General features: G+C 37.5%; 2 protein-coding genes across 12 annotated transcripts; one reads left to right on the top strand and one right to left on the bottom strand.

The window, feature by feature from the left end:
* Window positions 1–47,346: 47,346 nt before the first annotated feature.
* On the top strand, window positions 47,347–142,934 carry MMS22L (MMS22 like, DNA repair protein). Of its 2 annotated transcripts, XM_082758347.1 has the most exons (25): window positions 47,347–47,526; window positions 48,695–48,887; window positions 51,084–51,209; window positions 54,059–54,111; window positions 60,687–60,774; window positions 60,865–61,042; window positions 62,115–62,208; window positions 64,133–64,263; window positions 68,209–68,322; window positions 69,482–69,661; window positions 75,186–75,248; window positions 82,358–82,477; window positions 82,832–83,058; window positions 85,464–85,973; window positions 116,176–116,366; window positions 119,019–119,169; window positions 123,968–124,110; window positions 124,863–125,005; window positions 125,157–125,316; window positions 127,473–127,642; window positions 135,531–135,742; window positions 137,917–138,083; window positions 139,486–139,582; window positions 140,719–140,886; window positions 142,290–142,934. In XM_082758347.1, exons 2-25 carry the CDS (start codon window positions 48,697–48,699, stop codon window positions 142,369–142,371), a joined length of 3,759 nt encoding a protein of 1,252 aa, XP_082614473.1. In that variant the 5' UTR covers window positions 47,347–47,526; window positions 48,695–48,696; the 3' UTR covers window positions 142,372–142,934. The 2 variants fall into 2 exon arrangements, with proteins under 2 accessions (XP_082614473.1, XP_082614474.1); XM_082758348.1 differs by lacking the exon at window positions 48,695–48,887.
* Window positions 142,935–151,513: 8,579 nt separating this feature from the next.
* Window positions 151,514–275,367, bottom strand: KLHL32 (kelch like family member 32). Of its 10 annotated transcripts, none has more exons than XM_082757763.1 (12): window positions 275,287–275,367; window positions 266,301–266,414; window positions 246,988–247,076; window positions 243,935–244,115; window positions 223,453–223,560; window positions 211,857–211,955; window positions 188,853–189,068; window positions 167,241–167,967; window positions 159,290–159,348; window positions 156,674–156,866; window positions 154,599–154,693; window positions 151,514–152,801 (listed from the first exon to the last, which is right to left on the bottom strand). In XM_082757763.1, the coding sequence occupies exons 3-12, from the start codon at window positions 247,008–247,010 to the stop codon at window positions 152,640–152,642; spliced, it is 1,863 nt and encodes a 620-aa protein (XP_082613889.1). In that variant the 5' UTR covers window positions 247,011–247,076; window positions 266,301–266,414; window positions 275,287–275,367; the 3' UTR covers window positions 151,514–152,639. The 10 variants fall into 10 exon arrangements, 9 of the variants coding, with proteins under 9 accessions (XP_082613889.1, XP_082613891.1, XP_082613893.1 ...); XM_082757765.1 differs by having other exon boundaries at window positions 275,250–275,341; XM_082757767.1 differs by lacking the exon at window positions 223,453–223,560.
* Window positions 275,368–288,358: the final 12,991 nt, after the last annotated feature.

The raw sequence follows: 288,358 nt of genomic DNA, 5'->3' as shown, positions 1-288,358 counted from the left end.
CAAACGCTTCTTGAACTCCTGCAGCTCAGTGCTGTGACCACTGCCCTGGGGAGCCTGTCCCAGTGCCTGACCACCCTCTGGGTGCAGAACCTTTCCCTAATCCCCAGCCTGACCCTTCCTTGTCCCAGCTCCATGCCATTCCCTCGGGTCCTGTCGCTGTCCCCAGAGAGCAGAGCTCAGCGCCTGCCCCTCCGCTCCCCTCCTAAGGGAGCTGCAGGCCGCCATGAGGCCTCCCCTCAGCCTGCTCTGCTCTAGGCTGAACAAACCAAGAGACCTCAGCTGCTCCTCATATGTCTTCCCCTCCAGACACTTCACCATCTTCATTGCCTTCTTTGGCTGCTCTCAAATATTTTTATATCTTTCTTACATTCTGGTATCCAAAACTGCACACAGAATGATGGTGATGTATAGTAAGTTAATACTTATCTTCAGATAGGATCTACTAAGGCAGTGTCCTACGCAGCAAGAGGCATTTCCTTAGTTTCTTTAGATTTTATGTACTTCCGCTATTAAAGTTACAACAGTATTGAAGGGACTTATCATAAGATCAGAAACTGATATCCAAATAATAAAGAAGATACAGACCATAGAAAACAGAATGTGAAATTATCATGAAATTACTAAAAAGTGCTTTGTATTGAAAAATGAAAGAAAAAAAGATCAAAAGAGAAAAAAAAAAAAAAAAAAAAAAAAAAGAAAGAAAAGGGGTGAGAGAAAGAAGGGAGGAGAGAGAGAAATTAAGAGAAGAGAAAGAGAAAGAATATGAAACTAACCTTACAGTCAAAATGTCATTCAGCGATCTTGTTTTCATTCCTAGAGAGTACCTGTATTAAACCCATTTTTATTAAAAGTGGGGTTTGCTGCCCAGCCTGCCTTCACCTTCTAAATATATATATATATATACAGACACACAATCAATCTTTCAGTCCTGATCAGAATAATTCATTTCAAATCCTTTTTCAAAATTCATTTTTTTTTTTTTTTTACCCAAGACTTGTTTAGAATTTCTATACAAATTTACGAATATCAAGACCTTGAACTTCACTGTAGGTGTTTCCAAACAGGTTGCATTGGAAAAAATAAATAAATAAATAAAAAGAAGCTTAGATATAACTTGCAAATACGACGCACCTTTTAAATAATATTTTTTGGAGTTTTGCTGATGAAGAATAAATACCCAATATAGCTAGGAAACGTTGCTGTAAGTTAAATTTGCAACATACCTGTACTTATACACTTGGATAAATATCTATTGGGCGTGTCTAACCAAGCACACTCTCTTATACGCTTTACACTTACACACATATTTTGAAGAGTATTTATCAAACTCTTCAAAACTGATCCAGAAATTAAACAGGTTTTCTTCAGTAATTAATGCATCAGTAATATAATTGTTGGTAAACTTCAGTTCCTCCACTACCCAGCTTTCCTAGCTTAACTTTGAGATTCAGATACACCATAATCCAAATATTTTACAAATCCAGATTAAACAAACACACACACACAAAAAAAAACTTGTTTTCCTTTTTTCTGACTTCTGTAAAATCACTGAAACTTGGTGCTCTTTTTAAAGTCTCAGCTAAGGGAGTTCATTAAAACTATTTTTACAAAAGCCTTGCTTCTTTAAATGAACAGAGTGTAAACTGATTTTAGGTGTTTTTTTATCTTCTACAAGGGGCAAAATATGCACTAGAATACAGAAACTCCACTTTGGAAAAATGGATGACTGAGATCAAATATATGATTTTTCTCTCTGCTTCCCATGAGTGTCTCCCATAGTTTAAATACTACTAAATATTTGCTACTTGGGTATATTTACACAGAATCATTCTTCTAAGCTCCCTTGAAAGTCAATGGGAGGTTTTTGGTTGACTTCACTGAGGTAAGGAAGTATTATTTTTGTATTATTTATTTGGCTGTATTATACAGCCAAAAAGTGTTCTTAGTGACTCATATTTGGTGTGCACATACTCCATTTTCAAGTCTTACTCTTTAACATCTCCTTCTGAGACTAAAGAAATACTATAAAGTTTGTATCTTCTCCACAACCTCTATCTTAACGAGTGAGGAAGGAAAAAAGAGAATAACACTGAAGTGCTTGGCACTGTATCCTCTATTTCTGCCACCTAGAAACACCATAGAAAATTTTTTTTGCTGCATAGAAACAAGACTCATCTAGCCTACATTACAAAAGTGATTAAAAGAAGGGAATTAAACTGACTTAAAATACAACTGTGTGAGAGAATCCTAACATACATTTGACACCAATGTATACCTCTGATATATACATATATTTAATATCTTCTGTCTTCTCTAACCTTTGTTCAATGAAATTCTAACACCTTGATGTGCAAAACAGAACCAAAGTAAGCAATTCTTTGCAAAATACTTCAGTCAGGTTAGAGCTGATGAGGCTCTCCTTCATTCTGGAGGGTATCTGCAGAGTATCTCACAAGTGTTTGAATTACAGGGACTTTTTATCAGTGGTTTTAAATTTTAGAGAAATTTTGACAATAATTTAAGCTTATAAAAATCTCTCCACATCGCTGCTTATATTTGTAAGTTCGCTAGTGTAGAATGTGAAATAAAATAGTATGGCAACCAATGTCAAGAGTTCAATATTTTGGATTTTACTCACTGTCTATCATTCAAGAGTTATGCACTTTGAAGAAGTGCATTCCAGTGTGGTACCTCCTCAGTAGCCTTTTCCATAGCTATAATTTTCCTACTGTGCTGCCAAGCATCTGCATATTAATAAGTAACAGCATTTAATGAGAGGAAGCACTCCAAAGTAACAAACTTAACTCACTGTCTTTATTCACTGTATCATAGTAAAAACGTACACTTATGCCAAAGGGAAGTTATGCCTTTAAACTGCAACTATAAATTGCAACTAACATGCTGAAGCAAAGATGTCACAGTTATACATAATTACCATTTCTACAGGAGCCTGTTTCCTGTGGTGACAGTAACATATTTAAAAGATACCATTTTCAGTCTTTGATGTCACTTTTTTCATACAAAACTGTGGTTTTTTTTTCCACTAAGAACCCCATTCAACAGCCCAGTCTTATCCAGTAAAGCACTTAAGCATATGCTTAGATCCCATTTATTTCAAAAGAACATAGGCACATGATTATGATTTTTTTCTGAAAAGGGATTGAACTTAAGTATACGTTTCAAATGCTTTGTCATATTGAAACCTAAAACAGAAGCATAAGTCCTAACTGCAATACTGCTCATGCTCCCTGCTACCCAGGAATTTTAGCAACAATAAGTTTTATCAAGTTTTACAGGTTTATTTTTCCAAATGCTATTTTAGTATCATCTTGTCTTATCAAGTACCACATGCTGTAAGCTTATTACAAGCCAACAAAAAGTTTGAAAAATATTAAGCTTAATCATATTTGAATCTTTAATACTGTACCAGTGCTCCTCATGGCTTAAAGACCATAAGCTTTAAATACCACAGAAGCTTTTTTTTTTCCTCATATTTGAAACGAGAATGCTAAGAAAGGTATCTGCTGCTTACACAACAGGTTGTAAACCAGAAATTCACAGAGAAGCCAGGGGAAAAACTCTTCCTACGTCTAATGTATTTCTCTTTCTACCCTTTGCTTTTTCTTATATACTGTAATAAAGAAGGTGTTTTCCTAGATAAATACCACAGGACAAAGAATACAGTTTGATTGGCTCCCTTATGCTACCAATTTTATTTCCAGCAACCTAGCCATAAACAGTGCCCAGATTGCACAGCAAAGGAAACCATCACCTATTCCCCTTGTAATAAATACCTCTATATTACTCAAAAACTGGGGAAACTTCCTAAACAACCTAATCACTAAAGTCACCCTTTATAGAAATACTTACTGTCCAATGTCTCAGTGTTTATTTGTTGTGTTGGGTGGTTGGTTGGTTTTCAATTAACATGATTATTCTAGCAGTTTGTGGCTGTTTTAATATTTATACATTAAGGGTGTCACACAAGGAAGGCTGTCATCATTATTCTTCCAAGAGAAAATTGGGTGCAGTTTTCCTCAGGGCCCTTCAGTGATTCTCATGAGTAGGGTAGACCATAACGGCTGTTGAGGTACATACAATGTGTTGCCTCTTCTTCATAAGCTGTTTACATTTTCTCTCAGGATAATTTGTTACAGCTAGAGCACAGAACTGAAAATTCAGAAATGTATTTTCCATTTCTCACTGGGCCACAGACTTCCTATATGGATCTTGAACAAATTGTTTTACTTATTCTGTTTCTGCCTTTCACATCTGAAATTCAAGACTTACTTCATTAAAATTGGCAAACAACTTACAGGTCATTGAATGGAGTCTGCTGTAGATTAACATATGAAAAGTTTTCATAGTTTATTTATGACCTATTTTAATTGATGTAAGATGCTTCCAAAATAGAAGCAACAGAAAAATTTAACACTATGTCATTGGTATAGATGTCTAGTTTTATAGACCAGTAAGTGTAACTGAAAGTTATGAACAGGTTTCCTCTATTTGGGCTGTATACCCAATTACTAACATACACTTTGGGAATAACCTTCTTCAGATGGAAAGTTAAAATGAAGCTAAATGCAATATAAACACTTACACACACACATTACATATAGAAAATATGTGCATGGAGTACTAGTTGAAAGAAAGAAAAGCATTCCCTTGATTGTGTTACAAGGACATAATTCTTCAAGCTCAAAGATAAATTGTAGAAATGCTCTGAAAATAAATGCTTGTAATTAACTAATATGAGATTTTATATAAGATCCTTTGTTTAAAAAGTGTCTTCTTGTTAACATACTGTGGTTAAAACAAAATAAAATAGGTAGCATAGGAAGAAAATACGTATTTGTATTTTTAAAAATAATAAAATCTGCTTTATTCCAATGGCATTTTTCCTCATTTTTTTTCCTTTTAAAAATAGAAATTCCATTTTCCTGTCTGAATTCAAAATGATTGACTGGAGCACAATATTAAGTAATAAATAAAACAGTCCCAGTGCCTGAAAGACTCCTGAATAAAGAGAAAATTATTTTTGGATTTTCCTTCTGATCAGATATGAAATATTCTGAAACGCCACCTCTATAATTTGATAAAAAGCTTGATATCCCCAAATGAAAATAGGATTCAGCACTTTCATTTTTCTGTCTCTAAAGGAACCTCTAGGTAAACTGATTTTAAAAAAATGAAAATCTCAAGCATAAAGGTGGGAGTAATGAAGCAAGTTTAAATATGCGCTGACCTTTGAAATGAACTGCATTCCATGTTGTTTGGCCAAGAAGCTGGCTGTGTTGCTGTCTCCATCAATTTCCACAGCATGAAAGATGTGGGTTTTGGAGCTGCCCTGCTCTCTGGTGGATGTTGATAGGCATCGCTGCAAATACACCAGTGCTGATAGTAACAGCCTTATGTTCGTTGCTCTGAAATATTAAAAAGAAATCCACAAGGGATAAAAGTGTAAGCATCTTCTTTTGTTGTTGCTGTTCACTATAGGAATTTACCCAGAGGTGGCTGTATTTTATTTTCCCCTTGTTTGGTTAAGAAATAAAATCCTACAATGTTTTATTTAGTAGCAATATTAAAAAGAAAAAGAAGAAAGCAAAAAGAAATGTATTATTTTTGGAAGCTAAGAGTAATATGCTGTTTGACAGCATCTAATAGCAAAGAAATATTATGTGATTTTATTCGCAAATTCGTACACAAATTCAGAAACTGATATGTACCCTATTACGCACTTTTAGTTATATAATTATCTCATTTTTCCACTCTGGTTTTATTATCTAAGTTTCACTAGTTTTATTTACTAGTGATTTGCTAATCTGAAGCTGTTCACTAGACCAGCTTCAAATGGCATTCTTTTAGGAATTTCAGTATTTGATATCAAAATGGAAGATTACCATTTGAGTAGATTTAATAACAACCTATACAATCTAAATATTCGTACCTGTTCTTAATATTTCCTTTTTTATTATATATCAGTAACATGTCATATTAGATACCAGTTTAAAAGAGAATCTTATGATCTAACCATATATTGCTTAATGAATGATAGAAATATGGCAAGGTCAAGATTATACATTTGAGAAGTACTGCAGGTATCTTAATTAAGCAATAATCATACCTGGCTGAAAATTCATTCTGTACACACTAACATTAAAGCACTAGATCCTAGCTTTAAAAATATGACAGCAGCAAGTAACAAAATCATCCTAAGTGACATCCTAATGTTTCAACTGTGATGAAACAGGGGTAACAATTTAAGTAGATGTGCTATTAGTTGAAAACAGCGGTAGAACTCCATCTAACTTTTCTGCCTATACTCCCACTCTTTTATGTATGTGTTAAGATCTGCACACTACTAGAATTAAAGTATTAACATTAAAATGGATGAGATAATACAGTTTTGCATGTTATAGGTGGTCATGTTCATTTACATGCCTGCAATGTTTGCAGTAATTATTATTCAAATAGTCTTTTAAAATAGCAGTTCGAAGTTATCAGGGGGACTATACAAATATGTAGAAATAAGCCATTGTATCAATCTAATCTTTGAAGATATACATCTGTCTTTACTAAGCCATATCTTTCAATTGCATCTTTCTTGGAATATCCAGAACTAACACAAAGCAGCCAGTGACTGAATTCCCCCCAACACACACACACAGACACACACACTCACACACTTGTAGCTTTTTTTTAATATTAGGTGCAAATTAAGGTGCAACAGAAAAAAGTTTATCTTGTATCTTACAGTCCACAATAATATAAACCTATGATGTTTAATAAACACTGCCAGACTGAAAAAGATATAGTTAACATACCTGCAGTTAAAGATATAAATCAGATCTTGACTGAGATCCTACCGGATAGATACTTTTGAAAAAGCATAGTCAGGTGTGTCATATGGAATCCCTACTAACTGAGTTTGAGCATTTCTGGATTCAGATTGCAACCTGAAGCATAGACTGAGTCTGACACAGTTGAGGGATTTTTAATCCAGACATATGTAGCCTAGGTTTCGAAAATTCCTATTCAATTTTAGCTATACATGTACTACTAGTATATACACTAATATAGTGTATATACTAGTGTATATATAGTATATACACTAATATATAGTGTATATACTATACTATATATACTATACTCTCCACTATATATAGTATATACTATATATACTACAGTATATATACTGTATACAGTAGGGATACTGTATACTGTATATAGTAGGGACACCACTCGTCTGCTTATTGGTGTTTTTTGGAACACTGAATATTGAGGTAGTGGGAATTGTGATTTCTTTCTTTTGTCTAGCTAAGCAATCAGATTACAGCCCTATAAAATGATGCCCAATAATCAATGGAAGGGAAAACATTAAATTATGGAAGACTAAGTTTCTGCAAGTAAGGAGATGAAAATTTCACCAAGTATTGTCCAGGACAATGCATGAGGTTGAATATTTCTTGTCTTGCTGTTTCTTCTGCTAATGCAGTTCTACTGTGTAGGGACTATATAGTTATATGGTGATCAAGTCAAAAAAAAAAAATTACAGTTCAGTCTATTCTAAACATTATTCAGAATGTATATCAACCAATAACAATTGCTTAGAAAATAATCTAATAACAATTCTAATACAGTCTACAGGTATGTCAATCTTTTTGTCTAGTTCATTGAACCATTTCAGTTGGCAAACCATCTTGGGTGGACAAAGCAGTCCTTTTGTCACCATCTTTAAGAATAAACACTGGAAGAAATTCTCCAGTCAGGCACAGACAGCTTAGGGCAATGTAGCCAGTCCATGTTTACTGTACACTGAAGTCTAGGGGGTGTACAGAGAAATTGGAACTGCAGAGAGAAGTAGAAAAAAATGGCATTGATAATGCAGTGCACTCTGTATAATTTGTGCAAAATAAAATATCTCCAGAATTAGCAATCAAGATTACTTTACCTAGAAGCTCTGGATCATAAGAGCATTACTTTAGGAAAATTAAAAATAGAGGTTTAACCCCCTACAGACAGAGTATAGATAGTTTTCAGTAAGAAACTGACTCCACTGTGGTTTCGATAAAAACGTTTTGGAGATACTCCTCTCCTCTGTTAATTCCTTGATATTCACTTTACTACTTTTAAAACCAAACTTTTTTCTAGTACTGATGTAGAGATTTTCAGAACATACTAATTTTTTTAAGCTGACAGGATTAGTAAATTTGTCCTGACCTGACTGGAGACACCCTGCAGATGATTTTTTCTGAATACCAATCAATATTAAAAAAATGATAATAATAAATTAAATAAAGTTACAGAAAACAAAGTATATACAGAAACACAATGCAAAGATGTCTGAGAAGCATTTCTTATGTACTAGTGGCTTATGCTAGCAATTACTAAAAGAAGAAAACAAAATACTAAGTGATTAAATGAGAAAAAATATAAAAAGCAACAATAATTGAAAACTTATGCTATTTATATATACATTAGGAAGCTTCAGCCACAAATATAAAATTAGCCATATGTGACATCAAGATAATACTTAGAAAAACACTTGATTGACAATTTGGAGAGAAAAAAACACACGCGCACAATTAAGATAATTTTAGAAGTCAAAACATGGACCCTGTTTTTGAAAACAGATGGTAATCCTGCAAATGTATATTTTCACATAATAATTCTACTTTTAATAATTTTCCTTTCTGCAAAAATACCAATTGACAGGATTCTTGCTCCCAAGAAATTACATATACATTCTAGAAAGTGGAATCAGTAAACACACTCAAACACATCTTCAAAAGTAAAGTCAACAATTTAAGGAATATTTTATAGGTACAAGTACTAACTGGATACCTTCACACTAATGAGGCTGGAGGAAACCAAACAATACATCACTATTAAAAAAAATCAGACACATGGTGAGTAAAAGAGACCTAATTTTAAGAATTAAACTAGGAATTGAAGAGGTGAGGTAATAGTTTTTAAAAACAGATGTTGCAGGCAAGACAAAAGTGAGAATTGTAAATGAGGTTCTGTGAGCTAGACAGTAAAGCAACATCAGTAAAAATGCATCAAGTAATGTAGGCAAACACACTATTAATATGTATTCACATTTTAAATGATAGTTTAAAACCATTTTGTTGAACTGTAAAACCCTGAAGAGGACTTGCATGTTGTCCTCTCCTGAAACATCACAGTTGATGCAGTCTTCCATGTTTCAGATTAAAAGTGTTTGGAACACTATTTCATTCATCACATGAAGAAAATACATCAATGGGTGGCCTTTAATATATTGAAATAGCAAAGCAGAAATAATAGTATGAAGATGGGGTGTCTATGACTTAATGTTTCTGTTTCTTTGTGAAATACAGAATGGCAGCAAAGAAAAGGAATCAACTTGTTATAGAAGCAAAGCATACATGTAATTTAAAACTTTTTTTTTTTTTTTTTTTAATTTTAGAGCACAAGTTAAACATGACTCATATTGGATAGTTTTACCCCAATTACCCTGAAAACAAAGTGTATGAGGAAAACATTTTACTTATTTTGCCTATACAAAAACTTCAAGCACTACAGGAAAACATTTGGATCTCACCCAATGGGGTATGGAAAACGGACTGAAATTTGGCACGAGATGAACATTTACCCAAACTTGGACAAGATAATAAGGCTCTGAAAACTGCAGTCACAACAAGCTCAGGAGAAGCATTTACGAGTTGAGAGCTCAAAGATTCCACCTCTGCAGAGAAATTCCCATCCCAGGACCGATCCTGTATTTCACCTATAATGCAGTTTTCCTATGTCCCAATCCATACAAACAGACTGTCTCACCTACAAGGGAAGTACAAGCAGAGGGTAAATTGCACAGAGGAGGATCTGTGTGGCTGTCGAATGGGAGAATAGATTTTAAATGACTGCTGTTCGGTATGAGTGAAACTGGACATGAATGTGGAAGGCCTTTAACTGACTGATTAGGATGACTCATTGGGTCCTGAGCTGACAAAGTTGGTCAGTTGAAGTAACATGAAGTGCAACTGGAGAAAGAGTCAGGAGAGACGGTGAGTCTGGAAAGGTTTGGTGTTAGATGAAGAGAGACACCTGAGTGATGTGGGGAGGGAGAGATCAAAGAGGAGAACCAGAAGAAAAACAGATTTGCTGATTGCACAGAAACAAATATGGCAAGGAATCTCATGTGGCAAGGAATATGCTCATTTGGCAAAGAATCTCATGATTATCTGGGAAAAGAGACTCAGGACAGGGGTATTAACTCTGAGAGAGGAAAGGAGGAGAAAGACCAAGTGACAACAAGGAAAACTTGACCAGGCTGTAAAGATCAAAACTTCAGATTTGCTCTCCTCCACAGACTGAAACCAAGTCCTGACTTCCAAATCTTACCATTCCACTGAAACTGGAAAATACAGAGCCAACCAAGTGCATAAACTCCAGCTACTGAGCAACAGGAATAGTTAAACCCTGGTACTTCAAAGAAACTGTGAGTGTATTACTTCAAATGGATTTAAGGTTTTCTTCTCATTGTGACAAATACAGTACTATTGCACAACTGAAGTTGCAGTTTTCCAAAATGAAAAACTAAGATTTTTCTATACTACACATTTGCAGTAACAGATTAGGCTTTCTTAAGAATCTATGATACAGACATATGCTTTGGCAGAAGTGTTTCTATTATTAAGTTCTTATCACAACAAAGAGTATTTTGAATAACATCGAATACTTTCAAGGTCAGCAGCAGATGATCATTGTGTTTTACAATAACTAGTCTTGAGAGTGTTCTGTGTTTTTTACATCAGAAATTTCAATTTAAATTTTAAATATGAATAATAAATCCTGCAACAAATTAGTAGCTTCCTGAAATTATTACACAATACACGATTATGTTTCTGAACTGCACTTTTGTTATGTAAGCACACACACACACACAAAAAAAAAATTATAAAGATTAAATTAATGTTTTTAGTCACACAGAAAAAAAAATAAAAAGATGTGATTCCCAATTTCTTTGGTGATTGAAGCTAAGCATGCTTTCGTTAGATTAGACTGTAAATAACAGTGATCACCACCAGAAATATTTGAAAAAATTTTGAAAAAATAATTAAATGTGAAGCAATAGTAAATTCTCTTCAGAAGTCTCTACTGTTTTATAAGAGAACTAGAAAGAAAAGAGACGAAAGGCTGAGAGTTTTTCTTTTAAATAAAAAGAACTGGCTTTCTTCCACAGGGAAAAAATGATCACCATTAACTGTGTAGTAAGACATTATTTAGTTTTTGAGGAAACATGGCAAAGCAGCTGAATTACAAGCACCACTTTTTGAATTAAGAATAGTTCGCATACAGATTTTGTAGCATATGCTGACCAAGTCCAGTTTTGCACCAGTTTATGAAACGTGACAAGATCACAATTAATGTTGATCTATGCTGCAGGCTAGTCAGCTGCTATGTCATAATGCCGAGTCCAGATTCTTTTTTTCTTTCCTTTATTTTACTGAAGTTTTATAACACTAGAAACAGAGCCAAGATCTGAATTTATGGCATTGTTACTCCTAGATAAAAGTAAGCACCAAACCATGAGGGTGTATTCAGAAGCATCTCTTGTGATGTCTCAGACCTGCAGAGACAGTGTATTCTCTTGATTTTATTTTTTTAAGTTAAGAATCACTGAAGTGAACAGTACATAACAATATACACTTCACTTCATTGTATTATTTGGCACAATATTTTGAGTAATTTTTTTTGCTTTTAAAACGTGTTGGTACTCACAAATGCTAAAAGGACTATCATAGAAACTGACAACACTTCAGCATTTTCCAGTTTCTATCAAAACAGTAATAACTACTAAAAATCAAGTAGAGTTCAGTTACAGATATTGCCTGGAGTTTTGCAGACATCAGACATTTTCAGCAGACATCACTGAGCACCAAGAAACTTCAGAAATTAGCAAATTCTGTAGATAGAGTTAAATCTTGAAAACAGGAACAATTATCAAGTTTATTGTATTCCTGTAGTTGTTCTGGGTTTTGTTGGAAAATAAGAAACAAGGACAGTTGCACGCTGCTCCTCAGTTGGACTGACCTCAAAATGCTTTAGTAACCACATATACAATAATATGGGAATAATAAATAGAAAATACTAAATTAAAAAGAAAAAAAAATTATTAAAAGACTAAACTGCTATAAAACTTACGGAACTGAAAAGGAGGAAATACTTGTATCTAATCAGCACATTACTGTGAATTAAGTGGTATTATTCCAGACATGTATTCTAACAGTATAAATGCAGACAGTTTTTAAGAAGAGTTACTGCTATTTGACTAAATGAAATCTTCTAGTAGACTTAATGAAATACTTGAGGGAAAAATGACAAGCTTTCAAGCATGCAAGACTTTTCTCCAATCTAACATGGAATTATCAGTCTTCCAAACTAAATAAAAGTTGAGATACATTGCTCTGATTTTAATTTAATCAAACTTGCCAATTAAAAACCATAATTCATAAATGTTGGGTGGAGAAATAATAGAAAGGGAAAGAATACATTTGTTTACTCCTACAGGACAGAGAGAGAGAACGAGAGAGAGAAGTAATTTACTGTCTGTGAAGCACAGAAAGGTTATCCTGGGGTGGCAAAAAATATAATGTGCCATAAAACCAATGTCTCTGTTGAGTCCATGGTTTTTAGTGCCCAGTAGAGTTATGAATTTTAGTTCTAGACTTATCTTTTGAAGGTATTTTGTATGTTCCCCTTGAGCATGAGGGCTGAGAGGTCAGAGACGAAGTGGCTGTTCTGGATTAAAGCAAATGTGACATAGCTATGCAAACTGGAATTCACAATTCAGTAAGATCCTTACAGCTATCCCTACTTCAAGGTTCTGTTTAATTGTCAAGAATGGTCACTCCCAGGAATAAAACTAATGCAAAGCTCCTGCTTAAGCCTTTTTCAATAGTTAGAATAGTGTAAAATAACATTAAACCAGTCTTTAATGATAGCTTAAAACGTCTGAACTCTATGGTGATTGGAGCATTATAGCAAATGGAAAACTTGTATCTGATATTAATGACTTGTTGCTCTCTACTCTGACAAAAGAGAAAAAGAAGCCAGAAAAAAAATCCTTGGGAAAGGGTCTTTTAGCCAGAATAACTTCAATGAATTCCTTAGCTTGTTCTAAAGCACTTCCAGAATGCATATTAACCTCAAGGTCAGGAAAGAAGACTTGAACTCTTGGTTTAGGAGCACATTTTCCAGTGTATGCAGATGTATAACCACTTCATACATGTTGAAACAATAGCTTAAAGGCTCCAAGACTTCTTTACCTAAGTATCATGCATGCTGGTTGCATTCAGGGAGAAGTCCAAGCTTAAGTCCTTAGAGAGATCTTCTGGTATTTTTAGTGAGTAAATTGCTGCTGCCAAGCCATATCTCAGACATACTATTTTAGAAGTTTAACTACTTAATGGGTGGTTATCTTACATTTAAAATCACCTAAATTTATGCTATCACTCAATGGATGAGTAATAATAGATAAATTAAGTGTTCTAAATTATATAGGCTGTCATGTTCACTTCTGTGTGTGTTTCATAGTTAATCTGAAACACAGGAGCAAAAATCCTTACGAAAAGGATACAGATATCTGAGGAGGGTACCAAAGGAGAAGAAGGACAGCTTCTCCCCTTACTATGCTCCTTCAAGAAATGAGAATAATATTATTATTTATTTTTTTTAAAGGGGGGGGGAGGGGGCAAGACAGATGTTACACTTTTTATAGAAATATATGTAAGTTATATATGAAACTTTATGTATGTATGAAAAATGAAATAGAATAAACGAGCAACATATTGGAACTGTATAAATCAGGATTGGATGACAATGAGAAAACACTTAAATGGTTGTTTCAGGCTTTAACTGTTTTTAGAATGGGCTAGAATGAAACCCCACTTGATGCTTAACCATCATATCCAAAACTATATTTGCATAAAGCTTAGCTGAATACCCAGTCTATGATCAACAGTTTAAGCACTTAAGGAAGTGTTTTTTTGTTTTGTTTTGTTTTGTTTTAAGGAAGAAAAAAAGAAACAGAGAAAGAGTAGAAGAGAGGAAGAAAGTAAGTAAGTAATGTAAGTAAGTAAATAATTCCTTATCAGTATGAGGAATGTCATCTCGCTGCATATTCCATGCAAGTGTTTTTTTGTTTGTTAGTTTGTTTTGTTTGTTTGTTTTTGTTTGTTTGTTTGTTTAACATCTGACTATCAAGGCAATAAATTCACATCCTAAGGCTAATAAAGAAGTAGTTGTTCAAAACCAAAGATATTTAAACATATCACACTAGAAGCATAATTTGCATCTGGTCTGATGAATAAAAAAGTTTCCATGTAGAGAATAGGTGAAAGCACCACTGAGGGAAAAAATAAAAAATAAATAGAAGGGGATCATCCTGAAGCTTATGCAGGATTAGGATTACAGTATCATTTGCCTATAATTTAAGAAATTAACTATATTCTCTAATAAAAATATAGAATGTGAATATTGAAATGTGGATGTAAAGATAGTATTTTGTACAAAATGTGAGGGGAAAAAAATCTCTTAAAAAAGAAACTGCTTCTTTCTTTGGAACAAAATGTGCAACAGAATGAGTGCCTCAGAGTGTTAGGCTGTTAGATACCCTGTATGGCTTGCCTAGGTCTTCTTTCCCTAAAATATTTAACATTATTATGAAGACGAGGTCCTGAAATTACCAAAAAAAGGGACACTATTTGATATGCAGCTTTCTATCATCTATTTAATTTACTGGAGCAAAATAATCTTTTCTACAAACTTTACTAGCATTAGTAAGAAAATTCCAACCAGCAAATATCACCTGCTTGTAAAAATAAAATAAAATAAAAATAAAAAGTTCATTTTCTTTAATTATTTATTACTACACTTCATCCCCCTGAGAAATATTCTATACTATCTCAAAAGATAACAAAATCTGAATCTTGCCTAAAAGTGAAGAGCTGGCAGTGTTTCAAAATCACCTTTAGCTCAATACTGATTTCTACAGCCAATTAAACAGTGGAATTGATGGACTCTGAGAATGCCATATGCTGCCCTCTGCTGAAAAGATGATCATTATGGCATGAGGTCTTAAGGCTTGAAGGTCTGACAGAAGGGAAAAATAAGTGGAGGATCCTCTGACCTCAGGGACGTGGATAATTCCTTCAGGGAGAAAGGAAGATTAAATGCTCACCTGGGCAAAGAAAAATTTCACAGAACATATGGTGTATATAAAAATTATCTTGACAAGAACATAAGTCAGCAAATTGGTTATTAGAAATGTAACTATCGGGAATTACATTGATTATATTCAGAAATGCCTGTAAAATAGATACCTGTCAAATAGTTTAGATCTAAACTGTGACTTACTTTAAAGATATTACAATATAATGAGGAGTGTCTTCCAGAGTGTATATATATATATAAAAATATATATATATTTTATCCTGTCCATACTTAATTCACTGATTGTTGAATATAAATGCAGAGGTATAAATTTTAAATCCACCATGTGAAAGTTAGCAAAAATGCTGTTGCTAAATAAATAATAAATTGTTTATTTAACCCTAAATAAAACTGAGGAATAGTTTTCACTTTCACAGACCCTTATATCTTAACAAAAAAAAAAAAAAAAGAGAGAGAGAAATACATTTTTCTAGGGCTTACCGTACCATAGCTCAAACAACAGATACACAAGAAGTGAATAAGCATTAAAGAAATAGGCAGACTGTATGTTATGCCAAATAAAACTAGCTTTATGTTTCATGGAGCAACAATCAGAGGATGGTATAATTGAACTTGTCAACTTAACAGTGTAAGTCTGTGGTTTTAACTGAAAGAAAAGACAAGAGAAAGATGCTTAAATATGATTATTTTAATTATGTTTTATTCAAAAAAGTAAGGGATTCACCCTTCCTTCTAAGGTAATGAATTATCCTTCCATATAGTACCATATAGTAACAACAATAACAAAAAATTTAAATTGTATCTCAGAAACAGTACAATCACATTTCCACTTTTATCTTCAAAACAATACTGTTCCCAGAACCACCTGAATAATTTGTAAAATGAAGACTGAAGTACTGATATAGACCATGTTTCACAGGATTTTATAAAAACAGTTGTCCATTTAGCCTAGATTTCCCCTGCTAGACTACTTTGTTAGAATGAATGTGTATATGGATATTATGTTAACTTTTCTTTGGAATATTGCCATCTTGCTAGCATCACACATTCTCCTTGATATGGCACTGAAGGTATAATATACACCAGAAATTCATGACATGCATGTTGCTGTTTTCCTGGGATGGTTGCCATAGATGAATCAGCGCAGTGCATTTTGAAGAAAAATAACAGAATATACAATGGTGAAATTTATGTTTAAATGATACATTTGATGTCTATTTCCCATAGATTTCACGTATTAACAGGTCTTCACTATTAGCATCATAGTATGTGATTTACCTTCACCCTAGAAAGCGTTACCTTCACTGTAGAAAGTGTTAAATTTCTATTAATGCTTAAAAAAAAAAAAAAAAAAAAAAAAAAAAAAAAAAAGGTGTCATTTTCAGTTAGGTTTTGATAATTCAGGAATATAGTTTAATTTTAATGTGCATTGCTTTAATTTAAGATGATTGTGCTATATGACCTTCAAGGCAAAAATGTTGATACATTACCAGCAGCCATGTTTAGAATACTGTCATCTTTGATCATCCTTATTTATACAGACTTGGTCAGACAAAATATTAATATATGTAATTAGGAGCTTTTACTTACATTATCAAAGGATGATACTTCTATATTAACCCAGAAAACAAGCTATTATTGTTAAACAAGTTAATTGTAAAGAACAGTGCATATAAATGTGAGCTTGATGGGGATGAGCATCATCATAAATCATGTAACAGCAGGAACTACATAAAATATTCTGGATATTACTGTATTACCCATAACTATAAATATCTCAGTAGAGGCACGGAAATGAAAATAAGGGAAAGAAGATGTGTTTAAACCATTTTTTGTGCCCTATATCTGATGGCTCTTACACAATTTCCAGTATTCATTAGAATAGCTGCATGACTGATTTCATTTATATACTGCTTCTCAGAAGCTAGGTGAACCACAGAATAACTAGGGAGCCCCAGTCTGCTTCAGCTCTGCAGAGATATAGAAAACAGGAACAGTACTTGGTTATTCCAAGAAACTGCATACTAGGTGAGCTCTTTTTTTTTTTTTTTTTTTTTAAATCAAAGAGCTAGAATTGGATTACCTATACAGGATTTTCTGTGGTTAAAATTATCACAGTTTGGGCACTTACTGAAACGAGCATTTGCTCAATATGCATACAAAAATAAATTTTACCAAAGTTCAAGTAATAGCACCTACTGTCATTCATCTTCATTTTTGCACGGATGTTATGTAGATAATTTATAGATAATTTAGATGTTATGTAGATAATTTACCCTTCCACAGTGAAAATATACAATCACAGAACTAGTGAGTTGTACAAGTAAGGACTGTAAGATAAAAGCAAGCTTCCAAATGGAAATCTGAAGCCAGATGATGATAATGATGATGATGATTTATTTTAATTGAAGGAAAGGTACATTACAGTCAGGTAAACCAGTTTACTCTGAAAAGAGGAAGCAAGTTAGAGTAGTGGGCAGCCTGATGAGGCACAGCTATGCCTGTGATACCCAGAAGTGCCAGGTGGTTGTCTGGCTTCCAGATGCAGGAGGGCAGCAAACAGTCAGACCCAGTGCCAGAGAACAGCCAGTGCCAATGGACTAAGAGACTCTCAACAGTTCAGAGAAGAGCAGGCAAAAAGTGCCAAAAGTAAACAACTGCAGATCTGAAGGAAATTAAATACCAGAAGCTCCACAGCAGCATTCTCTGAGTTGTTTTCAGTACCAACTACTGGCACAAGCAGAGAGGAAGTCTCCATGTATGGCTGAATAAATGGCATAAGGAAGAAGGTTATATTAAGAACTAGAGACAGAAAGAACCTGTACCACAGAACTTGTATTAAAGTCAAAACAGACCAAGGCTACTTGCACTTCAGAAAGTCAAGGCTAAAGATCTGAAATAGAAGAGCAAAATTCAAACAAAAACATTGAAAAAAAAATAAAATAGAGTACAGAAGAACATGAAAGTGAAACAACATACATGTTTCTATATAAGTGCTGGAAGTTACATCAGAAGGAAGAAGACAATTCAGTGAATACTATCTCCAAAATATGTATGAAAGACCAACTGTGTTGGTGGAGTTTTATTGCTAGAATCTAAAGAAGTTTTTGAGTCAAATCAGAAAAACAGTTCATGCGAATCAGCAGTTGACAAGGGCTCAAAATGAAAAAGCAGAAAACAATAATGGGAACGCTTCCTCTACACTCCAGAAGATAACTGGATGTCACACTGTTGCATGATTATAACACTTAATTTTTAGCTCTTATAATTGCACCTAGTGGCAAAACCTGCAAAAGGAGGAGCAATTCATGCCCTGACCATGGACAGGGAAAACAATGTGGTTCACAATATTACTTTCCAGGATCTGCTCAGTGACGTCAATCATCATATACTTAGATTCAACCACCTTGCAAAAATAAACAAACAAATAAAATGAAATAGTTACTCCAATGCCTGACTTCAAAACAGAAAACTATATAAAAATTAGGTTTATGAAAAAGAAATTAAATGAGACACCAAAAAGGATAGTCATGCAGTCATTAAGGAGACTGTTAAAAGGCCTTGTATTAGACCAAATGCATAGCACTATCTGAAAGACCAAGAAGACGAAGAAAAAGTTACTAAACCATGGGAGACCATGTAGCAAGTTATCTTTCAGGAAAATAAGTTATATTCAAATGAGTAAAATAAAAATGATCAAAAATTCTGATAATTTGTGCAAAAATGCAGTAAGGAAGTCCAAAAGTTCAAAGAGCAACTTGCAAAAGGCAGCAAATCTAATAATAAATGCCTTTTTAACTAGATGAGGAGCAGGGAGCCTGACAAAGGGTTTGTGAGGATTAAGTTGTAAAAGGAACACTCAAAGAAGACAGAAAAAAAAAAAAAGTTTTAAATCCATAACCACTGTGGAAGACCTTGAAGAGTTTTGCTTACCAGAATTTTGTTTTGCATTAAACATTTTAAAGGTTCTATCTCAAACTCAAAGTTTCTGAAAGTTTTCAAAGTTCTGGAACAAAATAAGAAAACAAACAAACAAACAAAAACTATCAAAGCAGAAAGTAAGAAATTTCCTGCCTAGTAATTAATATTTGCCAAAAGTTTCTAAATGATTCAAGAATAACACAAATAAATGTATTATAAAACCTCTAACTCAGAACTAACTTCAGTCCTCTGGCACTACAGGACTGAAAAGTAGCTACCATGACATAGATTTTTGAAAGGTATTTCACAGTAGTCCAGTGAAGAACCAGACAAGTAAGAACAATGTCCATGCTAAAAAAAAAAAAAAAAAAAAGTGCTAGTATTGTCAAAATAGAGCCAGTGGACAAATTAATAACTCTTATGTACTAGAGAACTCTGTTACAGAAACTTATGTCTTACAGGGTTATTAACTATTTCTAAAGGAATAAATGTGTGTATATACTTGAGAGTTTTTTTCTGAATTTCCAGTTTGCACTAACTAGGTCATTTATCAAAATTGCTTGAAAAAGAAAAATTGCAATCCAATTTAATCCAGGGAAATACCTGTATGAATTAATTGTGAGTAACAAGTAGAAGGCAAAGGTCACACATGAGGTTAACCTTGGTTAACAGCTGAAATCCCACCCAGCTGCTCACTCACTCTCCTTCTTCAGGATGGTGGAGCAAAATCAGGAAGAAAACCCAGGAATGAGAAAGCTTATGGGTCAAGATAAAGACAGAGAGATTGCTTACAAATTACTGCTGTAGGCAAAACAGACTTAATCTAAATAAAAAATGTAATCACTAATTCTGGTATGAGAAGCAAAACCAAACATTAAAACCCATTTCATCCTCACTTTTCTAGGCTGAACTTCATGCCTGCACTCCAGTCTCCTCTATCTCCCTAAGTGGTACAAGGGAGGATGGGGCAGGTTATGGTCAGTTTCTTTTGAACACTACTTCCTACTCATACTTTTCCTCTGCTCCAGTGTGGGCTCTCCATGGTTTGCAGTTCCTGTCAGGAAAATCATCTCTGGTGTAGGTCGTCCAAGGGCTTGCAGGAAACATGCTCCAGTGCCTGGATCATCTCCTTCTGCTCCTCCTTCTCTGACCTTGGTTCCCTTTGTTGTTTCTCACTCTTCTTGTTCCCTCCTCCTCCCTCCATCTGGTATTTTCTGCCCTATCTTAAATATGTTCTCACAGAAGAACCATCAGCTTGGACTCACTTGCCAGCTTTGGCTGGCAGTGAGTCCATTCTGGAGCCACCTGGAACCAACTGTGTAGGAATGCATTGTCAGTTTTCACTGTGAAAATTGCAGTCCCACTGGGATTGTATATTGTGACCTGTGCTGTTTTACAAGTTCATAAATGATCTGAAAAAGGGGTGAAAGATTACAGTTTTCTCACTTTAATTGTAAAGGCAATGGTTGTTTCAAATACCATGGTGTGACCACATAACAACGAGGCAGATGAAATTCAGCATAGACAAATAGCAATTGGTAGTCCAAAGGAAAAATAACTCTGGCTTTACATATACAGAGATTTTGAAATATCCTAACTCAACAGTAAGTTATAAGAGATCACTCCTTGGAAATATCAGTAACGTGGTTATTAAAGGTCTAAAAAGGCAACGAGAAAAACTGCAAATTACTATGAGGGATACAAAAAAGATAACGACACAGAATAAATCAATAGCATGGCTCCAGTCTGAATACTGTGTATAATTCTGGTGGCCCTTCCTACCTCAGAAAGAATGCAGTGTAAGTGGAAAAGGTATGGAAAAGGACAAACAAGGGATGAAAGTCCACACAATTTCTGTACAAAGAGTGTCCAGGGTTCTTTAGCCTAGAAAAGAGAAGGGGACATACAGAAATCCATATATTAGAAGCAGCATTAAGAACATGAACAGGAAAGTATTTTTTACTGTCTCTACCAATAAAAAACAGTAGGAAACAATAGAGGAAAATAGCTAACAGGAGATTTGAATCAAATAAAAAGAAAATAATTTGTCAGACATGTCATTCAATTATATCTTTGGCCACAGAATCATGGTTGCTAAAATTAACTTTAAAATGATCAGAAAAATGTAGAGGGAAACAAAAGTCTACCAAGGGTTATTAAAAATAAAAATCCCTAATAAAAAAATCATCCTAATTCAAGAGATCTCTGAGCTCCAAATCACTTAAGACTTGAAGAGTATGCTGGGGAAGTACCATTCCCAGATCAAAACACATGCAAGATCAAATATTTACATCTTGAAAATGGAGCTAAAATTTGGTTGCTTAAACATAGCTGCAGAGTGACATTCTGGATGCCCAAGGTATCTGAGACCTGAGGCTGACAAACATCACACTGGAGGAAGTCTGAGCCCTTCTGGAGTAGCAGCTACAGGCTAGATGTGGTAGGGCATTCCAAATAACACTAGACACTAAGAAGTCTTCTTAAGGATGTGGAAGAACCTCGGAGTAACTGGGAAAACACTGGTGAAGGGAACAAGGAAATGATTAAGATGGACACATCCACTAGTATACATGTAGTATCTATACTAGATCAAAAAGCCTCTGACACATAGAGGGTAGGGAAGGAAATGTGCTGAGAGGTCAGAAAAAGATGAGACACGATATGACTGCAAACAAGACTGGGAACTGGGTATTTAGAGAACTGGGGTGGCTACGCTGGAAGCCTGGAACTGTGCACAAAGCTGAAAGGAGATATGACTAAGATCGGGAGCTTGCTTGTATGAAGAGACTAGGACTGTGAGTCAAGATGAGAAATAGGCCATAATGGGAAGCTACATGTTTGAGTGAGAGATAAAAAATGCTTGGATGACACACGCCAAGGTGAACTGGATGGAACAGGAGATGCCAGGAAAACCAAAACTGGAGCCAGACAGAAAAGTCCATGCCACATTGATATACTTTCCTCCAAAGCCTGAAATTGAAACCAAGGTTCTCAATGGTTTTAGTCCTCTGCTGTCTGTAATTATCTGTGAAACGCTACTGGAAAGTATGTTCCTCCCTCACATTAATCTGTGCAGTGGATGCATAAGCAAATGAAACCCATCCCTCTCATCTCTTAGTTCCAGTTTCTTAGCCTAAAACCAACTTCTAGAAAAAGTCTTTTACCCAATTACTTTCAATTTCATCCTCCAATTTCCAGAAAGTATTTTCTTGTTCTTCTTTCTCTTAGGCCCCAGTCTCAGCAGTCTCTGTTATCAGTCTCAGGCCTACCCAGGAACCAGCAGCTGGGCTGAGGCAAGCAATGAAGGGAACTGAAGGGAACCACATTGGGAACTCACAACTCCAGTGCCCCACTGCTCTTCTAGTTCAGAACTGCACTAAGAAGGAATTTCTTTCTGAGTTCGCAACGCGTTCAGCAGCTCTTCAGGAATGGCACGGTGCCAGCAGCAATGAGACAACGGCATGCCTGGGAGTGATGCACAAGTTCTTGTTGGATGTAGGAGATGCAAAGGGAAGAAGTATATTCACTTGTTGTCTGCTAACATTAGGAACTACATGAGGATCAAGCATGCTTACTGATGATAGAGTATTAACAACTAAGTTCTAGAAAGTCACTGCTGACTCATAGCTTTCTCCTCTCCTCTCCTCTCCTCTCCTCTCCTCTCCTCTCCTCTATTCCCTGAAATGACTGGGCTTTTTCTTAGTTGTAATTGCAATAACAAGCTAACTGAGGCAGACATAATCAGGTAAAATTTTGCTTCAAATTCTAAAATTTATGAACGTTGTAAACAACTAAAATTAGGCCCTTAACACTACTGGGTCTATATTCATACCAGTCACATCCTTCCTTGGGAAACATTGTTCCTTTGCAAAAACCTATTTTTTATTGGCACATTATACTGTCTTTTAGAAAGGTAATATTTTTTTCCATAATACACAGTAACTATCTTAAGCATCATCCATTTTCTATCTTCACTTCACTGCCTGTCTGTATGATTGGCATAAGCTACAAAGAAAATTCTGAGAGATGGCACACTTGTACTTCAAAAGAAGTTTAAAAGCCATGAAATTTAGTTTAAAAATTATAGCCCAATGTTTTTATGTTTTTAAAAATGCTTAAATATTTGCTGTTCACCAAGAGAAAGAACACAAATGATAAGAAATTAAAATAAAAATCAAGAAATTCCATGGTTTTTTTAAAGTGATCAGAAAAACAGAAGAAAAAAAAGTCATCAGTCCTATCTCCATGGCTAAGATAGTCCAAAGAGAGGTGAGATCTCTTAGGTCAAAGTGATTCTTTGTTCTAGTTAAGACAAGGAACAAAAACATAAAAATATGATATTTGCTGGTAAGTTTCCTAACCTGGAGTTTCAAGATATTCTCCAGTACACAGCTGAATTCAAGGATCTGCTTGGCTTTACATGAAACACTTAGATATTCACACTGTCAGACAGCAAAATCACTCCCTGTTCACCTGGTGAAAGTACCTTTAGGCAGTAGGAAATGTAAGTTTGTTTGTCCTGAGGCAAAGGAAGAAAGATAAGATCTCCCACAATCAGGCTGAATGCTTTAACCACTGAAGTCTCACACAGAATGGATATGGCAACACAACCATCATTTACATTGTCAGACCAGTCCTTCCCCTTCTTCCTTATTTTGTCCATTTTCCCCTGTGGCTGCTGTTTGGATAAGCCAACCCCAAACTGTGATTTATTTAAGTAAACCAAAAGCAGAGAAGCAAGACTGCATTTAAGAAAATCAGAAATGTAGTCTTCATTCTCTGTTTTTTTGAAAAGAAAACCTCTCCCAGAACTAGTGGCCTAAAAAGGACTTTGGAACAAGGAACAATACAACAATGCCCTCAGCAAGACTTATTGCAGATCTGATTTAGTGTAATCAGAGGTGACAATAGAGCTGTAAACTGCAAACACCTAAAAGCTTACAATACAAGCTGTCAGGCATAGAACTCCCTGCAGTTTTAAACCATCTGGATAACTCCAAACTTATTAATTTCAGTCAAGAAAGAATGTGAATGTGGATGTATAGACAGTGGAATCTCAGGTAGGAACACAGACACTACTTAGTATCAGTTGTTTCGCTATTAAAATAATGCAATCAATTTCTGCAACCACGGGTAAACAAAAATAAAAAATGCTGCTAAGTAGGTAAGTATACAGAATATGACCATCAAAGCATTCAATAACATGACCCAAAGTGAGGGAATCAAGATATTTCACTTCCTTTATATAATGTACAACTAGATTATAGTTTATAAATTTGTACGTAAGAAGATAAATCTCATTTCAGTCTCAAAGACAGAGGCATAACAAGAGCTAGGGGCTAGAAACAGAGGACAGAAAAACTTAAAATTAACAGCATAATTAACTATAAGGAGTACCTTATTGAAAGATACTCCCATCCTTGAAGTATGCTTTTTAAAATGCAAGGTAGAATTTTGTTTTATCTTTAGAAAGATATGACCTAGTTCAAATGAGAAGAAACTGAAGACAGCCATGAGGTCTCTGTTGTACAGTATGCTAGGCTAGATGATCACAGTACTCCCTTCTGGCTTCTAATCCATGAAACTGTGTACATTTCCATTTCAAATAAACTGCATCTTTCAATGAGCATTTTTTAATGAAACAGCTTTCCAGTGAGCTGTAGTTATGCCTTGAAGGCATAGCACTGTTTTGGGGGAGGCTTGTGAAAAACTTCTGGATAGCATGATGTGGTGTTACTCTTTGAATGGGTACTGCATTCAGTCCTTTCTGAGCCAAAGCTGGGAACAAGTACAGTATATGGTAGGATCTGCTTTGTTTGACATTAAATTTAAAATGAACCTTTTGTACGAACACCCTGAATCAGTTTATGCATTCAGTTCCATTTCATGAATTTGACACCGACTTAGCACAACCTAATTTTAACTGGTTTACCAGATACTCTCCCTTAAATCCCTACAGAAAAGGCAGCCTAATTTTAGCACTGTACCATGTTTAAAACAGGACTTCTGAATTGGTTTTCTTGAAAAGGAATTTTCTTTTTGTGTATCAAGCTACTTGGAGACCTGAACCAGCATCAGACAAATGGATACCATTGGGCAATTTGCATAAAATATTTCTTATTGCACCAAGATAAATTGCTAGGGTAGACACAGCCTTCAAGGAAAAAAAAAAAAAAAAAAAAAAAGTGTTTATGGCAATCTAACCAGTCCTTTATTATCCATCTGTGTTAAACCATCAACACATAATATTAAAAAGACAACAAAGCATTTTTTTAATATCCATCTCACGGTAGGATTTTGAAGTTTTGAAGTCACTGATTTTGACAGCAGTAAATTCAATCTAATGTGTTTTCAGTATGGAGCACCGAATGTTACTTATTCATACCTATTTCATTTTCTTACAGTAGCTTCCATTTCATTAATATCCTCCTGTGATTTTTATTATCTCATTTCAGACGTGTAAGCAGTCAGTAAAAACAAACAAACAAAAAAACACATACGAACATAACAATCAAACAAACAAAAAAAAAATAGAAGAGACTTCTGACTGCTGACATAGAAGTAAACTTTAGATCCTTTACATGAAACTAAATTTTCTGCAGGTAATACAATAAAATGGACAGACCTTCAAGTTCAATGACATAATATCAGCTTAAATGCAGTTTCTGAATGAATATACTGTATAAAGACTTAAAACACAAGCATATCTTAAAGGTAGAGAGGATAATCACAGTAGTATACTACCTTTTGAAAAGATCTCATTATTTTTTGATTTAATCTCTGTCTTCAAATTGTATGTGTGTGTGCTATAATCACATTTAACCTTGAGAAAATCCTGCATCTGGTACGTTTTCAGCAGGGAGTCCTTAAACTAGTAAATATGAGAACTAGATCTGACTTTATACTTGCTGTGATGCCAACAATAGCTCATACAATTATTTGTCTATTTTTAGCTTAGTGTTTGTGAATAACTTCCTATATTGGCTATCAATTGTTTCCTTTTTGTTAATATTTTTTATCAGTAGAGGTCACTGCTATGGAAAGGGCAAATCATGTAGGAAATATATGTAGTCATGAATAAAGAGTTTGAAAATAATGCTATTTCTTTTTCATTGTTTCATCCATAATGTTGCCTTTCACAGTCTGACCTCATATGTGTAACAATACCTGATGAGAGCATAAGAATAGCAACAACCACATGTTTCTCCATAATTGCTGTTTGTCAGTCATTTCTTCAGCATTCCTGACAACTCAAGGTCAACTACATCTTATGCTGAGGGACAAAGCCCTTCTTATCAAAAGAAATGGGCAAGCCAATAAAATCCACTGCCAACTTCCAGATGAGTGCTTGATTCTGGCTCAGTATTGTGCCCATGACTAAAGAAAGCTAAGCCACTGAGAATATTCTGGCATTACAAGCTGGCAGTCAAAGCAACTGAAAATATCACTAATAGTATTTTGCCCTTTTGTATGCCCACAATCAACTCTATATGTTTGCACAACCTAGTGCCCTGAGATGACCTTCCTGATAAACCTTGATCATGTTCTAAAGGATGCCTATAAGAAGGTAGTCCTCTACCCAATGTCTAGAGTGTATGAAAATGTATAAAATTTCATTAATTATGCCACCAATTTTCTTCCTGTAGTCTTACCAAATTCACCACTGAATCTTATAGCAAATATTAAGTTAAAAATAGATTAAATGAGGTGATGTTACAGATTTGGTGTAAGATCCTTAGCAGGCACACAGGAATTGAAGAATTTGGGTAGGTATCACCTTAGTAGAGGTGAATGTGAAAGAAACAAAATCAGGAGGAAACCAACTTATAGAAAGAGCACTGCCAATGAAGCAGACAGAATTCATCTACCATGAAGACAGCAATATCTTAGGGATGGCAATAGGATTTATTGTTTGCTGTTTTCGCTCAGTGCTAGATAATAGTGTAAGAAAGAAAATATTCTACAGCTTGATTTCTCTTATATTATTGACAATGCAATTTTACTTGTTCTTCATAAGTAAGTATGTTTGAACAGAAAATAACTCATTCTCAATTACTTTTATAGGGCAAATTAAAACAAATCCTTGAGATTGCTATCAACTCAGATTAGAAAGACATAGAAGTAGAATATAGCTTTGTTCAAAGGCAGAAATGCCATTAAAAACAAACAAAAAAACTTAGATTGTTTTTCAAGAAAAAAATAATTTCAGATTTGATATGTTCTAAGCTACTCATCCTTTCTGTTGAGGTAGTAAAGGACAGGATTAATGTATTCCAATTTCTTAAAGAAGATTTTTAAAGAAAGATTCAGAAGGGTCTAATGCCATGCAGCAATTGGCAAGAACATCAATTGACCTTATGCACCAATTGTTTCATCTCTTTTGGCACCAAAATTGTTTTTCCTCAGATCCACAATATGACCCTTGTCCCATTGCCAAAGCAGTCCTTGACATTAAGAAAAGAAATTCTAGTGGCAGCAGATTTTAGGGCATCAGAAATGGCAGATCCAACATCATCAGTCTTATGAGAGTGGATTATACTGATGAAATTTTCCCCCAAAATCATTCAACAGCAACCTACTTTACTCATAAAGATTGAGCATTGCTGCTTCTCTGTTGCTAAATGCCATGCAGACTGACTATTCCAAAACTCATAAGAAAGTGTCTATTTTTTTCCTAGCTAAACAAAGATTCATTTTTCCACAAGGGGACATCAATTAATGAAGCCTGACACCATGTTAAACACAGTTATGAATACCTTATGAAGTTCTCAGAGATTGTTCAAGTGATAAGTGTTACAGCTCAGCTCAGTCTGAGTTCCGGGTTTAGAATTATGACATGCATTAACCAATATTGTCTGGACTCCATTCAACAGGTTTTAGGTCTTGCCAACATAATAATTCAGTCTATAATTAATAGCCAGACCAACTCTCAGCTCCAACACAGTATGGTAGAGGAACACCCAGGTGTCAAGGCAGCATTATAATTTAGTAATGTTGCACAATAAATGTGTAACAAAACATATTCCTTGTACCTACATACCGCTTAGTTTAATGTGAAATGACAGTCTGCTCAACAGAATGCCATTGTCCAGAACTATTCGACAATCTAATCATCAAAAGTCTTAGTGTTACATACAAGGGAATACAGATAAAAACAAAATAGGAAGGATCAAAAAGATAAGACAAAATGGAGAGAAAAAAGACTGAGAGAGAAGGAAGACTGAAACAACATTATCTCTAAAATTTCTTGCTTGTATTAACTTTAATGCTTTTTGAAGTTTTGCTTACCTACAGTACTCAGGGAAATATATGGCTGTAACACTATATATTTTGACTATAACTCATCTTTTTGCCACTTTTCGTCTTGGGTCCCCGTTTCACCACAAACACATGCTGAATTCTTTCCTTTATGCCTCCTCTAGGTACTGGAAGGCCACAATAAGTCCTCCCTGGAGCCTCCTCTTCTCCAGACTGGACAACCCCTGTCCATTTATGGATGGACCCCAAGGATCCAGGCCCTTGATAAGCAGAAAACTTCTCTAAATGACAGGTCAAGTTGGAGTGCCTCCCTGCAAAACAGTCATCTATTATTATCACCCACCATTTCTTCCTGGTGGTCTTGCATACCTCAGGATCAGTTGGCCCAGATGCTTTCCTTGAAAGCACATTTGGCTCCTCATTAACTTTGAGAAATTTAACAAATTTTTCTTTTTCTCTCCTGCTAAATTTGAGTGTTTTCTGTTGCCTGGTGCTCAATGTCTAACCACGTTCCTGACTCCAAATTTAATCCATCTACATTTGTAGATGCTGCTTAGTTACTCTTCTATAGGAGGTGCAAAAATCAGCATTTTTCTTTCAGAGAAGCTACATAATAGATTAATGAATACATGTAATTTTTAACATTATTCATTATCAAGGAGTTATAAGGACAATTCTTGTATTATACTGACACTATGAGTTACATTTATTACTATTTCTGATTTTTATGAAAGGGATCAGATTGCCATAGAGGCATTCATTATGACGGTGTGAAAATAAATGAACAAAATACTTTTTGTATATCCAATGCCACAAACTTTCTTTTGTACATTTAGTATTCTGAAGAATGTTTGATAAATGAGCCAATTAGACAAAAAGATTCATTCAATTCACTTTATAAGTGTATTTTGCACAATGTGCCCTTGAAAGCAACTACGCACATCCCGAGTGTTCCCTCCTATGTACTTCTTAATCATTGCCAATGAAATTAGTCTTTATTGATTTCTTAGTTCACTAACCAAAATGTCAAAATAGAAGAGAGAAATGAAAACACTACTGACCTCAGTTTTGTACTTTCTGTTCTTGTTTACATACATGACCACATTATTTAAGTCTTTTTCTTTTTTTTTTTCCTTCTTTTAGAAGTTCCACTCTAACACAGAACTTAAAGAACATCAGAATATCACTACATTTTTAATGGTAGCTGCTAATACTTGTCTTTTGTTACCTTAATGCAAAGGTAGTGAACGCAAATCTCTACCATACTGCACAGAGTAGTGTGGCCATGGGGACCATCCTCCACATTTTAGGCTTCTTCATCGCATGCATATTCCATATTTCAGTAGGCAGCAGCACTTGTAGGCTGTATGGCAGCCATCTCCCACAAAGCCAGACTGAAAAATGAATAATGATTTCTAGAAGTAGCATGGCTATATGAATACCAAACTTTTCCTGGCTTCCCTTGATGTGGGATGTGAAAGAAAGTTTTAAGTACAGGAAGTCCTGGCACTGATTACAATAATAAGATATAAGATATAAGCAGTCAGAGAATCAGAGTGAATTCACTGCTCTTGTCTTGTGTTCAAAAAGCTCCGTATTTTGTGATCTCCCAGTTGTGGGACTCAAATCCTTTCACATGGTGTCAACACCATTTTTGAATCACACAGCTGAAATAAAACAAACAAAAACAAAACCTTTTATCCTATTGTTACTTCCCTTCTTCTAAGTTCTTCTAAAGAAATCAGTCATTTGGTCCCCAGTTGCCATGTTTTGCACTGTTCTGATTACACATAGTCATGTAAATTTTATAGATATAGATAAAATAATGATTTTGGCTACAGACTTTTTGGAATGCTTCCTCTTTTTCCTAACTTTTCAACAAGAAGATTTGATCTACATTTGTAGACCAAGAAACCCATGGGATGATTTTAAATTTTACTGGCAGGTCATGCATGCTGTTAAATATAAGAGACGTATTTGTAAACAAATGGAAGTATTTGTAAATATAAATCTTAGATTAGTTCAGTTTTATTGGAATTATTAATTTATGCAACCAATAACATAGAATGCCTACCTTAAAACTTCCTAGCATTTGAGATATAGCATTATTTACAAGGAAATGGAAAATACATCTAGATAAAACAGTTATACTATAATAGATAAAACAGATATACAATAATAGAATGGAAAGCTAAACTCTGAAGGATACCTTAAAAGGTCATCTAGATCTTCTCTTTACCTGTCTCAACCAGAGATCAATCAGATATTAAACAGGCTAGTCAAAATAAATAAATAAATAAATAAGGTAGTTCTGGCTTAAACCAAAACAATCTTTAAAACATGAAATCAGACTAAAACCCACCAAATTTAATTATTTGGTATTAACAAGAATCATATTTTCATTATGATACCAGCCTATTAAACATATGCATACCATTTAGAACACAATTATAAATAAACTTTTATAAATGCTTTTGCAAATTGTGCTTCAGAGCACACTCTTTAATAAAGACACCTTTCCATTATTCTCAGGTATACAGGATGAAATCCACCATTACACAGGGGGACAGTACTCCTCTGTAAATACATTTGCTGGTTACTAAATGAAGAATGTCTGTTTGGCTGACTGCAACAAGTAACAAATAAGGAGGAAATTTCAGGTATAACAAAAAATACATTAAAAAAAAAAAAAAAGAATTTAATGATAAGTAGTGGAGCTATGCAGCCAACATATTAAAAAAATAGCTTCTGCCTGCCTTTAAAATTAAACACTGCCAAAGAAAGATTTAAGCTTTCTTCCTTCAATTCAAAAAAAAAATAATAATAATAATAATGGCACAAAGTACATAAGAGGCAGTAAAGAAAGGAGATGCAACTTCTGGCATCAAACCTGAAACTCAAAGACACTATTTTAACAGATCTGAAGAGAAAATATATGGAAAGACAAAAGACAAGGCATGAACATGTATAGAATGTGTTTTTCCTAGTGAAAAACAACACCACCAACAGCAACCCAATGAGAAACAAAGCTGTTGTATATGTAAAGTCTGTAAGTAGGTGAAAACAAAAAAGGTAAAAATATGTTGCAAATGCTAAAACAAAAGACTACCCAAAACTCCTAATAATATTTTAAAGAGAGACACCTAATGGATAAGGAAAAAAACAGTCAAATTCCTAAGCTTGCTGTGAATTTTGACAAAACATTTAATATTAGGAAAATGGCATATTAGATATGACAGATTTCTCAGCCCCTTAGAACTTCTGATCTGAAAAGAAGAAAGACCCAAAATAGCCACCAATGTCATTCATAGAAAATGTGCAAGACTCAGATTTCATACAGTAATTGTCTTGGGGACTACCCATCTTCCCCTCATGGATATGCTTATCAGTTTTACTTCTTCGTGTTTGCACAGAATACCGTATTTCTAATTCATGATCAGACAACAGACATACAGAGCACGCAATTTACCTGAGAATCTTTCGTATCTCATTTCTCCTATATCTCATTTTTCCTAAAAGCTGAGAGCTTGAGAATAAACAGCAACATATGATCATCTTGGTTCACAAGATTTTAGCCTGAACATCTTGTAAAAACATTTAAAACAATCTAATCAAAAAGAAAAAATGTAAGCTTATTACAACACAACTTTTCCTATGGTTAGGAAAAGGAATAAACAGACAAGCACACACAAAAAGCCCATAAAAACACGAAGTATATAAAAAGCTTCTACATTTCCCTTACTTGTGGAATGAAGTTATTATTATTCATCCAAACAAATCAAGCAGAGGAATAAACTGAATAGTGTCAAAGCCCTCTAGAAAACAAAAGTGTAACCAACTATGCACAGACACATACAGACATACACAGACCTACAAATATACTTAGGATATATTCTTGAATGCACACACATTTGTAAACAATAAGGTCTTGCTTTGTTTATTTTCCAAGAACATTACAGTAAGTCTGTGTCAGTCCCCAAAATTGCTACAACAAGCAACTTTAAAGCTGCACTTCAAACAATTTCTTCTTCATGCTCCCATACTGACTTTCCTCCAGCTCTGTATCAAATCCAGCAACTTTGTTCTCAAAGGTCCTAAAGTTCCCATGCAAGTTTCCCGGAAAAATAGCAAAGTCTCTTCAAGCAGCAGCTGCAGGAAATCCTACATCAGGTCTCAAGTCTGCACCAGCTGTTACAGTATTAAGCAATTGAGATTTTAACAAGCCATCAGACCTATTTACTTTTCTGTAGAAGGTTTCATTGTCTGGATTTAGGAAAATATTCTAACCTCATATAGAATTACATCACATATCAGGGTAATGATATTCAAGAATGAAAAATCAACCTGTATTTAAGTATTTCCAATGAGAACAAAGTTTGCAAAAGAAATGTTTTCACTTTCCCTTCTGATTCAAAAAACGGACTTTGACAGAACAAAGTAGTCATTCGTTTCTCAGTGTTGAAAGATCTGAACCAAGTAAAATCCCAGCACAGACTATGGTTATCATCATTTCAATATACTGATCCAAAAGACTGCAGTAAGAAGCCAGGCTGGAAAAGCTAGGGAAAAAAAAAAAAAAAAAAAAAATTGTAGCAATTATACAACCTTACTTCTTAAAGTCATAAGGTCAAAATCATTTCTAATAAATAACTGGAAATTTAGACAGCATAAGATGAAAAAGAATAGAATGTTTACAATTCATTAAGTCCAACAAACTCTCCAATAAAATCTAAATTGCACTTATTTTAATAAAGCAGTAAAAATGTTTAAGTCCATTCAATGATTTCCAGAGAAGAAAACACTTATTAATTAATCCCTTTACTGAGAGAGGAGACCAGAAAAGCATTGCTTTTCAAAGGCACATTGTCAAAGAGCTTGAACTTGGATTACCTTGTTCTCTAGAAATATGACAGTCTTTTATTTACAGAATAAACTAAATTAGGGTAAAAGCTTCACTCAAACACAACTGACAACAATCAGAAGAAAATATATTGCAAGAATTATCACAGAAAATTCATTGTTATGTAAGAGTGCAATTTTTTTTTTTCTTGGAAAATGAATTTCAACATATCTTATACAAAATACTTTCTAAAAATGACTTGTTGCCTGTAATACTATAAAAGAAACACTTGCTTAAGCATTCCTTAAGTGAAGAATTCTAGAAAATGTGAAGAATCTGGAATATGAATAGGTCTTGCATGTAAATTTTTATTACTTACTTATAACATCTACACATGCTGTCTGTGCAATTATCAGTAAATCTATTTTTAAACAAACAATTCTGCTTGTTTTTCTAGAGCTATACTGTAGGCAGTAGCTGCACATTAACCTGTATAATTTGAGTATTCTTTACCTCTGAACCATCAACTTCTACATAAAACATAGCAATACAAAAACAGTCAACACTTAAAATCTGTTCCTACATTTGGATTTTGACATGCATTTCTGGTTGCGTGGAGTCTGTTTTTCTTTCATGGCTCAGGACAGGTATGTGAATTTTACTTTTAGGTGACTGGCAAATTTCTCTACAAGGTTATCAGATCAGAATATTTAAATTCAGCCAAAGCAGCAGATGTGTTGTGTTAGTTCAGTGGCTATTCATGGGCACATATTACAGGTATCAAAGGAGTTGTTATCAAAGATGATTCTAGCAAAATACCATTACCAACTGTCAACGTTTTACTATTTATCTCTTTGTGTTGCTAGACATATTTGTTTTATTTTCCTAGACTGAGAAAATTGATTACACAGAGATAACATGAAATGACATAATTTTGACCAAAATTCTAAAGATTTCTAAAGCATTAAGAACTAAAAGTGATGCTTTTAAAAAGCACACAAAATGTCTAATTAGCAATAATTTCTGAAGTTTTTGCCATGGATGATCAAGTAGTGAGGGAAAGGGGTGAATTATTTGAAACAAGGGAAGTGTTAATAATCCATCATAAAACAATTGTTTGAGAAAAGGGTAAAACAGTAAATACTATAGTCCATACAAGAATAGAGAAAAGAAGAATGGAGAAGAATGAGGAAATAATGCAGAGTATGCAGTGGAGTTTTTTAGGGTAAGAGAAGAGAGAATAATCTGTAATAGCTTTCCATTGGAAGCTGTTACTCCTAGAAGCCTGGCACCTGACCTGATTCTTCAGGATATGGATCAGATTTCTATGAATAAGAAATAATGAGTATATTTAAATGGGTTTAAATGGAAGAAACACCATGTCTTCACTAAGACACCAGGCTTAACAGCATTTTGTAGACTCCTAGAGAACAGAAAGCTCCTTGGACCAAAGACTACTGTTCCTTTTCACATGGTTTCCAAAAAAAATCAGTCCTGTAACACTACAGGTGTCTCTGCATTGCTCAGCTCCTCTTGATCACTCCCAGTAACCAATTCAATCTGAGTTCAATGCACAGGAAAAGGTCTCACAGATATGACATTCCTACAGACTTTGTAAAAACAAGCAGCTGGGAACATGTCTACTAGTTAAAAGACGATGAAGTGAACACAGCCTTTACTTAGCAGTGCCTGTCTTTCAAAGTGATTCTCTCTTGTTTAATAAATAGTGAGTTTATACTGCAGTCTGACTATTATTCAGTTAAAACTACAATTCACAAATATAAACCCATATGATATCAGGGTGCTTTTAGCCTTACAGAACCATTTCTTAAACCAAAAATCTCTTATTCAAGGTATACAAATAGACCAGTACACCAGTTCTTCCCTCTGAAGTGCAATCAGCCCCTCTCTCTGATCCTGCCCTGCCCTAAAGATTTGGCATTCGTGGCTCAGCACAAACAGGCCCAGCACCCACCCGCCCCCTTCTCCAGTCATTCCCCTCAAACTACAACCTGATCACTAAAAACAGCTACAGGAAAACTGAGATATGGCCACACTTGGAAACTTATGTAGACCTTAGTACTGCCCATCTGCACTGGCAGTATCCTAAGTACCTCTCCCAAAACATTTCAGACACTTCCAAAGAGGAAGGCTTTGTTGTAGTACCACTTTTTTTTTTTTTTTTTTTTTTTTTTTTTTTTTTTTTTTTTTATCTCCAGCTATTAAAGAGAAGAAAACGGTCATACTAAATTTAAGTGTTTATGGAATTTAGGATCATTGTAATATCTATGTCCTGAATATAAGGCACATGCACATTTAGGCAGCTATGAGAGCACTGATTCCCTGGGTTATATTCTGGGATTTAGGCAGCAAACTTCCACAAGTTTTATTCACCATGACAAACCATCTAGTTCTCAGTGTTCTTGATGATCAAACATCATGCACATAAAAGATGTCCAAAAGATGGTAAGTATTTTAACTATTTTCTACTCTTGCTAGCATTCTGCCAAGATGTGCTGCAGATATCTACAGTACGATGTATAAGGAAATGTGCATTTTGTTACTATGCCACGCTGTCATTCTTTGTATTTGGAAGTTAGTTATCTATCCTTCGGATCAGCTGATTGGTATAACACAGACAGTTGCCTTTAGAGCATTTGAATGGGATAAGATCAGAAGTCCAATAAGTTCAACATCCTGCCAGTGACACCATCTCTGACAGCAGTCAGGAGAGAATACCAAAGGGAAAATAACAAAAATAAAATAAGCATAAAATAATTCTTTCCCTTGCATGTTCTAGCAGCAGTTGGTATTCTGTGTTGTGTAAGCCTAAAATTGTGTTCATCTCATGGAGTTTATGTTATCTTCATAATATTTGTCATCAGAGGTTTACACTGCTGGTGACTCATATAGGGTCTAGAAAGGAAGCAGTTCTACACCTCTCCTTACATAACTGACCTCTCTGTACTATCTAAGGGGAGGAACAGACAAGCAGATGCACCAAAACATGTTCATGTACAACATCCTGTTAAGATGTTGATCGTGTGTTTTAAGACATAAGGTATGTTTTACATTTATCTCCATTTACACTATCTCCATTTACCAGATCTCTCTGGAAGGCATTACACAATCCTGAGCATAGGTTGAAAGCAGCAGCTGAAGAGCACTGCTGTTAAGAAGAGATGGATCATACTGCTTCTGTTATTACTGCCACTTGAAGTAGAATTTAACTGGAAGAATCTCTTACCAACTGGTACATCATACTAAGTCTTGCAAGACAAGTTTACTTTATTAACGACCTTTACATCTGAGCTGCAATAAAAACAAGTTCATAAACACTGTTGAAACTACTGAATTAGAAGACTACATTGCCTTATCAACTAATATTTTGAGAAGCATCTTTTGAAATGTGAGTTTGCAAAGTCTACTATCCAAAAAAGTATGATGAGGGACTGCTGTTATGTCTGCAGCAGAGTACGCACAAGATATCCCACAATCTTGATTGCATCAAGATACTTCCTGAACCAGAAATAGTGAGCACTGCTATGTCAGCGCACAGCTGTGACCAATTTAACTGGTGTGTTAACATGTATGATGTATTGGCTTGGAGAGAGAAGAGAGGCCCATTCCTCATTACATCTGTAATGGGGCTGCCACAACCTCATGGAACATCAGCTTGTATTTGCACTCTTTGTTGAACTGAGAGGGGTTATTTTTTTAGTATTTAGTCTACTAAATATAGCCATTTATTGATAACCACATTGGCCTGAGCAGAGGATAAATGAAAATACCTTTGGTGTGTTGTTTTACTGGTAAGGTTGACTGGTAATTAAAATACAATTTTAGCACAATTTTACAGCTTTTATCAATTTACTTTAAATTATTAGATCTAAACTGTTATAAAACACATACGTATCATGTTCATTTTTTTTCAGAAATAGCAGTTTCTGTATTTTGGTATATCCTGTTAAGTCTATTAGAATACACAACATGCAATTATATATGATTCATTACTCATGCCCACTAGTTAATGTGGAACACATTTTCCAGTACAGTTTTCATGATAATGTATTTTCATTTCTACAGATTAAGCTTGAAGTGATACAGCTGTCAATTTATTCTCACTACTCTCTAATTCCATTGTTCCAAACTTAAACTTCACATGTCATACTGACAATAAGGACAGCTTAATGTTTAATGCACTTCTAAGTCATATAAGTGCACCTGGTAAACTACAATGCAAAACTCTCATCAGGAATCCTGAGAAATCTCCAAGAAAATTATAATTCCTTGCAGCTTGTGTGTGTGTGTGTGTTTACTAAACATACTGTAGACAGAATGAAACATAAGGCACCTTCTGAAGTGGAAAATTACTCCAGTGGCAGATGGACAAGCTTCCTCTGCTTTCTTCCCAGGAAGAAATTTGCCTCTGGAGGTTTCAGATCTTGTCATCAGACACCATCATGACCTCCAATCTCAGAAAACTTTTCTCTGCAAGAATGATAGTGAAACGCATAATCATATCCAGACTATAGCATGAACATCTAGAGGTGGGATTATAACAGTAGCACTGTTTTCAGTTACCATATAGATCTACCTCTTTGAAGGCTAGATACCACTTATCAGGAAGAAAACTTTTCCTTTTTAATCCATGATAGATAACTTCAGAATAATTCCTTTGTACAGTCATGTTCAAGTTTGCTATTACCAACTCTTCAGCCAGAATGTCTTTTCCAGCCAAATTTATTTAAATGCTTGCTGTCAAAACAAAGATTACATCATTTTACAACCCTGTTTTAAAGTTTAGGTAGCCAGGGCATCTGCAAAATGAAGGTTAAGCTCATTTACTTTGGCAAAGGCTTTGAGAGCAGCTAATGAAAAGTGATATCTATATATAGTTGTTTTAATAATGTACTGGCTAATGGCTTATCTTCCAAAAACCCATATTGATTTTCATTCACATTTTTTAAAACATTTATTTTCGTTGGTTCCTATTAGGCTTCAGAATCCCTTTAGATAAAAAGGACTTCCTTTCTCCACCATTCGCTTTTCTCTGGGAAACAAACAAACAAACAAAAGACAGTAGGAAATAATTTTATAAGCACGTTCTTAGTATAGTTGGCTAAAAAGTAGTTCTATGACACAGTTTGTATAATGTCATCCCACATGCTGATATAAATATGATGGCTGATGAAATACAAATGGATGAAGGGATGAAGCAAAGCTTTGGCACTATATGATTGTATTGTTACCAAGTTCTAAAAAATAGAGCAATGGGAAATCATAATAACGTTGCCCAAAAGATGAAATGGGCAGTGATGATCTAAAAGAAATGACAAATAAAATAAAACTAAGGAATTCAATTGAAATCTGATGACCTCAATACAGAACTCATTGTAAGAATGAGTATTTTTACAAATTTCCCTTTCAAATGTAGATATACGATACTGCTATAAAAAGATGTTTTGTGTAAAAGATGTTTGGTCAGGCCACATACTAAATGACCCCTTCAACAGATTGTTCCTGTTCCATTTTAAAAATCAGCTCTTTCTCTACCTCTTTTCAGGAAATCTCACTAGACAGATGCTCAACAGAACTTCATTTCACTGACAGTTGGAAACATTTGTTAATTTCCACACTTCTTCATACCAACCTGTTTTTAGACATTTGCTCAAGTCTTGTACAAGTTCCCTAGAGTATCTAGAAGCCTTCTGGAGGCTTCAAATCATATGAAATGAGCATAAGATGCCACTAGCATGCTCTAATGACAAACTAAGAGAGAGAACCTGCATTAAAATTCATATTGTCCACAGAGACATATCAACAAACATACAGTACACCAAGATGCAGATGGCTAGAAATGCATCCTCCAACATCTAGAACATATGTTCTACATCTCTAAAGCACTGATTCCTCCACAACTGTGGATCATCTTCTCTACCACACTCTTTGAACAGACTCCTCCTTGTCAATGTTGCCTGGTCCCGACAGTCCTCTCCCAGCCCGACCTTGATTCTAAAGCCTGCACACATTTATCTTCGAGAGCTCATGGTTCTAAGAGTCCTCATTATTTCAGTGACATTTCCATATCTGTCCATATCATGGACCCCTCTGCCAGCCAGCTCACCAGAAGGCTGCATTGCCTTTCAACATCCTGACCCCTCTTTGCACCATGATGCTCCCACCCTACTTTATGATCTCTCCTTTCTACAGAGAATTTTTGCTCCACCACAGCCCCTCTCAGCCAAAGCTGTTTCTCCTGGAAAAATAAATAAATAAACAAACTACTAATAATAATAATAATAAATACCAACCCTCAGTCTGCATTTGGACTGATACAATCTTTCAGACTTACCTACAGAGTATGTCTTGTAGGAACCAATTAATGTACACAAGAGACGAAAAGCTTCCAGCATAAATGTTATTGGGCCTAGTATCCTTTTGATGAAGGAGTATTACATAGGAGAAGCACAGATAATAAACAAAGAGCACTGAATTCTCTGAAATATTTTGAGGATAAGTTTTGCTTTGCGTGTATTCAGCCTCTTTCTTCCTTAGTTTCCTACTGCACCAACCTGACAATTTCCCAGGATCCAGATGGAATTTAATTGCAAATAAGTTGCTAGAAGTTCAAAAGTCTGTCTGCATTACTAGGAATCAAGACTAGCAGTTTAAATAACCATGCAGTGTGCATTATTTGTATTACTACTGTTGCGATTATTTGTTGTATTAAGACAGAACCTAAGATTCCTTTTGATTTTCTCTACAAGCACAGGAAAAAACACGTTTTCACTAGAGACCTTACAATCTGAACACAGAGATACAAGAAATGGGATACTATGTGAAAATAATGAAAAAAGAAAGTCTGACAAGAAGAGATTTCAAGGGCATCAGCAGCCTAACTGTTGCCAACTCGCAACAACATAACAAAAGAGAGTTTTAAGGAGGGATGCTTTGGGAATAGTAAAAGCCTCCTGAGCTTCAAACAAAGCATGGGGAAAAGTTTGAGAAGAATGGTTGAAAATTTAGCAAGTGAACAATGGAAGCTGGATCAATCTTTTTTAATGAGGAATATGAAATAATTCCTAGCATGAGAGCAAGTTGCAGAGAACACTAAAAGAGAACACTGTACATGGAGAGTACAGAAAATATGAGCAGATGACAAGACAGAAGAGAAGCTGTTTTGAAGCAGCAAGATGTTTTTGTGCAGTATTAAGTATCCTTACTATTTTTTTCTGGCCTACTATGAATGTAGATAAGAACTGTAATATTTTATAGATTTACATTTTATAGAAGATTGAATATGTTAATTCATACAGCACATTTATGCTATTTCTAGTTTAACTTTGCAAAAAAAGCCCAAACTGAGATTATAGTATGAATATTTATCACTATTGTACTTTATAAAACCTATACATAGGTTGGTATTCTTCATATTGTGTAAATTATATGGAATTTTGCAGAATGGAATGCATATGATCCACTTGTGCAATATTTCCTGGAAAACACTGGTAAACATAAATGCCTTTGAGATGTCTATCAGATATTCTGATTACTGTCATTCTATTTACTTATACCTTTCAAAGGAGAAACAAATAAATTTGGAATTCAAAATATTATCAATAACTCTCTTCGTATCCACCCTGAATATTTGTTTCTTTTGCTTAGCCTTATTCTTTGCCACCCAAGTTAAGATGATGACTCAAAAGGAAGACACTCTGACATATGTATCCATTATTCCTTTTACAGTGTATTATTCCCACTGATTTTCATGGAAATTATGCATGTGAAAGGACTGCATTATTAGGCTAGATTAGGAGAAGACATTTGGAAATACTTAAATCATCATACCACTTCAGAACCTAATATTTGTAATGGTGCTTGATTCTGGAGCAATATAAAAGCAGAAAATAGCACTCCTGTAAGTATATTGTGTGTTGATTTTCCTCAACTTTTTATTACATATATTACTAAGAATTGCACTGCATTATAAATAGTTTCTTGGCTTTTTGATATTACAACAAGTACAGAAATATGAATCAGATCACTCCAAAAAAACTTGCAATATTCCTAAGCACTGGAAGTAAGAGGACAGTAAAAGTGTAACATTCTAAACATATGAATTAGATACCTGTGCATTCACATAAAAGCCCTTAAACTTTTCTTTGATAGCCACTATGTCTTCGTGATCGGTATACATTAGCGCTGATCCCCTGTAAATATCACAAGTCATCTCTAATTTTTCAGCCATGTCTCTTCCATTGTGGCTTCAGAAGTGATGTTCTCCTGCCATTCCACAGAAACTCAAGCATGCATGAACTGTCTTCCTCTGACCTAGGAATGATAGTGGGCCCTTCCTTACTCAGGTTTAAAGATGAATTGACCTTCATTTTACCATAACAGCCTGGATAAACCACAGTTTGCTCTTTCATACATACACAACTCAGATGTAAAATGAGTTTGTTAGGCTAGTTGGAATGTGCTAACTTTCTAGCCTTTTTTTTTTTTTTAATCTAAAGCATACCACTCATTTTTGCTGCACTACCTTAATTCCTATTTGTCATGAATGTCCTTGCTACTTCCATAAGTAGTTTTCTCACCTGATACTCTTATTGTTTCAAACTGGGATTGTCCAATCCAACTGGGAATATGTGGAAAAATTCAGATTTTAACTAACCTACCAAGATGTTTTACAGCAGGGCACAGGGCACAGTCTAAAATTTTGACACTTCAGTAATGCTTCTGCACTCTGAAACAATCCACTGAGGACTTTACGCTTTAAGTATGATGGCCCACATCTGGACATGATTAATCGGGTCAAAGCCAGGTACTTACCATGAGAGTTAAGGCTATTGGATAATTTATCCCTAAAGGATACTCATTGGAGCATAAAACTGTGAACTAAAAACTTGTTCAAACAAATCTTTTCATATTGTTCTAGATTGTATCTTGGATTAACAAATATCATTACACCTGTAACATGAAAGTCATATTGTTAAGCCTTCCTTAAAAATAAAAATAGAATATTACCTTTATTTAAATGAAAATGTAGAATTTCAGTTGTAATATCATGCCTGAATCTGGAGAAGTGCATTTCAGATGAGAGCAACAAGAAATAGTGATCTGACATAAAAGAGAAAACTAACCTTTTCTTTCAATAAGGAAGAAAAGAACAATTTGGGATTTATTAAGAGAATAAAACAATGAGAATATGATTAAGGATCTCAAATATGCATAAGTCTGCTGCAAAGAGTAAAATAAATTCCCTGTAAAAACAGTGCAAAAAGTAGCAGGTGCAAGTAACTTTTAGCAAGTAAAGTTTCATATCAGAAATCAGGAAAAACTTTCTAATGGTAAGGCAAGTGAAACACTGAAACAGATTGTTTAGGTAACTAACCATAAAAAATCTTTGAGGAGAAAGTCAGCAAGCATCCACTAAGAAAGATAAATTTTATTGATTCTGGCTTTGAAGGAAGAGTCAGGGGGTGGGCATGACACACGTTTGGAGTCCTTTTCAGCTGTATGATACCAATACCACACATCAGTGTAATTAGATGTGGGACCTTGACTTGGAATGAAAGTCATATTCTGCAAATGACTCAGTCAACTTCTTCATGAAGACGATCACTTGGATTCTGATGCAATAATTTAGTTATGGATCACCTAGCTACATTGATCTAGTCTGCAACTTCTTTATTCAACAATTCAACAATAATTACTTCCAGGACTGGACTATGCATAAACATAACATCTAATCTAACATCTAACACCATACAGCACTTTGCTTGCCAAAAGCTGTGACTTATTAACTGGTTCCATGGCCTTAGAGCTAGCCAATATTAGCAACAGCTGCTAATAACATGGAATTCCAGATGTAGTCTTTGAAGGAAATTTTCAAAATAAATTAGCTTCAAATTGTTTTCCCTCAAAATTCTAGATGTACCCAAAATTCTTAACCCTGTATCTGTACCTTACCATTGAGCATTGAGTGGGATCTTTTTTTTTTTTTTTTTTTGGGGGGGTGGTTTTGTTGTTTGGTTTCATTCCACTGTATGTTTTTGTTTTTGTTTTTAAGTCTAAAAATTTTAATGGTAGATCATCTTTAATCACTAGAATAATAATCCTGTAAACACTGCATGAGAATATGTTTACTTCAGAGCAGTACACAAAATAATTAAATTACCTCTAGTCAGCCTACTTTATTTCCAATAAAATTTATGGTTGTTCTATTGTGAGAGCTCAGGATAAATGTAAGGCTGCCAGTCTGACAAGCCACTAAGTATGAAAAAGTAACACTCTCCAACTTCATTTCAACATTCCTGAGTTGTTTCATTCTACAGTAAGCAGCATATATAAGTAGGGAAATTGCAAAACTGTGCAAATTTCTTACATTTCAATCATCTGATTTAACACCATGCGAATGATACAAGGAAGGAAAAAAAAAAAAAAAAAAAAAAAAAAAAAAAAAAAAAGAACAAACTTGCATTTTAAATCATGTTTTGGATGGTGAGAACTGAACTGTTAGAAAAATAACACGTTTTGTAAAATGCATATAGAGTACAGACCATGACAACCAAGAATGGCACAACAGCAATACAGTGAGCATCAGGTGTTCTCAAAGTTTCTGCACTCAACAAAGTAGCTCCTCTTCAAAGCACTGCCATTTGACAGAGGTTACAAATGTTTCTGCTTCAGATAAAACTGAAAATTTTAAAATACAGGGAGTCTCTGCTGTAGACATTCTGTCTCTAATGATGTGTACATTATTGCTCTTTGCTCAACCTTTAAAAAAAAAAAAAAAGCCACAAAGCACAACTCCACCTCCATCCTCCAAATTAAAAAAGTTGCCAAAAAGAGGGATATCCAGTGAAATGAACCCCAGCCTGCCCCCTTGGGCTGCCTGCCCTGTACTCACCATCCCGGGCTGGTTTTGGAGACTTTCTTCCCCTCCCCCTGCACCTAAGCACAATGAGTGAGAATGGAGAGTAGTTTCAGCATTAAATTTGAACTTCCCTGCTTTTGTTAGCATGAGTCACCACCTTAACATTATCTCAACTGTAGACTTTTATCTGTGAATATCTAAGCCCTGTCTTGTGGAAAACTAATTACTGAGCCACTGAGAGGCTTCATAATGTCCTGCATTTAAGTCCTGAACATCATACATAATGCATAGGAAGCAGTCTCTGCACTCTGATTACAGAACACTGTCATTAAGAGAGCAAATTAAAGATGTGAATAATTCACTGGCTGAGCTTATTGTCAGTGCTGCATTGTGAAATTAGAATTTCTAATAAGTACTGCAATTTTTTTAACCCAATTAACACAGAGAACATCTTGAGTCTGATTAGTACAATAAAAATTATTACCTTATTCTTTTGCTTCACAACAGCCAAATTAAATACTGTACTTAATTATGCAGCATTCATCGCTTCTGTGCTAGAAATAATAAAAATAATAAAAAAAAAATCTCACTATCACTTTAATAAGACTTCCAATATTGAGAACGCAATGAAAAAATAGAGCATTAAGAATCTTTAAGCATAATTTCATGTTGCAAAGTTAGTGCCTTTTCTTTAAGACTTTGCAAATCGGTTTTAATATCAGCAGTCGACCATGATGTCACTGCTGAGGTCTTCTTTGGAAACAAAAACGTATTCAAAAAAAACCTACAAAATGACCCTTCAGAACAAGCTCTGAATATATATTGTAAATTAACTTTCTCTGGGCTGATGTGAAGACAGGAAAAAAAAAAACAACCCTGTACCACTTACTGACTTGAAACCGAATACACAAATATACAAACATACCAATATATAAACATCTATATATACATTGTTTCAAAAAAGATGCTTAAAATATATGATGAAAAAGCAGGAGCTGGATCAGCTCTCTTACCTCAGCTCCCTCTTGGCACGGGATAGATAACATCCTTTCATCCTAGAAAGGAGGAAAGTCCAATTCAACATCCAGCATGTTGATTTTCTCCCACACGGTGCCTGCTGCCATGTTAAATAAAGAGAATCATCACTGAGGATGCAGCTTTTGTCTCCAAATATTTTTATGCTGCCTTTTAGTGTCAAGGAGCCCAGGAACCTTAGCACATCTGGCAGTAGACACCACTGACTGCAGCTGCTGCAATGGTCTTTTCCTCAGCCCTATTTCAATTCCAGCTCCTTTTTCATCCTGGGGAAGTTTAATCACCGAGCATGAGTGGAAAAGAAAAAAAAAAAAAAAAAAAGGAAAGAAAGAAAAGAAAAGGTGTCATTGCAATCATGAGCTTTCTTGTTGTTTTATTTTTTCCAAGAGACAGGGACTGCAGCAAACACCTTGCATCTTTGTCTAGTTCTTTTAGCATGTGCGTGCAAGAGGGAAAAAAAAAATCCCTGAAAATTATTCAGGCACAATGCAATAGACATAAGGAGAGACAAAAAGACAGAGAGAGAAGGAGAGAAAGAGAGAGAAAGAGAATGAGGGAGAGAGAGAGAAGGAGAGGGAGAGAGAGGAAATAGAAAGACTAAGAGAGGGAGAGGGGGCTGTCAGTGCAGATAAATCTGCATATGGAAATGAGGGTTATCCAGGGTACAGTTTTATTTAACCATGATGTACTGTTTTTTTAATTAGACAGGAATTTAGAGAAGGAAATGAGGGATTCTTGCATACACAAGAGCAAACGAAGCATTTTTAATCACAAGAGAGTTTTTGCAGCAAGCTGTAACAGCAATGGCAAAACTTTTTATAGTAACTTTCTTGCTAGGAACAAAAGTTTCAGGCACCGCTGCTGATTTACACACACAAGCAAAACTTGAAATGCATTCTGAAATGAAATCAAATCAGGACACCCAAAATAATGCAATAAATGTTGAAAAGACCCAGAAGCCACCAAGTACACAGTATCTATTTTAACCTAGGTCATGCCAGGTAAAGGCTTTAGGATCTTCTCCTTGGCCCCTACACTTGTGGTTACTGACACAGCCAATGAAGACTTTGGTAAATGAGAACAGTAAAGCCCAGCTTGGGTTTCAAATGCAATAAACGCTTCCCATGCTCGATGAAAATTGCTCATTTAGAGCCAGGAGCACTGCCTGACCATGCAGGGAGGATGGATAAGGGTTTGTCAGGCATCAGAAATGACTAGGACCACTTGCTATTAGGAAGGATGGGAACGAATGAGGTGAGGTGGCAGAGAAAAAAAAGAGGAGGAAAATGAGGTTTTGGGATTGAAATTTGACAGCTAGACTAAGAGGAATCAGAAAAAGCAGACTGTTGACATACCGGAAGATTTAGAAGTGGCAGAGTGATTGGGGGATTTACTAGAAGGCAGTCGGCTGAGATGAGATATGGCCAGAAACAACTGCCCCATGCCAGCAAACACAGTGGACTTGGGGTCACCAAGGGGAAGGGACCAACAGCTAGAGGGAGGGGACAAGTAGCTGGCAGGAAGCCCCCACTGAATTCAAGAAGTGAGCCTGTGAGGAGCCCACCAGGCACTAACAGCTTTCCAGTACTTAAAGGGGACTTATAAAAAAGATGGAGAGAGACTCTTCGCTCAACTGGATAATTAGACAAGGGAGAACTGTTTTAAACTAAAAGCTGGCAGATTTAGATTAGATATAAGGAGGAAATTATTCAGTCAGAGAGTGGTGAGGCCCTGGCACAGGCTGCCCAGAGGAGATGTGGGTGCCCCATCCCTGGGGGTGCTCAAGGCCAGGCTGGATGGGGCTTTGGGCAGCCTGGTCTAGCAGGAGGTGTCCCAGCCCATGGCAGGGGGGGTGGAACTGGGTGGGCTTTAAGGTCCCTTCCAACCCATTCTGTAATTATGTGAGCACGGCCCCATGAGGAGCCCGCTGGGGGCACGGGCACCAACGGGAAGCGGCTGGGGCTGGGGCAAGCTGGAGCGGGCACCGGCACCACCCACCGGCTGTGGTGCGCCCCGACCCGCCCGGGCTGAGGCCAGGCAGGGCGGAGGCGAGGAGCAGCGAAGGGAGGGAAGGGGAGGAGGAGGCGGAGGAAGAGGAGGAGCAGCCGGCGGCCAATGGGCGCCGCGGCGCCTGCGCAGCGCTGGCCCGGCGGAGCCGCGCGGGCCGTACGGAAAAGCGCCCGGGAGCCCTTGGGGGTAGTGGCGCCCCCAGGTACCGAGGGGCCCGGCCCGGCCTCGCCTCCTGCCCGACTGCTGCGGGCTCGCAGCCGTCGCGGCGCCCAGGGTCGGCCCGCAGGGGAGGCGGCGGGAGGGGAGCGGAGCTGTGAGCCGTGACCGCGAAGGGCCGTGTCTGCCTCCGTGTGCCGCGGTACGGTGCTTGCTGCTGGTGCCTGGAACGCAGCTTTGGAAGCGTATGGTAGCGGTGGGGCTGTTGTCTACGTGTCCCGTTGTCTACGTGTTTCTGCAGGAGTGGGAAGGGGGCAGAAAAATGGGACAGGACCTCAGCTGTTTTTTTTTTTGTTGTTGTTGTTTGTTTGTTTGTTTGTTTTTGTTTTGGTTTTGTTTTTTAAGCTTGAGCCCCTTTCTAGTCCAGCTTCTGCATTACCATCCTCTGGCCGCAAGTGTGAGTTCGCCTATGCGAGAGCGGTACAAAACCTGCCAACTATGCGATTAAAGACTTAAGCTATTTTAAAAACCATTAACTTAGACTTAATAATCTTAGTTATGTTGCCTTCTTATCATTGTAGAACTTAGTGCTACCTCTTGCCAAGCTCTACTCTTCCAGTGTCTTGCGTAAACCCGTTCACTGGTGTTGAGGGTGCAGTGTACTTCTTTTGGATGTGATCTTCCTCTTTGTTTTTGCTTCTGTGTCCCTCAGTCAGACTTCTGGGAGGTCAGAATTTCTGTAGAAACTTTTGGTGTTGGCTATGTAAAATTCAGTCATTTTCTAAGCCTTTTAACTTCAGCATTTCGAGGTTCAGTAATTATTGTGTGGTGTATATTTATTGCTTCTCAGAAGGAACTCGAACTGCAACACTGCCTTAAAGACACGGACAACTGGGAGCCTGTAACGCATGATGTGTCTTCTTGATACAGTTACTTTGGCCACAGAACAAAGGGTTGCTAAAGTGTTGCAAAGTGTTGCATGTCCATTCTCTTTTCCTTGTACTTTGTCCCTGCCACTTCCTCTAGCCTACTGCTAGTCTGACCTCATCATAACTAGTCAATATATAGAGCTGAGCCAGAAGAAAATGAATTATCTTTTTTTTTTTTTTTAGGTTTAGCTTTTCGATGATGTATCTTCCTGAACAGGTTAGGATGGGGTAGATGAAGCTGCACAAACCAGAATTACATGGCAGGGCATGGAAAGATGACTTCCTTTTGTGGTGGCATCTTAGTTTGATGTGGTTAAGCTGATATTGTCCTCGCTTGAGCTGAAGGATTATGGAGGGCTGTAAAAATGAGAAGTTTATTATAAAAAATACTGTTGTTGTTGCATTTTAATTAATTAATATTATCTGTTTGTTTTCTGGAAGAGATGGAAACAATGGACGATGATGACTTTATGGCTTCCTTCACGCCCCCGCTTCTCACTGAAAGCTTGGAGATGGCAATGGAGGTGGAGAATGAGAACTCAAAGCCTTCTTGTTTTTCCTGTGCTTTAGACAACCAAAGTGGGGGAAGAATCTTCTCTGCAGAATCTTACTTAGCAAGTGGGTCTCTTAAGAGGTATGTTGGTTTGTTGTTTTTTTTTGAGTTACAGCATACTAAAAGTTATATTTATTTCCACTGTTGTTTGGTACCTCTGAAATGCTGAGAGGGTTTCCAAATGAGTTTATTCTTCAGTTTATATTATTAGCTTCGAGGTATACCAAAGCACGGTGGGCAATTTTTTTGATACTCTGCTTTGAGTTCATTGTCCAGTTCCAAGTTTTGTGAGCTTATTTTAAGATATTGTTACAGACTTGATAGAGCTTTTGTGGACAAACACTTCAAAATTGGCTTTGGCAAAAGTATCCAAGAACCTTTAAATTTCTGTGGAGGCTGCAGCACTGCTTTTTCCAGTTGTATGCTCTTCTGGATACTGTCCCTTTCTCTGTTATCCATGTAATAGAAACAAACTGCTTTGTCCAGCTTTCTGAGGCTTCTGGGAGTACACTTCAGAGCTTTAATACCATCTTTTTCAAAGCTTTAGCTCTGCATGCATTCTGGATTTAAGGTTCAGAAGTCGTGTGTAACAAGTAAGTATTTTCTGTGAAGTTGTAAAATTTTGCTTTAGTTAATGCTTTCTTTCTGTCTGTGATCCAGCTTAGCTGTCTGTGTAATTTGCTGATCCTGCAGGGGTTGTCTTGTTTTTCTAGGAAAAAAGCACAATTTTTCTTTCCCAATTCCATCATGCTGTTGAACCTACTTACTGTGGCTTTCTCCTGCCAAGTGTTATGTTTTGTGTTGTTATTTTTGTTTTACTTCCACAGGCTTTTCTGTAAAGCCTTCAAAGGGGTTTAAAACCCTGCCTCCCCCAATCCCTTCCTTATTTATCATATCTTTATTGGATCAGAGCACTTTCATTCACATTAATGTCAAGTACAGGAGTGAGAGAGTCTGTTTTTGTGGATGTATCAGCAGTGGATTCCACATTGACAAAGAATGCATTCCATGACAGAAACAATTTCATATGAAAACTTGCTGAGGGACTTCTGTGTAAACAGGTTTACCAAGTTACTACCATCATGATAATTCTGTTGTGTCCTTTATTCACCTTATCTAATTGGTTTGTAAACTCCTGGAAAAGCCTGCATGTGAGGGACTCCTCTGTCTTCATTACCTAGAACAGGAGTAACTGGATTTAATTGCTAAAGGCTTCAAAACCCAGCAATGTTTAGGCAGTTACCAAGTGAGCTACAGATGTTGTGGGAGACTGAGCTGATTATTCAGCAGATGCTTTTTTTTGCCTTTGATTGAGGACTGAATTGGTAATAGTACATAGTTCAAGGAGAATATGAATTTAGTGTATAATATAATAAAAACCAAGTGCTTGCCCACAACATTTTCTTTGGTTGTAAAATAGACGTTTCTTGCACCTTAATGAATTCAGCTGAAGTATTTTATGAAAGTCAGTGGGAAAATTCTGAAATAGTTCTTGAAATCTTTGTCTTTATTATATGCCTTGCTGTGATTTTTTTTAAATCTTTTTTATTGCATTAGGGAAATACTTTTCTTAACATACCAATTTTGTAAATATATAAAATACTTCAGGTAAAACTTGTTTTTACACTTTATACAGATGCCTGACTTTCTTCAGTTTGAATAAAATAGTAGCTCTGATTTTTTTTTTTTTTTTTGTATTTTTTTACTTAAGCCAGAGCAAAGGGCAGCCATGGCCTAGTGTTAGGTTAATGAAGTTGCATTCTGTGACCCTTATCAATTCAGATACCTAAAAGTGTGCTTTCTTGGTATGCTTTTATCAGTGTATTTTATATAAAAATTATTAAAATGACATACCGTAAACTAGTAAATATATGTTCTATAGTTGTTTATTAGGCCTATAGTATACACTAACAAATTCCAAGCATAAACTCTCAGACTGTTACCTAATGTAGTGGCCTCTTCTGTTATGGCCGGTCTGTACGTTATGCCTCAGATGGGCCCCTCTGTAAGGTAGTATCTTGTTGATTTTTCCTTCATTTCTAAAATTTACTGTGCCCTGTGACTAGACCATATTTTTATGCTGTTGAAGCTAAAGCTTGTCATACTTTATATGCTATGTTGCTTTACAAAAAAGGCGTAACAGCCTCTCTTCTGAGAGCACTCTACACCTTCCTATGCATTGCTGGTACATTTATAAAATATCAGTAATATACAAGCTAGCAGTAGATATTCTGTTATTTCAGTTTATTACTAAGGAAAGTTGGATCTGTTTTACAGGGTTTTGCTGAGACTAGATCCTGCTCCAAATGACTACGAAGAAGATGTAGTGGACATGTTTGGTTTTCAGTGGGTTACTGAAATGGCACTAATTGAATCCTGTGGATTTCTCTTTGGATTACTCAGGTATGATGATATAAGTGTATTTAGTGATTAATCCTCTTTGTAATTATACCAGTTTACTTTAAGGATGGAACAAACTTCAAGTTTTTGAAAGTAAAATCCTAATAGACTGTGGGCCATGCAATGTGTGTACAAAGATTTTAATATCTATGTAACTCTACCATAAGTAATGAATAAGACACAAGTGGAATTAAGGGAAGAAGTAGATCTTGCATCAGAAATCTTGCGTCGCATTTGTAATACTATGTAACTTAATAAGTTTCTAGGCAGTGTGGAGCAAATCTTAGCCATCGCCAGTTAAAACTGATAAATACAGTTACTACAATTGTGTTGTGATCAATTCAGAAGGCTCTAGCTTCAGCAGTATTTGAATAAATTGTGTTAACCTTTCCATGAATAAGATTCTGCTACACATCTAATCAAAATTGTCTTTTGAAGATCTTAAGACTTCTTGTGCAAAAGGAAGAGTGGAGGTTACAAATTAAGTATTTTAAATGCTTGATGCAGCACTTTCTTCAGTTGTTTGGATTAGGATAGCTTCAGCAATCTCTTCAGATACAGTTACTCAGTGTGATTAATTCAATACAGATGTTTAATCTGGTCAATGCAAATACACAGATCACCGATAATCTTCTTTGCTACTGATAATCCTCAGAATGTACAGCACGCAGAGTGGATGGAAGAGGAGCTCTTGTATGATTGTACAAATATGTGATATATTCTACCATTGCAGTAGGTTCTTCCATCCTTTTAGAGCATGACCAAGAGTGTGATGTGAAACATTATTAGCAGGATCTGGCTATTGAAACATGAAGGCATAGATGATAGGTGTATTAAAAGCAGTATTATTTAACTCTACTAATTTGACACAAGGTTTTACTTCACTGTGGTTTAAAAAAAAAAAAAAAAAGATAACCAAGCAAATAGAATAACTTGGTTGAAAGAAACGCTGTATCCCTTTTAGCATCCAATTTGATCCGTTAATTTTGCAAATTTGCAAAGATCTTCTATCTTTCAGTTCACTTGTCCAGTCATAAAATGGAATGCTTTCATTTGTAGACCAGTTGACAACTGAAGGCAGGAAAGTTCCTTTTCCAGAGTGGAAATCATATGTGAAAAGTACAAGTTATACTGATTCTTGAGAACAAGGTAGCTGGGAACAGTTCAACTTATCAAGTACAGATAATATCTATGTTCAAATCCATGCTAATGGCAACTCAGTAATTTTTTTTGTGTCTACAATATTGAAGATTATTTAACATTTTAATAAATATGTAATACAGCACACCTAAAATTAAAAACAATAATTGCATAGTAAAAAGAATTTTTACCTGTATTTTTTTTGTGACTGAGGATGTGAATCAAAGTAAGAGCTATTTAACTGTTTGTGTGTATTGTAAGACAATGTATCTTTGATTACTAAACAGAAGTACCAGTTTAGCTGCAAATATTTATCTGCAAATCAAATGATTTAATGAGTAACAACTAATGAGCATCAGTCTTCGAGGTACAAATGCAAAATGAAATTAAAATGGCTTATTAAACTGATGACATCTTTGTTATGCTTGTCATGCCCCATTTGTGAGTTTACTTTACGAGCAGACTGTATTGCATCTTCTGTCAATTTAGTGGAGAGCCTTTTTTCATGCATCTCCTTTCTATCTGTTTTTTAACCTTTGGCCACCACAGCCCTCTTAAAGTCTTCTATTTTTAGTCTTCTTTGCTTTCTATGTTGTTGAAATAACTGAAAAATTCATGCAGAAATTGAGCTTTGAGTACTTCCAGCCATTTGTGTGTATTTTTGTTTTTCCAATCTTAGGTAGCTGACATGGTTTTATACAAGCAAGGAAGAGCTAAGGGAGGTAACTTTAATATGTGGTAGCCCTTTAATATGCAGGTTGGAACCTAATTCTTTGGATGCTTGTGAGTTCTTTATAGTTTCCAAAGTGTTTTTTATTTTTCCTAAGAACATTTGGTCTGCGTTGAATCCAAGTATCCTGCTTTTGAATCTTTCAGTAGTTGCTGCTTTGACACTTAAGGACACTATAATACTTCGACACTATAATAGGGCAGAGAGCTCCTTCCCCATTTTCTTTCAGTATGTTTTATGCAGTTGTGCTTTTCATGTATTCAGTTTATTACCATGTTGTCTCTCTGGAGACTATGCTTGAAGACCACTTGAAAATAACAGTTGCTGCAGAATATGGACGAGTACTTACCGATGTTACTGCTTTTCTTTATTTTTCATTTCCAGTGGCAGTTAGCAGCCTTAAAAAATCTCTTCCTCCTCCACCTCCTGCCCCAAAACTGAATTGAGTTTTAACTTTTTTAGAGACACTTCTTTTACTCTGTTATAATTGTTGCCTTTAACCCTTTGTGCTCAAATTAAGCAGCAGACTGCTCTGTGGAGGAAGAAAGAAAAACTGCTGGCAGAATTTCCTAGTGCTCATTCAGAGATGAACTTAGTGTATGCTGTGAGGGCTAACTTCCAGGTTTATTTTGTGATGAAATATGAAGTTATTACATCTATGAAAAGATCACTTACAATGAATGGCTTTTGGGTTTGTTTGTGTTTGTTTTTCCCTGCTATTTACCTAATTTTATATTTGTTGTTACTCTGTTTCATGTCTCAAAACCAAGAATAAACTCTATTATCATTCCTACATATGTAGATGTGTTTGTAGTCTTCCGCTATACTATCTCCCAGGTTATGTTTGTATGAGCTTTTTTCAGAAATACAAAGTAAAGAATAATCCTTACCTCTCTCTTTTATGCTTAAAACTTTACTAAAATGCATGTAAATAACTTCTACCTATAACAAATACTGTAAACCTTTGTATCCTTTTAATTAGGCAGCAAATATACAGACTGGAAAACCTAGTAGAAATGAATTCATCTGACTTTGGTAAGTTGAACACATTTAATTTGATGCTGGAGTAGATATCTGACTACCTTTTCATTATAGAACTATTACCGCATTTATGTTTCAGCTCTTGATTGAGGGCTCATAGAGGGGGTGTCACAGAACAATATATAGTCAGCATAAATTGCACTAAGTGTATAAGTGTAGGCAACCAGGTGATATAAGGTGTTGTGAACATAGATACCCAACGTGCCAAAGCAGAAATGTAGCAAGTCAGTTTGGAAATAGATCTGCTTGTGTAGGTAGATGCACAGGGCAATCCTGACCTCACTCACCTTAGTGGGGAATTTTGTATTTATTTGACTTGAGCGAAGATGTTACCCCTGAGTTACAATTTAGTAAAACTACTAACTTGTTTAATTAAAAATGGAAACTTGGATCAAAAACACACATAACTATTTTAGTTATAAAGGCAGTGGGCTGGGATTTTTTCAGTTTTATTTTGATTTACATTTCAAGATAAAAGTTAGTTATGTTTGCATAGTTTAACTTTATTTACAAACTTCTTTTGTAAATAAAGAAGTGTCAGCAGGATCGATTAAATGGGATCCCTGCAAAACACTTTGAATTAAATACTAGGGCGTGAGGAGTGTTACGTTTCTGAAGGACTATTGCAGCCTTGGGCATATTGTAACTTTGAAGGCTGAATTACTTAGCAAGTTGAGAATTTCAGTAATTACTCAGAAATGCACAATTTGTAGTATCTTAGCACAGATAGACTGTTAGTGTTCTAAGAGTACAAGTAAATATTTTAACACAACATTTTTTGGCTTGACATTGTTGTGCTGTGCCGTTTTAATAATTGGAATGAATTCATTATTCATTATATTCAAATAAACAGGTGAAATAAAATATTTGTGGTACTGTTAAAGTGTTTTCTAAAAGTATGGGAATACGGACACTGTTCTGTATCCGGTTCTATAATAGATCAATAATACTCAAATGTGATCTAACTACTTAGCAAAAGTTTGGATTCAGTGCCCCGCTGATGCTATTACTCTTTTTTTTTTTTCCCTGCTAGATCATGTTTGACCTTATTTTTTTTTTCCCCCAAAAAAACTGTTACATTAACTTTACCTGAATTTTTTTAACTTTATTGAAATACAAAAAAATAAATATTTTAAAATATGCTTCTATGTTCCTAATAATGTAATAAAGGGAATGCAGTGATTTTCTGGTGAATCACTGCTTTAACTCTTTCAATAGCTTCAAGCAGGGATTAATTCTTGAAGAAGGCATGTAAAACAGGCATGGAGCTGATATAAATGCTTGGTTGGCTCTGAGATAATCCAAGGGAAATGTGTAAGCGCTATGTGTTTGTATTCCTGGACTAAATCTTAGGAAGTTAAGACTGAATAAAAACAAAAGTATCCTGTTGAAGCAGGTCTGTGGACCTGATCAGAGAACTCTTTTTTTGGAAATGCTTTGATGTTCTGAGGCCACATGATGTAGAATTTGCAAGACATGGTCTGAATTTTACTCTTTGCACCAAGATTTATTTGTGACTTAGATTAAGTCACTGATGCATCTATGATCCCCCTTTGTACAAGCAGGTTAATAATAGAGAAGTGTTGTGAGGATAAAATATATTTAAAATGATCAGACTGTGGTGATAGGGTATTGTCTTAGTTTAAAACCAAATTTAATTTTAGCTCAGTAAAACTGTGCATATGTATTTACAAAAATACCAATATCATGCATTTCAGTGAGTGCACACCAAGTGCTAGTGTGGCCATCACTAAATTTAAAGAAACTATTGATTCCCTTGAAGGCAGAGAGGCCTTCAAGAGAGACATTGATAGACTACAGAATTGTACAACCATAACAACCATATAAAATTTAACAAGTGTAAATGCCAGATTCTGCACGTGAGATGGTGCAAACCTGGCTTCATACATAGAATGGGGAGCAAGTGGCTGGAGTGCAGCCCTGGGGGTTTTGGGTTAATGGAAGGCTCAATAAAAGTCAACAATGTGACAATACCAAAGACAGCAATATATTGTGGGGTGTGTTAAACACAGTGTAGTTAACTGATCAAAAGAAGTGATTACCTCGCTATACTTGCTGTGGCTTTGGTTCAAGTACTGTGTGTGGTTTAGGGCTCCACAAAATAAGATTTACACAAAAATTTGAGAATGTGTTCAAAGGAAGACAGCAAAAATGATGAAAGGACAGGTCCTATAGGACATGATTTGTGGCAGCAGCTGAGGATACTTGGCTTCTTCAACTTAGAAAATAGGAAACTGAGGGGGTAACCTAATAGCTTCCTCTAAAGAAAAAGGTGGACAGCAAAGAGCGAAGAGCTGATCTCTTTTCTCTGGTGACTGGATGTGAGGGAAAGGCTTAGAATTGCACCAGTGGATGTTCTGATGGGCATAAGGAAAAAATCTTCACTGAGAAAGTGGTCAGGTACTGGCACAGGCTCTACCTGGAAGTGGTCACGACCTTGTGTTCAAGGAGCATTTGTACAGTGTTCTGAGATGGTTTAACTTTTGGGTTGTCCTACCTCAGGAGTTGGTCTGTGATCCTTGTGTGTCCCTTCCAATTCAGAATATTCGAATCATAGAATCATTAAGGTTGGAAAAGACTTTCAAAATCATCTGGTCCAACCATCCCCATACCACCAATATCACCCACTAAACCATGTTTCTAAGCATCACATCCAACTTTTCTTTAAACACACCTAGGGATGGTGGCTCCATCCTCTCTCTGGACAACCTGTTCCAATGCCTGACAACTCATTCTGAGAAGAAATGTCTCCTAATTTCCAACCCAAACCTCCCCTGGTGCACAGTGAGGCCATTTCCTCTAGCTGGTTACCTGTGAGAAGAGGCCAACTACCAGCTCTCCACACCTTCTTTTCAGGTAGCTGTAGAGAGCAATAAGGTCTCCCCTGAGCCACCTCTTCTCCAGACTAAACAACCCCAGTTCCCTCAGCTGCTCTTCATAGGACTTGTGCTCCAGGCCCTTCACCAGCTTCGTAGCCCTTCTCTGGACTTGCTCCAGGGCCTCGATGTCCTCCTTGTAGTGAGGGGCCCAAAACTGAACACAGTGCTTGAGGTGCAACCTCCCCAGAGCTGAGTACAGGGGGATGATCACCTCCCCGGTCCTGCTGGCTACACTATTCCTGATACAAGCCAGGATGCTGTTGGCCTTCTTGGCCACCTGAGCACTCTGCTGGCTCATGTTCAAGAGAGCATTGACCAACACCCTCAGATCCTTTTTCTCTGCACAGCCCCAAGCCTGTAGCGCTGCATGGGGTTGTTGTGGCCAAAGTGCAGGACCCAGCACTTAGCCATGTTGTACCTCATCCCATTGGCCTCTGCCTATCAACCCATCCTGTCCAGGTCCCCATGCAGGGCCTTCCTACCCTCCTACACTCCCCCCCAACTTGGTGTCTGCATACTTGCTGTGGGTGCACTCAATTCCCTCATCCATCAATAAATCATCAATAAAGATACTAAAGAGGATGGGCCTCAACACCAGCTTCTGGGGAACACTACTGGTGACAGGTTGCCAGCTGGATTTCACTCCATTCACCACTACTCTCTGGGCCCAGCCATCCAGCCAGTTTTTAACCCAGCAAAGAATGTACCTGTCCAAACCATGGGCTACCAGCTCCTGAAGGAGAATATTGTGGGAGACTGTGTCAAAGGCCTTGCTGAAGTCTAGGTAGATTATGTCAACGGCCTTTCCCTTATCTACCACGTCAGTCACCTCATCATAGAAGGAATTGAGGTTGGTCAGGCAGGACTTGCCTTTCATGAGCCCATGCTGACTGGGCCTGATCCCCTGATTGTCTTGCATATGTTGTGTGATTGCCTTCAAGTTGACCTGTTCTATTACCTTACCTGGCACTGAGGTCAGGCTGACAGGTCTGTAGGTCCCTAGGTCTTCCTTATGACCCTTCTTATAGATCGGTGTCACATTAGCGAGTCTCCAGTCATCCGGGACCTCTCTGGATGACCAAGACCACCAATGGATGATGGAAAGAGGCCCAGCAATCAAATCCACCAACTCCATCCACCCTTAGGTGCATCCCATTGGGACCCATAGATTTGTGGGTGTCTAGCTTGCCTAAATAACCTCTTACCCAATCCTCTTAACCAGTGGAAAGTCATCTTCTCTCCAGGTTTTCTCTTGTTTCCAGGCTCAATAGTGCATGGGGGCTAGCCTTAGCAGTGAAGACTGAAGCAAAGAAGACGTTCAGTAACTGCCTTCTGTATATCTGCCATCACAAAGGCACACACCTCATTTAGCAGCGCACCCACATGTTCCTTAGTCTTCCTTTTGCTGCTGATGTATTTGAAGAAGCCTTCATTATCCTTGATGTCTCTTGCTAAATTTAATTCTAACCAGGCCTTGGCCTTCCTCATTGCATCCCTGCATTCTCTGACAACGTTCCTATATTCCACCCAAGTGGTCTGTCCCTTCTTCCACATCACGTATGCTTTCTTCTGTTTAAGCTTTCACAAGAGCTCCTTGCCCATCCATGCAGGTCTCCTGCCACCCTTGCTCAACTTCTTTCTTGCAGGAATGCATTGTTCATGAGCTTGGAGGAAGTGATACTTGAATATTAGCCAACTCTCCTGGACCCCTTTTCCCTCTTGGGCCCTGGCCCAGGGGATTCCTCCAATTAGATCACTGAAGAGGTCAAAGTTATCTCTCTTGAAATTCAGGGTCGCAGTCCCACTTTTTGCCCTGCTTCCTCCTCATAGGATCTTGAACTCCAACATCTCATGATGACTGCAGGTGAGACTGCCCTCAACCTTCACGTTTCCAACCAGACCATCTCTGTTTGTTAGTACCAGGTCCAGCAGCGCCCATCTCTTTGCTGGCTCATCTACGACCTGCATCAAGAAGTTATTTGCAATGCTCTGCAGTAGCTTCCTGGACATTTACTTTGTTGTCTTCCCAGCAAATATTGGGATGGTTGAAGTCCCTCATAAGAACTAGGGCCTGGGAATGTGAGGCAACTTGCAGCTGCCTGTGGAAGGCCTCATCTGCTTTTTCTTCCCGAGTCAGTGGCCTCCTATGCTTCTATCTTGCATTTAATTTCCTATCTACCTGAGTGGGCTTTGGAGACTTGTTTTGGACAACTGTGTAATATGGAGACGATATGAAATCTTTTCTAATGCTCTGTTTTTTTTTTTGCCTTTCTTTGAAAATGCTTGATCTGTGCTGAACACTGTACTGTTCCTTTTCTGTTCCACTTGTTTCACTGATAATGTATACAAAACATTTTGCAGTGAATTAATGTAATATAAAATTTTGCTTAAACAGAACTTCAAAGATAAAATAATTGTAATTGCTATATAGTGGCAGTAATATCTATAAATATTTCCATTTGAAGAGAGTGATTTGGTGCACTAAAATTGTGGTTTGTTACCACAGTAGATGATTCTGTCAGGTAGTGGTGAGCTCTACACTGGAATATTATGGTCCTTGTGCCAGTTAATTTGCTGTACTTTCTCAATGAGTGCTGATGCACAAAAGATGCTGAGATGGACATATATGCAGAAAGCCTTGTTTGTGGGGACCATAGCAAGTGGCATATCTAAATTTCAAAGTTACCTTGTGGCAGATGGGAAGAAACAAGGGAGAGAACAAGCAAGAAAAGCGAAGGGAAAACTCCCCAGTGGTCATCTGGCTAGAGGAGCAAATTGGGTTGCCTTCCCCTGGATATGCAATTGAGTGAAGAAGGCAGCAAAGAGGTTTTGCCCTGCTTCTTCTCTAGTGCTATACAGTTTTCACTAGGGTCTTCTCAAAATACTTGTTTGCTGTTCCCATTCATGGGGCTCTTAACAATGATTGCGTTGTGCTTAATCAGGTACAAGTGTTGCAGGCTGACTGGTTACTAGGCATTTATGTATATACATTATCGGGCAGTTGTTATTGGGTATTTAAAAGACTATATTTACCTTGTTATGCATCAGTTTTATTTTTCTGTAATAAATGCTGAAAGCTAGAAAACAAGGTGTGGGGAAAGAGGCGGAGAAGCAAGTGGAATTGCAAGGCAGCCACAATAACTAAACAATGGTGTACAGAGCTACAAATGAAAGGCAGGATACAGGATTGTGAATGAGAGAATCTTAGCTTCACACATCTTAAGGCACTGTGCAACTCTTCTTAGGAAGAGAAGTTACAAAGCATGTTTCCAAATAATGTTATGCTTATGAGTTTCCCTAGGAGAAAAGGATTTTGAGAAATCGCTTCATACTTAAATTTTTTAAAGGTCTCTTGGAAGCAGACATGGAGCTGGGCAGTAGGGCTGAATGGTTTGTTCTAGCACTGATTCCTTGTCCCTGCTTGTCCTTGGTTTGGATGTTTTCTTTTGCCTTAGTATGGGCATATGTGTCCGAGATAGTAAGATAAGGGATGGCTCACTCTGGCAAGATGGCATTTGGAATTGGGTGTTTGCCACCAGGCACCTCCCAGGTTGGTTTCAGAAAAGTGTGTTTTTTTACTGGTCTGTTTTAATTCCTGCGGGGAATGCACGATACATGGGTCAAAGTGTGGCCACATCTGATCTAAGCTATTGATCTCTTTTACTTCAGGTCAAGCTGCAAACTTGCACTCTGAAGCAGAGGGCATCAGGCGTCAGTGTATTGAGTTTTTGCATTATGTGAAAGTTTTCATCTTCAGGTGAGACGTGCACAATTTACTAATTTATTTTCTAAGCTTTTTATAGCTGCATCTTACCCATTTTCTGATTATGTGTGTGTGTGTGTTCAGGTATCTGGAACCCCCTAAAGTGGATAGTGATGGAGTACTCCACCCATATGAAGAACTAGAAGCCCAGTTACCATCACTGTTGGTGGAAGAGCTTCATACTTTGACCCTGCACATTGGGCACCTTTGTGAACTCCCTAGTAATGTCCTGGCAGCATTCACTATTCAACACCAGGCAAAGGTTGATAGCTTTTATAATTTTTAATTTTGTTTTGTGAGAGTACGTATTCAGTTTGATTAATTTTGTCTGAATAGAAATTAGTCTTTTTTCAAATTAGAATTATGATTTATGTTTTCTTTCTTTGTCACTTTATAAACTAAATGTCATCCCATACTTGGCTAGCACACCTAATGAGCTCTGGATTTTATGTTGCTTTGTAAAAATTATTTTTATATTTGAATAGCTTTTGTAGTTATTCCTGCCTTATAGAAACGATAATACAGGCAAATATGTAGGCTTGAGTTAGCGTAGCATGTTTAAAAAATTCCTCACTATATGTCCTTGATAATGGCTAGAATTTCTGAACTTCCTGGTAGGAGGCGTATTTCTTAAGAATACATTCTGAAATGTGATTCAAAGTAGGGAAAGAGTGTGCATATAAAGAAGAAAAGTGCAGAAATGGAAGTTAAGCAACTGCAGTATTGAATGCAAGTAAAGTATTACCCCACTAAGATTTGTGCATATATATAATTAATTAATGTTTTCAAAAAAGAAAAAGGGAATTTCAATCTTAGATTTCATAAGCTTATATCTAGAGAGGAACAATCCACTGACCAGGAGCATTGTAAATCTTTCTGTTCATTTAGTTTGTCAATAGGTCCACTGTTGAGCTAACGAAAGAAACGGTAATTTCAATCAATCTTTAAGGAAGAGAGTAGTGAAATTTTGAAATTACTTTAAGAGCATACTTTACTTTAACAGTGTGTGTGCTACCTGATAGCACACACACTGCTAAAGTAAAGGTTTTTTTTTTAGTTTTAATCTGTCAAGCCTGAATCAAGACACTGTTTAAATTGTAGTTTAGATCATATTAAAGACTTCACAGGCATCCTCTACAGAGAAGGTTGTCATGAAGGTTTCTTTTTTTATTCTTTTAACTGAATGACATGTTTATGTTATAGTCTATTTGCTCATATATATCCATAATGTTTACTGCAGGCAAAATATATGCCCGCTTTTTGTCTGTCTTAGTACAGTGTCCAGAATTCACTAAAGAAAAGTTACAAATAAATGTGTTTATTCTCAATCACAGATCTTTCCACCATCATGGCATTTATTACACCTTCACTTAGATATCCATTGGCTAGTGCTGGAAATTCTTCATGTACTAGGTGAAAAAATGATGAGTAAGTATACAATATTTTTCTTGAACTTATTCTTGTATGTATGATGGATTTAGATTTCTCATCTTAATTTGTCCAGAACAATTTCCTACTTGTAGTAGTTCTTAAGCATAGCTTTATTTAATTGGCTAAATTCAATTTTGGTGAAGGTAGGTTTGATTTTGTGAATCTTATGAAATGTTTGGCCTGTGTATCTTGGTTTAATTAAACTTCCCTACATGTAGCTCAAATTAAATGGAATAATATTAGGGATTTCTTCTATCAAAACTTGACCAAGATTACAAAGCTTGTTCTTGACTTATGTTTGCAATGTACTAAGTATTTAATAGCAAGACACCTTTTGAAATTGCAAGTATATTGTAAAAAGCATTTTTAACAGTGAACAACAGTTTGATACGAACAATGTAGGAAGAGTTTCAAAGGATGGACCAGAACAGAGAATCTACATTGCTAACTATATACTACACTAAAAAAATACTGGACAAAGGAAGAAACCTTAGTCAGAGGACTTTGTTTAAAAACAGCCAACCAACAACAACAACAAAAAACTTATTGGGCTTTAAAATGGCAAAAAGTAGTTGTTTATAGAAACTATAGAAAAAAATCACAGAAAGCAATTGCAGTAGTTTGGTGGCTGAAGAAAAATTCTTAAAATACAGAAGTGAACATTATTTTCTTTGTGATAATTATGTGTATTGTTCATCTCCATGCTAGCAAAATCACAAAAATATGTTTTCTCCTGTAATCAGTACCACTGCAACAAACACCCTCATTGTTATAAATTATCTATATAATTTCTGTAAAGGAATTGCTACAGTTGAAGTGACCTTGAGGTTTGAAAAGAAAGCATTGTATGTTTAGCCAAACTAATGGTATGGAAACTCAGGTTAGCTTTCATGAGCTTTGAGTACATTCAGAACACAGCCTTCCTTAGCTTCATGCATTTTCATTGATTTTGCATGCCTGTTTCTGGAGAATGTATGGATTGGCTGTTCTATAAAACTTCCAGGTTTCTCTTTATGTTTGATTGGGGTCCCCTTTTGGGGACCTTTTAGAGAAGGGATAGGCAGACTGTTGTATGTAATTTGTCCTCCAGAATTCTGTATTTATTTCTAGGTAAAGTTCTGAGCAGTAATGTAGTAATCCATTTCTGTAACAGAAAGATCGTGCTTTTTAACAACAAAATTCACTAGTCAAGATATGTCTGTGTGTATTATTTTGTCTTGTATTCTGTGTACCTTGTAGAATTCCTTAGGTTCTCATCTCATTCTGTAAAGCATGCTGAATGGGAACTTCGTGCTGCTGAGACCAGTGGCAAGGTTGTGGATTTGGGGCTTCACCCTGCATTTCCAAAAATAAACTACAGTATTGTTCTAAGTATCTTCTGTTCCAGTGATGTCAAGGGAGTTGTACCATTGGAAAACTTGGGAGATAAGATCTCATAGCCTCTTAACTTTACCTTTTTATCTGTGTTAATGTCTACAAATGCTGAAGCTGGAATGTGATCATGCCAGCTTTTTACATCAACACATCCTAAGGAAAGTGTTAGACCTCTCTAGAATTGTTTGTCATCAACTTGCATATCTGCAAAACATGTTGTGATTTCAGAACATGCGCACTGGCATGTGACAAAGGGGAACCTGCAGAAAAATAAATCTTAATTTCCCTGCAAAACTGTACCAATTAAAGGCTGTAAAATGCCAAACTATTCAACTGTCAACCAGAATAATATCAGACTTAAGTGTAGTAATGAAAGGATTAGCTTGAATTTACACTGGACGAGGATTTCCAAATGAGTTTGTAAATTAAAATTACATACAGCTCAGCAAACCAATCCTAAGATATATAGGATAGGAAACAAATCATGTCTTTCTTAACTAAATAGATGTAATTTATTTATTTATTTATTTATTTATTTATTTTTTAGGACAAGTTGTGTATGCTAACAATTTCATAAATCTAACTGGAGAGAATTTAACCAGTAGCAGTTTATTTGAAACACACTGTGGAAATCTTATATCTGATTTAATAAGCTTGTCCATCAACAAGTATATGAAGGTAACTTTTTTCTTTTATATAGGACATGGGTAGTTAGATACTTCTTTCAGGATACATGTGAATTAGATATTGTACCAATGCATAGATGACTTCTTACTGCTAAGTTTTAAATGTTATGTATGGCTTAATATCTCCATGTTTTAAAGAGTGTTATTTGTTAGGAGCTCAAATTGTGTTATATTTATTCATGACCATCTGGCAGTTGAATGAGGGAGTACTATTGAAATGCACTGTGTACAGAGCAGAAGTGAGTGCCACATTTCATAAGTTCAGTGTTCCAGGTTTAATGCCAAACATGGCACAGTCTAAAAGGTTTAGAGCTATAGATGAAAAAAAAAACTTTTCAAACTCTCAACAGGAACAAAAAGAATAACTGTAATCCTGGCAGTAAGTTAACTGGACATTTACAGAATGTCATATTACAATTTATTGTTACATTTCTCCCGTTTCTACAACCTCATCTTTCTCTGACAGCTCTTTTACGTTTGTCAAGGGAAAACTTTTTTTTTTTTTCTTTCCTTCTTTAGCTGCAGTGTTTTTCTTGCTTGTTTTGAGCACTCGAAAGCTAGAAACTCATAATAGCTCCATATATCAGCTAGTAAAAGAGCTGTGCAATCTTCCCTGACTGTGTTGAAACCTTCTTTAGATAGGCATGCGTGATCTGTGAATACAGGACTGAACTGAGACCTCCAAGTAGCAGTGACCACTATATAATTTATAATTTTCCTGGTACACAGACATGAAAAATGGACTCCCCTTTATTTCATATTGCCGTTTATGGAGTCAGTGGGAAAATAGCTGTAGCAGCATTTGATAACTGTTCTTTTAAACTATCTCTGGAGAGAGTTGTCTTACGTTTTAAAATCTATTTTAATCTATTAAATTATCAGATAATACTGCAACCTCCTCCCCCTCTCAAAAGTCAAATAGATGAGAGTAAATTTTTTAAAGGAAGATTCAAGTAGTATCTGTTGACCGTTGTGCTTGATGCTTTGAAATGCCACATGTTTAAAATGACAGATTCATCCTACTTCCACAGCGCCACATTACAAAGACAGAAGATTGTTTTTCTTCAGCTCTCCCTAGGATTGGGCTGCATATCTTAAACTAGTTACATTTGAGATTGATTTCTGAAGTGGAGCTTGGACGTGTGCTGGATAACCCCTCTTCAGCTGGTGCCTGTTCTAGTAGCCTTTAGTTCCTCCTCTAGTATGCGGTTGTTGCTGCAATCCAGTAATGGACGTAATGTTCCTCAAAACTGTTGAAAATGCAACTGAGACCCATAATAGATGACAATGTCAGCTCATCACTAAAACATGCCTTAAGCTTTGGGCTGAGAATATTCAGAAGCACAGCTTGTAGCATTTGTGAGTATTCTTGGAAGGTAGGACATAAACACCAATCCTTTATACTCGTTTTCAAATCTGTGTTTTGGGGAGTTGTAGTGTCAAGACACTTGACAAGGATCACATGCTGAGCTCATTGTGCCCTGAGATACATTTGGCAGAGACATATATATCCCTTCTTTCTATTCTCAGCAGCACATCCCTGGCACCAGAGCTGTATTACCCCAAGTTTACCACAATTCTTACCAAGATATTGAACTCCTGATGTTGCAAGAGGAGATCCAGACTATCTCTGAACGAAGCAATATGGGTTAAACAAAGGATAACTGAGATTTCTATACAATGTGGCTTTGATTATATATAATATGGCTTTGATACTACTAGCCATACTCTATCCTGGTCATATACTGCACATCTTGCAGAAGAGATCCTGCTGTCCTGTAGAAAAGCACAGTAGTAGGTACAAATTGCTGCAATAACTCAAGGTAAAAGGCCTAAAACTCTTAACTTGTAAGACAGGTTGTGTACCTAATACTTCCATAAAATTCCCTGGTGTTAGAGTGCATCTGCAATATGCAGGCTGTTCCCTTCTGAGGGATCTCATTGCTGGTGAGTCATAGCCAGAGTATTTTTGAGGCTGCTTCAGTTTTGGGAAGTTAGCAGTTAAATAATGAATTTTTGATAGACTTTACTGGTCTCTCTGATGATTATTCTCAAGATAATATTTACATAAGATTAATTTAGGTTATTGAGGGATTCCCATAATAGATCTTTAGCTAGAAGCATGTGGAGGCATAGGCATATGAAAAACTCTAAGTGGCAAATGTGGAATGTGAATAATAGAATTATTTAAAATATTCCAGTCTTGGTCTCATGAGATTCTTAAATTGATGCTGGGTCCACCCTGACAATTTCATGGGGTAAGCAGGATTTGTTATCAAAAAACAAATTGTTACATTTATTTAATACATATGAAATGTAATTTATATGTTAAATACATATAAAATCATATTTATAATTAAGTGTTACAGTATTTAAATCTAATTTGGAACTGTATGAAAACAGTCATTGCAAATATATTACTCTAAAGGTGAATGATGAATAAAAAGTCTGTATACTTATAGAATATTATGCAGATTTGAAACAGAAGTTGAGACTGGTGATATACTTGTTCTTCTAATTGTGAATGCCGTTTTTATTCATTCACTCCCACTTCTGTAATGTCTCTTTCACACAGCTTCTACTGTTATTGGCATTGCGTATTTTGATTTAATTTTTAATTTACACTGTTAGGTTGCCAAACCCAGAAATGATTTTAAGTCCCAGTGTGATATGAGAACAGTTGTGCATGAATGGAGCAGGGAGAGCAAGAAGATATAAAAATCCAAGATTCAACGCATCAGATTTAGGTGTCTAGGAATTAGTTGGCTAGACCCCTAGACTCCTTTTATTTGTCATGAAAGTATAGCAACAGTTTTTCATCTTGCAGTGTGTTAGATGAATGGGTCTCTCTAGGTGTCCATTCCCCTCTATTGGTTTAAAAGGGGTGTAGGTTTACTGTTCAAACTTGGAGTACTGACTGTTTTGGGATAAAATGAGTTTAAGCTGATTTGTCTTACTCTTTTCTTACTACATTTCTGGCATTTTGTCCCTGCTGAAGGTAACATGTACTGAATTATGTTCCTTAAGCAAAGTTTTTTGCACCTTTTTTTTTACTCTCTCTGAATACAGCACAGTAGATTCATAGGTCCTAAGTAAGTAAAAGTTTTGTCTATACTATGATTATTTTAAATACAGTGCTGGTAGATCTTAAAAACATTGAAGCGTAGAGAGAATGTTCGTGTATTTAGCACTTCCTTTAGCTGTTTTGCTTATTTTGTTTCACAATTCAGGGAATGTAAAACTGAAAGATGAATCACAAGAAGACAGCTTTGCATTTGAAATGCATCAGTCTGAGTGAATTTTGTTAAATATGGAATAGTAATCAAATAACGTACATGACTTGAAATATGCTGTTTTCTGCATATTAAAAGAATGCCTTGCAGTAAATTTACCGAAAAGCAGATTTTGTGAAATGTTGTGGGAACATTAACATCCTCATGCCAACAAAAACATATTCTAGTAGCATTATGCCTAGTCATTAAGGATTTTTCAGTTAAAAATAACAACAATAATAGCTATTAAATCATTTGAAATCTTTCTCTTATCTTCCCCAAAACATCAAGAAAATCTAATCAATCATTTATGCTTTTCCCTACTGTCAGAGAACGAAACAGTATTTATTGCAATTCCTTTTCATTTAGGCCTCAGAAAGCCATTTTCATTGCATTAAATAATGTTTGAAAGTGGCTCAGAAGAAACTAAGAAATAGTACAACCTATAATGTATGTAAAATCAGGAAACAGTCTTTGTAGTATGAGAGATGTCTTTTGACTGTTAATGGGATAATGCGCTTTCCAATCTGTAATTGTATCCATATTATTTAACTGGGGGGAAAAAAAAGTGTGTGTGTGTACAGGAAACAGGAAATATTGGTACATAAAACGCAACTTCAAAAATAATATTTCTCTGAATTGTTTTATTGCATACTGTCTTTTAGGTGAGACCTTCTGAGGCTCTTACTAGTCACCATTATCCCTGTATCTGCATTAAAGAATTGTGGATTCTACTTATACAGCTTCTGGACTTCAGAAATAAAGGGTCTCACACAGAGGTAATCGAAGAATACTGTTACATATGCATTCACGTTACATATGCAGTGTAGTTGCCAAATGTTCCCAAACTGCCCTGAGTGCACTAGTTCACATATCTGACAATAGAACTGAACTTCATTTTTGCTTTAGAAGGACTGCGTGCTCATGGTGATGCTTTAGGCCACATTCTCTAATGTGCATCAAGTCCTGACTCTAGGTTTGCAGTATACTATTTGATTATGGCCTAAGGTACTGTTAAACTTGGTAGCTACTTGTACTAAGGAATGTGAAGGAGCAGACTGAAAGCTGTATAGTAGGACATGTTGGAAAAGAAAACATCTTTACACATTTTTATTAATCTTTTGCAATTTATGTATTATATCACACAATGATTTATCTCCAGGTATTAGAAATGTAAGTACAGCAGACTAATGATTGATCTAGCCCATGTTCCTGTCTTTGATACCTGTACCTGAACTACCTATAAAAGAGAACGACTTGGATTTTGATGCTTGTAATTGTAGCATCACCCAGCTCAGGTGGTTGAAATGGAAGTGCAAAGAAGTTCCAGAGAGGTTTTGCATAATTAGGGAAGATGGGTACAGTCTGTAGGAAGACATAATATGATATAAATAGGAGTCTGAGCCAAAGAGATTAATCAGTTTATCAGTATTGTAACGGACTGACTTTGAACAAAGCAAGGAATCTGAACCTCAGTTTGCTATCTTCCAGATGGATTCTCTACTATTTACTACTCTCTCTTTCTTTGTTAGGTTAGTTTGGGACTAAGAGTTTTTCAAAAATCTGTTATTTCAAGTATTCATTAATGAACTCTACTATTAGCTGTCATGAGTACAAACCTGGTGATCCTCTCTTCATTGTCATTCCATACACTCTTAATTTTGCCTGTGAAGTGTCTTCCTTGTGACCAAAGGTTTTACTTTCACATTGCTCTCTACTGGTATTCGAGGGAAAGCATCCTAAAATAGCTCCAGGTTTTCTCTTGTAATGCTGAACGCTAGTCTCTGTTATTTCCTTTAAATGACTGTCGCGTTGCTTGTTTTCTGTAAATAAATAAAATAAAAAATTACAGTATTGTGGAGAACATTATTAAGGTAGGCTTTAGCATTCAACACACTTCCATTTTTATGGAACAGTTTATTTTTGGATTTTCTACAGTGTTTCTGGAGCTTGGTGAACAAAAATCTAAAGAATATCTTTGAAAGACCAAGTGGTTCTGAAAGGAAATCTGTTTTTGAAACAGTTCAGTGTAAAGACCCATTGAGCTTTAGCTGGTGGATTATTACTCATCTGGCATCACTCTACCAGTTTGACCGTAATGGAGATCTAGATGAAAAGGTGAGTATGCTTTTTTTCTAAATAACTCAAAGTTACAGTATTTTATTTAGGTCTCAAACTTTGCTTGGTTATTTTTGTTGACAGAAAACAGTTGATGTTGTTTTAAAGGATTTTTCATGTTTGTTTAAATGAAATCCTTTAACGTTGGTAATATTAAAAAGCACTTTGTACAAGTCACTAAGCAGTCCAGTAGCCCTTGACATATTTCATACACCAGATATTCAGTAGGTTACTGTATTAAGGAAACTTGAAAAATCTGTGCTAGTTGCTAGCACATATATTTAATGATGTAGTGTGTGTTTTAAGACTGTCTGCCTGTAGCATAAATGCTTCACTGAGTTTGCTGTTCTAGGAACTGAGCACATTAGATTGTACTGTGTGAAATATAAACCTCAAACATTAACTGTGTAGTTGGTAATGCCACTTTGATGGGGGGGAGTGGTAGCTCTGTTCTGGATAAATTCTAGTCTGGCTAATTGTATTCTCTTTACATCACAACATTGGCACGTTGACATGCATATATGCACATAGCTTAATTTTCTGTGATGTCTGGTACTGGCAGACACTGTTTAAAAACTGTTAAGTTCAAGCTCCTGGCAGTAAATGGCAAGACATTTACCTTTAGGGCATGGTCTTAGCTTTTCCTTCCAGCTGAACTAGGCTAGACCGTGATTATTGACTTCTTTTCTGAGAATTTTGTTGTGAGGGACTTGACATTGCCATGTATTCTGGGAAGGGCTTAGGTAAGACCTGTGCATGCCATTCTTGCATGTCTGTAAGTTGTATGTGAGGTTACACTTTGGTACTGGTGCATCAAATTCTTGCATGGACCTCACTGTAGTTTTCTGCAGTTTTGGAGCATGTAAACCTCAACTCTTTTTTCAGTCTCTCCGTCTGGGATTCATCCTGTCTAGTTTTAACTTTGTAATCATTAATTTAGAAGGAAAAGGGAACTTACTGAGGCAATTCATCTGTTTTGAGTGGTATGAAAACTGCCAATTTTCCTTAATAGACTATAGAGGGAGCTGACTAGAAGCTAGAGATAGCTGAAGACCCAGAAATGTAGCTGGTTTGTTGTTTTGTGTGTTTATTTTGCATTTCAGCTGGATTTCCCCAGTTACCTAAGCATCAGCTCTAAGTTTCTTATGGAGAGTCTTTTATTATTTCTAATTTAATTATGTCTATTAAAAATGTATAGGTCGTACACCCTTTTTCTCCTAAAATATTTACTAAGATTTCAAAAATGTTTCCCATTTTAACATAGGATGGAGGATTAAAACCTTGAAACATGTTTATGAACTGCAGACCTATGCAAAGGGAAGAGTAAGATCACATCGGTTGATCAATTTATTTTATTATATCTTTTCCTCCCCTGTGCAATCTTTAGGTTTTTAAAAGCATTAGTATATAAACAGTGTATGAAGAATGTTGACATGTTGTACTTCTGTGAATGCTTTCAATCCTAGGTCAAATTAAACTTTCTAATTAAATATTACTTTAATTGATTCTTATCTTACAAACTTCCTGAAATATCAAAAGCAAAAAAAGTGATAGGGAAGGTGGACTAGCTCGGTGGTTGAATATTTAGTTAGAAAACTCATAACTATCTCTGTTGGCTAGAAGTTCTGGTGAACATACAATTTCTGCTACTTGTGGGTTGACAGATCCTTTAGGATCCTACGGTACTGGGGTGGGAGGAACCACAGTCCATAGTATGTTTCAGAGGGACATTGGGAGGATAGAATTACTACACTCCTTGCTTATTAGAGGAACTTAGATGGAGAGAAAAGGTTATTCCCAGGTTGAATACAGAAACTAGTGTGGAGGAGACATTTATCTTGGGTTCCTTGTATTTTATGCTCTAATCAAAATGCAGTGATACTGTTTACTTTGATCATTGTTTTTTTTTTTTTCCCCGTCTCTCATAGTGATACATACTATGTATTTAGCCTCATGAGAGATTATTTTTTGCCTGAGGCACTATATTATTTAAATAAGCCAAGCAGACATTGAATGGGGAAAAAAGATTCCTGGTGTTCTTATTTTAAAGTAAGAATCTGAGATGCACTGACAGGAAGTGATTTGCCCAAGATTAAACAATATTTTTTCCTTAGAGCCCATCTGGGAGAAGAGAATTTCCAAGTCCCAATTTGTAAATCACGAGACCATCCTGTGCAAACTTCTTTTGATGTTTCCCATACTCTTTATGTTCAAACTGTTAGCTGTGCCTCACATTTTTTTAAATCTTGTTGTTTGTCCAGGGTTCCCTGTTCTGCTGCTACTGGGGCTTATAAAAAAAAAAAAAAGCAAACCTGTCAGCAACAAGAATGTAATCTGTCGTAAATAGTTGATGGTAATAATTTCTTTTTCTTCCCATGAAATACATCCTCAAACACCCTTTGAAGATAGTAGGATAAAATTTGATATAAATTTGTTGAAGTCAGTGGAATTACATCAGGACTCAGTGTAGTCCTGTTTTGTTGGTTAAACATCTGACGTGATAGCTTCATGACACATGCTTTCTTTTAATTAACTGTGATCAGAGGTGGGAGGGTGATGTGTCATAATGATGGTTATTCATGTGCTCCCTAGCAAAAATTGCCTCTAAGCCTATGTCATCTGTGGAAGACTTTCAATTTTTTAATGTGGTCTGCATGGCCTTGAGGTTATTATGAAAGCTTTTAAAATTCTAAATAGATTTCAGACTTGCTTCTTTTTTATTTTTCCCCTTTAGCTCATATAATGTAATTTCAAATATGCAATGATTCATATATATTGAATATATATTTCATACACATGAAGCCACTTTTAAAACTAGAAAATTTCTGGCACACAGCTAGAAAATTTTTCCCTCTGTGTTCTGAGGGATGCACGGTGTATGTCTCTATCCCTAACCCCACATTCAGGTTCCACTTCACTATTCTGAGAAGCAGGATTTAAAAAGCAGATGGGACCCAATGAGAAAAATTGCCACTTCTGAACATTGCAGGGGTCAATTTCAATATACCGTGGGCTAGGGAAATATAGGCAGAATTACTTGAGGCTAAGAATTCTTGCCTTTGAATAATTTGAAATGACTGCATAGCAAGATATGCAAACATGGACTTCCAGCTGGGAAGCCTAGGATGGATCTTACAGGTAGTCAGGTGTTAGTTTCTTCTGCAGAAGTTTCTCCCCGAGAACCCAGAGGGTCTCAGCTTAAGTTTTTTGTTTCAGGAGCAGTTTTACTTACTGTGAGGTCTCCAGGTTCTGTTGATTTTAGGATTCTTTGAGGGTGGAGGGGGGATATGGTAAGCCAGCAGGTTTGGACTAAGAGATGCAGATTCTACACACTCTCTGACAAGAACGGCTTTGAAACAGTTGCTATGCCATATTGCCAGGGTAGCAGGGAATACTGTTAGGATGTAAATGCAGTGAGATTTGAATGAAACGTCTGTTAAAAGGCAGAGACAATTGAGGCTGCAAGAAGGGTGCAGCAGGTTGTTGGTGCTGTTCTTTCCTGAGTCTGGGCTGAACCCGGGTGCGTTCTGGTAATCAATTCCAGCCGGTGTCAGGATTTTGCCCTAAATTACTCAAGGATCCTGTAAGGTGATCTGCATACTGCAGCTGGGCTGTAACTGTGGCTATAAACACCTTTCATATAACTTGTGTGCCGTTGGGCTATGGGAGTGCTACAAGCATGTTCTGAGCAGGCTGCTCCAGTCAACCAGAGGTCTCGTAGCCATTTAGTGTGATTCTTTAATATCCATTTATCTCTGATAAATCTGGCCTTTGAGCAGTCAATTAACTTTACTTGGAGTTTGCAGTAGGACTGTGTAGGTAATCACACAATATCAGTCTCGAAATTATAGCAGTCAAAACACAAAGCAGTGATGCAGTGTTTTTTCCTTCTGACAGGATTTCAGCTGTGGTTTCATGATACAAAGGCTGTGGCATCAATAACAGCTTAAGAAGTCCTGTTTACACCACCCAAGGCGTGATATACCCTCTGCTGTTCTGGCACAATTATTTGTGGTCCTGTTGTATGACCTAGCTCAGATCCTCCTCCTGTTTCTGTTCTGTACTTAGCTCTTAAAGCTCTAGGTTGGTTCACTGATCTGGTTCACACTGGGTCCCACAAACAGAAGTACCAGAACAGCTGAGCAGTGGCATGTTAAATCTGTGAGGGCAGGATGAGGAGAAAGCAGTAGGAACTCCTTAATTGATATTGCTGAAGTTTCTGATTTCTGAAATCACAGCGTCAGTTCAACTTTCTGCAGATCTCTTTTTTGATTCACGTTTGTCCCATAAACAGTCTATAGACTGTGACTTGTTAACATCAGCAGTCTTCCAGAATATTTTTTTTGTAGTGCAAAAATGTAAACCCACTAAGTAGTCAAATTACATTGCACATATATTGCTGTATCTTTTTAAAGTGTTGATCTTTAAAATTCTTTCAGTAATCTCTGAAATCCTCTGTGGAATTGTCACCAAGCCATGGCATTAACTAGTGTAGTTAATGGAGGAGGACAGGGGACAGTAGTGTTGCTGCTGGGAAGTAGTTATATTTACATTAACAAAGCATAGGATGCTCTTTATGATAAACTCTGTACAGACATTTAAAGGACAGATATCTGCAAAATAAAAGGATTAACAGTTGTAGTAGTGGAGGGAATGAGTAAGGCAGGACAATGAAAAAAGTACTACTTCAAGCATCTATCATCTATCTAACCTATATACATAACTGAACCTAAGAGGTGATTTTTGATAATCCTGGGTGATCTAGATGTAGCTAAGAATGGTAAGTATGTTGACTGGCTTGCGTTTTATTTATTTTCCTGGGAAATAGCCTTAATTGGAAAAACTTCTTTTTTCAATATATATTGCCATGCAACTTTTTTACTTTACTAGTATGGACTAGTTAATTCAAATGAGCAATTATCTGCCTTACCAAGCTGAAAAATATGAATTGTGGGCCATATTTGACCTACCCTGATTTTTTTTCTATCTAGGTCATTGCTACCTGACCAATTCCTTACTAAATTAGCCAAAACAATCCTTTGTGATTGTCATAGGAAAAATGAGTTAGAAGTAGTTTTTCACTGAAAAGAGAAAAAAAAAAGAGAAGTAAGATTGTATGTTTTCCTTCTTTTTGTTCCTTATCTCTTCCTTTCTAGAGAATGTTAAAGACAAATTTTAAGACATTATTTATACAAATCAAAAATGTCTGAATGTTTTTGCTTCTTTACTAAAAATGAAGGTTGGTATTCTAAATGAGTACCTTAAACCAGTTAAAACAGCATACCCTTTATTTTTGGTCTGTTTGGTATATGAATTTTGGTGGGTTTTGTTGTTGTTGTTTAGATCTAATTTTTAGGACAGGCATTCATAAAGCAAAGAATCTGTTTTCAGTGGTGACTAAAATATGCTGTCATGAAACGAAATATTTCTGTAAATTTCTCATCCTCTTATTTTCGCATTATTACATAATGATTCCTGTGAGGTATACAAATACTATTTCATGCTGCTAGTCATTATTTTTCAGAAACGGAAGGAATCCAATTGGAAGTTTGTGGAAGAACTCCTTAAAAAATCCACTGATGTTCAGGTGAGTGTGTAAAGGAAGAAATAATGAACATGGGAAGTGTCAGGGATGCTTTCTGGAAAAGACAGTGCATGAAACAAAGACCAACTAACAAGTGTATTTTTGGAATTCCAGTGTTTTTATCAGAGGTAAATGAACATCCTTGACGTATCTGAACTCTGGCAGTATACGGTTCCCTCCTTGTTAGCAGTTACACTTGCTTTAAAGTGGTTATGCTTGATGCTAAATTGTCAGATAAAGGAAAAAGATAATTATCCTGGAAGGGTAGGTATATGGCTACTCAGACAAGATGTATTCAGAATAAGAACTGGATGCTTAGAAAATGTAAACCAGATACTGAATGTAAGGATATCAAGTTGAAGAGACATGATGAGGGAGATAGTCAGTTGCATTGAAAATTCAGCTATATCCTCATCACAGCAGGAAGGTGACTTGCCTTGCTGAGCAATTTGTCTTACAGGCTTGAATCAAACTCTTACTGATAAGGTTCTAGTTTCTGAGCACTCATTTCATACCTTATCATTTTTCTTTCTGCAGAACTGTTAATGCAATGCTTCATGGCCCAGAGGTCAGAATTGACCTCCTTTTAAAATGCTTTTAAATATGCTGTTCATCATGTTTTTAAATATATTACGTTGCAGCTCTGTAAATTTGTTGTGAAGTTGCATGGTACAAATTGCAAATGTGGTAACAGCAACACCTATAAAAATAACTTCTTTAATTTGTGTATGCTTAAAATGAGAATAAACATGTTTATTTTTGTATTTGGTCTCAGATGGAAAAAATCCTGCAAAGTTCTGTTGTTGAAAGCAGAAGAGGAATCAGTTCTTTTTTATTGCTATTACTGCCTTGCTCATGCAGTAGTGACAGATGTAGTAGAAGCAGAGTAAGGATCAATGCCTCTTACAGTTTGTACAGAAATATATTTTGTAGTTGTTAGGATAGTTGATACAAGAGGCTGGCTATTAAAAAGTTGAAAAATCACATTGCATGTAAACTCTAACATTTGTGTATATAGTTTTGGCTTAATAAAAGGTTAACTTTTTTTTTTTTAACAATTTCATGGTATATAATTGAATATGCATACTGTGCATGTACACTAAAACTATAGTGATGACATCACTTACTGGATGCTTACCATTCTTGGAGAGAAACTAGAGAAATTTAGATGAGATATGAGGCAACAATATCTGAAGTAGTTTATTAGCCATTCTCCTGCATAGGAAAATGTTCTGTATGTCAGCAACCTGATGACAGTAAGAGGACACTTCTTACATATGTATTGTTCCTCTTTTCTTGTGAAATCTTACTATTTTAAAACAAATATTATCCTAAAGCTGAATATACACAAAATACAAAGCATTTTTGATGCTTTTGTTAAACAGGTATTGATTTGTAGACAGTTACTAAGGTAACTAGACAGTTGAGTTCAGAAGATTTGAAAAATGACACAGAAATACAAGACAAATGACTGTTTTAAGTTCCAAAGGCAACTATGACTGGATTTAAAACAAACCCGTTTGCCAAAGTTGTTTGCAACTATTACCAACAGTCCAAGGAGTCACCTACCTTATTTCCTTTATTGAAATTTTTCCTTTTTCCATTATGGAGTTAATTGATTGTAGGAAATGCTCCTTGGAGAGCATTTGTACCTATACATGCATATGTGAGTGCATGGTACATACTTTTATTAAAAAATGCATTCCCCTTCTTCTTGCACTCCATCTTTCTTGACAGTGTCTAGGAGGGAGCTTTTCCTTTACCTGTAGACATGTCCATCTCCTCTGTCAGTTTCTCAGCTTCATGTGTCTGCTTTTACCTTTTGAGTTATCCACTTGTACCTTTGAAGTATCTGCTAAGTGAGTATTTCTGAGACCAGGAAAATGGGAATGGGAAGCACAATGAAGTATCAAGAAGTCAGTAATGAAATGGAACATGGACAAGCAGGGAAAAAAAGGGAGAAGACTCCTCTTTGAAATGAACAATGGGATGGTACTGAAGATATTGCCCACTCAGGCTTGGCTTTAGCTTGTTAGTGAATCCTACCTAAGCCATCCTTTTAAGCATGCACTCTATAGAAGAGTGCATAGGGATGCACAGTAATAGCTCTGCAAAGAATGTTGGAAGAAAAGGTTGTAGTGAATCTCTCATTTACAAGAGAGGGCAGGAATTAGTGATTAGAACCTTCGTTTTTTTTAAGTATATGGGAGGTTAAAATCTGGTTACGTTTAATATCATTGGATTCAAATGATGTCCATAAACTTCATAATCCACTTGTGTTTCTTGCTCCTTAACTTCAAAAGCTTATAGACAATAAAGGTGGGAACATAAAATGAATGGAAATATACAACAGATGAGGAAAACTGAAATGAAATTAAGTGTGTATATTTTTGTGTGTTTGAAAAAGGTACGTATCATAAATTTGCAATGTAAACTGATAATCTTTCTCCTACCAGTAACTGATAATTTCTTTTCACATGACCTTCAATTTCTGTGTTGTGAAAAGGTGATTTAATAGCCACTGTTGCAGGTATGAATTTTGAGGGTAAGGGAGAGTCATGAAAGAAGAGAAAAGAACCATCACCTTTGCTGATGAATCAGCAAACATTAGAGTTAGCTTTTACATCATTAGGACAGCTCAATATTGGGATGCAAAAATGACTAACCAGTGTTAAAACTGCAACTTCTTTGTATTTGAAGTAAAATGGTTGAACTTAGTGATTAAAGCTAAGGTTTTCAGGAAAATATCAATGGTGAAGGTGATGGTGCAAACCAAAAGACTCTAGTCACATTAACTGAGAACAGCTTGAATGAATTGAACCAGCGAATCTTCAAGATAATCACAGAACATGCCTCTCTCATGAGGTAAAATACTGTGTCAGTAACGGGATGATGCTCTGGATTCATGGTCCCTGCTGTCCCTGAATGCATGGTTTCTGCCTCTGCGGTGGTCCCATCTTCACACGCAGGACCCTGAGCAGCAAGTCTTGCCCATGGATTCTCACCCCCCTTTTTGTCATGTGGGTGATCCCCAGTATGGAGAGGACAGCCCTCATGCAGGCAGCAGACAACCTCAGCTACTTTCATGCAGCATGTGCCTGGTTTTGGGGGTGATAAGGACTTCCTGAGGAAAGTACCCTATGTCCAGGTAAAGGTAGCAGAGGGTTGCTGCAGTCTCCAGGTAGGAACTCCTTGCTTCTAAGGATATAGCTGAGCAAGGGAAAGATGTAAAGGTGCTGTTCAGTTTAGGGGGGACCAGTATATAGGTGGGAAGTAAAGATACTCTGTAGGCTGTAAATAAAGGCAAGAGTAGTAGTGGATACCTGGGCAAGTGTAGAGTGCTGCTTGCCTAGAGGAGTTGTGGATGTTTAAGGCCAGGTTGGATGGGGCTTTGAGCAACCTGGTCTAGTGGAAGGTGTCCCTGCCCATGGCAGGAATTAGATGATCTTTAAGGTATCTTCCAACCCAAACCATTCTATGATTCCTTGGATATATCCTTTCAGTTTCAAACAGTTGACAGATTGGTGAGTTTCTCAGCCAGTAATCACCTTTTTTTTTTAATCTTGGTAGATAGAGTTGAAGACAATTGCTTGTATGAAAGGTTTCCCATCTGTATCACAAAACCAGCAGTTATATTCAAAGACCCCCATCTTCAACACTTGAGACAATTATTGGAAACTGGTTACGTGATGTATTGCCTAGTTCTTTTGTAAGTTGGATTTCTGTTTTGGGACTAACAATAAAGGTAGAGCTGGTCTACAATTCTGTTTGCACAAAATGAAAATTACTGTACTATGAATTTAAAGAATATGAACATCTGTATTTGTATACTAGGCAACATCAAACTGATTAAATTTATGGGTTGTTAGTATACGATGAATTTGTTTAGGAACTGTTATTGTGAGAATCAAAAGGGTTTTTTTGTTTGTTTGTAAGGGCTGATAGCAGTCTGTCTTACTAGCCTTCTCTCATTTGGGGAAGTAAATGCTTCATGATTGTTTGATTTCTGCCTCAATTTTATTATACCTTCACTACTTTGGTGTTTAATTCTAATCTAAACGAAATACAGAACTACTTGTAGTTCTAGGAAACCAATTTTATTTCTTCAGTAGGAGGTCATAATAGAAAAATGTTGTGTTTAGATAATACTATCATTTTGATAGTATCTGGTGTTCCTCCCTTCTGTGATAAATTAAAAGCTGACTACCTCAAGAGTTCTCATAGTATTTCCAGCAGTGCAGGAGACCATTTTAAGCAAAAGAGAAATGAAAGAATCCATTAATCCCAGGGATATTTGAAGTCTGGAGAACTCTTTCATATTATATTCAAGATAAAGCCTTCAGTACTATCTTGGTTTTGGAAGCCGTTCTAAAACTATTGTTGGACGGATAAATAAGGGTTGAAATTGAAGCTGCTCACAATACCATGCTTTCTGTTGAATTAGTTTAATTGAAATAGTCATTGTTTGTTAAATTAGATCATAAATATAATCCTGTGCACAAATTACAGTTTTAGGACTAAGCATTCTCTTTCCAAAATGGGTGTGTGTGGTTTTTGTTTGTTCTGTTGTCTTTTGTAACGGGGTAGATCTCTCTAGAGGAATAGATATATTCAGTTAGTTTTATATCCAGACTCCTGATCTTATTCATAAAAAATAGCACAGTTTAAAATGGCTGCAGTTCTGTCCCTTGGTTTTGAGTGAGATTATTTTTATTTTGGGGACACTACTGATTTTAGATGTAGTGTTATGTCATTTAAGAACAATTCTTGATAATCACCTTTCATTTGTTGACATTTTTATTGTATTTGAACTGCTATTCACTACGTCTTACTCTCTTGAAGTGTTCTCTCTATGGATACTTCAGTGTTTTCCATACGTTATATATACTGTAATGTAATATAATATGTAATTTTCTATGACAACTGAAAATGCCTTTTCAATTTTCAACTTGCCTTAGAAATACACCTCTTTAGAAGGTGTATAACCTAGATTAATTTTTCATAAGAAGAGAAGGCAGACATTAGAAGTTATTGTAGATGATTGCTGTAATTGCTTATAGTATTCTGATACAGTGTAGAAAATAATGTTTTCCACAGGAATGTATATCCAAATCTATGAAGCTAGAGATAAGTTAATGAGTTACAACTCCTGTGTTCTATTGCAACTGTGGGGAAGCAGATCGAAGACGCAGTAGACATAAGAGAGAGCATTGTGGGTGAAATTTAAGTCACTGTCTTCCAGTAACAGGTACTCAATGAAAGACCATTAAAAACAACAAAAAATATCCCCACAGGTTAATGTTGTGTTGTGTTTTTTTTTGCCTGGCATCAGGCAAAAACATGTAGGTTGTTTTGTTTTGTGTTGTTGTTATATTTCTTATTGTTTTGGGTTTTTTATTTAGCCATTTTCTGAACTGGATTAATGTTGGACATAGGTAAACCAGGACCCTGTATAGTCCATGATCCAGTGATGTAATTGGAACAGAAAGAGAGAGCTTCCTGATATTTATCTGAGACATGAAAGGTTTTGTTCATTCCCCTTCCTGGTGCTATGTTTTAAGTCATAAGACTCATCTCACAGAATCATTTAGGTTGGAAAAGACCTTTAAGATCATCAGGTCCCACCATCTTGTATCTCTTTACTTTTTCTTCCCCCTTTTATCATTCTTTAGTTCATCTTAAGCATTTAGGATTTCCAAGCCCGTGTAGTATTTAGATGTATTTGAAAATAGTTCAGGGTTTTCTCTCATCACAAAGCAAGTGGTCAAGTCCTCCCAGGGTGTTATATTTAGTATCATCCTGAAGTAGATGCCTAAACCAGGCTGGATTAAACACATGGTTTCATTCTGAGTGGGGAGCTCCTTACATCCTAATTTTGGTACAAGTCCAGTTTTGCTTATATCAAAAGCTTTCTCACTCTCAGTAGCTCACAATTATAATCTGAGTGCTTCATTGTGTTCAAATTATTTGGAATTTCGTATTTTCTTCACTGTGGGTCATCTTTGGTTTGTCTGCAAAGTTTGGAACTGATGGAAACATTTGGAAAATGTTTCTCTTTCTGCAGAGGAACTCATTTGCAACTGCTCAGAGGTTTATTTGCTATTCATTCAGAATTGTCTGGGATGTTATCAATATTGCAGTGTTGCAAAAGTTTAACAAGGGACATGATTCAGAAATAAAAAGATCCTCCCATTTTCTGTACTGTTAAGAGAAGCATGACCTCTTGAGATAGCTGTACCTTCCCTCTGTATCAGTGGTAAATGAGTTTTCCTTTGGACATACATGACAGAAGGGTTTAAACATTCAGCTGATTTATTATGCATTCAGTGTAATGCCCTATTTACTCTTCTGTAAGGTTCTGTACCATGCAACTGTTTCAAGTTAGGCCCCCAATATTGAGGTTACAGTAAGTCTACAACAGTGTGGACACCTGAAAGGGTGCACGATGAATTATTTTACTGGCTGCATTACAACATGCATTGGATGACAGTGTGTGTGTCAGCTTTTATATTCTTGTTCATTGCTTGTAATAGCAGATGCCATTTACTTTATATTATATATGTTGAGAATCATAGAATGGTTTGGGTTGGGTTGGAAGGGACCTTGAAGACCACCCAGTTCCCCCCCCTCTCTCACCCCACCAGACCAGGTTGCCCAAACACCTCCAGGGATGGGGCATCCACACCTTTTCTGGGCAAGCTGTGCCAGTGCCTCACCACCCTCAGATTAAAAAGTTTCTTCCTTCTATTGTAGCTAAACCTACCCTCTTTTAGTTTAAAGCCATTACCCCTTATCCTATCTATCAATGCAGTCCCTGACTAAGTGTCCCTCCACAGCTTTCCTGTAGCCCCTTTTAGGCACTGGAAGGCCTTGATAAGGTCTCCCCAGAGCCTTCTCTTCTCCAGGCCGAACAACCCCAACTCCCTCAGCCTGTCTTCATGGGAAAGGTGCTCCAGCCCTCTGATCATCCTAGTGGCCCTCGTCTGGATTCATTCTAATAGAAACGTTGTTTATATGAAGAAATGATTATGGGTAGTCTGATAGTATTGGGTTTATATGTAGACATGGTGATGTTTCCCTCCTACATTTAAACTTTTTATTCCCTTTGCAAGACCGGTGTGTTAGAGGAACAGTTACGAATGTATCTTCAGTGCTGTTTGACTTTGAGTAGTTTCTGGGACTGGAACCTATCTGCTGTCACCATACTCTGGGATTATTACAGCAAGAACCTGGTAAGTAAATGAATATAAAAATACAGAATTGCACGTAGACCATCTTCAGTTTTTAGCAATTAATTATGATACCCCTTTGGCCAAACATGACTGTTATACTTCTGAAAAATTGACTAGTCAATGACAGTATGCCTGAATTTGCTATATGAATTAGAATGTATTTTTATTCTTCATTAAGGCTACAGATTTTAAGATCTTGTGAAAACACTTTGCACATTTGTGATGTGTTTTTATTTTTGGAGTTGTGGTACGAACATGCCCTTTTCTTTGTGTGAGGGATTGTATCTTACTGTCTTTTGAATATTAACATTTATTGCTACTTATCTTATTCACTTGTTTTATTTTTTCTTTTAGAACAGTTGCTTTACTGTTCCGTGGCTTGGTCTGAAGGGTCTGGCAAATATCAGTAAAACTTCTTTGTCAATGCTTGAGTTGGTAAAAAGTTGCTGTTGTGAACAGCAGGTCCCTACCCTGTATGAGTCCAGCAACAGTTACCTCATTTTTCTCAGCATTTTGGCACGGATGATGAAAGAAGAGGCAGAGAACAGTGGTGTGCATCCTTGGAAACAAATTAAAGGACGGTATGGCTGCGATTTGTTTTTTCTCGTACCATAAGAGATCTAGTTGGTCTGACTGCATGGCCCTTTGAGGCACACACTAAAGCAAAGTGGGGTACAGTGCTCATGAGAAAGTAAAGGGGGTGAAGGATCCTGGGTGTTCATGATCTGAAGAAGGCAGTTGTTCCGTTTCGTTTCTGTTGCCAGCTAAGGCTGTGACAGGTGTATAGCTGGGTCCAAGAGTCATCTTGGCAACCACAGCCTGTGATGATTTGTTTCGTCCCACCAGCCAGGAATTTGGTATACTGGCAACCTATGCAGTGGTACAATCCTGTTGCCAGTAAGGTAATGTAATTAAAGCACAGAAATTCTGTTTTGAGCTGCATGTAAGCCATGTGTTGTCTAAGAACATACAGCCTGGCTCTTGCTATGCCTTCAATTCCCTTTATATTTCCTTTTTCCTTTATACGGTTGCCAACATTTCTCACAATATTTTTTGTGAGGGTTTTACTTTTTCATTTAATTCTGAAACATACTAATTAAGAGAGGTGCTAAGTCATGATATTTAACAGCATAAATATTTATGGTTTTTAATCAAAATTATGACATTGCGTATACTTACTAAGTCCTCAAAACTTTTAGTAATGATATCATACTGATTGTTAAAGGTGCTAACACTTAAGATTTCTTTCATTGATTATAACTGACTTAGATTTGTTTGGGAGTTTTTTGCTGGTTTTGACTTTTAAGATTAAGTTATATGTAAATAAAAAATGGATAAAATGTGCACGCAGACCTTATAAAGCTATGTAGTATGTCTCTCCCAAAAAAAAAGGGTTGTCTTTGCTATCAGAAGGGGAAAATACATGTACTAGCTATGTAAGCTTCATGAATTGTTACAGTCAGTAAAGTTTGGGTTTTAAATTGCTACAACTACATATTGAAACAAATATATTGTTAAATGCTGAATCAGTGTCTTGCTTTGGTTAGTAATTTTAATTAGTCTGTTTCATTTTCACTGAAAACAAATTATACTTAAGTTTTTGTGTTGTTATAGCTTGTTACTTTGTCTAATTTAAGAGGGGGAATAATAATACACAACACACACTTTGTCTGTCTGCTCAACCAGTATTCATCGCTTCTGACTTGAATAAATTAATTATACAAGTAGCAAAATTTAACAGCCTACAGCTATGATTTTGGGATGAACTCTGTTTTCAGCAGCTAACCAAGCATTAATTGATGCATGAAGAACGTAAATGCCTGTCAGTAGTAATTTACTACTAAACAACATTAATTGGATTTGCTATAATTTTTGGTGGCTAGATTTGATAACCTCAGCACCACTTCCAACTATTTTTCCAGGTGACAGGATAGGAAAACAGCCTTTATGGATGTTTAACTACTGTATGTGTAACTCACTTCAAATTAAAGGGGAAGCATATACCCAAAATTTTAATTGCACAGAAGGAAAGTTTAAGCTACCCATTTTCATCTTATTCCTCTTTCTCAAGAATGGTGACTTTTATTTAAAAGCTAGATCTGAGCATGAAAGATAACTGTGTAAAAGATTTCTGCTTTTTACCAGTCACTTTAAAGTTGCAAAGTAGCAGTGTTTCTCACCATCAGCTACATAGGACTTAATGCTATTGTAAAGCAATACATCCTAATGTTTCTTAAAATCTTTCTGCTCAGTAGAGGTTTCCCTCCCAAATGCCTCTATTTCCCTGTTTTCTCCTGGACTTGTAGTCCTCAATTCATACAATGGGCCTTCAATAAAGGGCAGTATTGCAGAGAAAAGGAGATTTCCATCAAGAATCTTCCTTTTAGTTTTACTGCAGTGACAGCTGAGTAGGCAAACTTTGGTAGTGTAACATAAGAGAAATCAGTATCTAAAGGATGGAAGGCTCCTGATTATTTTTCTTTTGTTTTCTGTGTGCCACCTGGAAATAACAGTTGCTAGGAAAAAAGCTGGGCTACAGGAATTGTTCGCTAATACTGAGAGATACCACTTAAATTGCTTCCTGTCGCAGTAGCCCTCATGGGCTGAGTTTGTGTGGTGTGAAGGGATGGTATGGAGGAAACGTGTCACTGACAAAATAGAGAGTCTGCTCATCACACTGTGCTCAGCTTTCTACTGGAGGTTGGATAAGAAAGGAAGGTTAGGCTGTATCTGAGCTGAAAACCCTAATTTGTACCTTAGAGTGGACCAGAAATTGTAATAATGTGTTCCATTAGCTAAAAGAGAAGATGAGGGGAGGGAAAAGAGGATATTTACAGGGTACCTGTAAACTAAAAGCATGAAAATGTGATTTTTTGTATCAAGTAGATAGAAAATTCAATGCTTTACAAAACTTTCTTTCTTGATTTGTTGTTGTTTTGTTGTTGTGGTTTTTTTTTGTTGTTGTTGTTTGTTTGTTTTAATGTAGAATTTATTCCAAGTTCCATCGGAAAAGAATGCAGGAGCTGACAGAAGTGGGACTGCAGAACTTTTTTAACCTGTTCCTTATGCTAGCAATTGTGGCAGAGACAGAAGATATAGTGAGTAGAGTGCTGGATCTTCTGGATTTCCTGACCCCATCCTCTGTCACCATGTCTCAGAGAGCTCTCATTTGGAGAGGTCATTTTGCTTTCCTTTTGATATATGTTGAGAAGAATATGGACATTAGTGTCCTAGCTGAGAAAGTCTCAAATGCTTTCCGTGACAAAGCAAAGGAATTTTTAGTAGCCAAAAATGACTACACACAGAAACAAAATCTCTGGACTCTACTTTCAACGTACATTGATGGTGTCCAAGAAGTGTTTGAGACCAGCTGCTACTTGAGCCTTTCTGAGGAAAAGTTACTAAATGATGGCTTTACTATGCTGCTGCCTGCTTGTCGAGGAGCTGAACTGAGTATGGTCCTGAATTTTCTTCAGGTTGTTCTAGCCAGACTTAGGTAAGTTATTTTGTTAGACCGTGGATGTAGACTGGAATGCGTTTAGTGTTCGGGTTAAGCTGTGGTTCATACTAATTTCTTACTGAAGTATAGCAAAAGGTAAGAGAGAGCTTTAGAGGATTGTGAATGATATGTTAAATTTAGAAATCTGCCCTGCTGCATTTAGAATTTTAGAAATGTTTCCTTACTATTTCAGTTAACAAAGGTTTGCTGCCCTTGATATTTTGTAACGAATTAGTGACACTGTAGAAAGTCATTCAGTTGCCACTGTTTCAGATATTATTTCTTTTTGGCACGGGAAATTTCAAAACAATTATCTGTACTAAATTACTGGAGTAACGTTTTCTTGTGGTGTTTTTTTTTCATTCCCCAGTGAATTTTATGTTTTTCTGACTTCATTCTAATTCTTTTTTCTTTTTTCAGCAAGGTTGCAATCAAACACAACAGTTATGGAGTCTTAAATACTTGTCTAAGGTTTGTTAGAAAAGAAGGAAATCATATTTTACCACTTGGAAGCAGTTTTGCTTTGATGTGCTAGTTCAGGTTTCAACATCTACAGTGCCCTTCAATAATAAGCATATTTTTGTCTACTGATGCCTTTTAGAGGTAGTCTTCCAGTTTGAAGCCCAAACTGCTTTTTTTTTATATTTATATTAAGAAGCAGCTATTGATCTGCCATTACTTCAAATGTGCAAGACTGAAATATGTGGAAAGAGCTGTGGAAGAGTGCATAATAGGAACAGTGAGGCCCGTATGCAAGGTCTCTCTTCAGCTAGGTTCTTTGTTATTGTCTAGTAGTTTGACTGCGGCTGTCAATAGCTTATACATCCGAAGACAACTGTTTTTCAGGCAGTCTTTTGAAAAAAGATGAAGCATGAAACTAAGTTTAGTTGATTTATTATTTATTATTTCAGTTCAACTGAATGTATTTACTGGAATAAATTGGAGACTTCAAAAATACTTTGACATTTTCTCCGTTAGCTAATGCGCTGTATTTGTAGTGTTGCTTTTTTAAGATGAAGTAGGGAGACTTGTGAAAGTTGCCTATTTCATAACTTGACATTGTTCTGAAGCTTTCCAAAACTTGAGAGTTACGTAGTCCTTTTGTAATATAGACAAAAGGGCACAGAAGTCTATTACGGACTTCTCAGGACATCATGGGCGATATACAGTACAGTATTCATACCTCTTCTTTATTAAAACCAGGTCTGATGAAATGTTTGAATTACCAACATGCTCAAATAGTGTTTGGCATGTTATTGCCATATTTGGTATTTGGCATGTTAAGGTATTGTTAGAGCCTTGTTTTTAACTGTTCTTTATTTCAGCTTCCGTATTTATACATTTGGTTATCAGCCTATTTATCCCATCAATTACAAGGTTTAATTTCCCTGAGGTTTATAAAACACTTTGATCTTGGTGGTATGAGAAACAGTGAAGTGTTGCTGGTTCTCTCTTGCACTTTGACAGATTCACTGGAAATAGTCCTCTGTCAACATACGAGTAAAACAATGCTAATAAGATTTTCTTCGTTCAGAAAATGTGGATGACTGTGCTAACCAAAGGTGAAAGTATTATTGGCTTAACCAGACTGGTAACACCTGGTCTGTTTAGAAATGTGGGAAGGGATGAAACGGCTCAATGCGATTTTCTCTCCTGTTTTTAAAATTCAGGCAGATACAAGGTAGTTGGCCTTTCATAAATGTAATTTTTTCTGCACATTGCACGCTAATAGTTTTATAACTGTACAATAGAGAATTTGCAGGTAGGAAGGAAGTGAGATCACTGATTAAAGTGAAGCAGCTCCCTCTAGGCTGTTAGGAAATAACAACTTCATGTGCCATTTTCTGCTAACCGCCGATGATGGCTCACAGGAGCATTCTTTATTGCTGATTAAGGAGCATTATGAAAATACTGACTTAGGTGCGTTAAACTAAATGTCTCAGTGTTTAAAGCTTAAAATGTCAAATAGTTTTAGCAGTCCCCTTTAACATATCTTATTGCGTTGCTAGAATTATGTTCCAGGTTTCCCACTTGCTTTTATTTGAGAGTATTGTAAAAATAGCAATCTTTCATTTGCAGAGTGAGGTGTAGCCAAAAGCTCTGCTTTAATTATAGGTATTCATGCTGCTATGGTTAAGGGTCTGTCAGCATTTCCATTATAAACCTTTATTTTCAAGGGTTTGTAACATAGCTGTGAAAACTTGCTCTGGGCTAAAACTTGGCATACATGGTTTTGATAGAAGGCTTGTTTTCTTCCTTTCTTTTTTTCTTAAAAGGCATCAGAAAAGAGACCCCCACCTGCACCATTTTTATACCACTGTGTTTTAAAATAACCCTTTCCAGGAATTTCTGTATTTTGTTGTCTTCTGGAAAAGTACTGGTAGCTTTGATTGTTGCATATACCTATAGTTTTACCATTTTAAATGAGCTTTTTTAGGCCATTATTTTTTTTAAAATTAATTGTTATCATTGTGACTATTTCATTGTCCATATATTTAAATATAACTGACTTGTCAGTAGAACTCATTTTTATTACTTTTTTGATCTGTGGTGAGTGGATAATTGGAAACAAGCTGCTACTTGCTGGCACTTCCCTGTATTTGATCTTCAGAGAGAGATTCAGTGTGAAGTGTAAGATTGTATTTTAATTCAGTCTCCTTTTTAAAAGCATGTGTAAAATAAACAGTAAACAATCAAGAACCCCCAAAACCATGAAGTACAAGGTGCTTGCTTCCTATGTTTACTTGGAACATTCACCATCTAGCTCAGGTGTCAGTTTTTTGTATATTTTTTGTTTCTGTTTCTAAACAATGCTTTAGAATCCTGATTTTATTTTTCTTTAACAAAAGGTTAATGCAGAATGTTTGGCCATGTGTGCTTTCATTTGTTCCAAATCTCTGGCACTTCCCATCATCTGAGTGCCTCATGACACAAAAAGAAACCCTGAGTTAATAAAAATACAGACATCTAATGGATTTGAGAGAACTCGCTGTAAGAATGGACACAGGCTCAGGGAAATTTTCTGAGTGCCTGGAAACAGTAAGTTCCAGCATTGCAATATCTTATTCTTAAAAGAAGTGCTTGAAACATGTTAAAATGTCTCTTATTGTAATCAGGTATCGCTCTGACATGAGCTTTCTCTCATTATCATCATCCTGGCATTGGGTTTTTGTAGTGCATTAGCACTGAGGTACGGGATTATAAAAATTCAAGTGCATGCCTAGGTGTAAAATCACTGCTGGTACTCTGAGCATCTTTACTTAGTTTCAGGGAGACTTGCTACTGATTCCCATAGGAGAAATGAAAAGTACCACAAACCTAATAACATAATAAACAGTAATTTCATTTTGAGAAGAATTCATGGGTATTTATGCCCTGTGTGTACTGTATTTATGCCCCATGTGTACAATGCTGAAGGACTTGAAAAGTTATTGAAAATTTCAGTGTGTATATTTTATAAGCTCTAAATGAATACTACTCAGGTAAACATGTCTCTAATTAAAAGTTACAGTAATAATGGGACCATGGATAACAGCAAAACTTGATGTTTCTATCTGTTAAAACCCTAAGGTTGTGAGAGGAATCACGATAAGAATAGATTATCCAGTATATCTTTGCTATGGAAATGTAAAGTCATTTGTAATTTTTTTTGCGTTGTACTTGCCATCAAAACACCCTGTGGGAAGCTTTCCGAGACCAACAGGAGCCTCTCCCCGGCTCTCTGTTACCGTGTAAATCAGCAGATAAGCTCATGAGGAGAATAGAAAGGTCCTTCCCCCCTCTTCCTTCTTTTCTTCCCCCTCAGGGGGTTTAGTGTTAGTCTTTGTAAAATGTATTTTTCTGATGTTGAACTTCTGAAAACTGTATCCAGAGGAGTTTGGAAGAGCATGAGCCTTCTCTTACCCATTCCATCCCACAGGTATATTTTCTGTGATGTCCAGATAAGCAGAACGTGGCCCTGTGACTGAACCACTGAATTGTTAGATCTTGGTTTGGCTCGTAGATCTGCCAGGCTTAATAAATGACCGTTAGAAAGTCATTAAATATTGCTAGGACCTTTGTTCACCTATGTGGAAAATGGTCCTTTCTTTCTGAGTTCATAGCATAGATCTTAAATTTGGGGAGCAAGCATGGCTGGCTGTGCTAATTTGGCCTAAGGTCTAAAGTAGTTTAAGGTTTGTTTTGTTTTTTTTTAGGTGCCGCAATAGTACAAATAAAGTTGAGGTTTGAATGAGTGTAAAAACGTTCAGTCTTTCTGTACTTTAGAGCATAGGAAGCAAGCACTGCTTTATAATATAGCAGTGTTTTGAAAGGTTTGCTGTGTCTAAATCCTTTCCAGTAATCCCTTAGAGTTTTTTGTGTGAATTCTGGATGTGTTCTTAGCTGTGGTTACTGCATTAAGGTGTGGCTCTGAAAATTAACAATGATCTTTACTCTTCATCCTACTTTATTTGGGATTTGAGTTGCTTTTTCAGGATTTTTTGTGTGTAAAGTAATGTTTTGTACCTTTCTCCCTCGTGTACTGAACATCAGGTATGATTAGCTGAAACTGCAGTGTTTTGACTGCAGGTCCTCTGTTCTGAAAGCATTACTGTCCGAAGGAATGAAATGGGGTACATAGCTGCAGTGCACCCTGTACCTTGTCCTTTGCTTGCAGAAAGTTTCTGTGCATGCGTCGCATCGGTTCAGGTTTGCAAGAATATTGACTTCCACTTCTCCCTGTCAGTTTCCTTGAATCACTAGAAGGTCACACCAGAGCTGATTGATTAAAATCAATTTCATATTTGTGTTTAGGATGTAATAAAACATCTGCCTCAGAATCACTTTAAGAATGAACCGAAATAACAAAAGCAGTTAGGAAATCTTGTGATTGTTGATGCCCCGATAATGCTGATATCATTACAGGTACAAAGCCAAAGCAACTCAATTGTAGTGCTGACGTTAATTACGAAGATACACAGCTCTGTCCCCTGTGCTGCAGATTGAAATGCTTCTGTCTTTTGTTCATTGCATCCATTTTATCTATCAAAAATTAATTCATGTGGGCTTTATGTGGCCTACCTGACAGCAGTACAAGGCTTACTGTTGTGAAAGAGTAAATCCGCACAATAAAGAGTAAAATCATAGCCAGGTGTACCAAGAACCTGCCAGTTGGGACCCTGCAGTTAAGAGAAATATTTCCTCCCTGAAGGACATCACGTGCAGATTTGTTTTCTGATGGAAGCATCTCACTTTTGAAACAGTTTTCCCCCAAAACAGTTTTCGCTCTGTTTCCCTTCTTTTATTCTTTGCACAAGGTGTAAGAATGGCTCTTCATACAGAGTATTTTTTTGTTGTGGATGTTAGACAAAGAAATACTTTACCAATAAAACCATTATACACAAGTAGCCTTCTTATCTCTTAATTTTGATTGTTTCTTCGTTACCTTACAAGATATATATATCTTCTCTCTTTAGGATATCTCTTGTCAGATTTAAGGCTTATTTAAAATGAAAAGAAAGCTGAAGCAATTTTCTTTATTCCATTTCAGTCTCCTAAGGCCTATTTCCCCCTGGTGAGCTCATAGCAACAGGGGGGTTTAAGGGAATTCAGCTTTCTGCAAATTAATGTCTCACATCATGAAAATTCAGGACTTTTTTTTTCCCTATATCTTGAAAAAGTAATACAGTGAGTGCGAGTATTATTTCTTGCCAGCGGGTGGAAGATGAATGATTTTGTCACAGTTTTACTGCTTGATGAGCAGTGTCCTGAGGGTCAGGCTTAAGTCTGTGTCACTATGCTGCTCATTACTCTTGAGCTAAATAAGGGCTGATTGGATCTAAATTGCCTAGCACATGGGCCACAGATGAGCTCAGTGAGTAGGGGATGACCTGCTATTCAGGCTGGGAGTAACCCCGGTGTGCAAATGCTGCATTAGAACACCGTGGGAGAATGAGAGGCTACCGACCGCTGCCAGCAAAAGAAATCGAAATGTAAAAACTCTTTGATGCTGCAGTGTTAGAATTTGAAATGTAGGAAGTGACAGGTTGATGGTACTTATCAGCTTTGGCTGGATTAGAGAACAGTGTCATCTTGCTTATATAATGACAGAAGAATGAAGCGAGCTCCCAACTACTTTGTGGTGCCGAACCGCCGCTGTCAGAGTCGATGCTGCCTCCTACTGACAGCCTGCACGGGAGACTGGAGAAAGCAGACGGAGGATGAGAGGCTGTTCGGCGTGCATCTGTGCCTCTACGCTTCTGTTCCCTTCTCTTAGCGGGATGACAGACCCGACTGATAAAATACTGAGGGTTTGGGGACAAGCACAAGTCACTGTAGTCTTCTAGAGTGATTAGACAGGTCACCTACTTGTACTGAACTGTGTGTGCATGATACTGGTCCCCCCCCAAAATGCCCCCCTTTGAACTTCTCCCTCCATTGCTAGCCCCGTGAGAGAAGGTGATCCCTGGAGAGGAGAAGTAATTCATGGCTGCGTGAATTAAAGAAAATTGACCTTTAAAGAGCAGAAAAAAATCTGAATGAACTGAAAGAGAATCCTTATGCTAACTAAACGAGTGGATATACTCGTAATGGTGGAAAGTGAAAAGCAAGCAAAGCACCCCAGTGTTGAACACAACATGAATTATAGTGGTTTGGGCACTTCTGAAAGATCCAGTGGTCAGTAGAATGATCTTTTTTTTTTTTTTTCCTTTCCATCCCTGGTGCTTAGGAAACTGAGTAATGACTACTTCCTTCAAGCTCATTTCAGGTTTTGTTCCTGACAGCTTTAACCTAGCAGCATCAGCTTTTCTTACTGCTAACTATGGGACTGCCTTACTGGCAAAGGCAACTTGGCTCTCTCGTGAAATGAGCGCCTGAATGAAGAGGAGGGATAAACCTAAATGTATTCTGTGTTTTCTGTTTATTTTTATGTTCTGCCTGGGTATATATTATTTGATTCTTCTTCTCCTGGGATGCTTTTGCTAATAATGAAATTTCTTCTGTGACTTAAAAACAACTTCCAGTTTGCTTGCTTCTGGGCCTTATAACAAAAAAGGAAGAGAAAAGTAAACAGCAGCCTTACAAGCACAAACAGTTTTACCACAAAATGGTGTGAGTCTGTAGGAATGAGAGGGAATATTTCCATAAAGAACCTAATTCGTGTAGAGATTCAGTGCTGCTTGAATGGTGTTCTAACTGTTATCAATGTTTAATGGCTTCACTTTGGATCACTGAAGATGAGGAACTGTTTAGCACAACTACTTGTAGTTGATGTAAACATCTGAGCTACAGAGTTTGTCTGAAATAAAGTATTTTTGTCCACATACAAGCTCAGTGTCTTCAAATGGGCAGGAGAAACAGAATTCAAAATTACCATGGTATCTTGGAGAACTCATAAACGAGAGGAAATACAATGAAGACCAACTATTGAATTTGGAAGAGAGGAAGTCTGAAACAACACATGGAAAGCTCGACGTGGCTGCCATGCTGTCAAAGAAATTCAGGAACTAGTATGTACCATGAGGTGACAGAAGCAAAGGTGATATTATCTACATCTGTGGTTGGTTAGCTGACATAGCTGTTACCCCTGTCTGTCCATCCTACCCTTTTTTGTAGGTTTTGCCACCCACATTCAGCACGGATGGCAGCAAGATAAATTATTTTGTCCCCGCACTAGCACAATTTCTGCCTGGTCTATGGAGGAAAACAAAAATTGTTTGTGAATGGTAGTTCAAGTGGATTTCCTAATATCTCAAAGGAGCATGGGATGGATGCAGTTCTTATATTTTGACCTCTGTTTACATGGCTATTTACATGAACTTGTAAGAACATAATGGCTGTAAGTAATTATTTGAAATTTGATTGAAATCTTCCTGTTGGATAACTTTTGTGGCAGTGCCTTTTCTGTGCACACAGCCTGTATGGTGTTAGGAAGCGGGGCTTGATGTGACTGCTTAGGAGAAAGTAAAATAAATTAATAAAAATAAAAATACAGTTAGATATTGTTGTGAAGTATGTTAATAAAACTTTTTCAGGTGAAAGATAGGAACTGCTTGTTCCTTTTTTAGCTGTGGTTCTGTACACAGTTCTGAACATGTCAGTTTGCAGAGCATTTATGAGTAAATTGAAGACTGGGAAGCTTTGCAGAAGTAAATGATGAGAGTAGGAAGTTTGTAAAAGTTTGAGGGAATTGGTTTTAGTTAGGAAAGATTGAAGGGAGATGTGCTAGAAGTTACCCAGTATGAAGAAGTACATTGCAAAGGCAAAACGTCTGTTGTTCTCTGTGCCAGTGAAGAAGGAATTGCCTTCATTTGTAGCAGAAGCACTTTTGTTTGGTTATTTAGAGCAGGCTGTAAATGTCAGTGCTCTGACAGACTGAAAAAACTAGTTGTGGAATCAAATTATTATTTTTTTGCACTTGTTAGAGACTGTATTGGACAACCAGTTGTCGGGGTAGTCTTTGTAAGCTGATCAGTGCTGAGATGAACTCCTTTAGTGACTCGGGGTGCTCCCCAGCCTTTCACTTGTTTCAGTGACTTGAAATAAAGCAGTGCTTGATGATGCTGGTGATGGGTTAGTAAGGATGCCTCCTAAACAGTGTTCCATGTTTTTCCTTACAGAACAAAACCTTGGTGAAACCAGAAATTGGTGGATATAAAAGAAACCAGACCAGAGGGTGTCTGAAGGGGGCCTGTACCACATGTACACCACAGTGGCTCTGTGGAAGGTTGTGCTGTGGTTTTATGTTCAAGTATGGAAATCTGTCAAAAAATGACTTTGAAAATGCTTTTTTAGACTTTTTCTAAATAAAAATAATTGATCTGGGGCATGTAGGTGTGCATTGTCATGTTTTATTTGGCTTGGAGCAAGTCTAAGTGTCATTAATTGCTGATGCTTAAAAGCTCCAGCTTGCTTTCCAGTGGTACTAAACAGTGAAAATGTGCCTGATGTGAAATGATTCTGAAATAGTGGGCCATGCTGTCCTCTCTAGAAACAAAATTGGAAGAGTTGAACATACTCTGCAATGTGTACATCATGCAGCTTCTCATGTTCTGGTGGGGTTCCTTCCTGACACTGTTACAGAGAGGAGCAAACGGAGGAAGGTGAAAACAGTTTGTGGTTTATTTAGTTCTCTGCTGAGCTGGAGGTACTGTCTGTTCTCTTTTTTGCAACCAGAAGGCCCTGTTTATCTCTGATCGGGGTTAATTAAAGCCTTAGGGCAATGCTGAGACCCTGCCAATGGCTGGAAGGTACAGAAGTAATCGAGGCTGCAGCTCCTCACTGCAGGGAATGGAGAGGTAACTGTGGGCTGCCGCTGGCTCTGATAGTACAGCTGTGCTCATTCTTTCCAAAAGAAAATACAGGAGTGAACTTTTTTTTTTTTTGCCAAATAGTTCTGTTCGCTTGTTAATCTCTGGCTGCTGTCAGAGTGGCAAGAAGCCTCTGGTTTGACGTGTGAGCTCACAAATCCGTTTTAAGGAGCAGGACCCTCTTGGTTCTCTGTATGGTAGCACAGTGACTACACCTGCAGCCTCAGAAGCGTGCAGCACAGCCTTGAGTGTGTGCAGCCTTTCACTGAGGGGCAGGAGAAGGGAGGAATGAGCAACTACACAGCCAGGACAATGAGGTTTTCTTTTACTGCTTTTTGTGTCCTTGTTTTACCTAGGAAGAATCAACAAGGAGAACAATAGCAATTATTTTCATTGGCATTCTTTGTTTGCTTGGACAGGAATAGATTGATTAGCTATTGGTGGTGTGCATTTGAAAATACTGGAGTGTGTGTTCCAGGTACCTACCTAAAATATTTTAAAGCTGCAAAAGATATACTCCAAGGGAATTTTTACGATTCACACCCACCTGTATATTCAGGGGTATTCTCCAATGGCATCATTTGGGGGAGAATGTGCTGTGTGCTCAGGTGGCCAAGAAGGCCAACAGCATCTGGGCTTGTAGAAGAAGCAGTGTGGCCAGCAGATCTAGGGAAGTGATAGTCCCCCTGTACTCAGCTCTGGTGAGGCCGCACCTCGAGTACTGTGTTCAGTTTTGGGCCCCTCACTACAAGAAGGACATCAAGGTGCTTGAGTGAGTCCAGAGAAGGGCGACGAAGCTGGTGAGGGGCCTGGAGAACAAGTCCTACGAGGAGCGGCTGAGGGAGCTGGGCTTGTTCAGCCTGGAGAAGAGGAGGCTCAGGGGCGACTTTATTGCTTTCTACAGGTACCTTAAAGGAGGCTGTAGCGAGGTGGGGGTTGGTCTGTTCTCCCACGTGCCTGGTGATAGGATGAGGGGAAATGGGCTAAAAATGTGCTAAAGTTGGGCCAGGGGAGGTTTAGGTTGGATATTAGGAAAAACTTCTTTACCGAAAGGGTTGTTAGGCATTGGAATGCGCTACCCAGGGAAGTGGTGGAGTCACCATCCCTGGAGGTCTTTAAAAGACATTTAGATGTAGAGCTTAGTGATATGGTTTAGTGGAGGACTTGTTAGTGTTAGGTCAGAGGTTGGACTAGGTGATCTTGGAGGTCTCTTCCAACCTAGACGATTCTGTGATTCTGCTTGATGTGTTACATTTACATGGAGTTTGGTATTAGGTGCAAAGATGACATTAGCAAGCACCATGGTCATCTTATTTGTTACATAATAATGAACTGTAGCTCAGCTGTGATTATCCAAATGCCACAGGGAATATATTCAGGCAAATGGGACTTTTTACAATGTAATTATTAGACACTGGGGAGACGTGACCCTGTTTAGGGTAACAGGGGTGGGGTATGGTTAATTGATGTTAGGACAATCAAACTTTTACCATTTCAGTATTCTGGGATTCTAGGATTTGCTAGAAAATGTCGGTACATTCCTAGGGAAAAATAAATTAGTAAATAAAAAATAACCCCAAGAGTCAATCTTGATGTTACACTTGCAGTATACTTGCATTACTTGCACTGAATTACTGTTAGGATTATGTGTTCAGAAATCACATGTGTAAATGTGTAATGTGTAAATCTTGCACATTTTACATCATAGTGAAAATGCCATACATTTTGATTCTGAGTAATTTGTAAAGGCATCTATTTTTCTAAGGCATCAAAAATGGCTACTATTTTTTAAGTCAAACTCAAGAATTGAAGATTTTTCCTGCAACCAAGAAACTTTTGTTGGCGTATTTTCTTTCTCTAAAGAAAACTTCTGATATCTGTACAGTATGAGCATTACAACAGAGATTACAGTTGATGACATCCAGCTTGAGCTTCACTGTCTTCTCCAGCTTTAGAATATGAGGACATAAAACAATTTAATTTCATTAGAGTTTATTAGCATTTCTATAAAAGCATTTCTATTGTACTGCCATGGTACTGAACCTCTAGCATTTCTAATAGCTCAGACCACTCTTTGGAAGATTTGCGTCGCTCCTGTCTTACTGAAAGTTTTTCTCTAGCTCTTGTTTTTTTTTTTTTTTTTCCTTCTTTGAAAGAGGGTAATTTCTGAAAACTCTTCAGCAGTCCTATCTCCATGTAAATTAATACTGTAAATTCTGCTGCTAGTGAGGGTGGAGGGAGAGTAGTAAGAGTGGGTGGGGGGGAGAGAAGAATTAAAATCATTCCAATAAATGGTTTAATTTATGCCTCAGCAGTTAAGCATGCTCCTGGTTAACAGAAATACCCTTCAGCTACACAGGATTTGGGAGGGTTGGAGGGCACTCATTTGCACATAAATAGCCATTAACTGATAAATTCCCAGAGGTCTCCTGTTGCATGCTAGTGGTTCTGACCTACTTAGCTAGCTTAAATTTGTTTTACAGAATTATTATAATTCCATCCTTGGTACTTAAACTTTGTGATTAATGCATGCCTCACAATACAATTAAAGTATAATTACACAGTTTTACAGTTTGCTATCATGGTGTTATTATTATTACAAAGAGCTGGATTTTGCAAATATTAGAAGAATTAGGGTTCTGATACCCATCACTTTGCTGTTATTAAGTGATTATGTTAAATGGGACCCCTTTATGTCTGAAGAATGGAGTGGAGAGAGGGGAATCATTAACTAACACATCAGATGGCTTCTGTGTGATTGAGGAAGAGATGTGCACTGGGGTTTTTTGCACATCTGTAGATGAGAGGTGCAAATACCTTTTGTTTATCTTTGCCAGCTGCCTGTAACATGCTCTAGCACATCTGTGCTTTAGTGCTTAAAAAAAGCTTCACAATAAACATCTCCTTTTAGTAATCTGTTACAAATCACTTCCTTGTGTTAAACATCTGATTGTATTGTACTTTATTGAAGCTTTTTATTACAGGAACAGTTTCTTTCATACCCTGATTAAAAACATTAATGAACAGGTACAGAAGTCCTACAGATCTTTATACCGTAGGTTAGGATGTGCGCTCAGATGATATGGATCTTGTGCTCCGTAACTTGGAGCAGTGCCCTCCAAGGGATCCTGTCCGTTGTACTCACATGCATGAATGTGTTTTATATTTATGCTGTCTGCAAATAGCAGTAAGTCACAGACACTGCTGGTTTTAGGTGTTGGAGGTACATGGCCTCCCCTATTTTTCTGGCCAAAGTTGTTTTGGTGGCTACTCTTCATTCTCCAAAAAGGAGTGATCCAAGACTTGTTAATGTGACTTGTGTGTGACACAAGAATTGCTTCTGCTCTGGATAATTCTTTTTTTCCAATGCAGCTGCACCAGAAAATTTTAACTTTATGTTAACAAATAATACAATTACTAAATCAAAGAAGGACTGTAAATGTTTTTTATAATATTGGGCTATTGCAATGTAAGTTACAAATCTAATTTTACTTCCTTTATCTGTGAGTATGTGTTGTATTGAGCACTTCACTGTTGGGAAGTGGAACGGCTGATACATTTTCTGAATTACACTTTATGCTCTTCTAAAGCTTTTAAGATTACACTTTAAAATTTTTTAACTATAATTGCACAGTGGAAACTCCAGACTGATTATAAATCAAATGTTTTACCCTCAAGTCTTATTTGATCCAGTGCTTTGGGTTTCACTTTTGCTTAGTTTAAAAGACCTGTTGCTTTTGTGTTTTTTGTTTAAGAGGGGCTATTTAGTTCTTTAACAATGAAAATATTTCTCCTTCCTAATACCAGAGAACACAGAGTAAAGGGCAAATAGAAATCTTTTTCTTAGAATGCCTCCTTTCTCATCTGTAATTTTAGTCTGTATTTGTTATGCTACTATAATGATATAATCTCTGCTTTCACTATTATCATCTGCTGTCATTAAGCTCAGAAAACATTGGTCATTGTTACTGATGCATGGAAGCATACAAGCAGGTAGCCAGTAATTACGCTTGGAAGACTTTAGTATATTATTGGTGCTTCCTACTTGAATATATGTGAATTGGTTTCATTTCCAGTCTTTAAAAAAAAATACTGCGTAGAAGAGATTTAAATCATTTTCATGTGGCACGGCAAAAATGCAAAGGTGCATTACCAGAAAGAAATGGTCAGCAATAAGAGCTATTTCGCAAAGTTGGCTTGCAACGTCTACCACACTATGTGGAGAAAACAGTTATCCTGTAATAATAAGACTAATGAATTCAGAAATCCATTGATTGAACTGGCTCTGGGTAGATTATGTTCAGGCTTGCTTCAAGGAGAGGAATTTATGAAATGTTTGCCGCATCCAGCAAGCACTGCTGCTATAATACAGCTGCCTCCTCAGTGGTTTGCTTTGATCCTGTGGAATGAAAGGACAGGAGGATCAGCTCAGGTCTAAATGAGATTACAGCTGGTTCGGCAGCTTATCTGGTCTAATGCCAACTAGTGTGGCTTTGCACGTCCTAAGGGGTTTACAACAGAAACTGTTTATTGAGTATCATCGGTTTACTCAACACAAGCAGGCTAATCCTTCCCAGCCTCAGCGTGTTGTAGGATTGTGCATGAGCCAAACCAAAAGCTGGTGTAGCCAGGGCCTCCAGAGCCCTTTGTCTCGCTTCATATTGATTTTTTTTTACCTGTGTTAAAGACAGTAAAAAATAAAAACCAATAACCAGCCCTATTGTGAGCAAAAGGTTAATCTGACCTAAAATCTTACAAAAGCATCTTTTAACTCTAGAAGGGATGGCAGCCTTTCCCTGACTTTTCACTCGAGGGATTTTCCAGTTTAAGGTTTTGAAGAACAAGATAGGAAAAACAGCTTAAACATTTAACTCCATGTGTCTCGCAAGGTCTCTGAAATCTCCTACCAGCTGCGTAGCAAACTTTAAACAATTATTTCCAAGTAGCAGCCATTCCTAACAAAATGTCATCTGTCTGTGGTACCTGATGCCATGTAGTAAGGGGATGACATGCCAAACATAGGGAGAGTAGTGGGACTAGTAGGTGTCCCAAGGATCATGCTGGCTTTTCTCTCTAGAGTTTATTATGCAAAACCATCAGAAAATACATTGATCGGCTGCTTTCTCAGAAAGGTAATTATTAAGTAGGTGAATGTGTCATAAGGAGTTTAAAAAGGTACCAAGCAGGCCGATAGGGGCAGAATGGTTTTAAAAATTAGGATAGAAATTCTGGGCTGAAAGTTCTTACTCTTAACCTACAATCCTTTCTGTTTTCATGTAAAAGACAAAGGAATGTTAGGGTTTACTAATATGTTATCAAGCCTGATTCCTCTCTGAGGCGAGTCTCTCTTTTGGAAGGCGTTGCAGCATATGTCAGATTATTATACATAAAATGCTTTTTATAGTATAGGGAAGGAATAGATTAAATGTTGGGAAGAGTAGCAACAGTAGGCAAGAACAGTAATGGTACCTTTGCAATTAAAGAAATACCTTAAGTTGTTGAATCTGCACTGTTGGGATTATGCAGGAATCAATTACTTACCTGTATTTTGTATACTGTATATATTATAAGGAGTGATTAAATCAGTTTTTCCTTGACACAGGGAACAGAATTTGGTGACATACCTGCCTGTCAATGCATGTGGCAGACTTAAACTGGGAGTTCTTCTCAAAGACTGCTGAATACTAGCTAAAAGAAAAATCAGCAGTAGCTTGAGGAATGGCTGTTTTCTGTTTACTTCACCTAATGGGAATGAATGTGTATTTTAAGGTATATGTAAGCAGAGAGGTTACCGTGGATACCATGGGGGTATTGGGAATATCGCATGGGGAAATTGCTAAAAATGATATTTAAGATAAACATGAACTTTACTCAATATTTAAACCTAATCGACAAGATGTGTACAAGTTGAAAATGTAATATTTATCCAATCACTTCCATTTTATCAGATCTGCTCTTAAAGCGATAGGTTGCTCTCATGTAGTCTTACACTTTTAGCACATTTGGAGATAAAAGCTATTGTTGGTGATTGCTTAAACTCTTTGTTCAATCATCTGAACAGTACAAATCAAAGCATTTTGTCAGACTGTGAGAAGTTTCGCCTAGATAATGCTTCCCACACACACAGGTCACCAAATAAATTATGTGCACGGTTTTACAGCGTAGCTGGTGCTAGAAGTTAAATGGATACCCAGTGGTAGAACTCGTAAAACATTTTCCTGTTAACACTACCAGGCAGAATTGACATTGTTGATGGTAGCTTTGATCTAATAAACCATCAGTTCTAACTGTGATTTTTACTGTGTTCAGAGGGGATGATGATAAAAGTTTAGCAAGCCTACAGTTCCTGAATGACAGAAGCCTACATTCCTGAATGACAGAAAATTAGCTCTACTGTCTATATTACCAGATGTTGGGAGCAGTGTTAGTAGGGGATATTTTCTACCCAAAGTAATCTCCTTCACTAAAAAAGATACATTACTTGAACAGCATCCTTTAACGCAATAGATACTCCATAAAAATAAAAAAGATTTGGCAGGGAGGAAGTACAATATTTTGTTTTAGACTTTAGAAACAAGGTACTTCATTGTTTTGAGCACAAATTTGCTTGCTTTCCTGGTTTCTGACATTTTCCTAAACAACTTACAGTATTTTATTCAAGGCAAGCTGCTATGGGGTGTTCATATGTGTACAATTTTTGATTTTCTGCAAAGATAGAGGAGTTAGGAGCAGAACAGTTTCATTTAAAAACGAACAAAAAAACCCTTTGAAATACAGTTCCTCTCTGTCAGTCCTATTTTAAATTAAGAGAAACACAAACACCTCAAAGTATTTTCTCAGATTTCCTATCTGAAAAATAAAACAGGTATGATAATAACCAAGTGTTAGGCTTGCAATGGTAAGGCAGGTGTGTTGCTGGAAATTATGTTCAAAATGTCTGAAGAGGTAACTGAGTAATAGTACTTCTTGTTTGTTTGTTTTCAGTATTTGGGGTTTATGTTTTGATATTGTTCCTTCATTTCCCCTCCGGGCTGTGTGTAGTTTTCCTCAGAGTCCACTTCCTCAAAGTCTGATTAGGTAAGGAAATTGCAACTCAGAAGACACCAACTCAACAGCTGAGTTTCTACAGCCAGGAAACCGTTTTTTTACCGGTTTCTCTCATCTTGTGTTTTAGTGTGGATGAAAACAAGCTGAATGAGTGAAATGGCATGTCTAGTGCTGTGGTAAAGGAAAACATTTAAGAGAGGTGATGAGGTTGTCCTTGGTGAGTTTGTTCCAAGCAATTTGCCGAACTTTGATTTCCACAGTTTGACAGAGAATAATTTTAATGATCTTTACATAGCCATAAGTTTACTATCACATCTTTCAGATCATAAGCTTTTCCAAAGTGATATATATGCTTTTAATCTCTTTGAATGAAACACCATGAACTTAAACAGAGACCTATTTTGGTACACAATGTGGCTGTCTGACCCCTGGTGTGGGAAGTCCATTAAGCTACTGGGCTATGAATTCTAAGGGAGTCTGCTTAAAGTCAACCCATTAAACTTTATTTAGTTATTTATTTAGGAGAGCTTTACGGTGCTAAAAAAAAAAAAAGTATCTGTCATGTCATTATCATTGACAGTTGGTGTCATCCATATCTTGGAGTCCCAGGGAAGAGCTGAATGCAGGATACTTTTTGGAAACTAGTACTTCAAAATGGGTTTCAGCACCGACTTCTCAAAACTAGTTGATTGGCATTCCAGTCATACTGCATAGTTTTCAGATCTCAAGGAATTTGTTTTCTGAAGAAAAGACAGTAAGGAATTGGTAAAAGAGGCTTAACTTGTAAAAAAAAAAAATCAGAAACTGTGTTGTATCAGGAAATGAGCTATTGTGTAGCTGTAGATGCATTTTGCTGCCCTCCTGGTGTTCTGGAAGAATATGTTTTATATAATTGTTTTATAAATAAGCAGTATACTGGGTTCCCAGTACAAGAAAGACACTGAAATACTGGGTTAAGTCCAGCAGAGGACCACCAAGTTGATCAGGAGCATGGAGCACATCTCCTGTAACAGGAGGCAGAGAAAACTGAGTTTGTTCAGCCTTAAGAAGGCTTGGATGGGAGGTGTAGGGGGGAGGCATTTTGTTTTCTATGACAATGCAGTGGGAGTTAACATCTAAGGAAACGGGAGTTAACATCTGAGATAGAATCAAACCCTTGAGACCATACAGGTGTGTATGGTGGTAAGAAGCAATAGGCTGAGATTGTGATGAAGGAAATTCTTATTAGATACAAGAATAGGATAGTCAAACTTCGGAACAAATTTCTAAATGAGGTTGTAAAATTTCCTTTGTTAGTCATTCAAGTCTGGCCCTGCTTTGGGCTGGGGTTGGACCAGCCCCAGAAACCAGGCATTTCTTCCAACCTCAACCATTCCGTGATTTTTCAGTAAGAATGGAGAACATGGGTTTTGTGGTCAACAGTGTTGATGGTGGTTAAGAGTTTTGTGTTGTTTTTTAATCTCACATCATGTAAGATGATGTGCCTATAGACTGCCACATGACTGAATGTCTGCTTCTTGTAAAGAATATTTCAATTGCGTGATGAACATACTTTGAATCCTACAGTCTACTATTTATGAGTCAGCATGTGCAGCTCACTGCTTGCTCCTGATCTGTCTCCAAGAGGATCCTCACAAACTAGTGCAGTAGAGGCTGATACATTTACTGTTTTCAAGTTCTGAGTCTTGTAGGGGAATTTACTGGGGAATTTGTGTTATGTTGGTCAAAGCTATTGTAGTACTAGGACTGGCTCTCCTGGGTCCTGAGAAGATATTCAGCCTGTGTACACATGTTTTAGTCTATACTGCCTGTGCATTAAAGATACCACGAAAACCTCAGTCTCAGTGTATGGCTGTGTAGGACTGGGGGGAAACTAACTTGTCTCAATAGCAGTGAAGGCAACAAAGGTAAATTGCAGTTGAGCTCAAATTAACTGCAGGATTTTGCCGAGACTTTTCAACAAGCTGAAACGTGAAAGAGTTACACAGCATTCACACAGGTTATGTTGTCTTTGAGGCTCTTTCAACCTTATCTTAGTTAAATGTAGTTAGCAAAAGACAACAGCTGTCTGGCACAAATTTGCTGGGGTGGCTGAAGCGGACATAATATTTCCTCCCAGTAGACCTAACCAAGGTAGTCTAGCGCGTTTGTTGCTTGCATTTAAATTACAGTCATAGCAACTTGTCTTTTTGGCGATGTAGCTACACCCTTTGAGATTAAGGAGAGAGTGCTAAATAATATTATGCAGCTCTGGATGTTTGTGGTGGTTTTCTTGTTTGTTTGTTTGTTTTGTTTTGTTTTTCTGTACCTTTGTGTTTTAGGGTTGTGTGTCTCTTGTTAATATCTTTACTTTGTCTTTGAGCATAATAAAGATGTTGGGGATTTCTTTTTCTCCCTGTGTATTTTAAAAGTCTTACTGAGCACACACAACATGCTGCCCACAGTTAATACAGGGTTCTCTATTACTGTGCTTAGCTATAGAGAGGATTATATTAAACTCAGTAACCTTGCTGAAGCCCCTTTGTACATTGCTGCTATATTGATAATCTTCACATGATTCAACTGCAGTTGAAAACCTTTTATTCAGAGCATTAACGCTTTCCATTCCAGGGAACGTGAGAACCTGTGATCTCAAGAGATGAGCTCTGTGACATGCAGATAAATACTTTTTATTAACGTGGTCCTGCAGATGTTGCATTGGACACCTCTTCAAGTGGACATATACAGGGAATACTCATCAAACATAACCATTCAAAAATGGGTAAAACAAATGATTTATCTATGTCCTAAAAATGAATTAGAGGTTAACTAAGGGACTTTTGCTGTCTGCCCATAAAGTGCTGAATGTTTTAGGAAAGCATTATATATCTGTTTTAGAATGCAAGCAATGTTTTAGAGTAATTAAAAAAAGAAAATCCTAGCATTCTGCATCTGAAAATAAAGAACAATATTACATCTGTGCTAGTAGATTGAAGAAGCAATATAAGATGCATTGAGATTTTTTATCTGTGATGAATACAGGCCTATTAATGAACACCTTTTCTCTGAAATTTGAATTTAAATCCACAGAAAACTGCCCTGTCTCCAGTATTGCACATTGTAGAATCACATTTTTGGTGACACTTGCTGGATTTAGGGAATCCAGCCTGTAATGAATTTGAAGCTTGATTTCCTTTTTCTTTTTCTATGAATTTATTTGGAGCTAGTTCTTTTTCAAATACTTGCTATTTCTTGTAATTTAATAAGAGGCGTTTTGGGTAGGCTGCTTTTCTCCATTTATTTATCTCCATCAAGCAACAGATGGAAAATTCTTTGTAGTGTTCATACAGTAACTTTCAGCTGTATCTCACGATTATGGCATCTGTTTGGCCTGGATCATTGCAAGTCTCGCTGCGTCCACAGTCATCTGGGAGAGTCAGAAGGACAGGACAGGCTCATCACGTCGCATTCTCCAGGTCTCTTTTCCACCATATAGTGCATGAGGGAGAGGTCACTGAAGGAAGAATGTGATGAAAGAAGTGCTATAATACAAGAGAGGGAGATGGTTGTGCTTGGAGGTCACTTCATTGCTGGTTTTTTTCTGTTCTTTTTTTTTTTTTTTTTCTCTGTTTTTCTGAGTCAAACTTTTCAGCATTTGCTGACTGCCAGCTTTCCTGTTTGAAGGATTTCCATGTTTCTTCCTTCAACTCCAGGAGTTTTGATACAGACTTTTTTATCCTCTTGTCTCTGTCAAGTTTGGTGATGTTATCCTGGGAACTTTTGTCGCTCTCCAGTAAAGGGTGGGAATGTTTGGACTTGGACTGCTTTAGCCCTGGCACAGCTTTTGACTTCCAGTTTAATAATAATAATAAGAGTATATGTGAGTTACACCTGACTATTGAGTTGCCTTTGTCACCTCCTATGTGTGCCTCCTAAAATTCCAGAAGGGTAAGTCCCCAAAATAAAAATACTTAACATTTCAAAGGGTGTAGAATCATAATACTTGTGCAAGAGGCAGAGAATACCATGATAAAGTTAATTTTGGACTGTGTCCTCCTGGTGGGAAATGCTTAGAAAGATCATCTTGCTCAGCCCTGTATATCTAGAATGGTTAAATTGCAGTGGGTGCCTTTTTTGTAGCTTCAACCATGCTCAGAAATACTACAACTTGACAAGGTAACACCTGTTATTTTGAAAGCTTGGTTTAAAGACTTCAAAATGGATTAGGTCAAGGTTGCTTTTACTGATTCTAGTGATTGCTTGATCTAGGAAAATGGGTAAAGCAAAGAAAAGTAACTTTGCCAGTTAATTGTCCTAACATATCATTGTTTCCATATTGCTGTGGAAAAATAGACCGTCTTAAAACCTGAGACTTTCGGTTCATCTTTTTTTTTTCTTCTCGTTTTTCATGCTACATGCTTTTTGTACTGTTACACTAAAGAATTTAGTGAAGAGCATAGCTATCAAATACCTCTGTATGAGTTTGGGCAAAGAAGAGCCACGATCCTTGAGTCAGATTTCTCAGGAGAAGGAGTTGCCAAGTATATTACAGCATCTGTTGCGAAATATAACATGCTATGAGCATTTACTTAAAATTTGAGTAGAGGATGTTTTCAATTTTTGCTTATTATAGGGTCCATTGCAATGGTTGTTTTTTGTCTTAGTTTTTTAAATATAACCTTAAGCTTGCAAAGCTTTATACAGAGTGCTTTATACAGAGTGCTAGTTTTGATTTACTTTTTATTTTATGTTAAAATGTTGCACAAACAAATGCTTTTACTTGTGTAGTTGACTGACTTGTGGAAGATATATAAAGGAATCCTCTCTCCTTCCCCAAGTAGTCATAAAATCACAGAATCGTCTAGGTTGGAAGAGACCTCAAGATCATCGAGTCCAACCTCTGACCTAACACTAACCAGTCCTCCACTAAACCGTATCACTAACATCAACATCAACAAATATAATTGCTTGTAAGGATATTAAATAATTGTACTGTCAACAGCTAGGGAACTTAGCTCTTATTATTTTTTTTAATTATTGACAACTTGTATCATATTTACTAATATACAGTCAGGTAAGGTGAGAAAATATTGCTGCTGCTGTACTTGCATTACAAATTTAAGAGGATCCGTCATTTCTCCCCACTCTTTTGTAAGTTGTTGAATATCCCAAGTAATGTCTGAGTAATGAAACTTGGCTTTAGTCTTCAAATCACTTTATGGAAAAAAATAGTTGTCAGCAGTGGTTAACTGCTCTTAAAATATTTGTATTTTAAATAGGTTTATATAATTTCCTGAATCTGTGTAGTAACTAAGAAGGATCGTTTTGTTTAAGGTGTTTTCTGATGATATTGTTTAACTTGGAAAGGTGACCCTGAGCCAAATTCACGTCTGGTTTGAGTGCTCATGAGTGTTCATTGGTTTAATTGGGGAAGTTTACCTGTATTTTTAATAAACTTTAATTACTCTGCTTATATAAATTGTCACATTAGAAGCTTAAGAGTTGAGTCTGTTCTGTGCGTGACCACTAACAATAGGAATAGGTTTTCCACTGAGATTTGAAGATTTATACCTTCAATGAAAGATCTGGAATGGCTCCATATAAGACTGCTGGATGTGCAGTAAGAGTGTGCTCTGCTCAGGCAGTGACTGATGGGTGGTAAATTGAGAGGATCTGTAGCCTTTTATTTTATCAGTAGGCATTTTTTCAATTAAAGGAACATTATGCAAAATATATTTTAGGATGTTCAGGGGCAGTGTTTTCCTAACGTGCATGTAAAAAAAAAAAAAAACAAAAAAACAGTTTGGTATTATTGGGTGGAGGAACTTATACCAATGATTTGCTAAGGCTTTAAAGTGAAGCTGTCCTAATTGAAATGCTGCCCTAATATCTCTGTGTGTCTTTTACAGCCTAAGCTTGATACCCTGGCATTTTTATTTTCTATGTATGTGTAAATGAGTGCTTTAAATTATGCTCTGAAGATTGTCAGTCCTACGATATTTTCATAGAATCGTTGCATGGTTTGGGTTGGAAGGGACCTTAAAGCCTACCCAATTCCAACCCCCTGCCATGGGCAGGGACACCTCCCACTAGACCAGGTTGCCCAAAGCCCCATCCAGCCTGGTCTTGAGCACCTCCAGGGATGGGGCATACACAGCTTCTATGGGCAACCTGTGCCAGAGCCTCACCACCCTCTGAGTGAAGAATTTCCTCCTGACCTCTAATCTAAATCTCTGCTCTTTTAGTTTAAAGCCATTATTGGTGGGTCCATACAGGCTACCAGTTATAGTGACTTTGGTATATTGGGGCCTTTTACTCCAGAGCGCCGGGCCATCTTCCTGCCTGCCCACTCCATTCAGATGAGCTAGGAGGACACTGGAGCTTGGCAGGCCTCTGCTCTGAGGTAGTGGGAGGCTCTCCGGTGTTGTAAGGATCTGATGGCCTTACAGAGTAACAGATCTGCTTAGCAGCAACTACTTTGGCATGTGCAGCAGGCATCTAAAATCAAACCACTTGAAATGTTTTGATAGCTTTGCTTCCAAAGACATAAAATACACCTTCAGTGAAGAAATTAGCTGCCCACAGATTAGCTGGTTTGCTGTCTGCATTGTAGGTGTGTGTCTTAGAGTGAAAATCAACACCCAGTTAAGCACTTTGGCTTCTTTTCTAAACACGTGGGGAAAAGTAGGTATGAACCCCATACATGCCAAAATCTTGCCTCCTGTGTGGGGTTTTGCCTACTGCTAGCCTACAGAAGATGTGCAGTGCAGGGCTGAGTCCACCAGCAATGACTGGTCAGGTGTCCTGAGGAGCAGGTTCAGTGTGCTTGGAACTACTGTGGAGTCCCACTGCTGAAGATGTGTGCTTAAACTGTATTTTACATTTTTTAATAACAGCAGATAGTCCAAAGGATTAAATAGCTGTTGCCTCATGGTTAGGACATAATACTGGGAGAGAAGAGCATCATGGGTTCTGTTCCTTGTTCTGAGTTTTTTTTTTTTCCTTCAGTCAGGTACTTAATGTGAAACTCGCAGTCCCAGGAGCAGTGCTGAATCCCCAAAATAATCTATCAAAATGACCCAGGTGCCCTGTTCACTGAGGCTGTGATTCATTGGTTGTTATATTAATACCTGAACACATTTTTTTATTTTTTTATTTTTAATGAAGGTAGCTACTCCTATACCCTGCTTAGGTTGGAATGGGTTAGTCATGATCAGGTTTCTGAGCCCCAGTAGATAGAGATTGTGGGGGCTTGCTGCTCAGCTCAAGACACTTCTGGACATTTAGCGACATGCAGCTGATTGTGGATACCTAGGGAACTTCCAGGTCAAAAGACAGTGATCTGACTACTAAGTGAGAAGTTTAGGAATTAAGGTTCAGGAGAGGGAGATCTGTTTGTGCCCTGATTTTTAACCATTCCATCTTTTTATCCTTCCTCTCATTTCTTTGTATCTCATCCGACATGTAAGACCTCACTTTGCCTATGCTTCATGTTGTTGTGCCTGGTAAGATATGTAACACTGACACGTCTGATTTTGTGCAAGCCTGTGCCATAAAAACTTATGCACAAATGGATAAATTAAAGCATTTAATAAAAGTCTTGGCTGTTACAGATCTGAAAAGCATCCCTCTTCCCGTTTTCCCTCATCGCACCAATCAGTGATCAACACACGCATACATAACCAGGCATATTATTCTGACATCTGTTTTTCTGTAAACATTTAAACATGCAGTTTATTGTGGATTATTGAAGCAGATTAAACTGAAGGAAGAACACTGAAACATAATTTTATAAATACTGTGCTGATGGCGGCATGTTAATGTTTGATAATATTTTATCATGGTTTCTCTAGTTCTGGTTGTACAGTCAGCATTATAGCTTGGTGGTGGTGATGCTATCATTGTGGCATGCACGATGCTGACATTTTAATTATGAACATTTTTTTCTTCAAACATTTCTTTTAATAAGTGGGAATTTTTGGTTTCAGCCTTAAGTTTCCTATGTTGCTTATCCTTCTGAAATCTAGTTTTTATTTCCCTAAAGATGGTTTAAAATTGTGCTTGCTTTTTTTCAGTTACCAGAGTGAAAACACTGTTGCTCAAGTATTAAGGAACTTTATAGGTACTTTGTATATATTGCAGCTATGGAAACAACTTGAATTGAGAGATTCTGATTTGAGGTGGGATTACTTCTGCTGAGCTGCTGCTGCAGTCATACCAGTCTCAATATACTGTGTGCAATATGAAGGGATGTAGAAAGAACTTGTGTCCCAAAGAGCTTAGAAACAGATTTAAAAGAGGATTTGGATGTTTGAATCAGACTTATGTAGAATTTAGTCACCTGCCTTCACACATGTTCCATAGAAACTGCCTAAATGTGGAAGTGCCTGAAGGAGTGCAGGGGACTCCATTTTAACCATTGACATTCTCTAGGTACCTAAATTTGTAATGCATGTACCCAGAGACACTAAGGCTGTTTTCACAGTCCTTAGCTGTTTATCATCCAGCTTAGGTACTTTGAGACCATAAACTTTATGTTTTGGCACTTAGAATTCTTGTAAGCATGCTATCAGTGCACCTAATAAACACTGATAACTAAGAGTACAGCACAGAGCTAGCAACTCTGCCTACCTGCATTCAAAACCATGCACAGGAGAAAGAAGGCTTGTCTTTTTATGCATTAAGTCAAGTGGGGACATCATTTACCAGTGATCAAGAAGCCAAAAGCCCTCCCCATGGGATTCCAGAAACCCACATCTATGACTTTCCACCAGTCTGAGTGTGGTCAGGCTGGGGCATTTTCCTTTAGGCGTGCCCCTGTACAACCACTCTGCAACTACTGTGCCACAATCCAGATTCACTTCACATATCTGCATCTATAAGAGAAGTAGGATCACACAGTTTGCTACTTCAGACTTGGAGGTAGATGACTTTTCATGTCTTTTTTTTATCACTTCCCGTGAACTAGTTTTGAAATCATGGTTCTCAGTTGCAGGCTGTTACTAATTTCTTTGCCTGGTTCTACCTTGTCCCATTTACTGGAGAAGAAACACTGGCTATTAAGTTTAGTTCATGATTTTCAGTCTGGTACATTAAAAGCTAGTCTGTATCTAAACTGAGCATTACTGAGTTGCATTACAGGTATCATAGAAATGTTGGTTGGAAGGGGCCTGTGGAGGTCTTGTAGACCAGCCTTCTGCTCAAAGACAGATTATCACCTACGTTAGGTGACATCAACGATGTCTCTCTCTAGCTAAGTGTCCAAGGTCTCCAGTGGTGAAGACTCAGCTGCCTCTTGGGGTAGCCTGGTGTGGTTCTGCACTGTTTTTTTTTCTGGTGGAAAAGTTCTTCATGGTGCCAGATCAGCACTTCTCTCCTCCTCCCCAAGTGGTCCAGGTCAGTGACTTATCCACATCCTAACACAATTTTTTATGTCACATGTCCCCAGATTTAATTTCTACTTGGAATAAAGTAGTGGGGAGCTGGTGTACATCTAGGTTGCACCATGGCAGAACTCCATGATCCTGCATGAAAACAGGCCTGAACCCAGATGCATCCATTTGGTCCATGCCTTTGTGAATGCCACTCATGTTTAAACTAGCTTTTCTTTTTTAAACGAGTACTGAAAAATTCTGCACAAAAGTAATTAATGCACTCTAAAAATGTGTTCTCCTTCACACTTTGGGTTACAGTTTATGGTAGTATAACAGGTTATGATTTCAGAAACGTACATATATTTAGTGAAAATTGCATATTTGAAGCACAGACATAAAAATAAGTAAATGCTTATGAGCCAGTTGCTAAATAGAAGTTGAACAGTGAGTTTGTCAACATGGGGGCTGGTATCCATATGGATCAATGAAATAAGTGCTATAGTTGTGACTTTCTATAATTATCGTGGAACTAAATGGCACAATAGGCAACTAGATACATACATATACCAAATTATTTTCAAAATCATGTGAAGGACTTGCAAGGATCTCTTTCAGCTTGATTTGGGGTAGGACTAGTTACTGGGAACGTGCACTTAGAGTAGCTGACATACCTTCTGTGTCTGGGATTTGTTGAGAGGATGCAAGGCTGGTCTGTCGTCTTCACTGAAATCTAAACTCTCACATTTTTTGTTCCCATATCTTTTCCATTCTTTATGTGGAAATCTTCATAGCTATCCCATATCTGAAGAAGTCTCAGCTTTCCCCAGCCAAATCTGTTGCTTTTAACACCTTCACGAAAACATTAAAATAAGACTAAGGCACAGTGCATTTGTTGTCAGAACATCAAAATGCAAAACTGCCAATGCTGAGGCAAAAAGGGGCAGTTTTGTGAGGGAAGTCTCCAAATGTCATTCTAGCCCTTCGGTCTGCAGAGAGCACAAGGGCCCTATTACCTATCTTTGAATTGAGGTGTGATGAAGCTTTGTTTCATTTCACTTCTGCTGACTTCTCTTTGAAAGAACTGACGTTAGTAGTTGAAATTCTAAACATCAAAGCCATTTATCATGTTAGAAATACTCATACATTTCTACTCAATCTGCCTAGATTTATCCGAGGGTGTTGGTTCTGCAGGTGTGTTTTTTTATTATTTATTTACTTGCTTCAACATCAAAAGGTCATTCAGGTCTTCAAAAAAGACTTGCCCAGGTTTAATCTTGGCTGTGGTGTGCATCTGGGTGCTGTGGATGCTATGGGTGGTCTGGCGTGGTCTGGGGGCACCATCAGTGGAGAAAATAGTGTTTGGATTTATGGTCTGGGAGCCTACGAGCATGCTAGCGTGTGTCCCTGCTAATGCTGGCAGGAGGGAGAGGGGTTCTGTCACCGTTATAGAGTCCCAAGCACTTGTGTTTGAAATTAAATGGTATTTTATGATGTCTTGAGGCTGATAGGTAGCCATGGCAGGTAACGGACTAGTAGTGACTCATGTTTCCATTATTTGTGTAGGTTTTAGCGTTTTGTGTCTTCTCCAGTTTGACCTAAATTTTCACTCCACTTTAGTAATCCAGGCTTGAGTAGCAAAGGCAGGATTACAAGACTTGTGTCCAAATAAATGGTTGCAGTTCCTTACCCAAATGTAGGATACAAAATCCTGCATACTACTGTTATTATCTATACATCCAGCACAGTCCTCATTCATGTACCACAAATATTCCTTTCTTTTATAAAACCAGGGTTTATTTTGTCTGATAGCAAAATAGAAAAACAAACAACCACCACCAACAAAAAAACAATCACTTTTTGCAGAAACAGAAAATCCGGGATTTAAAACAAGTAAAAATCCCCACCAAGTTATTACCATTGTAATGAGGCAACCGGTGGTTCCAGAGGTCTTAACGTAATGGAAAACTAGATGTATATGTTTTCAGAAATGGAGTGATGTTTTATGGTTTGCTTGTCTACTGTTAGAAGAACGCGGAAGCCTGAATAAAAGGTAAAATTGTGTTTATCTGCATTTTTATGGAATTAAATTTGCTTATTCGTAGAAGTAGCTGGATACAAGAGCTGCAGCACGCATTGATGCTCCATCGATTCTAAGCATTTCCCTTATTGCAAGCATTTGTGTAGGTTACTATGAATAAACATAAATACTGATTTGTACGTGTTGCCCTTCCACTGACACAGAGATATATTACCTTACTTTGGAAGTCTGTACACCCTTCTGCTTTGCATAGATGTCTAAGGGAGATGCGAGCCACCCTTCTTTGGAGAGGCAATTTAGAGGAGAGGAAAAGGTCTTTGTGCAATTTTACAATTTAGTCTGGATGTACGTAGGACAGAATTTGCTCCTGGAAGTTTTATTCTCTGCACTGTGAGGAATTGCACTTTCCTTTCTTAAAGTAAAGCAGAAAGTCCCTTGGTTTTTACTGTTAAACTTTTTTTAAATAGGCAAAACCGTATTTTTAACCAGCTTCTGTAGTCTTGCTTTAAGCTGCTTCTTTGCTTATTCATTGCCTGCCCTCCAGACCTCACAATTTCTGCACCCTTTTCTTTGTCCTTTTTTTAATAAGGGATACTTCCAAAGAAGTATTACTTGACTTTTTATGCTAATCTCACTTCTATTTCAATTCATGTTGACTTGGATAATATGCCCTGTAAATAGGAATACCAACTGACATACTGAATATAATCCTCACTTTCTAAGCGTTGATTGTTTTCACAGAATCCGTAAAGGGTAAGCTGTCTTACTATCCAAATATCATGGCTGGGAAACTGAGGCTAACAAAGGCTGTATGATTTATGTGAAGCCACACAGGGAATAAACGTTGAGTTTAGAGTTCCTGGCTTCTGTTCCTGTGTTTGGACTAGTGCCGTCTCTCCGAGAAATACTTGATTCCCCCTTATGTTACATACCCGTATGTTAAATGTAGCCATTCAAAAAGTAGCTGATCCTCAATTTTCTCACTGTCTGTCCTATTGAAACTAATGGATGCCTACAGGCAGGCATAAGGTATCGTTACCTTTGACAGCCAGTATGTTTTATGTTTTAAATTAGGTGTTAGGCAGAATTTTTGGATACTAATTTGATATAATGAGATGCGCTTCTAATATCAACCCTGGTAAGTGAAGGCCTTGCAGCCAGCCTACTCTTTATTTAAAATTATTCCATTTCAGATGTCCTAATGAGTGCTGTGAGTTGTGTAATTCTCTTATAATTTTCCCACATTCCCAGAAGGGAACTAGGGACTGGAGTTTTTTTTTTTTTCTTTTCTATTTTTGTTTTGGTTTATTTCAAATTAGGATGAGCCCAGAATAAAGATCTAGGGGAAGAGTTTTTGTGAAACGCTTGCTATTTTGACAACAGCAATTACATTTTTTTTTTATATAGTTTACATATGTGAGTGTTAAGGCAAGACTCAATGCCTCTGCTGTTTGCCATTATCTTATAAATATCTTGACTCTGACTTTACAGTGCTGTTTATAGAATTTAATAAAGCAAATGTAATAATGCTGCCTGTGCTTTAATGCACAATCTCAATTGAGTTGACCAGAAGATAAATAGGAACAGGAATGATAGTGCATTCCTACAGATTGTTTTTAATAAGCATGTTATTTAGTTGATCAGCCCAGTGCCGTAATGCCTCCTATCCTGCTCTACCAGACAAATTTATTAATGCTTCTCCCACCCCCCGTTTTTCTGAGAACATTGATTCCCTGCAGACATATCTCTATTAAACCTCTAGAAAGTCACAACTTCCAAATTAGATTAAGTAGCAGGAATGGTACTAGAAGAATCAAAGAAAATTGAGTGCGTTATTGAATTCATGCCACATTGTCTCAGGAAGAGATGGGAGTTATGTGTAGTGGTAACTTTTGTCCTTACTGTACTAACAAAGCTGTGGGCATTGCTGTCAAACCTAATTGTCTGCTGCACATCAGGACAAAATGAATCTTTTCCCTTATCAAAACTCGTACCTAGAGAGGTTTTACAAATGAGAAATAGGTTGCAGAAGAAAGCCTTACAATTGATCAAAATCATTTGTCATTATTTGCTGCATACAACCCTACCCTGAAAACCTCGCTGGCAAAAAATTGTAAAAGCATCTGGCTTTGGATTGTAAGCAGACTTGCTTGTCATGCTAGCAGTCGCAAAATGCAGATATTCATTTTAAAGCTGCCTATTTCTCATTTTGATCTGACATATTAAAAAGCATATAATTAATGGTTGACATTAGTAATTAACATTAACTTTATGGTGCTTAATATGCCATCATTCATCCATCAAATAACTGGTATGCATAATGTCTTTGCATAAAGGTTTTAATTACACAAAATGATTCTCCAATTCTCAGGCTCTACAGTTTAAAGTAGTTGTAAATGCATTTCTTAAAAAAAAAAAAAATCAGAAATTTTCATTTATTGAACGTAAACACTGTTTTTGTTTCTCCCTAGGAGCGTGCACAAACGGGTAAGCCAGGGACTTCAACCAGGGAACGCAGACCCAAACGCACAACTTCCATTAGTGGCTAAAGAGCACCACCTTGCTGTCGCCAGTGCTCTCTGGAGAAATTTCTTTCCCTATTTGAAGAGCCAAAGAATGTCACAGATGCCACCTTCCCCTCAGCTTGCTGATACAGCTGCAGGTTAGCATTGACCCTCCATGCTACTACTGGATTTGTTGCTGTATTCTGGGTCACAGACTTTCAAGAATTTTGTATTTGGGGATATTGCTGCTTACATGTAGTAACTCAAATATGCATAAATGCAAAAAAAAAAAAAAATAGATTCTGTGCTAAATATTTTGACAAGAAGAAATATTGTAGTGTTGAATTACTTGATAGAATACAAACAGAGAACTCCAAAGGGGTTTGAAGCTATGCAAGCCTGATTTCTTTTTCCTTCCTAGTCACAGATTATAATCAACATTGCAAATGCTATCCAATATAAATGAGAATAATTTATTTCACTGTATCAAGAATTTGTATCTTTTTGTAGAAGCTTATTATAAATTTGTGTTGAACCATCTTTTCACAATGGCTGTGATTCAATCAGGTTCTTATTTTTGTGTAATATTTTACATCTGAAGACAATTTTTAAAAGGTTGATTGCATGACTGTTAGCTTTTGCTGAACCTTTATGGTCACGGCATGGCATAAAACTATGTCATAATTCAGTTTAATTTTTCATTTTGCTTTGCACTGAAGGGTCTTAATCTTGATGTGCAATATTCCATATGCATGTGTACTCCCATGTGCAGCCAGACACTCGGCATGTCACTGAACAGAAGGAAATCCCATTTTGAGCTTTAATGTCAGTAGTTAGCATTGTATTCTGCAGTTGCAATAGTCCTTTAAATTTTAGCTAAACTGATAGAAAAGTAAAGTATATATATATATATATTTTTTTTTTCCCATCATGATGTGAATTAGATAAAGTTATAAGCACAGAAGCACTGAGTTGGTAATAGAAAACATGAAAAGATCCTTCATTTGAAGCAGCTCTACAGTAGTTAGTGACATTAATGAAGGAGGCAGTGTGCAACCGCAGTGGTCTCACACTGCTGAAGCATTTATGGAAAACAGCAATACAAATCAAAGGAAGAGGTTGTTAATGTCATAACTTTCATTCATTTCCTATGGTGTTACATCTTTTTATTTTATATTAACACAGTGGAATAGCAAGAAGAATAACCTATTATAAACTCTGCTTAAGAGAAGTGGAGTGCAGTTGTGACCTGCTTTATGTAGATGTGTTAGGCAGTACTACAGAGGAGAAGGCAAACCCTTCCCACGCAGTACGATCTTCTTGCCTTGGAGGTTTCAGCCCAGAGGAGAGAGCAGCTGTCACAGCTCTCCTGCTCCCCCTGCCAGGCAAAGAGCCTGGGTCTCGCATTATCATTTCTGTCTCTGTTTTCTCCCTCACTCGTGTTACTGCTGGTGCTCCAGAAACAATGCAATAATCTGGAAGAAGGCTGGCACAAATTGCTTCCTCACCTAAGGCAGAGTGGGGACTCTGTATGACCTCCTTTTTCATGTTGAAGCACATGAGGAAATGTGAGGTCCATCATAGCTTAAGGTAGTCTGTCCCTACACCATTAATTAAAAGAGCTTCATTGCTGGTGTTCCTGAAAACTAGCCTTCTCTGTCTAATTCAAAGTGGGCTTCTCAATGCATGCAGTTTTATAAATCATTACCTTAATAAATTAATATTGATACTTATCTTGAATTGGACAATTTGGGAACCAGTGAGCCTGTTATTTTGGTCCCCTCTGAAGACAGTTTTCCTGACTCATTTGTTGCCACTCATTTCCTATAACATAATAACTGCTCAGCATTTCAGATTACATTACATTAAATGCATTTGTTATTTGTAGCATCAACGATTGTACTTTAGTTTTTATGCTAGCAGTGTTTTATATAGATTCTGCAGCAGACCTACCAGGAACAGCAAAAGGTTGTGCTTCCTTTAAAAAACAACAACAACAACAACAACAACAACAACAACAACAACAACAACAAAAAAACACCCTATATGCCAAGTAACTACCACCAGTTTCTAGATCTGCAGCTGTTATGTGAAGATCCTTTTTTCAAGAGTAAGCTTGTCTGTAGTGCTTTATTTACACAATAACCTCTGATACCTGAAAGTTTATTCTAAAAATAGAAAGATAGAAAGATACCAGCTTCCACTGAGCGCATCCTTTCCAAATACAGTTCTTCCCTGCAAGAGATGTGTAAAAACAAATAAGTAGATAAATAAAACTCAATTCTGTAAAGCATAATAATAATTATGTGTACAAGGGAAGAAGTGGTGGATGGGGGCAATAAAGGGAGGCCAAGAAGGATTAAAAAATTATATTCCCTGTTTTGTATTTGGTTTGTCACATCAACTTAAAAACCCACAGAATCACAGAATGGCCGAGGTTGGAAGGGACCTCTGAAGATCATCTAATCCAAGCCCCTGCTGAGCAGGATCACCTAAAGCACATTGTGCAGGATGGCACTCAGGCGGGTTTTTAATATCTCCAGAGGAGACTCCACAATCTCTCTGGGCAACCTGTTCCAGTGCTCTGTCACTCTGACAGGAAAGAAATGAACCCCTTGGGATAGAGACTCCATTTTGCCATGTATGCAAATGCTGTCTGTTAGAATAGTTGCCCAGTTTTAACTGAGATTTCTGTTACTTCCAGAAATGTACAGTAATAATTGCAATTAATTCTCAATACTTTTTTATGAAACAGGAGTGTACAGAGAAAACATTAACATGGTATCATGTTTTTCTCTCTTTAAAATCAGGTTTTACGCTCTTAGCTTTGGATATACCCAGCAAAGCCCTATCAGATCTTCAGCCACAACCTGTTCTATCAATGATGCAGCTGTTTGGATGGGATGACATGGTATGGCCTCACCTGGTGTCAAGATATCTGAGTCATCTAATTCAAAACAGGTAAAAAAAAAAAAAAAAAAATTTGCAACCACGTGTTCTCTGAAGTTCTTCCGGTACCTTCTCATTCCTTCTTCAGACTTGGGAAAATGTTGCTTAAAATAACAATGTTTCATTAAGTTGGTCCAGTTTTTTTGCATCTGTTAAAGTTCAAGAAATCTAGAAAGCATAATTTCCTTTTTCATCATTTACACAGTGTAGTGGGTATTGTTTGTATTTGTTGGATTGCTTGTTTATTTATTTTTATTTTTAAATAGCTTAGGACATTCAAAATTTGTCAGGAAGATAGGTAAGTATTTTGAAAAAGTTGCCTTTTTTATGGCAGACCGTTTTCTTCCAAATGGAAACAGTGTTGTTACTAACACATTTTGGAATATGTGGACCTAGACAATGTCTACAGTGCAGTACTCTGGTGAAGAGCCATGCTGTGACAAAGTGAAATGCCTGAACCCATAACCTATTTTTCATTTGCATAGTTATAGCTAAATATCTGTCCCCTTTTATTGTTGTTGCTGTTTGGCAGTTGTTAAGAGTTTGGCAAAGCATTAGTCTCCTACCCTAGCTGCACTTTAATTTGGTAAACTTGGTAAATTCTAAAATATTTTGTTAAAAGCACTGGTTTTATTTTTCTCATGCCACTTACAGTTAACAGAAAAACTTAAATCTTACTACAAAAAGTCAAGTTATACATTATTACAGAAATTTGAAGATACTATATGGCAAGTATTTAATGTTAAAATGTCTTGACATCTTCAAAATGAAGAAGTTCTGCAGGAAGCTGAAGATGATGTGTTGGATAGTGTTGAAAGCATAAGGAAAATGAGTGTAAGAAAATGCTTGCATTAAGGCTTTCTTATTGACAAGCTTGAAACACTTTCTGAACACATATTAATGTTCACGGAGCTCAGGTTTCTGAGACCTGCTAAATGGATGCTTTAAACTAGGTAATGGGATTAGAAAATGTCACATTCCTATGTTTTTTATATACCGATGTTAAATTTTCACAAAATCACAGGACTGTATAGGTTGGAAGGAACCTCTCAAGCTCAGATAGTCTAACTTGCCCAGTCCTCTGCTCAAGCAGTGTCTGCTTGAGCAGTGTCTGCTTGAGCAGATTGCCCAAGAATCGGTCAGAATTTCATATACCTGAGAAAATTATTTCTCTTAATAGGCCTGTATAAACCCAAGATAGATGGTGTCGGGTAGTGGTTGCTGTTGTGTGTTCCCCCCACTTCTGAGCAGGGGAGGTGAGAGAGGAGAGAGGGAGTGTGTCTGTGTTGGGCTGTATTTGAAAGTGAAAAATGTTGCACGTTTTTTAGGGTACAAATTACACTAAGTAACATAGCTGCAAATCGTGGTAAAGGCTGTTTAAGTGTGATTGGTGAAGAAAAGCCTATGGCCTTTTTGAAGGGAAATATTAAAAGAAGCTGAAATTAGTTCCTCTTCAGTCACTTTGTAACTCAAGAGGTGGGCATTCACTCCTCTGATTTGCTGCCTTTCTCTTGTGTGATCTGCAGGGTCAGTTTCAGACAAGGTTTCAGATATGTAGCATGTGCAGAATGAAATAGGAGTTAAGTGTGTAAATGCCCATTTATAATTTAAATTTGGTTGCTCTTCAGGTAAGATCAAGGAAAACACTTTCATGCCTAAATTGGAATTTTAGTATTATTTAGGTGCTTAAGGCTAATGAACAGCTCCCCCAGTAAACACTTCAGGGAAAGCAGTTCCTTAAGTATACACTAGCAATATTCACCTGACATACTGGTATATATGTATCCACATATATATATACACACGCACACGTATATATATTTATATATATATATATTGCCATCCTGGCAGAGTACCTGATGTTTATTGTTTTTGGAACCATGGCTGGAGTATTCGTGTTACCAATTATTTGCACAGTTGCATTAGCAAATAGAGAACCTGCACATATGGCTATCACTGAGTTCCCCCTGCAGCACTGCTGCCGTAATTCCATCTAAAAATGCAGTTAGCACTGATGATATTTACCACGTGTCTACTAGTTGAACAGTTAGAGCATTTGTGCAAGACTCGGGAAGACCCTCATGAAGCGAGCCTTGCACTTCAAGGGGGTTCAGACTTTGATGTCGAAATGACATCCTCGGAATGAGAGGCTCTTGCCATCCTCTTGCAGGCTGTGCCATGGAGTAACTGAAACTGTCAGGTTCATGGATGTGTATCAAGAGAACTAGAATGAGAAATTGTGACTCCATAGTTCAGTGATGATGGATATTTGTCTTTTGCTGTCGTGTGTATATTCGTAGTCTTTTGGGTTCTCTTTCATATGTTCTCGTTCTTTCTCACTCTCATTTTTTCTTTCTGAGTCTCTCTTGCTCGCTCCTTTCCCAAAAGGTCCTCTTGGGAGCAGGGGACATATTTGCCTCTCTGTGAGAGTGCTTTATTTTTGCCCCTAAGCTATCGGGGTTGTGATTGTCAGGCCTCAAGGAGAATTGTCTGTTTCCCCTATCAGTTGCCTCAAGGCCTATCAAGGTAAAAACTGAAGTATGTGAGCCTCGAACATATGTCCCTGCTTCATCAACAGAGCTGTCAGGTGCTCAGACTGCCTTATGAAAGGGCGATGAGTACTAAGAAAAGACTTTGAGAGAATTATACAGATGTATCATTCTCTAAACATTGTCATTTTACTATATGCTAATAAGACAACTTTTTTTTTTTTTGTGTAATATAACTCACGTCCTTATTTACCTTAGGCAGTTGTAGAACAAAAGTTATCAAAGTATCTAAGTGCTGGGATCTTAAGGCTTCATGGTTACTGTGCTGTGATAATTTTCACATCAAACATTCTCAGTCACAAAGTGAAAAGATTATTGTGTTGCTGATGCTGTTACACCCTGCAAGGGCAGCCTGGTCTCTTTAGGATTGAAGCTGGGTCCTGCATATCAGCTACTTCAGTGCTGGTAACAAAAGTTCTGCTGGACAAGCTGTGTGTGCCCTTGGGAACATGTGCATGAGCTCCGGTATTTGTTTTTTTTTACAGTAGTGCTTGAAGTTCATCTCCCAGTCAGTGTTGTGTAGTACATGATAGTATTATAACTGGTTTAAGCATCTTAAAGCATGTGCATGAGCTCATTGGTTTTAAAGGACCATTTGCCATGCTTGCAGCAGGTAGTTACTGCTCGTTCCTTTCTGAAGGAGTAGGAACACATTCCTCTACAGTTTTAGGAAGATGCCTAAGTGGCCTACCTACAAACAAACAAGAGAAGCATGAGTGAGAGCACAGCAGAAAGTGTGTTTGTAAGCCTTTGGGTCCATGGAGACTACCTGTGTACATCAGGATTACATAAGGGTTGGATTTTGTTGTTGTTGTTTATACATTACTGCAAAAAGCACAAGTCCGTAGGTAGTCTGTAGTCCTGTTTTGTTGTGTTTGTGTGTTTTTTTGTTGTTGTTTGTTTGTTTGGCACTGGAATTTAATTTTCATATTTTTGTTTTGTTTGCATTTGGCCTCCTTGTTTTGTCAGTAGCACTTCAGCAGGGATGTTCATACAAAATGTACAGTTGTCCTTGCCTTTAAGTGAAAAAGAAATATAAACCACAGTAAAACAAACAAAAACCCCTTTATTAATGGTGTTGAGTGAGAAGCAGAATCCAGTTTGGCTACCACAGGTCTATGTGGACCTTTGTTGACTCTGTTGCGAGCATGAGTAAAAATTCAGCGGAAAATAAGTAGATTTATATGTACATATATCAAGAAAAGAGTACAAGGATTTTTCATTAAAGTCAAAGCACCTAGGACTGACTAGGGAGGAAATCTCTCAAATAAAAAGGTCTAACTATTTTCAAGAAATCTCACTGACCTGAAGCACAGGAGGAGCTCATCCGCTAGGAATTGCAAACAGGGTGCAGAACAGACCTGCTGGCTGTTAGGAAGGAGTTTCTGCAGAATTAATGATGTGGGGCTGATGTGCTTGGGAAAAAGTGACTGCAGCAGCTACTTGTGGTGGTGAGGCGAGTAAAACTTGGGCAGTGCTGAACAGTTGAGCAGCGTGGTTGTGCATTGAGTGTTGATGGTGCTGTTGTTTCCAGCCTGACCCCTGGCTGGGTGTTCAACTGAGAGCACATACAGTGAGTTTGCTGTGTGTGTGAATGTATATACATACCTGTGTGTATGCACGTACATAAATGCATACATATAGGCATTTTTAAGTATATATCAAGTTCAGCAGTTTCCGTTCACATCTCTGGGCTGTCTTTTTATCTTTTCACTTTTTTAAGCTAACAAGACACATCTTTATTTGCTAAAGCAGACTTTCTTCTCTTTATGTAGTTAGAATAAAGTAGACTTAGGGGTACCTGAGCTAGCTTCATATGAAAGGCTGGGGAAGCTTAAGCAGCATCAATATGAAGCTCCAGGTTGATTCAGATAAACTGTTCTCAGCGTTGTATGTCAGCGGTTTGGATAGCACTGTCAAATTATCCATTGAGAGAATAAGACATTCTCCGCTGTGTGAATATTTTTCTGTTCTGTTTTATGCAGAGAAAACAAACATATGAAAGCATTCGTTTATATGCTTTTATGTTACTATGTGTGGCATTACAGAATTTATCATTTTATCAGTATTTAGGCATCAGGATACTGTGAGCAAAATCTGTGGAGTACACAGAAGGAATGCTGATTTGCCTTTTCTGTTACTTTATTTCTAATTGCTTATATGCAGTTTCGATATATCCAGAGCCAAATGAAACCCTCTGTCACCTTTTCACATGCTTCTATTAGATCTCCTTACCTTGTATTCCTCTTCTACCTATGCAGGGAGCTGTGTGAAGCTTTTTCTAAGATGGGCTATACATCCTACGAAGCTCTGACAGTACGTTCTTGGTTTCGATGTGTTTTCCAAATGTTCATAGATCAACCGACTGGTATGCTGGCCAAGACAGATGCTGAGCGAACAGTTGGTAAGTGTTCACATTTCCCTAATGTTTGCAGTAACGATTCTATATTGCAAAACTGGCAAACATTTTCAGCTAATTACAAAATGTATTTTTGTTTGTATTCCTTTACTTTTACCTAATTACAAAATGTGTTTCTTTACGCTGTTTGTGCTATTTATTGATGGTTTGCCTGCTCTGCATATGACAAATTTATCACAAACAAAGATAAAAGAGCTTGTTTCCTTGGAAGCAAAGAACAAAAACTTGCTCCCAAGGAGACAAGCTATTTTTCCCCCATGGAGAAACTGTTCTGAAAAAAGTGAAAATCTGAAGTAAATAGTCAGAAATCATGCTGTGAACCCCCTAAAAGAAAAAAAAAAAATCCATTTTCAAGTAATTTTTCCCTGGTTTATATTGAATATTTTGCTGTCTTAGAGCAGTATTTCATCACTTTTTCTACAAAACTCTGCAGTTGTAATTATCTGTAGAATACATCTTCTAGCAACTATACCTTTATGCACATTTTGCAGATTTCTAAGAAAACCATCAGGAAAATGAAAGACTTGGTTATCCATCTTTAATATTCTTCATTCTTGTGTATCCATTTTAGAAACATAACTAGTCTAGTCACACATTCTTTGTCTAGAAGGATGCTGTCAGTTGCAGAATCTGTATGTTAGATATTTCAAAATCACGTTTCACCTTACAATTTTGTGACTAAAGTAAATAGAAAAGCATAACTGTGTGCTGTATTTCTATTCTCTTCTAACCATCAGGGAAAGCCTATAAGGAACAGCTAACTGAACTGACAAGACTGATTTTTAAACTCTCAGAAGTAGAAAACATTCTCTCAAAGGCTCATGTTGAAGAATCAGTTCCGAAGCAAGACCCTAAAAATGCTCTTGTCCAATTCATTAAGGTACTGTACATCTTTGTGTTAGCTCATAGGAGAATTATTTTTCTTTTGAGTGAAAAGAAATTATGTATTAGATTTTTTGTATATGCAAAATTACCCAAACCTAATGAAAGACTTAGTAAGTTTATTTATTTCAATGTTTTTGTTTTCTCAGGCTGTTGGTAGAACTTACAGTGGCCTTCAGACACTCCCTGAGAAATCTGCTATGATACTAAAGTCTATGGAGTATTTAGGTGATGTATTAAAGTACGTAAAACCTTACCTGAAGGCAAAAGGACCTCCAGAAGGTTTGCAGCTTACTTATTGGATCATAGGTAATTATTTTGCAACCTCTTCTCTGTTAGGAAATAATTGTATAAGGAATCAGTAAAATGTGACTTAATACTTCTGTTTTCTGTACTGTCCATCTTAATGGTTTAAAAAAGCAAAGTTTTGAATGTGTTACAGTTAGATATTTATTTTTCATCCTTTTTTTTTTTTTTTATCCTGGTGCTATGAATTCTAACCTTCTTGTGACTTTTTTAAAATTATCCCTGCAAATCAGTGTTTCCAAAAGCAAGATATTTTCATGTCTTTTGCCACTGAAAATCATTTGTTTTACCTGAACAAAACCAGAAACAATGACAAGTCAGTGAAGCAGTTTTATGATGCTATATCATATTTACTGGAGTTATGATAACAGAAAGTCTGCTTAAGCAAATTAGCAATGTAATATGAATCTATGAATCCTTTTAGAATTACTCCTCTTACATACAACTTGTGCTTTATTAAAACTCAAATTCTACCATTCTTCCAATAAAATGAAGAAACAGTGATAGAGTGGGAAAATGAGTGCTGTTTCTTATGAGTAAATATGCCACAGTCTGATTCACTTATCTTTAAAAATGCAGTAAGCCTTATATATCTTAAAGACAGAGATCATGATTTGCATGCACACGCAATATACATCATGATTGTGAGGAGTACAGTGAAAAGCATGACCACCATGCAAAAGCACGCATCAAATACAATTAGATTTGAATTCTCTTAAAAATACTGTACTTTTCTATTGCAAGATCTGCATATTTTGATGTACATGACGTCTGTCAAATGAAGTGTTTTTAGATATCCAGTTGTTGGGGTGGAGCCTTGCAAAGTAATTTTAGATTAGTATTTTCCTTTCTGTTCTTTGCAGTAGGAAATGATTCATCTTCAACCATGCTGTTGTGTGCAAGAAACTGTCCTTTTTTACATAAAAAATAAGTTTAGAAAAGACTTTAAGATATTTAAGTGTATTTCAGTCTCTTCTTCATATTCTGTGAGTTTGTTAAATTATAAGGACAAAGCCAGATTCATAACAAATCTGAAAAACCTGCTGTTTGTGGACACTGTACATGTCAGATTGTGTCTTCTACTATCCCATACATCACAGCAGTGATAATAGAAGGAGTACTTTTAGTCAGAATAATCATGTTTCTTTCAAAAGAGGAAGCTCAGACAACATTATTAGAAGTATTGTTTAGTGATCATTCTCTTTCTTTATGATTGATTGTTGTGTTTTCTTTCACTCTGCAAGATTAATGTTGTTTTTCGTTGCTTTTAGAGATGGTAATGGGTGACTTTTATAGATTAATAATATCTTGTAACAGCCTGCTTTTGATCTCTCATTATTTTTGAAGTCTTAAACATATCTTCATGGGGTATTCCTGTAGTTTCCACCCAGCAATTTTTTTTCTTCTAATTAAATATAAACTTAAAAAAGTTCGTGAAAATTACTACTTAGGAATCTGCTTAATTAGACACCTTATTTTACGACGTATGTATTTTGAGTATTAGCACAAGTTATTTTCTCAAGAAAAATTGCATCTCACCTGTAATAGGATGTTTCTCAAAGTCAGGGTATTTCCACATCAACACTTTTTTACCTTTTTTTTTTTTTTAACTCAAAACAAGTTCTTAAAACTGTCTCATGGCTGTGCAAGTGATATGATAACATATAGAAAACAAGTAAGGTGTTCTCTGAGGCTCTTGTTTTGTGGACTGAGAGCCCACAAATATCTGGAGAGACGTTTCTAGTTTAATGCAGTTAGCTGCTCCTCATCCTTTTCAGTCTGCCAAATTAAATACATTAAACACAATTTGAAAGCTATTTAATATTTTCCTGCATGGAAAGTGTGTATGAGTAGTTGCTGAGGTGGCCAAATATTGTTAGAAATATGAGTGGAAGGCAAAGGCACTGCCTCTTTGTATGATGAGATCAATGCGCACATATATAATATATATAATATATTGAAACAATCTGGTACTTTTACTTGGCTGAATTGTAAAGGGACTTAAAATTTTCTTGGGGCTGTTTCTAAGGGAATGAGACAGTCGCTGTTGTTACTCTTGGATTATCTACTCAACACGTTTCCTCTTCAGGCTTTTGTTGTTGTTGTTGTTGTTTTGGGATTGTAAATTGCTTTGGGATTTCTTGGTTCTTTTTCAACAGGATGTCTTGTAAAGAACTGGGCAGCAATACTGGCCACTTCCAAAGCACAGCAACTCCTGTTCCGCATCATAGATTGCTTGCTGCTGCCCCACTCTGTGCTCCAGCAGGACAGAGAGCTGCCTGTGGCTTTGCTGTCTGCCATTCAGGAAAGCCTACCTCTTTATCTTCAGGTAAATATCTGAACTCTATTACCAGCAGACAAATATAGCTTTAGGAAGAGATTCGTACAGCAGAGGAGGTTTTGTTTTGTTTTGTTTTGTTTTCTCCCCTAATCAAAACAAGCATTGACAGAATATAAAGAAGCAGCAAGAGGAGATTTTTCTTCTTGTGGAAGTGGAAGGAAAAATGCCACCCCATTGGCTTTCCTCTTATTGCATGCAGCTACGCTGTGCTACCTTCCAGAGTTGCCAGTCTGCTTGCTGTATATAGAGAGGCTCTTAGCCAGCCTGCTGTTTGCACTGTCTCTGATGTAAGGGATTTCTGAAACAGCGGATGAAGTAATCATAATATGTAACGAGACACTTGTTGAGATGACAGAGCAAACAAATGTTTTAAATCATCCTTGACTTTGCTAACTCTAGATAATTAAAGATGAGCCATTCTGCGTAGTTTGTGTTGCTCTTAGTAACAAAAGATAAGCCTCTGCATATCATGGCACTGTTTTATCTTAATAGTTTGAGGATGTTTTGCTGAATCAAATGCTTTTCCTACTGTTTATGCATACATGTGTAAAGCCTAGTGTTGTGTTACTCGTCTCATTCTCCCCTCAGCTTACCTATCACTCTTAAAACTCTGCAAGGCTTGGTGAAGCTGTAGAGAGAGATTAATTCCTACGGGTGAGGAAAATGTTGTATTTTTAAAATAAATAAGTTGGTTTATTTTACCTTGTAAATCCTTGCAACTTTTTTGCTTGTTTTTTCCCTTCACTCCTAAAATTCATTTTGATTGTCATTTTTTTTTACTGATTACATACCACATCGTATTGTGAAATAATACAGTGGTGACATTGTAAACATCCCTTGGATTTATTCGTTTTTTCAAAAGTTGCATTGTGATTGATGGCCTGTCATATGGAAATGAATATGATTATATAATGATGTGCAGAATATGACTTGCTTTGCTGCTCTGTAGGTATTTTCAGAAGCTATATACATGTTGGACCATCTGGACACTGATATTACTACAGAGTGTGACTGTCTGTTTGCTAATTTAGTATTTTAGTCAGAGAGCACTCTTTCTCTGTAGTCTGCACATACGGATGTAGTTTTAAGAGGAAGCCACTCAAGTTGGTTCTGAAGTCCTAGTGTTGTGGACCTTTGTTTCCTGTTTTCTCTGCCAGTCTCTGACTTTCTGACCTCACTGTGGGACTCTTCAGCAATCTGCTGCTTAGTCCATGTGCTCTCAGGCTAAACTGGATGATCTTGGTGACTCAGTAGTTTATTTTACATAATGCCGTTTCTAGAAAACTAGCAATTTTTTAATTTGATAAAGTCTTGGGGAAAGAAGACAAAGAGGAGAAACCTATTTCAATATAGAACTTTTACATTTTATTATTTGTTCATACTTACACAGTTCCAGCATTTTAAAATGCTACAGACCTCTTCATTAATTCAGAAATATTTCCTTCCCCTTTGTTTGGGAAAGTGGAAAAATGCCCACTTAGAGCCAACTCAAAATGGAAAATATTTCAGTATCAGTTCCAAAACTGATTTTCTTAGGGCTGCTTCTGAGCTCCTTTGAGATCAAATGGATGCTGGGGACTCTGACTTCTCAAGTAATCGTTTCACAGTTGGCTTAAGCCAAGTTGGCTTGAGGGTGAATTCCTTCCCTTTCACCCCATGTGTATTCCCATTTAATTTGCTTAATGATTTTGCTGAAATGTGTGAGCTGATGCAACTGGTAACTAGCCCCAAATAAATAAATAAATAAATAAATAAGGAAAATCAGAAAAGTGATAAAATAATATATATGGAAGGGAAAGCATGTAACTACAGTAGGAGAAAAGACAGAGAAACTGTATGCTCTGGGAGTAACTCTATCTTGAATAACTTAACTGGTGAAATAAGTAATCAGCCTCTCCTTAGGAGGCTGCCCTATGTCTGTTGCCCATTCAGGGGGGTGGAACAGCGATATTGTATTGCAGGAGCCCTAGTTCTCCCTAATGATAAACAAACAGTGTTCCTGTCCCTGTTAATACTGTAGCTTACAGCATAATCCTTGGCCAGTTACATGGAAATAAAGAAACAGGAGTTTGGAGACCATACAAAATAACTTCTTATACATGCAAATTCTTTATACGTCATCAAAGCATAAAAGCTTTTATGTAGCATTGCTAATCAGAGTTGTCGTTGTCATCGTGTCCATCCATCCCCCCTCCCTCCCCCCCAGTCTTCTGAAAAGTTTGAGGTTCCATTTCAATCTTTTCTTGTCCTGAATTCTCCCTCTTTGGCACCTTTAGTGTGGGCTCTGCTCCTTTGTTGGGAGAAAACAAATAAAATAAAATAAAAAAACACAAAACAAAACAATTCAGATCTTGGAAAATGTATCAGTTTGCAAACAGCGATACTTCCCAAAGTTTTCAATAACTAATCTTACGGTGATTTACTTGATCCTTTTATGTAGATTTTGAAGAGGTTTTGAAATCAGTCTTTGTAGCAGGTAGTTAATTTCAGATATTCATTGATGCAACAGTTTTATGAAATGCTTTAGAATTTTGGAACTGAATACAAATAAATAAAATTCCCCAAAACATCACATGCCCCGTGTAATGGTAATGCAACTGGCCAAACAACTTGGACAGCAGGATTAAAAGCAAGGACAGTGTTGTCACTAAGGAAGACCATCACCTTTGTTTATCACTCTGTAATGACAGAGGCCAATTTTGTATCTTTTAGGATGAAATATTAAGCTCCACTTTATTTCCTGGGACCTTTAGCTCTTGGGACCCAGGAGTTGAACTTGATGATCCTTGTGGGTCCCTTCCAATTCGAATATTCTGATACTGTGATCAGCATAGTTGGAATGGTTTATTACTACCATCAGCATTCATCAAAACTGACTGTATCCCACCCTCTGTCACTCCCTCCCATAAAATTCTGCAGTTTTATTTTTATTCAAATTTACAGTCTTTGTGTAATTTTACACAAGCACAAATTGTCAAGTGCACTAATTAAGACTTGACATTGTGTCTCTCTCTCAGTTCAGACTGACTGTATTTAGTTGTGTTTGTGTTTCCTGCATGTATAAATTCAGGCTGTACGGCTGTGCTTTTGGTAGTTACTGTGCCACTGGCCTACTGGCCTGTTCTCCACTAGACTTTGAACTTACCAGGAAGTTTCCTTCAAACTTTCTCACTGATGCTTTGCAACTCTTAAACTGGTATTTTTTCTTGCCCAAAGATTTACTTACCATATGGACATTATTTCTTTCATGTGCATCATCTATTTGGATAATGTTTGATGAACTAGGAAAGATTTTCATAGAACCATAGGATGGTTTGGGTTGGAAAGGACCTTAAAGATCACCTAGTTCCAACCCTCTGCCATGGGCAGGAACACCTTCCACTAGGCCACGTTGGGATATAATATCAAAGATGTCTTTGTTGTTGTTTGAATGGCAAATTTCATGAAGAACAAGAATGAACGACCTTTTTATAATTTTATGGAGCTGTTTATAATTATGTGATAATGATGTGTGTAAAATCTAACATTTGGTATTTGTCTTTGTTAAAACAAATAAAATAAAAACTAGCTGATTTCCGTGATAGCAGATTGTTGAAACCTACTACAAGAAATTTCCAACCAGTTGAGATTGCTCTATGATTTCTTGGAGAATGGTTTGGGGGAATTTTGATAGATGTTTACCAGTAATACAGGAAAGAACTGAAGCAGTGTACAGAACTTCAGTGAATAAATGGTAGTTTAAATACATCTTGAAGACTACGATGCGGTGCATGGAATAAGCATAATGTATATAATAATGGGATAGATGAGATACCCTGCTTGATTTATCAATGCTTATCCTGTCAAAATACAGAAAATGGTTTATTTCTATCTAAATACAGGAGAGTGGTGAAAGGTCTTCATTTTAAGGAGTGCTTGGCACATACGTTTTCCAGTAATTTTAATGGGCCTGTGCAGGCTCAGCATTTGTCAGAGATCAGACCTTAAAAGCCCTGCTGCAAGACACATCTGTGGTCCAGTATTTGAGCAAGCTTATTAATACATTTTGTGAATTATAGTATGTGTTTAATAGGAATTGTACAACATTAATTGGTGAGCAGCAGATTTATTCCAACAGCAGGACTGATATTATAAGTCATCATTAGGTAGCTTGGCATTTCTGCAGTGAATAGTTCCAGTAATCCATATTAATCGGTTCTTCGCTCTCCACAGGTGATTTACAGATATATGGATAAATCAGAAGAGAGGCAGCTCTGGCCACAAAAGGTTCCTGCAGTGAACACGCACGGGAACCGGTTGCCTTTCTGTTAAAAAGAGGAACAGATGTTGTCCTGCTCTGCTCCTCTTAAAATGTCTTTGTTTTTTATTGTGTGTTTTTTTTGTTGTTGTTGTTGTTTTGTTTTTTTTTTTTTTAATATTTTTTTAACCTCAGTGGATGGCTAAAGAACACAGTTAATAATAATAATAATAAAAGGCAGTGCTCTCAACTCTTTAATGTCCATCTGCTTTGTAGGGATTGTCCTAGGAGTCTGGTGTGATTGATTTCAGATCTCTGGTCCAGGATCTCAGTCCAGTAGCATGTGTTTCTTTTCTCTGTCAGAAGGAAGCTACTGTTCACAGCTTCCTTCATCTCTGTTAATTACTGGTAGGATGTAAAAGAAGAAAGTACTATGTGATTTCCTTGTAATCATGTCCTTGGCCAGCGCTGCCTAGGGTATTTGCCGTTGTACTTGGAGGTTTGCATCTACAGTGCAATGTTAATAATTTATCCCTTGTGCTACTTGGAATATGACGTCCAGCTTTGTACAGGTCTGCTGTTTTCCACACTTTGAAACGAAAAGGAGGGCCTCAAAATAAAGAACACACTGAGCTAAGTCAGTGGGCCTTTGTGTCCAAAAGAGAAAACCAAGTTCATCTCCGGAAATTTTGGGGGAACTACAGAAGTGTTGGTGCGTAAAAGTCTGATTCTTGCCTGAAGAGCTTTGATACTGTAGGTGTTCCCTTCATGTGTAGAGACTGATTCATGGATTTGTTTAGCTTATAGAAGTCTTTTTGTTTAGTTTTGTTTAGTGAGTGTTTTTCTGGCTACCTGCAAAATGGAAGGTGATTTTTCCTTGCTGTTGCCACCTGGAAAAAAGAATTAGTATCTTGGAAGCCTTTAGTGCTGAACCTGTAAACTCCTTTCTGAAGTAAGAAAAAAAGACGAAGATCCTCCTTACTGAGAAGAGATTTTGGTATTGCAGTGTGGTTTTAAAAATTAAGCTTTTTTTGAGAGGCACCATCTCTGCCTGACCCACCAAAAATGAACCTACAGAACAAATAGGTTTTCTGTGTTTTTAAACACTACTTAAGTTAACAGTTCTCCTTATTGGGCATCAAGGGCACTCTATCTTCATCAGATAACTGACGAAGAAGTATCTTTCATGACTTCTGTCCTTCCCCACTCCAGCAAACAAGACTTCTCTCTCAAAACATTTAGATGTAGAGCTTAGTGATATGGTTTAGTGGAGGACTGGTTAGTGTTAGGTCAGAGGTTGGACTCGGTGAGACATCTAGGTCTCTTCCAACCTAGATGATTCTGTGATTCTGTGATAATGGCATTCATCCCAAAGGCCAGCAGCAATCTTTACGCAGAATCCTTGATCAGTAATGCTCGTGACAGGGTGTTGTTTTTAAATTTAATCCATTCCTACTTTTCCAGATTACTTCTGTAAACATTCTACACCTAAAAATTTAGAATCAGTTTGCTTCAACTTAAAAATGGAAGTGTTCTTATGAATGGTCAGGCTAGACTTGATCCATCTTCAAGTGAAACTGCTACGGGAGTTGATTCAGAGATTTCACTTCTAATATTTCTTGTTTGTATTCCACCTGTCAACTATCTTTAAGATCATTTCTTAAGAATAGCAACTTATTTAATAACTGATTTCACCCCTCTTTTCTTGATACTGTGTGGCATTTGTTGCTCCTTAATTTGAAGACTTGTCTGATTTTAGTAATTATCATTATTAGTTCTCCACAGGTGTTATGTTCTTTGATGTATTCTTACAGGTATCCTCTGTAAGGTTATGTTGTTTTTTTGTGACCCTTTTATCAACTAGATTAATACACCTTCTCATATGTTTTTTGACATGTTGAAATAGTCTAGAGACTTAAAGAATGCCAGCTCTAGTTATGGGATTATGGAATATTTTTCTTTTCGTGCTGGAGAAAGGACAACTCTATAGAGGAAACTCTTCTATACGCTTGCTGCAATGTCTAATTGAGAACATCAAATGCTCAAGCTTACAAAGTAGATGATCTATAGCAGTCTTTCTGAGCCTTCTACTTGCCAAGCAGTGTGTTTTTAAGAATTCTGATATAGCAACAGCTGCTTTTTACTACGAAATTTTGCTGTATGTACGCAAAACACTGAGACAGTCTGAACTGCTTATCAAAGTCCTGGTTCAGGGAATGTGGCTTCTATCCCTGAGGCACACCACAATTCCCAGGGAGCTCCAGAGGCCCGTGAACTTCAACCCCTGACAAACGTGTCTGTGTTCAGGAGGGATGCCTACAGTAAATCTTGAGGCAGGCCTTGAAGTGCCTCATTTCTTGAAATCCCATCTCCCTTGTATTTGCATACTATGGAACCTAAATCTGGAACTCCTCATTTCACAAAAGTGCCAAAAAGACTCTGAGTGATGTCTCAGCATGTTTGTTTGTTTGTTTGTTTTTCTGAAAGAATTGTTTTGTTATGTTCATGTGGACCAAAATCTTTTTGGGAAGAAGCTCCTCTGCAAAAAGCAATGGGAAATGCTCATTGTCAGTAGCTCAGGAACAAAAGCAGCTTTCAAGTATCTCTGAATTTTCTACCTTAATGTATGAATGAATAGTTCAAGACTCTTAGGGACATTAGCTTGCCTCAATAACTGTCAATGTTCAGGCAGATATCCTACCAAAAGTGGAGTCTGGATTGCAAACATATGGACTGCAGTGCTAATGGAAGCTTGAAGTACTTTTGAAGTTGCTGTCTAGGGATCTCTGTGCTTGAACTTCTTTTATGTCATTGTTCCTGTTGGACAAAACTATTGTGAAAACTGCATTCTGAAGAGACTTCTACTTGTACTCCTTACTGTGACCCTTGTGATAGGAGACAATTGGGCTTTTTTTTTCCCTTAGTGATTCATTCTTCTTCCTTTCAGTAACCAAAAGAATGGGAAGTGAATTCTTAACTTTATCTCACATAAACTTTTACAAATAAGAAAGATATTCCCTTCCCACAGGTGAAACTTGTATGTTTTATAACTATGGGTAGTGTTCACATAGAAACTTGCCTAGACAGCACCTACTTTCATTATTATAGATCTTTCTCTGTCATCAGTATAGCTTATATTGGATAAGTCGCACCAGTTTTAGCTTTATTGTAAACAGATTTAAAAAAATCTTTAAATCCCTTACAAATGGTGTCTAATTTACTCTTGTTCATGCTATCAGCAATTTTTTTTCTTGTCAGACTGCTATTCCTATCTTCATTAGACCACACATGTAGTTGAAAAAGAAATGAGGAGCTTTGGGGCACAAAAAGCCTTTCTCAGGTCTGAAATGCCAAGGTTTTCTTTCAGATTTGAAAGGAAGATTGTCTGCCCCAAAGATCATCTTCCAAGTATATTAGTTCGTCCAGTAGAAGACTTTTTCTCCTTTGTAAGCCGTGACTTGACATTTTATCCATAGACTGTCATAGGTGTAGCAAGTTGTTAATATTTACTTGTCATGCAGTAGGTTACCTGTACAGCAGTAATTTACATGCAGTGCATAAGGAGTTATTTACCTTTCTGTTATTGAACTTGCTCAGTAGTAGTTAGACATACTCAATTTCTTTCTCTTTCTTTCACAGGGCCTATCCTTTATATGTTGCCAGACCCAAACTCAGGGGGCCTATTTAAATCAACTGCTTGGGAGCATTATTCAGCATTATTTTGGACGATTTCTCCCTTCTTCACCAACTGCACTTGGAGTTGGACAGCATCCTTTGCTGACTGCTTTATGCAGCTCCATTACAGTCCCCCAGATGCTCCGTCTACGGAAGACCACTCTGCATGTCATAAAGTAAGGCCCAGCGAAGAACAAAACATCACTAACTCAGATTTCACAAACAGCTAATGAGAAAGGGAATGTCACTGTTGTTTTCTCAATAACTGATAGTTATGCTGGGTAGGGAGCCAAGGAAGGACAAAGCATATAGAGCACATATGGCCACATGAAAAGCAAGTATGTTTCCAAAAACATTGCACTCCAATATACCTCATCATATGGTTGCATCTCGGGCTGTATCTAGGGTCACAGAGTCAGTTGTCACAGCTGTCTGTGCATGGGAGGACGAGGTGCTCTTCTGAGTGTCAGAATATACATAGATGTGCCAGCTACCCAGGGGAAGTAAAGATTTTGGGGTGTGGGAAAACAGAGATGTAAAGATACAGTCTGCATTTTTTTCTTCACGTTGGGAGAAAAATTACCCCCCCCTCAAATATAAGATGATTGCCTATATCTGAGGTAAATTTATTTTTCTTTGTTAAATAGTGTGTGTACACGTTGATTAAAAGAATATCAGTGTTGAATGTAAGTAAATATGGTAGGCAATGTTGTAAGTAAAGCCTATATTATCACATATTAAGGGAGTGAATTAAGATTTCACAGTCTTCTGACATTTTTTATGAACTTATGAATACTCAAACTTTGTCATCTTAATAAAGTTATTTGTGAATGTGTGCATGCATGTGTGAATTTTAAGCTTGATATTGGAAGGAAAGTTCTGAAAGTGTAATGGCACTTGGTGACTTGTAAGACATGAAACGTTTCTTAGTGATCTGGGAAGAATATCTTAGAACGGAACAGCAGCCTGATTTATAAACTGTTGGGTGGTCAGGAGACAGTCACTAGGTCCACAGATAAATACATTCAAATTTCATTGGCCTTTTTACCGTACGAAAGTTAACGAGTATCTTGCTGCTGCACAGAGAAAATTGAACCAGAGTGTATTATCCAGGTCAGAGAATCATTTGAGTGGAAGCGTATGCAACCCACCCCCAAAAAATAGTGGGCAATTCCCATAGTAAGTTAATGGGACAGGAGATTTCAAAGATACTAACGTAAGACCACATGATGCAAAGGATATAGAAGTGTTACAATTCTTGTTTTGTAAGTTATGTCAATGGGCATTCAAATATTCAGATCTTTTAAAGTCAGTTTTATTTGAAAGTGTAAATTTGTATGTGTGCCTTATAAAATTTTTTAACAAGGATAACAGTTTTTAATTGATGCATTGCTCAGCAGACAAATTTGCTAGTTTGGGTAGCTAAGGGTAATTACTATTAAATATCTAAACAGTTATTTTGAAGGTTCTGGGAGTGCTCTTGTTAACTGATGAATAAATGCTGTGTTCTATTTACCTGCACCCTTCTCTCCTGGATGTTCCAAAGTAACAGTCATTGTCTTCAGTTTTCAGAAAATTCATTTGTAATGTCAAATCAACAGTTGTTCAATCTTGCATCACTTTTTTTGGAAAAAAATATTTTTTAAAAAAGTAAAAATTAAAAAAGTAATTAAAATTGGGACAGACAATGTCAGTAATGTCAAAACTTGTTCTTGGTGCAGACTGACAGGTTACCTTTTATTTTTGTGACCAGTTTTGTACTGGAGATGATTATGCTTGCTCTGAGCAAGCAAAAGCAGAGATTCACAGAATCACAGAACTGAAGGGGTTGGAAGGGACCTTGAAAGATCATCGGGTCCAACCAGATTGTTCTGTTTCAACATACCATTGACAAAAGTAACAGTACCAGTAGTGACAGAGGAGCTGTTACCACAAGTTGAATTGTGAACTGACAATAGCACATAAAGCTAAATAAAGTAACTGAACAACAGCTATATTTTGGATGTTGTTTTGAATCCTACTTTTATTCAGTTATTTTACGCAGCTTTAACTTTTATAGTCACACTTGGCTTTTAAACTATAATTATGACTGCTATTTTTTAGTTCCCTCAACAGAAGAGTCAAAAGGCATCACTGTCCTCTGATAAATTGGGAGCCATTTCTAAGACTAAGATAAATAGAAGCCATTAGCAGAGTCTAGATAAAGATAGAAATCTATGTAACAGGCCTCCCGCTGAAATATCACAATGTTATTTTCAAGTACGTGGTGCTTGCACTGAATGAAAGACAAATGAAAGAAAAATAAAATAAAACAACTCAGACTATGTTTTGGTTTGCTTTGTCTTCCCAGTGAGAACTATCTGCAGTTCAAAGGCAGTGCTCCGCCTCCTCGCTTGGCCTCGGTTCTTGCTTTCATTCTTGAAGTGCTTCAGCGAACACAGACCACTGCACAGTGTGATGTCGGCTTGGTTCTCCCGGCTGTGTTGAAATGCTTGGTGCTGGTTAATGAGCTGCAAGGTGAGCCCCTTGTTTGCTTTTAAAACATCTCTCTACACCTGTACGACTTTTATACTGGCTGAGCATCCTTCATCCCAATGTGCAAGTTTTCCATGGCTTTTAGATGAGGAGAATGAGGTGCATTAGCCAGATAAACTGGACAAGCTTTGGCTGGTCATTAAGTAGGCTGGGACTTATGTCTCCAAGACAGGAGTTCTGCTCTCAGACTCTGATGAACTCATGATCAGTTTGTCAGGAATCTGAAGAGCATTTCCATTCTCCCATACTTCCCAGCTCATTTCTCCCAGACTTTGTAACTGTGGAAGTTTTCTTGCACCTAAAGCTTTTAGCCCAAATTAGTCTAGAACATGTTCTCCACATAGAGGCATCAGAAAGCAACCTGCTACTTTTAATCCACTTATGAAGGGATCTTTGAGTCTCCTTTTCTTTCAGCACATTCCAGTTGGTAGTGATAACTTCATTTTTAGCTTCCTAAAAAATGAAGTACTGTGTTCACCCCACAGTTGTATACTGAATGTGAATGTGCCAACAATTTCCACTCCTTGCTGCCAGTAGAGGTATTAGGCAACGTGGGGATTCACCTCTGACTTCTCCAGAAAATTTTGGCTAATAAAGCAATTTTTGATTCTGTTCTGTGAAAGTTTCAAGGACAAGATATGCTCGGGTTAGCTGAATTAGCACACACCTTTCTCCCCACTTCTGCTATCATAGCCATATCTGTCTGAAGCTGAAAGTACCCACTTTGCAGTGTGCTGTGGGGTAGAGTGAGCTGAATGTCCCATGCTGATGTAGCCATCAACACACTGCCTGCCTAGACAGGACTCCACTATGCCCTTGTAGACAAGCTGTTGCAGCTCAGCTCCACCGTTACAAAGGAAGAGCTGTATCTTGCATCTTGAATATTTGGAAAAAATAAATGGAAGAAACTAGTGATTTTTGTTATTGTTGTCTGAAAAAAGCACAAACAGGTGGAATTCAGAACAATACCTACCACTGAACATAAGGAGTAGATCTGTATAGCTCTGGGCAGGATATAATGCCATGACTGCTCTTCTTCTATTCAAATAGGAATGATTGAAGAATACAAACAAAACTTAAATCTAAATAAAATCCCTATTTCCACTAAGTGTATGTCTCTGCCCTGACTCAGAGACAATATTGTACTTAAAAATCTGTATGTTTAAAGAATAATGGTGGTGAAAATAGGACTTTTGCATAAATCTGTGATTCATTCTGTTCTTTATAGACAATCTAACTAACTGCTCTAAGTCATTTCACTTGTATCAAAGTAAGATAAAAACCATTTTTTTCCTCATTTAAAAATTGTAATCTTCATGAAAGACATTCTCCAGATGGTCAGTTCAAGAGCTCTGTGTGAATCTTGTGATTTTTTTTTTTACAGTTAAAAAAATATCTACAGACATTGTGCAGTGCATGGTAGAAGGCTGCCAAGTGGGGTCAGGAGGAGAACATGCCACCCAGCTGACTTCTGTATTTAGGTAACTAGAAAATATGCCAATTGGCAGTGAATCTGCTGCAATCCAATTGACAGCAAACATGTTTTCTTTAAATAACTAATTATCTTTAACATACCACATTGTCTCTTGTTTATGGCACTTAAATTATGGTACTTTTGGCACCGGTTTTAAACGTTGCTTGGCCAAAGAGCCAGAGCAAAAATATAGAGAATCATTATCTGTGTTTTCATGGATTAGGTACTGTTTTGAAAAGACTACAGTAGAGAGGTACACTGCTGCTGTAATGGGAAAATCTCCTCGTGAATGGTGATGCTGAGTATAAGGTCCTATGGGGGATGTGCATGCCTAATTTGAATTGTATATAATGGAGATCAAATCCTCATAAAACAAGTTTTGCTTTCTAGTTTATTAATTTCTATGACAAGTAAATAAAATTATTTTAATGTCAGTTATACTTATTCCATACATCTGCAACATCCTTCCTGTAGTGTCCTGTTCCTCATGTGGATACAGCAGAGGAGATGCATGCGCTAAGACCCAAAGATATTTTGCAAACCTGAACACTGGTGCTGTGTTGGGTTATATCTAGATGAAAGCTCCAGAGACATTTTCTGAACTCCGTGTGTAATGCAGAGGCTTTGAGGTGTTTCACTCCAGTGGTGTAACTTCTCATTCAAATGTAATCTGTGCTCTTTAAAGACCTCAAGCCCTCAGGAAGATGAATGGATACACTTCCACCCTGCTTAAGATCTAGTGGAGCTTTAGAAAGAAATGCTTATGTTGTTTCTGCAGATTTGAATCTAGATGTCTTGTCTTAATGGACTTCTTAATTTATTAAATAATAAATACATCTTTTAGTTTTACATTCAGACAGCTGCATTACAAAGTAAAGTGCTCAGGAAGAAGTCAGCACTGACGAAACAGCAGCAGAATCTGACAATTTGCTTGAAAATAAATGTGTGGGTTTTTTTCCTCAGCATTAGCCTTCAAAAGCATGGCTCTGTTTGGAGAAGGTATTCCATTTGAGTATTTCAGTGTAACAATAGGAAAATTTCCATGCAGCCAGATTGCTTGTTCTGATTACTCTTCAGTTGTTCTTGGCATGTTCTCTGTATCTGGTTTTGACCTTGCATTAAATGCCTCTGTGCTCCCCTCAGGCAGTTTATCCAGGACTACATTGCAGTGTATGATCACCGGGTTTACAGCATATTAGAAGCAGTGGCAGTCTTGGATCAGACGTTAGTTACCAGCCTGATTCCCACAATGACACAGGCTCTGAAGGATTCAGAGCACAAACAAGGTCTTGGAAGAAATGCTGCACAAAGGTTTGTTTTTTGTTTAATGCTGCTTTTTGATAATGAATAGTAGGGTATATTCTCTTGAAAGAAAGCAATGTTAGACAGCAGTACAGATACTAAAAAATGAGTGATTTTTAAAAGTGTTCAAACAAAATCTACTTCGCTCATGCCTTTCATGATTTTAAGCCATGTTTACTAAGTATTTTAAGAGATATTTTGACGCTAGGGCTACAGACCCACACAGAACAGAGCCAGGCTGCCTCTGTTCACTACAATCTATGTTATAAAGCATGCAATGAAGAAGAATTCCTGCCCCAATGAATTATCCTTAAGTAAGTCCCTGTTTTAGATAACTTCATGGCTTAGATGTAAAATTACAGTTTAATCAGATATCATCTCAGATGCTTGGAAAGAAATATCTGTGGCTGAATTTTAAGAGTTCTTTTATATTATAAACTTCTGGGAGTTGTGGCTGTTCAGAAATGGCCAGCCTCCTCTCCGACAGGCATAGCAGAATCACATTTTCTCCATTTGCCCCCTTGAGAACTAAGGACAGAAATATTTGACGTGTGAATCCATCTAGCCTTAGAAGCAAATGGCACAAGGTGAGCTACTCAGCACAGTTGGTGGCTTCTCTTGGTGCAGATGCAGCAGTGAACTTTCAGCAACCCTATAAATGTTGCTACAAAAATGGAGGCAGCTCTGTACCTAAGCCAAAAGGGCTCCTTCCATTAGATCTCCTAACTGGAATGCAGGCTCTAGCAGGTCAAGGCCAGATCCTGGCTTCAGTGTCTGCATTACACATACTGGTACCCCTCAAAGAGTAGATCCTTGTCACACCTCAGCCTGGAGAAGTTTTGATGTACACTTTGGCAGGGCCTGGGTTGTTTAAAAACAAACAAAAACCAGTCATTTAAGAATGAAATTAATGGGATGGTAAAGGTTATTCAAAGAGTACACATTGGCTATGTAATGAAAAATATTTAATTCATTTATAATTGTATTATTCCCTTTTTATTAGCTTGGCAGTCTAGTATCTCACATCACTGTGCCCATAGCATGAGTCACAGAGAGATTTCCTATGTGGAAATCAGATAGTGAACACGGTGAAGTCTCATTGCAGATCTCCTTTAAGCCCTGGTTAACTCTATGTTTTAAAATAAAACAAAAATCTATTTCACAGCAGCTCCCTAAGGAAAGAGACTTCTAAGCATCTTCACAACACTTATAGCTGTAAATTATGCAACCCTCATTCTTCCTCCAACCCGGCCATGCTAAAAATTCACAGCAAACAAAGCTGTGGATAAATAGGGAAAGAAAAAGTTATTGTGGGTTCATATCCCAATGTGTTTGGAAATTATGTGCTTTTACTCCTCAGACGTGTGAAACTTTTAACTAACACATCACTTTTTTTTTTTGTTTTTCAACAGAGAAGCCTATAAAAGACTCTTATCTTACCTCTCAGAGGCTGGACAAAATGAGATACAAAAACTGGAAAATGAGACAGGTTAGCAGTATTGACGGTGATTGATCCTTTCCTCTGACAATGTTGATACCTAAAACTGCTCTGTACAACACACTAGCCTAGTTTTTATCTTTACAACTGCAATCCATTTATCTTTTTTTTTTTCAAGCTATGTATTAATTTTAATGATTTCTTTGGTATTTGAATATTGTCATGCATCTGAAGAGTAACTCTGAATATACTGCTGAATGGTGATTAAGAGGTATGGCAAATTTATTATGTGTTCAAATGTCTACATGAGCAGAGCCTGTGTTGCAACATACAAGGCAGGATTTAAAAAAAAAAAATTAAATCAAAGTAATTACACAGAACTCAATTCACATTGAGACCTGACCCTCTTAACACTGTCCTTTTGAAAACCTTCAGTATATTCTTAAGAAAATTGTAGCTTTGTAACTTCTAATTTATTATGTTAGGAGAATGAGAGAAAACTTATCTGTAGTACTGAGCTTTTTGAATGCAGTGCATTCACCAGTAGTTGGGCCAGTATGGTATATATTAAGAAAGGTCTTGTATATATGTTGCACAAAATGTATATAGCTGTCTTAACTTTCCGCCTGTATTAAAACATTAAAGTTCTTCAGTTTGCAGTGCAAAATCTCTTCTGTTGTGTTTGTGGGTAATATAAGAAAACATAGGCTCAGATTTCCTGACCTCTTCCTTTTCAGTAATGTTTTAAAATTAACCCAGAATTTACAGGGATCCCATGTTGTTTTTTATTAGTCATGACACTGCTAATAACACATTTAACTTACAATTGGTATAAATAGTGTGAGAAAAGAGAAAGAGGACAGTAGACCTCTGAAGGAAATGCTTATTTGGGATATTTATTTCATTTGAAATAAATAGGCTAGCAGTTACTTTTAATCCTCAAAAGCTGGATTTATCAAGTATTTTGCTGCATTTTGGATTATCCTTTGGGTCTTTCCAGAAGGAGTCAAGCTCTAACTTTTTCTGTGTTTTTTCCAATGTTCTCAGGAAACTTCCATTAATGCCTATGGAATTCAAATTTTTCACTCCCCACAGTAACCCGTATTTTTGCAACCACTTACTGGACCCTAGGAATAGTAAGTTTTGCCTTAATGGCAGCACTGGTGAACAGGCTGCTTCGTTTTAACGTTATTCAGATTTTAACTTTATGATATTAATGGGAAGGAAAGATTACTTTTGCGTCTCAAAAATGCCACCAAAAAAAATCTTGGTCAGAGCGACTTTACTTCCTTCATGGTAATTTTATCAAGTCCGAATAGATAATCTTTTTCCCTAAATCAGCTATCGTTACTTTGGATAATGCAATAACTAAAAGCCTCTTTAGGCTACTTAATAGTGCAGAACATGAAGGTTCTTTTCATTATGAAAGTGACTTATTGAACTTGCATTGTAGCTTCTTGTAAGCTTCTCTACCTGGGAGGAGTTTTATTCATCTCAAGAGAATTGTACTTCTAAAAAGCTTTTAAAAAATAAATAAGTTTTCCGAGTAAGATTAATAGAGATGTCTCTTCAAAATTTGAGTCCTACCACCCAGATTACAGAACAGATGTCTGACTGTAGTATTACTTCCTGAAAGTAAAACCTTGCACCTGTAAAGGATGGAGCAGACACAACAAATCATTTAATGATGTGTTTAGCAGATTGTTAAAGACACATTTAATACTAGCTGTAGTGGTTGGAAGTTTCTGAAAAAGCAACAGAGCTTTATGCAAATGGTAACAGCTCAGTGCATAAGAAACTGATTTAAACAGTTTGGAAATTATCATTCTTCTCTGTCAGAAAGTTAATGTGAACAGAAATAAAGCATTTTGCATCATATTCATCAACCACTGCCAAATGGGCAATCTGGTTTGGTCTAATTATTTGGTATGGACACTTGCAGATGTGACTGACAGTTTTGATAATATTAATGAGATGAAGGCTTGCAGAGTATTACTCTAGACTGACTTACCAAGTATACACCAAAACAGCAGTCCAAAATTAGTTAGAAAATAGAAGACAGTGCTAAATTTAAGTACAGTATTAAAAAATGACTGATAACCACCACAAAACTAAACAAATGATGTATTATCTTAGACAATATGTTAGATAATTATATTAGACAATAATTGTTTTATGTGTCTTATTAGATACTGTCCATATAAAGCTTAAATATTGCTTAGTGTATGAAGTAAACCTTTCTATATTATTTTTCACGCAGTTTGGTTTATAAAAAGTAAAAATGCCTACCTCCCTTGTACGTGGGGAACTGCTAAAGCTAGAGCAGGAAATCCTGGAAAGCTTCAGCTTCTACACTGGTTGCTACCACTGACAGGAGCAGGTCATCTGCATGTAGGTACAAAGGCTGCCTCGTCACTTTGCTTAATGAGTTGCAGGACAGAGCTTTGCTGCAAATCAGGTAAAGGGGATGTGAACAAAAGACTTCCACCTGCTGGTAAGCCTGCAGTATCCTTAGCCTCACTCAGAGGAAAAGAACTCAGCCCCTGCTGAGCTTTCTTCTTCTCCCCCCACCAAAGATTCATCCCCATGGTCATTTGTGAAATGGGTGGCCATCTTCTGAGGCATCTGCATTGGATCTTGTATGCAGAACAGGGTAAGTGTGAAAGCAGAGGCTTTCACTCAGAGACTCACGCTTTGATCTGTTCTGCCAGGGATCAGTATCCTGGTGGCATGGAGCTGGGTTTTTGTGGCGGCTGAAAACGTCACCTCAGGGTTTAGCCAGCAGATACTTCAGTGTGCTGCAATTTGGGCAGCAGCCAACAAGAATTTTTTTTATCTCTCAGTGACTCCCTAGTCTTAAACTTACTTAAGCTTCTTCCTTCCGAGCAGTTTTCCTGCCAGTATTTTTTGGGATGGAGGGGTTGTAAGCACTTATATTTGAACTGGAACCAGTAGGCATGGCTGGTATTACTAGCAAGTCATACACCAACCTCAGAGACTCACTTAAGTGATCATCACCTCTGCAATGTGTTGGGACAGGCAATTTCAGACATCTGTTTTCAAGGCAATGTAGATAGAAATCTACAGGGAGCATCAGAGCAGAAATCCTCTGCAAACCAGGGGGTGTAGATGTGTCACTGTCTAACCCTGCATTAATTTTTGGAGTCTTTATTTCTCAGGAGGGCAGTGAGCTACCAGAAGCTTCCACTACCACTGTGCAGGTGTCTTTCTCTGCCAAGTCCCATGTAGGGTCATCTGCCCTCCACTAAGTGATATAGATAACTGTTCTCCACTGAGTCTCAGGGGAGGATCCCTGGAAAGCTATTAAGCAAGGCTCCTGTGACAAGAATGTTGATAATTGGAAAACGGGGTCAAGCCTCAAATCTGAGATGATGTCTAGCAGATGAAGAAATTATGTCCTGAGATCACCTTCCCAGAGATGTATACCAAGCCTTACTCTGAATGTGTTAAGAGTGTTAATACAAGCTCATTGACTGCAGAGAAGACAAGAACTGCCGCTTGGATGCTATCAGCCCCTGACAGTAGCAGCTGTGTCAATCAGTTGGTGAGGGGGAGCCACACTTCCAGAGGCATGCTAGAGCTTAAAAAAGGCACTTGCCAAAAGCAGCTTGAGCTTTGTAAATTATTATTATTATTTTTAGGGGACAGTTGCTCTTGCAAGCAATTTGTCCTGAAAGATGGCTTCAGAAGGCATACGTTCCTTTCTTTTACCCAGTATTGCTATTATTTTACAACAACTGGAATATTTTTGCTTATAATTATTCAGATTGTTTTAGAGGATAATGGGCATTTCTACTATCTTATGGAAAATACTGTGGTTGAGATCACACTGTCCATATGGCTGTAGACCTATGCAGGGGGAGCTTCACCAATTTCACTGGCCTCATTTAGATCAATGGCACGAATGTGACCTAATCCAAACTTCCCTGAACTTGTGAAATTACTGAAAATTAATAACATTTTAATTACTTAAAATAAGGAAAATTGGCTTCCTGGAGGAACTGTTCAGTTAGCACCTGGCCAACTGCATATTCTTAAGAGAAATTGGTGTAGTGTCCACTAACATGTAAGCTTCAAAGGAATAGTACAGCCTACTGTGCCCATCTGTGCCCATTTGTAAATCTGTGTGTTGGGTTTTTTAACAGGCTGGAGCATTTTGTCTCCAGTTCTCCAAACATTATTTAAAGACCTTATGACATATTTGCCTCTATGTTCAAAAGTTACCTTTCAGAAATAATCCATCATCCCAGTAGTATTTAGACAGGCAAATGCCATTGCAATTCTGCTTCTTTTACCCAACTTTTTGAGGCTTTTGTGGCCTCCCGCAAGCTTGGAGCAAGAGTATTACTAAGGTTAGAGTTAATAATGAAATTCAGAAAGCCTTCACCAAACACTGAGGGTTAGTCCTGCTCCCCTTCTACATATGAAAAGTTCATGGTATTAAGCCATTTTGAATGTTAATTACATCATGGCAGGATCAACGTATTTCAATGGTGTGTTAGCAAAATATTAAATCTCCATAAGCTTTTTCTTCCCCAAAGCCTGCTGCGTGGTCCATCCCCAATATCTTCTTTGTGTTTAGCAATGCTAATAGTGTTGACAAGAGCTCTCTTTAAAGTCCAGCTGGCGCGAGCCTTGTAGGCATTTTCTCCACTGATTTTAGGTGCTTGAAGACTACTGTGCCCTTTCAGCTCTCAATTCCTACATATTGGAAAAAGGAGTAGAAAGTATTTCGTTTTTCTATTATTCTCCCTGTTCCAGAATTCAGGATACTGATCACCTCTGACCCATCATTGTCCTTGTGGTGTGAAACAGATGTCCAGCACATCATGAACAATGGCAGGGAGAGGAAAGTCTGGTTTATCGTTCCTTTAGTAACCCTAAAATAACTGAAAAATGATGGAGGGGGAGACAGAAACCTTCTATTCAAAATTCACATGCAACTTCCATTAGTCCCACAAAGCTGTCCATCTATTTTATAAGAATTTCCCATTTTTTACTGTTATTAAAGAACAGGAACATGATAATTTAAATTATTCCTTGCTTTCATTTTCAATGACAAAAAAAAAATAGTGGGAGAAGGCACTTGTTTCAATAAAAGAGCCTCTGAAATAGAAAAATTTATGCCTTTTATGCTGGAATAGAGCAGCAGACCTGTGCAAAGAAAAAGGTTCTGCGTATCTTGTAATTGCACAGAAGAGGAGCTGCCAACAGCACATACTGCTTACTACTAGTCATTTAAGGAACTTCTTTAACTGTCCACCTAAATGCAACGTATTTCCCTCAGGAAACTGAAAAGAGGTTTTATTGCACTCTGTTTTTCCTTCCCTCAGTAGCTTCAGAAAATTATGTATGCATGCGTATTTTCAGTTTAATCATATTTTATAATTTTTAACTATTACTTAAAACTCAAATTCAGTGTAATCAGCCCATCTGTTAGCAATGGTTATAAAATTATGTTGAAGATTAAAAATCTGATGCAGTGTCAATATGTCCTAGCATAATTAGGCTTGTTTTATGATGAATGACTAGGATATGGCTTTTGTCTACTTGAGCAGCATTGAAATGGTAACCCTTTTGTGGGCTCAATATACAAAACATAGAAGTACGTATAAAACAAAGCAGAACAACACGTGCCCAGATCCTGCACTCACAGATGTGATGTCTTTGCAGGCCTTCATAATTACCAACAGATTAATTCCCTGTCAAAACCAAATTAAATGAATTGTTCAGTCCAGCAAACATTGTCTCAGATATACCGTCATCCCTGTAAAGTGTCACCCAAACAGGCATTAAAATTTTTGAGTTTGCTAGTCATCAGTTTTAGAAAGGGCCGACATGACGTGTATTGCACTGGCAGAAAAATTACCTCAGTTGCAAGGTTGAGAGCATTGCTAAAAATACTTGTTCTGTTCTTCAGTACGTTAAGTATTGCAGCATAACCTTATCTACCCATAGTAAGAGTTAACATTTTAAGCATTTTAATTCTGGCATTACTGTGAAAAAACTATACATAACCATCTCTATTGAAAAAACATCATGTGGATATTTTTTCCCTTAAAATGTGTCCTTCAAAAAAAAAAAAAAAAGCTTAAATTTTGCGAAATTAAACTGTAGAAACCCTTTACATAGTCTATGTGCTAAACTTCCTGCAAAGTCTTCCTCCGCTACAAACTCTGACTGCAGATGAAGTGTTTTAACCTTGCCCTCTTAATTTATTCTACATTCTAATTTTCAATAAACAGATGCCGCCTCCTTTCGCGCTTGTTTCCACATTGTTCCACATTCTGCCTGTGTTGTTTCTGCATGTGTGAATATTCAATTATCTATTTCTCCACGATTCTGCAACTGATCTACTAAATGTCTGTACAGGTTTGGGGGAGGGTAACCAGGGAAGGCAAAACTTAAGGAAAAAAAGAGTCACAAAAGTTTGAATTAGCTTAGGAGTCAGGTACTCTCCCTGAAAGCTAAGTTATAACGAAAATCATAAGTACCAACTAGAAATGCAAGGATTACAAACATGCTACTGCAGGGAAACAGACTAGCTGCACACTGGCTCATAACACATAAGCATTTCTTTGCTCGGCACTTGGGTGTGAAATGCTCAACAGAAACCAAAGGGGCAGAGGAAGCCGTTGGTTTGGTGTTAGCGTCCTCTTGGTGCTGCTGCAGCATGTCAGTACTGTGCAAGGATGCTTCTGGAATCTGTCTTTTTGGATAAAAATCACGAAGCAGCTGATTGCTATTGTGGTTATTTATAGCTAAGAATTGCTGATAAAACATCTTAGGACTCAAAGGTGAAGTGTGCTGTATAAAGGACAAAATTTTACTTTTCATGGGAATGACCCCAAAAAGGAGATCACAGGACAGGAGTAAAAGTACAAAGGCTCCTCATTACAGCTCTTAAGACCCTATGGCCCAGCAGCCTAGCTGCAGAAATGCACAGAACTGCACTGGCTTACAAACTCACCAGTTTACAACTGCTGCTGCATTATTCAGCTGTAAAGGTACCTGTTTCCTGAAGCGCCTCCTGCGTTCTTGCTGGCTGTAACCTGCTCCATTACCTTGCACAATTTCCCAGCTGGGAACCTGAGTGAATTGTGCTGGCAGCTGCTTTCACACTGTGCTGGTCTGACTCCAGGAACAGAATGATCAAGCGGGGAAATATTCTTATTCTGGGCATCTTCAAGGCTCTGCAGAAAAACTGAGCTAAACTGCTGCTCAGAGTTATGTACCAAAAACGGTAGGCCAGACAGAGATAGCGGTTGGGTTCAAAGGCTGACGGTTTCCAAAAATAGTACAAAATTAAGGAAAGATGAGGTAGGCATGGCACTCATGCACAGGAGCCAGCAACTGGGTGCACTTTCAAGAGTCATGGACACTAAATGTAAAACTGGCCACGCAAGCACGTGCTGGTTCAGACCTCCAGGTCACTGAGCAGCCTTTGCCAGCAGGTCCCCTGCACAGTTTCATGCTGTTTGTGAAGCCAACCTTGCTCTGCCACCCACCCCTGCTCCTCCCTAGCAGAGAATCCTCTCTGAGTGCAGAGAATCCCCTCTGAGAGCAGAGCTGCTGCTGGCACCAGCCTGCTCTCTGCCTGCTCTTGCACTGACACCCTTCTCTCTCCTTACCTGGTGATATAAAACCCACTTGCTCACCTTGCTGGAACTATGTGGCATTTTCTGAGTTCAGGTGCAGGAAAGCACCCCAGCTGTCCTAAAGGTCCTGCAACAAAAGCAGAAAAACCAAGCTAGGAAAGTGAGGCACCCAGGGTCGCCATGAAAGGATTCTCTGTAATCACTGGAGCCTGATGATTAAGGGCCAGAGCAGAATCCTGACACTAATAGGAGCATATGTGTTGTCCTGAGGCTCTGTGGCTGTGCTACCCTTAACTAATTTAATGCAATTGCACAGCTGTTTAAAACCGCTATTCACCAGTACAGACAATTGGTGGTAACAGCCAGAACAGTAAAAGTGTCTAAAGGGCAGAACAAACATGATAAATAACTTTCTTGCAATCCACTCTTGCCTTTCAGCCCTTGAACCAAGTGGCACATGCTGCTTTGCATGGGGACGCTGCCCCCCTCCACCTCCCAGCTCAGGCTCCTGTCACAGCTTGCTGCCGCTGCTGAACGGCCGGGTAGCTCTGCCGTAATCCCTCGCATTCATGAAGGAGACGATTTCAGAGCTGCAGCTGTGGGAAGCTACAAGGCCTAGGAATAAAAGCATCAAAACTGAGTTTAGACATGCGAAATGTACACCGCACTTTTGTCTGGAAGCATGCTGTGTTTTACGTAGGCTAAGGAATTAATTTCCCCACTTCCTGCAAAACAGGGAGTCAGTGATGGTTCTGCAGAGCCAAAGCTGATCACTCACCTGACGTGGCACTGCTGAGACCCCACTAGCAGCCCCATGGCTCTCCACACACCCGTGTCATGATTATTCAGCCACCCTCTGCCTAAAAATGAGGCATGTACCATGTCCACATCTCTGTGAGTTGTATGTAAGTGGAGCTTTGAATGCTCCCCAGGCTTGGGCCTGGCAGCCCATACAGGACAACAGTCAGATTTTTAAAGTATAACAGGCCTGTTAGGAGAGATGGCCCTTGCAGGCTAATTTTCAGGAGATTAAAGGAATTAAAACTAAAAAAAAATCCCGATGCATAGCCTGTAGAGCTCTTGCATAGTTAAAGTGCTGACTAGATGAAGCCTTGTTTTGTGTGCAAAGGAAGAAATTGCTTGGACTCAGTGAAAGCAGCTGGAGTTTCGTTCTACGCAGCTACATGCTGCTAAGAAAATCCAGAAAGGGAAAAAAAAAAATCATTCTAACCTGAAAATGACTGGAAAAGACAAGGCAAGGTGGTGTGAGTTAGAGATGGAGATGTCACAAAATGATAAAACTCACCTCTCTGTACCACCAACCAGGCACTTAAAGATGCACTGGACTTGGAATCGCTGCTCACTGGGTAACATCAAACCCTTCCTGTCCAGCAAGCCCAAGCTCTTGCTGTGGCATATTCTGCACCTGGCATTTGCATGAGTGTCAGTAGGAATCACACAGGTCTGCTCAGATAGCACAGGGGCAGGGAACAGATCAGTAGGTAAAGCAGAGAAGAGTACCCATAAATCATAAATAAAGATTTAATTATATGCTTGGTTAATACTTACAAACATTGAACTTGTTGTTAGATATGTAAATAAAGATGAAAATAAGAGACGGGGGCTGCAATAGCCAAGCAAAGCCAAAATATAACAGGTTAGAGTATTTATTGTGAATTGGCATATGCTTGGAGTATGGAAGGGAGACACGCTACATAAACTGAAAGAATAAATAAATAAATATTGACATTGTTATACACCTGTTTAGCCTCTGGAGACCAGTGATTTGTGGGACCATATGTTGGACAAAATGAGACTGTTCATTGATAATTGTAAATGTGGTGACCCCTTGCAAACTGGATATTAAAAATATTAAGTAAATGGCACATTTTAATTATACAGTAAAGAAACTGTTCTCCACCATTAAAAGACTGCAGCTGTCAGGAGGAATTGATCATATGACAGAAGGTAACATTTATTTGATAGTAGACCTTGGTAAATGACATCCCAAATGATCTTTAGATTCTCAGACAAACACATTCCATTCAGACTTGTGCTTAACTGTGAAGCCTCAGTGTCTTTGTCCTTCACAAAATTTTATGTGATCCTTATATACCACAGGGCTTGTTTGTTTTTTATTTTTGTTTTAATCTGCTTCACAGTATTTAAATTTCAAATGAAGTATTATTAAATGAGAAACTGTAAACGATGGAGTTCAGAATTGGAAGTCAGCACATTTGTTATTCTTTTTGCCAACGGTATCAAGTAAGTTGCATAATTACCATAGTATTATATCATCTTTGTCAACATAAACACTACTTTCTCTCATCTTTGAAAGTGCCATTGGTGAACAACTGAACGTGCAGATTCCAAAGAACAGCAGCCCAGGAAGGAGCTGAGAGCATTCACAATGCCTTAACAAAGTTGCATAAGGAAATTAAATCAAGACAGGCAGCAAGTAGTCACCAGCAGAAATGCCAAATGCTCTCACATATGTGCCTCTGCATCTGAGGCAGAGGAGAGAAACCACGGTTTTTGTAGCTTCCTTCCCACCTATTGTGATCCGACTTTAAGACAAATGTGTGAAGGTAAAGCAGCAGCCCATGGGGATTGATTATTTTCACTGATCCAAAGAAACCCTTCAATACACAGGGTTTGATTTTTCCCCTTCCACATCTGATTTTATGAAGTAGGCGTTCCTTGTCTCACATTGTGCCGATCCTGTGGTGAGGCACTTGCAGAGTCTGAAGGTTGGGGCATGTGAAGTAAGGAGCTGGGAGAAAGCACGCCGCTATTCCGTTGGAAGCAAATGGGAGCGTAGGCCCATAGAAAACTTCTTCCTTCCCTTCCTTGCTAACATCCAGCACCTGCAGGTCAAAGTACAGAAAATATTTCAGGGATCGCAGAAGGAATCTGAAACAAACCCACTGGCACAGGCTGCATAAATATACTATTAATCCTGACAGAAAGAAAGTTTCAGATCACTTCTGGATTCCAGTTATGGATCTGGTGATTTATTGCAGTCGTTATCACCCAAATCTTGTCTTAGCTGAGCTGCTTAGTAGCAGGCAGTGGCATTTGATGGTGCTTCCTGGCAGCAGAACATGCAGCCATGCAAGTAGAGAACAGAAATGCTAAACAGTTTGTCAGCTTGGTGTATAGGGAGCAAGGGAAGCTCTACCAAAGCTGGAAAGCTTTGATTCATACCTGACTGACTTAAGGAAAATTAAGAAGTACAGGAAAAAATGTGTTTTATTCCAAAGATGAGAGCAAACTCAGACTTGCTGAATTTGAAGATAAAAGGGGTAGTTTCATTGGTTAAAGCCAGGCACAACGCCTACAGCTGAGAAAGGGCAGCACACGCAGCTCTGCCAGAGCACTCACTGTGTTTCTTTTCCCTTTAACACTGGGACTGTCTCAGGCAGGCTGCCAGTTTACGACCAGTTTGGGGATGTGGACAAGTGTCCATTTTGAAAGCAAGATCCCAGGATGACTGTCACTTGTCACTAAGCAGTATTTACACCCGGGTGCAACACTGCAAAGTACCTGCTGGTTATAAACAAGCATGTTGGTGTCGTACAGCCACTGCCTTGATGCAGTGATGTTTGTTACTCCATTTAGAGCACAGTACTTCAGGTAGCGTTATCCGACCTGTCTGTGTGATGTTTTTCATTAACAATTGTTAGGTGTGGTATCCAACAACTTAGGAAAACACAATTATACTATGACAAGAACATGGTTTTAACTGCTTATCTTGCGTGATCTGTTCTTTACAAACGTATGCTAATGTGTGTTCATTATAAGATCAGCAGCTCAGCATCTTATACGTTCCCTTATTATGCTAGGTCCAACTTCAATCCTTATGGGACAGTTTGGAGGTTAAATCCTAAAATCCTTAGTTGGAAGCTAATGAAAATGTTGTTTATCAGCAAAAGTGCAGAAACTGAGACATAAACAAGAGTTTCTGTCTGTAACTGCCCAGCTGGTCACAAAGCGATGGCTGTGATGCAGATTTGCTCCACTCAGAAGAATGTAGGAAGATAAGAATTCCTAATTTCTGTATGGGAACATCTGAAAGACACAGATCTGCTGGTAAGCTGCTGTGACACAAGATGAGAGAGCAGAAGAGTTTATTGGACAACCCACTACCTACAGCGGGGATCAAAACTTCCGTTCAAGCTTTGAAGCAGTAAGCGCTAGGGCAGGTTGCAGGCTGGCTGAACTCTGTCAAAGAACAACTCATTAACTCTGGCTGCTCTTCTGAAAGACAACTTGGAGAGAAAAAAAAATCACAAGAATGGCTGAAAATGTGTTAGCCCATGCCCCACTGTCCATTTCTGCACAGCTTTTCCTTCTGAACTCTACTGTGTACCCTGAGAATAATATATCCACTATTTTAGCCAAATCTCGTCAAATGAGTGATTCCTCAATCCTGCTTTCCTATAATACCTTACTTAGAAGAGTTACATCTAATGGCTAATCTGGAAATATTTTTTTGATATCCACATTATTTCCTCTCTGGCTTACAGAGATTCAGTGGCTGCATAAGAAACATCCTTAATCTCTCCACTTCACCTGCATTTTCCTTTTTGAATAACTTCAGTGCAAAGCATATCCTTGCAAAATTATTGGAAAAGACTTTAAAAGAAACCTAAATCACTCACCTGGATACATGCCAAGGGCTCATTTGTCCAAATCGAATAGCCGCCAACGAGATATATTCTACCATTGTGGACCGCAACTCCAGACTCATTTTGACCTAAAGCAAAAAAGGAAAGAAGCCACTTCCAGTGTTTAATTAACCCTTTTAACACTGAGAGCCAGAGTTCTGTAGTAAGATGCAAATGTACTTGGCAGCAAATTGAGAGTTTCAGAATTCACAACTTGCAACAATTGAGGTGAAGTGTGAGGGCTGTTCTCCGCTGTCTGTGGGAGCACAGGACAGGGCTGTCCAGAGAGAGACCACAGATGAGCCAGGTCACAGCTGTGCAATAAACTGAGGCTGTGCAGGGGACCATCTGCTCTCTTCTCAACATTTTTTGTGCACTTGTACTTTGTAGGTGATGGGTGAGCTCCCCACCTGCCTCAGCTTCTGTCTCACATCTAACAGGCATGTAAGCCAGGGGAGTGACCTCCCCTCACCGCCTGCCCATACCCATGCAGCCCCCTCGCTCCTACAGGCACAAGTATGGTGCAAGCTCACTCCCATAGCCATGGTCTCCTTAAATTCACAAGTTTTGAAGGGTAAATACAGCCTTAAAAAAAAAATCAAAAAATCTGCACTATATGGTACAACAGACACATTTTATGCCAGTTGCAGACACACAGAGAAAAATTTAGATGGCTTCTCCTGGTGCTGGTTGTGGGAACAACCCACCAGGTCATGTCCGAGGAGAGGCACTAAGTGATGTAGGGTCAGCTCCATAACAAAGGTGCCTACAGTGCCAGCACTTTCGCAATCGCAAATTAGATGTCCTTCTCCAAGGCAGTCAATCCCTCCAAATAATAAAATATAATAAGTAATGGAGAGCAAAAGGAATACAAAACACTAGTTCTGTTTTACAATGTATAACTCTTTCTTTTCAGTCCATGCCTCTCTCCCCTGTGTCCACAAAGGGCTCTGACGACCTAACTCAGAGACCAAGCAACCCTCCTGAAGATCCTTGAGATTAAGAAACCCAGAGCAGTATCCTAAAAAATAAAGATACCACCAGAGCATTTTTTAAATCTTTCAGAAGGAAAATGACATGACTGTCTTATTTGTCAGGCATTCATTTCTCTGACATGCTGCCAGCTATCCTAAGCTTCTAGTTAAGTTCCTACATCTTTTCAGTGTTAGATCTTAGAAGTGAATGCAACACCAAATCAAGACAATGAGAAGTGAGGTAGGCTCAGTTCTAGGATTTCTATAGCAGTCTGTGCTGAAACCTAGTGGCTGACAAAGCTGTTACTAAGGGAGCTCCAAGTCTGCTGCAGAAGAAAATGGCCCCAACATTTATGTTGGCTTATCCTGGAAATGCATTCTCTTCTGCAAAGCTATTGTTGGTACTGCTCAGAGAATGTGTCACATGCCTGTCTCTCCCAGAGATCTGAATTGTAGTACCTCTGGGAATCACATCAGGTGGTGGTGAAATTAAATGGACTGTGTTCCTCCTCCTAATGACTATAATCAGGAATTCCATAGATCCCGTAGCTATCCGAACTACTCAACTCATCCCTGATCTGACAAAATTCCATCCAAGACACCTCCTTTAGAGAAATTTATGAAGAAGATACTATCTAGAAATAAGTGATGGTTAATAGATTTCAGTATAAGCCCTGCTCTAATACATCAGCAAGCAGAAAGCACTATAAAATTATGTTATTACAGTAGAAATGCATCTGCCTGTTGGACACTCAGAACAGGGAGCTAAATCTAACGGTGCATACAAGCTTTTGGAGAGTCAAAAATAAGTACTGTTTGTATTCTTTGACAAAGTATCTTTGATTGTCTCATTAAATCAGATTTATGTGCATCATCTTAAAAATTTAGCCTAGTATCCTAAAACAAATGCTTTCCTGAACAATGAATGTTGGAACGGTAACCTAAAGTCTCTTGTGGGCCAACTATGGTCCCTGCCATCCAGAGCCAACTGAGGTGAAGATGTGTAGTTCCACATACCAAAGGCATCTAAAGGGCAAAGAATTGATGTTTTACTTTAACGGTAGCAATTTTCTTCTTTTGGTATACAATACTTGCCTGTTAACATGTTGAAGCTGCAACGTGTCCACTGGTCAGTGTCTATGCTGTAAGAGTCTATGTGCCGAACCAGGATCCGGTCATTGTTGTAGTCCAGGTCATTCCCACCTAACACGTACAGTTTCCTTTGGACAGCAGCCATGGAGTGATACACTCTCCTCTGCAGCATTGGGCTACGGCTCAACCACTTATTCTGGAAACAAAGAGACAGAAGTTGTCTCAGCACTGCTTGTACAACAGCATTAGCACTTACTGGTGTTCTCCTTACCCCTGGCTGGAAATCCTGGGTGTATATACTTGTGTTATTCATATGTTAAAAACGCAGATTGGTTACAACATGGACTAGATATAATGGACTTTCAACACATGGTTTATACTTCTCACATTTAAATATATTAATTTAATCGTATTTCATGTTCTGTTTTTCTGTTTAGCTCATCAGGCTTCAAAGCTTTTTTACTTCTGCAGAATTCAGTAGCAAATACTCCTTAAGCAAGACTATTAGATGTCTCCTTTGTATACCGCGCTAACATATCTGTACCAACTAGCTCTGTTGAGAGAGAAGAGAGATTCTTCTACTTTTTGTTATTCAGAAGCTTATTTGATCTTATCCTTGGGGAGTGAAACAACAGGGAAAAATAATTTCCTAAAGAATCTTCTGAAGTGATTCATGTATTTGGTTTTATGCTAACCCTTTATTTGTGGGCACTCGCAAAGTAGCATCCTTTTGCATATTTTTCCTCCTGGTTAACAATATTCAAGAATTCTACTTTTTGAGGGTGGGGGCACAGGAAAGACAAGGGATTACAGCACGGTATTTTAAATGCAGGAAAACAATTGCTCCTGCCATGCTTGGAGAATCAAAACAACCTGACAATCAACAAGATTAATTTATTTAAGTGGAGGAAGTTAAAATCTGTGAGGAAATTCTTTGTGTTGCACGTGCTAGCGCTTGCGGTAACTCAAGAGCCTCTAATAACACTGCCTTTTAACCTCCGCAATCTATAGCTATACATTTCAATGTGTAATAGTTGAATATTAGGCATTAATGTTTGCATTAGTAGTCCAGTCTCTTAACACGAGGCTATAGACACCATCTGCTTTGCAAAGCCTGCCTGCATCCCCTGATTATATCTTTAGCTTCCTCCACTGCAGTGCCTGCCAGGTGAGCCGCCAAGCACTGCAAAGGCAAAGAAACTGAGGGGCCTGGTGGGGTCATTTCTAATAAGCCAGTGTGTGAATACTAATCAGTGGTGGGGAAGCAGAGGTCACCCCAGCCGGCTTGTTGGCAGGTAGCTGTGTGCTCTGTGGCAGATGGCAGGCATTATCGACTCGCCACAAAGGCCTCGCGCAGAAGCGAGCACGAGCGCTGAATGATGGAGTTATTGAGATTCTGTGCAAGATGCAAGCAGATGTGATGGTTTCCAGTACCCACCGTAAACAATATGCCAGCAGAATTTTTAAAAAGAGCATGTGTGTACAAACATGAAGCAGACCTCATTTGAAGAATGCGAGCACACACTTCCTCTTTAACTCTTTACACGTCGTGCTGACCTTCTTGCTACTGGCACCGAAGTTGCTGCTCATATTTTAGGGGGCAACTTTCAAAGCTGTGTCAGCAAATAAAGAGCTGAAGCAAAGGACGAGGGACAGAGAGACAGGATCTAAATAGAAGCGTCCTCCTCATAAGCAAAATAAGATTGCTGCCTGTAATTACCATGTGTTTGGGTTTGGGACAGATTTGGCATTTGTATAATCGATGCCTAAAACTGCAACTCAAAAAGGATGAGGCAGGTTTGTCAGTGCCTGCTTTCTGCTTCAGCACCCATATGTGGTATGCCTTAAAAAGTCAATGGGGACCACAGCAAAGTGTCTCCTGGCAGAATTTGGTTCCAAATACAGCAATCAAAGGCTCTATCCTGCAATCAGAGAAGTCAATACCTTTCTGTGCAGGTGTAAATCAAGCTATGCAACTCTGATTGCAAGCTTAGGACTTTTATTTCCTAATACAAGCAAGAGGGCATAACCATGCCCTAACCCTCTGAAATGGTTACTGAACCATGCTAACCTAATCAAAACACATACATTATGTATGAAATAATCCCTAAAAGATATTTTTGGTGCTTGGGTAATGAAATGATAGGCACCCTTGCAGTCAGCAGAATAAGTCACCGGCAGGTAGCACAGTTCTGAAAGTATGCAGAAAACAAAAAGCCTGTATATATATAATTGAAAGCAGAAATGTCAATGACAAGAAGCAGTTTTGTGACACTGACTTTGAGTCATACATTGCCCAGGGCTGCTGAATTACAAAAAAAAAATAAATAAATAAAATAAAAATGAACAAGCCAAGTAAATACTGATAAATAGAAGGGATTTAAAACACATTTATTCTAAGTATTTAATCTAAGATATTTCTAGCACCTACAGGCTTCAAAAATGTAAAACGAAGTCAGGGTGTCCATTACTCTGTTAAACATACACATCTGTACAAAGTGAATTTAAAATACCACCAACTCAAATTAAACTTAAGGAATTATTGTATTGTATGCATTTGCTAACAGACCCTTTATAAGCAAAACACATGAGAAAAACACATACCACACAGATACTCACCTGCTTGGGATCATAGACCATAAGCCTGTTCTGATACTGTGCAGTGTTTGTTACTCCTCCTATGAAAGAGTTTATACAAGTTAATTTTTTCCATCTTAGCAAAACCAGCACCAAGATCAGATACAGCAAAATAACCATTTGTGGGGTCCATTTGCTGATAGGGTTACACTGCATAGCCCCAGTTACACTCACATGCATCTGCACTTTTTAATCGGGTTACAAGGTATTAATTAGCAGGTTTGTCAAACATAGAGAAACATGAAACAGAAACAACCCCAGTCATTGCCCTGTAAAGCTAATTCTGTTGGCTAAAAACAAGACAAAAATCAGTTTGTTAAGGAATGACTGTGTGTTCAGCCATCTCCAGAGCACGAAAAGGTAAGCCCTGTCCCTGCTGCCAGGAGCAGGCAGTGCCCAACACCCTTTAAAAACAAGGAGGTGGCTCTGCACTGCAGGGGAGGAAGTGGTAAGAGGGGAGCCATGCTCAAACAAGACTAGTGGCAACACCAATGCCAACAGGATGGCACAGCACAACCCTCTGCAGCTGCATTCATGTGTGTCTTTGAAGAGAATTACATATTTATTATATTTATCCTGTATTGCAGATACAGATGTATTGCAAACATTTTCTGGCTTGGTTGTAATTGAGTTACAACCTGACTTACACTGGGAGGTTCCTCCACAGTGATCAGGAACCATGCTAAGCACTTAGCATACGAATTTAGCAATAACCTCTAAAAAGCAAATTATAAAGCCCAGAACAGACTCTCACACAACTAGATGTCACAAAACAACTATTTAGCTCAACACAGAACATGTCTAATGCCTGCTCATCCTGCACTCTGAGGGTTTTAAATGGTAAATCTCACTGAGACAACTGGTGGAAAAGCCCATCTGTCTCCAAGCTGCAATCTTTGATGAGGAAACGTATTCCTGAGCGTGCTCAAGTGTCCTAAGAGCTTGGTGCTTCTGCAGCTCTGCCACCAGTGCCATCCCTGCTCTCTCCCCACACGGGGCTATGGGGAATTAGATGCTTTTATACCCCCTGGTCTCAGCATGCCTCCATGCATGCTTTTGGTTCAGAACTGTGCTGGCGTTATGGACCAACCCCCCCACACACCTCTATCCCATCGTTTCATTTTGTGGAGCAGTACTGATGAGCGGTATCGGTACTCCCCTTTTCTGGAAGATGTTCAGCCAGAAGCTCCACTCTGGATGTGCACCAGCTCTGCTCCCATTCCTGTGCAATAACAACCAGTCTTTGTACTACCTGAGTGCTGGGAATATTCAGTCCAGAGGACCGGAGTAAATCTACTGCAAAGCAAAACATGTAGACTGTACATAGCTTAGACACAGAGGACTTGGCACCAACGTTTTACCTGCTGCTCTGCTCCTGTTGGGGTGAATTACTTGCTAAAAATAGTCCTAATGCTTAAAGATGGAATGTCAGATTGCTGTTTTGGAAACTGAAAGTCGCAGTTGTTTGGATGGTTTCCTCCAGAACACTAACCTACAGGAGATGCATCAGGAACACAGTGCTGGGTCTCTTACTCTCACTCAGAAAGAACACCGCAACTTGGGTGGAAAGATGCGGAGGGAGAAGACAAAGAATGGGGTCACTTCCTTATGAAATAATGAAATAATCCAATAAGCAAAATTATTTTCCTCTCTTCACAAAAAGCCCCTCATATCAAGTACACAGCTTACATTTTTTCCCTGCAATATTGCTCATCTGTGGTGTTTTATCATTACATTCCCTTCACATACCGCTCTTCACTTTTAGATTAATCTGCCAAAATGAGATGCTAAGGATTTGCATACAGATTTGACTACACAAAAATAGATCTGGAATTAATAACAGTCTCTATATGTTTTAATTTCTTCTAGACTGGAGTACCCTTGCCTCCAGCAGTATTCTTGGCTTTGAAAGTCATCAAGCTGATTTGTCTGCTCTTAGGTTATGATGCCACATGCTGCTACACTGTCCCCTGCAATCAAAGTGCTTGCAGAGATAGATTCCATGCCTTCCCCTAACAAGTATATTTTATAGATTGGCAGTTTTGATCTCCCCTCCCCAGGGAGATAATCTGCATCTTAACAGGTTTCTATAGATACATCTGTCATTAAATATGCCATCTTATATCTGCATCAATTTTCAAACTCGAGTTCCTCCTAACTTTGAAGTGCTATAGCAAAAGTTTAAAATTTTCTGCCAAAATTCACATTTAACAAGTCTGTAATGTCCTCTTGAACTATTCTTTTAAAAATACTCCAGGCAGCTGGGAAAGGGCAGAAGAAGATTAATATGTCTCCTAAAAAATAGGACAAGGAAAAAAAAGTTTAAATGCTACTAAAAATAATACATACTTTCTCTCAGAAAAAAAAACTGGGGTAATCCTAAGATGAATTTCTTCAGCTGCTCAGCAGAGCTTTCTAAGAGGAGGGAAGGGCGAGGTATGGGAATGGCACTTGAAGATTTGAAACTACAAACCATGTCATGGAAGTTGATGTTAAGCAATAGCAGCTAATGTGGTAGAGAATCGATTAAAGAAAGTGAAAAAAAAAAAAAAATCTGCCTGAGGAAATGGCAGCAAAACGCCCAGTTTGGTCAGAGCTCGGTGAGTTTTACAAAGCAAGAGTGATGATCACACCAATGACAAGACAAGACAAGCGATGACAAGAGCGGTTTGCTTTGCAGACTAGGATTTCGGGGAGGCAAGGAATGCCCTCAAGACAAGCCTGGCTCTTTCTCATTCTTGCAGCTCTGGGACTGCACTCCTGGGAAGCCCAGCACCAACCCTGTGGGCTTGCAAATGTGTTTTCACTGCCACAGCCACTGTTGCTCACTCCTCCTGCAGCAGATGCTGTAAGACAGGCCACAAACCCTGCTTTCTAAGCCCTTCAAAACCCATAACCTCCCAACTTCCCCGCTGCATGGAGAAGGTCCTGGAAGTCCAAGATCCCCCATTTGTCCACCCCTGTCCCAAAAATGCACAATGTTTGTTACAGCCTCCAAACCGTCCACAAAGTGCACTGAAAAATGCCTTCCATAAAGCCACCTCCAAAAGGAGAAGGGTGGTAGGCTGTAGGTTTAACACAATTTTCCCAATCAAACATTTATAATCCATATTTATAACGTGTCCTAGCAAGACCCCCATCTGACTTGAGAAATCTCATTCAATCCAAATCCCACAGAAAATCTCACCACTCTCTCCGAAGTCCCCAAGTGCTAGGCTGTGCACACGAATCCGACTTTGCTGGGAGATGTGTAAAACCACATGTTGGCAAAGAGCTCCCCGTGTGTATTCCTTCCAGCAAATACATGGAATATATCGAAACTCATGAAATGCTCCCTGTGGTACTCTGCTGTTCTAAAATAGAAATCTCTCCACTCTCTCATGCCCGTGTGTTAAACACAAGATCAGCCTTCCTCAACACGCGAGCCCGCTGCCTTTTACTCAGGTGCAGCGAGGGTGGCTGAGCTGGAGCATCTTCCACCCCAATGAAATCCCTGAAAGACACCAATGGTAGCTCTACATGGTGCTGTTCCCCTCTGGATGCAATCCAGATGCCAACAAGAGGGGCACAAGCCCTATTTTTTTGGATTAAAAAAAAATTAATCTTTCAAAACAGATGTTTACTATCAATCTACAAAGAATCAATGACATCAAACCTAAAATATCTGTGCTTGAAAGGTGTGAGATCCACTATCAGTGTTCAAAGATAGTAATCATAAAAAAGAAACAATGTCCCATATGCAGACTAAGATGGGGTTACAGAGGTGATTTATCTCCTTATTAAGCCCCTATAGATGGCAATTTCTGTGCCAGCTGCACCACAAAACTGGGTTTGGTCTGATACTGTAGTCTCCTATTTATTCCAGATCTATTTTTCATAAAACAATATTATAGGCATTTACCTGAGGGGGGAACCCTCCTCGCATCATATAGCATATATAATAATAGTAATGTAGCGCTTTTCATGCCAAATCACTTGCACACTCAATAACTCTCTAAGATACGTCGTCATATCCTTGGTCAAAACCTCAGCATTAGGGGAAAAAAAGAAAAAGTCTTGAAATTATAAACTTCAGTCTTGATTTCTGAAGGAAAAAAAAAAAAAGTTGTTAAATGAGAAGGACAAGATGTGACTTTAGCTGACACACATCGGGTCAGTCAACTCGGGCCTCTGTGAAACCACAGCCTAATGCTGGGCTTCAGACCGCGCTTCTCATATGCTTCTCTCCCAAGCCCTTTACCAGGAAGAAAGCCTCCTTGCTGCAGATGCAGAAATGGCACCAAGCTGGCAGAGGCTTCCCCATCTCACCCCGGCCTCCACGAGTGGGGCACCTCCAGGGGAGAAGGATGGGGGATGCATGTAAGGAAGGTCTCCAGATCCACACACATGCGCCACAGGGAATGAAGGGAAGTGGGCACCATTCAGGCTCTCACCCCCAGGGACGTTTCCCTGCTTTTATAGGATGCAACTGTCAGGGATGGTGAACTCCAAAGGGTTTGGCGCTGTTTGTGTCTCTTTCACTCAAACGCTTCGCTTGAAGCATGTGGCATGCAATTCGCTTGTGAAATGGGTCAGGGTGTCAGATGTTAACTGCGGCCTGCAAGATTCATGTCTCTATAAAATTTCAAAACCATCTGCCCGATGCCATACTGTAAATGCAGAGGACTTATTTTAATGAATTCTCATACACTTTTTAAAATAAGAAAATAAAATTAAATAGAGGGCTGTGAGGAAAAAAAAAAAAAAAAAAAAAAAAAAAAGATGAGAAAAAAACGACAACACAAATATAAAAATATGTTCCACAATATATGGAGCTCAGAAAACTTGAGAGCTGAACCCATTTTTGTTCTCTAGAGGATAAGATTAGTTCCAAAGTGCAAAACTGGTGAGCTTTGGGCAGGTAACAACCCCAAAGGGGTGGTGGCAGCTTAGCAATCCCTCCATAACCAGAGCCACCGACCTCCCAGCTCCCAGTTGTCCATGTCTGCATGCCCTTGGGCACCATTTTGTTACCACACTTCCCTTCCCTGGCATCTTCGCCAGGATTTTATCCTCTGTGATTTTTGATTCCTTCTCGTGTTTGTCCCAAAGTAAAGCTAACAATGAACTCCAATAGTAATAACAGAAAACCCTCAAGTCTAGTCAGCCTTTGATTAGAAAAGCCTTAGAAGACATGGGCTTGTAGCGGGGCACTAATGCTTTGACTAAAAAATAAGTAAATGATTTGCATGCAAGTCATGTTTTGATGACTCTCTCCACAAATACAAGGACTAAAAACTTATATTATCACTATTTAACTTCTTCACTTACTAAAAAAAATGGACAAATTTTCATTGCTGTAGTGCCAGCTGGTAGCATCAGACTGACTTTGAGAGCTCTTGCTGATGACCTGTATTTCCAAGAAAAAGCTGCAGGGATACAGCTCAGAAACTGAAACTAATTTTTTAATTACTTAATTTTAAACCACATACTTAAAATTAGGTTCCCTCCTGCATTACTGATTACTCTTACACTAACACCTCATATATGATGGTAAAACAGCAGCTTTTTTCAGTAGTGACTGTTATTTCAGCACAATAAAACTTCCCTCTGTACTATTCCCCTAGCCCTGCATATACATATACACAGTTAGTTTGTGGCCCTCAGCAATTAGTTAATAACAGAAATCTAGCTACAGTTACAGCATCCCCATCTACCTTTATTTAAAAAATAATACATAAACACAGTTTTCAATCTGTGAATATGTAATGCAAACCAATACTCTAAAGTATTGCAGAATATGTTCCCGTAATCCACACTCGCATGTCAGAATCTAGCAACTCCAAGCTGCTAAGCATTTTCTCCAAAGCTATACAGGATACAACCAAAAAGTCCTGTCTACTGCCAAAACTTCACTCCTTTCTGCGACTATCACATGCTCTCAGTTTTGCAACACTAGCTATGTTGATACCCTTTTCAAATACAAATACTGGTAAAATATGGCTTGTTTGTTTGTTTTTCCCATTTGTTCAGTTCATCTAATAGACTTTTATGAATCCATTAAAGGCATATCCTTGAACACAGTATCACACTGATTCATTATATAAAGCAGACAGCATTTGAAAGTACAGGTAAGCATGCATTTCACTGACATAACTAGGCATATTAATTAATCCCCAGCACAATATCCCTTTTCCTAACATATCAGGAAAGATTAAAAGACTTATTCATCAATCCCATATTTGACTTTAAAATCTCAAACAAATCAGGTAGAGTTTCTTTACTTGTTTTTAGTAAATGATTATTTTTTTTTAAAGTAAACTTTAAAAAAAAAACTTTTTTTCATGTACTAGAGACCAAATTCTGATGAGTGTTTCTAGAGCTCTTTCAATAAAAACTATATGGCGTAAAACACAAATATGTTCATCACAATTTCCTAAAAAGCATTGTTTTCCAAAAATAGAAACTGTCAAATGTAAACCATTTAAGGGGAGGGAAAAAATAAAAAATCAAGACACAGAAGTAGTAGCATCCATGTGCTTCAACCTGCCCATCACAGGCACTCATCTCTTTCCACCAACAGAATAGAGAAGGTAATGAACAAACAGGGGACTGATCTGAACACCCCAAATCAGAAATCCTCTTTCTGCACCATACCCAGGTCTCAAAGCACACTGTGTGCACACTTCAGGATTAACACACAACACAAACTGTATGAGACTCCTTCAAAGCCAATTGTAAAGAAAGTGACCCAAAATGCCTGCCGGGGACCACTGTGACTCCTTGCATTCTCTCATGCCTTTCTTTCCAAACATATCAGTTGTGATTTCAGTGTGTACGTATTAAAATAGGTCTCTGCTACTTCCCCTGCCAACATTTGGGAATCCACTACGCATATGGGCAGAGAGATGCATCTGCAAGGAGCTCCACTAACCTCAATGACATATGTTGAGAAGCACAGCGAAGGCCTAAGGAGCTAACAATCTTTTATTCATGCATCATCTCTTCACCAGAGGGATCCCAGACCATGCTAAAATCCCCCGAGGCTATCTGCTGTGAAGGCAGTAAATGCTGAACATTTTCTTTAAGTGCTGGTCTCATTTACTCATTAACTTCCTTGATAGATATTACAACTTTATAACCTTCCATGACACACTTCCTACTAAAAGATGCTGTTTTTTCCTGTCACAGCGTCTGTAGACAGCACCGACCTTGTTCCAAAGCAACTGATACCAGAAAAGTCACTGCAAAGATTGATGACACAACGTCCTCAAATTCCATCATCGTGTACATGTAAAATAAAAGATATATCAGATCGAGTTGCAAATGATATGTTAGTTTAAGATCACAAGGCTTATACTTTCATCTAGCTGTACCATAATGCTATGATTACAGCTAGGCAGTCCTGCGCACATGTTACTGACAGTCAGAGCCAGGCAGAATTTCTAACAAAGGTCATCTTGGCCTGTTAATACACCCTTAGGAGCAAGTGGGAGGAGTTCATACACCTGCCTTCAAGCTCCGCACCTACACAAGCCAACAAGCGCTTATTTCTCCATTTCATTATCAGAAACCAACACAGTAGTACCTGATCATACTACAGAAACTGGATTTTGTTTTTAGCAAGCACACAGACTTTGTAATTCAAAATTTGTAAACAAGGGCATTATCATTTTAATTCATGATGATTTATGAATGGTGAGTGGAGGTAGTACACACGATATGTGCAGCTTTAAAACACAGAGGGATTTTTAGTAGAAGTAGACAGGTGTGTTATGCCCCTATACTTCTAATCAGGCTTGATTACATGCTTCTGCTCTTAAATTCTTTGAAACAACCAACTCCTAAGGCAAAAGTTATCCTGACACACAAAACAAAGATGATTTATTAGTTTTACCCAAGACTGTATTTTGGTGTTTTGTTAGTACCTCAAACTGTGTGAAACGTTTTCTACCTGATATCCAAAGAAGACCATCCACCACATATCCTGCATGGCATGAAAGCGATCGATCAAAGGACTGCACAAAGGTCCACTTGTTCTTCTTGGGGCAGTAGCACTCCACAGTAGGCAGAACTTGGCGCAACTCATTTCTGCCCCCTACCGCATAGAGGTACTCATCCACTGCTCCCAGCACAAAGTGCTCCCGACAGTTCTTCATCGGAGCTATCTCGGCCCACGAGTTGGTGCGGGGGTCATAGCGGCAGGCAGTTCTCACCGCACAGGTGCGGCCCGTGGATTGCTCAGCCTCTCCACCAGCTACAAAAAGAAAGTCTCCCATGACAGCCACACAGTGGTGACTTCTCCCTACTGGCATGGGCGCTAGCTCACTCCAGTTTGCAATCCCTGCAATGTGAACGTTTTCTTGATCAACTGGGTTGAAGTATCGCAACTCCTTCACTTTACAGACTTCACGTTTTTTCCCACCAATAATGTAAAGAGTGTCTGACTGGAAGCGAGGTTTTGTCCTTCTGGTTTGCCAAACTGGCTGTGCATAGATGCTTTGGTGGTAAGCCAAGGCCTCGTTAACAAGTGCTGTCGCAGTTTCACTGGCTTGGACAAGAGGATGAGAAAGAGCTACAGTATGCAGAGTATCCACGTCCATAAGGCCAAAGCGGACATACTGGAGAAGCTCATCCATGTACTGGTAGCGGCAGTTGTGCTCCAACCACCTCACGGCCAGCTAGAAGTGAGGGGGAGGAAGGGAAAAACAAAACACCGATTATTCGTGTACAATTCTGTCAAAGTTTGGCCTTTTGAAAAACTGTGTCTGTATTCCAAGAACTACGTACCTGCCCCAAGAGTGATATAAGTCATTATGAAAAGTACTCATGAATGCATGTGACTCAACACAAAACATATATACTAATACTCCACCTATAATATAACTCAAAGCACTCTATTGCACCATTCCCCCCCCCTCTACTCCCCCAAAGAATTTCCACATTATCAGATTGCAATACGGCTATACAATACTCCTGCTGTGCAAACAGTGATGCTGTAGGAGAATACAATTCAGGAATCAAGCTGCTAGAGCAGTAATACAAATGTTGGGACTATGCAATCTTTGGAGACTATGGATCCACTAGAAAGAAAAGCAAGAATCTGGTTAGATGATTTTTTTTTTTTTTTTTTTTAAAAGTCCTTTCTTCCACCTTTCATTCTACTTATGACAAAATATAGAAGGAATATACAAAATACATAATGAATCCTTCAATTTTTCTTCCTTCTTCATTTATATTATTCATAAAATGAAGAGAAGTGTCAGGGGTCCCCAGAAATTAAAGGCAAAGAAGAAAAATGCAGAGAAGAGGTTCTGATGGTCTCTGAAATGGCTTCAGCAATTGCAATTGGTATCAACAGCCAAAAATAAATGGAGACTTTAAATTACATAAAGCCTACTGAATCCAACCAAGTCTGTAAACAGGCCAGGAAAGGCCTAAGCCATTTCAGGAAAGCTGTAAGGTATTCTTGCAAATCTCCATTGTTGAAGACACCCTAATTTCCTTAGGGAAACTGTCCCCATGCTCAGGTATCCTCTTCAACAGGTTTTTCTTTTACTTGTGCCGGAGCTCTAAACCTCTCCACTCACTTGATCCATTTTCCACCTTAAGGTTTATAACCCTAAACCCAGGAACCACCAGTCCAACACTTGAATTTGATGATCCCACCTGTCCAGGATGAAAACCAGTCTGCTACCTGCCTCGACTCCTCCATCTCCGATGCATTTGAGGACGTGTATTAAAGTTTCCTCTTCTCTGAATGACAAAGTTTGCTATCTTAAACTGGGTAAAATCTTCCTCTTAGGGCTGTAGTAGTAGCGAATAGATCAGGAAGATCATTTTGATTGTAACAGTCTATGCCATTCTTGTTTGTATATACCTACATTAGACTGTTAACACACTATGACATTGCTGTTTTATGTTTAAGATTATGACCTACTCCTATTCCCACCCCTTCTTCTGCAGAACTTCCACAGTGTTGTGCTTTCTCTGTCACTATTGAACTCTATTATTTACTTCAGGCCACTGCTCCAATCTGTCAAGATCACTCTCAATCCTACTTTTATTTTAAAAAGCGCTTGAAGACCATTCCACCCTCTGATTGTCTGAAAACAAAACAAAACAAAAAATTATTATTACATCAGCCAAGTCATTAAGGAAGACATTGAATAGTTCTGAATGAGAACAGGCTCCTCTACTTGGTACTTCCTGTCATCCTGACAAAGAACTCTCGAGTTTCTAACTATTCATGCAATAAGAAGAGTTTAATCGAAAACTCACTGCCCTGTACTGATGACAGGAATGTCACATGAAACAGCTGGAAAGAAAGATTCCTATCTTATTAAAAGCTTTCATATAAGCATGGTGTATCAACTTTATTGTTGCTTCTGTACTCCATCAGAGAGGGGAGATGACAAACTAAAACTACTTCGTTTTTTTAGATTAATTTGAAGCACATTTTCTGCACTGTTGTACTCAAAGCCTGTGAAACAAAGGATCAATGAAGGGCATCAAAATTGCAACTGTAATTCAGTGAGTTAAATGCTGAATTTAGTTTCAAACTGTGCATTAGCTATACGTGTTTAGGCTTGCTAGTAAAAGGGAGTTAATAAAATATATTAGAAAGTGCTTATGGACTTGAAACCATTGAGGAATATATTCACATGTTCTAAATCCACCAAATCCACACATCTAGTGTCTCCTACTGAGAGGTTTTAGGTAACTCCCTACTGCATGTCTTAGGATGTGTGTGCATCATTTGTCCAAGTCTTCAGAGGCACTTAGCTTGCATCACTGACTAGATGCTTGAATTTCAAGTGGAATTCAGACTATCTTCATACTGACTGAATGATTTCTGGTTTGCTATATTAAAGAAGAATTCTCAAAACTTACTTTTCCTACCTGTCATCACTCGTGTCCAACAGATTGGTTTCTTTTGCTTAGAGTTCATGACCTTACTCTTATCTAAAACAGTGTTATCACCTGTGCTTTAATAACAGATATTACAGACTCATAAAAGACATACGCTGAGGAAAATAAGGTCCTGGTAATCATAAGGCTTTTAAAGGAAGTTTAACATTAATGCCTACTAATATCTTAAAAGTTCATGCTTCCTCTTTCTTTTCTTCTCACCACCACCTCTTGCCCCATCCAGCAAATACTATATAAACAGAAAAACAACACTACATACATTCATACCTTTCACTATCTGCATTCATTTGTACATATGGGATGTGTGAAGATCTGCAGTGGAAGGGGTGGACATCTCCACTGCAATACATTTTCTCTGCTGCTGCATCAAGTTTGGCAAAAGCAACCTGGTTCACACTGAGTTTGATCTGTACTGAAAGTATTCCTGGAGTAGTTGTAAAAAAAAAAAAAAAAAAAAAAAGCTTCACTGAAATCAGTAATGCTTAACATTTCTCTAAAATCACAAATTTCTAAACCACCATAGTGATGGCATAAAGTGACACAAATATTCTGTTGGCACCCACTGGAGATGTACAATCTATTCCCGGCCTTGAACCAAGACTTTCTCCATCTTTTCCTACACTATTTCATCCCCAGCCATCTGTCCTTCATCTTTCTCTTCATTTATGAAAACTTTTAAATCTTTCTATATTCAATCTATTGCCATCTCCTTGGGATCCTCTAAATACAGCACCTAAAGGTATCTTTGGTCTACACTACTTCCATGCTTCCTTTCTAATGAGCAACTGCAACAGCAGCAGAAGGAATTAGGTCTTCTGCATAGGAGCTACTGGCTGTATCCAGACTTAGCAGGTCTGAGGTTAGTTTGCAGAGGAGCACTGCATTTTACTCTGCTAATTTAGGAGGCAGGGCTCGGAACCCTGGCACATCACTAGATCACCTGAATGGTCTGCAAGCATTTAATAATCAGCAAAGAAGCTCCATTGGCTCTTAGTGAAGCCACTAAGATCTGGGAATTGCAACATGTACAGATTCTCCTGTCCAGATCAATTCAAGCTACTGCTCAACACAATCTGACTACAGTATCCTATGGGACCCATGCCTAATCTTTGGCACTCCAATGCAGAGAAAAGTTGGTGTGAGCTAAAAGCTGTAGTGTTTTTATCTCTCTATCTTGCTATTGAAAACAACGACTGTTACTTGACTTTAAATGCCGTAAGTTCATTTTGGGATACTCCTTAAAAATAATATGGCTGTACTAAAACTACAAATGCAGATATTTATATGTATACTCACATAATTCATGACCATTTCCTAGACTATGACAAAGGGCTATGGAACAGGTTCTGTGGTGTTAGGGGCACTCACCAACTGAGCCTTAGACTTACACATTTCTGATACAGCACGCATTGTTATGGTGCTCTCTAGCAGAATGTGATGTCTCACACCTTGGAAGCATGGAAGAAAATTGAGTTATCTGGGAGGTGAACTGCTACTCTAGTCAGCAGATGGTTTGGCAGCAATTGGAAGGCTGGAGGGGGAGAAGTTCAAATGAAAGAAAATTAAGTTCCCAAACAAGTTCTTTGGATGTAGTAGAAATAGTCACTGATGGACTGTAAAACAGTTCTAAATTTCTTTTTGCGTTAAAGGAGGCAAATATAACTCTCATGTACATATGGTGGAAGCAGAAACTTGTAATATATCAGCAAACATCTGTGTATTTATAAATGCAAGTTCCATCACCTTTACTCAGCTTTTGTTTAATCCATACTTAGAAGCCTGGTGCCTTCATAGAAACTCCAAAATTTACTCCATCTATGCCCCAATTACAGTACCTATTCATCCTCTCTGGCAGTAGTGATTAGCAACTACAATCAGAATTGGCAAAATAAACTCAAAGCCATTATACACTGTATGACACTGCAAGGAGAGACAAGCAGATGTCTCTAAGAAGATACTGACAGCGCTTGAAATCACAACTGTGTTTAAAACACAAACAAGCAAGCAAGGAAAAACAAAGAGACCATCCATTGTGAGTCCAAATTGTGAGTTTTAAAATATTCGTATCACTGCTAAATAATTTACTAAACTAAGGAAAGACTCGTACTCCTAGTACCATATAGGCACATTCTGTTTAAACTGCTAGAAGCTTCTTTTCCTATTAATTTTAATGTATGAATGTGTGTGAAAAAGAAGCTACCTATATCAACTTTAATAAATAATATATTTTGCCATATTCATCTTCTGAACTATGTAAATGACAAAAGTAGACCCTCAGAAGGACAAGGATTTTCAAACCAGATTAATTCTCTTATTCTGAAGCCTTAACCCAAAGAGTCTGTCTTCTCCAAGGTTACATTACTTGATTTAGCAATGGAGTACATTCTCAGAACTTCAGGAAAAAAATGGAATATAGGCTGTGGCACAGTTGAAGTGTACATCTAAATACACCTGCAAGTTGGATTGTGGTTTCATTGCCTGTACAATGGCAGCTTCTGCTTCAGCACAGTGCTTCAACAGCCTGACTCCCAAAGCCTAGGAATGCAGCTCCTCTCTCCCTGCTATTAATGTTGTATGTACCACATATGTACCACAGCTGGAGAAGGTACTCGGGCAGTGGGGGTTAAAGCTGAATTAAGAGTTTCACTCCTGCTGAAGATTGCCCTGTAACAGATAGTTATCTGGTCTTTTGGGTCACCAACTATAACTTTGCCCCGCCTGTTCAGCATCTCCCTAGAATCATTCTCACTAACCAGAAAAGCCAAGCCACAGTGCAAAAGTTTGATATACTTGTTAACCCAAGTTCATTTGGAAACTACTTTAAGTCACAATGTCAGCAACAGGGAGAGTTTATGTCTCCAGAGTAAATACTCCTTGGACTCTGCAAGGGGCAGGGGCCATGGGAACTCCATTAAAGTCTGATCTTTAGTTGATGTATTCATGTCACAGACCCACGGACCGCAAAGGAATTATGCTAGTTTATACCCTCTAAGGTCTCTAATAATTGAGATGAAGCAAAGAAGTGATAGCTGTGGAAGAATTTTTTTGTTTGTCTTTGTTGTTGTTGTTGTTTTGTTTTGTTTTTAGAAACAACAAATAAACAGAAATGGTAAAATTGTTAAGGTTTCAAAACAATGGATTCCCATTTTCTCATTAAAACAAATGAAAATCTTAAATAAAATATTATAGCAAACATTCTCATTTTAGGAAAAAGGATGATTTTAAACATGGAAACAGAAACAGAGGGAAGAATTGTCCTGGACTGAGACCAGATATATTCAACACCAATTATCAGCTTTCTGCATGATAATAATGATGATATATAACAGGAAAAAGGAAAAGAAGGAGGCAGAAAGAAAGGAAAAAACAACATCCATAGATGTCTTCTTTCAACATACATGTCACCTAAGCTGTTTTCCTATTGCTTAACATAAGAAAAATTTTAGGCCAGAAAAATCAAATTCATATCTTTGTGCCATCAGTATACTGGACAGTCCTATAGATCAGTTCCTTTTAATAAATAAGACAAAACCAGACATGAAAGCAACATAGCTACTGCAGCAACCACTTTAAGGGGTCTGGAGAACTTCAAAAAGCAGAATTGGGTCTTTACTAGTTCAGCATTTGTTTTCATCTTACACTGTATTGCCACGTGTGTTCTTAAAACACAAATTTTGACTATAAACTTGAATGTGATTTGGCCTCTTCTTGAGGTATACCTATTTTACCAAGTCTTCAACTTTCCAGACGGGAACCTCTTGCCTCAAAACCACCATCTCTCAATATTGGCTCTCTCAATGGCTACTGTCAGCAGTCCCCTGGCTCTTCAGATCTCAAGGGGATTTGAATCTACAGGAGCAGAACCTATGGATAAACCAGAATTTTCACTAAAGCTCTGAAATAAAGCCCACTGAAGGCTCTGGAGGATCTTCCATTTTTAAAAGTGGACAGGGATTTCCAATGGGCCTGAATTCGGATCTCTCAGTCCTCCTCTCTCCAGAGACTACAGAGGAAGAAGCCCAGAAGGTTTAGGATATCAATGTAAACATTTTAGTTAAGGTGAGCTAAATTGGACTGTATAAAACTTAACAAAAACATATGGGGGGAAGAGTTGTTTCAGGGGAAAATCAAAAACACACATTTTTTCAAAGCCACAGGTTACACACAAACATTTTTAGAAAGCCAGCATAGAAGTTAATAAGTAACTGCGTGGCACAGCAGCTGTATCAACCAGGCAGTACCTTACATTTGTCAGTATGGAAAACGAGGGACTCAGACCTAGATGTCACGGGGCCTTAGAGATAGAAATCTTTTTCTTCTTTTTATTTCGAATTAAGAATGTGCATAAAAATAAGACTGTAATGAGCTGCATGTAGAACAATCAAAATTATGAGGTATTTGCATTTCTTTGCACCTTGAGCCAAACAACTACAAAATTATGCATAGAATTCTCTCAATCCGAACCCAGTAAATATTAATAATCTCTGAATCAGCAATGATACGTCTTTTGCCCCTGAACCCTGAAGAGAGACTTTCCAACTCAAAAACTTGTACTACACTGACAGAGACCATCTTTACAAGGCACTAGGCTGAGGCATACGTGTGTAGTCTGTGAAAATAATGCTGTGCCATCCCCCACCCTCTTTACACAGCACTGTTTTAAAATTACCTGTTTGTCAGTTTTACAAATGTGTGTGTATGTAAGCAGCCCCCGGTGTGGCGCTGCATTAGCAAGCAGGCAAGCTTTCATTTGCACATTCCGATTTTACAATCAGAATTAAAACATTTACTCTGTTCGGGGTGAGTTGATAAACAGGGATTTTAAATTTTCCTTCCTTTTTTTTTTTTTTTTCTTAATGCAAAAAATGAAAGAAAAATGTTCCTCTAGATGTATTATGCCTTTGGGCTCCATTTGAGGGAAGGGAAAAAAGACAGAGAAAGCTACTGTGAAGGTCACAGAGCGAAAGAACTTCCTCAGGGCACAGAATAAATTAAATCCCAAGGAAAAAATAAAATGTGATTTCCAGAGTGTGAGGCACAAACTCAAAATGACAATGATTGACAGCCAAACTATATCCGTGCAATATCGAAGACTGCACGTTCTCATTTACCTCAGTGTAGCCAGCAAGCGCCCATTAAACATCCGTCTGATGCCCAAATTAACCTTCTTGGCAAACTGAAAGAGGCACAAACTATCATAATCAACCTTTCATTATCACAGCAGCCTCTAGTTAAAGGGTCAGAATAATTGTGCCATCAGAGCCCTGATTGTTTTCAATCAACAGACGACTGGAGTGACAGCTCAGTGATGGAGTAGTTTGATGAAACCGCACCAGGCCTAATCAGAGCAGATGAAAGGAAGGCATGATTGGTGCAAATGAACAGTCGTGCCTCTCTTTTTCATTTACAATCTGAAATTACTCTTAAATTTACAGGGTTTTTTCTCCCTTATGAGTACCTCTGAAAGAATGTTTGACTTATTATGAGTTCTGACAGTGCAGAGTTATAAAACACAGGTAGGGTTTTCAGCTGAGGCTTTAAGTGGGTATTCAGCATAATTTTAACAAATTCACTCTTGAAAAGCACAAAATGACTAAAGACTTCCAATGACCTAACCTTTCAGTGCTGTTTGATTAGCAGAACAATTTATCACTGCTCACATTCTTCATGTTAAGAGAAGATTAAAAAAAATGGGCAAGGATCTCTTGCAAATGTTTTCTCTTAGCCAATATATTTATTGCAGTGTGCTCCTGTTCACACACACAAGGAAAAAAAAAAAAAAAGGAAAAAAAGAACATTGCATTAATAATCTTTTTCTTCTTACAATGAATAAGGGAATACAAGCAAAAGATTGTTTGGAGATGAAAGCAGAGACCAATTATCAGATGCAACAGACAACATCAATATTTAGTTTTCCAGTGGCTTGTTCATTCCCACATTCTAAAGGATGGGCAAGGAATCTATCCCACACTTACCTTACCCAATAGCACAGAATCAATGAAAAAATAATAATAATTAATAAACTATGGGGCTGCTCTGGCAAAATTCGGAAAGAATGGAAGACTCGGGGTTCCTGCATCTCCTCAGCTACAGTTCACTTCCACTCCTGGCCTCACCCATCTCCAGCCACATGCTGTCCCATCCTCCCAGTAGCTCTGTCAGGAAGGCACTGTAAATCAAAAGAACCTCTTTGTACCTCTGCAGGAAGCAACTATTTCAGGTGATGAATTGTAAATCTTTTGTTCTCTGATCAGATGTGACCTAGTCTGTCAGGCATCACAAAATGCATGCCAATGTTCAGGTCAGCATACCAAAACAAAAAAGCAGCTCAGAAGCAGGTTAATGTGAACAGGGAAGAGAAGATTGAGAACAGAGAGAGAAGACTGACTCAAACACCAAAGGCTTCTAAGAAATTTTAGTTCTTGTATCATTTCCTCACAGTACAGAATGGAAATTTTAATTCCATAAAAGCTCAGGGCTGGAAGCAGAACGTTTATCTAAATGGAAAACACACAAATGCCCTAAAACAAAGTCTGCACATTCTTGCAGACACAGAGGATGCTGCTTTCACTTGTTCTTGTTTCACTTCAATTTATTGAAGTCTACTGGCGATGTAACTAAATTCACAGGGCCAGGTTTTCTAGAAAGAAAAGGAGCTACAAATTGATTTTAAATATCAAACTAAGTAATCAGCTGGTATTTTCAAGTTATCTCACATCCCACTTCTGTAGGTTGCTTGCATCTTCCTCTCAGCCAGCTCTGTCCACTGTCAAGGTACAGTCTGCACATAAAGCTGTGGAATGTGGGTGCTTTTTCTATTTTACAGTGAGGGAATTCTTCCCACCCTCAGATAGCATGGAGGCTCCAAAATCAGCCCAAATAAGATGCACTAGCTCCAAATCCTAGGTAAAGGAAGCACGGCAAAAGTTGCCTAGTCTGCAATGGCTTGATGAGTATTTCCCCCTTCAGTCCTTCCACTCAGCTGACAGCTGAGTTTCACCTTTCTTCCCATTCCAAATGTTAAAAGCCCAACCTTTTCCAAGTCTAAAGACACTATTGACAATACATACATAGATTTAATGAACTCCTGGGAATGACCCAGAACAATCCTAACATGTTAATGGAGATGGGAAATAAAAGTTTGGGAAGCTGCCACCACTTTCTTAGATGGAGCGAAGGGAAGACTCAGAAGAAAATGTTTCTTCAAGTACTGGTACAATCTATCATCTTAAAGCATATCAGCTATGATGCATCAATCACCAGTTGCCCAATTTCCTCATAGGTCTGCTAGACAAATATATTGTCCTGCACAGTCCTCAACAGGTACAAGAAAGACAAAAAACCTACAAGACTGTCGCAGACTTCTTAGTCAAACAGCTCCATTAGTAGCAATTTTAACAGCTGTATCTCCGTCTCTTTTTTAAAAAATAAATACTTCCAGAAAACAACCTTATGACAAAAGGAGGAATTCTTCATCCCACAGATGAAGTCTCATGAATGTGAGCTTTCATCCTCCCAAGCACAAGATAATGATACTAGCCTTCCCAGAAGGGCTATTACTTTATGAAAAACATCGAAGAGAGGAAGTGGTAGGTTCATTTTACAGGAATTTTATAGAAACACATACAAAAAAATGTCATTTTTATAGAAGGTTAGGAATTGAAAACATACTTTTCAAAACTGTATTCACTTCTTCCAAACATTTAATTGCTTGCATTTGTTTTACTATTCCTAATTGTTAATGGAAATGAGACTTGACAGAAGCCTACTTAGAAGACATTGACAAACCTCAATAAAAATATTTCAGCTCTTTAAACTTGTGATGAAATAGTTATGATCAAAAATCAGCTTCATACTTCTAACTGGACTACATTAATACATAATATTATATATGGTAATGCATCATATTATATTAAGGCAGTAAGTTGCTAAAACAGAAAAACTAAACTTTTCATCTGCTCAAGCATGAAGTGAAGTAAGGTAGGGACAGAAGGTAAACTCTCAGCTGTTGTAAATTATCACAGCTCATGGAAGTTTGCCATTTTACACCTTCTGGGGAATCTGAACTTCAAAATTATATAGCACTTTCCTTCCAAGTATCTCAAAGCAATTTATAAGCACTAAAACTCAAGTTTCTCTGTGAGAAGTGTACATTTCAACCACTTTCTAGACATTGGAACTAAGAGAGAGAAAAATTAAGTGATGTGACAGAAGACACCAATGGCACAGTTGACACTTAATCAATATCTTTTGTCCCTTTAACCTGCCCACAACTGAGTCTCTTGTCTCCACCATCAAAATCCTGTGGAGATTTTGTGCTTCATGGCACAAAATGAGGCCTGGTGAGATATGGGTACATGAAACAGAAGACAAACTAGGTCCCTAAGTATCATCTGACAAAAGTATTTAAGAAATTTTGAAGCTGAAAAGCACATCTCCATAATGACTGCAGAACACTGTAATCTTTCTCAACTTTCTTAGAGCAGCAAGGACAAAACTATCTTACACTGCACTTCCACAGAATTGCATTCGTGTGCAATCAAGTCCTCAAACCACAGAGTAGCTTCCGTTATGGTCATTTGGAGCTTCTATACAAAGACGGATCTAAAAACTAGCTTCTTACACCTAGCTCATTCTTCTGCTATGATGGAGGGAACAAGCAAGGCCCAATGCAACCCCAATCAATGACACTCCATACATACAATTGTACGTTTAAAAAAAATATGAGCTAGTGTGGAGCCCCTGTTGCAACAGCCTTCATGGGTACCCCACTGTTGACAACCTGTGTCCTGCAAGAAATATCACAGCTGGAAGTGTACACAAAAAATAAATGAGCTGGGACAGATATATCATTTATTCACACTGGAAGGGCTCTACTTACTGCTTCAATCAAAGTAACTTTTGTTTTTAACAGGATAATCAGAAAGGAGTATAGTGGGTGACAGTTTAACCAGTGCAAAGCAAAACAATAAAACCCAACCCCAAAACTGGCATCTGGACATAACCTTGCTTCTTCCTTGCACAAAGGTCCAGCCATACGGTGTCTTAGAGAAGAGAAGCCAATCATAAGCATTCCTAAAATACAGTTTAACAGGTTCCTGTGCATCCTAGTAGATCTGCCTCTCTGAACTATATTAAATGGCAAGAAGCTCTGAGGTAACAACTCTTTGCCATCCATTTTCTAACTTATCACAGAATGCTCCAATTTGGCCCCTCCAATACTTGTCATAATAGTAAAAATCACATTGCTAGTTGTATTTATCTAATATGGGTGGGGATTTTGTTGCTGGTTTTTTTTGTTTGTTTTAAAGTTGCAATGAACAGAAAGTTCTCTCTTCGTAAACAGAGCCTTGTAACTAGGACCCTTAACTATGATTTGATTTTAATTTAAGGATAAGGTTTTATTTTGTGATGGCATTAGATTAAATAACAATGGCTTCTCTTTTCTCAAACAGGGTACAGAAAGCATGCATGGGGAGTGGAAGAAAAACACCAACCCCTTCCCACCCTACCCCAACTCAGCAGCCATCATTTCAAAATCTAGAATTGTTCACCTTTATTTTTAGTGGAAAAATTCAGGCTGACATCAAACGCACTGAAACTTTACACAGCCACGCTTAGCATTAAAATAAGTTGCTGGTACATAACTGCAACTGGAAAGGACAATCTTTCACTATACGATGCATGCTGTTTTTATTGCTATTCCTCTTTTTATTTTTTCCCTTGAAATATACTTTTAAAGTACAGTGGCTCTCTAAGGATACAGGAATCTACAAGCTTTCATCAGTAAAAATTGTTAGAGAATGAAATAGGTACAAAATAGATAAAATTCTATAAAATATGCAGTACAGCTCTGTGAAAATTAGTCTAAATGGTTCTTGAATGTCAAAAGATTCCTATTCCTTCCTTCCTTATTGTTAGGGTATAATTTTCTATGAGTTTAATAGGCAAATCCAACAAATCACATAAAAATGTATCATTTTCTATAATAATCTTGGCAACAGCTATATAGGATTTATATGTCATTAATATCTTAGGTCACACGAAAATGCACATCAAAGTAAATACTCTTCTTAGTCCATTTATATATATAGGTATGCTTTCAACATGCCATGTTACTACAAAATCACTGAGGTCAATTTTTCCAAATGAAATCACCAGGTATTTTGTTTTAACAGTGATATCACCAGCATCTTCACTGCAAGAATAAATTTAGTTCTGTTTTGTTCTTCTTTACTATTTTAATGAACTAAGCCCTCTGACAACTACACCATCAGTTTACCTTCACCTGGGTCTCATAGCCAAGTGCCGTCTGAGTTCCCCCGCTTCCTCCTATCCACTTCACTCATGCAATCCTCAAACATCAGCCACTGAAGTTCATGTTACAAATGTGCAAACTTGATTCTTCAACTCTGAAACACTGCTGAAACTTGGACGGGACCACTAATATTAACTGTGGGAACATTTAAGCCTTTTCCTGTCAGGAGACAATTTACTTCCTCTTTCTTCAAATTCCACTAAGAATTTGATTTAGCACAACAACAATAAATAAATGTCTATTTTGGTATTTATTTCAGCTAATTTTCCACTTAGGAATTTGTTCCCCCGTGTGTTTTTTTGTTTGTTTGTTTGGTTTGGTTTGGTTTTTAATACAAAAATAAAAAGCAAGTGCACTAGCAGAAGCTCACTCTGAGAACAGAATAATTTCCCTTTCAATCAAATAACAAATTCTTAACAATAGCAATGTAAGTTATTCTGATTTAGATTCATAGAATGGTTTGGGTTGGAAAAGACCTTAAAGCCCATCCAGTTCCAACCCCCAGCCATGGGCAGGGACACCTCCCACCAGGCCAGATTGCCCAAAGCCCCATCCAGCCTGGCCTTGAGCATCTCCAGGGATGGGGCATCCACAGCTTCTCGGGGTAACCTGTGCCAGTGTCTCACCACTGAGACACTGAGTGAAGGATTTCTTCCTCATATCTAACCTAAATCTATCCTCTTTTAGCTTAAAAGCCATTTCTTCTTGTCCTATCACTACATTCCCTGATAAAGAGTTCCTCCCCAACTTTCCTGTAGGCTCCCTTTATGTACAAGAAGTTTAGTCTTTAATTTAGTCTTTAATCCCCACATGATGGGCTTCAGATTACTGCTGGATTCATTATTTTTAAGTGATGAGTTTTTTCAAAATCAACTAATTGTCCTAAGAATATAGTTTATTTTTTAATGTGACTTAAATACTTGAATGTATTTGCAAACAAAGCTTTAAGATCCTGAATGTATTCCCATGAATTGGGAATGTCAGAGTTTACTTCCTGCAAGATTAAAACAAACATTAATTTATTATTAAAAATCAAATTTTATCTGAAACAAAATGAAACAATTGCAACCACTGAAAGGTGAACCTCATAAAATGTATATGGTTTTAGCCAACCTGGAGCTTAATTTTCTTTCTCTATCTTCTTTGGTTTCAAGGTACAAATAGAGGCAATGTTTCTACCAGCTCTCAAAGGAAAACTGAATGAAATGCAGAGCTGGGGATTCTCAAAAGAGCTTCTCATTTTCTATCATTTTCAACAAGCTTAAACCCATCAGAAACAGTATTAAACAGCTTTACTAGGATTTTGAAAGGGAAGAGATTACTGACATTCATATCTGAAGCTAAGATGTTAACTAAGATAGTAGCACTGGACTGTCTCATTTGATCATTTGTATCTGTGAGTTTTAGACTATTTATGCTGTTCTTCACCTTAAAAATGAAAGTAATGGGTATTTCCATCCATGTCTGGCTTTCACAACGCTATGAGCTATGCAACTTTCCACCGTGTAACCATGTATCTGTGTATTATACAGTTTGACAATTATACCTCAGTTAATCTCTAACAGGCCAATGTCACAAAGAGCAGAGCAGTCAACACAAAAGCCACCATAACAGACTAATTCAAATGCAGAATGCAATATCACAGAAGCTGTCTTGCTGTGTGCACACCTTGGTGTCCTCTTTTTGGCTTTCTAAATCAAAACACACATCCATTGATTAGCTGAAGAAGTGACCTAAATTCAAGAGCTGTGGGCACAGCAGCCCTCCTAAATACTGGTGTGATGCTCTATGCTTTTCTGAAGTTAATCTGGGATAAATAAGGTGAGACAATGTTACTGTAGGACACTGAGGCAAAAGTAATGCCCTCCAGTAATTCCTCTATTGCTCACAGCAGTGGCAGCAAAATAATCAAGTTTTCTGATAGGAACTGACATGCAACAAAAAGAAAAACTAGGAGAACACATAGTTGCTCCTAATATAACCTTATTTTTAATACAGAAAATTCCATTCAAAACTGCCATTGTTGATGAGGAGAGGAGAGGAGAGGAGAGGGGAGGGGAGGGGAGGGGAGGGGAGGGGAGGGGAGGGGAGGGGAGGGGAGGGGAGGGGAGGGGAGGGGAGGGGAGGGGAGGGGAGGGGAGGGGAGGGGAGGGGGGGAGAGGGGGGGAGAGGGGGGGAGAGGGGGGGAGAGGAGAGGGGAATTAGATTAGCCAATATTCAAGAAATAACATGCAGAAACTTTGAAAAGTTCAGACCAAAGGAATACATGAAGTTCACAAAACTTTACGTGAAATACCAGATTATGAGAATGCTAGATTTAAGCTAAAGAAGACAAGGGGGGGGAAGGTGTTTCATAAAATAAGGGGAGAGCACAAACAGAGGCAGTGCTCATTTTCACCATAAACCAAAATGCCAATACTATTATTAATGATGCAAAAACTATCATGAAAAACATGTGTGACCTGAACACACCAGCAGAGCACAGCATGAAATTCAGCTGCCAACATCCACTGCCTCAATCCACTGCAGCAGGTACATATCCTGCCCATTCTCCAGCTCCAGAAGGCACAGATCACCTTGAAGATCCTGTGCTGCAACTGCCAGCACACATCAGGGATATCCTACCAAAAATGCTGCACATACCTATGTCGACAAAAATGAATCCCACCCAAGTAGTCTGGAGGGATGCAAGGAGTATTATCATTACAGTCAGTTCAGGAGAGGTACGTCTTATTTTGATGAAAATGAAACCTACATCCTATCACAGGTTCTGCTTTCACGCTATTTTTCTTTTACATTTTATTAACAAAATCTTGCTTGCAGCTAGTCATGGTACACAGCACGACCATCACAGATCCAGCACAGTGGACATTGTGATTCACAAGAGGCTCTTTGGCACTTTTATGTAGACTGCTCATGAAAAGTGAATTAAAAAGGGGTTGAAAACACAGTAAAATATGCACAAGAAATATGCTAATTTTCCCATGTAGCTTTACCAATTCACCTTGGCCTTGATATGCATCAAACTCCTTTTTTCTCTCCGCTTCTCACGATGAGAGGCTGACAGCCACATTTTAGTGTGGTGGTTTTCTACTTAGGCTAAATACTCACCAGGGACAAGCATTAGACCACCAGACATGATTTTAGTTATTGCCCAAGAGAGCACTTAAGCTTATTTCTTGAACAGCGAAAGGCTAATGCACTGTTTAAACACAACCTTGATTACTGAAATGCTCTCCTTCACTTGCTATTTCGTATCACTTGTTTTGCAGTAAAACTTAAGTCCCCATTTACCAAGGCACTTAGTCCACGTTTTGTCACAACATACATGTACCATCAAGAAACACAAATTTTGCTCTCTCCATATTAAAAATTGCTCAACAGAATCAAATGATTGACAGTGCAAAAAAACCCTGAAGTACTGCACTGATGGAATGGCAAGTTTGTGCTGGAACATGGCAACCCACTTCTAGACACTGCTGTTCTGCGTAGGAAACTGTGGGCACTGCTGGAGATGGATGGAAGATGTCAGAGGGCCTGTCTTTGGCAGGGAACTGTTCCATCATAACAGCCTGCTGTAATGTGTGCACAGCAAAATTTCTAGCAGCACTGAACCCTCGTGGATTTTTGCAGGAGAATATACCTGGCCCTCCACAAGTCACACCACAAGATTCAAAATGGAGCTGAAGTGCAAGAAAAGGCAGTTAAAAATTGGGCACTTTACCCTTCTGAAGAAGAGGATAAATAGGTGTGTAGTGAAAAAAAATGGATTTATACATTTCTATAAAACAGGCATTTAACAACTCTTATTCATCTATGACACTGTAGTCTTCCTGTCTTTTATTTTTCTACTTATTCAAGCAATAGTGCTTCTTTAATATGGAAATCAAAGATTGCTTTTGCACTTCCCATTCATAGTAACAAAAGGAGTAACTAGTACTACACTTTCCCATGTGGATCATCAACTTCATGAACACAAGTTTACAAGTTGCACACAAGTTAACAGGCCTGGAATGCCTTGGGAGCCTACCCCTGGAAAAGACCCAGCACAGCGGGGTCATACTTTCTAGCTGAATAAATTACTTGTGGAGTTTTTTCTGCCCACCCCAAACTTCCTTATTCTAACATTGGAAGCATTGGAGAACACTAAAATTGATCTATTTTTAAAGTTAGCTGTTTAAAAATATATCTCTTTCAACTTAGTTAACCAACAGCAGGGGAAGAAGAACCTAATTTATACTTATCTCATGTTAAGACTCTTTGCTTAGAGATCAAGAGATCACCTTGGATCAAGTGCAGTGTTTAATAAAGTGTCATCTGACCATTCACAGAATGGCTGAGGTTGGAAGGGACCCCTGGAGATCATCTAGTCCAACCCCCTGCCAATATCCTGCTGGGAGACTGAATGATCCAGTAGATATTCCTAACTATTAGCTTGATCTTTAAAATATGAGCACACAGGCCTCATGACACTGAAGTTTTTAATCACGAATGTGATAAGACATAACTATATTACAACTAAGTCTAACGTGAGTTCATTATTACTTAATCCCTGGGCTTGCTTTCTACTCGCTTGGCTCATGCAAGAAGCCCTTTCTTGCTAGATTCCTCTGAGAACAAGTTCTGTTGTACAAGGTTGGTTACCTTGCCAATTATCAAGGGAAAGAACTCATCTGCTTCTTTAAAGTAGAGCCAATGAGCCTTTTTAACAATGGCCAATTATGAAAAGATTCACTTTTCACTTCATGATAAACTAGATATTTATGTCATCATCATGACCATTTCCTGTGAAAAAAGCATGCACAGATCATGATGAGGAAAAAAAGTACTGAAGAATTTGCTTTTTTCCCCCAGTTTCTTCAAGATTTTCCCATTTTTCTTCCTTTATTTTTAATACTTTTTTTCCATGTCATTGCTTTAAGTTTACTCACACCTAAGTAAGCTGACAAATCACAAACAATATCTCATAATCTGACACACTAGTAAAATGCAAAAATCAACATGAAAACAAGCTCTCTGTCACCTAATAATAATAGTTACTGGCTTAGCCTAGTTAAAAAAAAAAAATCAAAATCATTAGATTGAAGCTAACATGTTTCTCCAATTTTCCATCCTACAGAGGGTTTCTGGTGGTTGTCTTTCTGATTATTTGTTTTAAGAAATATGTAATTATATTCATTGTCTATTTTCTCCACTAAGATACCTGCACCAGGCCAAAGAGTTTCGTAAGACTTTAAGAGGTAGAAAGAGGAATGAACAAAGAAGTTTGTCTACTTTAACCTGGTTTGGAAGTCACCTTTTTCCTCCTGACAGAATATACTGTAATTACTACATTATGTTACACTAATCCACATCCTAATAAATTGTCATTAATGTTAGTGTTTAATTTTCTCAAGCCTGGTTTGTTCAAGGTTGTATTTTACAATATTCACTAGAATTGTGCAATTCATAATTGATAGTCTAACAAAAATCCAAAATGTGATGGAGATGAGGTGCAGTCCCTTCAGTTTAAATAACATTCAAGCATCATCACTTTGTGTACTTTGACACATTAAAATAACTACCTTAATCTTTATGTGCATTAGGATTGAATTGCCCAGTGGACATAGGGAATTTAAACTACCGAAAATAAGTGAGCTCTGCAGACAATGACATCCTGTCCAAGGGTTCATTGAGGGAAGCTTTAATTTGTGCTTAGGGCTTCATGGGAGCCCTACCAGTAGAGGTGCCTTGGGGACATCGTGAACTCATATTGCCATAACATGCATGCATGTGTGTGTGCGGGAGGCCACACTAGTCACAGGTAAGACAGACAAATGAAATGGTAGCATCCCCCATCAGCTTTTCTATTATCTGCCCCACTTTGTGCCAATTTCCTCTAGCTTCCCCAACACCTCTTGCTTTGCTGTTCTTCCTTAAGACATGGGATGGGGATTTGTCAAAGTCAATGAGCACTTTATTACAGTGAGAGTGCTCAGTAATGAACAATTCAGCAATTTAATGAGATTCTGTAGATCTGTCTCCAACCTGTCCATCAAGTTTCACTTCTATAAAGCACCCTGACACTAATCCTCTGGCATACCCAATCTTCACCCTGGGCTGAATATTAGATTCTTCCATGGTATATTGCATTACCACTATAACCTTAGCAAAAATGATGAACTTAACTACACTTGAGGCAATATAGCCAGTCTGATTTGATTTTCCTCTATTGGGTTGACTATGAGGGAATTACTTATTTACTAAGATAAAGCAAAAACAGTTTCTTATTGCCTTCTGAATGCCTAAATTGGTAAATATTTATGTATGTCTTTTAATTCATCCTGGGGACCTGGAATATTTATAAAATATATATTTATTCCTGGTTGTACAAACTGAATTAAAAGACACACACACATTTTGCCTGCAGCAGAAAACCAGTTTAAAAAATTCTTCGTAACAGCATTAGTAACCTTTGGAGAGGCAATTATGATAACACTTAAATGGACAGTGTGGAGTTTGTTGTCACTCAAAAAGCAGCATATTACCTATAAGTATCTCTCCCCAGTATGACCCTGCAACAGAAACATAGGCTTTATCAGATTTGCCTCATGAAGCTAATTAACCGGAGTGCACACAATTAAGAATATTATTTCTGAGTTCTTTCTACGGGACAGGACAATGGCACAGGATTTAAAAAATCACTTTCCAAACTTTATTCCAGTAGCCTGCATGGCACACAGGATCCTGTGTATACTTTTTCATTAGTGAGCTGGCATTAAATAATATCTACATGGCTTTCTGTAGGAATTTTTCTAGCAAAAGTATCTCCAAGTACATAGGTAGTGAACCTGCAGTGAACCTGTAGAAAAACAACGATAAAAGCAAATTGGCCAATCAGCCATGCCCCATATATGAACTTGTACATCAAAAACTTTTCTGATAAACAGAATATGGGCTAGGACTCCAGAGTATCCTGCCTAAAAACAAAACAAAATGAAACAAAAACCTATCACAGGTAGTGTGCTGCAGGTTCTCTTGTAAAGACACCCCCTAGAGAGCAGAGCAAGAAAGAGCCTAGCTTTATATTACTATCTGCAGAAAATACCTTTGTAAAATACTTCATAATCTAGCCTCAAAGTTTGGGGAAATGGTGTATCAGTTATCAGACTGAAGGGTTAAGTTGCACTTGCATACTATCTTTGTGGTTTGAACAGCTTAACTAGGCATTTTTATTTTTAAGAACACTTTGTTCCTGCATGACATTATTCATCCACAGAAAATGAAGTGCCCTACAAATGAATACACGTTTTACCTTTTGAGAAAACGATGGCATATAAATGAAATAATTTGCTTTAAAAATCTGAAAGATAAGTAGATAAGTAACAGAGATTGAAATAAATATATGAAACACTCATCTGACTCTCTGTCTTCTCTGCTGGGCCAGGATAACCCACTTCCTAAAAGAAAGCACAGGTGTCTTTCAAAAAAATTGCATTCTACCTTGAAATACCCTGAAATACTTTCCTTCTGTAAAACGACAGTGAAAAGGAAACCAAAAAAAGTGTTTGGGTAACAAACGTTACAGAGATTTACTTCCACTATATCACGAGCTGCAATTTTTGCAGACATATGATGGGAATGTTTCCAAGGACAGATTTTGTTTTAGTTTTTGTGTTTCTCTTTACAGACTAGACGTTTTTTCGTAATAGGTGTTTTTTCCTCCCACACTAGAGGTTACAACGTAATTCTTGTATCTTGCTAATATTCTATGGCAAGCAACTTGGTGCTTTTCCGGATCCAACTTTTTTTTTTTTTTTTTTAAAGGAAATATTTGCCACAAACCTACTGAAGCCTCCACTCATCTCTGAGCAGAGCAGTCTGTTTGATGATCCTCTAGTTTGATTCAGGCAAAATCCGTTGCGGTGGCCTAAAAAATTTCAAGGACTAATGAAGTTTCTCTGAAGTGAATGGGACAGACTGCAGAAGCAGGTTTGTCATCAGATTTGTGGCACTAGCCTCATCAGAGATGACAACAGAGTCACATGCATTGGCCATCTCTTCCCACCAGCAAAGTTTTGATCTGGAAGAAAATCTCTGGCCACATTCAAATAAAACAAGTTAACCAATAAAACACATTTCTCTTTAGAACAAACTAACTGCATTAACACAATACGACTTTTTAAATTTCATTTAGAAATTTCCCTCGGTTGTTACTCACAGCTTTTCTGCAAGCACTTAATTCTCCCTCAAGATTGCTCCAGGGATCCAAAGTAACAGAGCATTATTATGGCTTAGAGAGTATCACACATTCTGCTTGTTCACCAGTCTCCTTACCTGCCAGATTTGTTCTTCACTGAGTGAAGTGAGTCTATCACTTTTAAAAACCTCTCGAAGGAGACAGTATGGGAGTGCCAGGACTTCTTCAGGATGATTCTTCAATAGCTCGGAGAGATGTTTTACTAAGAAGTCAACCACTGCATTCTCCAACAAAGTGAGGTTGAAGAGGTCCGCAAGCTTATACAGGTCCAAGTAATTAAAACTATTTAATTCCTAAATGGGTGAAGCAAACAAAAAATATCTCAGAAAAAAAAAAAAAAAGGAACAAAAAAACACAGGTCTCAGATAATGAAGAAGGTTGTTCTTTTGGAAGCTGAGGAGAAGGAAGGTAATACAGTTTGAAATTAATTAACACAGATTCATTCAGAATGTATGTGCAAATGTTAACAGTGCATATGCAAATATATATGATACTACGCATTTATTTTGGAACTGCTACAGTTACATATGCATACAGCATCTATAAGAAATATGCCTTAGTACATAAAATAATAAACCAGCAGGATTTACACTGTATGACGAGAGCTCGCAGGAGTTAACAAGTGGATTAAAAAATGCATTTGTTAACTACAATAGTTTGTTACAAAACAATTGTTTCTTGTTATTTACTGTTCTGATCGAACTAGAGCACCTGTGCAGTATGATTTTTAGTTCCAAGAAACCTCACAAAATACAAGACTGTGAGCTACATTTTATTCTGTGTGCATTTATCTTCAACGAACAAATAGACCTTTCTTTTTCCACCCACTGACAGCAACATATAGGGGATGTTGGCCTCAAATTCTTTTTCCCCCTCCTTCTAGCAGCTGAAAGCCTGCAGAGACAAAAGCTGCAGTAACTCAGGGAAAGAAGTTTTTGCATTCTGATAACAGGTAATGTATATTTACAGGTTAATGTTTTTGTCTTGGCCCCCCTTGGAAATTCGTGTCTGGACAGCTAACTATTGCTACTCTAAACCACAGGCTCCTCATAACTCATCCACATTAGAGAAAAGCACCCAGGACGTTTGGGAAGGGAGCCCATGTATCCGTTCTTTCTGTTCTCGCTGTATGCTCACACATCTCTTCCTCTCCCCTCCGCAATCCCGGTTTTCATCTTCCAATTTACCGCATTGCTCCCTCTCAGCAGCCTTCTCCTTGACCAGCTCCAGGTGTGAAAGTGACAAGAACTGTTGTCAGTTTCGCTCCGTGGTTCGTTAACACAGGGACTAGAGCAGGGAAGAGAAACAGACTGAATTAAGTCAATTTCACTTTCGCTGCTCTGCTGGATGGGATGGCAGAACCAAATGAAACTGACAAGAAATCTTGTAAATGTCAAATGAGCTGCACGGCTGGCAGATAGAGCAGAGCAACAGGGAAGATGGGAAAGTGCGAAGAGGGTTTTTTTGGAAGGTTTTATGGGCTACATCTCGAACGTGTGAATTGGGTGGCTGTCCCAATGACTGTGGAGCTGTTTATGCATATGCAATGGAGAGTGGAGAAAGAATTTTTTTCACCTGCTTAGAGAAGTCAGTACTGGAGGAAACTGAATCAAATTCCATCGCACGCTCCTATTTGCTGCATTATCTCCCAACCTGAACGGTCCACCTCCACTAGCACTGTCGTAGATTAAAGGCAAATCCTATTCATTACCTACTTAAACTGCGACATAGGAGCTTCATTTTGTTTTCTTGGAAGAACAAAGAAAAGTTTTTTATGTTGTCAGAATAACCACTAACAGCCATCATCCCCAATGCCACAGAAATTCTGAACAGTTCTATGATGTCACCTCCTCTTCACATTAACATAGAGGAGGTAAGGATAAATCCTCCCCAGTTTCAGACAGACAGAAAGAAAGGAATGAATTTTACACGAGAAGTATCCAGCCTGTGCACTTGCTCCGTGACTCAGTATCTGCAGATCACAAACAGCTCCTCACAACACCACATCGAGGATAGCCACACAACGGTGGTACCAACGTAAGGCAGTAGGCAGTACAATCAAAGTGAATCACAGAATCATTAAGGTTGGAAAAGACCACCAAGATCATCTGGTCCAACCATCCCCCTACCACCACTATCACCCACTAAACCATGTCCCTAAGCACCACGTCCAACATTTCTTTGAACACCCCCAGGGACGGTGACTCCACCACCTCCCTGGGCAACCTGTTCCTATGTTTGACTGCTCCTTCTGAGAAGAAATGTCTCCTAATTTCCAACCTGAACCTCCCCTGGCACAACTTGAGGCCACTACCTCTTGTCCTAAAACCTCACAGAATTTAACAAGCAACAACCATTGGAAGACTATTTTTTCAAAAAACTTCTTGATTAAATGAATGCGAAACATCCCACAAGAAATTTACAATAACTCAGTGTATATTTATCGAGCTCTTTTGTAGTAAACAGCTGTATTTGGAAAGGACAAAATAAACAAATAAACAATGAAGCATTGGGAGCAGCATTCCAATTAAAATACAAGCCCAACCAAACTCCATTAAGGGTCAATGGAGGTGACCTATGGTGGTCTTCAGAAGAGGACTGGAGATAATACAGAAAAATCTTTCTTCCTTAGAGAGTAATGTGACACACAAATGCAAATTTTCCTTGAAAAATTTTCACATTTTCAAATCTGAAAGATACCAGTACACCTATATTTTTTTTTAATTGGGTATTTCTGATGATCCCTCAGGCTCCCCTACCCCTTAAATCAACACCAATTGAAGTTTTTGATGAAAGCTGTCATATAGTTGGAGAGGCTGAAGATACCTATGGATAAATAAATAAACTCTCATCAGCTGTTTGTTTACAATATTATTTATTTATTTCTATTTTTAAGTGTTCATTTACTCCAGATGTTTATTTATTTATTATATGTCTGCTTATTTATTTATCATGGGGTTTACTTATTTTTATTGGTAGGCTTCAGCAGTCTTTTGATGCTTTGTCTAACACAATGTGTTAATGAGCTGCTGGACACGTGGTTTACTGCTTGATGAATACTGCAAGTATATTTTGTTAAAACTGGTCTTGGCCTATAATCAGAAACACTTATTTCTGGTTTTGCAAGGTTAGAATTGATCTACAGGTTTGTATTTCACAGCAAAAGTAGTAAGCAGTGCATTAGCTTTTACAAATGAAAATTACCAAACTGTCATACCAATATTCCAACCAAAATGACACAGTACTATACATTACTGCCTCTGTGATGATACAAGAGGGCCAAAATGTCACACTAAGATTGCAAGATGTATACTACAGATCAGATAACCTAGCTCTCAATAGCTGGTAAGACTTTCAAAAACATCAGAATAAACGCAGTATGTAAGTTGCAAAAAAAATACAGCTTATCTCCCAGCTTAAAAAAAAAAAAAAAAAAAAAAGTATTAAAAAGTATCAAAGTAATCACTATCAATTCAGCCTGATTGGTTTCCTATGAATAGATTTGTAAAAGTTAAACTCTTAATTGAATTTAAAAATTGTTAGATAAGTGAAAAAATAAATAGGATACTAAATTGGAAATTTATTTCTTGTCATGAGTTCTAGTAGTCTCTGGTTTCCATACATTTTATTATAGTGTGTTAAAGGAGCAGCTACAAAATTTTAAAGTTGTGCACATCTTTCTTCTGGAACTGTATCATTGCATAAGGTCTTTAAAAAAAACTACAAAACAGTCATATGTAAATTACTGTAACTTTTAATCTCGTTTATAAAAACTTTAAAATATATGCCATCTATATTTTTTTTTACATGAAGGATGAAATAGGAACACAAGCAGAACTGTCACAGAGAATCAGGGAAAGATAGTGATCCTTCTTTCTTCTGATATAATGCATGTTACACTGAAATATGCAAACTGAACAAATGTGTCTAAGATCATATATACAGATCTTCAAGTAACAGATTCTAAAATCTCAGAGTGTAGTCAAATCAATTTAATAAATTGGTCAAATTATTTATCAGTGTCTACTTCTAAAATGAGAAACTGTCTTTGATCCTGTGCATTCCACTTACTATACTTTCCTCCTCTTCCCAACTTCCAGAAATAAGAGTCTCCATTGTTCTACATTACTGGCCTTCTGTTTCAGTAGCATCAGCCTCTAGATGCTGAACCAATTTAACAATGAGCTGCCATTTAAAACCCTTGTGAAAAACAAGCAAACAAACAAACAAAAAACACAGTTTTCCAAACACACATAACCTGAAAGACTATATTAGATATTCAAAATAAATGATGTGACATTGCCTGTGTTTTGATACAGAGTTATATTTTAATATAGAGATGCGATAAATTGTCAAACAGGGAAAATTATATAAATACTGTATTTAAATTACTTCCAAATCCATCTTTATTCGTTCATACTTTAAAGAATAATTGCATTGCAAAAGGTACAGAAAAGGATGTAAGTAACAGATTGATAAATTAGAGTTAATCATAACCAAGTACACAGTAGAGTACAATATACCTCTATTCCTCTGCTTCATGTTATAAATAGCAGAAAAAGCACAAGGAGAACTAAGGGGAAAGAATGCATTTCTTTATGACCTTATTTGAAAGATAAACTCCTTGGGGAAATACAATTTATTCAGATTATCAAGACCCTGCTGTGCAAATCTACAGTCTGGGAGCACACTACAGAGATCAAAAAATATTTACTTTATTCTGTTGGGTATAAAAGCTTTTAATGAATGCATAATTAAGACAGAAAAAGTATATACAGCTTTAGAAATTCCACTGCCAAGCCAAGCCATTAATATCCAAAGTATCATACCCAGTTGTAACTCCACCTGCTTCCTATTTAGATTACAACACTGTTGTAAATCAAGGTACTAAATGCCTAGCCCTGCTGCTAAAGCTGAGAGAGTTGCATTGTGACACTATTTTGTCTTCTCCTAAGAAAGGAGCTGTAAGGTCTCTGGGACAGGGATGTGTTTGCTCTCAAGCAGCACCTAGCACAGCAGGGTCTTGACCCCAAGTCCTCCCAGTTCTCACTATGTTAAATACTACGAACTAGCTGCACCGTTCACAACAGAACCTTGATGTAAGTCATAGCAAAGGCAGGCTCTAAATAGATCAGCAATACTAACAAAGTGGAAAACTGTAGTGACAAAAATATACTTACATGGCAACAAAAGTGATCAACTCAGTTTTAAGAGAAAAAAAATGCATTTTTGTTGGTTCTCACTCTTTCTATATCAACATAGTTACCCATAACCTTACTTACCTAAGACCTAACAGATGAGACACGTGCTCAACAGCAAAGCAACAGGCATATTTCATACTAAGCATATGCACAAATCCCTCAAAAGTGCATTTTAGATCTTATTTGAAGTTTTCTTGCACTAAGCACCAGAGCCATCCAGTTCAAGCATGAAAGACATTTTTGATGAAGTCCAGCCACAGTGGAACAGCTGGGTCAGAATTTCACAGTGTATAAAATGGTGTTTACATTTATTACAAGATCAGTGCAGAGGGTAGATGTATTTATAGACACAGTAAAGGATAACTTTTTAATTGACTTTTTTTTTTTTTTGGTAGATCACCACTTTCTCAGCACTTTATTTAATTCTTACTTTTGTTTTCTTTTCATGCTTAAAAGCATGAAAAGTTGTTTTGCATCCTTGCCGTTATTGCAAAGTAGGTCTTGAGCTAAGTACAAGAGCAGCAATAACAAAACAACTCAAGCCTATTATTTTCCCCCTCCTCCCTATGAGGACTTATCTCCGTTCTCACTCAGTACTTCCCTATATCTGCTTAGCTTTCAGTTTCTATCCTGCTGACTGGTGTTAGTGAGCACCCTCTTTGAAGGCACGCAGGAGGCCTGTGACCTTCACTAGTGCAATGGAAAGCTGTGACATTCCCAGATTGCCCGGGTGATGAGATGTGTTTAGTCTTTGAAAAACAAAGTGAAACGTGTAATATGCAGACACTCAAAAGTAAAACCAAAAGTCAACATTTTCTAGAATCTCATAAGGATTCACTGAAGTGATTAAACAGTATAGGTATTTCCAAATAGCAATCCATCTGAATAAGTGATCTTAATTATTTTCTTATATATTACATACACTCTTGTGTGTATAATGAAAAGAAATATAATAACAAAACATTAAGACTACAGCTAAAGTTTCATGGTACCATTGGAACAACCACAAGTAAAGTTCTGCAGTGTTTCCAATAGCTCCTTTCCGTTGCTAAGCAGATGTTGGTGTGGAAACTTACGTACCTGGTAAAAAAACTCCCCAGATGAAAAACTTCACTGCTTAGAAAGGTATTCATGGTAAAACAATCCTAACCACCAGTATCATTTAACAAATAAAAATACAGAGACAAAATGGAAAGTAAAGGTTAACTAACCCTTTGCTTGCCTCTTTTATACCATTTCAGACAGTCCACAGGAAGGATTTCTGTAGACTTATCATTTAAGTTTTTCCAAATTATGGGAACCTGGCCTCTTCAAACATTCTGAGGAATGACATAATCCTGTAGTCTTTACTCTAGCAGAAGTCACAGGATATTGGTACATCATCTTCAAAAATATTTCATTACTTTACATTTTTGTTAACTCTTCAGAGGGACTACAGTGAACAATAAAAGCCGTAAACTTTGGCTAATCCATCAACCACCATCAATCTTGTATGCTAATGCTTACTTATCCCTTTTTTATTGCTAAGGGTGTCAAGCCAGAAAGAGCAAGTTTTGTCCTTCAGAAATCCAAAGTTCACAGAAGTAGCAGTTACAAAAAATATTTACCATCTTACTAAATAAAACAAAACAAAACAAAAAACAAAACTGTGCAATACCATTGCTTTCAGCTCTTTTGTAGAGCTTAGTAACAGTTTCAGTTTCAGGCCATGATAACACAGAAGTGGAAGCCAATTCCCCTACTATACTGAACAAGCTCATCAATCATAAATTAAGAAAGATCCAGCTTAAACCAGACTTTGTTCTTGCTCCCAAGTACAACTACAGGAAGACTCAGCTGATTTTGAGACTTTCTTCTCATTTCCAGCTTAATTTACTCCGACAGTCTATATGCATTTGTTCCTGTGCCAAAATTATCTTTTGTCTAACAGCTCTCTCTTTCTTCCCCCAGGTATTTATTCCCTTGACGTATTTACAGAAAGCAATCATATTCCTTCTCAGCCCTCATTTTGCTAGGCTAAAAAAGCTAAGCTCCTTTAATCCCCTCACGTAAAACAGGCCTTCCTGATCATCCTAGATGCCCCTTTCTACACCTCTCCCAGTCAGATTTCATTTACTCTTCTGCATGGGCAAAATCTTCACAGTATTCCTCATGATGTACAGTGCACTTGTGCACTGCCATTAATACTTCCTTAGCTTTATAAATTACCTTGCATGAAATATCCTAGGCTCAAGCCGCCTTTTTCTTGATGGTGTCACATTAGTAGCTCGAAGTCATCCTGTGATTTAATACATGAAAATTCTCTGTAAACTTGCTCCTCAAGTGAGACACAATAGCAGCCCTTCTGTCTGTCAGGCAGGACAGAAATGATTTGACATGTTACAAATGGGAATTGAATATGAGCCACTGAAATGCAGGAGATTCCACTAATGATGCTCAGAAATGATTTTCCAATTGCTTCCAATTTCACTTCATTCTATATGTGAGTAACAGACCTCATAATTGTCCTGGTACAGACCAGTTACTTACTGGGGGAAAAATAATTTCAGTTATTTTAAGACTTTTTTTCAAAAATAGGCAAGAAAAATTCCCCTTAACATTCTGAAATGCAAAATAAGTTTAAAATCAATATTAAGCATGAAAACTTTCCCGTAAAGTGGTAATGCAAATAAAAACATTTCTAACACACAATATGTTAGAAAGTGATTTTTATCATTCATCCCTGCTCCCATTACCAATGAGAAAAAAAAATTAGCATTACTGTTAGACCTGTTAACAAAGGTATTCAGGTACCTGAGAGCTGCTATTTCCAATGACCTTTTTTCTCATAACTTACTATTTTGCCAAAATTGAATATTTTTAAACTGAACCTTTCCAGCCTCCAGATGAATCTCTTTACGAAAACATCTCAAAAAGTTTATTACACATTATTAAGAATGAGACTGACAGGAAAAGGCTGTTGTTTTTCCACATTAAAAACATTCACAATGGAAATAGCTCACTGGAGTTGCTGCCACTGAAAAACCTCCATCAGCATCTGGAAAAATAAACAGTTGGATTTGCTCACTAATGACTTGTTTGAACTTTGCACCTAAAATCTCACCCTGTTCTATTTGAGCTCTCCATAATCTATCCCAGAGCTAACTGAGACCCTGTCTGCATCATTACCTATTGTGGGCCAAACACAAACTAGAAAACCTGAAGCTGAAAGTCTGTTTCTACTGTGCTGTCTATGAACTGTTTTGGAGCCCTGGCAGGACAAAGACACTACCACATTCAAATGCAGATGCATGAACAAAACCCAGACCAGAGGAAAGAGCAGGAGAGCACATGCAAACAAGGAGCCCAGAGATAAAAACTAGGAAGCAGTATGGAATTCAGCAACAGATGTACTAGAATTTACTAGAATTACAATTCTGAAAAGCCATGGCTTCTCAAGAAGGCTGGATGATAATTCCTCAGATAGACTTGCATAAGTGCAAACAAATAATGATGATGGTGGACTAGCAGGGTAGTCACTAACTAGAAAAGAAAGTCAACATTCATAATGTTGCACAAGGAGACATATAAGCAGAATATTCTATTATCCATAATTATCAATAATTACCAATATACTAACGTTTACACTCTAGGTATAAATAAGAACAGGGGAGGTGTTCACATATAAGGACTATATGATTCAAACAATTCTGTTTCATAATCTTTTTATGACATTTTATTTCTGGAACATTTCAATGATGTGTATGTTTGCTTTGTAATAAACCCAGCGAGGGACCGCTCTAGTTAAAAATCTCTCTGCTTCAGAATCCCAGACAACAGCCTTCCACTGAATGCTTAAGGATTACAAAGCTAATAAACGCATCTAACGATGGAGAACAGGGAAGTGAGGTAGGCATCTAATCCCACCAGAGAATGAAATAGCTGTCTAAAACATGTGGAATGACTGGTTAATTAACACAGATACATTCTATCTCAGACAGATTTGCTAAACAACTCACAAAGCATCAAAACTTCCCCAGAATTTTAAGGCACTATGCGGTACTTTAACGGCAGAAAGACTGAATCCAGTGCAAGATAATTTAATACTGAGTATAATTTTGATAGACAAAGTAGTCTATTGAGTCACAATTTAAGATTAGAAGCTCCTAATGCATCATACGTATCACATCACCACAGCTTTCTACTAACGTTTGACATGTGTGAAAGGAATAAGGCATCAGTAGGGAGCTTCTCTTGTGGAAACCTTGTAAGAACTCACTTTTTACAAGTATACAGTAAATATTGGCAGAATAAGATGGGGCAAATTTAACACAGTAAGTATTAGAGAAAGTTGGGTATTACAGTATTTCATGAAAGCTCAAATATTGCTGACAAAGTGTGTGGTCACTAAATGATCCTGTTGCTGGTGAGTTAAATGGAGATGTGGAAGCATCAATAAAACAGTACCAAAACTGATATGGTAAGCATGGAACAATGTGAAATAAACATAATGAATTTATGACGAGAAGCCATAGTCCTTTTCTAAAAGTATATGATGATGTCACAAAGAGACACAAAAAGGGCAGAAAAATTCAGCACTTATGTCTACAACTTTTTTTTTTTTTTTCAAAGAAAACAGAAATCTATCCCACACATGCTCCTGCTGTTTCACCACAGTTTTTTTATCTGTAACTAAGGCAGATGTGAACAGAAATTACATGCCTTAATACCACCACAATGGACAAAGAATTTTAAAGGAACTAGCTACGGAGACCTCTAATCCAGAGTAAACACTGAAAAAGTGTAGGAAAAATGGAGAACCTGCAAGGGATTGGAGATCATGTCAGTGAACTGTCCATTAATCAGCCTAGTGTCACATAATGGATGGAATTAATTTAGGAGTCTATTCACAAATACAGGAAAAAAAAAAAAAAAAAAGAATAAAATAGTAAGACCTATCAGGTAAGTGTTGGATAATAGTATCTGTTATCTCTTTAGAACAAGCGTGGTTCATTATATCAGCTACATTGACAAAATTCAGATTTCACCAGGACATCCAGGTAATCTATATACTTACTTTTTTTTTTTTTTTCTTTTATTTTTTTTTCAATTACATACATTTAATAGGATATATCTTAGATGGATGAAATACTTGTTCAATGACAACCTCAAAGTAACTTATCAAGTATTGTAACTTTTTCCAGGGAAGTCCTCAAGAAATTGATTCTTGATCCAACTCCACTAAACATATAATTGAACTAGAAAATGGTAAATTTTGCTATTAGAGTTTGCAAAAGATTCCATAAAAGCAGTGGGGTCACAAATTACAAGAATGACAGAATATGAGTATTGTCTGGCTTCCTCGGCAAAATGATCACTTTAAAAAGCAAGCAAGCACACAAAAAGTATTTCTGAGAACCAGGAACATATCTGATACAGAAAATATAACAGGTTCTATTTGGAACAACACTTACAGGCCATACAGAAGGGACCAAGAAGCTGTCAAAATAGCAACAGGAGTTCTCAGCACAGTGCCGTGGCGAAGAAAAGGCTTGTGTCATAAAATGCACACTGAGTGCTGTCCAATAAAGGAAAGCAACATGCTTACTGCCTCACATAGCAGTTTTAAGACTACTGCTCAAATATTGGTCCCAGTTCCGAAGTCCACATTTTAAAGGTATGAAAATAATATATGCTGGAAAACCAACCTTGTAAGATTTAAGGTGCTCAACTCCTAGAGGATTTGATCTTGTGCAAAGATATTTATAACATGGAGACAATACATGAAAGCTAGAAAGTTCTGACAAAATTTTCAGAAAACTGTTTTTGTCTTGTGGATATAGGATCAAAATTACCCTGGTCTTTGTACTAGGCAGTACAGGACTGCTTGCACTACCTTCATGTGATTTCAAACATTTTGCAGCTCTGCATCTTAAGAGACTTGTTGCAGCTGCGGGAAGATACAACGGTACTCATCAATTAATAATCTGATCATAAGCATCTGAATGACAAAAATGCAACATTAACAGTGTATTGGAATATATGTTAATTGGAAAGCTGTTACCTGTTCAGGTAGCTCTGTACTCCTACAATATCTGACCACCCCAAAATAACTAAGAAATCTTGCACTCACAGCACTAAACCAAGACCAATTTTCATCTTACAGAGAAAAAGGTGGGCAGAAGGATGGTTCAAGAAATTGCCCATGATGCAAAAGAAAAAGAATTACAATTGCCTAAAACCTACTACATAGTTGTTATAGTTGTTACAGAATTCTTCCCCTGTCCCAACTGTAAAACAATTTATGCAGTTTAGTGTATCAGCAAAATGTCTGTAACTTGTATAAGCAGTATGTCCCATTAAAATAAAACTTCTCTATAACACTGTCCTTAAATTTATGCAGCAAAAAGTATCTCTCTTTTTCCCATGACTAGTAGCAGTGCTGGTTAGTAGGTTTACTACATAATAGTCAGAACTGATATCAGAAAGGAAACAGGATTTAAAGAAAAAAAAAAAAGTTCAAATGAGGGAAGAGAAGAATGAAAAAAAAAATGGAAACTACACTGAATAAAATAAAATAAGCTCAATAAAATGAAATCACCACACTTTAACAGGATTCATATTTTTTTGTTTGTATTGTAAGCATTATTGACCAAGGATTCACTTACCACACTCTTGGTCAGAAATTATGATAAATCTGACTATCAAAATCTCAAACATCAAAAATGGACCTTGAGTCAATGTTTGGCAGTTCCTATGTCTGACCTTCATCAGTACCAAAAAATTTACAAGTGGTTACAAAACAAACACATGAATGTTCACATTGCTAAAGATGCAAAGCATCAGGAAAGCATAAGCCTTCAAAGATCAAGATCAGATTTCTTTCTTCAGTTTCTAGCCATTTTTAACAAGAATAAAAAAATATCCTGCCAGTCTCAAATTGGTAACAGTCAGAATCCTGTGCTTTACCACCAAGGCATTTTTCCACAAAAATACGTAAGCGAGAAATAGTTAATGTTTTATATACATAAGAAAAAAAAAAAAAATAAAGGTAAAATTATCATTGGCTTAAATATGTCACCATGAAGCCACCACCTTTATAAGCAGAATGGATCATTGTAGAGCCAAACTCCAAGTGTTCACAGCTATATGTGCTTGCCAATATCTCAAAATTCAGAAGTATATGACGTGTCCTCTTCTATATCCCTCCTCAAACACTACGAGGAAGAAGTGAAGCCACAGACACCCTTCAACAAAAAAAAACTGGAAAGGCATTTAGAGGATGGCCATACATTAGCTGCAGAAATAAAATGTTTTTGGAGTAACTAGGCTCACAATAACAGTTAATAAAAATGGAGTAAAACTCAGTGGAAAAATAAATAAATCAATGATTATTCCATACAATATTAATTAAAAAATAATCATTTTCAAATTCAAGTTTTAATGAGAAATTTTTCTGAAATATCAAAATTTCACAGAATTCAACCACCTCTAGAGGCAAAATTCTAAAAACAGGTTATCAGAGACTACATATTCCTGATGTTGTTTTATGGATTTGTTTGTTTGTTTCCTTTTCTGAATATTTCAATTCCCCATAAAGATGTAAAATGAGTAGAAACACCGTGAGCCAAGCAAAAACAAAATGCAAACACATATAAACACTGATTTTGAAGCATTTAATGGTGACATATTTAAGCCAATGATAATTTTACCTTTATTTTTTTTTTCTTATGTATATAAAACATTGGGCCTTTTCCCCTAGCTTTCTCCTTATCTACAACATGCCATTTCAAGCCAACGAGAATTCTAGTCCTGATGCTTTTAGGGGACTAGATCTGTCTGTAGTTACCACAACACTTTCCCTTAGAACAGATATGGCTTATGGTAAACAAAGAGAATTCTGAAATGGAATTTAGAAAACCAACAAAAACAAACAAACAAACAAAAAAACAAACAAAACTCCTTTGAGGAGCTTTGGAAATTTTCACAACAGAAGTTAAAGTGTTTATGAGGAAAGTCCAACCAACATACTACTACCCCTCTAATCTGGAGAACACAACCACTACTATAAAAATTATAGTAGAGACAATATTATGCGATACCATCTCAATTCCCCCTGAACTGCAAATAAAGTCTCAGTTTACTCAATTCAAGATCCAACACTACCTATGTAGTTACACACACTCTCTGGTACAAATCTCAAGTTATGATAGACTGTGGTGAAACAGATGGGAAATTTAGCAACAACTTCCTCCAAATTAATAAACAGATGTTTAGAATAGATTACATAGGAGAACAGGTGAATGAAGTTAGAAACATTTTTCAGTTTGGAATAGCACACTTGCAGGACATTAGTAATGGCTAATAAAGTTTTTCATACCACTAATCTTTAAGTTTCTATCATTAATTTTTAGAGTTGGTGAGGTGAACAAGGAGAACTTACAAGTTTCAGAGCTCTCATTACACATTGGTTGAAGACTCCAGAAGACAGTATGTATACATTTACATTCATTCTGGGTTCAAGACCTGTTTACTACCCCATTAGACAGAAATAGATTTTTTTTTTCTTTTAAAAAGAATTAGTCTAGATTATAATTCTGAAGCAAAATATTAGTTCCCTAGCAAATTGTACTACTGTGCAGTTGTGCAAGCAAAACACTGTACATGATGGAATGTGCTGAAATGCTGTCTCGTTTACCACTGCCAGCAGACCTGCTGGAAAACATCAACAGCCTTACATGGAACTTCTTTGCTTCTTTTTGCTCCCCTGTAAACTGAAGTGTTTCAGTGAAGAATGTTTCTCTCCTATCAGTTTTTAAATAGTATTTAAAAGTAGTTAAAACTAGATGTAACTTGATGTTTTGGAAACTACTTACATGTATGAACACCTTGGGCTTTGTATCTGGGCATTTTCATTTCAAATTATTCTTAACTAGCGCACCATACCAGTTGGGTGTGTTGTGAGCAGTTAAGATAGGTGGATCAAACAGCAATAATTAAACTATCAAAAAAATAAAAATAAAAATAAATAGGGGGAAAAAAATCAACTATACTGCTTGGTATCAAGTTCAGACTTTTTACTTTGAAAGAAAGACGGTTGAAATGGAATATAAATGAAAATAAAATTTACAATACCTTTTTAATATCTTTTAAAGATGGACCAGACTGAGACATTCAGTCTCAGTTTAATACTTTAAGTGTCAAGATGCCTCTCAAATTCTATCATACCTCACGTTATTCCTTTTCTTAATATAGGTTCAGCTCCTGCTTAACATTTAAACTTGAAATTGTTCCCTTTAAAAATAATAATAGAGCATTAAAAACATGAAGTATAGAGGAAATAAGAGAGAGTTGTTTTGTAACTAAGAAGGAAAAAAAAAAAAAAGCAGTTCTATTTTGACTAAGTCAGAGAAAAGAAAGGGTGGATAATCAACTATCTAACACAGTACTACTTCTGAGATAAAAATCAGTCTGTAACTCACGTCAAGCCCAATGCTCTCTTTGGGTTCATAGGTTACAAATGATTTATAATCATCACTTTGTACTTAGCATTCTATTTTTTCCCATATTGGTAAATACTTCATAACCAAAGCACTGTCATTTTTCCAAAATACCTTTGCTAAAATGGCTTAACACAACTCAAATTGTTTTAGATAAAGGCAAACTTAAATAAAACATCCCTCTGCTTCTTTACAGGAGGTTTAAAAAAAAAAATAGAAAAGGCTGTCTGTCTGGTGCCTGTATTCCCGTTCTTTCACATTAGAGCAGTAAGTCTCCTCTTTCAGGTCACGTCTTCCACATAAAAGTGCTAAACTAATGCCGCTTAATGACAAATTAATGTCCATGAATAAAAAATACACCTCTAATAGCATAGAGTAATTTGCCATTACAATATCATCATTGGACATGCCCCTGGTTTAATACGATGTATTTAATTCATAACTTAATGAGTGATATATAAAAAGAGAGAGATGAACCCTGCAATTACATTTATGTGAGTCTGTCACCTTATTTGTAAAACCTTAGAGTCATTTACATTCAAATTAGAACAAATGAGTGATTTCACAAAGTGTAGTGATAAATGACCATTGCTGCACAAGACAGAACTGTATTTCCTGTGAAAACATTAACAGTTTCCTATTATTTGTTAAAAATTACAATGCATATTGCCCAGTGTTGTGTGAATAATGACTTTTTTACTGATTAGGTCAGAAGACTAATACGGAGGAAAAATAAATAATTTTTCTTTTCATTTTTTCTGATTTTAGCTCCAATTCATCTGCTCAAGCTGCTGTGGACTCACACTGCCACCTGCTGCCCACGCCTGGCTGCTAGTGCCTCATTCAGCTGGAGTACAGTAATTCAACCTTCGGGTTTTCACCTCTTACAACCAAATTTTCGTGCCAGACCGATAACTGTGCATGTCACCGATGACACCAGCAGATAAGGGTAGCTGCACTACCCAGTACAAATAATGCCATTTTTTGCTTCACGCATCTAAATTGCCCCAGTTGGTAAGGATAATTAAAAGCTGAAGACACAGGGGGTGGGGGAGCATAAAACATTAGTATTGATCAGATGGTAATAAAACCAGAGAAGAATTTCGTACACTAAGCATTCTGGGATTTATCATTCTCTCTTTACAGCTTTATAAAACCACTTGAAGGCTCCCAGAAGCAGGGGTCTTTCAGGGGCTGAGGGACAGGAAGGTCACACACAGTAGGCCACATCAGCTAGAAAAGCAATGTGAGAAGGGCAGGGAGGGAAACAGCGAAGCAATATAGGTTCTTTGTTATTGTTTAAAACACACACCAAAGCTACTCTGTCATCCTGATAGACATTTCTAAGAAAAGGAAGAAGTACCTGCCTCTCCCCATTTGTCACCTCTCCTGTGCTCTGATGCAGGCCATTGGTAAAGTGCATCCACACAACTAGCTAGACAACTGGATTTTTAATCTTGCAGCAATGGTTAACCTAAAAACTCCAGTGCCATTTCTCATACCTCTTTCAGCATGTCCAGTTCAGCCTTGTCAACTATTACTGTTAGGAAAAGCAGAACACACACACCCAAGCTGGAGGGCTCCCAACCACAGTGGCACTATGTTCTCATATCAGCCAACTCTCCAGGGGGACAATGTCCACTGTCACATCACAGCTAAACAGCAGCGCATAGACCACAGAAAAAATGGGATTCAAATAGCCCATTTTTACTTTCCTCACTGACATCAGCATAAAAAAGGAGAAAAATACCACTTTTATTTTTTTTTCTCCTGAATCCTGTTCTAAGTTGGAATCCTCAGTAGTGCATTCTCATTTTATATATGTAAACCTGTATCTCTGTAATGTGTCTATGTAAGTTCAGAGAGAGGAGCTGAATTCCCCCAAGTTATTTTTGAGCTCTCAGCACGAGCTTTCCTAATGACTGTCAACAGCTCAATGACAACAGCTGACAAAACACACGCCTTCAAGAAACAGCAGGGTGGCACAGCAACAACTGGGTGCATAACACTGAAAACCAACAAAACAAGACAAGACCTTTTTTCTGTTTACTTCATATTATTGGTATGGGAGGGTCACTCTCTCCACCACTAGATGAAGTTGTGTGGCTTTATAAAACACCAGTCTAATTCTTTGTGTGTATATATGTAGATTAAAAACTCAGTATTAGTTTAAAAACACACACACAAAAGCACAAAAAAAAACACAAGCCTTGGTTGTTGATGACCTTTAGATTTTTTTTTCCAGCAGTTTAATTTGCTCTATATGAAAAATCCAGGAGCTAAAATCCCAACTGAGCTGGGGCTTCTAGCAATACAAAGGTGATGCTCTCAATCTCTGGTGTAAGAATTGATTCATCTCTGAAGGACTGTATCTTAGTGAAAGCTAGGATTGTGTTGCTAGCACAGCTCTAAATAGTGAGGTTGAGTTTAAGAAAAAGAAATAGGTTATGAAGCTCAGGTACCCACAACATATCTAAATCATACACACTCTTTTCTTTCCACAAGCAGATTCACTTGTAGCTTTTTCTTTTTAAAGACAGTAGCAAATATAATTCAATCTGTAAACATATTAAAATAGTTTAAAATTAGTGGAAGAAAAGATCCAGATCATTAGTTGCTCGTGCACTGGAAAGACATATCTGTTTTATAAGCGTAGATTGACCATTAGGGTAGAAGGTTAAAATTCAAATGCCCCTACCCAAAACCATTTGCCTGCTTCAATTATTACCAAAAAATATTCCAGGTGGTCTTATTTTATCATTTGCAAGCTTATTAAATCAATCTAATTTATGCATTCCAGGCCTGGTCCTGCTCACTGTCTACTTTTGTATACAAGAATCCAGAGCACACTGCACAGAGGGACAGGCTTCAAGAAGATTCCGACTGCTGCTGTGCAGTTTTTTCAGGTTCATTTTATCATTCATCTAAACTGTTCTTTTTAGCTTAAAGTATCCCTCTTTACGAATGCTGTGGTTGACATTAGTAGCAGTCAAGCAAATATATACCTGTCGGAGAGTCCTATCCACTGTAATGAAGATTCTAAAAGGTAACTTAGAATGCATATCATTTAGCAGGGAACTTAAAGCAGTTTAAAAAATAAATAAATAAAATGGAAAATTTGGCATCAAACTTTTAACTTCTCTTGACACAAAAACATTTATGATCCCAAGAGCAATTTTTAGCAGTCGGAAGAACTTTAATGGCAATCAGGATCAGCACTCATGCTTACTGTACTTGCTGCTGCTAGCTACTGAGAGAATAGGAAATGCTGGAAATCATTGAGTACAACAACAGTCAGCTAACATTATTTCTAGCAAGGCTGCATTGAACATGAAAATATGCAACTGTCTAACCATGAAACATAAATGATAACCGAGACTCTTTCAGTATGTAATTGGTTGTTCATAAAATGTTCCTGATCTAACAGAAAGTTAAATGTGAACAATCATGCCATATCCTGCCTCTCCGGCTGAAACCAGTGGGTTTCTTTGGACAGTTCTGCAACTTCTACACCCTTCACACAGACCTATAGTCTTATTACCTTGAATGCAATACAAGTGGTATACAGAGCTCCACTAAAGACAATAAAGACTTAGTCTTCAGAAAATACACAAAAATCACTTAAATCTAAGATTTCAGAAGTGGAAAGTCCAGGTCTCTGAATGCCAGTGAAAATTGACCTCTGGTTTAAAAACTGATTACTAAAGCTATATCCACAGAAAACTGAGCAGATGTTATTCAGTAGAAGGAAATTCCATGAAAACTCATATCCTCAATAGCATTCCCTCACTATTAAGACTCTTAGATTGTAGAAATAACGTGCAGTTTGACATTCTCTTTGCTATCAAAAGTGTAAACAGTTGAGGAAGATGAAACTTCTTACAGCTAAAATCAGCTATAAAACTCAGACATGTTTCTGAAACAAATATTTGTATGTTCTGAATAAATCTCTCTGCCCATATTCTGTTGCACGAGAAAAAAAGTTGACAAGTACCCTTTAAAAAAACATTTACAAACTTTCAAGTGCGAAGTAGGTCATCACAAATACACTATCTAATACCATGCTCTCCACAGCTCCAAGAAATCCCATCTCAGATCTCCATCTACACAATTAAAGCCTCCCATTCACTTTCTCTTGTCTTCTCTGATGTCACAGTAGGACAGCTGTGGTCCACTGGAACTTTAACGGATAAAATTCTTAAAAGGAAATTAAAACATTCGAATAACCCACTCTCATTACATTTTGAACAAACCTGTTTGTTGCAGCTCTCTGCCTTAGCCTCCTTGGAAAAACCTCAGCCAAAACTGACAATCAATTTTAGCTAGAAGATGAACTCGGGAAATGAGACTTAAAGAACTGTATGCACACTCTGCACACAAATGCTGTATGCATGACCCATGGACTTAAGTACAATTCAAGATACACCAGGCTCACGTCTTCAGCTTAGCTTTCCCACACCTACATAGCAGCAATACAGCTAGGAGCAATCAAGTTGCCTTACCGTTTGTTTAGGCTGAGACGGATGTGTGAGAACTCAAGCCTCGCTTCAGTGTTTAAAGTACCTGAGAATTATGCAGGCATCATGATAGGAGAGATTCATGAATATGTATGTATCTCAACTAAGATATATCAGCATGCTTCAAAAAGTCCCTCTACAAAAACAAACTAAAACCAAAAACCCCCAAACAGCAGAAACTGGGGAATAATGACAATTCAAGACATTACACTACCAGGGTGGAAGACTGCACAACATAAATCTAGAATTATGATCTAAAATAAGGATTGCTTGGGCATTTCTTTTGCTTGCAAATAAAGAAAAAATGAATTAGATTTTTTTTTTTTAAATAAAAATTAGTAAATTATCAATCCAAAATTAGCAAAACATTTTCCAATGGAAAATGTAATCAACATTAGATGCTACAGAGCATTTGATAATGTGAAGTCTATGAATGATAAAGCACACTTAGTGAATCAGCGCTGTTGTCAGAAACCTCCATTTTGTCATGTTATCATAAATGTCTTAGATATAGATATTACCTAATTGGGGGCAGGGGGTAAGATTGTTCCTCTCCTTTTTTTTTTTTTTTTTTTTTTTTCCCTGACATGCCTTTGATCAAAAGCTCTTTGTAAAAATACCATACACATGATTGAAACAATTTGTTATAGAAATCTTTTTGAGATCTATCAACAAATTAAACTAACTGCTCAGCTGGTTGGTCTGAAAGAAAGAGAATGTATCTTAAATTAAAATTAACTTTTTTTTTTTTTTTTCTCCTGGAGACAACTGAGAGGAAATTCCTTAAAGATATCAGGGAATATAAAAGTCAGTGCTGGCTGGAAATTAATCTGACCCCAGTGCACTGCAAATCATCTTTGACAAGATAAATTAAATCAGTACAGTCTTCTTTGGTACCTCACAGGCTATAAATAGGCCTCGGTACAAATATGGGCCAAGTAAATCATATTTTTATCCAAATACAATGCTCATTGATATCTATTAATATTTTCATATTAATTATATGTTACGGGCCCCACGTGTTAAGAGGAAATATAAAAATGTATATCTTGAACTCCAAAAAACTGATATACTTTTGGAATATCTAGAGAAAAGGGCAGCTTTAAAAAGCCCTAACAATAAAACCAGCATCCATAGAGGCTGTTTCATCCAAGAAAAAAACCAAAAAACCAAAAAATAAAAAATAAAAAAAAAATAAAAACAATCCTAACAAGTTAAAACTGTACATCATTATTACACAACAATAATACATGACAGCTAGGACCCACGTATTTCCTGAATTTATTCTAAACTAAGCTAAACTAAATTAATAACTGAACAACTGAAAGCAGCAAGAAAAAAAAAGTCACTGTTACAACAAACAAAGAACTCTGCCGCACCCTGGGACTCAAAAAAAACTAACATTAGAAAGAACAGAAGGGTCAAGCATTATTCCCTTCACATCTGTATCATAGCATAGGAGGTCAAATGTGACAAAATACCCCAGCTACCAAAGGTAGCAAGGATATGTGTGGTTTTAAGGAAAACTTCTCTAACTACGCTGCTTTTACTTTTACAATAGATATTTTTAAAATTGCTCCGTTGTATGTAGAACAAACATGTATTTGATAGAATTAATTTAGACCCTGTAAGATATCACACTCTTTATGCACAGTACCTTGTTGACCTCTGCTAAAAAGGCTTACACAACAACTCAAGGTTGATTACTTGCATGGACTGTAACTCTGCGGAACAAACAAGGCAGATAAATTATTACACTGATCTTTTCAGGCCGCAAATCTGCCTACAGATATGCCGTGTCTGGGCAAACCTGCTAAATAAATACAGAGCCTTATATGATGTGAGCTACAGTCGTCCCACAGATCTCCACGCTGATTCCAAACCTTACAATGAGACCACTTCAAAAACATTTACAGAACTATCACTATAACTCTGTCTACCAATACACATTCTGCCCCTTATTCACTACCCCTCCTCCCTACCTTATTCCTAACCTCCATAATTGCAAATCTTTACACTGGGTCTCACTTCCTCTTGATTTTCACACCAGCACAGATTCAGTTACCCTACCTCAGTACACTACTCAGAGAACAACAGACCTCTCACATTATTTGAGTAACTATTTATTGATCATCATCTCCATAGGACTTTTACTGATACATGTATATTAATAACAGAAAAATTTGGCAGCAATGTTTGCTCACTGGCTTTTGTTGTTGCTTTTTGTTTGTTTTACTAATTCATTAACAATCTGTTCCTAAATGCTTGACTATGGCTTGCATATCAAGGACTAGATCCAAAGCGCTATTAATGTTATGTCTATTCACTGATTGCTTCCACTTCAGTGACCTGCAGATCAAAAAGCATTTAGACGGTGCCAAGGGAAAAGCTACTAATATCACAGGCTGTTCCACATAAGTCTTCATTCTTTATGACCTAAATTGGGCACATAACTGCACCTTTCTTGCAGTCCTCTCATGTCCCTTCCTCACCTGCACTACAATACTCGGCTCCATTCCTATTTTATTTTCCTAACTTCTTTACTGCAATGGTCTCTTTAGTCCAATTTCTGTCAAAGAGCATGTAAGCAACAAATAAATGCTCACACCGACTGATTTTGTTATGGGGGCATTAAATATATTGTATGACTATCAATTTTGGACCTGAGTCTTCTTTCTTATTATAGTACCCCCTTCCCATGTCTGCTTGACAGCTGCTGGGCCAAATGGTTTTGCAGCTTATTTGGCTTCTCACATGTCCTGTTTCTTCAAAGACCATCTATCCCATTACATTCCATGTCTATTTTCTCAGAAAAATTTGATTTTTCCCTACATTCCTGAAAACAGAACTGACACAAATTGCAGTCCTCTACCAGCTACTTTAATTTCCTAATCATTTTAATATGCACAAATTAATACCACATTACTGTCTTAACATATATTTTGAAGGCTTCCCTGAGGCTACATTCAAAGAACAGACTCTCTGTAAGATGCAAAGCCTTCAAGTACATCCTGAGGCTCTTAACATGAGATCCTGCATGCCTATGGTACTCAGCAGCTCAGTGTGCTGCCAAGCACACTCAGCAGACTGTTCAAAGGCAATTATGCTGGTGGAAGGCAAAGGCACACAGAGAGCATTGTGCTGACATGCACTTCCATGCCCAATTGTTGCACAGATAAAGCTAAACCACCCTATTCAGAAACAATACTGAAATATTACAAAGAAAAATAAATGGTTCTGTAGAACCAGTATTACTATTTTTTATAAAGCTTTTCACTGCTAAATATCAAAGCTATGTTCTTGTTACCATCATGAGCCATCTCCTACATGAGCCAAGCACAAAACATGGTTTTATTGCATTCATATTTTTTTTTCCTTCATAATGACAGCTCTAATGTTGATATTACTATTAGCATTATGGGTATGAGGCCAGCAGATAAAAAGGTGCCACTGTAATTCAGCCTACCCATTCAGCGAGAGGTAGCTGTGCCATGGAATATACGTCAATATTCTGCAGTGAACAGTTAAGCAACTGAATGCTTCACAGTACTCACGATCACCAACAGGGAAATGCTTTACCTTTGGTAAACTGCAGAAGAAGAAAGCAAATTCTCTGGTGAAGGCTGGACTCAAACTCCTGTGTGCTGATACTAATTGATGGAGCACCCTTGTTTTTGAGACTGAAATGGATAAAAGGGATGGAGGACAAAGCACCTACCAAAAAGTAATACCCATATTACCCTCAGAATTCAGGTCTCCTGAAATCCAATTTACTGCCACTTAGGCTACACCAGGTATTTCACTAATGCTCTCCTACTGAAATTAGGCTTAGAACAAAGGTTTACCAAACAGAAATGACTAATAATCAGGAAGAGAAGCCTCACCTGAATGAGATAGTGAGAACATAAACTGAGAAGCTCCAGCAGCTGCAAATGACTCCCAGCTGCTAGTACATCCTGTATCACCCCTGGCTCCAAAAGGATCTGTAAAGAAGAAAATAAAAGGTTTGTCATGTAGAACTGTAGAAAACACTACAGGCCTTTGGTACTTCAGACATTTCATTCAACTTAAAGAACAAAATAGAAGCACACAGAAAAATCTTTGCAGGATAGGGAAAGAATTTTTAGAGTACGTTTGATTAGCAAGCAGATTTTCCTGCAAGAGTTCATAAGCCAGACTACCCCCTCATGCTTTAAAATGAAATGCATATTAGTTATTTAAAAAGGAGGCTTTTCAAAACAGCAGAACATCCTTTTATTGTATGTATGTATGCTCTACCTGGTTATTTCCATATATGCTGATAAATCAGACCAAAGTAACTGACAAGTCTCCAGAATTAATATTATTCATGCCTGTAAAAATATACAGATTAGAAACACCCTTCCCATTCTGCATGGTACACCACTTCATAATTTTCCTAACCACTCTCTCCATTTTACAGAGCAAGGCTGTGAAGGCACAGAGTGTGCATGCTGCTGGGGAAGTGCCAGAAAGGGCTTAGAAACCAAGACTGATTATCCTGTCACTTGTTCACATGAAACTCCTACTCATTTCAATTAAAATCACACACAGGCAGCAGCCAGGATAATTGGGCCTCAGCTCCTAGCCTGCTGTCTTGAGGTCAGCTTGTTAGAGCATCCCTCTCAGGACACAAAATCTTTGGGAATATAGACACCAGTCAATCTCTTTTATTAGCAAGCACATAACAAACTATCTAAACCAATATTATTTAAGGGTAACTGGTGTAGCATCCAAGAAAAATCAGAAAAAGTTGAGAAATATTAATTTTTCAAAGATATTCCATTTATTCAGAGTTTTATGCTTCTTGCGTTTCCCCTGACAACTTTGGTTTCACACCACACGAGGTCAGTCTCTCACTGTTCCAAAGGGAAGTAAAGCTTTTTTCTGATCCCTTTTCTTCTGCCCATACAATTTAGTTTTAACTCACAGTATCACAGTGTGTCTCAAACACAGTGAAATATGGAGGCTGGCACACAAAAAGGAAAGACACCTATCTGTGTCTTTTGCAGCTACAGTTTTTCCATTTCCATCAAAACCAACATACATTTCTTCAAGCAAAAAAAAACCAACAAAAACAAGTGATCCCCAACATAATGGACATTTTAGGAACAAGAAATGATTCTTGTTTATATCAACGACATATTTACTTGGCAGTATATGGCATGCTTAAAGTTTGTGCAAATCACTATGTATTTATACTAAGTTTTAGGCAAACATACAGGTAATTTACATGTAGCGTAACAATTTCTTTACCTAGCCAGACAGACATGTAAAGATGTTAATGCAAATAAGAATCAAGCCCACCGCTATCCAGGTTTTTGGCTGACGCTAATTAGGTTGCTATGCATGATGAGAGGTAGTTGAAGGGAAAGACAGAAATGATGTCAGTTACAAAAATATCTTCAATAGGTACATTTAAAAAATTGTGCAGCACTGTAAATTATTTTCAAGTGAGAACTCAAGGTCGGACTGACAAAACACACTGTTTTAGACCTTGCAATGTTTGTTATTCAGACATCATATACACCAAGCAACTTCTGTCACTTGAACTGATGCTGTATTACTTATTAAATGCCAGCCACTGTCTTTAGTATTGTTAAAGACATGATATGAAGAGAAACAGAACACTAAGCAGATTACTACCTGTAAGGCATAGACAAACTGTATTTAACTGTGATAGCAGTAGTGTATTTTAAAGCTACAGCAATCCATTTATAAATAATACTAGTAGCATTATGAGATGAGAAGTAGGACCAGGGGCAAGGAGGATAACTGGTTACTTACTTAGAGGTGATCTGCTCAAAGTCAGCCACAAAGTTCTTTTCAAGGTGGCAGAACGCTTTTTTTTTTTTTTTCCAGTTTCTTACAGGTTTTATACATCATGCAAGATGTATTCCACTGAGGTAACATATTCAACCTTTGTATTTTCCAAGAAAACTGAAGAAAGGCCATTTTGTCTCTTCCCATATTTCACCTTAGGTTGACCTATGTGAATTTTTATTCAATACTCATTTGGATATAGGCAAAGATGTTAATTAACCACCAGCAAACTGATGCTGGGCAGACCCATGGGAAAAAATAAAACAGTAGGCAAAGAAGGAAACAAAAATTGCAAGCCCTCCTTCTACTGAAACTGGGGCAATCCACAATTATTCCACGCCTCAACTTCTATTAATACAATTACTACATTTCATTTAATCACCAGTATAGCTGTTAGTTTTCTATATAGACTGTCCAGATGAATCTTAACAGTAAATGCACATGAATACCATCATTAGTACACCACAAGTATACAGTGACTGACTCTACTCTCTGTCTAACCTCAAAACAGCTCTGAGGTCTTCAGAGTGATGCTAATTAAAAATTAAGGAGAGGGCAACTAAGATCTACTTGGGATTTGCACCTTCAAAATGAATCACAAATTATTCCTGTGGAAACTTAAAAATAGAAAATAAAAACTTAGTCCTTTTCCTTACTCCATTCTCAACCCAAGTTGTGCAGCATAATTTTAAGGCCTAAACTAGGTTGGAGTAATTTGGAACCATTGACTTCAGATAAATCTTGCAATTAACACTAGCAAAGGATGTGCCTTTGTATGACACATGCCACCTTAAGACTGGTTTCTGTGCTGTTTGTGTATTAAGATTAATTAGATGCAATTCATGTATTGCACCTGGCTGCACCTTGCAATCAAACTTCTATTCAACCCTTGTTTCTGAGAGTTAATTTTCTTTATGCTGTCGACTTTCATCTGGCCCATTGATGCTATCCAAGGAAAAACAGCTTACGCTTCTCCCTTTATGCTATGGCCAGACCTTGCAGGTAGCCTCAGCAGCTTACTTTCCAAAGCCCCTGGTGTGACATACTGTTCATTTTCAAACTGATCTCCTTTGTCAAGTAACTTTTCTCCTTCAACAAAATCACTGTATTTAAACATGAATCCTGTTCTTAGACAGTCTTTATACCATCCATCCATCATCCCACAAATCCTTCAGGATTTGTGTATTATACCCAGTTCACCCCCTCTTGTGGTCAGATCCACAAATCAAGGGACAGAAGGGATGCTAAATTTGATGTTTCTTTGTAACAGAATTTTCACAGCATCAAGAAAGGCAGGTTACACAATTTCTTAGGCCCGTGTTTCTTAGAGATACTACATAAATCCATGTGGAAATGCATCCATTTATGCTTGGTTGATGTAACGAGGAAAACTGTCCTTCATATGTAAGAATTAGAAACTTTTACAAATGAAACCTGAGCTTCTGAAACACAATGCTGAGACAGGAGAGGTTGATTATAATGAATCCCACTGTCACAAACACACATGGCCCTGAACAACCCCTTTATGCATCCACCCTCTGGGCAGTAGTTCTAAACCTGTAATGCATTCCTCTCCCCTGAGATTTATGTTTTTCCTTCCCAACTCACCATGCATTCCCTCCAGACTCTGGGCAAGAATTGAGAAGATTAACTGGGATCACACATCTTGCCTCTCTCTTCCATCTGTTTTCCTTGGGACACTTCACTACACAAAGCAACTAGTGGGTGTGATTTCTTGGGCTAGGAGCAATACAAGAAGCACCATCCTTTCTCAAGGACAATTCTGGGACAACTAGTCATGTCTCACTTCCACGCTGCCCAGACTAAGAACTTTCTCCTACTTTTCTAATGCTTTTTTTTTTTTTTTTTTTTTAAATAACCAGCCAATGAGAATAAGCCTACAAAAAATTGTAGCAAAGAGGGCAGTAACAGGTGAAAGTGAGTGAGGTAGAAACCTCCCTAAGCTGTCCTTCCCAACAAACAAAACTTATAGCCTGAGGGAGAAGGTAAGGTCCTGGTTAACTACCACTTCCTATGGAGTTTCATAGGGTTTATATCTGCAAAGAACAATTAGATCGGTTCTCTGTATACTGCAGGCTGTTACACTGTAACAGTAAAGAAACATGTAATTTTGTGTCAGAAAATTCCAGAAAGTAAACTATATGGAATTTAACATAGGAAAAAAATTAAAATAAAATAAAATTCCTGACAGCCTGATGCAAGAGAAAATTCCTTCCTGACTCCATGACTCCACTTGCAGTGATCACCATTTCAAAAGAGACAGGTATCTAACAAAAGCACCACTTGTTTCTCCCCTCCGGAGATCATTCTGTGTGCTTCAGAGCAATCGAAAAAAGTAACTTTTCTTTTAAAGCAATTTAGGCTGCATTTCACTCACAACTAGTTGGCACTTCTGCCTGTCTCTGCTCACTGGTGTTTTAGTTGAATTTTGTGCTCCCCACATGTTGAGAAGTGGCTGCTTCAAAAAAACATGAGCGGGGCAAGAATGTTCCAGTGCCCTGCAGGCAACTGCCCAAAGCCTGGGCATGTAATGTTTGATAATACTCACTGCAAAATCCAGATGTCTCATTAGCCAGTGACAGAAAGAATCATGACCAGCATTTCTCTGATACATATCATAGCATTTTTCCAGAAAACTCAATGGAAGTCTGTGTTAAATACATAGCATATGAACTAGGACTCCAAGCAAATTCACTTTTTCTTTGGTGAGGTGTTTCAATACTTTGATTACTTTCAGCTCTAGAAAAGCTGCCGTGTCCATACCTTGATACCTATCCAGAACAAATACCACAAAATGTTAAAGTTCCTTTTAAAAAACTGAATAAACTCAGTAATTATGGTCCATATTATTCTAAGCCTTTTGGACAATCTCTAACTAACTGAACTGAGACCTAGTAGCTGTTCCCTTAGTGCTAGGCACAGAAACAAGATTATCGTCCTGATAGCACTGGACACTTCCTTTTTGACTTCTAAGTATCAAATTTATATTTTTGGATTTGAAATCACATTGAAAATTATGTGATATAAATAAACATTTACAATAAGACATAGTCCTGCTGTAGATAAATTTTTCAAAGATCTTGTCATGTTGTGCCTGGTAGAAAAGAACAAGGATATTTGTAGTCACTGAGCAGTTTAATTGAACCTTAATTATTATTATTATTTTTTTATTTTTATTTATTTATTTTTTGCCAAAAGGCAACCAGTAGAACTGCAACACACAGGAGGCCACTTACCCAGGCAAATCACCCACTCACAACACTGCCTTGCAACATACCTCATCCACAAGGTAGCTAGAAAGGGTTAGCAGAATAAGAGGTGCTAAAATATTGACAGCCGTATCCCCTCCATCTTAACTGAAAATGGCAAATAAAATACTGGTTAATCACTAGAAAAGCTGTCACTATCAAAGGAGGGAGATTCTGATGAGAGATGAAAGCTATGATTTTATGAAGGAATCAAAGCAGTTGTCAGGAGAAACAGTTGTACTTACAAATATTTATTTGCACTATTTCTTTACTACTAAGAACACCTTTCACTCTTTCACTTTTCTTGTTAAAGGATAAACTTAGCTGAAATATTTAAGCAAAAACAAACAAAAACAGAAAAAATGTCAAAACAAAAAACAATTTCACAAAGGAGTTATAAGATAATATTTAAACTAACTGTAGGTTCATGTGTATGAATTTAAAAAAAAAAAAAAAAAAAAAAAAAATCACCAGATGGTACTCCTATGAATTCATGAAACCTGGTTAGTAAAGTGATATAGTGATATGGCTGTTACAGAACCACATACTCAATTTTCTGTTGGTGGTAGTGGTGTTTTTTTTCTTCTTCCTCCCCCCCCCCCCTTTTTTTTTTTTCTTTTTAAAGTGAATACAAGTTGGTAAATAAAGCCAAATTAATAGAACTTTTGTGGATTATGTGTTAAAGTAATTGAGAGCAACCCAAGCACATAAAATATCTGAAAACAACATGTAGTTCTACATTTGTAACTAGAATGATATATCGATATCACCTTTAATCACCTGAGATATCACCTGAGAGTCATCACGCAGCACTTGCAGGGCAAGCAGGCGATCAGGCCCAGTCAGCATGGGTTTATGAAAGGCAGGTCCTGCTTGACGAACCTGATCTCCTTCTATGACAAAGTGACACACTGGGTGGATGAGGGAAAGGCTGTGGATGTGGTCTACCTTGACTTCAGCAAGGCTTTTGACACCGTCTCCCACAGCATTCTCCTCAAGAAACTGGCTGCCCTAGGCTTGGACTGGCGCACGCTTCGTTGGGTTAGAAACTGGCTGGATAGCCAGGCCCAAAGAGTCGTGGTGAATGGAGTCAAGTCCAGTTGGAGGCCAGTCACTAGTGGCGTCCCCCAGGGCTCGGTGCTGGGGCCGGTCCTCTTTAATATCTTCATCGATGATCTGGACGAGGGCATTGAGCGCACCCTCAGTAAGTTTGCAGATGACACCAAGCTATGCGCGTGTGTCGATCTGCTTGAGGGTAGGAAAGCTCTGCAGGAGGATCTGGATAGGCTGCACCGATGGGCTGAGGTCAACTGCATGAAGTTCAACAAGGCCAAGTGCCGGGTCCTGCACCTGGGGCGCAATAACCCCAAGCAGAGCTACAGGCTGGGAGATGAATGGTTGGAGAGCTGCCAGGCAGAGAAGGACCTGGGAGTGATGGTGGATAGTCGGCTGAATATGAGCCAGCAGTGTGCTCAGGTGGTCAAGAAGGCCAACGGCATCCTGGCTTGTGTAAGAAGCAGTGTGACCAGCAGGGCTAGGGAGGTTATTGTCCCCCTGTACTCAGCTCTGGTGAGGCCGCACCTCGAGTACTGTGTTCAGTTTTGGGCCCCTCGCTACAAGAAGGACATCGAGGTGCTTGAGCGGGTGCAGAGAAGGGCGACGAAGCTGGTGAGGGGCCTGGAGAACAAGTCCTACGAGGAGCGGCTGAGGGAGCTGGGCTTGTTCAGCCTGGAGAAGAGGAGGCTCAGGGGCGACCTTATCGTTCTCTATAGGTACCTCAAGGGAGGCTGTAACGAGGTGGGGGTTGGCCTGTTCTCCCACGTGCCTGGTGACAGGACGAGGGTGAATGGGCTTAAGTTGAGCCAGGGGAGTTTTAGGTTAGATGTTAGGAAGAACTTCTTCACTGAAAGGGTTGTGAGGCACTGGAACAGGCTGCCCAGGGAAGTGGTGGAGTCACCATCCCTGGAAGTCTTCAAAAGGCGTTTAGATGTAGAGCTTAGGGATATGGTTTAGTGGGAACTTAGGGATATGGTTTAGTGGGGACTGCTAGCGTTAGGTCAGAGGTTGGACTCGATGATCTTGAGGTCTCTTCCAACCTAGAAATTCTGTGATATCTGTTAATAAAGACTGTTTCTATGTTAACATTTGGTGAGTAAAAGAAAATTTGCTAACTTTTTATTTTTTTTTTAGTATGTAAGTAACAAAAACATGAAGTCACAAAAGTAAGTTAAGAGTTTAAAGACTATTTTCAAATTATTGTAAATGCAACTTTGTATGTAAATTTCAAGAAATGGAAACATTTCAACATTCTGTAGAAAGACTTGAAGGGTGCACTAATCTAGGACTATCTAAGATACCACAGCACAAGGAACACCAAAATTTGTTTTTGGAGAAATAGCTGAAAATAAAACAGCCCTTATACTAGGGCTACCCCTCTGATTCCTTCTTTTCTCCTTTGGTAATTTAGAATAATTTTATAACTTCAAGGAGACAACTTACTTTTTACAAAAGCAAAACACGATGGTTCAGAAAATGAAAACAGAGAACTTCCAGCTAGAAAATAATAACTGGTCGGGAGAACTATGTATTAAGCCCATTAAGCTGCTGGTTTCCCAAATGGCCTTTGGAAAGTTATTTACGTCAGAGAATGAAATGATTTTTGAACAAATAAAGTAAGATCAGTGATTACTTGATTTTGTAACGTATTTTGAGGTCCTCAAACACAATTCTACCTAAATGCAGAATATAATTTATTACCATAGATTAAAGACAGATGATAAAATTTAATTACAAAGAAGAGAGATCCGAGTCTGCAAAGCATTTCGGTATACATAGAACTCCATCTGTGTATTTGTATTTTTGTTGAATTAGAATCACAATCACCTGCTGCAAATTAAATCCAATGTTCTCACATGATTTTTCTCTCTTGAAACTATACCACTGCTCCCGTCATGTGACTCAAAAGATGGTGTCACTTAAATAAAACATTTAAAAAAAAAAAAAAGATGTAGTTTGCTAGACCTGAATATGAGGAGGAATGCAAGAATCTCATCCAAAATGAGGAGTCTCAGAATTTCAGTTCAAGCCACTTATTCAGTCCCGCTAGACTTATATTTCCTAAGATTATTTTCAGCACTGAAACTTTTCAGAGGCCCAGAGATGGATGGTCTTCTGATCAAAAGCAGAAGACAAGTGATTCACCATCCAGCTAAAACAGCTTAATGATGAGTTATCCCATTCCTCCAAGTTAGATTATGCCTCTTGGTAACAAAAGAGTTAAAATCAAAATCAAAAACAAACAAGCAAACAAGTCAAAAAGAGCAGACAACTGTCCACAATTCTTTAACCCAGTAGTTAGATAGATAGAATTCTGAACTCCAAACCCTGCCCCAAGAGCTGTTTCATATCTAATACATTTCTGTTTTGATTATATCTCATCTACCTCCATTCCAACACACATTGTGTGGGAAGCAAGGGTGAGTAATGCAATTACTGAGATTGCTACCACTTTGAAGTATGAGAGAATGACCCTAAAGCCCCTTTATGAAGAAAGGACAGAGACAACTACAAAAGGAAAAGAACCGTATCACTGAATTGTGAATATGTGGTGGAGTACGTGGTAAAATGCTTGATCCAATAGGGAATGTATTTAAGACACACTTTTCTTCAAACTTCAGTATTTCTTAATTTTTCAGCCTCACCCCAAAAGACTGAAGGAACTATCCATTAGACTACATTACAGTCTATCACAAAAGCTTTCTTCTTTTCAGGCAATGTAGATTCAACTCCTTCTAAGAAAAAGGGGCTAAGTAAGCCCCTTTCCTTCATTAGGACATTATGGGCATGCAGTAAGAGCACCAAAAAATGATCACGATCCTGCATTAGGAAAGACAGTTAGGACAGTCACATGTATTTCCAAAAGAAAAATCATGCCTGTAAATCCTAACAAGAACCTGGAATCTCATCTTTGTAGGCATTGGATTTGGGCACTGTGGATTTGCAAGAGAAAATGAACCAGATTTGAGGTTCCTCTCTCTGTTGGTGCAGAAAACAAGAAACCTCAGCATCCTCAAATTCATTATGGAATAAGAAACCATTGGCTGCATATCATAACACTGATTCACTAAATTAAACTTTTGCCTTGATCTTTTGCAATCACATATAACGTTCTGGGAAGAGCCTGTCAAAGGGAAAATACCCCTCCAAATAAGCCTACTGTATGCCTGTTTTAAGCCGATTGGCTGCTGAACAGCTGAGTAAGAAGAAAGGTCACTTTTGCCAAAGATTTCATTATTAGAGAACTACTGAGAGTCTAGCTGCATAGAACATGCTAATGAAATTGTATCCATTTTTTGTCTCAACTTTACTCTTGAGAAAAAACAGATACAGCAACATCGCATTCTGCTACTATTCCTTTTGTTAGTTTTTATGCATTTGTATATCAACATTTCTTTTTTGTTATATGACAAGGGACCATAGTAATGCGTTAATTCAGTTGGAATTCTTATATTATTTAAATCTAACTTCAGACTTATTACAATCTTTTCTTCTATTTAAAAATCAATTTTCCCTTATAAGCAAAAAATTTACAACAGTTATTACAATAAGGAACTGTCTGCCTCAGTACACAGGACGATAACATCAGTAATTTAAGTCCACAGTCACATTTCAAATAAAAAAAAAATAATAATAATGCAAGGATATAAGAGATGGGTATCAGATTGCAATATCACACTAAAAATTTAATTTCTTAATGTTGATAATTTTAAACACCTGTAGGCATCAAATATTGCTATAATGCAATATTGAATATTTCCACCAGATGTCTCCAATACACTATTTTATACAGAAGGTTACATTTCAGTTAAAACACATTCAAATTGAATGCAGGTTTAGCAAAATACTAAGGATCAAGGATAGAAGGCACATATTTACGAGGCAGCTGGGGATACTATCCCAGCAACAAGGTGGGGTGGACTGTTGGTTTACAGAAAACAAATCTGTCCTTTTGTGGTTCCCAACATATTTTACACAGGTGTACTTAAGTTTCAATTTCGCCGAACAGTAGGGGAGCATACTTCTATTCACAGCACACAGAAATGGTCAGATACAAGTCCATTACAACCCATCCTTTCAAAATTGGCTTTAGAAAGTGTATTTTGAATACTTCCATTTAGCAATAAGACTTCTCTTTTCAGAATAAGAGTCTCAAATAACTTTGAGCATGGTACAGGTGCTCAACAGCAAAGGAAACATTCACCTTTACCTATCAATACTTTCAAGTGAAAGAACACAAAACATAGATGACAAGCCATACACTGATACCTTCAGCCAATTCAGTAACATGGTATGGTATCTTTCTGTTTTTCTCTCTCTCTCTTTCTTTCACTCTCTTTTTAATATCATAAGTTGTGTTTTCCATAATAGCAGAAACAAGAGAATTTCAAGCGTTAATCTCTAAGGCCAATTGCAAACCATCAAGTGTTTTTTGGTAAAACATAATAAATCCCTTATTTCTATTTAATTCCCTTTGAAAAAAATTAAGGCCCCATACTCATACCATAGTACAACCCAGCAATTCTTCTTAAATATAGATTTAAGCTTTTCTTTTCGAAATTAACTAATAAATTCAATTATTGTAGCAATAATTCCAGAAATCATGTGTTTATCTAGAACAAGAGTACAAAGCAAAAACATTGTATCTCCAAGCTGGGTGTAAGAAGTTCTCAACTCACTGAACTGATATGGCATCGTATAGCAATGCTGACCATGTATGCAGTGCATAGGCACGGCAGGACACATACATGTTCTCTTTGTGCTGTTTTGTTCTGTTTCATTTTGGAGGGGGCAATAGCGGTGGAAACAGGAGTATCATTTCACATTCTCCAATTCTCCAAAGTTTTGTTTTGACTTATACACTAGTAACATGCTATCATAAAACATGAAAAAAACAAAAACAAAAAAAAAAAAAAAAAACATTACCTATAAGCATTTACAAAGACACTTGGACTGCATCTGCCACAAAAGTAAAATTTTCCCTCAATTATAATTTTTCAAGCTCAGCAACAGTTTATAAATATTTATTTTTAGAAAAGCACCTAGTGTGTTTTTTTCTCTTATTCAGCAGATAGATCAACTTACATTAATTTTTACGAACAACCAGACCACCATAAAAGGGGGGCCACCAACCAGCACCCCAGCCACCCCCCCCCCCCCCCCCCACACACACAGCAGTAATTAAAATAAGAACTGTTGAACCAAAAGACCTTGTACTGGGCAGTGTGAATAATTTCTTGCAGTTCTTTAAGGGTGACCTGTTTTTATTGCAAATTGCTTTAACTTTTCTCTCTCGGTTAGAACTGTACAGTACCTGTCCAGTATATGCAAAGTCCAGGGCTTGTTTTAAACCTAGGCTTGTGACACCATGTAAATTCACCTCATCAGCTTCACTTTCAACCATGCAGAGACTAAACATTGCCTAGGAAAAGAAAAGAAATGTTATTAAGAATTAAAAATAACCCCAGTGAAGGTCCAGGAAGAATAGGACTCATTTTTCTATCTTCACTAACTCTTGTATTTCCTTGAAAAAGAATTCTAAATAGCAACTGACTTGTGAGTTAGAGTGAGATCTATAACAAGCTTTCAATACTTCCCCATAGCAATCAATATTGCCTAAGAGTCCTCTTATCAATAAAGAAATACAGAAATTTGTTCTGAAAAAAATGAAACAAATCACTTGGGCCCATGAATATATACTTCCTAAGCAATTTAGGTGAAATCAAAGGGAACAGTCACACAATAAAGTATTGTTCAATATTGTAACACAAAAAATGGACTTAGGAAAAAAAATCCCTACAAACACCACTAACTAAAAACTATTATTATGAATAGTATCATTATATATAGGAAGGACAGTAAGCTATACACCATTACTTGTATAGGACAAAGAGGCAATTAAAACATTTAAAAAAAATAAAATAATAATGCTCTCCAAGTACCACCTCAGACTGAAATGTGTACAATATAGTACTGAAGTTATTGAAAAAGGAGTAAAGATATAGCTTTAGGTGACTGCATCTCCAACTTCCCTTTACTTTTTATTCACCCAGTTTCTCAGACCACATTAAACCTATCAACCCATAAAACCTACACTGACAATGAGTACAGTTATATTGGACTTACCTATAAGTAAAGATGAGAAGGGCAGCTGTCCCTTCATCCACTCTTACTTTCCAGGTCATCAGCCTTCAGTGCCTCCCTGCACTGAAGCAACCCTACTCTATCTCTGGATCCCTGTAGGAATCTTTTTCTTCCCATCCCTGTTAAGCTTAAATTCCCATCTTTGCCCCATGTTCTTCCCTGCCAGCCTGCACTCCTTTTGCACTTCCCTAATTATCACTCCTTCCCTCCTCTTGTCACTCCCATTCCCCAGTCCAATGCTCTTCCAGAAATGCAACTTTTACTTCTGCTACTCTCCCCCACATTTAACAAGATATACCATTCTCAGTCTTTTGACAGTAAACTGTGAACAAATAAATTAAACAGTTTTACCGTCTGTCATTGCTAGAGTCTAAACTTAGCCCCAGTTTCGTGTAAAGCTGTTAATACTCCTACATAGGCTAGCAAACCACCTCGGAGAATTCCACTAAAGAAGCACTTGTTATGAATTATATATGTTCCTCTACTTTTGTGGCTACTCTAGCTGATACCTGCAGAAGCTGAGGCAGCCAACAAGCAGACTGGATTTCATATATACAACCTATCCACCAACCACTGCTGAGTTTAAAGTTAAAAATAAGCCCTATCCTCTCCAACAGTTTATCACATGGCATTCACTTAGACTCAGGAAGCTTCTTTCAAGAACTGAGAGTTTGTTGCAAATAAGTTATTTCTTCTGAAAATGTTAGCCTTTTCATCATTAAAACACCATAATTTGACATAAATCTGTTGCCTGGAAGTCAGCCAGAATAAGCATGGATGACATTTATCACATTGCCAGTCCTTGTCTTTTTGCAGTTCTCATTGAAATACAGTGATATCAGGGCTCCTTCCAGAAACGTCAGATAGTTGAAAAGGTTTATGACACTAATGTAAGACACAGCCGTGAAACAAACAGATGCATATATGATATATATATATATATATACATATATACATATATATATATATATATATATATATATATATATATATATATATATATATATAAGTTCAGATGCTTTTCTAATTCCTTTAAACATGTAATCATGGTTGGACATTTTGTTGTCATTTAGATGTATCAAGTGAAGTCTAATAGCTACTGTGAGGCTTCAGGGCTTGCCAGGAGCTGCAAAAAAAAAAAACCATCAGCCATCTGCTCCTTGTAAAAGCAGACCTCCAGTTTGTGTCTGGAAGAGAGAACTTGAGGCCAAAATGCAGCACCAGTTGAAAACTAGCCACACAACAAACAGGGGTAGAACCCTGCCCTGTATCCGAGACCCTTAAACAGTTTTTGGGATGCAGTGCCTTCCAGCATATCTGAAAATAACGCTTCATTTGCATTTGTTAATTGCATAGAGACAATACCAAGAACCCTCAGTTTCATCTAAAGACATCCTCCACATACTGGACTGGCTCAATGGAAAAATAAAGAAAATACTGATTAACTAATGCTTATCCCCAGGGTTTTGGAAAGAGCTACAGCAAATCAAATATAAATGCGAATCTACTCTGAATATAGCTACTGGAAACCTTCCTAGTCCTCAAGTTTACAACTGTTCCAGTGTGCCTCTTCCAACTTTCACCTTATTTTTCTTTTTAGATAGTGTAACCTTGTAACTCTCTCCTATTACAAATTTCTCCCTTGCATTAAACCCAGGATATTGCTCTTTGAACAACAGGTGTTATGTTTATGATCATCAGTAGTGTGCTGTAATGGAGTGGATTTGTAGAACAATGATGTTCCTTCTAAGAACCTGAGTTCATGGCAAATTTTTTGTTTGTTTGTTTGTTTGTTTGTTTTTGAGGATTTACATCAGATTAACCATTGTCTGGTACCCAACAGCACCTGTACCATGACGGTTAATTTCATACAAAAGTAACTAACAGGGAAAATAAAAAGAAATTTACAAGTGAATTTCTGGTCCAGGTTAATATGCTGACATGGATATATCCACAAGCATAGTTTTTCAAGGTCATAACTCCCATTTCCATTGTATTTAAAGGTTCAACTTTAAGATATTAAAAAATAATTAAAAAATAAATAAATAAAAATAAAACCATACACTAAGAGCTCTTCCTGAAGTTCAGTAATTGAGATGTTCATCTGGTTAAGATATTCTCCCAGTTCACATTTAATTGTATGTTCAAATTTGCACCCTCTGGATTATTTAACATGCACGTCTAAAGCTGCTGTTGGAGCTACTAATATCACATGCTTGAGTGTTGAAAAAGATATTATCTACAAACACATTCTGTTAAGTATATGACCTGTGATGTGGCACCAGCTATCCAGAGACTATATGTAATACATTGTCAACATACTTAATAGGTAGTTTTTCCAGATATTTTCTGCTTGGCTTTACTGGGGATTCTTGGTGAATGTTGTGAGACAGAAATGTTTCTAACACTTAAACTTGTTGCACTTTTAGTAGGGAAATATTTCAGTGGCCGATGGGAAGGGCTGCATATCTGTTTCCTAAATTATCTGTTACAATATGGTAAAATGGAGTAACTACAGAATTTCCTACACTATTAGGCATAAAGAGATTCACTGTTGGGCATAACTACCACAGCATAAATCATGCTCTCACCAAAAAGGATAAACTTCACATAGTAAATCAGAGTATATGACAACCAGGAGTGCAATGCAAGACTTGAGACAAAAAAAAAAAAAAAAAATCACACCAGATAACTAAAAAAGGAATATTTATTGTCATTTTACCTACACTAAGCCTTTCATAAGTATTTGTTAAGCACAAGCATGTTACCAGTGTTTTTGTGTTGTGTTACTACTCACAAGTGTCATGGTTAGGAGTTCTGATATTTTTCATTAAAATATGGGTTTTTCCATGAAAAAAATAGAATGTTTTCTAAGCACCACACCAACAAACAACTATTTTCATATAGTCAGATTTATACACTCCATATGCTTTGATGTGTTATAAATGTGTCCTTAAGCTTTTGAATGTACAATTACAAAGTATATCCTGCCTTGGAGAAATCAGGAAAAGTGTTCAAATTCTTGCACAACAGTGAATTTACACTACCATTAATAATGCTGTACCAAACATTTCATGCATCAGCTGTTGCTAATTCTATTAAGTAGCAATTTGACCAGCTAGCACAGAGAAGTGTTGTGGCAGGTCATGTTTTGATTTAATCTGTAAAACTGGAACACAAAAGCAATGGCAACAATACATAGTTTAAAAAAGTTAATGAATGTTAAATAATGTGCAGTACACAAGCTAGATCCTGGGAAGAGTGCTGCTACATGTTTTTTTGACAGATTGTCTACAACTGGTGGTCAACATACATCTGGACTGGAACTAGAAGAAAAAAAAAATCATTCACATTTATTTTTGCTAAAATATATTCCAAACTTCAGAAATATCTTGAGTATTCTAAAACTCTTTAAAAGCTCTTCTACTAAGAATGCCTTTTGCACTGACGCCATCGGAAGTGAAACAATTGTGTCACTGTATGCATAGGTACTTCCCTCACTATGAAAACAAACTCATCGTCTCAGATATTCATTACTAAATACACTTTTTTTGGATAATACTCCTTTGTCACACCAACTCCTGAATAAAGAGGATAAAGTCTAACAACACAATGTGTCTACACATCTCTTGTGGGGTAGACTTGCACACCTTCCCTGAACCCAGCTCCCTCATGAAATGCCTGTCAAAAGCCTACAAGTGCTCAGCAATGCAAGACCCTGCATGCTCTGCTTTCTCTGGCTGTACTACAGCAACTACCTGAACATGAGAACCATCTAAAGAGCATGGTAACTAATAAAGTTTCTATTCTGATCAAAGACTGAGTGTCTCACAATGGGATAAGCTTTCAGGTACAGAGAAACACTTATATAAATTTCATCTGTAGACAAGGAATCACTTCAGTGATGAACTAATACAGGTTTTCATTGTAGTCTTACTAGATTTACATTTACAAACTATTCTACAGTACCACAGTAAGTCTAGCACAGTCCTTACACATGGCTTATTACTACACCTAAAGTAGTAAACTCAAGGGGATGAGGCCACTGTCAGAGGGACCAAGGTGTAATTGCCAGCCATGCCTCACAAACACAGCCTCCAGTGCGGCTCTGTCCCCTGCCAGCCAGAGCTCTCTGAGACAATGGCCAGGCCACAGCCCACGTTGTAGCTCAAGCCATGGCTGTTCCAAAGGGATAAGACCAAGATGTTTGTAGAGGGGAGAAGGTTTAGTCACAAGGACCTGAGCTACGCTTCACCGGTTGTGTTTAGGGACAGAAAACAAGCCTTTATCCATCTAATGTACTAGCACAGGCAGTCTAATAGAGCTGAGTGCTATCAGAACTGTAGCTGCCAGTAAGCCACAGGGCTGCAGCTTTATGTGCCATCTGCTACACAGAGCTCATTTTCTCTCATGGCAACCCTCTAAGTATTCTCTGGAAGTTTTTGACATTCAGTGTCATTTATTTTTCAGGGAGCAACGCCAAAGCATTTAACTGCAAGATAAGGTCTGCATGGTCTTCAGACAGTCCACATTTGGCTGAACCGAATTATCCACCAGGAAAGTAGTCTCCTACACAGGAGAACCGAACTCTGCTTGATGATCCTTGGTGTCCTTACCAGCAGGCAAATTTCCTTCTCAGCCTCACAGTTTAAAGGTTTAATCTGGCATGAAAAAAATCTGCTCAACCATTGGCAGAATTTGAGCTTAGAAACCCAGTCTTTAATTCAGGCTGCTGTACTTGATTGCTATGTTTTTAACTGTAGAAATACATTGGTCATTAAATTCTGGCTTCTCCAATACCTAGAGTATGAGTTATGGTTGGGCTGTCAAACTCAGATTTCAGTTATATCTCTGAAAACGCTCTGAAGTTCTCTGCACTTAAATAGATCCATCAGTCCTTCTTTTAATGCAATGCTAGTAGACTACTCTATTTTTCTCTTTAGTTACACTAAAAACAAGGCAATAAGAAAAACATCTCAGGTAGTTGTACAAGTGACAGACAAGAAAAATAATGATATATAAAATCATTGGACAAGTGTGTAATTCAAAATCAAACTTACCGGAAAATTTACCAAATTTGGCTAAACATGAAATGTTAATTATTATAAGTTATTCATATAATTCAACAATGCTAATGTTTCATACTTTCCTTTAAAATACCTCTGCTTGGACAAAATAAAACCTTATTTGAAAATGCTTTTTTTCCCTCCAAGATGGTCATGAGTGTAGGCAGCACCCAAATTGCCAGTATGTCAACTTCAGTTCCCTTTTTTACAACAAAGCCTACTGATTAGAGGACCCATCTTTTCTTCAAGTTCTTTTAAATATACAGGTCTTGCTCTGATATCACAGAATCACAGAATTTTCTAGGTTGGAAGAGACCTCAAGGTCATCGAGTCCAACCTCTGACCTAACGCTAACAGTCTCCACTAAACCATTTCCCTAAGCTCTACATCTAAACGTCTTTTGAAGACTTCCAGGGATGTCCAATCAGTCAATGAGAGACCATTGTGGAAAATAAAGCAATTGCTTAAATTCTTCTTTCTTTAGTCAAGATTTTAATTAACTAAATGAATTCCCCAAAATAAGAGTGAAGGTAATCCTTCTGCCATTCTGTGACAATTGCTCTAGAACTCAGGGATCAGCATATACCCACCCAGTCACAAACGTTTCCACCTGAGATCACATCTGTTTAAGAAGCTACAAACTAGGATGAACCCATTTCTGTGAAGCAGGCAGAAATTAGCTGTAAAAAGAGAAAGAGGGGAGGAAACAACCCTCATTTCTTCTAATCTAGGCCTGAAATAGAATCCAAGCTAGCGAACTTCTGACAGGAAAATGAAAATGAAGGGCAGAATCCTTGGGTAAACATAATCAAACTGTATTTGACAAAAGCATCTGACTTTGGAAAATTTAACTTCAAAGAGGCAAGTTGGTGGGCCTTCAATACACAGCACCTTGCAGTTTCACTGGTTTGCCCTCAGCAGCCAAAGGCACCTTTACAGAGCTGTTTACATAGAACGCAAAATAAGACAAGAGTTCAACACTGAATGCAACACAATAACAGGTACAGATGTGATCAATCTGATGTAACTGGGCAGAACAGCCTGAGTAAATGATGCATAGCACAGTTGTTGGGTCTAACTTCCCATGCTCAGCTTTTGCAGCTGCTTAGATTTTAAAAATCTAAAATGCAAGATGGGTATGAAACACCACCAAATCAGAATTGTAATGTATACTTATTTTAACAGTAATAAATTAGACAAAAAATGTCTAGATCCATTGATTTTTTAGTCAGTCATGCAGCTCTGCAACAACAGGTACAGACTCCTTCACAAAATACAACTTTAGAAATAAAGAAACATGAAAAGAATATTCAAAATCCCCCAAATACAAATTGCTCACTGTCAGAAAGAGTGAGGTACAAAATTGCTCCTTGCCTTCGAGTCACTTTCTTACTTACTCAGATGATCCATATCTGTGACAGTAATGAGCTTGTCCCCATTTGTACACATCAATCTTATAGCCTTGGCAGGCTTAGCAAGCAGTACATCGTCACAAAACAACTTAATCATGCCGTACAGTATTTTACACAAGTAAACACTTTCAGTGAATTCCATGCATCTCAGTGTCCTTTTAAAGGACAGAAACAGAATTATAAAACATACACAGTCTTAGGAGAGAAGTAAACAAATAAAAAAAGAACAAATTGTTATACTTGAAAAGAATGGTGACCAAAACTTTACGTGACTTATTACTAGTGACTTAGGTAGAGACAAACTGGAATTCTTGAGCTTTTATAAGCTTTCTGCTGGGAGTTTAATATATACATACATGTATAATTTGAACACTGATACAAGTTCAAATAAATTACAGGAATATATTTGAAAGACATTGAAAACCATTAGGTGCTAATTTAAATCTGCAGAAAACCTGTTTAACATTTAAGTGTTTAAAGGAAAGTAAAAAAGTCATTAAACGAGCAATGATATGCTGTGTAAATACTAGATAGAAAGAAAACTGGTAAAATACTGGAAACTTGAGAGAATAGGAGAACAAATTGTCATTGGGGCTTGTAATAATATTATGTAAAGATAGCCAGCTGTATAACAAAATTAAATGAAAGTGTTTTGTGGATAATTGATAGATAGAAATAGGTATGTTTAGACACCCAGCTACAGGACTTAGTGTGATGAAATATCTTTCTATCCTTTTATATTGTGGAGCCCAGAATGACACACAATATTCATGGTGAGGTTATATCAAATATCCTTTCTACTCTGTAACTGTAGAGGAAGCCTGAACACTTAGCTTAGCCTAGATACCTAAATTAGGTGAAAACTTTAATCCTAAGTAATGGGTTGACTTAACTGAGGAATGAAAGTTGAAGAGACAGAAGTTAATTGCTTCCTTTCATTATATTCATCTTTAGAATTTCTTCTGGTTTCTTAAGATGAGTATTTCTGGAATGAAAACTACAAACCATAACAGCAAGGAGAAACTGAAAAATGTTTGCACCTTTAAGTGAGTTTCATGTGACAAATTATATGTACATAATTATATATAAAAAACCTGAGTTCTCTTTCACTTACCTGAATTCATGTAAAGTCATTTCTAGTTCAAAAGCCTTAGGGGTAAGTAGCTCTTTAAAAATAGTTGCAGACTGCCAATTATGACAGGCTGAATCCATACATAATGCCTTCCGTTTCCCTACCTTGACCTTCTTATGCTTATCCCTTGTTTCAGCTACATCAGCCCCAACCAACTTTTGTGATACATTCCAATTGTGAGATGAGCAAATGAACATCTAAATTGCTGCCTTCAAGAAATACCCTGGCTCTTCCAGGAATAAAGTACACTGTTCCATTGCATAGTGATAACCTCTGAAATATCTCAAAGCTCCCTCAGCAAGAATGTGAAGTGACTGAAATCTTTATTTTTCTTTGATTCATCTCTAAAAGCAACTTAAAATAAACCCAAGCTTTCAAAATAATAGAGAGTAAACTGAGTTAATCTACAGTAACCCCCCCAAAAAAAGAGCATTACCATCCTGCATTTTGCTTTTGTTTTTATCAAAACATTGTTTTGATAACTATCAGCAACCCTAGTTCTATGTCTACTACAACAGCTGAAGAAAACTTGGATCCCCCCACTAACACATAGCTCTGAACTGCACAAATTCTCACTCAACCATGGTGTTATCAGTCAGGCAGCAAGCACAGTAATCCCAGGATACGTCAGAAACATCTGAATTAGAAGCTGCATTCCCATGGTGTTCATAGGGTTTCAGCAACGCCAGGCTTGCTTCACACAGCTCAATACAAGTATCTCCCACTCAGTTTACTGTTATCTTTCATCCTTGACTCTAACTGGCAGTTAGAGCTTTTGCAACTGAGGTACCAGAGCCTGCCTTTACCTTCAGCTGTTGCTCTTGTGTCCAGAAATCTGACGTATGCTCTACTATAAAGGGTATACCCATTTGCTGCACTTCCTCACAATCACAACCAGATAGCAAGAGTGGAAAGTTGGCACAGAGTGAACTAGCATTCTTGTAGTTCCTTTCATTGCAACACACTCAAAAGAGATGAACACAGAGGACGTCAAGATGAACTAACAACGAGTTAGCCTCTGTGCACATGAGCTTACTCATCTCTTAAGTACAGAGTTCGCTGTTAAAAATAAGTAAATAAATAATTGCTCCTACTTTCCCTGAAAAATTATCAGCTATATTGTAAGGACTCTGGTCAAAAGTTACAGCGAAAAAAAAAAAAATCCTACCATTCTGTGCATAAATTAAACCTTAAGCATGCCATCCCACCCAGCCTCTTTTATTACTGAACTCTACAGCACTAAGAATCAGAATGAAACAAGCAGCTTATTTGGTAGTCATACTACTTCCATAACTAAATTTTTCCACCCAATTCAGAAATACACCTGAAGAAAATAATAATAATAAATAAATAAATAAACAAACTAATATGTAGTTGTTAGACCTGGGAAGAAAAAAATAAAAAAGAAAAAAGAAAATTTTGAAAATGAGTGAATATCTATTCTGTCTTTCAAGCAAGCTAATTGCCAAAGAACTATTATGAGTTTCATTGTTGAGGTTACCTATTTATCTTCTTGCACTGAGTTTTTAAGGTAAGTAACACCACCGAGTACTGGTTTACTGTTTTAGAAGAGCAGAATTATCATTTCCAATTTCTGCCTCCACAATTCCACAATGATATTGCTTGAGTTCTTCTTAAAATATTTTAAAATAGATAGGCATTTTCAGTAAATGCAGTGCTTTATTCAGATTCACTTCCCACAACATATTCATTTACTTCTATGTTCATCTGTTTTAATCACAGAATCACAGAATTTCTAGGTTGGAAGAGACCTCAAGATCATCGAGTCCAACCTCTGACCTAACGCTAGCAGTCCCCACTAAACCATATCCCTAAGCTCTACATCTAAACGTCTTTTGAAGACTTCCAGGGATGGTGATTCCACCACTTCCCTGGGCAGCCTGTTCCAATGCCTCACAACCCTTTCAGTAAAGAAGTTCTTCCTAACATCTAACCTAAAACTCCCTTGGCTCAACTTAAGCCCATCTTACATCTTTTTCTTTTCAGGAAATTGATTGTATTTCTCTGATGCATCATAAAAGCTATTAAGAAAGTAAACTAGCACTTAAGAGATCTTGAATCAATTTTCTACACTGCCCAGGGAACTCAGTTATGATGTGATACCTTGGTATATTTTATTGCATGTGTAATTTTAAGCCTGTGTAATCTTACCAGCATCAGTGGAACAACTTAGTCTTAAATTCTTCCTGATTTGGTACCTAAACGTATCTTTATATGGGTTGCTCAAATTTGTAAATATCCAGTCCTGAGACTCATCTGGTTGGACTATAAAGTCTGTCAGGCCAAAACTTTCTCCTTTGCAGTTTGTACTAAAAATATCACCTCAATGTTCACATAACAGTAATGTTAAATAAATAACTTATAATCTATTTAATCCCTTTTGTAGTATTAACCTTTAGTTGTTCTTAACTTCCATGTTCTAATCCTTCATTACATAAGCACTATTATTTCTTCTTTGCTGTTTTTACCTATCATAATAAAAAACCCAGACTGAATAAACAATAATCAAGATACTACTTCAATAGATGACAGTTTGCATCAAATATTAACCATCCTGTACATATGTAACATACACTTATCTAAATAATCAATTTAATATGTAAATATTTCCTTACAGCATGTGAAAACACAGCTTTTTCTTCTCATTACTAACATGATAATTTTGTTTTGTTTTCCTCCCATTTTAAGCCTGTCTGTCCTAAATCAATCATAAGCCATGTCCTCTGGAGTCTCCTGCACACTGAAAAAAATATATCCATCAATACCAACTACATGAAATATGATTAAGAGGCTTATTACATGATTCTTCTGAACAAGTTCTGTATAAACTCTCAGAGAAAATGTCACATAATGTCAATCATTGATAACTGAGCCTGCAGTAATACATCTGCTCAATGAAATCTATCTAAATATTGTTTTTTAAGCATTTGCCACTCAACTAGAATGAATCCTGTAGAATGAAAAGGTCAGCTCTCATTCCCAGCTTAAGGGACTATATGGTTAAAGAGATTAAAAGAAATACAGGAAAAACTGAACAATATACAATTTTATGCACAGTACTGAAGGATCACATCACTGTTATCAAAGCAAATTCCTTTGCATTTTTGCCATTTCTTTCAGTACATCAGTGTCAGACTGATACACTGATACACTACACCTAAGAGCATACCAAATAAATCATTTATTTTGTGCACTTGTTGCATTGCATTGTTAATACAGAGATAACGCTTTCCTAGTATCTTTGGAAACAAGTAATAAAAATGGAAGTAAAGAACTGCACTGCTGTTTAAAGGAGCTACGGATGAGATTTGTGCATGTTTGTTGGGAGCCACCCAGCAAGAACAAAGTAATTTTTTTAATTGTAACAAGGCACGGGGTCTTTACTCACAGTCAAAATAAACAGTAGAAGCATTTTGTTGCTAACAAGTTAAATTTGTGGTTGAATCTATCTCATAGTACGCACTTTGATGATCATACTTTTAATAATCAGCGTAACATGTATTCTCCAAATTTCTGTTTAAATGCACGAGCATAATTTGAGATAGAAGTTAAAAGGACAGATCATAACTTACTATTCCTGATGAGTTGCTAGTGAGTTCATCACTAAAAAGGCCTATGTTCAAAAGTAGCCTAAATTGTAGAAACAAATTAATTCTACAATTATGTGCAATCCCTCGTCAGAATAATAATAATATAAAAGTGTACTACCACAACTACAGTACCCTTAGTTTCACTATTGCAAAAGAAATGAGTCACTATAGGAGATCCTGGATGCCAAAATTACTTTCATTGTGGCAGAAGAAAGAAAACTGAATTGCAAGGACCGTGCCATGCAATGCACTGCAGAAATCTGCAGTAATGTACAGCCTGTCCTAACAATAGTCACCCTTAAATAGGCCTGCCTTCTGGAATATAAAGGGAACAGCATAACTAAAAACAGCTTTTTTTTTTTTTTTTTTACAGCATCTCTAGTCAAGCACAGAAAAGTATGAGTCACATTTGCAAATTTTGGCTTAAATTGGTGTAATGCTTCCCAGTGAATGCATAAGCCTATTGTTCCTATGATGATTTTAGCAAGTGATATCAAAACCAAGCTCAAAATAAAACTGGAATAAAAGTCAGCTCTTGAGCTAGCACTTTACCACAACACATTTCATTCCAGGAGGCAAACCTGCTTGATATTTTTGAGGGGAAAAAAATATAAAAATAAAAATAAAAATAAAAAGAGAGAGAAAGTGTCAGCACATTTAAGAGGGGCTGCTTTTAAAAGCAAACTCAACATAGCAAGACAAGAAGTTTCTCACCTCACAGTATGTAAGCCATAATTAAAGAGTTGTACGGCAAAGTTTCATTTAGCAGAATTGGAATAACATAATCTTAGTTATTACAATTAGCTTCTTAAGAAGTTAGTCATTATGTGACGTAAATGTCATTACACACTAAAATCCAAATGTACCAACCAATAGTAAACTGCAACAATTTTCTCCTATTCTGCAGCTTAACTGCAAAAGCATGCTTGTTATGTGAGAAGCTTAATGCTGCAACTTGAAATGGTCCATTTTATGAAGGTTTGTACCAGATACTTTCATATCCAGCCCATTTTATAAAGGGTTGAACTAGATACAGTTTATATTTTTCAAAAAATTCTGTTTTTCCATTATGACTATAAAACTATTTTCCATTATGATCACAGAGTAACTTTGCTAAAGTACCACAACTAATACCCACTGATATCTTTATTAAACTATTTGATAGAAAACCCAAAGAAGAAAGCCAGCTCAACGACCAATTTTTTCTTTGGTTTTCCATATCCTTTTACTGAGAAAACCTACAACAGCAATTAAGTATCCCCTACTTGCTAAATAGAAGAAGAATGTCTTGACTAACCAAGTTTTTGCTAATATTACAGTCATTTCTCACAGTAGCTTTCATCATCAGCTGAGCTCTGCCTCGATCAGCTATTTCTTCTGGAACAAATGCCTCTATAAACTCATCTCTTCATTTTATTTTTAATAGCCTACATTTGGCTGTTCTCATTTAACCTTTGACTTTTCCTTCATCTCTGACAAACAAAACCCCTCCAAAACCCTAATGATGTCAATTTAATTATCCCCAAAGATTCCACATGCTTTATATCTACTCCTTTTGTGTTGAAATCAGATTCTGGAAAGTCAGGTACCGGGTATGAGAGCTTCTAAAAACACAGACATTTTATAAGTTATCTAAGTATCTAGTAATATTGCTTTCAAATGGGCTTATGTACAGTTGTTGTTTGCTTTTATAGCTGGTACTCTATAAATCTTGGATTCTTATTTCATCCATAGCTGAGAATGCTCTACACAGCTGAAATGGTAAATGGTTTACTAGATTTTGAGTTTTGCACACACATACATACATGTGCAAAATTGTATAAATTTTATACATGTAAAAGCAATACCCTGATCTGGGAATGCCCAAGCTAAGCACAGGTGGAGAATTCACAGGGACACATTAAGTTTAGCCCATTCGTACTCTTTTTCTCCAGACATCACAAACAGCTGATGAAGAGAATGTTATGCTGGGCTCTAACCATTACTTTTCTACAAAGTGTTAAAATCGTTTTTGTGAATCCAAAGTTCTTCAAAGGCATTTAAACTGAGCTATGCAACAGAGGAAAGAAAAAGAGAGGTTTTTGCCTGGATAAATGAGTGCCTGAAGATGGGGGGAAAAAAAAATATATATATATATATAAAAATATATATATATATAAATATATATATATATATATATATATATATATATATATATGTATATATGTATACATATATATATGAAAAGAGCTGGCCAGTTTTTACAAGGGAGTGATGATTCCAGTGGAGCACGTCATTCTTGCATATTTAACATATCAAGAGACAATCTGGAAAAGGGTGAGACCAGTACAGCTACAGCATCCATTGAGACAAAGCTATACCAGTTAGTAAGGGCACAATAAAATGTGATAAAGTGTGAAAGTATTCCATGAGATGAGTGATAGGGCTAAAATTCATTGTAGAGTGATGCACGTGAGAAAAAACATCTTAAATTTGGAAGTGATGCTATCCCACCTGACTATCACATCTCAAAAAGAGAAGCCTTACAGTATGAGACTTTCTTGAAGGTGTCACTTAAGTGCAATGGTAAAAAAAAAAAAGAAAAAAAAAAAAAGTTTTAAAAAGCAATCAAAACTCTTAGACTTTTTTTAGTTGAGAAAGAAGAAAACAGAAAACAACCCTGTGCCCAGGTAGAAGTCTATGTTTTGCCCAACATTGCACACAAATCTCACAAAGGATATACTAGAAAAGATCCAAAGAATGATCAAGAATATGAAACAGCTTCCATTTGAGTAATATCTGAGAAAGTTAGAAGCCTCCAATCTGAAAGAGAGATGATGATTGAGTGCCATGAGAAGAACACCTAGGAAATGACAGTTTGTTGTCTTTATCAACAGAAGAACCAGAGAAAATGAAATGAAACTGGTAGAAATTGGTTTCAGAAGAAAAAAAATAAGTGTTTTCTTCACACTAATGAAGTGGTCACTTGTCAGAGCACACAGTGGACAACATTTCTTGCACAACCTCAATGGGAAACAGGATAAAAGCTTGGATGAGACACTTATTTAGGGTTACTGAATAGACAGAAATCACACCCTGCTCTGGGAATGCCCAAGCTAAGCACAGGTGGAGAATTCACAGGGACACATTAAGTTTAGCCCATTCGTACTCTTTTTCTCCAGACATCACAAACAGCTACTCCTAAATAAAACAGCCAACAATCTGACAGTGAGCCATTATTCGTTCTCACCCAATGCTGTTAAAGGTACCTCCTTGTTTTGAGGCTTTACTTGTTAATCAGAGAAGCTGTTTAATTCATCGGTCACTTGCACACTAGGTCATCCAGTAAGAGTGGATTGGGACTCAGCCAGGTTTTAGATATCTAAGTTTGAATACAGGTTAATTTAGGGAGATTAACTCCTGACAAAGATAAGCAACCAGCAGCATTTTACAGCATTTACCAACAGCATAAAGCTGTTCAGAACAGTCAAATGTAGAGGTTCTACTGCTTAAATCCAACCTTTTATTAGATGAATGCCTACACTGACAAGAATTCAACTAGCCAATACTGCATTTCAGGCTACTAAAATGAAGTTGTTAACAAGGTACAAAAAATGGCATTGCTGACAATGAAGAAACTGATTTTCTTTTTTTTAAAAGAAAGATATTTCCTATAAAACTTCTAACAAGCATAACGTGCAACATAAAAGGCAATATTGGAAAATTGAAAAAAATAATTTAGAAACAAATTTAGATGCCACAGTGAATCTATGTGGCTGAGATCTACCAAAGTCATGTTAGGCAATTAAAACAGATGAAATACTTTAATTTCTCAAACACACTGTAATTTCCAACTGAGAAAATGAAACTAAACTGATCCCAAGAAAAGTTTAGACATAAGAAATGTTTCCCAACCTACTCAGAAAGCTTATAGCAAGGGTAACAGCCTCTTTTAGAACAAAGTCTCAGCAGAGAATAGATGTTACTAGAACAATAGAATTTATTTGGTCCAAATGCAAAGAGCTAACATTTTTTAAGATTATCTGGGAGAAGGATTTCTAAATAAGCAATCATTCCAGGTCATAATAGCATGTTAGAACTAGAGGTCCTTACAGCTACCCCTAAAATCTGTTAGGGAGAGCCTTTTCGTCTTTATGACTTATATAACAAGACCTTGGAAACTATTTGCTTCATACAATCTTTCATACCTCAAGAACTTGTTTACAAAAACCAGTTCTTTAACCTTATGAGGAAATGATGGAATATATTACAAAATAAGAACAATCAGCACTGCTGTGTACACAGGAGGATATATACTCTGTTGACAGGGAGGAAAGAGAACAGGAAAAATTCTGAAAATAAAATGTTTAAAAATCAACTGTGACAGTTAGAAGTATGAAGACTGTAAACAAAATTAGTATCTATTAGGTGAATTTCAAAGAAAGATTCTTTTAAGAAGAAAATGTGCTCATTGTGGGCAAAAAAAATGGGATATTGCCGACATTTTAAAATCTATTCTAGTTAATTGATATAATCCTGTCAATCCAGGTAACATGGAAAATGTACATCTGAGAAAAAAAATAATCTAATCCTATGACTATAAACCACTCAAATGAAAAATAAGGAAGGAGAAAGGAGTTGTTCTGACTGGAAAACCAATGCATTTTGTACAAGAAAAGCTTGGTGTTACATAATCACCTGCCAACACTGTAAATGCCTACTAATGAAGTCATGCAGTAACATTTCATTTTGCTCCCAGAGGGGAAAAAATAAAAAAAAAAAATCTTTTAATTGGAAATCACTTAGCTTGCTAGAGCTATCACAATTTATGTATACTCACTAAGTAAACCTTCTTGTCTCACTGCAATAGACTGAGACAAACAGCAAATTGCAGTATATCATACAGAAAACTTTGCCTATAATGCTGTTTGTTACTTAAGAAAAAAATTCATAAAAATACATTTATTTCCTATTATTTACATGAGTCTATAAGGGTAAGAAGCTGACTCCTGTGTACCCTAGCTCATTTTGAAAGAAGAAGAGGTCCTCCAGTAGATGGTGTAAAGAAAGGAAATTGAAAATCCTAGTCCTCAAGTGCTAAAAATCTCAACTTAACTCTGTATTTTGTCTATGGAGAAAAAAAAAAAAAAAAAAAAAAAAAAAAAAAAAAAAAAAGTCATACACATGGAGTATTTTTGTATCTAAATGATACAAACTCGCAAATCAGGTGTTATACTTACAACAGGCAGTTGGACTCAATAACCCTTGTAAGTCCCTTCCTACTGAACTATTCTAATTTCTAATTTAAATACTCATGTTTCAGTACAGCTGAAACAAAACTATACCAACTGTAAGCCAGGAAGGCAGTCTGTTACCTCTGGAGCTGGTCAAAGCTCAGTATCTGATGAAGTTCAGGTACCTGTGTTGTCTTAGAAAAGCAAATGAAGAATTTATCCCAGGCTGTAACCCCAAACAAAAATTGATAATAACAACTAATGTCTGAAATTCACCACTCTTTTACATACTCCAACTCCCTCATCCACTTGTAACAGGACACAGAGTCATCCTTTTAAAGTGTAAAAGTTTCTGTTGCAGTAAAACAAGAAAATAAATGGCAATTTGAAAAGAAACATGCTGCTCGGCTGATTTGTTATTCTCATCAAGAAAGTACAATCTCAGCAGTAGCTCCATTTAAATCAAAATAGACACAGAACATGTAGAAAACTGTATGTAGGATCTGTAAGAAGCAAATATCCAGACTCTTGTACGAGCTGTTTTTAGAGAAGTGGCAAAAAATAAAACAAAAATAAATATTCATGCTGACAGAGCCTTGAGTACAATTGGGCATGCTTCTTGGGAATTTATACCATCAGAAAAACTGGACAACAGCCACACCAGATAGAGCTGGAGGTAGGCTGGTGTATTAATCAAATCTGTGAGCTACAGTAACCTGAAGCTATGAAAGGCAAGTTCTGTGTGTCACATTGATGTATAGTGTTTTCATCTTGATTTTATTCATGGTTACTCCAACATCTGATGTTCTCAGCATCCTATCCCCTGCAGTTCTGTGCTTACATAAAAAAAAATCTCTCAAAAATTAGTGAAAGGTAAACTTATCTTGTCAATGACTTCTGCACAGTTAGAAAGACCATGAGGTTCTTCCAACAAGTCCTCCAAGAAAATCCAGGAAAGCTAAGGGTAGAACTCACCTTATGTAATTTTAACAGCTAAATATGAAGCACTGAAGTCTAGTCTTTATGACCAGTGGAGAGAAATCTGGCACTTCCATATGGTGATTCATCTCATCCTAAACAAGTCTTCTATCCTCCTTTACCATCCTCTGGAGATATCTATTTGTCTTCCTTGACTCTGAATGAAAATTGCTATCATTCTCCTAAATCTTAGAATACGAATACTTGGGTAGCTCAAATCAGGCAAAATTCCCCTAGATATAAAAACATTTATAATCCCAGTTTAAATTTAAATTTAAAAACTATTACTTTTTCATCAACCCTTGTGTGTTTTTTTTTTTTTTAAATGATTACATACTATATTCCCAATTCTAGTCACTTTTTCACCATTTTTCTACAGAATAAATCTAATAAATCAAATTTTATTTCTCACTTTTTTTTTTTTTTTTAAACAAAGCTTTTTGTCCATTAATAATAGAAATCGTTTGACTGATCTCAGTAAGCAAGGGTTTCATATTTATAGCTGATACTTGAAGTTTGAAGAATAGGTCCTACCAAAACATAACAGTTTGGGGACAGACCAAGTTACCAAATGCTGCATAAATCATTTAGTATTTTTAGTAGAAGAGATTTATATAGCAATTATTAACTTGATCTACTGTAAAGCTTTTTTTCTTTACCAAGGGGCATTAAGATTGTAATTTGCAGTAACCATTCAGCAAATAGCAAGTAACTCAATTGGAAGTGACAAGCTGAGTCACTGTATCCCAAATCTTAAGGTCAATAAATAAGTGACTAAGGTAGAAGCTGTTCCTACCATAACACTTGAACATGGTACAGCTACCCACTCTATGATGTTTCTATGCACTGAATACAAAGAGCTCTGGAAGGAATGCATGTTCACAGGTCTCAAGGAACCGTGTGGCACACTTACTAAAATATTTCAGCCAAGCCAGAAAAGCAGTCCTGCAGTATATCTACCATCATCAGGTATACTCACTGGAGCTAGAGAGCTCCCAAATCCCTCTTTATCTGTGCACAGAGGTAAAGGGAAGGGGCAAAGGGAAAAAAAAAAAAAAAAAAAAAAAAACAGTGCTAAGCAATGTGTGACAGCAGGCAGGGCACCACGACAAAGCAATATTAACAGCCACCGCAGCATAAAGTCTGCAGGAGCAGAACACAGAAGCATGAAGACAAGCTCAAGAAATGAGCAATCAATTAGCTCAAAGTCATCACGATAAAAGTAACATCAAGGTAATATCTCTTTCTTAAATACATAGAATAATTTACTCAATTCTGACCAAAAAAGAGACAACTCCAAAAGAATTGAAAATTATGCTCAAGTAATAAGGGATACAGAAAAGTTGCTATGCACTGTATTACTATTCTAACAGAACAAAAAGGTCACCATAATGGTGCTTGTAGCAACACAATTACAGCATAAGCAAAATATTAAATAAACTTGGTTTGTTACAGAAAACAGACCTTTAAATTAATTTCAGCTTTAGTCTCTGAATAACAACAGAATGACTCACACTTTAAAAAAACACCAGCCAACTGAAGAGCAACAGACAGTCCAACATTCTGAACAGATATACTATAATGAAGGTTGGTAGCTTTGCCTCTTACAAAAAAAATGCTTTTTCTATTAGAAATCTCAATTGTTCAACTACTCCACCTTTATCGTGTGGGTTCAGTTTTCCATGCTGAGTACCTGATTTAGTCAGGTTTCACAAAAAGTATTTTAACCTTTACATGTCAGGAACATTTGCTTCTGAAAACAAGCTTTATTACACTCAAAACATTACTATGGGCTCTGAGAGAAGAATAGAATTACCAGTCCTCTTTGAGAATAACCGTTTACTTTCCTATAACAATTCACTCTCAAGCTGACTTAAATTATATTTATTAAGATTTCAATTTCCTTTCTCTAAATGCCCAAGTTCTTAAAAAAACAAACAAACAAACAAAAAAAACACCTTCATCATGGGGAAAAAAAAAGACTAAATATTTAATAATGTTAAAAAGAACTTAATTATGTCCTCGATATTTCTATTTGCATTTCTTTCCTATTGTAGGTATGTGGATATTTAAAGTTGTATACTCTACAAGATATAAATTAATACTGAATTTTCCTCCAGGCTCAAATTTACAGTTTATTCAGTATAGTGTGGATAACCTTTCTCCCTTCTACACTTGGAGTAATTTTCAATATTACTGTAAGAAAATAATAAAAAAATGATAATAATCTTTGGACTTACTCGGAAGTAGTCACTACAGGCTGCCAGGACTGCCTTATGCGCATGGAATTTCTGCTCTTCAGCAATAAGGGTGATATCACAAAGTATGCCATCACTTCGTTGCTGATTCAGGGCTGCCAGGACAGCATCATTATGGGAGCTTGACTGACAAAGCCTCTGACCTGTCAGCATTTCCTGAACGCTGAGAGGAAAAAGGGAAAAGATTTTATCAACTAATGTAGGAAACAAGTAGATTCTATCAGCAATATAGAACAATTTTTTCTTGGAAAGTCATGAACCATATCATGCAAAATCTTTTCACAGGACATCCATCACAAGAAAAGCTCAGTATAACAGTATTATGAAACCTGATTATATACTCAGATTCAAAAATCTCAATCATTCTCATTTTCATTTGCTTCTGGATGTCAGCTGGACTCACAGAATTAACTCAAAATCATTGTAGAGCTAGATGAGAAGAATAAAGCCCTAGGTCAACAGAGTGACAGAAAAACAACTCTTGAGTGCCTCAAATTAATGCATTAGTGGAAAGGAGCATGCATCTGTGTAACCAGCCCTACTCAAAAGAATGAAGACTCTTGGCCTCAGGTGGCCTGTTTAAGCCTGATACTGGATTACTGAAAGTTTTCAGATGATTTAAGGTCATTTGCATTTATTTTACACTCAGGCCTTCCACCACCTCCAAATATCTCCTTGCATGAATGCAGGACTTCTGTCATCCAGCCTAGGATTGTCTGTTTTCAGCTTCCTTAGAAATCAGACAAGAGGAGAAGGAATATAACTGCAGATGCATTTTTGTGTGCAAACATAGTCATAAATAAATACAAATAGAAACAAACTAAAAAAAATCTGCAAAGTCTTTTTGGGACAAAACAATGTGGTTCATCTGAAATCTGTGAGACATTTAACAACTCATATTGCCTGAGCATCTAGGTCTTTCTGGAAGATAAGTTTACAGAGAATCATTCATGAATAAATCAAAGGGAAGGTATAAAAAAAGCAATTTGATTACAAGATAAATAAGCTCCCATCCTTCCACTAAAATCATGCAGTTAACTACATATGCAAGCTATGGCAGCAACTGTGTGGCTGCTATATTCTTCATTCCCATCAACACTCACTCTGTATAATATATCCCACTCCTATCCTTTGGGCTTCTGCAAACTAATGAAGACCTGCCTTGCACGTTGTTTGCTCTAATCTAATCTTTGAAAAGAGACAAAAGCTAAGGTGTTATTTCTGGAAGAAGGATGGCTAAAATGAATTTACACATTACACATACAGGAGAACAGCCTGTATCTGAATTTCAGTACCTTCTCTAATTGTTTAGGTTTCACATATGGATATAGCCTACATTTCAAAATAACTCATTCAAATGAAACTTTGTCCTGAATTCTTCCATTTGTAGAACTCCAACGAAATTCTAATGGATAATTGTCAACAAATCTAACTCACTAAAATAAAATGTAAATATTTCTAACAATTTTTCCTTTCTGCAACTTTTATAGCAGAGTGATTGAATCAAACAGATGCATTGTTTTTGGCAAGCAATGCTACCAGTTCAACTTGCTGTATAAACAAACAAACAAACAAAAAAATAATAAAACTCTATTCTTTCTACAGCCTTCATCAGCAAACAATAAAGAATCTTTAATCAATGGTAAGCTATCAGTTTTGTTACTGATTCTCACAGAACTGCAGAATATAGTCTACACAACCAGGTTTTCCCCTTCGTATTAACTAGAAGAACTTTTTCTTCCTAAGGGAATTGAGGATATAATGAAATTGGAAGACTAACTGTGCAAATATTATGACCTAATTATATCTACAGGTGGTTTCTCCATACTTCTTTTTATAAATTATTCTCTCTCTCAATGTTTTGATTTGTTTTTTCATTCCTCTTACTTTTCTCACATTCATCTGGAAGTTAATGCATCTCATTTTGTAGATAAGAATTATTTCACTCAGTAGAAAACAGTTTGAAAACACAAGGTATAAGGGTAAATTGTGTGTGGAAATTATGTATATGAGCATACCTGCATGATTTTAAATTCAGATCAAACTTAATCTTTTTTCCATTTGAATGACTGAAGTTAAAAATCAATTGCCTGTACCCCTTCTGTTAATAATGTACAAAGAATATATACAAATGCAAGGTAATTTAACTGGACTTTATAAGTGAAAATGCAGCAATTCACTAAATGTTACATGGCTACATTGTATTGATGCTGTCAGTACTCAACAGCTACAAAATGCAAGGATTTCCTGATTCTCTGCTGCTCCAGAGACACACCAGGGAAAAGGTAACAAGTGTAACAGTACAATACCCTAATAATATCAAGCAGACCTCTCATATCCCAGATAAGCTCAAAAATGTTAACTACTCTGCAGAACAGAGCAGCAGTTGAACCTACCAGCATGTCAGACTAGTGCAAGGTTCTGCAGAAAAGCAACTAGATGAATACGTTCTATTGAATGTTTTTTCCTGAAAATGCTCCCAGAAATTACTTAAATCATAAATATCAAGTCTCTGATGAGACTATGGGTAATACAAATAAATAAATGAAAAAGGATAAATTTGTAAGTAAATATGAGTGACTAAGACTCTATAAGAGGGAAAGAGACAGAATGTGAGATTCTGGAAGGCTGAAAGATGAATTTGGAGAGAATGCTTGAAATGGCTTCAAAGAACTGGAAGAATAATGTCCTGAATATGTGAACAGTAAAAACATCAAAAATCAACAGGCACTAACAGCTACATAAACGTCAATCAGCAGTTGCTTCCACAATCAAAAACTCCAAGTATAGACAAGACCATAAACAAGATAACGTATGAAGAGACTGAGACCCAAACCAATCCCCAGCATGTTTCTCTTTGCTTTCTAGTTGCCATTTGCCTCCAGCAATCTCTTGCAGATTATAACATTGATATGTATTAAATAATGACTAATGAACAAAAACATTAATTTCACATTTTACTATCTGCTAATTAATGCTTTGCTAAACATCACACTAAATGTGAACAACTTCCTACACTCTACCAAGTACTATACCTCAGGCACCTCTCAGATGGCATTTTTCAGTTTTGCTCTTCTGAATATCAAAGCTTATAATCCTGTAGAGAAAGCCGCAAGCATTCCAGCTAGAGAGAGAGAAAGGAGAGGCACATTAAAATTCGAAGCATACACAGCCTCAGCCTGAAAGATCAATACTTTTAGGAGATGCAATTCCAAAGCAACTTTTTTTCAAATTTATTGCAGAAAGAACATCATGTGGACTAGGTGCACGTGATTTTTTTTTGGCTAGACTGATTATAGCCTGAAAGCGGCCTTTCCTCTAGTCTTTTCTAGGAAATCACACCCTACTACCTGAACTTCCTGCACCTGCTGCCTTTGAGGCATGTGTCCTTTCTGCAAACTCAGAATCAAGTATTATAAGTATTACCATAACAGGGCAGATGAGGGGGGAGAGAAGTGACTTCCCAACAAAACAATTTTTAGAGTAGGCCAGAAGCACCTACTGCTATTTGCTTACTTCCCTAAATATTAAACAGCTATGAAAATCTCACAGCACTATCTCACAGTCCTTTGTAGTGGCTAACTAACAGTAATAAAATGTAGTGGCCACTTTGTAAGTGGCTCTGCCATTCAGCTAAGCTAATGCTTTGACTATATTAATTTTTCCTAAAGACACAACTGGGGGAAGAAGTATACTGTGTATACTCCAAAAGGCAGCTTCCACTTCCCCATAATGATAACTCTTGATCGACTAATTAGTGCTTTGATCAGGTACCACCATCAACCTGAATAAAAGCAAACCTGGCAAATACAAGCAGTAAAGCATGGATGGACAGTATGAAAAGATTTAATAAATTCTGTATTATTCCAAAAGGAAAAAATATTAAAATGACTATATCAACTAATGTGTGCTGCTTAATGACTACTGAAAGTTGCTACAACAGACAGGGTAAAGGATGTTGTAACAGAGAATTAGTCCCCCAAGTTGTCAAACCATTACAGATACCACACTCATCTCCCAGTACCTGAATAATGTGACTTTTTCATCTCTCCCAGTTGCTATGTGTGGTCTGTAAAATCAGTCATCTCTAATACAAACTTTATCCGCTTTCCAGTTACAACGATGCCCTATTCCAGGTGCTATCAGAGGTGTCTACTGAAATCAATACTGAAACACCACAAACACATTTAGGGAGTATTACTAATCAAACAAAGTACAAATAATCCAGTTCTTTACTTATGGTAATTTGTCCTCAGTTTTGTCCTTTAATCTTACATAGACTGGCAGTTTTACTTTGAAAGCCACTACAGTGACTTCAGGGAGACTCCCTAAGAGATGCATGAAGGCAGAATTAATCCAGTAGTCATTCCCCAGATAACAAACAAGCAACCTGCAAGAAAGGAACAGTAATCCCATTCCTATTTTCCTAAATTACAATTCTTCATTATGCAGACAAAATTGCAGTTCCTACTTGCCAGAGAGGCCCAGTGATGTCTGCCTTTCTGCAAGTGCTGTCAACTGCTCCACAGCAGCAGAAGAAACAAGTAATATCATGCAAGAGTTTTAAATAGAGGTTGACAACTTTGTTCAGATGGATTTTCTTGAAGGCAATAGACACAACATTCTCAATAATTCCCTGCGGATTTCAAGCCCTTATTGCAAGCCATAGAAGAGTAACAGCCACTTGTCTGGAGCACAAGAGTGGCTGAGGGAACTGGGGCTGTTTAGTCTGGAGAAGAGGAGGCTCAAGGGAGACCTTATTGCTCTCTATAACTACCTGAAAGGAAGGTGTGGGAAGCTGGGGGTTGGCCTCTTCTCACAGATAACTAGTGATAGGACAAGAGGGAATGACTTCAAGTAGCACCAGGGGAGGTTCAGGCTGGAAATTAGGAGGCATTTCTTCTCAGAAAGAGCAGTCAGGCATTGGAACAGGTTGCCCAGGGAGGTGGTGGAGTCACCATCCCTGGAGGTATTCAAGGAAAGGTTGGACTTGGTGCTTAGGGAGATAGTTTAGTGGGTGATAGTGGTGGTACGGGGATGGTTGGAACAGATGATCTCGGAGGTCTTTTCCAACATTAATGATTCTATGATTCAGTTGAGATACAATTGTATGTTTAGTTAGGTGTAACACAGTTTTCATCCATCTCATTCTTAAAAATAGCCTGGGATAGACACCTGCAATATTAACTACATCCTGAACAGCTGAAGTGTCCATGGAAATAACTTACTGAAAACAGTGTTGGATGGCAAAATTTTAACTAACAGGCAGCACAATCGACACATGATATTTCAAATTCATATATCAGGTATTAAAAAAAAAAAGGGGGGGGGGGTAATATAATAGTCAGAAGAAAGGTACACTACTTCATCTGCTTATTTAAACAATGTTTGCATCATTTGATGCAATTCACAGACAATAAAGTATTCATTGCAATAGAGAGATTTGAGAATTGGAATGTCTCCAGATTTTTCCTACTTTTCCCTAAAGCCTATATGCTGAGCAAGAAGGTGAGTTCATCGAGAACTGCCAACAACTCAGTTGGATGCTTAGCAATTTGGCTCACACAGTGCTTCTCAGGAATCATGGAATCACAGAATCGGTAAGGCTTTGTGCAACGTCGTCTGGTGGGAGGTGTCCCTGCCCATGACAGGGAGATGGAACTGGATGGTCTGTAAGGTGCTTTCCAACCTGAGCCATGCTATGGTTCTATGAAATATGTAAAATATATATACACACACACACACACAAAACACCTGCATAAAAATAAAGAAGACAGCTTATTGGTTTTCTAGCCACTGCCCAAGTCTAAACAATCCACCTTGACATCATGTCTGAATAAAATTATTTCCTTCAATCACAGGGGATCAGAACCTTATAGTTTTCTGAAGAATAGAGAATGAAAACAAAAAATAAAAATAAAAAATCAATGCTTCTTCTCAGATCAAATTTCAGAAGATAAAAAAAAAAAAAATTGCTCTCTAATGCTCCCAGACAACCTGATGACATTTTCGAGAGGGCTTTCTGCAAGGTTTGCCAAAAAGCACCTAGGATATACTGCCTTGGTTTTCCACATTGGTTGACTTGCTTCCACAATGAGATCCAGAGGCAGCACATCAGCCTAATTGCGCCCTTGAGGCTCCTAAGTACTTTCTCTCAGCTTCTGTCCCTCTTGTGATCTGAAGTCAGCACTAGAGAAATAGAGCTCAGTAAGACGTTAAACTTCTTGATAAAAAAACACATCAAATTTCAGCAGGCCACCCTCCTTCCTACTCATCGTGGCACAGTAGGAACAAGCATTCATGTAATGATGAAATCCCCTGAAACAAGCAGAACTCAATTCACTTTTTTTTTTTTTTTTTTTTACATGTAAGCTTGAGTAGAAAAATAGGAAATATGGATAGATCTTTCTTCCCCACAATCTCCAATTTGCCACTTCTTAAAGTTGTGTCCAACAGGTTTGATATTACTGGCAAGTGCTAGAAAGTCCTATAACAGACAGAGTCTGGTAAGGGAGAAATGAAATTCAAGCTTTCTTTGATATTTTCTAGAGATCTAAACACTCTCATCCACAGAAGAAAGAAAAACAAACAAACAAAAAACATGCACTTCCATATAGATATGCTTTTTTGCTGGGACAGCTCTGAAATCCCTTCTATCAAGAGCTTTTTTTTTTTTTTCCCTGCCTTCAAATATCTGGATCCATTTTTATTTTTATTTTTATTTTAAAATATGTAAACTAACTTTCATTGGTACATAAGGAAAGTCTTTGTGTTAGGATCCTTAAAACATACTATTGTCATTCCACTTAACTACTTTAAGTAATTAAATTAGTTTAAAAGATTAGTTTATAAATTTAAGGATAAAACTTTCAGTTTAAATGGAAGAACTTTAATTCCACCTAAATCCTTCTGTTCTAGTGAAATACTCCATTATGCTAGAAAGATTAACAAGAAAAATATAGGCCAAACAGAAAACTCTCTGGATCCTAGGTTTGAGACAGACCCTAAATTTGCCATAATACAGTAGGGTTTTTTTGTTTTGTTTTTTCCTTTTTTTTTTTTTTTTTTTAATTTTTTTTTATTATTATACCTGAGACATTTACTTCTTCCAAAGTGGCAAGGAATAGTAACCACTGCTGCTATTATATTACACAACTAATTTTTATTTTGCTTCTTTAGCTTGTTCACAATGTAAAAGAGTGGAAACGTTTCAAGTCAGAAAACCTAGCAATGATCTAGTAAGTTTCGAAAAAATAGAATTTGGTGGGATGGGGGGTGTCAACCTGTAGTTTTCCATGAAAGTACAGTGTATGTGGGGATTTCAAAGATAAACAATTCAAAAGGAATCATACTGTCCAAGCAAATGAAAATGTGCAACCAATATATCAAAACCTGTTCTGCAGCAGCCTCAAGAAATGTCAGGCTTTCTATAGATTTTTAATCTTAGCCTTACAATGCATCAAAGTAAAAGGTAGTTTGACGCTCAGAAAATCCTGAAGCACTGTGCCACTCAGCTGCATCCGTAGCATACTGTCAGGCTATGCTTCTTCTCTAATCTAAATTAGCACTGTAGTTCAGGAGTTATTTGTCCAAAGATTTAAAATAAAAATAGTATTTATTTAAGCACTATTTCCTACCTTAATTTAGTTGACTATAATATTGATTTGGAAATATTACATACGATGCAATGGGCATTTGGAGCAACATATGAGAGCAGACTGCTGAGAACCTCTGGAGATGTCTTCAAGTGAAATAAAGCAGCTACTGATTTGCCCCGCCAAGGCAGCCCTTGTTGCTTCAGACAGACACGCAGAGCAACAGAAAGACTGGCTTCTCTTTCTGGGAAGATTTAGGTTCTTCATCTCCTAACAAAGGATGAGGCAAGAAACTTTGGGAACTGTGAAGTCCTTCACGCTAAGACCACTCAAGAAGGCCTTCACCTTTCAGCTTTTCACAAATAAAGTCGCTGATCTAATATCAGCAAACTAAACCAACAAAATGGCTCTGTATTAGCCAAGCATTACTCTAACAAAAACTCCCATAAAGTATGAAAAGTCCTCTTTCTCCCCCTTGAATTTTTCCTTTGGACTGGGCTATCCATTTTTAGTTATTTCCACGCTGTCTAAAACAATACTGCCTACCAAAAATCTGTTTTAAATCATCAGCTTTAACCATTCAAACCAGCTAGCTAAACCCTATAGATTAAAATGTTTACCCCAAACCCATTTCATGTATGCAGCTTATATTTTTTTTCCTAAACAGAGGTTGTCCCATGCCAGTAACTATTAAAACCTGCTCATTTGTAAACTTCCCCCTAAATCTGTTTATTGTGAGGATTTTTGGTTGCTTTTGTGAGCACAGATGATGCATTTTTTCAGTTACCAATCTTTCATTTTAATACACTTAAGATTCTTAATTCTGACTCTTAAATTGTTAGAAAATGACTCAACATTACGGTTATTAAATTTGCAATGTGCCAAACTAAATCTGATAGAAACTTACAAAAATTCACCTACACAAACTAGTTTACAAGACTACAAATGCTCAATAAAGAATCCCTAAGTTGAAAATGCAAAATCTCTTATCTTCAGTTAGTTACCTCCTTTCCCCAAGTCATTCCTTTTCCAAATGTGTATTTCAAGCACTGAAAAACAATCCCACTCAAAAGCACATTTCTTCACTTTAAGTTAGAAATAATAACAACATAGATTAGGTGCGAAACAAACCAAAGGGATCATAAATATCACATTACTCTTTCCTGCAGAACAACAAAATTTTGAACCAAATAGGTATGGCATGAAGGTAGAGCATTTGGACTCCATGAAATATTACTTTCCCTTTGACAACTTCAAATATCTGCTTTAAATTTGATCTTCATGCAATCTTAAACATCCTTATTTAAAAAGAAAACAGCATTGAAAAAAAAAAAAAATCATATCAGGAGTATACCACATCCATTTCCTTCGAGAATGACTTCACAGCACATCCTGAAGGAGGTTGTAACAGACTCAGAATAAGACCATTAAGATTTACCCACGGCAATTTTCTGTCCTAGTTTAGATCCTTACTCAGAGAGCTTCTAGATTTATCTTTAACGTACTCTGGTTTTAGTAAGTCAGAATAAATCATGCTTTTAAGCTTGACCGTCTCTCAGAAAAAGAATTGTCAAGTCCTATCAGAAACAAGATGCACATATAAGATGATTATTCACCTAGAATAAAGGACAGCATTATCTTCTAATTTTTATCAGAACTCTGCTAAGTGAACTTGTGGAAATGGAACCCCTTGGAACAAAACTAAGCAAAAAAGGTTGGTCGCAAACTTCCTCTTCTGAGTATATTGAAACACGTCTCCTGCTTGCCTGGGAGACATTACCTTTCCCCTTTAATGTCTTTGAGAATCATTGTGTTGTTTTTTTTCTATTCCATACAAACATTTTCAAGAAAGTCACAACTGTGAGTAAAGCTCTGCTACTGCCCCATGTTGTCAGTGAAACCATAACTCAGACCAACTGCAAGTTTCTCATCTGATTTAGTGCCTAAATACAGTCACTTCCAATAGAAAGCATTTATAGTACAAAAAAGCAAACAAAAATACAACTAACCACCTCTGAGATTTAGTAGCAATTACAATACCAAGGGAGAAAAAAATTTTTTAAAAAATTGATTTGTTTGGAAAGTCATGGGGTCAGTCAAAACAATGCAAGAAAACATTCAACAAAATCAGTAAAGTAAATCGAATAAGTAAAAACAGAAAAATCAAAACCTTATGCTCTTCTGATTAGCTACAAGCTATTTTCTTGTGCTATCTTCAGGCTACCAGCTACAGTCAATTAGAATTATTAATCTTGTTGTCTATCACCACCAAATTACCAAATGACTTCACAAATCATTAAGATTTTAAACCACAGATACAAAATGAAACCACAGTGGTAAAGGACGTACAAGCAGAAACACAACTTCATCCATATTCATGTGTGTTTTCTACGTATTTTAATACATCAGTATTCAGAACACTTTCTGAAGAGGCATTCAGATGAAAATAGATACTTGGTTTACGCTTGTCTACCACTTGGTTATACTAGTCTGTGTAACTTTAGGCCTATTTTATATACACACTACCAGTTGAGCAAGAGGTGGAGGCACTCTGCTGATAAAGCCATATGCAGAGCCATATGCAGACAGGTAATGGAACAAAGCAGCACACTACACAGGAACAAGGAAACAGTCTGCAGTTCCATGGGAAACTAGGCATTTGGAGTTCAATGAATTTCAATAAGTTGTTTCTTCCAAGATGCACCTATATTGTTTAGTACTTTTCATTAAAAAAAATTCAAAAAAAAAAAAAAAAAAACACAGTTTCATACAACTATAATAACCATAGCCATCTGAATTAACAGCTTAGCTTTATAGAGCCACTTACTATTGCAATAATTTAAGCTGCAATACTATTCACCTACCTGCCAAGAGGAGAAGGCCATTCCCTACAGCTGACCCATGTGTCATTATTAGAGAACTGTCAGGAGAACAATATTATAATTTATCATCTCACCATTCTGAAACTCTGGCAACAAATACATAAATCTCTAAAAATAAAGCATCTAAACCATACACTATGTCCACAGTCATTACGAGGGCTCGGGGTGAAAGCTCTATGGCATTTTGCCAAAGTATAATTTCAAGATTTTTCCTGTAGAATGCAACAAAGGAAAAGATAGGGTGATTTAAATAGTTTGTAACTGAAATTTCATTTTTAACTTCACTTTCATTAAGTTTAATTGAATTAAAAATAAATAAATAAATAAATGGGGGGGGAGTGTTTGTTGTTACACAATGTTTTGTTGATTTGTTGTTGTTCTTTAAACCAAAGCATTTTTCTTCTGGGAAATTTGACAAGTTTGTAGAAAGGTGTGGAAGACTTCTTTAAATGAGGTCAGAATGATTTATACTGCAGAGTAACAGAAACTGAACTAGAGAGATCATAATTATTTCTGCTGATAACTAGAGAAACTAATACTGAAATGGACACACATGAGCGAGGTGTGCTCTGAAATGCTGTCAACTTCATCAGTGACTCACTCAGATAAGCCTGAATTTTCAACTGTCACAGCCATCACAGTGCTTTTATTGAACACAGCAATCATTCTTTTAGAGTAGTGAGAGTCACAAATATGTGGGCATGTTTTTGAAACCCCTTCAAATCTGCATATAGACAATTTACATGTAAGAGGTATACAGTACAGCAGATAGTCTACAGCAAACTTTTATATTTCAGACATAAGTAGTAAACATTTTCTGCTTGAAAACAAAAAATGTAGTAAAGCATAAGTGATTGGTGGATAGGAGATGGCCTTGTGAGGAGACCGGTTATATGGCTGCATGCTACACCACCATGAGAAAATATATTAACTTAAAAACATTCCCAATGAATTTGAATATTTATATTTCTTTCATTTATACTTATTTCAATAAAATGATAGCGAGTTTATACATCTCTGTTGAACTTATAATACTTTTTCAACTTCTTACAAAAAAGAGCATTCATAAAATTTAAAATAAAAAAGTAGTAAATTCCTAAGTAAACATGACATTAAGAATGACCTTCAGTAGCCACAGGGTGGCAGAACTATACTTCAAGATAATCTATACCTCCAGGAGAGTGACCAAGATACTTCAAGGAGTCTTTTTTTCCCCCTCACAGCATAATTACTATGGGACATAATCTTTGCTATCTGTTCAGTGTGTGCTTTCAACACTATGAATAAAAAACAACCTATTTTTATTTGAAGTTTGAAGTTCTCTGTACATAAGAGTACGACCAATCAGCAATTTTCCAAATCAAGTATTGCAACAGCATAGTAATAGGCTTCCACGTTTACGTTTTGACAATCTAATCATGCCATACAGTAACTGGTCACAAAATCACTATCAATTTTCACTATCATTCATTAAATTCGTATGATGTCTTTCATATGCATTAACAGTCCAAAGTAAAGCTTTGTGATGTCTCTGTTGGAAGGGTAGGTAACTTCACCCACATCCATTCCTAGAAGGGAGGGAAAGCTTCATCAATATTAGCAAACTTAACATTGCCAGTAATGGCTAAATACTTAGTTCAGGAGTGATGACTAGGAAAACACAAAGACAGACAAAGAGTCAAGGGCAGGAACAGATCCTGGACTCAAACTTGCAAGTGACCAGAATAAAAATAAATAAATTAATTTTAAAAAAATAAAAAAATAAAAAACAAAACAAAGCATGTTTCAAAGAAAAGAAAATAAAACAGAAAAAAAAAAATAAAGAATCCATGTCCATCCCATCTAGATTTTGGAAGAGAAGACAAGATCTTCATGTTTTACATCTTCCTTGTGGAGAAATATCTGCAGAACAGCCGCCCGCACTTTCTGCTGACTATACTGGATTATAATGGATAATGCCTGACAGTTTACTCAGCAGCAGAGCTCAGTGCTAATGGTTCCAGTTCGGCTGTTCTTACATGTGGTCAGTACAGCTCTTCCTGATTTTTTTTTACATGTCCAAAAAGTTAAAGGCAACAAAGCTAACTGCTCCAGTGCACAAACTGAGGTTGAATATGATTGTCTTACTACAGGAAAGGCACTGGGTATTTCTAATTCCAATATTTCCTAACACAGGAATGTTGGATTAAAAAAAAAAAAAAAAAAAAAAAAAAAAAACACAAAAAAAGAGATTTTTTTTCATATGGTTTATGTTTGTATTAGAGAAGCCAATGAGGGATGAAAACATGGAAAAAACAAATATACAACCTTCTCTAACGCTCTTTTTCCTAATGCTGAGGTTATATCAAAACTCCTGTAAGCCTAGTTAATTCCATTCCAGCATAAACTTGTATTACAGGGATGCCTGTATTACTGTTAAGCTGCAAGCTGCTTTAAGAATAAAAGGAATTTTCACATGTAACTTTCAGTACTATCCACTTTTAGTTGATTTACAATTTTAAGTAGGGGTGCCAGGACCCAAACTTAGACAGAGCTTTGAAGTACATCCAATTAATCTGGACCTTTACCTGAACTCAGAGTGATTAAAAACACTTTTAAATTGAAAAGACAGATTTGATAGAAGTATTAGAGAATTTAATTGGAAAGAAAAAAAAAATCCAAACTATAATGAGATAATGAGAATAAATAAGGTTTACAGAAAAATGTGTTTCTGGACATTGTGTTTGGGGGTGAAGAGAAGGGAAAGAATGGAAAGGGCTGCCTGACTCCATATACATTGCCATCAAGAAAGCCTGAAGTGGTAAAGTATGCCTAGTCATCTCTGCTTTTTGGGAAGTTTCTCTTTCAGATATAAATCCTAACAGGCGACTGCTCCCCGCTCCTTTCATGAGTCTCTTAGGCTTTTCCATAGCACTGAAAGTTTGCAGTTCCTTGCTGCAATTCTCTTTTCCTGTTAGCCCCAGGTGTTCTTCCAGGTGGAAGCTCTCCCTCCAGGATACTCAGATGCCCCAAGTGAAGAATAATCTCCTCTGCCACATTCTATCTGCCCCTCCACACACTAATCAAATACTATCTCTTCTGTGATGGGAAGTTATTTATTTATCCTCCACAGTAAATGTCAGAAAGTTTTCCTTCAAAAGCTTTTTCTCCTCCACCTTATAGTAGACTCTGTTCCAATTATGACAGTTTACTACTACATAGTGTATATATATATATATATATATATATATATACATATACATATATATATATATATATATATATATGTCAAAAACATATAATCTGATAGGACGTACAGGACAGACTGGCATCTGATTTTGTTTCTTTCTAGGAGAAAGAGACAGCTGTGATATTTCTTAAAAGGATTCATCCAGTATCAGTTATACACATGTGAACATACTGACACTGTCATAGTTAAATAATCAGTGAGAACTGTAAAAATGCTCCTGTATGTTGAAATTCCAAGCTTACCTTGAAGAAAGCTGTGAGACCTTGTCAGAGAAAATACAAGATAGCAGAGATGTATATATGCAATTTTCAATACTGCTTGCTGCATACCTGTCTCAAAATCGTGATCATGCAAAATCTGAACTTTTGAACCTGCACCACTACATCTGCAGTAGTAACTTCTTTTGGCACCTTTTCTTCAGGACTCTCACCATACATGACCTATATCTTTTTTTACTTCAAGCTTGCATTAAAACACCCAGAAATTTCATTCAGAAGTGCTGTAAGCACCATGGTTGCAGACTAACAAAGCATTAAGCCTATAGCATTCTGGAAGGTCACTGGTTTCCCTCGCTACAATCCCATACCTATTATCACCACAACAGATGGTTTCTCTCAGTCCTTCACCACATTGATCTGCCTTCTGCAGATCAAGAAAGCATCTATTATTTAGAGAAAATATAATTTCCATCATCTACACTACCCTTTTACTATAGACCACTTTATTTCTTACGTTCACTGCCTGTAACTTGTTTACACAGTGCCTGCTACCTGTATAACCTTAACCAGCTAAGCTAGAAAAGAACACAGATAAATCTCATCTGGGATGGGAGAAGTACTGCAGAAGGAGTCAGAGGAAGTTGTGGTTTACAGATCTATGGGGAACACAAAGGAAACATCAGGCCACCCAACCTCTTAGCAAGGAAAAGAGCTGAATGACCTGTCCAAGCTGATGGTAGAGTTAGTATGGCCTTTCCCTCAAGGAATTCATCCAGAACTTTTACTTAGGCTTTGTACAAGACATCTAGACTTCATACTTGCATACTTTATTGAAACAAAAGATGTCTTTTTTTTTCCTCTGGTCCTCTACTCAACATACTTCCCAAGTCTAGTGAAGACACATCCTGTATTCCAGTCCAGCTACCTACAAAATGTTCTGACACTGCCCACCATCATCAACACCCAGTGCCAATCCAAATAAAAATTCCCCTCAGAGCAGAAAAAAAAACACACCAGGAAGGAGGGGAGGTAACAGTTAATATAACTGAAACAACTCATTTTGAGAATGCATGTGATACATTTTACAACATGACTCATATCTTTGAAAACATGTTTTAAGAAACTTACTTTAAAATAATGCTTGTAATAAAGTAAAAGATCACTCTAATTTAGCTCCATCAATTAGGTTACCAGAAAGACATTCCAGTTCTTGTTTGCAAACACCAAATTTCAATGTGCTCTACTCTTTTTCAGAGTCAATCCCATAAGCAATACTTAAAATCCTTCAGGTACTTATGGATTTCAAAACAGACTGTTCAATGGATGTTTTATAAGAAACCTGTATAAATTCACAAGTCAGACATGACTAGTAGCAGCTGTCAACATATTTGGCTGCCAAAAGAAAGACCAGTTACAACAACAGCTCCAGGAACTGCATCATATGCTGTCACTTCTCAGCAATAACCCCGTCTCAGAAATGGGTATGTGCAGGAGTACCCAGTGTGTTGCAGAGATACTATAAATGGAGACCTCTCTAGTGCTGGACTTCCTATCAGCTCTGTTCTCAGCTGACCTAATAAGAAAAAATACTCTAAGATTTCCCATTTCTGTAGCAGTTGAAAGAAGGGCTGTAATACACGTTTCATGTACAGGCCAGCTTACAAAATGCCAACTCAACGTTCTGGGCCCAGCTCTCAGGACAGAATCAGGTCTCCCTACCCCCAGGGCAACACCTCCATCACTGGATTACAGGCACCTATTCCTACCCACTGTCACCCTTTCTGACCCCCTCATAGTGGGGCAATAAAACACATCAGCATTTCTGTCTCTATTTTTCTTCACACAAGGTGAGATGAGAAGTTTTGAACACCCATCACTGAAAAGACAACTGAACTCAGATCTATTATTAGGTGAGTGCTGTATCAACAGCTCTCAGATTTTTTTATTTTTTTTTTTAATCTTTAAAAAAATAAGGAGAAGAGGAATTTTAAAAGAAAGAAGTAAATCACTTGTTTGCTGAAGTAACTTGCTGCCTGAGTTCATAAGGGCATTATGAATCCAGGTGCTTTTGAAAGACTTAGAAATGCTGCAGTTAAGTGCTTACCTTCAAAAGAGTGAAGCACATTAAACACACACACCTCTGACTTTTTGTACCAGCTAGCTTAGACATCATGTTCTTCCTTCATAAACCTGCAAACAACTTGTGGCCTGTTGAGTACCCTTCTTCTTAAGCATCTATCACTACACAGACATTGAACTTGGACCCTCAGCAGACCTCTTAGGGTTTGCAAATACCACTCCTGGAACCAAGAATAAGATGATTGTGGAGACGGTCAAAAATGTCTAACCAAAGCCAGTGAATTGCATGCCAAGCTAAACACTGCCAATCGTAATTCCTTGTAAATTTCTGGAGCTCAGCTTTTGCTGAGGCAACATCCATATACCTGACAGTATGAAAAACGTAATGAAGAAGGCTCTGAGAGCACTTGTTCTGAAATAAGGTATATATATTAAAATTTCAAGGACATTGTTAAGAATCACTGAATGCTACAAACAGCTATACATAATTCAAGTTAAATTATTGCTTTTTCAGTAACTTTAGCTGGAATCTAGCTTTTTACACTTAAATACTTGGATAGCAATCCTTGCAGAACATTCAAGTCTAAGCTTTCATTGGTAAAATACTGAACAGCTACCATGTTATCTGGTAACCTCCAAAACCCATTCCACTATGATTCTCAAACAAATAAACAGAAGTCTAGCAAGTATTTTGCAAGTAAAGAAAGATCCACTTTGTTTCATGACAGATGGTATTGACATTGTTTTCAACAGGAAAAATGCATCTTTTTTATTTCAAGTAACTGTATTTTTATGGTAGGAGAGAAAAACTACCTACTACACTTGAGTCTTCACCTACAGAGGTGCAAGTGAAAATTTAGCCATGAACATCAACCACAGAAAGCTACAGGTTAACATGAATTATTCCATCTAGCTTCCCAGCATCTAAACAGCCTGTGAACTGAGCATCCTTTCCACCTCCAGAACTACAAACACTCAGAGATAGACATGACTACAGCCTTACTACTGCTGAAACCCAATTAGCCTGGGAGAAGTGTTGGCAGACGGTCCAGGGTGAGGACTCTAATAGAATAAATTCCATCAAAACCCCAGCACATGCACGTGCCTCTAAGTCTCTCTTCAAGAGTCCTGGTGGAACACATTTATGAGTTGTAGCCTTTCCATTTATTATACCAGCCTAAGAATCCTTTGAACATCTAGCTGGAATCAATATTGATCCAAAGCAAACATGCCATAATACTAAAGGATATGCATATTCTTTTGTATTCACTTGTGCATATTTGTCATATTTGTTTTGTTTCAAGCACTGGAAAACCCAGTAGTTATTCTAGTGCAACTGTGATTTATATGAAGTTTCATTATTATTTCACTTAATAAACAAAAATAATACTTTGTAAGCACTATATTCAAGCATTAAGGGTTTTTTGGTTGTTGCTTTTTTCCCCTCAATTGAGCTCAATTAAGACTTCAGTTCATGATACTGTCATTTCATTTACTGTCATACCAGACCCCCTACTAAGACATATCCCTGAGGAGTTGAGAGATATCATGTAAGTCATACATACAGGATATTCAGTCTCTTCCGGATCAGCAGCTAGATGCTTGGCATGATAGCACAATATCAGATAGCACTACACATCCATGTTTAGGCAAGTAACTGAGCCCTAAACGACTACTGACAAAATGTGAAAAAAAAAAAAAAACAGTATTTATTCAAGAAAATACTCTGACAGAAGTTCATCACTTAAAGGAACTCCAAAACAATAAAAAAGCTTTGTGCATAAGTGCCCAACAATCAAAGATTTGGGGTTTTAAATACAATGCTGCCAAGAGTCAAAAGTACAGGGCATCATTTAGAATATTTCCAAAGTAAGTCATGCTAAGAAACCTTCTAGAGAGAGAATTCTGCTAAGTATAATGGCTGAGAAAGCCACAGCAAATACTGAATATTCTGAATTAATCCTAGAAATTGAGAATATCCACTAACCTTGACAAAAGACTGATATCCTACTATTTACTTCAGGTCAAAACTTACTATTTTCAAATTCAACAATAATTTGGTCAAAGTCTTGAAACAGAATTAGGCTGAATTCATAGTTAAACAGCCTACATTTTTGTGAATCTTTTTATGTAACATTTCGTATCTTTCTAGTAAAAATGCTGTTTTACATTTGAAAAAAATAGTGAAATATTAATATTAGATCTCTTCTACAGATGCAGCTAGGTGAATTATGAAAATGCCTTGCTATTAGGCAAGCAGATCTCAACTGGTACTTAAGCATTAAGCATTCTCACTAGTGAAGAAAGAAGAAATCAAATCTGGAAATAATTAGCCACTCATATGTAAAAGGTTTTCTTGCAACAAAAGGAGTGGAGCTTTTTTTGCAGTGGGAGGCAAGCTAATAATATCCTCCCCAGTAGGATAATTTAAAATTATAGAAAATAGAAGAAACAGGTCTTTGGGTTTCGAGAACCCAAAGGTAGTCAGGCATCAAGCAAGCCACAACTAGGCAAAGTTGGGATAGGTACAGTCCCTGGAGAAGATGTACTTCACCTGGCATCCAACCAAAGGTGTTTAACATAAAGCCAATGTCAAATATAGTTGCATTTTTGTATTTGTATGCTTGGAGGGCATGGTGGACATCTCAATTCAAAAAAGATGCAGACAGACTGGAGAGGGTCCAAAGGAGGGCCATGAAGGTGATCCAAGGGCTGTAGGACCTGTCCTATAAGGAAAAACTTAAGGAGTTACGCCTTTCCACCCTGGATAGAAGGCTCAGGGGGGACCTCATCACAGTGCCCCAGTACTTAAAAGGCAGCTATGAAGAGGACAGAGGCTCTCTCTTCACCAGCAGCCACATGATGAAGACAAGGGACAATGAGTACTACTGCACTAGGAGACGTTTCATCCTGATATAAAGAGGAAACTTCTTACGGGAAGAATCCCTGACACAAATTCCCCAAGGACATGGTGGAGTCCCCATCATTGTGTAATTTCAAGACAGAACTGCTGAATCATCTCATCCTGTCTCATTTTTCACATTTTCAGGTTGGGCCTGATGATCTTTTGAGGTCCCCTCCACCACAGGTGATTGTACAACTGATTACAATCACTTTTCATAGAAGTGTTAGGGCTTTTTTGTAGCAGAAAAGAAGTAACACTGAAAGCCTGATTTGACTAGATCTTATGTTGTTAATTGCCTTAACTACGCACTTTATCTACAAGGATATCACATTAGCATTTTTAATTATTTAAAACGCATTAAATATTGCTGGTACCAGCATGATCAGAGTTTATCTTCTTAATAATTATTCTTGTTTGAGTGTAAAGCATTTGATTCCTGCTGCTATGAACTATTAAAGCAAAAGCAAATTCTGCTAACATAAAAGGGACAACTGATTTCAGAAAGGAATAATGACCAAATTAAATTGCATATACCCAACAAAACAACACTATTTAAAATAGCTTTTTTAATGTGCTAGAAACTTCATAAGCTTTTTTACATAATTGAGAAGAGTCTTAACTGCTGTATTTCACTGTATACTTCTGACCACTCCACAGAACCGCAATATATATATTTTTAAATTTCAGTAAGTCTTTCATTAGTTCAGATTCCCAGTCCCTAATCCATATGGAAGCTATGTTGCCTTTAAATTTCATCCACAGCAAGTAATAAAAATTAAATATATTAGTGCTAGCACCTCTCTAGAGGAACGTCTACATGCAACAGCATCTTCACTAAAAAACAACAGACCTACTAAAGCACAATTTGACACCATAGAACAGCTTGGGTTGAAAGGGACCTCAAACATCATCTAGTTCCAACACCCCTGCCATGGGCAGGGATGCCACCCACTACATCAGGTTGCCCAGGGCCTCATCCAACCTGACCTTGAATACCTCCAGGGATGGGGCATCCACAACCTCTCTGGGCAACCTGTGCCAGTGCCTCACCATCAGAGGCAGACTGATGTAGGAAGAAAAAAAATGCCAGCTCAGTCTCTATCACTAGACAAACATTTTATTGCAGTCAAAGGTAAGAGGCGATCAGAAAATAAACACGTTTTAAGGTAAGGAACAGTCAAAATAAAGCAGTCATTATGATTTCCTTCCCTGTCACCAAGTACAGCTCCTGGAACCAAACTGTACCTGAAAGGAAGCTTTCATTTCAAACAAAGAATGAAGTTTCAGGTCTCAAGGCTGCTGAGAAAAGCTTGAAAACAATCTAACAACAGACTTATGAACTATTATGAAAAGCGTCTGAATTTATTTAATTACTAATGTCTGGGAAGTGACTTCCATTGTTTGAATGCTTAAGGCTGGCAATGCAGATATGAAAAGCCACTGAATTATGCAACAAACGGAAGCTATTCATATTGAACTGGGAACAGAAACGCACACGCTGGCCCAAAAGGTACCGACTGGCACAAAGTTGGCTTGAAGCACCCACCCACTCTCTCCAGTGACAGTCCAAGGATTCTGGAGATAGATCCAGGGGCTAAGAGGATAATTAAATGGTGCTTGATTTTTCCCTCTACTAAATGGCACGTGAAAACCTGGATTTGAATCAGAGGATTTGCAGGAGAGACAGACTGATCCTTACCTTGCCAATGAACTGAGTAGTTGTATTGTACATGTTCCAGTACTCTAAGCACAACCTTACTGGTTTTTTTGTTTTTTTTTTTGATTTTTGTTCCCTGCTCTCGCTCCATCTTTGGACAGCAACATACCGAATGCAGCCAAAAAGAACTGAATGAAGGACTGCATCCAGATGACACAAGTCACCGTAACCAAAGGGTTGACTTCTAGGTTTGGCAAGGTTCATTCATTCACATGGCAACACTACCTTATCAGGTTACACTTGCTCTTCAGTAAATATAAACACAAAAATAGGTTTGGAAGATATCTCTCTGCCTTACAGTCCTTTAACTGTTAGATCTGGCAGTGTTGCCAGTCAGTGAGCAGACAGAAGTTGTTGCATCACCACTGTGACCATCCTTTCAAATATAACATGAGTTGCATATTGATAAAAAAAAAAAAAATGCTAGCTTTACCTCTGTACTTACACTGAGTCTGAAAAAGATGAGTGATGTTTCTTCCTGTCTATTTCCAACAGAGGAAGAGTACAAAATACAGACTAGCTAAACCTAAAAGTTATTTGATCTTAACATATTTATGAAGCTTTCTCAGTAAGCACTAGTGGCAATGCCAACCTTCTCTCAGATAACTCAAAATCTGGTGCACAAATATTGCTGGGACCTGAGTATTTACCAGATTTACCATCATGTAAATGTGGTTGGAATTTACCATTCTGGAAGTTCTAAAGCATTATCAGCTCACCTGCATTCAACACAGCCTAATGCAGAGGCTTGCAGAAACATCCGAATGGTTTCTCAACATGTCACCTGCACAAAACACTGTACTAACAATACTGGTCCCTACAGCTCTTGCTATATTGCTCAGAGCTAAGTGAGTATCTACACAGCACAGTCAATTTGCATGTCCTAAAGATATTTATATACAGAAGGTTTCATCCTTCCCAATAAAGCAGACTGTATTTGTTTTTCCTACCATTGCAGTCACAAAAGCATTTGATGTGTTGCTTCAATTTTCCAGCCTACTAGATTACAGTGGAACCACACAGATAAGAAATTCTCTGTGAAGATCCCAAGACTTCTTAAGACAGGCCTCTGCTCCATGGAGGTTATAACCAAGAAAAAAGTGCAATTTCAGGCATAAGTCTTACTATTACCACTTCATCAGCTCCATTTCCAGTCTGAGCCTAACCCTTTATTTTTTAATGCTGGAGACCTTCTTTTGGAAACAGATATGGTTGCATAAATACAGCCAACATGAGTTATCTGCTATCAAAATACTCAGACATTACTCATTCACAGAAAAAAAGAAAAAAAAAATCAGTAAAAAGTAAAAGTGGAGTATTGCTTTGGGGATTTGGTGTCATTTAATAACTAATTAACTACTGCTTTAAAAAAAAAAAATCACAAATACACAAATCCTTCCTTTGGCCACACAACTAGAAATACTCTGCTCATCTTAATAATGCCTACCTATCACTTGTTACATTAATGTTGGACTGAAAGGCTGAAATATGCCAAGAACACAAAATAATATAGAAAATCATTTCAAAGAAGTAGGAAATCTCACTGTTTTTATTTCTTGACACAAGAAGTGTTTCCCTCACACAAAGGTTTTTTTGTTTGGTTGGTTGGTTGGTTGTTTTTGTTAGGGGGACAGATTCTTTGCTTTAGTTAACTGCAACACTGTAACTGGCTAGTAACGCCCTCAGAAACACATAGAAAAAGTGTTAGTATTCTTGGAAATACCTTAGGGAGATTCAGAAGACTTCTTGCAGTGCTAAATGCAGTAGTTGGAGATTTTCCACCCTTCTCTGAGTCCGGAGTTGGTTAAAGTCATTGCATTTGGTTTCCCAAGATCGTCTAAAAACAGGAGAACATGAAGTGTTACTGAAATTTGTCCCAGGTTGGCAAACAAGGGTTTTCAATGTTTAAAGTCACTTGCTACTTCTTAGGCACAATTGCTTCTGCTTTTGTAAACCATGGGTAACAGCTCATCTTTTATTTGTTTTCAGTCTCTCACAGAACCAGTTTGTTATGATTGCTCTCTCCTACACAAAAGCTGGTCAGGATTTCCAAACACCCTTCTGTTTGTTTATGGTAAACTGCTGTAAAAACATTTGCTTATTCCAATTCAGTGAAAGAATCTGGTAAATAAAAACACTAATTTAACAACTTTTATCCCTTACTATACAAAAGAAGATCAGGCACCTTCAATCCATGTCTGTCTAGTCTGCACATATTCAATCCCAGGCAAAGCAGTCTGTTGCTATTCTGTCAAGATAGAAGAGGTACAAGTTCAGTAGCAAGACTGGCTTCTGTGTTTCCTTTTCTTGCCTGGTCTAGAACACGTAGAGACATTTCTGGGGTTACCTTTTGATTTTCATTTTACTTTTTTTTTCTCCTTAAAACTGACTGGTGTTGTGATCAGCTCTACGAGGAGTGCTGGTGAGCTGGTCCAGAGCACACCTCCACATTGATGCCAGCACAGCAGGGGTGCAGGGGGATCACAGGTACCTGAAGCTGATATTGCTGTAGAACATTTTGTACTGAACCATGACAGAAAGAGTAAGGAGAGACTGATCCGCAGCTTCTATTCAGCTGTTGTCCATCCATCCAGACAAGGAGTGTAAGGGATCATAGATTTCCATTAGATTTAAAAGATTTAATGGATCCATAGATCCATAAGAAACTCCCTTTCTTCTGACATAGTTTTAAAACGTGTATCAATGGAAAGAAATCTTAACTGAGAACAGAGAGCAGAGCTTTTTGTTTGGTTTTCTCTGTCAGATAAAACGCTCTGAGCTCAAGATTTTCTTCAACCTTTTCCCACCCCCCTCAGCTTGATACACACCTTTTCCTAATTTGGAGAAAAGCTTCTGTTTTAAGGAAGAAAATCTCCAAATGATCATCTTTTTTAAAAACCTTTGATCATTAATTGGGATCAGAAATATCATTAGAAACAAAACAGACAAGTGTTCAGACTTCTGACCTCATCAGTTCAAAGCAAAAGAAATGCTTCTGCTTGGTACCCCTGCCCTTCTTTTTTCTTCCCGCAGACTACATTCAACGGGCTCAAACAAACAACACCCTTCACCTCCACCTACCCTTAGGTCACCATGGCTACACCACTGCTTTTGTGTGCTTTTATTTTTTAAATAAAAGCATTCAGGACTTGGCTGGGTTTGCTGTGAGCTGCTTGGTAGTTACATAGTAATCTCTCCCACTACTGGGGCCAAAGAATAAAGGAACCAGAAGATAAATATGCAGCCTATGAAAATTCCTTCCTCTGGGTTTCTAGCAACCATTTTAAATATTCACACAACACAGACCAATCAGTGACAGGGGAAAACACAGAAACATAACATAATTCCCTGAAGCAAATTATGCCATCGAAGACACTTCCACTTCCCATCCCCAGTACGCCCCAGGCTCTGCCACAGATTTTTGCCTCAGAGCACAGCATCAGTTGTGTTTCCACCCTCCCACCAGCACTGCAGTGCAAACCCACTCACCGGCAGCTCACACAGCTACAGACATGCCATCACGGTGCCCACAGCAAGCTGAGGTACAGGCACAAGCCCCGCTCCACCAGCTCTGCTACACAAGCAGAGGGAGGTGGGAAGCAGGAGGTGTTCGTGTCTTAATCTGCCTCCAACAACAATGGACAGGGCTCAGAGATTAAAGCCTTGTTTCTCTTCACTTATCCAGCAGCACCACTAAAATCTATACAAGTCCAAAGTGCACGAGTTCCTCAGTAAAGATGATAAATACAAACAGTCTGTCTAGCAGCTTTCTACCCTGTAAGACATTTTAGAGCAATATAATAGATCCAGAATCCTGTGGAAAAATGAATAAGCTACAAGAAGTATGTACCACCCTAGTTTTGTGAATGACTTGTTCTCATCTTCAGAGTCCCCTCTGTCACTTGCACCCAAACAGCATGCTTCTGGCTGAATATATGCTTGAAGGTCTGGTCACACTGGTCCAAGAGAACTGCATGGGACAGAAGGCCAGTCCTGGCCACAGAAACATTTCGGAGTTTGACTTGCTTGCTGTAAAGCTGAACTTCTGTTTCTGTTCCTTCGTAAGTAAGCAAGTGAAGAACACTCAGTCTTTTCTTCTTCAGCTTCCCACAGCTTCTATGTTTTTTCTACTCTTAGATGTGACCCCATTTGGAGGAAGAAAGAACATATGCAAAAAGAAGACACATGAGATTCCCTAGTTGTATTGCATCCCTCCATTTCCTATGCACCTTCCCATAAGTGAGTGCAGCAGGTATATCTGTATGCAACTCACCACAGACCGCAAGAGATGCAAAACGCAGTTCGATTCAATCTCACTGCGGATGGGCAGTGCGGCGCAGCTTTTAGTGTGCTCGGCAGTCCTGATGCACAAAGACCCTGACAGACAGAAGTTCTGTCCTCTCCCTGCTTGTTCGCCTGGTTTTTCTGCTAATGGAAGGAAAAAATACATATGTATAAAGGAAGTTCTCCTAAGGAATATGACGCACAGCACATGTTATTATCCTACTAAAGAAGTTCCACACTTCAGGTCAGCCATCAGCTGTCCAGATCTCTCGTTTGATCTCCTCAGTTTACAGACGTCAAAGTCACAGTACTTTCCAGAAACTTCACCTCAGATCTTTCCTGTTTTATGCAACTAAAATAAAGGTCACTTTCACTCAAAGGAGGCTTTCAAAACCAAGTATAACACAGAAAAGAATGAATGCAAAGGATGCATCCCTTCGGAGTGGGAACCTTATGACTGTTGTTATTTATTTAAAGATACCATTTTAAAATCTATATTAGGTGGGGATGTATATGTATATATATAAACATATAAAACCATGCTCTACATATAAGCCTAGCTGTTTGAAAACAAGATCACTATCAGTCTTAGGGAACAGAACACATCCTGGAAAGAATGCATCCTACAAACCCCGATGACACTTTTCAAACACAGATTTTTATCTCTTCTCTCTTGATCAGCCAGGTAGAGCTCCAGTTTAGCTCACAAATGGCAGTAGCCCTTTGCATGTACTTCATTTAACCTGAGGTGAACCCTGATGGAAAATGTTTCAGACATAATAAGGCCATAAGCTTGCTCATGTCCACTTCAGAATTCATTATTAATCTAAGCAACGTAGCTTTCACTTAGCCAATCAGCATTTTTGTGCCGGTTTTCTGTTTGTTTGTTTTAAACCCATGCAGAACAGAAACCAAATGTTATCAACACAGCAGAAATGGACCTCAATCATTCTTACATATCACACCTTCAAAGTAAAAGCCCCTTGTTGCCCAAAATAAAAACGCAGAGAATTTTTTGAAGCAGACTCTTACTGAACAGTAGGAGGAGAGGCTATTCTGGAGGCAAAAAGGGGTTAAAAAAATTGAAGATGGTAAGGTTCAGACTACCGGGGAAAAACGTACACATCCACATTTTTAAGACACATCTTAAGTAATCACAAATTCAGAAAAAAAATAAATAAATAGTAAATTAGGCTGCAACATCACACCTTCTATTCTGTCAAAACCCACCACTACATATATAATGCAATTCCTGTCAGGAAAAATAAAGACAAATGGTTTCAAAAGACACTCTTCAGAATAACCATAACCTTTAAGTACTGATGAATCAAAATATTTACAGTGTTTATCCCCCTATAAAGCTCATCCTCCACAATTAAAGTTCTTCAACACTACTGCAGCATATTGCTACAGAAATTTTGGCAGAACACATTCTCAATTTACATAATTGTTCAGAGTAGTCATCTAATTTAAAGAAAAATCATACATTTTCGAGTATTATTGATGTTCTGAAAGCCTCTGATTTATTTTTCTCATAACTTTACATATTCTGTTGCTTTCACACTACAGACAAATCTCTAACTGCTGATATCAAAGTCAATAGCTCCTTATTGGCATGAAAACAAACAGATTTTGTGTGGCATTTACTACCGGGACTTTTTTTTAAATGCCACCTTTAATTTCTCAAGCCAACTGAGAGATGTAGTCTGAAGGGTTAGCAACATAGGTATGTGTATAAAGACACATCAGTACTACCTGTGTTCCCACAGAGTATCTGCCCTTTATGTGGCAGATACTTTTTATTAAGATATTTTTTATTAAGTTCGCAGATGACACCAAGTTAGGTGCGTGTGTCGATCTGTTTGAGGGTAGGAAAGCTCTGCAGGAGGATCTGGATAGGCTGGACCGATGGGCTGAGGTCAACTGCATGAAGTTTAACAAGGCCAAGTGCCGGGTCCTGCACCTGGGGCGCAATAACCCCAAGCAGAGCTACAGGCTGGGAGAGGAATGGTTGGAAAGCTGCCAGGCAGAGAAGGACCTGGGAGTGATGGTGGACAGTCGGCTGAATATGAGCCAGCAGTGTGCTCAGGTGGCCAAGAAGGCCAACGGCATCCTGGCTTGTATTAGGAACAGCGTGACCAGCAGGGCTAGGGAGGTGATCGTCCCCCTGTACTCAGCTCTGGTGAGGCCGCACCTCGAGTACTGTGTTCAGTTTTGGGCCCCTCGCTACAAGAAGGACATCGAGGTGCTTGAGCGGGTGCAGAGAAGGGCAACGAAGCTGGTGAGGGGCCTGGAGAACAAGTCCTACGAGGAGCGGCTGAGGGAGCTGGGCTTGTTCAGCCTGGAGAAGAGGAGGCTCAGGGGCGACCTTATCGCTCTCTATAGGTACCTCAAGGGAGGCTGTAGCGAGGTGGGGGTTGGCCTGTTCTCCCACGTGCCTGGTGACAGGACGAGGGGGAATGGGTTTAAGTTGAGCCAGGGGAGTTTTAGGCTAGATGTTAGGAAGAACTTCTTTACTGAAAGGGTTGTGAGGCATTGGAACAGGCTGCCCAGGGAAGTGGTGGAGTCACCATCCCTGGAAGTCTTCAAAAGACGCTTAGATGTAGAGCTTAGGGATATGGTTTAGTGGAGGGCTGTTAGCGTTAGGTTGGAGGTTGGACTCGATGACCTTGAGGTCTCTTCCAACCTAGAAAATTCTGTGATTCTGTGATTCTATGTGACTTAGCTGACAGTGTGGAGCACAGAAGATATTCCAGCTCAGCTTTCCCTTGGGTGCAAAAGGTCTTCCCAGAAAGGATAAGGGACGGTAAGGGATGTCAAAGATTAGCTATGTCCACGTTTCTCCACAGCTGAAAGAACAACTATAAAAATAACAAGCCTGATAAAATCTTGACGAAACGTTTTTCCAATTCCACTCCTGGCCAGGCTGTACAGCAGTCTGTGCAAAGTTCTTTCATAAGTGCTGGAAATGACAAAGCCTGAGCCAGAACATAGACTAGCACCTGCCCAGGACACACTGTAGCTTCTTTCTGGCCTGCTTTAGATATTTCTCTTTCCACCAAGGCCAGGCCAATCCAGCATGGCTGGTCCACACATGAGCACTCACAACCAGGAGTTTCAAAGCTCTCCTGGTCTCCCAGTTCAAACTACTCAAATTCACCATCATTGCTCCACTTTCTTGTCCTGAAACTGCTTCCCAGAGTTGCCTGGAATTTCTTCCTGGACTCAGCAGGAATGCCCTTCAGCAATTTTCTCCTATGCATACTTCTTCTCAAATTAAAGACAGTAACTATTCAAAGCCCAAAATTCAAGTCAGATGCAAATCCCACACATGAGCCAACACACAACTTCTTTTAAATTACTTAAAACAGTAAGAAGTATCTGCTTTCTACTTTTCTTCAGAGATCAGAATTTGATAATAAAATTTCAAAGTTCCCTATGAAATCAAGTTAGTAAAAGACTGTAAAATAAAGAATCCCACCTACAAGCACGTCTTTCCAAAGGGTAAGCATATAGAATGGCAGAAGTAACATCAACCCTCTTTTGATCTCAAGTGACCAAAATGCTAACAGTCAGAACCCAAAGAACTGAAGACTTGAAAATTGCTCTGTCAAGGATCCTATGAGTCTTTCACTATTAAATATAGTTCTCAGTTCAAGAAACTGGGGAGAAATACCAAAAAGTTAGTAATTTTTGTGAAGGAAAAAAAAAAAAAAAAAAAAAAAAAAAGTTAAAAATCTGGCTTCTGAAAAACAAATAATTTGTTAGGATTTGTTAGGAAAACCTTTGTAGTTTTCTATCTTTGACACTGTTCCTCCAAAAATCTCAAAAGGATTGAGGTATAAAAATTCAAACACAAGATTATTTTTTTTCTTTTCTGTTTCCAAACAGTTCTGGCATAATTGAAGGCCTCAGAGCATAGAACACACTGGAAAGTGCCATATGAAAGTCTTAAATCAATAAGAAATATGAAGAATTTTATATATATATACTAAAAAGAACTAAAATGAGACAACTACAAGGTTACTGTAGGTGAGCATAATGACAGTGGACAACATTCACATTCAGTTGGTTTCTTCTGGAACTGTCAACTGTTCTTGCCTGAGCATTTAAATGAATGTCATTTTTCACTTCAACCAACGCTCATTTCTCACCCAATTTATAATTTATCACTTCCCTGAACTCACGGGGCAACAAATTATTGCCATTCTTGATCGTTAAGTCAATCACACTCTAGTCAGCAAAGTCAACCCAAAACACCAAAGCAGTGCCATGAATTTCATACAGATTCCTTTTTGCTACATTGTAGAAGCTCATCATCACTGTCAGAAGCTACATTAAATCTGTACCTGATTTTTCAGACAGAACCAACATGTTCTGAATCAAAAAAGAAAATGGAGATAACAAAAAATGTCATATTTTAAAGTGAATATGTTGCATTTTCTCCAGATAAGTCCAGCTCACTTCGCTTTGCGAGGACCTACTGAAGAACAGGCCTGTACAAGCCTGAGTTTCCATCTGCTACAAGTGTTTCAACCATACTTCTCCTTATTGTGAACTGCAGATTTATTGGTCCCCTTATTACTAACAGAACGATCAAAAGGTAATAAAACAAAACAAAAACCTCTTCCTTGACGTTATTAAAGCATTTTATTTTCATTAATTCAAATCCCAAGCCAAATTCACTTATACATATAGCAATATACAGCCTTTTTAACAGGAGTTGCCATCTCAAACACAGCTGCTCATGCCCTTCTTACAGGGCAGACAGACCCAAAAAGATTACAGCTCAGTTCATAGGTGCCAAGGAATCTCGAGTTTGTTGTCTGAGGAAAAACTCTACATTTTCTGTTCAGGGCCAATTCAAAGTCCAGACACTTCTGAGCTTGCTTTCAAAAGCAAATCTCCAGAAATTTAGTTTTTGCATACACATCCTTACTTTTAGAATATCACATGGTTTTCTAGCAGTAAATACAATGATATTGCATGATATTCTGGGTGGTTCATTTAGTATGCTAATTTATGAAGTGTCAGATAAATAGCACCTCAGTTTCCACGTTGAAATTCCATTCCTTAAAAGCACTTCCTCGCTCTTAGGACTGAATGCAAGACATACCTTCAAATCTAACTGGATCATTTCTGAAGAAACCCAGATGCCACTTCTTCCCCTCTACTGTCCCCCCTTTTAAATATTAGAAGTAATATTTTCCCCACATCTGCCAAATCAATATATATCCAAACACACATTTTCTCCATGCATACTTATACAGCAAGAAACAGGGACTTTTGTTGCTCATATGCACTATAAATCACAACCGTAATGATATTTTTATCAACAGTGTGAGCACCTAAGAGAATCTTATGTTTAAGAGGTGTTAATTGGTATGACTGCATTATTTTTAGTGCCCTACTAAAGCGAGAGCTCTTTATTCTGGAGCAGTTTCTCGCAGTACCCATACCTCACTTAGTACCTCATACATAATAACTGCAAAGTGCTTTGCAGATACTGTCAAATTATTCACGATCTGAAACGCAGACAAAAGATGAAAGGAATTCTCCTGGAATACTTTCAGTGTTAAGCAGAAAATTCTCTATTCATTTGCAAACTGGCACATAACAGGGGGATCATACTGAGTAGCTACATATCGGTAGATCTTTAAGCAACTGCGGTTACCATATGATTTGCTCAGCGTATCACTCGATTTCTGGAAGTTTTAGGTAAATAATAAACTTTGTTTCTGGATGAAAACCACCAACCAGTTGGTGAGCACCCTGCGGAGGCCTTGCCCCTGCCAACACAAGCGGGTCCCAGAGTAATCCTTCACCCTCGGTGCCACCCCTAGCAGCGGCCTCTGGGGCTAATTTTTAATGACTAAATGAATGCTGCCCTTAGTATTTATTTATGCAAGTGAGACTAACTCCAACCCGCTTCAGAGATGTTCTCCTACACCTTACAAAACCAGAAGGATTTATAACAAGCTGTAAGGTCCGATTTTGGTGTTTTTATTAGGTGTATGCGCCCTACTCGCTCGGCTCCCCACCTGCAGCTTCCCTCGCCGTGCCGCTCCGAGCCGCAGCCCCCTGCCAGCGGGGCGATGTGGCGCATTTAAGCAGCAGAGAGGAGCACGAAGAGCTCGTTTCCACCGCTCGGCTCAGGGGCTGCAGGTCCGGAGAGGGCTCCTTACTCGGCTCAGCACGGCATCCTGCCCTGCCCGGCTGGGATCCCCACCTCTTCCATCTCGCCCCGACCCCGCAGGACCCAAGCCGAGGAGGGCGCCCCAGGGGCGGGCGCTGCTGCTTGATCCGTCCCCGTGGCAACAACCAAACGCACTCCCCCCCCTCACCCTTACCCTTACCCTCACCACCACCACCCCGGCTCCCCGGGCACCTCCAAAACCCCGGCTGGGTGCCGGCCGCCGGCTCACCTCGCGGCAGGTGCCTCTCAGCCCGCTCCGACGGCGGCGGCGGAGCGAGGGGTAGACGAGGCCGCCGAGCCGCAGAGCCGCCGGGCCGCCTGTGCGGCTCTGCCCGAGCGGGAGGAGCCTGCCCGCGCCGCCCCGCGCCGCCCCGCACCGCCCAGCGCCCGCGGCCGCCGAGCCCCCGCCGAGCCCGGGGCGGGTGGGCCGCACCTGAGCGGGAGCAGCCGGGATCCTGCCGCCGGTTCCCGGCCGCTGACCTCGCTCCCGGGGCCGCCAGCCGCCGCTGTGGAGCGGGAGGAGGCCCGGCAGAGCCCCTGGCGTAGCCCCAGGTGTAAAAGCGGCATGCTGTGGTCTTTTCCTTTGTATTTTTCCCCCAGACGCTGTCTGTGGGGGGACACAGTAGCAGGCTTTGCAGTGAGGCTCGATAATGCTCAGCAGTTTTTCTTGCCTCTTGAAACTGAGGTGGTAGGAGCTTTTCTCCCCCTATCCTCTGACTGATCTCATGATCGTGAAGAACCTTCTACACACCAGAAATAAAAAAAAAAAAAAAAAAAAAAAAAAAAAGGCAAAATAATTAATGATTAGTGAGCCACTCTTACAATTCGACAAGAGCAGACATTGCTGTACTACTATTTAAATAATTCTACTATGAATAAATTCTACTAGAATTTATGAAGCAGAGTCCACGTCCTGCCACTGGATTTTTTCAGGAGTCAGTTCTTGTTTTCTCATCTGTATGGTTAATACAAAAAAAAAAAAAAAAAAAAAGTAGATCTCCAAAATCTCTGCCTCCATTTCCAATATACTTTCCTACTAAATTGTATGTGTATGTAGCATCACAGGAGTTCAAGCCTTTTTCAGCTGACAATGCCCAAAACATTTCTCAGAGTCTGGGCCTTTAGCTAAGCCTGACAGATGAGTTGTTCTACTTTGAGGTGTCCACTAAAGGGATCTAAAAAACAAAACAAAACAAACAAACAAACAAAAAACATAATGAAAAATAAAACCAATTCCTCCTCTGCAGAGCAGACAGTGAAAGCTGCAAAGTCCATTCAGAGAGTGCACAGCACCAGATGCTGAGTATGACGCCTTTTGTGCCGTGTGCTGTTTCAAAACAGAGGCATAAAGACAAGGCCACTGCTTCTTATCTGGGCCAGTTAACTCATGTGCAATGCAAAGCTGTTGTGGTCACATTACCAGGGCTATTTTGCTCTGTGTCAGCTTAAACATGTCCACACCTTGCTGCACTGCACAGTGTGGACGTGACAATGTTACGTGATGAACAGTCTCCCTGTACTCAGTCACTTCTGAGCCCATGTGCCTAGAAACTCAGCAGGTACTGGAGTGCCAGAGTTGCAGGAGGCAGAGTGCTGGTGGCAGAGGTGAGCAAAACGGGAGCAGTGGGCAACTGACTGGCCTCTGAGGGGCTGAAAAATTATTTCAAGGCAGGCACTGCTTTGCCTCTGCCCCTGAAGTGGCTACACGGAGAAAGCACAGGTAAGAACATCCAGGTAGCAGTGTGGTGCTGGCCTTTTAATGCCTTTCAACAAAATACAAGATTCAATTAGTGAGAGCAGTCTGAAGCAGCCACAAACGTTGACAACTTACGCATATTTTATAGGTCACTTCCTATCCTGTCCATCAGCAGCTAATATATTTGGGTTAGTTGTATCAATGTCTTTGCCTCTGTTAAAGAATTGGTGTATGCAGAAGTTTCATATATGCCTTTTTTCAAAGATTACAAAATAAGGCTCTGCCATTTGATAGTAAAGCTCAGCTGTAGAGGATGACTGAGGAGCATATACATTTACATGGGTTAGGAACAGCATTAAATATCTTGACACTAGTGGTGGAAATTATTCTCAAACTAACCTGCCAGTCTCAGAATAACATGAAGAAATATGCTACTGTGTCTGATGAGATGGAGGGCCACAAAAAGAAATTAATATCTTCTTCAGATACCACAGTCTCACTGAAAAAAAAAAATAATAATAATAATACAGGAAGAAAAAGCCAGTGTTTTTTCTCAGTTTCAAAGTACTGTGAGAATTTAAGAAAAAAAAGTGGAAATGGCAAGGCTGTGTATACACAGAACACAAACTTGTGATTCAAAGCAAATTTATTGTCTCTGGATAATTTCCTTCATGGGCTAAAGGACATAAATGGTGAAAACAAGAAGATCCTGGTGGAACCCATTCTATTCTATATATAGTCTATTCTCAGCAATTTAGCAATCTCACAAATGTGTCTCAGGATACTGGTAAATGGAGTGAATTTAAAACTTCTTAGTTAGTGGGCTTTGTGGATCAGCAGCGTTCCTCCTTCAGCAATGAGAAACAGCAGCTTCAGTGTCTATAAAAGCAAACAAGATTTATGATTGAGTTCGGTATTTTGTATTGGATATTTTGTTCTGCATTAAGTTGCAGTAGATGTGGTTTGGAATTTCTACATCCTATGAACAGATCTCACAGTAGATTTTATTATATGCATATCAATAATACCAATAGGTTTTCTTTTGTGTGTGTGCAAAGACACCTGACAAACTGCTGGCACTGAAATGAGCTAATTGACTATTTTAGAAGCCATGTCACCCGTGAGAGCTATAAACCAGCAGCCTATACTGACCTTAAAAAAAAATAGAATATGTCACGTTGCTGCCAGCCATGTTTAGGATCTCCACGTCCACACTCATTTAAAAGCCTGACATGAATGACTGCTAAAAAAAGAATCTTCTTATTGATTTCCAGTATGTGCTCACTAAAAGCCAGTCAATAAGTAAGAACTTATTCAAAGAGTGGAATTGCACTATGGCTATTGAAAGCTGGGAGCGAGACAGAACATGATTCTATGTAACAGGGAAATGGAATGGATTTATGGTTTATATCTTCTCTCAAGAGCAATCATGAATTGCAGCTTCTGCCATCTACAAAGTGCATGACTGCTAGAGACAAAAAAAAATGTCTTGTAGACAGAAAAATAAACTTGTCAGGCTCTTTTATTCTATGTACATATATAAGTTTATACTGCTACAAATATACTCCCTTAGATATTTTTTATAAGTCTGACTCCAAAGATTGGCATCAATGTAATTTCTTTATCACTGCAACATATGGCAGTCTTCCCTGCTGCCAAAACATGGCCATGTTTCAGCCTCAGGGTACAGCTGGGTTGAACTTAAAACTGAGACTGTTTTCAAACATAGATTCAGAATTTTATTTTGCTCCTTCTGACACCATAAAGGAAAAGTAAACTCAAAATTCCATCTCCGTGCTGGCACTGGAGCCTCCATGAACACCACAGTGCCTAGTGGCACTAGTTGGTAGCAGAAGAAAAAAAAAGTTTTACCCAACCATGCTAGGAAGAGTATTTGCCCTGTAGTTTTTTGATAACATTTAAAATGACAAATAGCCAATACTGTCTCAGGATCATATGTCACTCACCTATCTACACTGAAGACTTCTTCAGATCCCAGCCTGGATTTGGAAGATTCTGAATCTCATGGTGATTTATGGTGAGTTTCCTGCATAACCACAAATTACAGGAATCTATTCTTGTGCAATCAGTGTAAAACTGTCTGTTCTCAGAGGCTCTTTACATCTCATCCATGCTTAATCCATAATTTCCTCTTTGCAAAGCTGAATGTAAACCTGCTGTACTAGTACATTACCTCAACATTCTGAAAATCGGCCAGATAGACATAGCCAAATCCTAGTTACATTTGAAAGTATACCAAATACTGCCATTTTGAGTAAAATCAAGCACTACACTAAATTCTGAGTAGTTTGCTCAGCTGAGCATTTTCCAAATAACATGGCAATACCACAATCATATAAAGCAACCAAACAGAACAAGGGTCCAACATCAAAAAAAAAAAAAAAAAAAAAAAGGAAAAATATGTGTGTATGTGTGCGTGTGTGCAATCTTACTCTCCAACCTTGCAGCTAGGGCTAGAAGAAAACCCCTATGTGCCTCAGGTTTCCTGCTTATTGGGTGGAGCTGGCAAACATCAATTGCATGACAGCACCCGCATACAAGAAGCCCAGTAGGCACAAGAAAACAGGTAAGGGAGTAACTATTCCCTTCCCAATAGCAGATATATAAATAGTAGTGTTAGCTATAACACTGGAGATGTCTAGGTTAGTGCATTGACCTGGTTCTTTTGGAACAGATTTAGTTGGATGCAATGACATTCCTTACTGAAAGAAGGAGGTGTCCTGATGGGTAGTAGGATGCTAAAGGTCCTGTTTTGATCCTTATGATGCTTCCCCTGATGTGCATGTTGTTCTGAATGCAACTCTAGATGCAGCACTTAACATTTGCAGAAAGGAAAAAAGGAAGAGAAGACAAGAAACTAATGAAACAGTTCTCTAAACAAGCCTCTTAGTACTGTTGACAGGTAAAGTGCTGGCCACTGAAAGTTAATATTTTTTGTTGCTGTTCCTCCATCTATCTCCCTTTTCTAGATCCCCCCTCCTCCAAAATATTTTTTTTTTTTTTTTTAAAAATACACATCCTCAATGCCAAAGAAAAGTTTGGCATGGCTCAGGCTGAGGCTGCCTTAAACAAAATCATTCTCCGCTTCTGAACTGTTGAAATCAAAATAGTCTGGCATGTTAAATGTGACAATCCACAGCTTTTATTTCTGTGAAGTAGGAGGTGTATTTCTAACATCAAGCAAGCATATTTCATTGCTCTGAAACTGTAGTCTAGAGAAGCTAAACTGTAGTAATAGAGCAGCACCACTTAGCATGGGGCTGCTCCAAGAGCAGCTGGAGGCTCTGCTGTCTGAGAAGTCCCATGCCAGGGGTAAAGGATGACAGTATGGTTGGCAGGGGTAGAAACCAGAGGAAAATGGTCAGGAAGAGGGAGAGAGACATAAACTATGGCAGAAAGAGATTCCCCAAATAATGGTGGATGTAGATGTACTACAGATATCAGTGATAGGAGGTCTCAGCTAATTCAAGCACCTCAATGTCTGGTCTGAGACCCCTGCACTTTGCAGCTCCTCCCAGGTTGTACACTGGAAGCAGAAGACAATCTAGTTGACAGCTTGAAGTTGAAATCTTTAGTCTCCCAAAGCCTACCTGTGCTCATGTGCACAACTGGTGTTGTATCAGTGGAAGGAAGAGGTTTTGTGCTCATGCTGGTAGCAAAAGCAGGTCAGACCAAAGATTCGCCTAACACAGTGAGATTGAATCCTTGCAGGTTGATTTTCCAGTGCTTAACTCGTCAGTTAAGGAACAGTAGAACTGGATAAGTTAGTTTCTGGACCAGCTAGTTTCCTAACAGGAATCTGTTGTAATAGAAAGCAATTTTTAACCAGGTAATTGGCAATAGAAAGTGAATGCAAGTTCCACATCTGAAAATTAGTTTGTTTTGCATTTCATATGTATACCAGTAGGGACGAAGTGTTGACTGTAACATATATTCTTCTGTATAAATTTGCCATGTTTTGTCTATTTGCATTCTCCTCATTATCTTGCCACTGAGGTATGTGAACGCTGCAAGAGCCACTCTAGCATGTCTCTGACAGGGTATTCTGTTCCTTTCTCTTCCATCTGTATAGTTGCCCCACAGATGTGAGATTCGGGTGCAGTTCTCTGATGGGTTCATGTTTTCTTCCTCAACAATTTGTTAGGCTGGTTAGGCTGCATGTGTGCTGGGCTGTAATCTCACCTGCATTTGGGATCATGATAAAGGACAAGAAGCAGCACTCCATACACCAAATACTAGGTGGACTGCTTACTCCACATGGCACAAGACTTGCCTTATCTTGATTTAGGTATGCTAAATGTTACTCCATCCAGTATATGTGGCAATAGGTATGTGTGTATGTATTTGGAGCTGAACTTTCAATATATATCTCAGTCCATAACTGGAGGATTTTTAGCAGGGACACTATCCTACAACATGCCTCTTTTTATCACTACCAAAAAAAAAAAAATCGGAGAGAAAAAAAAATACAAATAAAGCTTGAATGGAATTCACAGAGTGACAGTTGACAACTATCTGGAGTTCAGATGAAGCCTGTTGAGTTCATTTGGGATGAAGACACCCACAGATATGGCATTAAACCTCAAAATTAGAACACAATGAATTACCTTCACGTCAACAAACAGCATCAAATACTGCAATATGGAGAAATAGTGCCTTGTTTCAAGTGTTCTGTATCAGCTAGTCTGGAGCCTCTCTTACAGATGGTTCTTAGTTTCTCATAGCTGTGCTTGCATTTGTTGCCACATAAAAAGAGTTTAAAAGTATGTTCCTACCTGTAAGGTTCCATAAAATTGAACACACGCTATTAGATTGCAGCCTTAAATTGCTCCTGTTAAGCACGCAAAAAAAAAATAAAAAAAAAAAATGCTTGGACATAGCTTCAGGATGACAGATTCCACTCTGGCAACCAGGCACCTTGTGCATGTTGTCTGCTCAGACAGATAGCAAGTCCTAACAGCACAAAGGGTACTAAAAGGTAAGAAGGCATCGAACTTCAAGGAGATGTGCTTCTGATCTAGGAAGAAGTCTAAATCCTATTTAAAGTTAGTAGGAGTGATAATCTAGTTCCATTCCAGGTACAGTCAAACACCTTTTTTTTTTTTTTTTCCACCCGAAACAATAGAAGTCATTGCTCAGATCACCCAGCAGAATGACAGGACTGGAGTGGAAATCGAACTATCTGGTCTGAAACCAGGATTTGGCTGGGGGGTAGCTCTGTGCAGCTGAGAGAAATCGACAAAAAGCAGCAGGGAGGGAGGCAGTTCATGGAAGTTATTACAGGAAACATTTGGCTTGTGACAGCAGGGGCTGTAGATGACAACAGGCCCTCCTCTTCATAAAAGCAACAAGGGACTGTGTGTGTGTCTGTGCATGTGTGTAGATGATGTCTGTTGGGGGCCTGAAACCATGAGCATGGAAACTGTCTCCTGTCTCCTGCTGTGCTCAGAAAAAATGGGGTTGTCTGTATGTTGCTTGAAAGGAACAGGACTCAGAGGAGCCAGATTCCTTCAGAAAAGCAGTTGAAGCCATCATCTGGTTCTCCTAATGGAAGCAACCTGCAAAGTCAGCCCTATTGGATAAGAGTCTAGCACTAGAACAAACACTGTTGCCATTCAACTCCCAGTCTCCAGGAACAATAAAGAAAACGTAAGTGTGATCATCTTCGGCAAACACAAGTAAGTCATTAATAAAATGGTAAGCTGTAAAAAGTATTGATGTTCAAACTTTACAGTGTTTAGCTCTTATTAAGGAAAAAGGAACATATTTTCACAATTTTTCTCTATTTTTCATAATACCTTTTACTTACACTTCAGCTTACTATATTTTATTCTTTTTAATCTCAACATTTTCAATTTATATAGTTCAATAAAAAAATGTATTCTGTTGTGACACAGAAAGAGACAGAATACATCTGAAAAAAAGACTAAATTTTAGCAAGAGGTGTAACTGCTGTTTTAAAAACTGCAGTGTTACTTTCCACTCCATTTTCTAAACTATACTAGGAAATGATGGAAGATCCTAAAATACATATGAATCAGTAGACCAAAAAAAAAAAAAAAAAAAAAAAAGGTCCTTTAAAACAGAAAATAATTGCTTTTTTATTGGCATCTGCAACAATCTAACCTATACAACATTCATTTTATGAGAATATCCATGCAGAATGTGCTGTAATCTGCTTGTGCTGATCACTGGTATTCTACATTTCAACACTGGAAGAGAGAGAGCAGATTCAAAGATCGATGCTCTTCTGTCTACAGCACAGGCTGTAACTCTGCTCCTGTTCCCCATGCCCAGAGAGGAAATATAATACCTCCATAGAGGGGTAAGAATAAGAAGAAAACACTATATCATTATGGCAATTAACCATTACAAGAGAACCCACATTTTCCAAACATTAAGGTACTAAAGAACAACAAATAATTTCTCATGTTCCCTCTGATGTCTGAACGGAGGGTAAAAATCTAAGATCTTGTGGGTTTGTGAGGTGGAATTTCCCCTGGTATGAAGAGGAAACTGCCACTAAATGCCTTGCAGGGATTTTTCCTAGAGTCTTGCAAGGGATTTTATGCCAGCATGAAGCTGTCCCATGTCACTGTTGAAGAGAAGCTTAAACCCTACAGAGTTCTCAAGCTGATGCCCAGGAACACTGGTTTTGCACTATCCTATGCGTATAGGAAAGTGTGGTTGTTTTATCTTGATCCTAAAGGTGTCTTACATAAAGTACCCTGCCTTCAAGGAGTCTCAGTAAGCTCACATTCATGTACTAAGACATAATGCTGGAGCTTTGAAGCTTAATTATGCCCTTATTATGCAGTCTAAAAATGAACTTTTAGTACCTAAAGGTAGAACCTCTTTAAATAACTTGGGACCTCTTTTATGGTCTATTTTAGTAGCCCCCAGAGCAACCTGACACTTATATATAACACATATATTTAGACACTGTATCTCTATACATAATTAGTTAATGGGTTTGTTCAGAATTCATCTGTGCCCCATGTGCTTCCCCCAGATTTCTGATGCTGTGGAAAGACACGCACAAAGGTCTCTCTAACTTCGGTGATGAATTCTTAATACTGGTAGCCACGAGTTGTATCACAGAGTTCTTGCTTCTCTGATGTATTCTCTACCAAGACAACTTGTGTACACCATACACCAGCTCCCAGGGAAATGGTAATACACACAAATGAAAAGGAGAAGGCTCAGAAGTTGTAAGAAAGCTTTACTGGAAAACCTATATTGATTGTAATTTATTTATTTATTTATTTATTTATTGTACTACTGTGCACAAACTATAATATTTAGGAATAATACAAAACTAAGTAATACAACACAGCAGTATTTGTCTCAACTACCCCTTCCTCTGTGGACTAATCAGCCAAACCTTAGACATTGCTTATATACATTAATGGGCACTGCTGCATTAGGTATAGACCAAATCCTTTGTAGTGGGCACTAGTGCTGGTGCAACAGTCGTTTTTTCTGCAATACATTGCAATAATTGATATTGACTTATTCCTAAGTCAAATACATATATATATATATTATATTTTATGGTAAATGAAACAACTGGAGAACACTCAGGGAAAAGTCTGTTTTCCCCTGATCAGCAATATGAACACATGTACTCTCAGTGTTTCTAGTTATGGCTCACACAAGGTGTTTCAGAGTAAGATGTAGAACAAACAATGAACCAGCCCAGACAGATGATAACAGTAGATAGTTATGAGAATTTTCCCCTAGGGGGATTTCCTTCCTCACCCTCACTGGATCAACCCCAAGCATGAGAATTTTTTATCAGTTTCAAATACAAGTTTTTGTCTTTTGCCTTGGGTTCCTTCCTATTATTTTCTTTCCTATTTATCCTCTCCTGTATTACTGTTACTGAAGTCTATAGGAGTTTATATGTTAGGTTTTATGATTTTAAGGTAGCCCCTAAACACTTACTATTTAACATATGGAGGCAAGTGAATATAATCACAAATTGAAGGAAAATGTTTGGTTTTGAATCAACAAGACTTGACTATAGTAATCCTAATGGTGGATGCATACCTTATAAAACATAGATGATAGTTTCTCATTTGTTTCTTGGACTAAATGCTAAATTATTATGATGTATTTCTCAAATCATGCTCTGTATCTATCTCATTTTCTGGTAATGCAATGTTACACATTCTGCCTTACTTCAAGGCTTTTACTTAAGAGCTTTTAGGTTGTAACCCTACGGTCACATTTTCTTTGCCCTGCAGTCCTGTAGCTTCCCCTAATGAAAGCCTCTTCTACCATTAATGTAGATACACTTGCTTCTTGGAAAGAGGAGTTCTCAGAATTGGTAGAAATGGCTTATGGAAGCAACCTGGAAAGATGTGTAACTTCAGGACAGTAATCCTCAAAGCTTTGCAGAGCATTCCTTTGGGGTGCCAGGCAGAATTTAGGTACTGTAGATCTAGAAAAATGCAGGTACAGGACAGGGGCTAAAATGCTACTTACCCAGCATAACAGTGATTAAGCCACTTCTATATTCTAACTTAGTAAACTATCATGACTTCTCCAGCTTTGTAAGACTTGGTTGGAACCAATTTCTATTAGGTGAGAGCTGGTCAGTCTGCAGCTTGAAGTCACAGTGACTTTTGCCCATTCCCTGCTTATAGTCTCTGCACTGACAGAGGGTGGATCTGCTGCTCAGGATCCCTCTGCTCTTCTACTGCCAAAAGCATCAGAATTAAGGGATAGAAAGGCAAACCCATTCGGCTCCCCATCACATAGGGGCAGATTCTAGCCTGTGACATTTTGCTCTTGACTTTTTCAAGTGAATCACCAAGGACTGTCATTTATGTTATCCTATACCAGTCACAGCTGCACAAAAAGAAACGTGATTTTCACAGAAAATACTTTAGTAATATTAAAGTATTACTTTTTAGCAATAACTAAGATGCATTTGTTTCCACAGGGCATTGCACTGATTTGGATTGACATTTTTTTAATGTTCTTATAGTTTAAGAGAGTTGCATATCCTGGGTTTTCACTACTTAATTTCATAGTAGATCTTCATATATATAACACAAACTGAGTCAGAAAAATGTGAATTTAGCATGTGGAACAGAACTCTGTGAGTGAAAACAAAGACCATGTTAAAGTCTCTTGATGAATAACATGGCAAAACACATCTAATTGCTATAATTAATTAATGACAGTACAAGCCTGCTTCGTTCTCAAATATGCTGGCTCCTACTGTACATTTCCAAGTCAAAGTAACCTGTTAATTGAGATTATAATGATTAGATAGAAAAGCTGTTAAAGATTACATCAGGTATACAAAGCCACAGTCAATCAGGAGGATGTAAATGTAACATCTTTGAAATGAAAATTATTCGACAACGCGCTAGTAACACCTGTGTCAGTGTGTGAGCCTGTAAACGTGGGCTTACTACATTCTCCATGTACTTCATCCAAGTAAGGACTGACAAAAACTCTTTAAATAAAGCACTGCAGCCACCTAGCCTTGAAAAGATGCAACTGTTTAGTAGCTCTCTGATCATAGCTTGGAATTAAGGAAAAGTCTTCCATATATTTCTAGATACTTCAGGAGCCAGTAACAGATGGATCAGTTGAAGCCAAAAACACATAAATTGAATTAAGTAACAGAACTACCAGAAATCACTTAAGGGCAACAGTGATCTAAATGTCCATCTTTCCTAAGTACGTCCTTACAAAGTTGCAGGACAGTCATTTTTGCTTGGCTTATAATCAATTCTTGCTAATGCCATGTTCTGTAGTTCATCCTAATGCTGATGAGATAAGGAACAAATGGATCAATGCTCTCATTGTGTTTACTGGGAAACCAGTAATCGGGACAGAGGACTGAATTCCCTGAATTCTAATCGTGTGTGCATTTGCTAGAGCATCCCTTTATATTGCTGTAAGTTATGAACCATCAGCAACAAAAAAAAAAAAAAAAAGAGAAAAGAAAAAACAAACAAACAAACAAAACTGTAAATGGTAGAAAACATGTACAGAATCAAATTTAACAGTATACCACTACAGTGAAAGGGATGCTAATTTTCCTCTGCCTTTGACCTCTGGATGTTCCTAGCCCTTACACCACATAGCAAACCTCACCTGCCTTTTCTCAAAAATTCTCAGCTTTGTCCTTATTAGAAGAAAAATCTTATTTCACTGAGATTACCTGCCCATCTGGACTAATGCTTTCCATTCTAAAGAAAGCACAGAAACTTTAATCCTATCTCATAGCAAATCAAGTTAGTACCAAACATTCCTATGCTCCCTCATCTAAGGGGAATTTGCATCAGACCCATCAGCCTTCTGATACTACTGAACTACACAAATTAATTTTGGATCCATTTCCCATCCAGATGCAGAACTAACTGAAAACAAAAACTGAAGAAAACACAACATAAAATTAAAACTGGGATGCAAAACTGAAACAAATGGAAACAAAAAAAAGAATGGCCACAAATGTATATTTTATTTTGCAGATGCACAGTAGCTCCAGGAATTTCTCTCTTAGAGGTGTAAAAATATTAAAAAGATAGTGTAGCAGCCTGTGGCACATGCATATTATAGATTCCTATGTTTTCCCCTGATATGTTTGATGCTGTCTACTGTTGACAACAGGCTGCTGGTACAAAATAACTCAGTTTGATTGTCTGTGTTGTTCCCATGGGCTGTTTTGATAGAGAGATACTTGAGGACTGACTTATTTCTTTTGTTATTTTTAAATTCCCTGGAAACATGCGTGTTCCCGGCTCATGAAACATATATCCCATTTGTAAGACTGTTAAAGCTGAACACAGGTAGTTTTTATCCTCTGAGAAACCACACATTCATTTTTTTAATAATTACACTGGCAGATACATTATAGAGAAAGAAATTCCAAGCTCTTGATTTCTGATATTTAATTTCAACGTGGTCACACTGGTAAAATACCAAATGACAAAAAAAAAAAAAAAAAAAAAAAAAAAGGCAGGGGGTATCATTCTCAATTTTTCTGCTTGCTATATTATAAATGACAGATTCCTCAGAATAAAAGTTTTATACTTCAGATCCTTCTTTATACATAAAAAAGAACAGCCTTGTGTCATCCTCAGTGACAGCAAGTGACAGGCAGAGAATGACATCACTCTTTATTTTTAACCAACTGCCTTCTAGTGAATTTATTTCACTGTCAGTAAATATTACAGCAGCGTTAGTCACATTCAGGGTTTACAGAGACAGAATCGCTCAGAATCACAGAGTTTGACCCAAGGAGCCAGCAGTTCTTTGCTTTTGAAGGGAAAAATCTTTATTTCCAAATTGGGAATAATGGTTTGCCTCCACAGTTGTATTAGTAAAAATGTCCTAGAGAAATACTTAAATAGGTGTCAAAGGTTTACAAGCATCAAAGACATCCATGTGAATTTTACCATTACAGCTACACTGGATAGGCTAACCACTTGTAAACATAACCTATGTTATTGAGCATATGATTTGATGTCAGCAACTAATCGACTAATGGTACTTAATTAGATATGTCACCAGTCCCAGTCCAACATCTTAAAGAGCTGCTATGCTTCTATGCTCCTGT

Source organism: Aythya marila (genome assembly GCF_965140915.1).
Source record: "Aythya marila genome assembly, chromosome: 3".
Taxonomy (NCBI): Eukaryota; Metazoa; Chordata; class Aves; order Anseriformes; family Anatidae; genus Aythya; species Aythya marila.
Note: the sequence above shows the minus strand (reverse complement) of the source record. Positions and strands in the feature narration are given on the sequence as shown.

What these genes read in the sequence shown, in the direction of transcription:
- MMS22L (XM_082758347.1), top strand. Translation starts at nt 48,697, where the DNA reads ATGGAAACAATGGACGATGATGACTTTATGGCTTCCTTCACGCCCCCG. An exon ending in ATTATTACAGCAAGAACCTG is followed by an intron (nt 82,478 to 82,831) that starts GTAAGTAAATGA and finishes TTTTTCTTTTAG; the next exon opens with AACAGTTGCTTTACTGTTCC. An exon ending in CTCTTGTCCAATTCATTAAG is followed by an intron (nt 125,006 to 125,156) that starts GTACTGTACATC and finishes TTGTTTTCTCAG; the next exon opens with GCTGTTGGTAGAACTTACAG.
- KLHL32 (XM_082757763.1), bottom strand. Translation starts at nt 247,010, where the DNA reads ATGCCATCTGAGAGGTGCCTGAG. An exon ending in ACTTTGCATATACTGGACAG is followed by an intron (nt 211,956 to 223,452) that starts GTACTGTACAGT and finishes TCTTCTTTACAG; the next exon opens with ATCCTTTTGGAGCCAGGGGT. An exon ending in AGCCCTTGGCATGTATCCAG is followed by an intron (nt 152,802 to 154,598) that starts GTGAGTGATTTA and finishes TTTGACCTGCAG; the next exon opens with GTGCTGGATGTTAGCAAGGA.